Genomic DNA, 285,947 nt, shown 5'->3' with positions numbered 1-285,947 from the left:
GCAGGTCAGGTTCAGATGTCAGTCGCCACGGACGTTGGAGTCGTGAACAGAAGCCCAGCGCGCACGATCCGAGTTCGCTGTTCAGTGCGCTAACCACTGCGCCACCTAGCATAGTAGTACAGTATATAATATGTCCGTACAATTTATTTTTGTTAGGTAATCCTTCACATGCTCTACCGCCTGTTAACTAATTCTATTTTTAATTATTTAATTGACTCATAGTATTTTTTTAAAACAATCATATTTTTTTTTTTAAATGGAATTTCGGATAGGTGACATCGTTCCTTTAAACTTGACTACCTTCTTAAGAATGTACGTGCGTCTATTAGCAAGTATATATATACAATATCTATATAATTACAATCGTGCTCCTATGTATATGCATGTGTGTGGATTTATTATATGATGATTAGTAATTCAATTCAATATGCGCTTACAAATTATTACCATATTCTCCGGATTATAAGACGCACTTTTACCTCCTATATATGTTTACGCAAACGTTGGGTATGTGCGTTTTATTATGAACAGATAGATGTGCGCAAGTGTTGAGTTGTACAACTTCATTTGGTTATAATCCTGAGATCACGATAGTCATCTTAATCGCGATGACCGTGGTGAATTAAAATAACGAACTGCATTGAGCCGATTTAAATCTTCAAGAGAAAAATAATGGCAATATTCTTCTTATAAGCGGTAAGGTGTTTGGCAAAATCTCAACACCCGCAGCACGTGAGGATTCCCACGCATTACGTGTGCACAATGCCCGCGCAGTTATCTGTTAAACGTCTCGATGTTGAAAGTTATTTATAGTTTGAATTTAACCTGCAGCGCAACCACAGCGGAAACAATGACTCGTGCTAAATGCGTCCGTGATTGTCCCTGGCACGATCTGAATAACCTCCGTGCAGCAACTGAGCTTTCGGGGAGCAGAGGCGGAGCCAGTGGTTAGCGCAAGTGAACTACAATATCATTCGACTCCCGGTCACGGCGATTGACATGAATGGCGCTTGACATCACTCATCAGAACCGGTCCTGCCATCAACTCCCCCCCCCCCCTTCTCCCACGTTATTAACCCGCACTGACCAGCGTGGTGAAGTATGGTCAAGACAAACAGCGCCCCCCCCCCCCCCCCCACCCCCGTATAGCATTAAACCGACTTTTGGGGCAAGTGCTGTTCGTGAACACCGAATTACAAATCTTGATTTGAAGCTTTCGTGACTGCAGGAATCCATACTCTCTGGTTCTTTCGGTAAAGTCACGTAGGTAGAAAAAATAATAAAAGAAAACACGACGTTTCGGTCGCAACGCAAGTGGCCGTCTTCAGGTGAGAAAAATGACAGCCAGCACGGCCAACCCTACGATCGGCCGCCTTTGTCTCTCCGGTTCAGATATTTAGACGAGACACCATGTACGTACTCGTTTAAGGCTGAGTCGACCTAGGCGGGGGGGGGGGTCTAGTGAAGTATGGGCAAACATCCCATGACCATCTTGGCGCGGGGGATATTTTCCGTCCATCCATTGGGAGATTGGGGAGTGGCTGGAGTTGGCGTGCGCTTGCTTCTCTATTCGTTGCAGCTTCGGTTGTACGTCGGGACAAGCAGTGGTCGCCTTTGACGCTGCGCTGTCAAGCTGCGCCTCGTGTCGCGTGTTTCGTGAGACTGGCCTGCGCTCGCAGACACAAGAAGACACGTGGCCTGGCTATGCGGCGATGTTAAGTTGCAAGGCAACAAGCCCTCTGGCCGTGATGTGGTCTCCACGTGGGTTTTGCGCGCTACTCGATTCAATGTGCGTGCGTTCGGCTCCAGCTCACGGCCAACACCAGTGACGATTATCTTAACCGGTCCCGGGCCTCCCCTAGGTCGACTCAGCCTCAAATTAGTAACTGGTGCGATGTGTAAACATCGTCACTGGGGAGACAAAGGTGGCCGGGCGTGGTATTGGCCACCCACCCCCGCGTGTGCCGTCCTTTATAGGCGCTTGCTAACAGCACTTGCCCCTACAGTCTGTTAAGGCTATGTATGTGTTATCACCATCAGCCAGCATCAATTCACTGCTGGATTGAGGCCTCCCGAAGCCTCGCATTTGTTTGACAATGTTACACCATGCTCGTTAGTGCGGCTTGGTGAGGATGGGGTGTTTACCAGAATCGGTTCAGATGTCGCCGTGGCCGGCAATCGAACTCAGGTAGCCAAATCACTGCGCCACCGCTCCTCTCCGAATGAATGTCCAGTAGGTAGAAATAAAAATTAAGGTATAGGCATGTGTGTGTGTGTGTCATGTTACGTACATTTATTTAAAAAAAAAATTCGCGGAAAGTTTTTTTTTTATATACGTATACATATCCGGGTGCCTGCTGGAATTCACAATATTATCTCTGAGTGTTCATTTTAAATATCGTGGCTTCGTATCGCTCGCGGCATGCAGATAATGGTGACACACATGCACTGTTTCAGTGGAAATTGCCTCCGTTTAATGTTGTTATTGTTGTTACATTATTACACCTGATATCCACGTGATTTTATATGTCAATGACCAGTTTTCATTCGTGCTTTTGCAAAAAAAAGTTAAGTTATGTAGGTTCAATTGAATACCCCAGGGCCATCTATCCATTCACATCAAAGCCACGTGGCTTTATTTGGCAACTGACAACATAGCTTATTTCATATTTAACTCATCTATGGATATATTTTTTGGAACGGATCCCGTATTGTATATGGGGTATTCTTGCCAATAACATATGGCAATCCAGCAGCATTTGTGTAAAAAGTGTGACTGCTGATGAGGCCCAGGTGGTGAAAACCGCAGATTTTGTTGTTGTTGCTTAAACAATTTCTGCGTAATAATATTGCTATTGCAAAGCCATTAGACTGATGGGATTAAATATTTGTGTATGTTGATACACAGAATGGAGTTCAGCTTATGTTTCCTTTTTCGATATACTGTATCGGCAGTGGTGCAAAAGCACAAATACAAACAAAGTCAACATATTCGTCAATAAAACTGTCTTGAAGAGGAGCGCGGTATATAACAGGTGACGTTTCGGACAATGGCGCTTCTTCATGACGGAGAGATAGAAAGGCCAGAGAGATTGAGTGAATAGTAGTTGGACACTGTAGCTAAACACCATGAGGTCCTGGTAGAAATGTAAAGTTAAGATTGTGTCTATATGAACACTTTTAAAATTGGCGTATGAACAGTTTCCCATTAGTAGGTATTCACGAACAGAAAAAAACTATAGAAAAGTAAAAAACAAAGCACGGACTGTTATCAAAACTTGCCCTTGCAGAAACGAAGAGTTGAATATGTAGTCTTAGCGAGTGGTACCCACGTGCGTACTAAAATACTTTCAGATACTTTTTCATAAAATAGACAGCACTTTGTCAATCCACTGCTGGATGAGTGACTCCCAAGGCCGTATTAATCGTGGGTTTATTATGACCATACGGCAGCATGCTGGTACACACATACCTATCGATGTAGATATAGGTACAATGTATATAGGTATATGTATAGGGCAACTGGCTACATTTGATCATCCGTGTTACAAATAGAATAAACTTAATAAACCTAAACACTCGTGCTAAAGTAATTATAGTAAAAAAAACTAATATATAGCACACCGTTAACACATTATATTTAAAAACCGATATACTCTAAATTATTTTAATATGCACCTACTGTGTGCGTGGTTCACATAGACGGCGGCGAAAGAAGTTGATTCCATCATCGACACATGCAACCCCGGTGCAATCTAAATCGCACCTCCAATTCGCACGGTCTGCTGCGTACGGTGCGAAAGAAGTCCAACGTGCATACATCTCACTCCTCGCTACGACGGAGGTGCGAAAGCAGGGGAGCGAAACGTAATCTTCCACGCGAAGGACTGGACATTGGACCGTGGGAGACGATTGCTGATGGACAATGCGTGTGCACGGACACCTCGTGCGCACGTGCATTCGAACGCACCTTTGTTCATATTCTTGGTTCTTTCGGTAAAGTCACCACGAGGAAGGGTAAACAATAAAATAATAAAAATATAAAACAATAAAATTTATCACGACGTTTCGACTGCAACACAAGCAATCATCATCATCATCATCAGGTGTGAAAACCACAGCAAGAAAATTAGAAAAAAGTGGCGGGTTTTTTCAACGTTTGTTCCCGGTTTAATTCTTAGGCAAATTGTCAATTAAAAAAAATTAATCCGATGACTTGACCACCCTCCGTCGCCGGTTGTGTATCTGGTTAAACCGGGGTTGCGGTTTCTCTGCGCGTTCATTAACTAAGCGCAACAACGTCGTCGTATTCGCACAGTTTGGTACCCGCACCAAGAGAACGTGCACGTACAAAAGGCAAAGGTCCCCCGTATAGCCTTAGCGCAATTATGGGAGGCAAGTGCTGTGAGCGAGCACCCACGAAGGCCGGGACGGCACGCGAAGGGGTGGGTGGCCAAGCACCACGACCAGTCGCCTTCGTCTGCACAGTGGCGGTGTTTTTACACACCGCACCAGGTACTCGTTTGAGGCTGAGTCGACCTAGGAGAGGCCCATGACCGGTTCAGATATAATAGTCGCTCATTGTGTTGGCCGTCAGCGCAAATCGAACTCGGGCTGCCGGGGTTCGTAGCTGCATCCCGCTAGCCCTGTGAGCGTAAATACAAAGATCCCCCGTATAGCCTTACCATATTGTCGGGGGCAAGTGCTGTTAGCGAGCACCTATGAAGGCCGACACGGCACACGAAGGGGTGGGTGGGGTGGCCAGTACCACGCCCTACCGCCTTTGTCTCCCAAAGTGGCGATGTTTACACATCGCACCAGGTACTCGTTTGAGGCTGAGTCGACCTCACCATTTTAACACGCACACATGCACACAGGATGTATTTATATATCTGTTAAGAGGGATATTGGAGGTCGCTGCGTGTCTACTGGAACAGCAGCAGCAGCTGGCGGAGAGTCGCAAGCGGTGATGGTGAGGTGGTGGTGCGGTGGTCGAGATCACGATGAAATCAACGGCATTGGCCATGGTGACATCTTGATCTTCATGTACACGGGCTTGTACACATCGAGTACACATACTCCGATCATCCTCGCATCACCGTGTTGCGGCGCTTTCAGATGCGCTACTGCGGCCGTCTGGAACGCTCTGCTTTCCGACATTAGGAAGCCACCGGAGTTGTGCGCTTTTAAATCATCTCGATTGACGAAACAATTTATTTAGAACTGCTTCTTGTGGTTTGGTTTGTTGTCGTTCCCCCGCACCTCCGATTAGCACGGTTGGCTACTTTGCGGAAAAAGTTCAACAAACATACGTACACAGGTACAGTATATACGTGGATTTGTTTGCATCACACACACACACATAGATCACGCTATGTTATTTAATTGATCACACCGTTATAACAAATAACAAACAATGCTATACATCAGTGAATTTAACTATGGCCTTAACAGGAAAAAGTATATATTAGGTGACGTTTCGGGCAAAGGGCCTTCTTCATAGCACATATATGTAGAGGCCGGAAATATCGAGAGGTTAAGTATTTGCGACTGCACTTTACACCCCACTGCACTTGAACGAATTTGTACAACAATAATATATTTCTAAAATAGAGGTTTTTGGGTTAGATCGCGTAAATATATAAATGTGTCGTTAAAACCCGCCACCACCCGACACAGCCAACTAGTAAGGATTGTCACGTAAACAGAACGTGCCAATTCGTCACTAGTACAGCACACCGGTGTGTTGGAGAGCCAAGCCACAACAATTGTTAAATGTTGTGGCTTGGCTCTCCTTACTAGTTGGCTGTGTCGGGTGGTGGCGGGTTTAACGACACATTTATATATTTACGCGATCTAACCCAAAAAAACTATCTATTATGGATGATATTGGGCGCGAAAGCCTCCTACGTGTTAAACAATATTATATTTGTTACGATGGTTTAAAAGGAGCACCGATTCCAATACTTCAGAAACATAGAACAGCTACGATAGCGAAATCGTTGTCGGTTGGTTCAAGTTTACCTTTGGCTGAAATTTGCGTGACTGTTGTGAAATCCATAATAGTAATGATACAATGCAAGTACTTGGTAACAATTACAAGTGTCGAACCGGCTCTTAACAATACGCTTGCGGTTCATGCTACATGTGGATGGGCGCTCTCAGTGCTGTTGGCAAAGACCTCGCTTTCGAGGGGAGTTGAGCCAAGTCCTACCACGTTGGCCAGACGAGGCCGCTTTGTTGCTGTTGTTATTCCATACGATGTTGTGCAATTCAGGAGAATGAATGTTCGCAAAAAAAATACCCCACTACCAAACACCCTGTTCGTCTCATATCCATACTGGGTTCCACCACCACCGCCAAAGACAAAGACCCTCCCATATAACCTAAACAAAGCGTTGCGGCAAGTGGTGTTAGCGAGCAGCACCTATGAAGGCCATAACGGCACACTACGTTGTGGGTGGCCAGCACCACGCCCGACCGCTTTTGTCTCTCCAGTGGCGATGCTTACACACCGCGCCAGGTACTCATTTGAGGCCGAGTGGACCTAGGAGAGGCCCACGACCGGTTCGGATCATCGTCACTGGTGTTGGCCGTGAGTGGGACTCGAACTCGGGTCGCCTGTTTCGTAGCGCAGCTTAGCGCTAACCGCTGCGCCACCGCTCCACCACCATCACACTCCAGGTCACGTCACCTTTTCTCCCACAAAGGCGGCCGGGCGTGGTGCTGGCCACCCACCTCCTCGTGTGCCGTGCCGGCCTTCATAGGCGCTCCGCTAACAGCACTTGCCCCAAGAGTTTGTTTAGGCTTTGCGAGGGATCTTTGTCTTTGTGTTGGGGCGGTAGTGTAGTGGTTAACGCTACGCTGCTCTACGAACCCGGCCACCCGAGTTCGATTCCCGGTAACGGCCACTACCTATGACGAATATTTGAACCGGTCCTGGGCCTTCCCAACTGTAGACTCATCGTCAAATGAGTACCTGGTGCGGTGTGTAAACATCGCCACTAGAGAGACAAAGGAGGCCGAGCGTGGTGCTCGCCACACCACCTCCTCCGTGCGCCGTGCCGGCTTTCATAAATGCTTGGGAACGGCCCTTACCCCGACATCCTATGGAGACTACCCGGGGGATCTTCGTATTTATGCGCGCGCGCGCGTGCGTGTGTGCGCGTGTGTATCTATGTACTAGTGTGTGCGAGTCAATAATATAAGTAATGCGAATATTTGTGCGTGTGTTCCCATTGATCTTGTAAAAAAAAATATACGCAGGCCATAAATCAGTGGATGCTTTTCATTACCGAGGCAAAACTATATATCAAACTTTGTCATTCCTTGCCGCTTTTAAAGAGGGGGGGGGGGGGGGGGGTAGGACATAAAAATCCCGGCTACAGAAAAAAAAGTGCTCCGGGGAAGTTTGGTCTTAGGGGGACACGTTATGACATCTGGTCTGACGCTCAGCCTAACAAGCCCTGAACAATGCCTTGTTATTTCACATTTGGAGGATGTGTTTGAAACGCCAGAGGCGTCACGCACTTTCAAATTAACACGTTCGCCAAGAGGCTGCGACCTTAACTCGAATGTAACGTCCTTAAGAGGGCCGAGTCAGACTTTAACCTTCATTAATTTAATTGAAAGCCAAAACATCCTGGGTTGCATATCATTCGGACGTGAGACGGGGGGGGTGGTGGTCTAACGAGAGAGGAGAGGTTGAGTGGTGGGCAGGGTTGTGGAACGAATGGGAGGGGAGGGATGGAAGGCAGAGATGGGGGGGGGGCTGCTTGTTGGGGGGACTTGATATGGTTACCAAGGCTGAGTCATCGGCCTGAGCCACCCTCACTCACTTAAATCACTTCACCCGTCTCTGGCAGCGCCTAAAACCAATGCAGTGGTGATGTTAATAAGGCGCAAGTTAGTCTGGGCCTTTCGTTCCCCACTCCCTCCCTCCCTCCCCAATGTTAATTAACATTGCAATTTTTTTTCATTACATTTTTTACTGCCTTAATATTTACACATTTACTTCCTAGATACGATCCAAAGTCTCTGTCGATTTCTTAAATATTCATGTTAAACAAAAAAAGTTTAAACGAAAATATATACGAAATGCAAGACCCTCCTGAAATCGTTTTGAGCGCTCAGTGAAAATTTTCCTGGGCAAATCGATAAAAAGTACGCACGGTCTGTCAGTCAATCCACTGCTGGATGAAGGCCTCTTCAAGGCGTATAGGTGGCTTGGGGGGATTGTTTGATCATACTTCCCCATTCTGGTCATTGCGCGGGTGGCTGGAGGTGGGGGGCAGCCGGGACTGGTTGAGATATCACTCGCTCACTGATATCAGCCCGTGGCAGTGAAATTACATCAGGCTCGTGGGGGTAGGCAGCGTAGTGCGCTAACCACGGTGCCACCACTCCACCGTTTGGCCGTGTTTTATCTGATATTGAAACACAAAGCAGCGCAGTATACCCATGAAACAATGCGGTACTCCAAATATATCTCGCGAACCTATACTTTTGATGTATATTTAGTTTTTAAGAATACATTATTTAAGCATGTTGAACGTCGCTTAGCAAACATTGTGAGGCTTACAGTAAGAACAAAAACCGTGCGTACTTACCGCGTACGCACACGCGTACACGTACGTACGATGAACTTCTTTCGCACCGTACGTAGCCTAACCGCGCGGATCGGAGGTGCGCGCGCGCCCGGGGGGTGGGTGGGGGGGGGGAACGGACGACGGACGGACGACAAAACAAACACACAAAGCCACTCACGTTGGGCTCGTCGCCGTGCGGAATCGGTTTTCTGTTTTAACCCCTCTCCAAACGTCGCTTCCTGGCGAGCGACGTCTCTCGCGCGCGTTCGGGCGGGGGGTGGAAGCGGGGGGGGGGGTGGTGGAGGCGGGGGGGGGGGTGGTGGAGGCGGCTGGGTGGTGGAGGCGGGGGGGGTGGTGGAGGCGGGGGGGGGGTCACAGCGAGCCGTGGTTGTTTGGGGTTCGGCAAAAGGAGTGCGCGCGGCGTCGGCGGCTGCTCCCCACGTGGGTTGTGTTTTAAGCGGCGACTTGCATCGGCGTGCGGACTGTCGAATGGGCAGAGGTGGGGAGAGAGAGAGGAGGAGGGGGGGGGGGGCTCCGTCTGTGGAGGCTCTCCGGCCCCCCCACTGGATGTGCAATTCGCATTGCGCACGGGGGCAGAGACCCAGGGCGATTCACTTCAACAACAATGCCGACACGCTAAGGCAACAACGCCGCCGCCTTAAGATATACTAGTCACATATGTGTTTATATGTGAAATATATATAATCGCAGACGTTCCAGGCAATGGTTCTTATTCACAGCAAATTGCTGTGTTATTTTAATTTTAGAAGGGTCAGTGCCCGAAACGTCGGCTGTTATATATTTGCGTTCTTTTAAGGCCACCGTGTTATCGACGAACGTTGAGAGGGTTGTGTTTCTGTGAATTGTATTTGTGCACCACTTTCCGACACAACGGCAGGCTCACCAGACAATGTACCCGTAGTGATCCTCGTTATAGTCATAGCGCGCCACGATCTATTCACTGCTGGATGAAGGCCACAAAAAAACCGCCGCCGTCTCTCTCGTTCCCGCGACGCAACGATCAACCAAACTTAGCTGCTGGACACGAGCGGATATCATCGCTCCGTCCCTGTGGAACCCATCCCTTCGGTCGGGTACCCTCCATTGGCTGCTACTGAAAAGACCCGAGAAGACATGGATGATGATTCGTGCTGGAGGCCATCGTGTGCAGCATGTGCGCGCGTGTGTGCGCGCGATTTTATTTTTTAACAATTTTTTATGAAGTGGCATTGTAATATTACGGATATCACAACGTTTAGCTTACACGTCAGCTAATTGACATGAAACATTTACGCTCCTTCAGTGACAAGACAGTGTATGGAAGCGTTGTGTACGATTGAGATAACGTGAAACAAAATTCACTGAACCCGTGAACTGATGTTTTACTGAACCCAGAGATTAATTTCGAACTCGACATTTCCATGAACGCTGCTAGGCTGTTTTGGAGTAGGAATTATCGGTGTAAGGCACTATCACTAGAGTTCAAGGGATGACCTATTTATAATCAGGGGCGGAGCCAGGATTTGCAGCCCGGGGTGACATTCAACAAATTTTAATTTCAAGAATGATTAGAGAGTCAGGCTGTTGAGCTAGACGCCATTGGTTGGCGACACACTCTGACAATGCAGTTGCACGGAGTCCGCCAGACCGAGTGTCGTACACTTACACGCAGAATGTCACCCCTGTCACCCCCCCCTGGCTCCGCCCCTGTTCATAATAACACATTATTGCTGCCTATAATTATATGAACAGGTTTATAAAAAAACAAAGATGCAGATTTATACAAAGTGGTTTTGGTTCTGCGAAAAAACAATTCTTAGCACAACCTTCTGGACTCTTCCGGGTAAAATTTAGCATCGAGTGAACCGAATGTTGCATTCTTAGAACAGTGATTGCTACAACATTCCGGCGTTTAATATAACCACATTTGAACAGACTGCAATGGCACTGAAATTCATATGAATATCCATATGAGAGGCTACATCATGTTTATGTTAATTTCTGCTATTAAAATTACATGGTGATGATGATCTAACAAACAGTTGATTTGGTGATGCTGCGATAGCAGTGGTGCACAATCACAAATAACAAATAAAACTCGTTGGCGGATGTTTTGAGTTTGTTTTGATGATGTTATGAGTGAGGCTCACCCTTGTAATCAAACGATTCTGCAGAATAACCGTCGGTATAGGACGGTGTCAATGACAAATGTGCCAATTGTTTGTTTCTATTAAGTTGTGCATTGTATATATATGAATTAAAAAAAAATAACGACCTGCATCGGAAGAGCATAGGTGATTGAAAGTACAAACAGTGTTATGTTATACGATTCTACAACGTCTTTGATTCCCTGCCTTCACCGACCTGCATTGACGAGCGTGGCGAAGTATGGTCAAGAGATCTCCACTACCAGCACGGGGAGGGGGGGAGAACTCATCCAGCAGTGGATCGACACCATGGCATTCACATGAAGAATGCAAATATATGTGTCTGCGTGAAACGGCCGGATATCACCATCGTCAAAAAAGTAGTAGTCTTTTAAACCATTGCTCTAATGATGATAAGTCGCGTGCTCGTCTTCTTAGCCAGGAAAGTCTCAGCCGAGTCTCACGACTCATTTTCAGGAGGGCCCTGCCAAGTTGGTCCACAGCAAGGGGCAATGATCGTTCAGATCCCAATTAAGTGATTGCACCATCTCACCTTATTGACAGAGGGACTTAATCATCATATCAGATTCCTGGGTATGATCTTCCACGAAGCTCATGGTCCACCCTAAATCGCATCCACTGCACAAACCATGGCATACGCGGATACCTGATGCACAAATAGACAACTCAAAACTCTCCAGCAGTGTGTGGCTGCGGTCATCCAGAACAGACTGCACAACATTCAAGCGACGCGATGCCCGAACCACAAACTACGAAAGACATCACGGCGATATACTCGTTGCTCTGCGTCTACATCAGCAGCGGTACGAAAGAATATGAAGATTTCCCCTGCTCTGTAAGCCGACTGATTGACGAACGCGTGGATTCCGGAGTTTGAGACCAGCCCCTACTGAACAGAAGCAATCAGAGATTCCTCTTTAAAAAATCGGTACCGTATTCATTCCACTACCGTTACCGTATTCTTCGGGTTGTAAAACGTTCCGGAGAGTTAGTCGCTCCAGAAACGTGCGCCCGGTGTTCATAAAGTTATAACGAAGAAGATTATCACATCATATCGTGTGTATATTCTGCGCCTCCCATGCCGTATGTACATCTCGAGGTGCCATAGCAAAGGTAGTCCAGTATTTGAGATAGTACTCAGTATGGAAGTGATTGCAGACCAAATACTACGGTTAAAAAACCACAATGCAGTATAGCCGATATACAGTATACACAGAGGAGAATAAACTAGATTGCGAAGCTGAAATGTGCTTGAACCTTGCCTGAGTGTTTTTCTCTCGCTTCGTGCGAGTTATTTGTACGTTATCTGACAATAATAATTTCTCGAATTCCGTCCCCAAATTGATCAATTGTGGGCGCATTGATAATATTTCCGGAGAAGTTGCATCTCGCAATGCGTAGGATGCTTTGCGTCATTTCCACATTAAAAACTCATTTCTTTAGAACGGATTTTTTGGTGCCTTCAGTTTGTTGTCCTTCCCCCGAAACCTCCGATTCGCGCGATGGCTACTACATAGGGTGCGAAAGAAGTTCAACATACATACTACATACATACTGCATACATACTACATACATACTACATACATACATGCGTGCGTCTGTCTACCTCGCGTCTACCGGCAGTAGGAGCAAAGTATAGCGACCTATGCGTTGCAACAGTTGACCCCTCATTGTTACGATTCCAATTTAACACCTGCGACTTCAAAGCGATCTTGCCTTGAAATAATTGGTTATACGAAGTTGGCATTTCCCTGTTAATTCATGCACAATAGCCAGCATTTAAATAATCACGCACTTTGCAGCCCCCGTGTATTTAAAATCCTCCATTACACGCCGTGTTGATGATGGGGTTGTTTGTTTGACCATACTTCACCACTTTGTTCATCGTGGAGGGATAGCAGTCGCTGCTGATACAAGCCCGTGGCTGGGATTATTACTCAATCGGAATTTCTTTATAAATGATTTTTGTGTTTAGTTTGTTGTACTCCCGCTCCGCCCCGCCCGCACCTCCGATTAGCACGGGTTACATGCGACGCGAAAGAAGGTAGAAATACATTTAAAAAAATACTTTGTATATTTTATTTATCATCACGAGCCAGGATCTATCTGCTGCTAGATGAAATCCTCCCCAAGCTGCCACAATGCAACTGTTCATCCAGCACCTTCACACGAGCCGATGTCATCGCTCCATCTCCACGGTACAATGATTCTTTACACGCAACCTCCTCTTTACGTTATTATTATTAATACTATTGATTATAACCTTATTTTAATAATTTTAACTTTTTATGATACACCGTATTGTTGCAATGTAGATAACCAAAATCTCCATTATTCGACTGAACTTTACGAATCATGTAAATGGTCCTTTGTTCTTGCAAAACAAGGATTCATATTCACAAACACAAGTTCAGTGGTTCTTAACATTTACTGCAGCCTTCAACCCCTTTGGTTCTCAATCTTTAAAAATAAATACGTAGGGGTTTGATGGAACGTGCTTCATTTGCGTTTCCACGATTTACCTTCTGAAACAAATCTGGCCACGTCTCCCACCCCCAGCAAGGACACCCAGGTTAAGAATAAGAAGGAGGAGGACCACTGCACAAGTTCAAAATACGTTACGTACAATTGGCAAAGGTTGCTTCGCTGCAGTTCGTTTTACGGCATCGCCACCGCTTGGGCTTAATGCGTGAGCTCAATCTATGTCCCTCCACCCCCCTCCCCCCCCAGTGTGACGCGTGACTCGCCACGTGTTTATTGTCGCACTCGTCATTAATCGAGCGCACGTGGGAAGCACGTGGCGCGTGTTGGAAAGTCGAAGCGCGTTACGATGATTAATGTCAATTAACTCTGGCTAGCTCGAGTGTCGTCTCGTTGAATAATTATCGAATTGTTCTGCGAACGCCAAGGACTTGTATAAATGTTCTCTTTCTGGGTGGGGTCGAGGGAGTGATTTCACCTCGAGAACGTGGCTCGAAAGGGCGCCGATGTTGGTCCCGGGATGCCGAATAATATGCGGTTAACGACATCGTACGGGCAAAGCTTCAACGTTCCTTTTTGCAAGAGTCTCCTGCAAGTGAAAATGTTTGGCCAGTTCCATCAATGAATAAATACGCTATGTGCACGTTTTCGCATGAAACATTATGTATGCACACATTTATAAAATAATAGACTGCAGTCATAGCATGTAATATATTGCTGGACAGGTATACAAAACGAGTGTAACTTTAGTCACTGAATAATTCACAACGGCCCGTTTGAACAAGAAGAATGTGAATACAGCCATCGTCATCATTACCCATAATCAATTCACTGCTGGATGAAAGTTTCTTCCCCAAAGGAAGTCTTCATTATTTCTCACGGTTCTGCGATGTGATGATCCACTTGGAAGCTTACGGAGAGTAATGAATAACAGACACAACTGATAAGATGATCATACGCTTTTTAAACCTTAACCAACATTTATATTCTTAGTTCTTTCGGTAAAGTCACGTTGAAGGGAAAACAAATATATATTTTATTATTTTATTGTTTTCCCTTCAACGTGACTTTACCGAAAGAACTAAGAAAATGAATTACTGCAGTCACGAAAGCTTTAAATCAAAATTTAACCAACATTGCTATACAACTGATATGTACCAATTCAACAACGCGTTGTGTATAGCCTACAGACTTAATCAATATTTCTGGATGAGATCTCAATGCACATAATTTTCCAGTGGACGCGTGGCTAAACCACAATCGCCGTTTGAAACCGTATTACGGTGTGCTCGTCATAAAAGCGTAATTCTAACGTATTTAGGTTGTCTACAGTGGTAGTCTCCACTGCTGGATGAAGGCCTCTCCCCACGCCGTGTCGGCCATGGTAGTTGATTGACCATACTTCACCACACTGACCATTGCTGATTGTGAAGTGGGGAAGTGTGGATTATCCAGGGCCTGTCCTCAGATATCATTCGCCATCGATGTTAATCGTAGCCGGGAATCGAACCTATACCTTGTGCCTGGCCTTGGCTGCGTTGCGAGCAACAAGACGGTCCACCCGCCCCGGTGGGTTTTTGATTTGCAACAAAAATATTAAATTAACACAAATATAAAACACGAGACGAGGGGCGGACAGTTGCGTGATGTGACCGTTGTGGCAGCCAAGGAATTACGCGACCAATGAGTGAATTCCTACAATAATGGAACAATGGATCATAGAGGATAACACCAATCATAACAAATATATATACATTTCATCAATCCGCTGCTGGATAAATGGGATGCAGTATATTTAAATAAATATTTTGTTTCTCATTTAATTATGTAATGCGGTTGAGTTGGCAGTGGTGCCACCCGCGCATATAGCACACAGAACTCAACACTCGTCAACTGCAGTGCCCCAAAATAAACATGCATCAGAATCAGAATGTGTATTTATTACTGGAGGAATCTGATGAGCTGTACGGCTCTTTTTTTTCTTTCACAGAAGCCCAGTAGAGGCGGGTCAGAACGTTACAATGACAACCAACAAATGCGAAAACACAAATAGGAGTGCAAAGTGTAGGACGGGTGAATACATCTCAGCCCACTGAACTATTATCGTCTCATTCGGAGGCGAAGCGACCTGGCCACAAATGATCGCTCAACTAAGTGGTTTATCACGTGGAAGGTTATAGCAGCCAAATATTTATCGGGAAATTGCCCTTCTTCAGAGCACATGAAAATGGGCCTTAAACCGAAACATCGCCAATTGTGCCTCTCAGTGCGTACAATATACACTCCAGCGTGCTTGTTCGTTCGCTAAACGTTTACGTGATTGTTATGACTTTCGCATTTCTGTTGGCTTATATTTCGATTATCAAATAGTTATTTTTAAACGCATCAACCTGTCTAACATTAACATTTGTGGAGCATTCAGACCTGAAGTTCATTTCTTTTTAGAAGTGTTTTTTGGTTTTTGATCTGTTGTTCTCTCCCCCCCCCCCCGCACATCCGATTAGCGCGGTTGATTACGTACGGTGCGAAAGAAGTTCAACACACAGACATACGAGGCAGCTCCGACGAAATGGGTCTGCCTCGCCAATGCAGAAAAATGTAAATGCCATTGGTTTGCTGGGTGGCTTGCCTTGACACGCCGCTTATGACGATGGTGTAATAATGATGATGATGGTGTTGGAAGTGACGAAAACACGTGGCGTTTCCGAGTTCCTAGTCTTGTATGTGCAGGATAATTCTTACGTGATGTGAGGGGTTGACATGTTATCATGCTATCCGTGGTTTTGGTGCGGATAATGGGAAGAATAAAGTTTATGCGAACGCCGCAGCTCCGTTGGCTAATAGGGGTCACGGATAATAGGGTCGTGGATAGCAGGAGTGTTAAATTTAACACGTAAGTCTTTCGCGACCAATATTATCCATAATAGCGTTTGTTTGTTTTTCCAATTATGGCTATCGCCTGATGAAGCTAGTCGCAATTACCAGTGAAACGTCGTACTCCAATTCTAAATATTGTGGGTTTACTCTCCAACACACCGATGTGCAGAACTAGTAACGTAATTTCGATTTAAAGCTTTCGTGACTGCAAGGATTCATCTTCTTTGGTTCTTTCGGTAAAGTCTACGTGACTTTACCGAAAGAACCAAAGAAGATAGTAACGTAATTGGCACGCTTTGTTTAGGTGACGAACCTTAATTGGCTGTGTCGTGTGGTGGCGGGTTGAGCGACGCTTTACACGATCTGACCCCCCGCAAAAAAACTCGATGGATGACAAACTGTGTTCATCTTCACCTCGTACAACAACACGTCGTGGGGTGTGTGTGATGTGAATGTCCATAACATGTTGTGCGAAGCCCCTGCTGCGTAATGAACTAGCCATCGATTAAACAAAAAATACTGACCTCTTAAAAGGCTATTAAAAACCCATTAAGATTAGACACTTATCATTGTCCTCAACCAGTTGCTTGTCCGTGTGATCGACATGATGTAAGCGTTAGCTTTATGCGTGTGTATTATTATTTTTATCGCAAAGCTTGTGCTTGAAGACCTGAAGGTCTATGTAAAGGAGACGCGACTTATGTAGAAAGTAACGTGGTTTGCAACGTGTTCACTTGCTGTTTAATAAAAAGTTTTATATATGTGTGTGTCAGGTGTCATCTTAACTGTTAACAATATTATCTTCAAGATATATTTCTTAACTTTAACAATCGCAAGTAACAATATCGTTCTGTCGATAATGACACGTTTAATACATGGGCATTCCCTTCGCTGATGCGCGCGTTACACACAAGCGTGGCGAAGTATGGTCTATCAACCTCCCATGACCGAATCGGCATTAGCAGTTACTTTCATCTAGCAGTGGATTGACAAAGGCCTGTTAACTAAACCGAATAAAGGTATTGCTTCATCCATGAACATCGATATATTAAGTCTGTATTGCTGTATGGGAATTTAAGGTCCGTAAATTTATAGCTGCATTTGGCAACTAAACGCCGTGACAGCTTCGTTTTAGTTGTGCGTCCTCGGTGAGGCGGTCCGTTAACGAGATGCCTCTGAATAATCCAAACGTCGTGGGAGGCGACGATATCCACTTGAATCGGTAATGCTATTTTACATGAACAGTAGAGATGGAGCAATAGAATCGGCTCGTATGCGTGATCTGGGTAGATATTTTACATTGCAAGACTGAAATACACCTTGGGTATACCTTCATAGAGCAGTGGATAGATCATGGCTGCGGGGGGTTATACACCAACAATTGCATTCAATTAAGGGAAATAATGCAGACTTTGCTTTCCGAGTAAAGAATCCACAGAAAGTTAAAACAGCCTCGTGTCGAGTTGTGTTTCGAGTTTTGTTTGCCTGCAGACAAATAGTCTTTAAATGCACTGCATTGTATCGGGGACACGGCATTTTATCAGAAGTTAATCTACTTCGTAATTGAATGGGGGGTGACCACCTGGGCTTGCCAGGTGTTGTAAGCGTGTTGGCCAGCAGACGGAAGTAAGAATCAGAATATTTAGTTATACCGGAGGAATCCGATGAGCTATGAAGCTCTTAATCACACATGTCCAGTAGGGGCGAGTCAGAACGTTACAACACCAAACAATACAAAAAAACACGATGGGAGTGCAACGAATAGGAAAAGTAAACAAATCACACACAAAGCATACAAATAAACTAAACCATCCCTATCCTACCGGATAAAGCCCACCGAGATATTAACTTGCTTTTTGAAAAGCGACATCGGCCACAAATAATGGCTCAACACAGTGGTGTTACTTCGACTGTATGTCAACCCATATGTTTTACCCGTATTCTTGTACAGGATAATTGAGTTTGCAGGTCCGTACGGCGTACAGCCGTTTAAATACGGGCATTAAAAAAAACGTTTTTGTTTGTGTTTCTCCCTTGTGATGGGACATTGTAGGATGAACGTTGAGATTTACAAGAGGCACGGGGTGACCAATGAGGCCTGAATTGGTCTGCAATGAGGTAGGGCACTGATCAAGGGTTCACAGGGTAATTGCGGCGGCTCGGGAAGAGTCATCCATCCAGCAGTGGATTGAGAATGTCCGCTGCTGCCGACGACGATGGCGGCGGCGATGGATTTGGTGATCGCGCGCGCGCGCCACGCGCCGCCTGATGATTTTGCGCCACGCGATTGGCCAGATTTAACGTTCGCCTGAGCCCTATCTCCCGCCGAGCCAGCCTCGCGTGATCACAGGCGGCTCCAGTCAGATGGGGGAGGGGGGGGGATGGAGGGGGCCCAAGGGGAATAACGAAAGGGGATGGGGGGCACTGGGGAGGGAGGGGGGGGTGAGCTCCTGGAATCCGATACGCGGTGAGCAGTGGTTCTCAGAATGGGGCTCGCACTGGGGATTTTGACGGAGGGCTTTTGCCTCCCCTCAGTGCAGGCTGCGTGAGCTGTTATAGAAACCCTGGATCTTTTTTTTTTATATATAAATCACCCCCCCTCTCCCCCATCTCAATTGCCATCCCACCCCTCGCCATCCACTCTCATCAAATACCTCCCTCTCCATGACGCTCACCATCCCCAATCACGAACCATCCCACCTCACCACATACCTCTCCACCTCATCACGCTCTCCATCCCACCTCACCAATTACCTCTCCACCTCATCACGCTCTCCATCCCACCTCACCAATTACCTCTACACCCCATCACGCTCTCCATCCCACCTCACCAATTACCTCTCCACCCCATCACGCTCTCCATCCTACCTCACCAATTACCTCTCCACCCCATCATACTCTCCATCCCACCTCACCACACACCTCTCCACCTCATCACGCTCTCCATCCCACCTCACCAATTACCTCTCCACCTCATCACGCTCTCCATCCCACCTCACCAATTACCTCTACACCCCATCACGCTCTCCATCCCACCTCACCAATTACCTCTCCACCTCATCACGCTCTCCATCCCACCTCACCAATTACCTCTACACCCCATCACGCTCTCCATCCCACCTCACCAATTACCTCTCCACCCCATCACGCTCTCCATCCTACCTCACCAATTACCTCTCCACCCCATCATACTCTCCATCCCACCTCACCACACACCTCTCCACCTCATCACGCTCTCCATCCCACCTCACCAATTACCTCTCCACCTCATCACGCTCTCCATCCCACCTCACCAATTACCTCTACACCCCATCACGCTCTCCATCCCACCTCACCAATTACCTCTCCACCCCATCATACTCTCCATCCCACCTCACCACACACCTCTCCATCTCATCACGCTCTTCATCCCACCTCACCAATTACCTCTACACCCCATCACGCTCTCCATCCCACCTCACCACACACCTCTCCACCTCATCACGCTCTCCATCCCACCTCACCACATACCTCTCCACCTCATCACGCTCTCCATCCCACCTCACCAATTACCTCTACACCCCATCACGCTCTCCATCCCACCTCACCAATTACCTCTCCACCCCATCATACTCTCCATCCCACCTCACCACACACCTCTCCACCTCATCACGCTCTCCATCCCACCTCACCAATTACCTCTACACCCCATCACGCTCTCCATCCCACCTCACCACACACCTCTCCACCTCATCACGCTCTCCATCCCACCTCACCAATTACCTCTACACCCCATCACGCTCTCCATCCCACCTCACCAATTACCTCTATACCCCATCACGCTCTCCATCCCACCTCACCACACACCTCTCCACCTCATCACGCTCTCCATCCCACCTCACCACACACCTCTCCACCTCATCACGCTCTCCATCCCACCTCACCAATTACCTCTCCACCTCATCACGCTCTCCATCCCACCTCACCAATTACCTCTCCACCTCATCACGCTCTCCATCCCACCTCACCAATTACCTCTACACCCCATCACGCTCTCCATCCCACCTCACCAATTACCTCTCCACCCCATCACGCTCTCCATCCCACCTCACCAATTACCTCTCCACCCCATCATATTCTCCATCCCACCTCACCACACACCTCTCCACCTCATCACGCTCTCCATCCCACCTCACCAATTACCTCTCCACCTCATCACGCTCTCCATCCCACCTCACCAATTACCTCTACACCCCATCACGCTCTCCATCCCACCTCACCAATTACCTCTCCACCCCATCACGCTCTCCATCCCACCTCACCAATTACCTCTACAGCCCATCACGCTCTCCATCCCACCTCACCACACACCTCTCCACCTCATCACGCTCTCCATCCCACCTCACCAATTACCTCTACACCCCATCACGCTCTCCATCCCACCTCACCACACACCTCTCCACCTCATCACGCTCTCCATCCCACCTCACCATCCACTCTCACCCAAGAAGTTCTCCAACCTCAAGCCCTCCCTCATGGTCGCTGCCCCATACCACGACCACCTCCCCCCCTCCTGTCCTGATTTTTGACAAGGTACAGGAGCCCACTCTCTGTGAACACGCCTGGTTACTACCCAGCCCCCATACGCAGCACAGTGCAGCGTGTGCTATGTTGCATGCGAATGTTAATCTCTTTCGGTTTTTCCTTTCACCTTGTGGTTTGTTGGCTGTTATCTTTCTTGACGTTTTGTTCTGTTTGAATCCTAAGGCTGGTTGTTCTTCCTCGGAGGAGGGGAGAGGGGGGCATAGGCGTCTCAATGGTCTCTAACCTGCTTCAACGAGGATTCTCGTTCGATATTGCACCACGGATTAATTTTGTACAAGAATATGATCTTCTTTGGTTCTTTCGGTAAAGTCACTTAGAATGAGAATAAAATAATAAAATAAAACAATAAAATGTCGTGACTTTACCGAAAGAACCAAAGAAGATGAATCCTTGCAGTCACGAAAGCTTTAAATCGAAAATAATATGATCGTGCCAATTTAACATCGGCAGTGATGTTGTTGAAATGAATAGGTTTTTGTACGAATCTCATGAAACATGAATCAAACTGCGCGTCCGTATGCATGTCAAACTTCTTTCGCACAGTACGTAGCCAACCGTGCTAATAGGAGGTGTGGGGGGGGGAGCAACACAAATTGTTTAATCTATTTCCCGATTCATTTACACCAAATTGCGAAGGTATGGGGACACGTCACCCATGCGGCCACTTCAGGCCCTACCATTCACCCGCGATGCGAAAACACTGAATCGGGTTTTGAACCCCAAATCTCGTCACTGAATCTCACCCGCTGTTCTTATCGCCAGGGCGCGAGACGAACGGTCGCCCTCCTCCTACGTGACCAACATTTCCGAAAATGCAGCAGCAACAAGGTTTTGAGGGTCTCTACTCGGGTGTCTTTGCGACGTCATCTCAGTCGGCCAACCCATGGCACCTGGGTCTGTTCCGTGACCTCCTGCCATAGAGGGGGCGTTCGACACATCCACGTGGCCTTAAAGTGCACGTAGCCTGGCACAAGCGCCGTGATGACGTCGGCACCAACACCGCCTATTAAATGCAATTTTTTATGCTAATTCCTTTGTCAAGGTACCTTAATTACTCTCACACAGCTTAAAGGTCGCGGTCTGAGCTTGGCTGTTTCACTCCAGCGCTGTCCTCGAGACAGTCTGGTCCCTTCACCTGATGAAGGCCGCTTGTGTTGTGGCCGAAACGTCGTGATTTTTGTTGTTTTATTTTTTACCTACGTGACTTTACCGAATAGAACCAAAGAGAATGGCGGTTGTTGGTGTCTCTGCATTACATCTCTGCTGCAATTAGGAGATTTGTATCGCGGCCCTAAAGAGGTTAAAGGCGCAGCCCTGCAATGTCTTGCTCACGCCACTGCTCGAGAGGCCCCTCCCTTAATGATATCTGTGGCCTACTCTTTCTGCACCGACCCAGGCGTCTTGGGAGAGATGGGCGTGTGACCGCACTTGACCCCCACCACACGCGAACTGCCGATTCACTTCACCGAGGGGCGCAGCATTTTATATAATGTTGGGTGGACAGACGCGGGCACAAGATTGTGGGGGAGATGGGGTTAAGAAAAAACTTGCCTTCTAACATTGTTTCAACTGCCGTGCCAGGGATGTTGAATCGGAAGGCCTCTGCGTTGCAAGCTCCGTGCGTTTGACCCACAAAGGGCTGCTGTGAGGAAGCCTCCTCGAAGCCTACACCTATTAAACATCGACCCACTGGAAGAAAAAAAACAACTTGACTTCTGATTGTTTTTTTTTGCATCGTTAATCTGTCTCTCCTTCGGTTAATAAACTACGCCAAGTTCCCCCGTTTATTCCCAGAGTCTGCTGTGGCTGTGTGGCTAAAGCAAGTATGGCTGGTATGAGAGCCGTTTCTCATTCTCTTGGATTGTGTTGGCCGCAAGTGCGATGAGTACATAGAAGAAAAAAAAACCCGGGGTTGGCTTCTTAAAGAAATATCAAAGGGAAGTTTTTATCGAATTCCATGGCACTTGGCATTGACCCAACGCAAGCGATCTACTGCTGCCCCATCATGGTAAAGTAACACCGGGTATTATTTTGACTCTGCCAATGTTTATGAAATGAATTAAATGAACCCCCTCCCATACTGCAATGTGGAGAGCAACGTAGAGAATAGGGCAAATAGCAACCAGAAATAGCGATCGTGGCACTCGATCTGAAAAGGAAATCGTCATTGTAGCTCAAATGTGTTACAATTCTAACTACTAGAACACGAGGGAGGGTGGAGTGCTGTGCCCGCTATGGTGTTTAGCACGCTGTGCTATGAACCCGACGACCTGGGTTCCACTCCTGGCCATGGCTACACATCGGTGGCGAGTGACATCAGAGCCAATCGTGGGCCCTTCCTCCTTCCTTCCGGGCCTCCCTTCAGCAAGCCAACATTTTGCCAGCCACGGTCAAAGTGTGGCCGACATCAAATGGAGGCATTCATCCATTGTTGCATTTGATAAAGCCTGGAATTTACTGCGTTATTTTAGAAAAAAAAAACAGCGATAATAATACAAAAAAAGCTCAACGACTTTTCCAGTTGCTGCAAGCGTGCAATGGGCCTTGTCTCGTAAAACGTGTGTCACTCAGTGGACTCGAAGTGCAGCTCTCTGCTGCTGAGGCTTTGTTTGTATTGGACGTGTGGCTGTGTTTTCCAGCCGTGCTGGGGAATTCCGTTTTAATGGACTCGCTGTGCTCAGCCATAGGTGTGTTCACATTTGAGGGTTTATTTTTTATCTCTCACCCCAGTGGACCTGAATGACCCCCCCACACACACACAAACACCCTGTGTGTGGTTGTCCCTGTGCTGTAAATTAAGCCAACCTCAGGTTTTGCATGACATCTCAAGTGAATGAAGCCCATGGCACCTGGGAATGTTCCGTAACCTCATGCCAGCGGGCCATCGACACTTCACGTGGCCTCAAAGTGCAACTGGCCTGGTACATGGTGATGTCACCGCCACTTGGTGGTGAACGGCGGTTGTAAGTTAGGCTCTGGGTCGTTCACCACTGCCTACGCCTCTTGTTGAATTATTTTTACTGTATATATTATTTATATTTAAACCATGATCTAGCCACTACTGGATGATGGAGACCGCCCCCCCCCCCGGCCCCTCCCCCAAGCTGTTACATCTCTCACGATCCTGCAATGTAATAATCCATCGAGCACGTACACGCGAGCAGATTTCATCGCTCCGTCTCCAAGGGGAACGTCTCCCTCGTACACGCTCCATTGATTGATTGCCACACCATCGATATTCCCGTCGAGCGATTACTTGTCCTGCCCCATCCCATTTACTATTTCAAACCGTTGAATGATGTCAATAACCTGTGCGTGTTCTCTTAGAAATGTGTTTCTCTTTCTCTCTATAATTGTAAATTTAAATTCTGCAACAAAAACATGAAATATTGTCATAAATCGGCCCATGATTTTGTTTTCATTACCCATAATTCTGCAGCAACTACATGTTCCACATTTTTGGGTTTACCGTTAATTTCGACTCGAAATTAAGATAATTTCGTATTTATACGTACCTTTCAAACGTAAATGAAAACAAACTAAAAATAACTTTGAAGAAAGCGCATGTAAAGTTTTGCACTTCGTAATATCATCGAAATTATGCATGATTGCTATTCATGAGTTTAAAAATAATATTGCCTTATGCAATGATTTTTTTTTTTAAATCCTGAACGCGTTTCGTTTACACTGGGTGCTTGCGTTCAACTGGTTCTTCAGAGTTGTTTATTAGGTAGAGCGGCAGCGCCTTGTTTGCGTCTCATACATCACTTGCCTTGCAAGGCGACCTTGGGAGGCAGAGCCTTTGGCGCGTATCCGTCGGAATATACAACGGATTTCATGGATACCCTGCGCAGCACTCTGCGCCCTGTATCCAAGCGACGGCGGCCTTCGCTTCACCCGGTGCTCATCGGTTGAAATATGTATCTTGTACCTGGAGCAGAGTCGCCTTTTTAGCTAATGCAGAATGTCAACACCGCGTCTGTTGTTGTTGACACGCACAGGGCACCCAAGCGCAGTGCTGGCCACAACGGTGTGTATTAATTATAATGAATAATTATATTATCGTAGGCCACGATCATCAATCCACTGCTGGATGAAGTCCTCCCCAAACTGTTGCCATCGTCCTCATCCCTGAGATGTAACAGCACCTTGGGCTTACGCTGATGTCATCGCACAGTCTCCACGATGGCGGTAATCATCTAGGGTTTACTCTCCCTCCTTTGGCTGCCACTCTGTTGTTAGTCTCGACCGCGGACGGGCCATCGTCCCTTTTTGAAGCAGCGTACGCTATGGGATCGTCACGTTTTAAAGGTTCTCGCCCACGTCTCCTTGGGGTCGTTTCAGCACACGTAGTGCTTCCGTGCGTGTGTGCACACGATACGGTAAAACAAATGCCTCTCTCATGGCTTGCGTGATCCTAGTGACGGTGGTAACGTTTTTATTTATCTGACGAGTGACTCAAAAACTTAACAATTGTTAATTTTTGATTTAAAGCTTTCGTGACTGCAGTAATTCATATTCTTAGTTTTTTCGGTAAAGTCACGTTGAAGAGAAACAGCAAAATAATAAAATATATATAAAACAAAAAAATTCTCACGACGTTTCGACCATAACTCAAACGGTCATCTTCAGGTGTGAAGATGACCGTCGTGAGAATTTTTTTGTTTTATATATATTTTATTATTTTGTTGTTTCTCTTCAACGTGACTTTACCGAAAAAACTAAGATTATAATTGTTAATTTGTTTTCAGCAACAGTTGTCACTGCTGAGTAGCCATTATTGTGACATTTATGAGGCATGGCCGATGCATTACTTACGGCAGGCGTCACGGGATTTCCATACTCCACTCATCTGGGGCATGTTCATGAACTGCGTGCGTTGCTCTATGCCGCACGCTTGACATTTATTGGACAAATGGTGACGTGCATCGCTTGAATGAACACGCTTAATTTGTGAACGAAATACATTCCAGCCATTCTTAATCCTCAACTTTGGTGAAGGCCACTCCAAGCCATGTTGGTTAGTGGTGGGTGTTTTAAACCGTACTTCACCACGCTGATCAGTGTGGGTTGTGATGGGAGTAGTGGGGGGGGGGGGGGTTGGAGGGCAAGGCAGGACTAGTGCTGATTTCACTCACTACCGGTGGGCGAACTGAACTCAAATCACCCGGGTTCATTGTGCAGCACGCTAACATATGCACCACTGTTACTACCTTTGTTTTATTTTAACTACTCTGGTATGAATATTTAAACAAGTCGGCATGCACTTTGTATACTCGGCTTATGGGGTTACCTGCTACTTGTAGAAATCTGCTGTAAAATAAAACCATTCATTTGGCAATTTCATTACCATTGTATATGGTCTCTGCAATTAAAATTGAGATGTTTATACTACAATACGAGTTTCTGCCCTATCTTTACTCTACGGGCCATTGCCTGAAACATCCACCAACCCGTTCTATATTCTTCTATTTATACAACGGTTACTGACGAATGTGGATGTTTGTATTTGCGCAAAAAAAAATTACGGGCACATCTTTTATGTACCCACAGCGAATATTATTGTATGTCGTTTGTGATGGCATTTGTTCATTATCCTTGTTTAAAAAATAAAAAGCATAATTTTTCAAATGAGGTGGGAATGATTTTTTATCTCGTTATTTACAGTGAGGGAAAAAAGTATTTGATCCCCTGTTGATTTTGTACGTTTGCACACTGACAAAGAAATGATAAGTCTATAATTTTAATGGTAGGTTTATTTGAACAGTGAGAGACAGAATAACAACAACAAAATCCAGAAAAAACGCATGTCAAAAATGTTATAAATTGATTTGCATTTTAATGAGGGAAATATGTATTTGACCCCCTCTCAATCAGAAAGATTTCTGGCTCCCAGATGTCTTTTATACAGGTAACGAGCTGAGATTAGGAACACACTCTTAAAGGGAGTGCTCCTAATCTCAGCTTGTTACCTGTATAAAAGGCACCTGTCCACAGAAGCAATCAATCAGATTCCAAACTTTCCACCATGGCCAAGAACAAAGAGCTCTCCAAGGATGTCAGGGACAAGATTGTAGAACTACACAAGGCTGGAATGGGCTACAAGACCATTACCAAGTAGCTTGGTGAGAAGGTGACAACAGTTGGTGCGATTATTCACAAATGGAAGAACACAAAAGAACTGTCAATCTCCCTCAGCCTGGGGCTCCATGCAAGATCTCACCTCGTAGAGTTGCAATGATCATGAGAACGGTGAGAAATCAGCCCAGAACTACACGGGAGGATCTTGTCAATGATCTCAAGGCAGCTGAGACCATAGTCACCAGGAAAACAATTGGTAACACACTACGCCGTGAAGGACTGCAATCCTGCAGCGCCCGCAAGGTCCCCCTGCTCAAGAAAGCACATATACATGCCCGTCTGAAGTTTGCCAATGAACATCTGAATGATTCAGAGGACAACTGGGTGAAAGTGTTGTGGTCAGATGAGACCAAAATGGAGCTCTTTGGCATCAACTCAACTCGCCGTGTTTGGAGGAGGAGGAATGCTGCCTATGACCCCAAGAACACCATCCCCACCGTCAAACATGGAGGTGGAAACATTATGCTTTGGGGGTGTTTTTCTGCTAAGGGGACAGGACAACGTCACCGCATCAAAGGGACGACGGACGGGGCCATGTACCGTCAAATCTTCGGTGAGAACCTCCTTCCCTCAGCCAGGGCATTGAAAATGGGTCGTGGATGGGTATACCAGCATGACAATGACCCAAAACACACGGCCAAGGCAACAAAGGAGTGGTTCAAGAAGAAGCACATTAAGGTCCTGGAGTAGCCTAGCCAGTCTCCAGACCTTAATCCCATAGAAAATATGAGGAGGGAGCTGAAGGTTCGAGTTGCCAAACGTCAGCCTCGAAACCTTAATGACTTGGAGAAGATCTGCAAAGAGGAGTGTGACAAAATCCCTCCTGAGATGTGTGCAAACCTGGTGGCCAACTACAAGAAACGTCTGACCTCTGTGATTGCCAACAAGGGTTTTGCCACCAAGTACTAAGTCATGTTTTGCAGAGGGGTCAAATACTTACTTCCCCCATTAAAATGCAAATCAATTAATAACATTTTTGACATGCGTTTTTCTGGATGTTTTTGTTGTTATTCTGTCTCTCACTGTTCAAATAAACCTACCATTAAAATAATAGACTGATAATTTCTTTGTCAGTGGGCAAACGTCAGCAGGGGATCAAATACTTGTTTCCCTCACTGTATGTATATTTCGTTTTTGATTTACTCAAAAGTTTGGTTTTGAAATCTGTGTAAGCGACTAGCTAAATTGATGTGCCGCGTTGTGGGATGCAATTGCTTGAATGACGCTCTGTAAAAGGGAATTATTATCGTGGCACAGAGGTCAGCGCACTGCACTAAAAAACCCGGAGATCCGAGTTCTACTGTCCGGTTGTGGCTCATATCCTGTGGCGAGAGCTCACAACTGGTCCTGCCTCTCCCTCCCCCCCCCCTCAATCAGAATCGGAATTTTGATTCATCCTGGAGGAATCCGATGAGTTGTAAAGCTGTTTTTCACAGATGTCCAGTGGGGGCGAGTAAGAGCGTTACAACAACAAACAAAGCACAAAAACACATACACATAAAATTAAACCAACCCCACCCTACCAGACAAATCCCACTAAGGTATTTTTCAGAAGCAACCTAACTGCAAATGATAGCTCAACAGAGTGGCCCATCATTTGACCATTTATAGCACCAAAATTATCTAAATTATCTCCATGCATCTTTCTAAATGTGGAGGGACTAACCGGAGGACCCGGATAAAAAATCCAAGCGACCACGGGCAGAGAGACACGCAAACTCCAAATATGCTGGCGTCAGGGTCGGGATCGAACTCCACGACCTCCTCCATACCAGGCGAGGTAGTCAACATCTCGCCTCCGTGGCGCCACTGGATGATTCGAGACTGGCTGAACGTTTGACTTTTTACGCTAATGTTTCGTGTGCCGAGCTGCGTCTCGGCATTGAGATAGTGACCCGCGCCGCCCCCCTCCCTCCCTCCACCCAACGGGTTTTGCCGACCGACGCTACAGATCTTGCATAGGTTCCGATCACCGCAGGAGCCTTTAGCCGTCTTTCCCAAACACCATACCCTCACAGCCAACCCGTCTCTCTCCACCGAGGGGGCAGAAGAAGAGAAACGTAGAATGGGTGGGTGGGGAGAGGGGGGAACAAAAACTAAAATCTCTCCTGAACGAGGAAAGAAATGATTAAATGTAACCCAAGCCTTACACCGGTGGGGTTTTCCACAGAGCGAGCCTCTAGACGCCCTGAGCTCAAGATGAATAACCGCTCTGAAAGTGGCTTTCTTTATATATTTAGACATGGAAATACTCGTTTCCTGGCAACAGAGACATTTCATTTCAAATTATGGCGGGCTCCCGTCATGAAATTCTGGAGAGGGTTTTTACTGGCACCGGGCCAGGCGGAAGGGCCCCCAATCCAGGATTGTGAAGGTGCTCGCAAGCGGTCCAGCTCTTTGGGCCCTTTCATGGCGGCTGATGGTGAACCGACATCAAAGTGAAAAGGCAGTTGTGATGCCGCCGCCACGGAGCCGATCGGCGGGTGGCCCACCTGCGATCTCGCCGCTCCGAGCGGCGAGGCCGACATTGCCCCACCCCACCACCTCCCCACCCCCCCCCCCCACCGGAACACACACGCACGCACTCGCCCCCACCATTAGAGCGCGTGGGGAGACACCCTGGCCGACAGGTTTTCACCCAGAAGCCCTCGTAAAGGGATAATCTTCACGGTTTCCTGCAGCCAGGGAATTGGACGGTCTCCCCCGACGCTAACACCCACCGCGGCGCCGTGACTTTGGTTGTAATTACATGGTCACGACGGGGCTGCCGAGCCACCGCGGGTAGACAGCACACACAACACACACGGGTCAGCAGGCAGGTAGGAGGGCAGAGCCACGAGCGGCGGGAAAGCAGGGTCGCCCTCTGGCTGGAGGGTCGCTGAGCAGGTAAATTTAGATGCGGACGTCGCTGAAAGCAACGGCCCGGGGGATGCTGGGATACAGATGGGCCTACCGATTGGCGGGTGATCCCAGCGAGCTGATTGGCCCGCGAGTCGGCACCAGGTAGCCCCTTTGATGTAGAAAGAATAAAGCGGGTCAGGGCGAAGGAAAAAGGGTCTCTGGCTACTCGAGTCAACCCCAGGCCCGTCAACTCCCGAGTCCAGCCGCGCGAACGTCCGTGGGACGTATCGACGCGCCGCGAGGACCAGACAGCAGTGACGACGAACCGTGAGTAAGAGAGAGAGAGAGGGAGTTGGGACTTAGCTTAAGAGCAAAACCGGAGAGGGTAAAGGGGAGAAGGACAGGTAGAGTGTAGTGCCGACTATCGAGAGATAGATCGGTCCTGCCCCGCTGATCCCGACTGACTCGGTTAAATAAGGGCTCGCCGACGCGGTGGAATAAATCGTCGGCGGTTACATAACGGACTGGTGTGGTTTTTGTGGAAGCGTGGGTGCGCTTGCTGTCGCGGTGGTCGTTACATAACAGACTGGTGTGGTGGTTTTTGCGGGGGTGTGGAAAGAGAGTGGAAGCGTGGGTGCGCTTGCTGTCGCGGTGGTCGTTACATAACAGACTGGTGTGGTTATTGCGGAAGCGTGGGTGCGCTTGCTGTCGCGGTGGTCGTTACATAACAGACTGGTGTGGTTATTGCGGAAGCGTGGGTGCGCTTGCTGTCGCGGTGGTCGTTACATAACAGACTGGTGTGGTGGTTTTTGCGGGGGTGTGGAAAGAGAGTGGAAGCGTGGGTTCGCTTGCTGTTCTCGGTGGTCGCCGCGTGTGTGGAGCGGCGCCGCGTGGATTGTGTGCGCTACGAACGGTCGGCTGCGGACTCCTGCGCTGCGAGCGGATACCCGTCTCGCACGCATGCCCATCGCATAGCCCTTTAAACCCGTTTAAACCAACCCCCCCAAGCGTCGGAGTGAGCACGAACGACGTCGCTTACCCTCCGACCTTTGACCCCCTGTTACCCGCGTGTGATTGGTGCGTGGGACTGCGCGGGCGGGGAGCGTCGCGTTTGGGTGCCGGCGAAGCGCTAGCGGGTCCCAGGGAGGTCGAGGGTGATGCCCCACCGGCAGGAGACCCGGACTCGGGGGGGGACGGCACAGGGGGGGGAACAGGAGCGCGACGACCTTTCCCCGCCAGGGGAGGAGTGCGGCGGCGGCAGCTCCCACACTAGTGGAGAGTCTGGGAGCGTCGGTACTTCGCGGACAGGGTCGCAGGCAGGGGAGATCCCGGGGGCCGGCGACCCTAACAATATGGTGTCAGAAGCGGTACGAACCCCCGCGTTACCCCACGCGAAAATAAGGCATATATTCACTGGCCGGGGTACACCTTCGTGGAGAGCATTTGCCCGCAACGTCCTAGGGGCTAAGGAAATTAATGGGTGGACGGACGCGCAGACGCTACGTCAACTTAATATGAATCTGGATGGGCGGGCAGCCGATTTTGTGGAAGCCCTACCCGCAAGCGCGCAGACACAGCTAGAGGAGCTGATGCGCCGACTTGATCTGCGCTTCGGTACGCGCGATGAGGAGGAGGCAAAAGCGGCCTTAGAGGCACGCCGTCGCCAACCCGGCGAGGACCTGCGCGATTATGCCGAGGATGTGCGTGAGCTAACAAAGATCGCACGCCCGAGGCACACCACGGAAGCGATTGAGGAGCTGGCCACAGAGAAAATCCAGCGATACTTAATGCGCACGGCGTGGTGGCAGCCAGACGTGAACTGTACGCGCCTCTCCTTTGATGCCCTTGTCGAGCGCGCGCGCAAATGTGAAAGAATTTCTAGCGAACGCGCACAGCTCCGAGGACTGGGACGGGAGCGCACCATCGCAAGTCTGTCCACCGAGGAGGAAGAGGAGGAACAGGAGCTCACCAGGATGGTAGGGGGTCGGGAAAGGGGGCCTCCGGTATCCCGCGAGACCACCCCGGGATGGGTAGCGGGGATACAGGCGGGCATCGGGGGGATTGACAACAAAGTAACCCAAGTGGACAACAACGTAACCCAAGTACGGGCACATGTGACTACGCTGCAGACTACGGTAGAGACGATTCAGACCGAGTTGGGAGGGCTAGCTGGGAGGGTAGCCCGACTAGAAGCGGAGTCTGGGCAGCGGCGCACGGGGGGGAGAGGGAGCGGGCAGGGTGCCCACTATGGAGCCGCCACCCCCCCCCGGGCGTGTTATATGTGCGGCCGTCAGGGGCATCTCATGAGAGACTGCCCACAGATCGCCCGCGCTAGATATACCGAAGGGTTAAACGCCAACGCCCCCTAGAGAGTGGACCACCTAGGGGTGCAATCACCGAGGTCCCGAAACAAAACGACGATAATAATAATGGTAAGCAAGTGACACCCACACAGGTCACGGCCACAACACCCAAGGACGCGGTGAGGACGGGCGACTGGCTACGGGAGCTGGTGGCAGGAATCACGGGGGCCACGTCACTGGTGGAAGGACAGGTGAACGGGCAGCGCACCCGGATCCTACTGGACACGGGGGCCGTAGCCTCACTCGTGAGCGCCGCGCACTGCAGCGTGCTCGGGGTTGACGTGAGCCGCCTGCCGGCCCCGGATTGCGCGCTGCACACAGCGAGCGGAGCCGGGATGGGGTTGCTGGGAAGGATCTCCCTCGAGGTCCGTCTCGGAAACCAGGTGTGCACTCAGGAGTTCTACGTCTCGAGTGTGCTGTGCCACGAGTGTATCGCAGGTACCGACCTCCTGGAAAGGCTGGGGCTCAACGTGCAGCCCCGACAGCGGTGCGCCACCGTGGAAGGCAGCGGGGAACGGATTCCATTCCTGGGACGGGAGCCGAATCGCCCCCGCTTCACACCTGTGGCCGCTACCCTGACGACGGCCGTCACCATCGGGCCGCTCGCCGAGATGCTGGTACCTGTGGCGACACCCTCCACCGACCCCGCGCACCGACCATCGGGGGAGGTAATGCTAACTCCTCACCCGGAGTTGGCAAAACGATACGGGGTTGTGGGGTCAGCCACATTGGTAAACGCCGATGGGGGCCGATTGTTCATGCGTGTGTTTAACCCCCACGGCACCCCAGCAATACTACGACGGCGCACCACAGTAGCCACCGTGCACCCCCTACACGCGCGCCACTCCAGCGACTCGGTATTCGCACTCTGGGCGGAGGACCCCGGTCGCCCCGAGGACCAACAAGACCTGGCCTGGCGAGTCGGCCCGACTCCCCACGCCGAGGTCGTCCCCCTTCTTGACGCGGTACACGTACCTTGGGCAGATTTACCCAAGGGAGAGGCCGATCAGCTACGCGGGTTACTGCGGGAGTACGCCGACGTGTTCAGCGAACACGATTCAGACGTGGGTCGCACAGATCTCGTTAAGCACCAAATCGACACCGGGGCCGCCCGACCCATAAAACTCCCCGCGTACCGCGTGGGCGCACCCGAACGCGCCCAGATCAAAGAGGCGGTCAGGGACATGCTCCACGATAACATAATTCAGCCCTCGGCGAGCCCCTGGTCTGCCCCGGTGGTGCTAGTAACAAAAAAGGACGGGTCAACCCGGTTTTGCGTCGATTACCGCAAACTAAACGCAGTCACCCTCGGCGACGCCTTCCCCATACCGCGCATCGACGACACCTTTGACAGCCTCGCCGGAGCGCGGTATTTTTCCACCCTCGATCTCGCGTCCGGGTACTGGCAGGTGGAGATGACGGAGGAGGATCGGCCAAAAACCGCATTCACCACCCCGATGGGGCTATTCGAGTTTCGAGTACTCCCGTTCGGGCTCACCAACGCGCCCGCGACGTTCCAGCGGCTGATGGAGTTGGTGATGCGGGGCTTGCAGTGGGAGCAATGCCTGATTTACCTGGATGATGTGATCGTGTTCAGTAGATCTCTGTCTGAGCACTGGTCCAGGTTACGGGAGGTGTTCCAGCGACTGCGAGCGGCTCATCTCAAGCTCAAGCCGCGTAAGTGTTACATCGCACAGCGCGAGGTGGGGTACCTCGGACATCGCGTCAGCGAGGCGGGGGTGCGCACCGATCCGGACAAGGTACGCGCCGTAGTGGATTGGCCACAGCCAAGAAACCTGTCGGAGATAAGGTCATTCTTGGGGCTCGCCACCTATTACCGTCGATTTGTAAAGGGATTCAGCGAGATTGCACGCCCCCTCACCCAACTCACTTCCCCCAAGCACCCCTATCAGTGGACGGAGGCCTGCCAGACAGCCTTCACCACCCTCAAAGACCACCTCACACACACCCCCACACTGGCTTTCCCCGATTTTACCACCGACTTTATTTTGGACACCGACGCCTGCAGCAGCGGGCTGGGTGCGGTGTTGTCGCAGGTGCAGGAAGGGGTGGAACGGGTGATTGCGTACGCCAGCCGGACCCTGAGCGGGGCCGAGCTGAACTACTGTGTGACCCGTCAGGAATTGTACGCTGTGATCTTCGCGTGTAAACAGTTTCGGCCGTATTTATACGGCAGGAAATGTCGAGTGCGCACGGACCATTATGCTCTGCAGTTCCTCCTCACCTTCAAGGAACCGCGGGGACAGATGGCCCGATGGCTGGCGCAGCTGCAGGAGTACAACCTGCAGATCGAATACCGGGCGGGGCGGACGCATGCAAACGCGGACGCATTATCACGGCGACCCGCGGTGTGTGCCGAGACGAGGGCGGAGGAGGCCTGCCCGTGCTTCACGGGGGGACGTTGCCGACAGGCAGCGGACCCCCGGGAACCCGCTGAACCTAACCCCCCCCCGGCGAGAGAGAGTGCGGTATGCGCCACAGAGACCCCCACAGGTGGAGGCGCGGACCCAGTCGGCCGCCCGGCGAGCGCAGGGCCCACGACTCGGGACCCCGTGGACCACCCCGCCCCGATCGGACGGATCCAGGAGGACGTCGGCTGCGCCTTCCCGGGCCTGAGCGACGAGCAGCTGAGGCAGACCCAGCAGCGGGATCCGGATCTGGCGGCGGTGGAAGCGGCCCTGCGGGAGGGGAAAAGCACCCTACCAGGGCCCTGGAGCGGTTTGTATGCCCGGTTGTGTGTGCAGAACGGGGTGGTACGGGAGTTAACCGAGGCCGGCCAGCCGGGGTGCATCTGTGTTCCCGCCCAGGTGCGACCCCAGCTGCTACGGCTGGTACACGACCACCCGCTCGGGGGCCATGACGGGGAACGGCGCACTCGGGAGACTCTGCGTCGCCAGTATCTCTGGCCCAAATTGACGCAAGATGTGGCCGCCTGGGTACAGGGCTGCCGCGCTTGTCAGCAGTGCGGGCCGAAACCGGCACGATACCAAGTACCCCTAAGGCCGTTCCGCGTCAGTCGAACTAACCAGCTGGTCGGCATCGATCTCCAGGGGCCATTCCCACGATCCCACCGGGGCAACCGCTATATCCTCGTAGCGGTGGAATACTTCACCCGCTACCCCGTGGCGGTGGCCATCCCCGATAAAACGGCCCTGGTAGTAGCCCGGGCGTTCGTGGAGCACTATGTACTTAAGCACGGGATCCCGGAGCGAGTCCTTACCGACCAGGGTAGCGAGTTCGAGGCCGAGTTGTTTCAGGCGCTGTGCCGGGAGTTCGGGATCCAGAAAGACCGAACCACGGCGTACCACCCCCAGGCGAACGGTATGGTTGAACGTATGAATCAGACTCTGGCCGGAAAGCTCAAGCGTATGGCGGCCTCAAACCAACGGGATTGGGACGAACACCTCCCCTACGCCCTGTTCGCCTACGCCACCACGGTGCACACATCGACGGGCCAAACCCCGTTCCTAATGATGTTTGGTCGTGAGTCTCGTCTACCCGCAGACTTGCTGTTCGGCATTCCTCCACCCCAAACGGAGGAAGGAAGTCGCCCCGTGGAACATCTGATGGAGACCCTACGAGGGGTCCGGGACCGGGCCTACCCGCAAGGGGAGGCCGCGCATCGGCGACAGGAACAGAGCACCCGACCCCGCGTGGAGCCCCCCCTTTTCTTGACAGGTACCAAGGTGTGGCTACACACCCCTCGCGTCGGGGCCGGACAGGTGGGGAAGCTGACCACCTACTGGCGGGGACCCTGGACCGTGGTACGGCAGATCTCTCCCTGGACGGTACTAATCCAGGGTGGAGAGAGGGGCCGAGAAACGGTGGTTAACGTCCGCCGCTTAAAACCATGGAGGGCAGCCCCGGCGGGGGAGAACCTCGCTGCCCGAGTACCGCGAAATCCCGGTGCCCCTGCGCCACCCGTGCTCGGGGGCCTCGCGCACTACATGGGCCCCGCCGTGCCCCCAGCCCCGAGGCGTCCCGGCCCCGCCAGAGGACGGCGGGGACGCCGCCCCTTAAACCCCGCTGCCGCGGAGTTTGTCCCCCAGCCCCCAGGTGCCGAGGGATCGGAGGAGCCACTGGAGTGGAGAAGGAGACCGCTGCAGGAAACCCCGAGGACGGAGCCACCTCCCCCGAGGCCAGCCACGAGATCCGGGCGGATCCCCCGGACCCCGCAGCGCTACCTCGTGGGCGCGGCCCAGGCGAGGTGCTCCAGTCAACCCGGGACGGGGACTGGCACCTCGGGGGGCTATGTGATGCCGCCGCCACGGAGCCGATCGGCGGGTGGCCCACCTGCGATCTCGCCGCTCCGAGCGGCGAGGCCGACATTGCCCCACCCCACCACCTCCCCACCCCCCCCCCCCACCGGAACACACACGCACGCACTCGCCCCCACCATTAGAGCGCGTGGGGAGACACCCTGGCCGACAGGTTTTCACCCAGAAGCCCTCGTAAAGGGATAATCTTCACGGTTTCCTGCAGCCAGGGAATTGGACGGTCTCCCCCGACGCTAACACCCACCGCGGCGCCGTGACTTTGGTTGTAATTACATGGTCACGACGGGGCTGCCGAGCCACCGCGGGTAGACAGCACACACAACACACACGGGTCAGCAGGCAGGTAGGAGGGCAGAGCCACGAGCGGCGGGAAAGCAGGGTCGCCCTCTGGCTGGAGGGTCGCTGAGCAGGTAAATTTAGATGCGGACGTCGCTGAAAGCAACGGCCCGGGGGATGCTGGGATACAGATGGGCCTACCGATTGGCGGGTGATCCCAGCGAGCTGATTGGCCCGCGAGTCGGCACCAGGTAGCCCCTTTGATGTAGAAAGAATAAAGCGGGTCAGGGCGAAGGAAAAAGGGTCTCTGGCTACTCGAGTCAACCCCAGGCCCGTCAACTCCCGAGTCCAGCCGCGCGAACGTCCGTGGGACGTATCGACGCGCCGCGAGGACCAGACAGCAGTGACGACGAACCGTGAGTAAGAGAGAGAGAGAGGGAGTTGGGACTTAGCTTAAGAGCAAAACCGGAGAGGGTAAAGGGGAGAAGGACAGGTAGAGTGTAGTGCCGACTATCGAGAGATAGATCGGTCCTGCCCCGCTGATCCCGACTGACTCGGTTAAATAAGGGCTCGCCGACGCGGTGGAATAAATCGTCGGCGGTTACATAACGGACTGGTGTGGTTTTTGTGGAAGCGTGGGTGCGCTTGCTGTCGCGGTGGTCGTTACATAACAGACTGGTGTGGTGGTTTTTGCGGGGGTGTGGAAAGAGAGTGGAAGCGTGGGTGCGCTTGCTGTCGCGGTGGTCGTTACATAACAGACTGGTGTGGTTATTGCGGAAGCGTGGGTGCGCTTGCTGTCGCGGTGGTCGTTACATAACAGACTGGTGTGGTTATTGCGGAAGCGTGGGTGCGCTTGCTGTCGCGGTGGTCGTTACATAACAGACTGGTGTGGTGGTTTTTGCGGGGGTGTGGAAAGAGAGTGGAAGCGTGGGTTCGCTTGCTGTTCTCGGTGGTCGCCGCGTGTGTGGAGCGGCGCCGCGTGGATTGTGTGCGCTACGAACGGTCGGCTGCGGACTCCTGCGCTGCGAGCGGATACCCGTCTCGCACGCATGCCCATCGCATAGCTCTTTAAACCCGTTTAAACCAACCCCCCCAAGCGTCGGAGTGAGCACGAACGACGTCGCTTACCCTCCGACCTTTGACCCCCTGTTACCCGCGTGTGATTGGTGCGTGGGACTGCGCGGGCGGGGAGCGTCGCGTTTGGGTGCCGGCGAAGCGCTAGCGGGTCCCAGGGAGGTCGAGGGTGATGCCCCACCGGCAGGAGACCCGGACTCGGGGGGGGACGGCACAGGGGGGGGAACAGGAGCGCGACGACCTTTCCCCGCCAGGGGAGGAGTGCGGCGGCGGCAGCTCCCACACTAGTGGAGAGTCTGGGAGCGTCGGTACTTCGCGGACAGGGTCGCAGGCAGGGGAGATCCCGGGGGCCGGCGACCCTAACACAGTCGCTGCTGTTGATCCCCAGTGCGCGCTCGTGGCAGAATTATCCTTTTCGTTTTGGGTTCTGGTCTCGTGAGGAAGAGAGGGGGCGGAAAGAGAAAAAAAAAAACCCTTTCAATTGTGCTGAGAACTTGAAAGGGAGGTCATGATTATATACCAGGATAAATAGAGGTTTATATATATAGATAAAAAAGTCTGGACTTTATGTAATTGAAAATATCCAGTAAAGTGCTTTTTAATGATATTTTTTTCTGTCTGGCAGAGGGAAGCCATTGGCATTTTTGGGGTTACTGAGCAAATTTTGAGCGGTGGGCTGTTTTTCAATCGGTAGTCAAACTGATACTCAATTTTTGCATGAAGGTGATAAATGATAAAGGCGCGGCCCTGCAATTTCTGTTCACACCACTGCTGGTGTAAGAGCCTCCACTAGAGGGAGAGCTCCTGGAGAGTCCCCTCGTCTTGAAATTGCAAAAATGAAAATAAATTTGATTTATACGTTGCAGGATTTTTAAATATGACAACGGCTCGGGGATGAGGCCTTAATCAGTTATCGGGTCTATCATGGCTGATGGTGACTAATTAGGGAGAAATATAACACTAGTGATAATGTTGCCATTTCCATGGAGAAAACGTGCGTTTTTCTAGGCCACTCCTGAGCTGTATTGACAAGGAAACGTATTTCGGCTGTTATTTTGTTACATCCAACGGATGGTGTCGAAACTTGGGCTAGAAAATATAATTGAAAGCAACAGTTTATTTTTTTTTTAAATCGATGAAAATGAAACCACTTCTCTGCTATTACCTACTTGCTTAATTAAATAACGTTTGCGGATATGTAAGCACGGCATTTTTCAGTGGTGTTCTGACACGGAGTGGGTGGTGGTTTTGAAGTCAGTTTAACAAGTAGCGGGGCTTTCGCGACCAATATTATTCATAATAAAGGTTTTTGGGTTAGATTCACTCCTCAACACGCCGGTGGGCTGAAGTAGTAATTATTTGTCGTTTTGATTTAAAGCTTTCGTGACTGCAGTAATTCATATTCTTAGCTCTTTCGGTAAAGTCACGTTGAAGGGAAACAATAAAATAATAAAATATATATAAAACAATAAAAATTCTCACGACGTTTCGACCATAACACAAACGGTCGTCATCAGGTGTGTCGTATTGTTTTGAATTGTTGTAACAAAAAAAATATATCCGCCGAAAAATATTTGCCGAGTCAGCGAATTGCATTCTAATTGAATTTTATCATTACCACGTAAAATTAAAACGCGCCGAATTCACAAGTATTTAGAACGTCTGTTTTTGTTGTTGTCCTACAGATCCAAAGATGAATAGATCCATCGGTTTTAATCCAGGCCTACAACATCATAAATAATATCGACATAGTCAGTCGACGGACGAGTACTAGCACAAACTCAACGCAGAAAGGAGAACCAGAGGCCACGGGTAGAAGCGTGTGGCCAGGGGGTCATTGTTTTATGCAGAACCCAGCTGCACATACACGTCGTGGATGCAGATTCACTGCGACTCTTCAAGATGCTTTAATGAGATTCGAGAATCGATCCGCTGTTCACAACCAAACGAACTAGGTAGACCGAATGGTCCCCTCTAGTGGTATAATATTATGATCTCATGATTACGAGTATCGTTATAATTACGCGTGTATCTTATCGCGTATGTAGGACTTTACATTTTCAATTCATATTTGTTGTATTTTGTGGCTTTGCGTGACCCCTCCAACTACCACGAGAATGTCAAAAATCTAGAATTGAATTGTGACCCTGAATTATGACAATTCGTTGAATCTGCTGTGAAGGCGATGCAAGGGGCGGGGGTAGTAGGTCGTGACTTGGCCAACATATAAAAAAAATCGATAAGCGTTGTGCCATAAGAACTCTTGAATGTTCCCACAAACACACGCAGTATATGCAAGTGAAATACAGAATTCGCAATTATATTTACGCATTGACGCTGCGCGTCAGCGTTCACACCGACGTAAAATAGTTGTGAGGCCCGGGCTAAGCGGCGCGTAAGATGTGCGTTCATTGCGTCACAGACGACGCGACAAGATGTGGTGGCGGAGGGGGGGGGGGCACTCATAGCCAACTGTGTGAGGCTGTGATTGTTGTTTTTTTCTGTTGCTGCTGGAACACACAGATGAGATCAATTTGTGACCGATGGGTGACAATTACCGCTTTTGCCAAAGGAGCGCCATGGGCAGACGGAACGTGCTGTCTGGGGGGGAGGGGGGGGGGTGGGCTGGCTGGCAGACGGCGGCCCAGCGGGGCCGAGCCACCGCCCTTCCTCCCTCCCCAGTGTCTGCTTGCTCGATCCCCGTTGCACGTGTCCCATGCACGACGGCAGTCCCCGTTCCACGTGTTTCCCTTTCCCAATTTAGAAAACAACGCGCGTTTCAGGGTATTTGGCTGCTGTATATTTCCACACGATAAGCCACTTCTTTGGGCTATCATTGGTGGCCAGGTCGCTTCTGTGTGGGGGGTCACACGTTGCGTGATTCACGCAGGCTCGAGCAGTAAGGAGATACGCTCGGTGCGGTCGCCGCTTTGATATTCGTTGCCGTGCTCACCAGAGACTTATTGTTTTTATGTAACCTTCCAAATAAGTAAAGAACTGATATGCGTGTGAATACACATTGACGAGCCATACAACGCACATACATGAACAACAGAGGTGACATTTCTTGAATTTAAAGTTAGCATATTTCCCCCCGTCTATTGTACATCTCCAGCCCCTTCGTCAATCCACTGGTGGATGAGTGCCTCCCCACGTCGAGCGGGGTTATTCGACCATACTTCACCACGCTGGTCGGTGCGAGTTTGTGAAGGCAGGGGACACTGGGATAGAATTTTGCAGCACTGCCCTCTGCTGCCCGCCATAGAACCCGGCAAAGGGCCGATAGCAACCTGATATGCATGGTGGTCGCCAATCCAAGTGTAGTGTAATTAGGCAGGCTGGTGCCCAGCAGCGGCAACTGCGGTGGACAAACATTTCACACGCCGGTGAGCGTAACGCACGGCTGTGTGTGTCGGCAGGGCGGAGGAACTGGGGCAAGGGTCATAGAAGACCCCAATCTGGAAGCCCCTGGAACCTGCCAGTGGGTTCGAGAAGGGAGGCGCGGCCAGGGCGGAGCCAGGCCGCGCCGGGTAGCATAAAAGGAGCTGAGAGCGGGAGCTCGGGGCTGCCGCTTCTGGGAGTGATCTCGCCTCGCCACCTTCGTCGCTGCAGTCTTCGCTGGACATTGCGAGGCCGGAGAGTTGTTGGCTGTCTCGGTCAGCGCCGTCGGTGTTAGACGGTCCGAATTGCGTTTAGGCTGGGCTAGACGACCAGGGAGAGTGCGAGGGCGAACCTGTGAAGTGTTAGGGTGTGAATAAAGAAGGTGCCTCCTGGAAACCATTGTCTTCGACTCACTGACACTGCACAAGTATTTTCCCGACCGTGGCTTCGGTGATCTGAAAAAAAAAAACGCGGCTCATTCGAAGGTGATTTGATCTTTTATTGGCGACTATATTAACTTGCGTTCTTGTTGACGGGTTTGTTATTAGGCAAAACCAAAACGTCTATATTAATAATAGCAGCCTACAAAAGTGATTGCGTTTGATTACCATGCTTTGCAGATTGTCATACCCTTACGGAATTTGAGACAAACCCAGTTACGTATGCCCGGTATAAATGAAGTTATATAAATATGGGCTGTCTCTCTCACACATACCCACACAGCAGATTATAACGCCAGAGGGCGGGTAAAAAGTGCGTCTTACAATCAAGAGAATGTGGTAATTGCCTATCCTTATTCTCGAATTCCCCCCTCCCCACCTCCCCACTGCTGACCACCCTCGTCACATCTCCGTAATTGTCCTCTATCAGACTTGGCTCCCCCTGCCCTTGATTAGCACACGGTGGCCAGAGACCTCCCTGCTCCATCCAAAAGAGAGGGGATGGCCCGCCCAGGCTTCGTTTTTGCCCCTCGGGGTATGATCCTCTCTTTAAATCCCCCCCCCCTCTCCTCCTCTCCACCCAGCCCCCCACGTGTGCTCTCTCTCAACAGCGAGGATCAAGAGATGAGAGTCCGTCTGCTGGCCCACTGGCGTTAAACAGTTTGTCGCCAGACTGCTTGACCTCCCTCTGTTTGAGCTGCCTGATCTTTTGCCCTGCGCGCTGTCTGCCGCTGGGGTCACCCAGGGGTGACGCGGCTGTGTGGAGCCGTCGCACAGCCCGTGGCCGAGTGCCGACATCCGTACACGATGGCCCGCCGTGCCCCCTCGTCCAGAACTTTGTTCCTGCGCCAATGAACCTCTGCATCATCATCGATAGCTATCGATCCACTGCTGGACTATTGCAAGCTTGCAAATCTCTCACGATCGCATGTTGTTACAATCTCTCAGCACCTGGCCCCTCGAGCTGATTTTTTTACATCGCTCCGTATCCTTGGTCTATGGCAACTCGGAAATAATTTCATTCTAAGCGCCTCCGAGATAAAATTTATTTGCAGGGAGATTCACAAGGTCAATAAAATCCTGCTGGCCCGTGCCATAGGAATGTGGAATTGATATCAATGGTTCAGGGGCTGCCATGGGATTGAAAATCCAGTGCAATTCCCACGATTTCATAATGTTAGGATCAAAACCAAAGCACGACTGTGATTTTTTACCGATCAAAGGTGATGCCAAGTGGCAGCCGGTGAAATCACTGTACTCTTGAAATCAAATTTTTATCTAAACTGAAATCCAAAAACTCCTCGCAAACATGTCCACGTGTCTCATGTATAGAACATAATTCAGGGTTTCTGCCGTGACACAATTCGAAGGCGACTGTCTCTCTCTCTCTGTGTCTGTGGACAATGGTGGCGTGGGATTTTTAAGAAGCTTGTCCCATTGTTTTAACAGCTGCACCGGGAGATTGAATCGCACTGACAACCTCTGGATTGCGAGTCCAGTGTGCGATCCCCATTACACCACGACACAAGTCCATATTTAGATTAAAACAATTGCAAATACATTTTCCAATTTACTCTGTAAAGCACTGTTGATTGTTTTGTTGCTGTTGATGTGCTATTTAAAAAATCAGATTTTTTTACCGTCCCCGCGGGGTTCTGCTTAGTATTTATTTTAACACGTCATCGTGAACCTTTGCTTCCCAGTGTAAGTTACGCCTGTTGTCAGGACACCGAATGGAAAGTCCTGATTCTAGATACGAATTTTTTCAAGGTGAGCGCAGAAACGGCGCGAGGTTGGACGCTCTTAAATTAAAATCTGCAAACGCCTAGAAAACCCAAGCCGGAAAATACATGGTTACATGCGCTCCATATACAACAAGGCTTGTTAGTCTATAGCATTATGTAACACCACTAGTTACTGAAGAACTGCATTGTGGTCTTTTCGTCTTGAGTCACCATTTAATACATTGAGCAAATGTGACTGACCAATGGGCAGCATTGAGACCAACTGTAGGCCAGTTTCAGCCTCGGGAATCTTGAGTAAAACGTCACCAATTCTTCCTTGCAATAGTCCAGCAGTGCTGGTTCCCAGAGGCAGCCTTTTAATTATTGTTGCATTTGGCATAGAAGTGTGGGGAGTGGGGTGTCTCTCTCCACATGCGGGTTTGTTGGACCATACTTCAACATAGTGGTCTGTGTGGGTTGATAAAGGGTTGTGGGTAGCCCAGGAACGATTTGGAAAATCGCGCGCCCGCCGATGTTAACCTTGACTGGCAATCCGACTTGGAAGGTGGCGTTCGTAGTGCGATGTGCTAAACCAATGTGCCAACGATCCGTGCGGATGATTGGACATGCCGGGAGTTTACCATGACAGAAACATAAGCGGCGTTTCACTGTTAAGCTGCTTCCTAGTTTAAATCTGTTTTTAGTTTGTAAATAAGTGAAATGAACACCAAGAACCGAGAAACGCCGACTCTCATCGAGAAATGAAGGTGTGGCTTTCAGTCTCCTGAAGAAGCTCCCAGCACGGAGCAAAACGTCGGACAATGTCAAACAGCGCCTGGTACAACTCTGAAATCACTTTGGAAATCCTCAACGTAATAGCAATCGCTAGCTGCGATTTAAAAGTACAGTATTTCAAAATAAAATAAATGTGTGTTTTAATTGAGATGACTAATGCCGCAGTCTGTAGCATGGGAAAAGGTTGACATTTGACTGAGTTTTTTTTTAAACAAACATCTTTAAAAAAAAAAATTCCACCGCGTGCCTTAGTGTTGTGGACGTGTTGTGAAAGATCAGTGAATGTTGTAATTGTTAATTCCTATCGTGTGTCTGGACCGAGCCGGCATTGCCAAGCTCTGGGATTGCATGGAGAGAGAGGGACTCTACCGAGTGTAAAGTTCATCCGACGGAAATCCAATCCGCGCTCTGGTTCGCTATGGCGAGGGAAGCATCACACAACATGTGCCCGACTGTGGGGCCGGGGCCCACAGCCTCCCCCACCTCACATTCCCCTCGCTCGTGTTCAAACCATCGTTCGACTCTCTCGGCGAGAGCGAGCCACGGCGGTCACGTGCCCATCGTGTGGGTCGACTGGTTTGACCTCAAATATCCCCCTCGGCTTTATAAGCCAAGCGGTTCGCTATTAACGGCCACTCTTTTGATTTGTCACACTCCCCCCCCCCCCGTTACGCTCTTTACAATATGTACTTTGTTGTGTTTTGTTTGAAACAATGCGTTAATTTTCGATTTAAAGCTTTCGTGACTGCAAGGATTCATCTTCTTTGGTTCTTTCGGTAAAGTCACGTAGAATGAGAATAAAATAATAAATTGATAAAAATAAAATAACACAACAATATTGTGACTTTACCGAAAGAGCCAAAGAAAATGCGTTAATTTTTACAGCGTCTGTACAACTCCTGTTGCAAGGTTCCTCACCCGTACACGAAAATGTAATCGCGTCACTCCAGTACTACAATCTCTCCATTGGCTTCCTGTCAACGTCTCAGATCTCCTTCAAGATCGCAGTGACTGGGTTTTTTTATTTCTATTTCCTCTTGATCTTGCCCCTCTGCCTGCGTCTCCTCTCTCGTCTCACTCCTCTCCAGTGCATACGTCTCCAGGCCAGCAATAACGGGCGGCCCTTCTCACTGCCCACAGTCAACCTTCAGTTCATTGGAAGGTCACGCTGCTGCTTGGCTTTAGCTCCTGATGTCTGAAATGATCTTCTTCTTCTTCTTGAACCGTGCGCAGTTGCGAGACTGCTGCCTTTGTTGAAGTCGAGACCCATTTGTTTTTATTTACATACAGACACGTAACATGTGCTCACCTTGCGACGCATCTTGAGATGCCGTTGCACTTGGACGCTGTATAAATGCAAAATGGTTTTGTTTGCGTAGAAGGACAGGCCTAAATACGCTCTGGAAGGCCCCTTCATAGCTCCGTCTTGTACGAGCCCTTTTGCCAGCAGTGACACAAGTAAACAATTGCAGGTGTTCAGCTTAAATGACCTTTATATTTTTACCTAAATGTAATAATACCTCACTTTATTGTGAACAATTCCACCCCGGTCAACCCTGGGACTGCCTATTCTCCACCTTTGTTGGAGCGGTCGCTTATTCTTAGTGGCCACATCTTTTGTCCGGAATAATTTGACTGCATTTCAAATAGTGTATTCAATCATTTTCCCCCACTTGAAAAATAAATATTTCACAAGCTATTATTTTTAACCTTGATTTGAAGCTTTCGTGACTGCAGGAATCCATACTCTTTGGTTCTTTCGGTAAAGTCACGGTAAAGTCACGTAGGTAGAAAAAAAAAAGTTTTTTTTTTCTACCTACGCGACTTTACCGAAAGAACCAAAGAGTAATTATTTTTTTATTTTTGTGGGGGGGGGGGGTGGTGTAGGGGGTCTTGCTATTTTTATATTTTGCTACTCTCCTAATGTAATGAGATAATCAATTCAGAAATCTCACAACAGTGCATCCATCCTGGGTATTGTAGACCAGCCGCTGAAAAGATGTACTCATTGGGTCAAAAACCTCTTTAAAGTGTTTTTTAAATATTTGCACGGCAGGGGGCGCATTTTTTTAAAATATACTTTGAGATTATCACATGCTCGTTAAAGCAGTGTTTATTTTAATATTCTCGAGCTTGTATTTTTAGCCAGGTTGTGACGAATCAAATTCTATATGAGAGGGTTATTTAGCAATCATTGACCATTGTGAGACTATAAACTCGCTACATTTGCCCCCCCCCCAAAAAACCGATTTCATCCGTTTGCCGAAATCTGGATTGAAACCCAGAAACTCACCAGTGTACAGCTCTGTGCTCTGACCTCTGAGCCACTCCGTGACCCCATATATCGTGTATGCTGTACAATATTCCCTTACAGTGCCATAACCTACGGTGTCTACCTCAATTTGTGTTCGTAATACCGCAGCCGCGCTCCGATGAATAATTATCCATCCGTGCTTCAACAAAAAAAACCACGGACCGCGTAGTCCGTGTCAACTCAAAAATTGCGTTGGGGGTGGAAAATCGCCCCAAAGTTCACAGGGAGATGGAAAACGAGGAGAGTCGTGCAGCAAAAAAAAAAATCACCCTCGCAATCGCGCGATACGTATACTCTACAGCACACGTGTACGTACGTATGCAATGCATTATGTTGACCGCCAACTATACACATGTATGTAGGTTGACCTTAAATCTTGCCTTAAAGCTTTCGTGACTGCAGGAATCCATACTCTTTGGTTCTTTCGGTAAAGTCACGTAAGGTAGAAAAATAAATAATAAATCACGACGTTTCGATCGCAACACAAGCAATCGTCATCAGGTAGAAAGATACAGGTAGTAGAACTGCCGAACAGGAAAGAGCTGCTGCAACACGAGGTTATATGTAGAGGTTTGAGGTGGGCGTCACCCAAGGGTGGGTAGGCGGGGTCAGAGATGGACAGGAGTCCCGTCGCCGCACGCACGCACAGCAGCTGCGTCACAGGGAGAGATTGACGTAGATAGGTTCAAAGAAAATAACAAAAAAAAACCACGACGTTTCGATCGCAACGCAGGCGTTCGTCATCAGGAAGAAAAAAGAGGGGGACAGCTGCTGAGGAACAATGTTTTAAAGATTTAGAATGGCTGTAGCCCAAGGGTCACGGGGGTAGCCCAAGGTTCATGGGTGTAGCCCAAAGGTCACGGGTGTAGTCCAAGGGTCATGGGTCTAGCCCAAGGGTCACAGGCGTAGCCCAAGGGTCACGGGTGTAGCCCAAGGGTCACGGGTGTAGCCCAAGGGTCACGGGTGTAGTCCAATGGTCACGGGCGTAGCCCAATGGTCACGGGTGTAGCCCAAGGGTCACGGGTGTAACCCAAGGGTCACAGGTGTAGCCCAAGGGTCACAGGTGTAGCCCAAGGGTCATGGGTCTAGCCCAAGGGTCATGGGTGTAGCCCAAGGGTCACGGGTATAGCCCAAGGGTCACAGGTGTAGCCCAAGGGCCACGGGTATAGCCCAAGGGTCACGGGTGTAGCCCAAGGGTCACGGGTGTAACCCAAGGGTCACAGGTGTAGCCCAAGGGTCACGGGTGTAGCCCAAGGGGTGACCTTCTTTCGCACCGTACGTAGTCAACCGTGCTAATGAGTGGTTCGGGGGGGGAGGCAAAAACCTAAACACAAAGCAGTTCTCGTAGAAATGAGTTTCCACTCTAGGTTTAAAAGTGCATAGCTCCAGTGACTTTCTAATATCGGAAGGAAGAGCCTATGCATATACTGTGTCGGCAGAGGCAATACCAAAAAAAGATACGACTCTTAACAGCTGTTACATTTATTTGCGTCTTGGCGTTGTGCAGTAGAACTCCGGTCAGTGTCTACACACACACAACAGTATTGGTTACGCAATCAGCCTATTTGCCTTCCAGACCAATACCAAACCTGCAGTATTTGTTCAAGCAAGCGCACACTCTATGTATGTATGTTGAACTTATTTAGCGCCGTACGTAGCCAATCTAGTCTGGACAGGGTTTGACGTTTGTTATACCTCGACTGTTATTTAAAACTATCTTTTTCGATTTAAAGCTTTCGTGACTGCAGGGATTCATATTCTTGGTTCTTTCGGTAAAGTCACGTAGAAGGGAAACAATAAAATAATAAAATATAGTTTTATCACTTCTGGAAACTCGACTCTTGTTGTTGTTTGACTGTGCAGTGCTAGGCTAGGCTCATGTCACTTGTGGGTATTGCTCGACGTTCCGCGTTTATTCTAGACAATTGCTAGCCCCCCCCCCACCCTCCCCATCTAGTTGTGACCAAAAAACAAATTGTTCCCTCCGTATCGATGGCTAAGAGTGGGCCGTCAATAAATAGATGCCGTACGTTGTTGCCTCTGTAAACCCAGGTGGTAGCGATCATCGGCCGTTCATGCTATTTTCCGGTAGAGATGGCATCATAATATGCGCTCTATTAATTACACCCACGTGGAACAATAGACATCAAAACAATCCACGTCTAAAACCCAAACGGAGGGCAGCTCACTTCCATGCATTGCCTCTGAAAAGTGTGTATGGGGGAAGGGGGGGGGGCAGGTTCCAGTGCTAAACGCCTCTTACCTGTGCTGTTGTAATAGCACAAGAGTGGTTGCAACGTGTGTCTGTGAACAACGTGTGTCTGTTAGCAGCGTGTGTCTGTGAACAACGTGTGTCTGTGTGTCTGTGAACAACGTGTGTCTGTGAACAACGTGTGTCTGTGTGTCTGTGAACAACGTGTGTCTGTGAGCAGCGTGTGTCTGTGAACAACGTGTGTCTGTGTGTCTGTGAACAACGTGTGTCTGTGAACGTGTCTGTGAACAACGTGTGTCTGTGAACAACGTGTGTCTGTGAACAACGTTTGTCTGTGAACAACGTGTGTCTGTGAACAACGTTTGTCTGTGAACAACGTGTGTGCGTGGGTAGCGGTAGTGCAGCTGTTACCGCCCATCGCACTGCGAACCCGGCGACCCGAGTTCGATTCCCACTCGCGGGCAACATCGGTGACTATTATTTACATGGGCCTCCCCTAAGTCGACTAGGCCTCATGAGTACCCGGTACAGTGTGTAGTAAACATCGCAAAGAGGGATACAAAGGTGGCCGGGCGTGATGCTGCCCCCCCCCACTCCCTCGTGTGCCGTGCCGGCCTTCAATAGAGGTGCTCGCGAACAATTATTGCCCCAAAAGTCTGTTAAGGTTATATTGGGTGGGGGGTGGGGGGGGTAAATCTCTGTCTTTGTGTTTTTATCGTGGTACATTTAACAATGGAACACTCTGCCCTTTCGAAGAGGTGGGGTATGGATGTGAACCTGCCCTCTGTTTGGGTTTAAGGTACAACACTTGCACGTGCATTTGAGGTTGCGTTCTCGATTTTCTGATCAATACAAAAGCGCGACGCTGTGATTTTTACCCATCAAAGGTGACGCCAAGCGGCAACAGGTGACATCACTGTTATTCGCGGGAATACTTTTGGAAATCTCAAATCCTGGCTAAACTGAAATCCAAAACTCCTCGCAAGCATGTGCACGTGTCTCATGTAAGGCGCAAAATATTCAGGGATTCTGCCGTGGCGTATTTTAGAAGGTGACTGACTGTCTGTGGACAGTGGTGGCGTGGGGGTTTTTTAAGAAGCTTGCCCCATTATTTCAACTCATCGAACTGGCAACCTCTGGATTGCGAGTCCAGTGTGCTATGCATTGCACCACGGCACAATTCCATATTTGTATTAAAGCTATCGTATATTTTCCATGTTCCTCCGTTCAGCAATGTTGTTGTTTTTGTCTGCTTTTCATATCGTGCCGTAAAAAAAAATAAGAAATCAGATTTTACTGCCGTCCCCATGGTTCTGTTTGGTATTTATTTTAACACCGCATCGTGAAGGTGTATGACAAGTGTAAGTTACGCCTGTTGTCAGGGGCACAAATGGAAAGTCCTGATTCTAGATAGGACATTTCAAGGTGAGCACAGAAACGGAGGGATAGCTTTTGATGCTCTTAAGTCAAATCTACAAACGGCGAGAAAATCCATCCTTGAACGGAAGAAATAGCATAGGCCAGAAAATGAATAGTTTCAACAATGCACAAACGCGCGTAATAAAAGCTGTTGGCCATGTGGATTATGCACAACCACTAGTTTCTGAAGAACTGCATTGTGGTCATCTTGTCCTAAGTCGCCATGAATAAAATTGAGCAAACGCGACCAACCGACAGGGCAGCATTGAGATGGACAACTGTAAACCCCGTAGGACTCATCAGTACAGCAGTCGCCAATGCTCGCTACTACCAATGCTCATTTGTTCCCAGATGCAGATTTGAATCGTTGCATTTGTGAAGCTTCTGGGTTCCCATCCTGTAGAAGCGAGGTCTACACATATGAGCTTCCCAAAGGCAAAGCTGTCAGCGGTGAGCATTGGCAGTTGTACTGTGACTGCTGAGGCCAAACTCGGTCTACCAGTTGAGTGTCTCACAGCTGTCTGTCAATTGGGTCACAGTCGCTCAATCATTTTTTCGTTGGGATGTTGACCGAAGGCAAGACGTCAGGAACGAGTGGTTTTTTTTTTGCGCAGTACAGAATGATCGGAGCGTGTGTACACCGGGTGCACGTCCACGCGTGTCGAAAATCTATCGACGCTCTTGTCCAAGCCGAGGAGACAACGGTGGAGGCGCGTGTGGCTCTTGAATCTTGCATCAACGCGCGCGAGAATTGGTGACCGCGTGTGACGTGTCTAAGCCAATCTTATTCCACGATAACAAACGAAAAAAGCAAACACGAGTCGACCCGTGATTTATCCGGCTTGGGTAATCGTGGGAGGGGAATGACCCAGATAAAACAAACACAGGTAATGTAGAATTAAAAGTGAATTTGGCTAGGAAAAAAAAACGGAAGTGTTGTTTACTTCGAATGGGGATAAAGACGGAAAGTTTGATCTGTTATTATTGTTGTTTTAACGTCCCCAGCGAACATGGAACGTTGGGCCAAAGTTGCTATGTAGATGTACCAACGTTTAATGGGTAATCGGTGACTACTTCATGAGTTAGGAACAGCTAGTAATTGAAGAAGTTGGTGTGAAGGACTATGGAATACTCTATTCAATATTCATTTTGCCGCAAGCACAGTTAATCCGCAATACAGATACATCTGCACACGGATAACCGAGTGAAATACAACGGCTTCTTTACAGAACGCAAACACTTAGCTGAGCACAGGCCTAGAGGCCTAAAATGCCAAGTGGCCACCCAGTAGTCCTGAAAATGTGGGCCAATGTTGTCTCAACGATCCATTTTCACTGGACAGCACATATCGGTACTGCTGATCCTTCGTACATTATTGTGATTAGAACAGCACTACTGAATGCGTTCTGGGATAAGAATACATTTTCTTGAATTGAGCAAGGTTCTAAGAACTTGGAGGAGGGGGAGGGGGGGGTGGCAAGAGACGGGAGAGACGGAATTCCGAGGATGACAGGGAGAAGTGGTTGTGACCTGCAGACGGGTAGTTGAACACAGCATGGGACGAGACAACACCAGTCTGCAAAGGTCCGTTTGATTTATCCCGGTGAGGGCTTCTGTCCGTCTGCAAGGTCGCAAAACGTTTTCAATGGCGGGGACGGGGTGTCAATTTAAACGCGGCGATGTTGCTCTCCGCTCGTCTCGAGTGGTAATGCGTGTGGGGGACCTATTACATGTTGGGGTCTGTCCACCGCTGGTCGATAGTTTGGAGAAGCCAGACAACCCGTCTCGCGTCTCGGCAGTGGTGGGAGGGGGAGGCTGGGGAGACTTGGGGGAGGGAGGGAGGGAGTAGGGAAGGAAGTCAGATTAGGGGAAGGGCTAACAGCAGCCCATTTGAATTATCGGATAATTGTGGGCAGAGATTAAATGTGGGAAGAAATTAGCCCGAATTGCTTCTAATACAGAACAGAAGGGGCAGCCAAAACACATCGTTGAAATGGCAGTGCGAAATGTATAATTAAGATACTCCTCAACCCCCTCATAAAGTGGGTAGTGTTTCAAAACCTCGTGAATTATATTATTCAGAGCGATACTTGTTTTGATGTTAATTTTGCGGAGGACAGTGACTTCGGTACGAATGTTTAGATATTGTTGTACTATTTTAACCATTTTATCACCAAGTCAAATCTATCCGTTTTACAGACAAACACTGCAGCCAAAAAAACCCGATACATAGGCGGGTGTAGATATTAGTAATTTATATTAATTGAAACTACACACCGTGCACTGGCTATTATAAACACCATTTGGGCTATTGTCCGTCTTTCAAAGCCCTCTGTGAATGCACTGCCGAATGAAGACCTTTTCATGCGGTGTGCTTCAATGGAGGTGTGTGACCATACTTCACCTTTTTGGGGAGTGCCGGTTGGTGAAGGGGTCGGTGGGGGCCTGGTTCAGGTGTCACTCGCGACTGGACATTAGCCGTGGGCAGGAATTGAACTTGGGTCGCTGGGTTGAAAGTTGAGTGCAGCGATAACCACTGCACCACCACTCCTCCCCTTTGTTTTGTTGTCAGACGTTCCGAATGGAAACGATATAAATTACGGTTTCTAATGCTAAATCTTAAAATCATCACGTTATACATTATTAACGGACGGATTTAACATTACACGTAAAATGTACTTTGGCAGGGGAATAAAGATAAATACAATGTCATGTTTTGTTAACAAATGCTTGATGAAGATGCAAGTTATCTTCGGTTCCATCTTCATCTTCACCTCCCAAGTGCATCGCAAATATGGTTAATTTCAGCCAAATATTCTCTTTTTTGTTGTGTACAGCCTGCGTGTGTGTGCAACTTAATGTCTTCCGAGAAAATGGATTTGCATGAAAGATCGTGCGACTAATGGGTTGCCTCAAACAAATGCAATGATCAGCATTTTTTTGAAACTTAAAAAAATAAAGATAATTGTGGATAAGATAATTGCGCAATGTTTTTTTTTTTGGGGGGGGAGGGGGGGATGTTAATGACTGCGTAAAAACTGAACTCTGCTTGATATGAGCTGTTGCGATGTAAAAAAAAAACATATCCCAGGCGTACTTGGCACGTCGAGTTATGATATTGGTAGTTATCATTTAATTTCAAGTATATCCAAAACTTAAATATGTCTTAAACTATGTTGTGCAATACGGGGAAAGAGAAAACAACAACAACAATGGTATTTCAATGTAACTACATGCGACTTACGTGTTGCATAGTATGGGAACGATACTGTATCTGTGTTTTCGTGATACGTGTTTCCTATCAACTGTAATTGAATTGTAGAAACTGATTTGAAAAGGCTGAACCTGCAGCAAGGGACAAATTGTTTTGATATGTTCCATTTAGCAGTGTGCTTAAGAGTGTCTGAATTTCCGACTGATCTAAACTGCTTTCATGTGAGTGACCAGTCTGCAGACGCATTTAAACGTTACTGCTAATTGATGACACACTGCAGGATACTGGTTTTCATGAAATTGTGGGATTTTTTTTGCTGCTTTGAAATAACTTGGCGTAGTGACATCTGTCTATAATCTGGATGCTTTAAAAAAACACACACACAGCAGCCGTGTTACGCAATGCGCGATCACCACCGCGGAGGTTATGACAGGGTTACTCCGCTGGGCATCTCTCAGATGCTGCGTTTCGAGACGTACAGCCCGCTCGTCGCTCGGGCACGATGGTCCGACGTTTCGCTTCGTTTCCTCAAGAAGCTTCCGGTTACTGTGCAAGCAAAGCTCTACCTGGTTCAAGAGGGCATAAAGGAAGATGGCTTTCCGCCGATGCATATGGGTGAAGGGCCAACTATTTGCGCTACGAATCTGATGAACTAAGTTCAATTCCCGAACAAGGCGCGTGATGTATTATCGTATGTAACTGTCCAGGCCACCACCGCTCCCTATACCCACCGACGAACCTGCACTGACCGGCATAGTGCAGTGTGATCAATCAATCCTCAAACTTAATAGGAAGGCTTTTGATACAGCAGTGACTTGATAAAAGGGCTGTAAATGACTATACTTAAACAGTCGTCTATCGTCGTGAGGTTGGCTGCATGATGTGGTGGGATAGTGTGGCTACTCCCACCTCTTCCAAGACATCTGCCCAGCGTGGAAGATTAGGCCAAAATACCCTCGAGAGCCAACCGTGCTATATTCGGAGGTGCGGGGAATAACTTTTGGGGAAGAAACTTTTACCAAGTTTTAAAACGTTTTTTTTTCTTCCCCCGGGCCATGAGTTCCACGTGCAAGTTCTCTCAATCGACGGCGATCCACGCTCGCCTCTACGTCACAGACGTGCTGCCTCTTGTTTTGTGAACCGCCGATCGCCAAGGCGAAAGTTGTGAATGTGATCAGCAGTGGTTTGGGGGGTGGGGGTCAGGACAGCTGTGTGCGACTCCACCACCGCAGGGGCGAACTTCAATCGTGAAATAAAAAAAAACTAACAGCACGAACAATGCCAAGAAATACAAGGTTATGATTACTCGCGGTATTTGTTTTAACATAGTTTTTTTTTTTGCCAGAACGGTAACGCAGGCAAACCAGCTGGTTGAGTCGAACCAGGGAGCTGCTAATCGGAAGTGACGTGGCATAAATCACATGGCAGGTTTTGTTGTTGTTAATGCGCTTTTATAATGCCCTCCTCTGAAAAACCGTGCACAAGGCAGCTGAAATCGTTACACTGACGTTCTTCGCTCGGTTGCGTCCAACCTCGGCCGAACTAAAATGTGTTCGTGCTCGCGTGAAAAGTTTATTTTTGGTCAAACCAAACGGTGCCTTTAACCGAGTGTCGGTATGACGAGCCAACAGAACAGCAACAAAAAACAACCCGAGTGACCACATCCTAACCTTGCTCCAGCGGCATACAGCTACAGGCGGCTGCCAACTCGGGTCAGAAATATTCGTGACAAATTCAACGTGGACGAAGACATATCTCACAGCACGTGGGGAGAGCGCTACACAACCATTGCGAGACGCGTCTTCTCCAGTTGGTGCATTGTGATGCAATTGACAACAACAAACCCCCCCCCCCCCCGCAGGATTTTCTAAGGAGAGCTACTTTCAAAAAGACGATGATCCCGGGGGAAAAAAAACAACAAAAATACGGGACACTCCCCCGGTAACAAACCCGAAAGAAAACCCCCCCCCATCGAAGAGCTGATCGGCACAAGCCGCGAGAATGAACGCAGCCGCGCGTCCCCGCTGCTTTTTGCCCTCAAGAATCGTGGCCATTTGTGTTGAGGACAGCCCTGGTGGCGCTGCGCTTGCTATTACTGGCCCGTTCTTACTTTTGCCTCGTGGTGAAAGAGTAAAGGGGGCTGGCACAGCAGCAAGACGCGGTGAATTTGCTGACGCACCTTTGTGTGGAGGCGGTCCCCGGCGCAGCCGTGGTGTGTGACCTGTGTGATACAGATCCATAGGGGGAGCACCAGGCACTTTGGTACATCGCGGTGTTGAGATAAAATACCAAAAAGCAGTGGAAGTACTGTAATGCATTTGCATGCACAGTGGAATGGCACTAATCGGAATGTTAAATGTTACACGCGTACGCTTGTATATCGCGTGCAATGCTTGCAAGGTGCTGTGTGTGGATGCATTCACAATTAGTATCAATCTTGATTTGAAGCTTTCGCGACTGCAGGAGTCCATACTGCTCGGTTCTTTCGGTAAAGTTACGTTGATGGAAAATTAATAGATCACGTGACGTTTCGATCGCAACAGAAGCAATCGTCACCAGGTGAGACAAACACAGCAGGAGAAACTGCTGAGGTTCCTGCCTCAGCAGTTTCCGTCGTGATCTAATAATTTTCTGTCCACGTGACTTTACCGAAAGAACCAAAGAGTAACGAATATTAACTTAAACAATGACAGCATTTTGCCACTCCACTGCTTGAATGGTCTTCCCGTGCCGTGTCAGCAAAGAGGGGTTGGTTATATATATTTTATTATTTTATTGTTTCCCTTCAACGTGACTTTATTGTTTCCCTTCAACGTGACTTTACCGAAAGAGCTAGGAATATGAATGACTGCAGTCACGAAAGCTTTAAATCAAAAAGGGGGGTTTGTTTTGATTATACTTCGTGACGCTGGTCGGTGCGGTTTGGTGATTGAAGAGGACAATCGCTCGGTCCGGTTCGGACATCGCCACTTGCCAGCGACGTTAGCCGTGGCCGGGAATCGAATTGAGGTCTCCGGGTTCCCAGCCCACGTGCATGAATAGAGACGAAGACGACTACTCAAGCATTAGTTAATGAACTCGGTCCTGACTGTAGCAATGATAGACGTGCTGTAATCCGTGAGTGGATTATCAGTCCGGTGTAAATGTGCTCCGCTAACAGAAAAAAAAGGCTAATCGCATGTGTGTTCATGGTCAACGCTGTATTCAAAGCAAAGGGCCCTTGAATGATCGATCTTCTTTTCAGTTTTAGCGCTAAAACCACTTCACTTTCCTCTTGACTTGTGGTGTTGGTGCACACACCTGGGACCTGCTCCCCCCCGCCCCCCTCCCGTGGCAGATGCTTGACACAAGTTCGTAAAGTCCCGTCTTTCGTAGAAAACAGTAAAACATGCCACCTGCAGTGAGGCAAGTGTATGTGGGTGGGTGTCATGGTATGGCTGACCAATTTGCGGATGGCTCAAATGGGACACATGGTGTGTTGGCAGGCTCCTGCCTCTTGTCAGCCAATACCAATACCCGCCATTCGCCACTACGGCGGCTGTGCCAGGCCATGTGCACTTTGAGGCCACGTGAGGTACCTAACGACTGAGATGACGACTGGCAGACGCACCAGCTTTACTACCCCCCCGCCCCCCCATTCTGCCAGCCTCTCCTACTTTTATATAGCCACGCCCAATCGATTACTCGCATTGCTCAAAGGGAGTGTGAGCAGGGCTTGGGGTTGGCACTGCCTCACTATTCACAGTCCTCGCTAACTCAACTGCACAACCGCGCCCACTACTCGAATAACCTCGCCATGTAGTCCTACCATGAGGCCAGAAAATGCAAGGAACCCGGATAAAATCCTGATATTTTTTTTCTCCACCTGGACAGCTTTTATTTTTATATTAATTAAACATGCCCCAGCCAGACTGGTACGATGGCTAGCCCTTCGTGGTATCGTTCTTGCAAAATAAAATTCCTCCTCTCCCCCCCCCCCACCACCACCACCCACGACCGACTCACCTTGGCTCAACTGTTTCCTTTCTTGTTCTCCCTGTCCCGGACACATTGCCCTCCTCGCGAAGAAGGCAAATACCTGTGCTTGTCCCCTAAGCCACACGCACCAAGGCAATTGGTCATATGGTATTGCTTTTCAACTGACCTATAAACTGAAGGTTTGTTAGCACATTCCTAGTCATACCTCTACCATTCAGCACTTGGAATGTTAACTCCACGGCAAGACTTTGATCAATGACATTCCCAAAAAAACTTGGACATTAACAAGAACGGAGTTATTAATGGTCGCAGGAACCTCTGCGCTGCTTTAAAATCTCGGCAAAAAGGAAGAATATAAAGGGGAGAATAAAAATGCACAGCTTTGGTTCGAGTTACCCATTAGAATAACAATAATAATAAAATATGAAGAAAGCGAACATTCTGAGTAAAGGCCTACATTTCTCTTTTGAGGGGGCGGTAGGGGGGGGGGGAATGTAGCGTGCTGTAATCATAATCGCATCTTGTTACAATGTTTGTTTTGCAGTGAGCACAAACGGAATTGTGCTACATAATTCAGCTTTGCACACGAGGCTGGATTTTGTCTCTCAAGTGACAATGTATTTGTGTGACCACAGGAAATTGCATTTGAGGCCTCCTCCAAAGTCAACTACTTACGTGAGGTTCTGATTTCACAGAAAGGGTTGAGCTCTAAGCAGTTTTTTTTTAACGCAACAGCTGCGCACATGCTCACTAATGCAATGAAGCCGGCGGTAAACATCACCTGTTGAATGTTTAAATAGAAAACGGTGCGAATGAGATCAAACGGTTGATGTGGTAGATATTCCCCACGACATGGGAGGAAAAATCACTGAGAGAAATTAATTAGAGCAATGACTGTAGCAATAGACGAGTGATGAGTGGAGGTCAGCGAGTAAACGATTGGAGTGAATCGTCGAGTGCTCGATCTGTTTTGAATATAATTTCATGCCCTTTTAATTAAAAACAAATATGTCTCGTTGTTGAGAGAAACTGGCTCTTGAGATTTTTTTTTAAATCCAAGCACAAGATGCATCTTTAATTTTCAGACAAAAAAAACGAACTCCTCTTTCAAGCATAGCCGCCTTAAAAAGAGAAAAACTTTCCTCTTGTTTAAATGTGTGTTTTTTTCACAACATATAATACACATGAATGTCATAGCACTCAGTCTCTGGGGTTCAAACCGAGGCAAACACAATGAATTAAACCAAGCTTAGCACGTTCCATGGTCTCGGTCAAATTGCGCTCAAGTCACATGCGATGAACGTGAAGTGTTGCAGCATCATCGCAAGTCTTGAATCGAGTTGGTGGGTGGGGGGCGGGGTTAGATCGCGTAAATATGAATGTGTCGTGAAACCCATCACCACCACCACCCCATACGGCCGCCAATAGGTGAGGTTTGTCACGTAAACAACGCGTGCCAATCCGTTACTGGTTCATCAATTTGTAACCTTGCCAATTGGCTGCGTCGGGTGGTGGCGGGTTTCAGGACACATTTATATTTACGCGGTCTAACCCAAACAAAATCCCTCGTGGATAATATGGGGCCGTCCATAAATGACGTCACGCGATTTTTGACGATTTTTGACCCCCCCCCCCCCTTCGTCACACGACGTCACAAAAAGTCAGACCCCCCCTCAAATATGACGTCAGAAAGCTCTGCCCCCCCCCCCAACAAAAAATGCTTCAAATCGCTTTAAACTGTTGTCATTGTAGTGCGTGTTTAATGTGGCGCTACACTCTGATGTTGTAGGAAAAGACATTTATTAAAAAAGTCTATTTTATTAAGTAGAACATGTTGTCTATATTTATTTAAAGTTGCACATTTTGATGTGACGTCACATTTCATAACCCCCCCCCACCCCCCCATCGTCACACATCGTCACAAATGTCTGACCCCCCCCCCCTCCCTAGGTGCGTGACGTCATTTATGGATGGCCCCTATCGGTCGCGAACTCCCTACCACTACTACTACTACGTGTTAAACTGCAAGTCTTTAACTTTACAGCACTGCTCAGCGGAAGCGACCTTCATTGCCGTTGAGGCAATGGCGCAAAGGTTCCACGGCTCCCCAAAGTGTCTCAGTCGACTCTATCGGTAGAAGTGTGCACGCCACAGATCAGCCAATCAGCAGAGTGGCCTGTGGTATGGTGGTGAGGGCGGGGGGAGCGTGGTGGGTACTCCCACCTCTTTCAAGAGGGGGGGGGGGGGGTCAATGCGACAGAGTAGGTAGAGCTCTCGAGGACCCAAGTGTAGTATGCTAACCACTACATAGTCACCGGTGACTGATCCACAAGCGTCAGGATATACAACATATAAAATAGGAAATGTGTTCCTCGGCTCTGATGATATGCTTAAACAGATCATTACTTCAATCTTGATTTGAAGCTTTCGTGACTGCAGGAATACACACTCTTTGGTTCTATCGGTAAAGTCACGTAGGTGGAAAAATAATAGATCGGAGAAAAAATTTACAGCAGTGTGGTGGTGATGCCGGCGGTGGTAAAAGATGGTCCGTTGGCAGACGCTGTACAAAAGAACTGCGTGATTGTGATGTAGTTTTATGAGTTATTAACGTGACATTTGACTTGGCTGTTGGAGAGAGTAACACGCAAGAAATTCTCCCGTCCGTTGTGTGCACCGTTGCCAAAATGTGCCAAGTTGAATTGTCTGTAATTGTTTAACAAAAAATGCAGAGAATAAACTCTACCCATCGTTTGTAAAATTAAATGTGCTATGTTAACATTAACTCAAGGTTTGGATATTCAAGGATAATTTAAGTTGTTCAAGCATGAATCACCAGTATTAATCATTTTACTGCATGGGGTTAATTATCTGGAAAATAACGTTTGATGGTATCTTTTTACCCAGCAAAGAATTGCATAGCGAAAGTAAAACAACATTATTTATCACCAATGCGATTGATGTAATATATGTACACAACGGTATATATGCAACATGTATTTGCGCGGTTATGTCATCAACCGTGATCTATCCACTGTTGGACAAAGGCGTCCTCGTGTTGTCGTACATCTCTCACGGCCTCGCTGTGCAAAAATCCAGCCAGCTTCTGCCACACTCGCTGAATTCGTGTTTTGCTTTATCGCCACGATGAACGTTCTCTCAACCGTGTTACCACCTCCTTAAGCTGATATATTGATATTGTGATAACGGACTGCTTTTTCATTTCTTGTAGGCTGAAAGGCTTTTTTTTAATCACAACAAAATCTACCGTTGCCATGTGCAGTGGTTGGGTACAGCGGGTGATCGCGCACTGCCTTACGAACCTGGCCAACTGAGTTTCATTACTGGCTGTGGCTAACACGCGGCTGACATCAGTGGCCAGTGATATCTAAACCGGTGCTGGTGCCCTGCCACACACTTTTGACCAACCCACACTGAGCACCCTAATGGTGAAGTATGTTCAAACGAGCCCTATGCTCAGCGATATTACAAATCTACATTTAAAACCATTTTCGTTCGAACACACTTTTATTTTATTATTATTTAACTTGGCCTGTATTCTGTTATTTTCTTTTCAAATATTTGATGCGTAACATCTACGGATCAACGAAGCGCAACGAGCTGAATTTCTGTGCACGGACTCGCGTGACAAATCAAGATTTAATTTAAATAACCGGTCCAGGTCCTGCCGATCCTGGGCCTCTTTGTGTTTTTGACGCATTATTTTGTGTTTCATGTTGGCCTTCCCGCCGCACCTCCGATTAGCACGGTTGACTACGTAGGGTGCGACAGAATTTCATACATACGGGGAGGGGGCTTTAATTGGTAGTGCTCTTGACAAAAGGTTGTATACAGATTATTATTATTAATCTGTCAAGCTCCGTGGCTGTTTGAGAATGTTGTGAGCATTGCTCGTTATTTGTATTTGACACAAGTTGATAAATGCTTTAGCGCACGATAGAAGTACAACTCTTTAACGGTTTCGGAAAGTGAACTGAGAGCTCGCTTAACGTTCTCCATATGATCGGTTTAAATACAAGGGGCACGCAGATCACTGCCTAAGGGAACATTTTAAAATTACTTTAATAGTTCTCATCGTAAACAATATTGGAAATAATGGTTGTGCGCATAACATAATCGGCCTGTGTATTTAGAAGAGTCCATCTGGTAATGTAATTCGTGCTCAAGTAAAATAACCTTTAAATATTTAATTTTTGTACGCATTTTTTTCAACGGATTATTTTTTCTTAGACATCCCCCGCCCATCCCCCTCCCTCCCCTCCTTCCCACCCTCGTGGATTCGTTATTATTCTAATGCTGGCAGTCTATGCAGAAAAGAAAAATAATCTGTTTGTTAATGCAGTATCTCCTCTTGTGAGCGCCACGCATTCACGTTGAGAGTGATGTTTGTGTGCGCCAAATTTTTAAGAAAATACCATAATTTTACCAATATCAATGTGGAATATTGTACGAGGAAGATTAATTTCTAGCTCGGTCGAGGCCAATTTCTCGTGGCTAGTCCACTACCAAATGCGTTTTTTTCAAGTTTAATATGGCTCTGCTGAGGGAGCGGGGGCCCTGGCTGCACAAACAAAGTGCTTGACAGTGTTTGTGTTGTTCTGTGGCCACTCTTGGCAGCGGTGAACGCAGCAGGAACCTCCTGCTGTTTGCTGTTTGCTGTTGCTGCTGCTGCTGCTGCCAGCCTCCTTCTTGAGCAGAGCCGCTGCCATGGGCATCCCCGTGAGGAATTGCTTAACGGGAAGATTTCTTTTTTTAAGAAATGAAATAAACGCAAAGTGAGACTTGAGACCCCGGAGGAGGAGACAATGCGAATCGAAAACGAGAAGAAATGAACGTGTGTGTGTATACCGCTCCCCCCGCCCCCAATATATGTATACGGTATATATCGGGCCGGGGGGGGAGGTAGTGTAGTGGTTGGCGCGCTGCGCTGTGAAACCGGCAACCCGAGTTGCACTCACAGCCAACACCAGTGATAATTATCTGAATCGGTCCTGGGCCTCCCTTAGGTCGACTCAGTCTCAAATGAGCACCTGTTGCGGTGTGTAAAACATCGGCACGAGAGAGACAAAGGCGGCCGGGCGTGGGGTTGGCCATTCATCCCCTCGTGGTACCGTGCCAGCCTTCATAGGTGCTACTCGCGAACAGCACTTGCCCCGACAGTCTGTGAAGGCAATACGGGGAATCTTTGTCTTTATATTTAAAATAAAGGCCGTTTATTAAGCACATGTTAAATAGGAGCATACAAAGTTATGAGAACTAGATAAAAGGTCAGTTATGTCATTGGTTATGTAGCATTGGTTATTTAATACAAATGCCTAAAATAATAATGTGATATTCGAGTGCTATAAGAATGACCACGAATGCCAGAATGTAAAACTTTTTATTGTAATTATCATTACATATATAAAGCAACTTTATATAAAAGCATCTCTCAAATTAAGCAGCCACACAATGTACACCTAACCACGTAAATAAAAAAAGCAGAAAGAAATGCAATGAAAATAATGAACATAACTTCAAACAAAAACTACAATAACAGTTCAGAAGAATGCAGCAGTAGTGTGCAAGCAGCCGCACCCACAAACTATTCTTTGCTCCAGGTGCTGGCAGAGTCGTTTCTGAATAAGTTCCCCAGCGTGGGGGTCGCGAAAAACGTCGGACATCATACCGAACAACACACCGTGAAGATACGTTGAGCTGTAACAGTTTGCGTGTTTACTTGCAGTCCGTTGTTCAATCCCACCACTGGTAGAAGGCCTGCCCATGCCTGGTTGGTCACAGGAGTAGGTTGACCACAATTCACTCGGCTCCTCAGGGCGGATTGGTGAAGGAAGGTGTTGTTCCTTGCCACTGATGCTATAGCCGTGTGTTAGCGGTGTTTTTTTTCGCCATGGCCAGAAATCAAACTCTTTTTTTCCGTGTTCACGGTGCAATATGTCAGAGCTAATGGTATCGCGCTGCTGTTGGTATTTTTCTCTAGGAGAGAAATGGCCGCAACTTGTTGGACACTTGGCGCCTCAAGTGCCGCAAGAACAGACGCTCGCTGTAAAATAACATTTTAATTCGCCGTTAGATTTACAGTTTATTTTTTTTTTAGATTTCCAAATAACATCAAACCTGCGGTTGTCATGCCCCATTGAAATGGTGCAGGCTATGGGCATAATAGGTTAATGTGATGCACTCTGGCAGCACAGAAGAACAACCTTCCTTGTTGCAATTTCTGCACAGTGGCCTAGAATGGGTTTCATTAAGCACTGGCAAATGCGACCCTCAATTAGACTTTTTTTTCTCCAAATATGCCCACAGCTAAATGTGACTAAACATGTTCATGCCAATTGCAGCAGAGTAGAATGGCTCTCCTCGAACTTTGATGTCGGGGGGGTGGGTGGGGGGGGGATAAAATTAAGTCTCCGCTTTGAAGCACACCATAATAAAGCAATTGTTTATAATGTGATGCAGCACATAGGCCCAGGTTAATAACTTATTGGTAATAACAGTGTTTATTGTTATTATTGTTGCTGTTCATGCTCTTGCAGCTCTGTGGTCATTTTACAACATCGTTTAACTTATTGTCTTCCTGAACATTAGTCGTGTTTGTTAATTGTGTTTGTACGCTCACATAGGTATAGACTCGGAGGCCCTAGATTAGCACCTGAAATGGTGTGCGCAAATCAGCACTGGTGACGCAAAGGAGGCTGGGAATAGCACGTTGCACCATGCTGGCCTTCATTTGTGTTCACTAACAACAATTTACCCCTACAATCGTGTGTTTTTTTTTTACGTATGCGCGTTACGTTTTTGTTCAATTCATGGCCGTGATGCACGCAGTGGCGAATGGTGTATCTGATTCTGGGCTTCCTCTAGATCAACTCGGCCCAAACATAGTGGCGCACCGGTGGTCACGTCAGTTGCGATAGACGCTTCGTCAGTCTTGACTAGGATCGAATGGGGAATCTGTGTGTGTGTGCATGCGTGTGTATGCATAAAAATATATGCTTTATGACCTATTCACTTGAACCCGCCCCCCCCCCCTCCTTGAAAATGTCTGTATGTATCTAATGTGCAATAACCCCTGGTGAAGTGTCAACAGTGTGCCGTGTATGATAAAGAACACGCGTCAAAAAATTAATTCGGACCAGTCTCAAGAACAGCTGCCTTAAGTTGCGCTGATAACAAGTGGACTGCAACCCATTAGCGCGACAAGCGGGGATTGGTCGCCGGCGCGTGCCAGGTCTTACTTAGTAGATTTGGGAAATGTGCAATCGGGTCCTTGCGAACCGCTATTTGACTTGGCAAGTGGCGGACAGGCCATAACTCTAAATTTCATCCAGTACGAGCTCGTAAAGGGACCGAAGACAAAACAAATTTTGCTATTTATATTTATTTATTTTTCTAAAAGATTCTTTCCCCCCCCCCCCTCCGAGCGAGCGAGCGAGCGTGCGTGCGTGCGGGGAGGCGAAAAATGTGGCGTGTGGCAGGCAGCACGTCTGCTGTCAGCCCCAGTCGCCCCGGTACTCCTGGGTCCACGGTTATGGATTACAGCCACCCAACACCCCTCCATCCCCACCACCACCATGGCAGCAGTAGCGGCGGCGGCGGTGGTGGTGGTGGTGGTGGCGGCGGTAGCAGCAGCTGCGATCCTGCAAGCTAAGCACCATTTGTCCTCCTCTTGCGTTGGCCAAGTACGGAAGAAGCGGCGCCAGCGGGTCGAGGGCTCTCGCAGCGGAGACGAAAAGTCGAAGGGAGCGAGGGGGCCTCGGCCAGAGCGCGAGAGAGCGGCGTGCCGGAACAAGAAAAAAGAAAATAAATAACGGCAGTTCGCATCGCTTGTTCTCTCACCCACCAAGGTCCTCCAAATAAGCCGGGCATCAATTGTCAATAACAAACCATCGGCGGCATTGCATTTGAACCGTATGCCAATTTTTTTTGTTAATATATATAATGGGAGTGAGGAGGAGGGGGGGGGGAAGTGTTTTTGTTTTGTTTCGCAATGCATTGAAGATTTGTCGTTTCTTTTTGTAGTGTAAGACTGACAACGTGTGCAAGGGACCTACAATTTATTTTCACGCAGTTCTTTTGCGCCGAAATAACCGGAGAACTTGTCAAGCGATGTTTCTAAAAATAAAGTGTCGTGTCCTTATTACACCCCCAAAATGAGGAAATTTTGACCAGAAATAGAAGCTTAAATGCTTTATCTGTGCAAAAGTGCTTTCGAAATCTTTGTTTCGCTGCCATTTTTGGAACTCTGAATGGATGACAACGTAGCCTCATTGAACCCAAGTGAATACCCTGTGATTATTGAAAAGTACAACTTCCATTAATATGTAATTCAAGAGCTTATGACGTTACCACACAATACATCTATGATGCATAGATGGTAATCATGGCATGTTGGCAAGTTATTGATGCTGCTTGAAAATCATAGCGAAATAAACCCAGCAATCCAATTGGGGGGCAAAGACAAACGCTCGTGAATGTGTTTGCAATTAATATTATTTATATTTGCCCCCACATCGTTATGCATTTACTGCAAATATAGCATCTGTATTTTCTTTAGAGGCTGGAGACTTTGGCGTTTACATTTTGTGCGCTCGTTTCAGAAGGGGGGGGGGGGTACTTTTGATGAATACGCGGCTTGCGCAGATTAGCGGGGAGCCATGAATCCACACGCAAAGGGCACATTGCAGTGATCAGATGTAAGTGCTGCGTTGCCACTTGGGACGTAGAGAAACGATGAGTAATTGAGAAATTGCCTGCTTTGGGTAGGACGTGGAGCGAGGGCTGGTGGGGAAGGGAGAATGAGCAGTGGTTGAATTGTTCTTCCCCAAGCGCTGAGGTTTATTATTGTCCAATTTGATGTACGTTTCTTGTAAAAAAAAAGTATAAATGTTGTATTGTTTGACTCTCTTGAGGCTAATGTGTTTGGGATTTAAAAGGGGTCGGTCCATTTGGAACATAAGACAAAAAAATGTAAGTTATATTATGTACGTTGTGCGATTGTACAATTGTGCTGACTTTGCACCAGAAGTGCAAAAAGCCAAAGTTAATAAATAAATGTGACACTATCATGGGCGTACTTTTGTTGATGCATTTTACAGCCTGATACAGTTTAACGTTTAAAAACTGCGCTGTTGTAGCAACACGCAAATAACAATACCATTACTTATTTATTTGATTGCGGTTTGTAAACTCTTGGTTTTTTTGTTTCTGTATTCTTGAGATTATAAGATGCCCCAGAAAATTAAACGCACCCAAAACTTTGTCTGCTGTCAATAGAGTTACACAAAACTATAAACTACTTTTATTTTGCCAGGTAAGGTCCACTGAGCTATGTAATTATTTTTCGGAAGCGACCTGGCCACAAATGATAGCTCGAAATTTATAGCAGACAAATACTCAACGCATGTTGATTCTAAATGTGGATGAAAAAAAACCGGAGGACCTGGATGAAAATCAACGAGACCACGGGGAGAGAGACACGCAAACTCCAAATATACAGGCGCCAGGGTCTGGATCGAACCCATGACCTCCTGCATAGCAGACGAGGTAGTTAACATCCATCTACTGTGGCGCCACAAATCAGGTCACATGCAGACTCACAAACACTCACGTATTTGATTATAAGCACCCCAACTTTTGCTTTACAATACAGGTAAAATAGTGTGTCTTATGTGGAGAATAGTCACTGATTTAAAAGTTATCTCAATTAATCTCTCACCATGGCCTCAAATTTATATACAGCACTTCAGAATGGCTTTCTTGAATCATCCTACCCTGAATATTCACGCGCAATGCAGGGTCAGCATTTCGATTTAAAACTTTCGTGACTGCGGGGATTCATATTATTTCCCTTCTACGTGACATGGTCAGCATGTTATTTTTAAAAAAATATATCTTCATCCATAATAATTCATGTTACGGCCCTTTTATTTACTGAGGATAATCCGTGATTGTCAAGGCTCTCGGTGAGTTTTCAAGGGAATGGGTCCTCGCTTGAAACGTGTGGCCAATGCATGTGTTTGCCTACATAGCATTTGAAGAAATACCTCAACAGCTGGCTCTACCTCCTCTGGTGCCTGTGTTAGGAAGAAGGACCATCTCCCCAAAACGTTGTCCGTTATGTATTTTTTAAAGGTAGCATTATTGACGAGTTTTTTTTATTTTATTATTTTGCTATGTGAGGGGTGTCCAAGAAGAAGCTGATAACCCACGTGTAGATGTATTGTCCATCGCCCATGCTGTCTGTCTTGGAATACTTTACAATCCACTTGTGATCGTTTGTATTGTACCACCTTTCTACAGATTAACTTGATAACTCATTCAACGCTTTCACTCAGCTTAACACGGAGGATTTACTCTATTTTAAGACCGAAACGGGAAGACTTCTTTACAATTCTGGCAAATCGCCTGATGAAGCTGGTTGTAATCACCAGCGAAAAGTGGTACTCAAATTGTAAATATTGCGGGTTTACTCTCCAACACACCGGTGTGCTGTACTAGTAACGAATTGGCATGTTTTGTCTACGTGACAAACCTCACTAATTGGCTGTGTCGGGTGGTGGTGGGCTAACGACACATTTATATTTACATGACCTAACCCATGAAACCTTTATCATGCATTCACTTTATCCATCTACTCTCAACAAACCCCTACTTTGTGGACTATACACATTTGTGGGTGAGCAAGCATTTTGTTTTTTTTTCCTTCAAAGAAGCCCCTCTCATTGGTCCGTGGAAGGATAACATTTTCCCCGGAGAAAACCTGTACATATGACGGGGATACCACATTTATATTTACGCGATCTTACCACAAAAACCCCCCTTTATTATGGATGATATTGGTCGTGAATGCCCACGTGTTCAACTGAAAATGAGTCCTTGCTGTACGGCCATCTACCAGCGACTATCGTTTCCCGCGGGGGGGTGTCTCGTGCGTGGATTATCTGCACGATCGGTCAACCTCGGCCTCTGAAGGGCTGGATCGCACCAGGTGAGACCCATTAAACTTAACCCAACGCTTTTTTTTTTATTTGACCAGATAAGGCCCACTGAAGTATATATGGCTCTTATTCAGAAGCGACCTGGCCACAAATGATCGCTCAACGAAGCGGCTTCATCACGTGGAAATGTATAGCAGCCAAACATTCTGCGCGTGGAGGGGAAAACCGGACGAACCGGAGAAAAATCGATGCGACCACAGGAAGAGCATTCAAACCCACGACCTCCTGTATACAAGGCGAAGGAGTTAACATTTTGCCACCGCGGCACCCCCAGTCCAATAAATAAATGAATGAGGAGGAGGAGGAAGAGGTGTCACCACTCCAAGTGTGATTGGATAGGGGTACTTAGCGCGACGAGACATCGCTCGCGGTGGACGCCGCTAATTGGTCAATTTTTTATTCCGAGTTCACAAAACAAACCCGCAGCGCTCCATTTGCATGCTGCACGCCAAGGTGAAAGCCGGCCACGGGGAGGCCATCTGTGTTGCATTGTCAAATGTGGAAGGTCACAATAATTAAACGGAAAAATGTGAGCTCCATTAAAAGCAATATGAAACCGAAATGACAATTGTAAACCATAAAATGAACGGCAACTAAAGCAATACCATGTTGTGCTCGGACTGAGCTTTGTCTTAATCAGAGCGTGGACCACTCTGACAATGCCCCTTATCCACTGCATTCTTCATGCTGTTTTGCTCGCAGGCCGCTTAATTGCTGGAAGTCTTTAGGTCAAAGCCACTTCTCCGTGTCTTATTTTTTCGTGCTACGATGGTATGCTTTAGTTTTTGTTTCTCCTTTCAAAAAAGGGAAGTACATTTTAGTTGTTGTTGTTGGTTTAAATTAGGTGCGTTAGAAAAAAATCAGAACTCCGTTTTTAGCGGTGTAAGAATACCACGCGGTGCCGTGACGTGGCGCGGGCCCCGTTGTGCCGTGGTCCTCGGGAGCGGTTAATGATGGCCTGCGCCCGTGTTTGCCAGGATATACGCTTAATTTTCTGCCGCACAAATGAGTGCAAGTGTCCAGCTTAATTGGTGCCAGAAAATGGGCTGCACGTGTGTGTGTGTGTGTTTGTGTCCAGGGGAATGAAGACCATTTGGGGCGAGCGGCGGGAACGCATGCTGCAAGGCGGCGGTGGTGCCTAACGCAGCAGCAGCAGCAGCCTGGATAAGTGACATTCACCGCAGGGGCATTATTTCCTTCCTGGCCGTCCAAATTTTCCTGTGATTCTCTCACAAACCCCAACTTTCTCCTTCCCCCATCCCCTCCACCACCCCCACCACCATCCACCCACCCACCCCTCCTAAAAAAAACTTGACTCGACCGATCATCCCTCTGGAGAACATTTAAAATAAGAACCGATTTGTGGAAAGTCAAAAGTGTGTTTGTCCTGTTGAGAATGGCCCTTGATTGTTTTTCTTTTTCTCGGGCTGAGGTCACCAACTGAGATGGGTATCGCCCCCCCCCCCCCCACCAATGTTCGTGTGAGCATGGTGGTGATGGTGACTTTTTATCTATTTGTTAAATTTGTTCCTTCGGTAAAGTTGTGGTTTTCACACCTGATGATGATTACTTGTGTTGCAGTCGAAACGTCGTGAGAATTTAATTGTTTTATATTTTTATTATTTTATTGTTTCCCTTCTACGTGACTTTACCGAAAGAACCAAGAATATTAATTTGTTCCTTTTCAATGTTTGCAGCCATTTAGGCTTCACTGCTGAATTAAGGCCCCTCTCCACGCTCTGATGCTCGTGAGGGTTGTTTGAATGTATGTTTGAAACTTCATTCGCACCATACGTAGCCAACCGTGCTATTCGGAGGTGTGGAATAGACTTCCCCACGTTGGTCAGTGCGGGTTGGTGAAGGGATGGGTCAGGGCCCGGTTCAATTATTGCTCGCCAATAGAGTTAGTCAGGGATTGTACGCAGGTCGCAGAATTTGTAGTCCAGTGTGCCAACCACTGCCACCTGCTACACCCCAGATTTGCTGTACTAAATTGTACTGAAGAGCAGGAAAGGTATCAACTATTTTTTAAAATACTATTTTCGTTTTACTATTTTATATACAAGTGTCACAATTAAAAACGTGAAACATTTCAGAATAAAAAAAAACTTCCCACCATACAAGCTGCATATGAGCACTGTTCTGATATAAACAACGCGTGCCTACACTACACTTGCGATGGGTAACATTTGATAAAAAGCATTTTAATGCAGATAAAAGGTTACAGCTGCAGGCCTTGCTCACAAGTTTGTGTGCCTGCATTCAGCTTCTACTCAACAGAAATTTGCAGGCTCGTGTTGTTATGCATAACACAGTAACTCAGACTTTGGTTAGAATTATGAAGCATTGTGCCTTTAGCCGATGAAGTGAAAACTGTGAAAAATTGGTGTAGAGTGAGACATACTCTTTGGTTCTATTCGGTAAAGTCACGTAAAAAACAACAAATAAATAAATAAAAATTTTACGACGTTTCGGCCACAGCACAAGTGGCCTTCATCATGATGTTGTTGTTTGTTACGTGACTTTACCGAATAGAACCAAAGAGTATGGATCCTTGCAGTCACGAAAGCTTCAAATCTAGAATAGAGTGAGACAGTTGGTCATTTCCACGAGGCCACAGTTTAATATGGATATGCCATAACAGAATGAGGCTACATTTTGTCTTTGTCATTCACTCGTATATTTGCTTAGCTGTATTGTGTGTAGAAGCACACTCTGAATTATAAACTACAAATAAATTATGTATTTTTATTTGACCAAATAAGGCCCACTGAGCTATACTGTATAGCGCTTTTCAGAAGCGACCTGGCCACAAATGATAGCCCAATAAAGTGTCTTATCACGTGGAAATTAATTGCAGCCAAATACTCATGAAATGCATTTTTCCACATGCGGAGGGAAAAACAGAGGACCCGGAGAACAATCCACGTGGCCACGGGGAGAACACACAAACGCCAAATATTCAGCAGGCGTCAGGGACGGGATAGAACCCATGACCTACATACCATCGCGGCGCCTTCCTCACTCATGGCGAGAGACTGATTGGTAGACAGAATGTGCTCCATAAATCTCGGCTACCCCTGTGCCATCCTCACTCTGGAGAAAACCCCAAGGACCTTTTTTTCTAGTCGTCTAAACTGTGCGACTCTTTAGCCAAGCCAGTCGTTGAGCAAATCGCAATATCTACTTGAAGTATTTCTGTCCACAAAGTGAAAACATGAGTGCCAATTTCTTTTCCTGTGAAAACACGACCCATATTTCCCCAGCTTATGGGTGTCCCACAAACACAAGCATAATAAATACGAATAGTTTTTTTTTTAAATATTGTATTATTATTATTTAACCAGAAAGGTCCCATAGAGTTTCAGTGCCCCTTTCAGAATGCTCAAGCAGTTGGTTTTGGGTACTTTGTTGCATGTGTAAGGAAATTAGATTGCCTAGAATGAAACTCCAACTCAGTTGCTGCACACACACACACACAGGCCATCAACGTGTTTTCCGTTCTGCATTGCACGGGCATCTCAGTGCCCTGCAGGTTGGCATCGTGCAAATAAATCTTACGCAGCCCGCGCCCGCGTAAGCCGTAGCACTTGGAAATGGTCCGCAAACGATATCTATTCACCACTGTGGGCGTCCTAGCCACGTGAATTGGGTACCAGAGAGGGAATCTTCAGGACCAGGCAACAGCACTATTTGTAATTGCTGCACGCTCAGTGGCTTCTGTCACTGCAAGGGGCCTCTTGCCGTGACTGAGGTGTCACCGATGTGTCACTGAGGGGTGTCCGTGTTTTAATGTGTGGCTCACCAAAGGACCCTCGGTAAGGAAACGCTTCTCCACCCCCTGTCGTACATCAACGATTCATGTCAATCGGGAAATATGCCTATGCCCGGCACTCCACAACCAGTATAAGTCTTGCTGTGGCTATTAGGCTACGTGCCACCAACTCGACTGCTATACCAGCGACCCGGAAAATATTCGGCGAGAATTTCTTCGAACCTCCGTCGGTCGAGATCTACCAACTTGGCTTCCAGGCCGGCGGAATGCAGACGGCACTGGGTGAAGCCTCCTGTCCCCAGATACAGGGGCATGAGCGAGCGAGCGTGAGCGTTCGCTTGGATGTAACGGCAGCGTTCGACCAGCGTCTCCCGCTATCTTCAGGAGCCCTCATTGCTCCACCGTGTGCAGTGCACACAGCACACGGTGGAGCAAAACAAAGCTTTGACGGTCCGGTTGATCTTGCGGCGGGGACGTCCTCCGTGCAGAGGAGAGCTGTCTTCAATGAGATGTTTTCGCCTCCTGAATAGCGCTCAAACGAAAACGGCACTCTTTGTCTGCGATAAATTTCCATGTTATACGCCTGCTGAATATTTGGCGTTTGCGTGTTCTCCCCGTGGTCGCGTGGATTGTTCTCCGGGTCCTCTGTTTTTCCCTCCACATGTAGAAAAATGCATTTTAGAGTATTTGGTTGCGATGGATTTCCTCGACGTGATAAGACACTTTATTGGGCTTATCATTTGTGGCCAGGTCGCTTCTGAAAAGCGCTATATAACTCAGTGGGCCTTATTTGGTAAAATAAAAAAAATATATAATTGAGTTTTAGTGTACAGTTCTGCGTGTGCTTCTACACACGACGCAGCAAAACAAAACGACGAGTGAATGACAAAGACAAATCCTCCTAGTCGCCTCAATATGCTCGTGGCATATATATCTTCAAGTGTGGCCTCGTGGTGGAAATAACCACGTGCATGGCGAGCCGCGTTTTTTGTTTTTTGCCAACCGGCGTCGCCGTTATGCCGACTGAAACGTCACAATCCTCCCGAGCGGCTCACAACAGCTGGCGAAAAGGATGTTTCTGCATGCCCTCGTAATTACACAGGCATGCCCCGCAGAATGTTGACACCAATGATTAATTTAACATGACGATATAATGGCGGCGGCAGAACGCGTTTGTAACTGACGGCTTTTACTCGTGTGGTGGTGTGTGTGTGTATGTATGTTGAACTTCTTTCGCACCGTACGCATACAACCGTGCTCATCGGAGGTGTGGCGGTGGTGTCACGCGTTTTGCGGGGGGTCGGCAAAGGGACCTTGTGTTCGTTTTGTGCCAGGAGTTTTGCATTGTGCAGCAGATACATTGTGCAGCAAATGCATTGTCGCGACCAAGTCTTTGCCATATGTTGCCCTCCAGGTTTATATATGTGTGTGTGTGTGGAATGTCAGAATCAATACCAATAAACATGTTTCAGTCCTTTATTAAGCCACTGCTGGTTGTCATTCACAGGTGCTGTTTGACCATACTTCACCATGTTGGTCAGTGCAGCAAAGAGGGTGCCCGGGATTGGTGAAGATCACACTCGCCAATGACGTTAGCGGTGCCGAGGAATCTAATTCTGGTGTGATCACCACTGCAAAAGAACATTCCATCCCGTGCGTGTATGGCATGTTTATATATGCCTAAATGATACACATGAGTAACATTGAAGGTAATACTTATTTTAAATGGATATGTATTGACACAACGGTGTTTTTAATTTCCTAAAGTGCAGAGTGAAATATAGAGTGGCGGTTAGCACACTCTGCTTGATCCCGTTGACCCAGTTGTGAATCCTGGCCATGTGCAACATCGGTAGCGAGTGGTAATGTGAACTGCTCGTAAGGTCAACTTGGCCCTGAGTGATCACCTGGTGTCGTGTGTCCAATATCGGAACTGGGGAGATAAAAGTGGCTTTCTTGCGCGCTCTTCCAGCTCTTGTGCATGCGTCGGTGGCGCTTGCCCTAAGTGAAACAAGACAACTCCTCGGGACCCCAAAAGGCTGAAAGGAGTCCCAGATTCATCGGGGGGTGGGGGGGGGTGGAGGGAAACAGGCGTTTATCAAATACCAGCTCAAATTAAAATACACCACGAGCCATTAATCTCTCTCATCTCAATCTTGTACGCATCTTGTATTCTCGTGTCTACATCACGACTATTGTCTTTTATACATTGAAATTTGGGCTTCTCAAACAAATTCTGCTTGGACATCTCACCCCTACCCACCCCCCCCCCCCTAATGGGCTATAAACACAACCACTGTTTCCAGAATTTTCCTTAATAGGCTGGACTGACCAACGCATGCATGCGGAGCGTGCTCGCACACGCGCACGCCGTGCCACTCATTACACAGAGCGCCACACCGCTCTGTGTTGTTATTATTTCTGAGATGGCCGCATGCTACGGGGGAAGTGTTTTTTTTTTAATTTCCGCGGCGCGCAATTGGTAAACCCTCCGACAAAAGAGCCACACGTGGCACTCCGCCTGGAGCCCCCACCACCCCCACCCTCCTCCCCCCCCCCCGTGTAATTGCGTAATTGTTAGGATAATTTATTTGGAGCGTTCCATTGTGTACAGGGATAACGTGAGCCCATGAAATTCCTCCTTGTCAAATAACAACGGGAGTTAAGTCATTTAACCTGGTGGACTTGTCTGTCTTGCCCCCTCCTCACCCTGAACAAGCGTTTACAAATGTACGCATTGTTGAGTTAAAATGTGCCCGTGTATGTGTGTATATATTAAAGAAATGACATAATACGGTAATGTACAGCCATCCATCAAACCACTACTGGAAGAAGGCCATTGCATGTCGCTGTTGGTCGTGGGGTTTGGTTGACCGTACATCATCACCTTTGCTGGTGAGTTGCAGGTTAATGCAGCGGGGTGCACAGGACCGGTTGACATTGCAGTCGCCGCTGATGTTGGCTTGTGGCTAGGACTTGAACTCGGGGTCGTCGGGGTTCATGGCGCCGTGTGTGAACCACTACGCTGTCCCTGGCAACGAGTCATGCGCGTGTGCGCATTTCATGAAACATTGAGCATGGGCACAACGTATCGTCAGGCTGGGGGCTTTGCGCCCCATTTGGTGCGAAGAGAGAGCCCTCCGCTCTATGATGCGCTTAAGATGTCCGAGTGAGCTGTGTAAATCAAATCTGTGCGCAAATTTGTATTTCGGGGCTAAGTGTACGCATGTTTCTCAAAATGTAATCCAGAGGGTTACCGCTCCGTTGCCGCAGTGGAGCGGTGGAAACAACGGGGCAGGTTTCCTAAACGCCGGCCCCCCTATTTCCTCCAACCGCCTCTGTCCACCCAGCAGTGGCAGTCGGTTCACTCACCGTTCATTCCATCAGCAGGTGGCTTACGATGGGGCGCAATGTTTGGATAGTTCCACCTCTTACAAGCAATCTGGCCAGCACGGGTCAAGCATACCCCACCGGACGAGCTCTCGAGAGCTCCGTCTACTGCAGGCTCTTCTGCTAGCAGTGGCGTGAGCAAGCAATTGCAGGGTTGCACCTTTTACGGCTGAATCCTCGCATTCAAACGAACCCATTGCGATACAGCGACGGTATGGTTATATATTTGTATTAAGCATGATGCTCCACTGCAGCGCGATTAATTTGTCTCCACGTATTGCTAGTTGTGTTGAATGGGTTTCAAATGCTAATGGGGAATGATCTGGCCAATAACTTCAGATAACCCTACAGTATTTGTGTGGCATGTCCGACTGCCAATGACACCCAGAACGGCATTACTAGTCCGTTTGCTTTGACTAATGCTTACTCTTTGGTTCTTTCGGTAAAGTCACGTAGGTACAAAAAAAAATAAAAATAAAAAAAATATATATCACGACGTTTCGATCGCAACACAAGCGGTCGTCCTCAGGCGGAAAAATAACAGCAACATATAAAACCTCTTGTTGTGACGGCTCTCTCGCTGTGTTCTTCCTGGTCTAGCAGTTCCATTGCTGGATTATTTTTTTCCGCCTGAGGACGACCGCTTGTGTTGCGATCGAAACGTCGTGATATATTATTTTATTTTTCTCCCCGCGTGACTTTACCGAAATAACCAAAGAGTATGGATTCCTGCAGTCACGAAAGCTTCAAATCAAGATTGACTAATGCTGCCGATTCACATATTCTCTGTGGGAAATAAAACCGTTATAAATATTATTATTATCTGGACCTTTGCCGATGTTAGGAGCTTAGGTGTGTATCGTCTCGTCTGATTTTTGCTGTGTCCACCTTCGTATCCTCGATCAATCATCTGGATTGCAAGTCCAGCATGCTGACCATGATTCCACCGTCAGCTTATCATCACCCACAGTTATGGAATACACTGCTGGGGAAGGCGAGTAACCGTTTCTTGAATGAGAGGCATTCGTCGAAGTCGCATTATTCCAGCACCACTCCCCCGGCCTAGTTAGTGAGTCGTCTAGTCGACTTTGGGGAGGGGGGGGGGGACAGTGCCGGCTGTCCGCTTTGAGTTGTATTTATAATGCGTGGCAGGCGAGACTAATTGGCTCCAGGCTGAATGCAGCACTGTAGTTTACATTCCGTCTCGAGTTACCTCAATTGGCCACACGTGGCTGGGCTAATAAATAAAACGGCAGCGGATGGCAAAAGCCTCCCACCGCACCCGGCCCCCTCCCTCCCTCCCGAACCGGTCTCACACCTTAGCCTCCCACTCTTGGCCCTCCCCAGCATGACAAAACCACAACCTCAACAGCGTGCTCATTTAACAAGCCGCCCCAAACGACGAGTGAGAGAGTGAGGGGTGCGGTGCGGCTTTGGTAGGTATGGAGGTAGACACCCAATGGTTGGGGGGTGGGGGTAGAGAAATCAAAATGAGGTGTCACATTGCTGGGTTGAATCCGGGATTGCCGGGGGGCAGGAGGTGATGGTGGTGGAGTTCAGGGTATTGCCCAGCCACCTTGCTCCCCTTTGACCCTGCATCAGTAGCAACAACAACAATAAAATACAATTTTTAAAACTGGCACGCAGCCGTAAAGAATGACCCCGGCTTCTCACGTGTGTGCTTTTCCGCTGACCGTTTATTCAGGCGTAAGGTGAGTCGTGGTGTGGTGATGCTCCGTCCGTGAGTGTTCTAGCGGGGCTCTGACTATCGGCTGCAGTCATTCAACTGAGATGCTGCCGCGGTGTCAATGTTCAAGAGTACTGGGCTTGCAGTCCAGAGAGACGGGGGGGGGGGGGGGGGTATCTCCCCCCTCCCCCCCACCTCTGGATCAATTTATAACTCCCGGCGTGGCAGCTGAAACCATGGGGCAAATTCGTTGGTTCTTTCGGTAAAGTCACGTAGATGATGACGACCGCTTGTGTTGCGATCGAAACGTCGTGAATTTTTAGGTTTTTATCACTTTCTTTTTTTTTATTATTTGTATTTTATTATTTTATATCTACGTGACTTTACCGAAAAGAACCAAAGAATATGAATTCCTGCAGTAACGAAAGTTTTAAGTAAAAAATGTAACCACGGGGCAAGCTTGCCAAAAGCTGCCCCCGTCCCCCCCATCACACACCTCTGTCCTCCCAAGTAGTATAAGTGGGTAACCCCGCAGTGAGTCGATCGGGCAGGTGGGGTAAAGTCGCGACCACGCTGTAGAGGCTGTCACGAGCTCCCTCTAGCCGGAGGCCCTTCCGGCTGCGGTGGCGTGAGCGAGAAATCGCAGGGCTGCACATTTCTTTTTTTTACCTTTTTGCCTTTTTAAATTCAATTTGCGTGGTGTTCTGACACCAGGTTCCTGCCCACGGACACGTCCACTCTTGTTTATCTCAAGAGCAGGGGCCGCCAATGTGAACGCGCGTTAACCGCGGTGTTCCTCTGCGCCGAACGTCTTAAAATGCACACCTCCGGATGTGGCATTTAAGCCCGTGGTGTGCCACACGGCGCAAACAGCTTTTTGGGCATCTCGCGGAAGCCATTCCATTGAAAAAGCTTCTCCACTATATTATGCATTGGCCTGGGTAACTCGCAGGCATGAGCATTCAGCAATACCTCGCGACGTTAATATGAACATGACAAGCTATTGCTGAATCCATAACACAGTTGTTTTTTTGGGTTAGATCTCGTAAACATATATAAATGTGTCGTTAAACCCGCCACCACCCGACACAGCCAATTAGTAAGGGTTGTCCCGTAAACGGAACGTGCCAATTCGTTACTAGTGCAGCACACCGGTGTGTTGGAGAGCCAAGCGACAACATTTACAACCTGAGTACGACGTTTAACCAGTAATTACAACTAGCTTCATCAGGCGGGTTTAACGACACATTTTTACATGACACGATCTAACCCAGAAAAAAACCTGTGTTATGGATGATATTGGTCGCGAAAGCCTTTGTGTATTGCTTAATGTTTCTTGTTTGTGTGTTGTCTGTTGTGTTTTCGTTTCGTTGTAGCCCGCCCCTATTGGATATTTGTGAAAAAGAGCTTCATAGCTCATTGGATTTGTCCAGTATCAATACATATTCTGAATCTGAATCAAGTTAATGTCTTGACTCTGCTAAGAAGGTGTAAGTATTCTGAATGAATTCGAAAATACACTTGTACTGAAAACAATAATGGGAGGTTTTTTTTTTATGAAGAAGACAGACATTCCATTATCTGTTTGATCATCATCATCATTATCACCTGCTTTTTTTCTTCCGTACGGCTGATGTAGATGCAGAGCAACAACTAAAGTTCACACTCAGGTGGTCAGGCCAGCTAACCGCGTCAGGAGCAGTCGAGTGCATCGCTGCGGCGTCTCCTTCGTGTTTTGTGTGTCGAGGCATTGCGTCGTCGCTACACGTTGTACGGTATGTCCTGGCTCAGCCACAGTCGCATACTGGAGAAAGTTTAAAATTTCCCATTTGTCCATCAGCTACGCGCATCTGCTGCCATGGTGTGTGCAGTGTGTGCGGTTTAGGGTGGACCATGAGCGTCGTGGGGGATCAAACCCAGGGATCTACTGCTTTGCGGTGGGTCCGGACGAACGATGGAGAAATCGGTCAACGGAGGGAACGCGCCAACGAGAACCTCCACAGGAGAGGTTGAGCGGACAGCCCAGATAAAGATCTTAGCGCTCAACCCTAACGCTGGTTCAGGTGAACTCCTTGAGACATCTTCTTTGGTTCTTTCGGTAAAGTCACGTAGAATGAGAATAAAATAATAAATTGATAAAATAAAATAACACAATAATATTCTCACGACGTTTCGGCCACAACACAAGCGGCCTTCATCAGGTGAAGGGGGCGAGACTGTCTGGTAGGACAGCGCTGGAGTGAGAGAGCCACGTTCAGATCACGGCTTTTAAGCTGTGTGAGAGGAACAAAGAGCCTTAGAGTCGCGGCATCTCTTCAGAAAGGTGAGAGACTCGATTAGTTGAGCCTTCTTATCCCGAAGTCTGTTGAATGATCTTAAGGATGTGTGGAATCCCTCCCCGTAGAGGCGGTTAAATTTCGATTTAAAGCTTTCGTGACTGCAATGATTCATCTTCTTTGGTTCTTTCGGTAAAGTCACGTAGAATGAGAATAAAATAATAAATTGATAAAATAAAATAACACAATAAGACATATCAGGCGTAGGTGCAAGGAGCCCCTACTCCTAGCCATAGCGGCTTTCTCCAAACCACGGCCAACGTTTTTTTCTTTGTCCCCCCGGCCTCTGCTTCCCTAGAGTCGTAAGTTTATTTTTTTCCTTCAGTTAGTTTTTTTTCTTTTTGCCCCGTCTTCGTTCCGAGCGGCGATCGGATGCCGTCGCTCTTTGCCAATCTCGATTAGGCGCTGCCCCATACCTTGCCTCTCGCAGACTCCTGAAGCTGGGGTTGTCGAGATGGGAATGTCGAGCTTCGACATCCGCCACCGCCACCTTTGGAAGGTTCGGAACGCAGTTGGCTGGCGAACGTGCGGTCAGGCAAGAGCGTCGATGGATATCTGCCGGGAGCGCCCGCCCTGAGCTCGTTTCTTTTTTAACATCTGAAACCGGCAGTTTTCTACGTGACCCAGCCACAGTGTGTCGCGAGGTTAGGAGGTTAGAGTAGTTAAGGTCTTGCTTTTCAAGGGTTAAGTGGAAAATTGGCAAGGGCCAGCCCATAGCCTATTGAACCCTGTTGCAGCCGAGCGCGGAGCTTTCACAGCAAGACCAAGGAGGCCCCTAGTCCGTGGGCTAACATCGACCGAAATTAATTTGTAAAATTCCACCGTAGTAGTGCGTGACTCGAACCCGTTCACATTTTAACCTTTTCAATGCAAAATAAAGTGCGTCGTGAATACCGGAATGCGCGTACCGGAACGAGCAATTTATTCCAACGTTTCCAATTTGGACGTTGGCATTTATTTTTATTTAGCAAAACTTTTGCGAAGACGTGCTCATAAAATAACAGTAGAGATTGCCCAACAACAACCTCCCCGCTTTTTAATGCCGACAAACAGGAGTTTGTTGAAATGTCGACGCAGTAAATGTCTAAGCTCGCATTTATCTCCTGGCCGCACAAGTTGGAAGGCTCTCAGGCGAGTTTTTATTTATTTATTATCAACGCTCTGAGAGCATTTCCGCCTGTAAATGTTTCATGCCCACGGTAACTGAAAAACACCATAAAGCACAGACAAACAAACATGCACGTAACAACCACGCCACATTCAATCGTAGTTCACGTTCCCACGGGCGCTGTGGAGGGACAGCTCTCTGTTTGATTCAATTAAAGGGTCGTCAATCTTAAGGCGAATCTACACACCCCCTTCTTTTCCTCGTCAGCGGAATTAGCAGCCGATGCCCGGTATCTACGAAGTAAAACATGCATATTTGCACAAACCCCTGAGCATGCGCTGTAATTCTTTTTTTTTGGAGCAGCCAAAATATTTGCTTTAACTTCATCATTAGAACCTTGAGTGCTGTGTGCCGTTTTAGTGATGTGGCGGCTACCGTGGAGGAGACATTTATCACGGTGTATTTATTGTTGCTGGGAGGACTCGAAGAGAGGGAGATGCTGGGTAGTGGAACGGACAGCAACATTTGCGAGCAGGTCCGTTCGCTCTGGGTCAGTGGCTTTGACTCCCTTTCGTGTCCTGGTCATTTGTACGGGACAAAAAAAAAACAACACGCCGACTGGTCATTTAAGGAGCGAGCGGGGAACGCTCGCTTGAAATTTTCCCGATAAAGTTATTTATTCGAACTTTTTTTATTAAAGTTTTTGTTTTTTTAATCTTAGCAATGCTTAGAAACCTCACGGCGATTGAAGGCATGCCGTGGAAACCGGTTCGATTACGCCGCTATCATTGCCTTGGGCTTTCGGAAATATAACAAAATAAAAAATAAACACGTCTCAAGCCCCCCCCCCCACCGCTCCACCTTTTACTTCCCCACGCACGTCAGCGTGGTCAGGACTGCGTTCTACGTTAAGTTGGTTGTCCTTCCCCCGCACCTCTGATGAGTACGGTGCGAAAAAAGTTCAACGTTCACACATACATATCCCTGCGACAATATTGGCAAGAGTGCATTGCCCCAGGGAGCCCTTGTCACAACGTTGTATCGCTACGTTGTACAAATGTGACAGTTTTCTGGATAAATAACAAGCCAACCTCATATACGCCTTTTCCACTGGCACATCTCGGCCCAAGCTGGGGTGGTTTTAAAACGTACGCGCGAACTAAATGAGCGAACACGAATAAATAAATACAAGCGGTACCATCGTTAATCTCGCAGCGTACAATTCAAGATGTTGCCACGTGCAGGCATGTGATGGTGCAGCTGATGGGGTGTGGGTTACATAGGATGCAGGAATTGAGCGTGTGGGTGTGTGGGGGGGATACGTTACTGAATTACATCGCAATTCATATCTAGAGAAGCATCAATTCATTAGCTGAGCAAACAACCCGAGTCGTGTTTGCCCTTGTTTTCTCAGCCAGCACATTTGTATGTTCAGCTTTCTGCAAACAATATTGTGTTTAGGCGAAGGTAGTGTTTTAATTTGAGTCCAGCCAACAAGCTGAGTGTGTCCTCCAGCCGTGATTGCAAAGTGGTTTATAACGTAATCTCTTTAACTAACCAAGACAACCTGTACAAATGCAGCACCGATGTAAGAAATGTTGTGTTCATTTAAAACACGGGGAGCGCTTTTTGTTGTTGCTGTTATTCAAATACATGTAACGTGGTAGAAAAACACATCCATTCGCGTGGTGTTTTACGATTACGTGTGTGGGTGAAGGTGTTCCTTCGTGCGTCACGTCAAGAGTGAAGTCAGGGACAACTTTAAACCAAACTTAATTCTTTCAATGCCAGAGATGACCAAATTAATGTATTTTTTTTGTTTTGTGTTTTGCTTAACACTTTACAAGCTTTACCAAGGGGGAAAAAAAATGTTACATACGCAAGGTTTTCGTAACGCTTTACAAAAGCACTTGTTTTTCCCCCCTCGGGAGTACTTAATTCGCGAGAACGGCGTTACGTTCCACGTCGCCAAACAAGGCAGCGTCAGACAGCGCACGGCGCTGACAACGATGGCTGCATCGTGGTCGATTTGGGTTTTTGTGCCCAAGATGATTAAAATTCCAGTTCTGGGTTAACAAAACATCAGTTTGACTGTCGTGCGACAAACATTTATTCGAAATCCGGCACGTGTTCAAGTGCAGCACCCACATAGTTGTGGATAAGGGGGTCACTTAAAGTAGTCCCTTGATATTCGTTTCTACAGACCATTCTGTAACACATGGGCGAGAATTAATTTGAGCTTTTTTAAATCGCACGATGCCGATAGCACAATTGGAATAAGTTGGAGGTGTGGGGGGGGGGGAAGGCAATTTAATTTAAAAACATAAACATCAGGATACAAAGACGGTCACTGCATCGTGTGCTTTAAGATGTGCTTTTGAGGCCGGCTGGACCACTCTTTCTTACGACATTAGGAAGTCACTGAAACTGTGTACTCTTAAATCTAAATTGAAAACTTCTTTCGTTAGAACTGGTATCCAGGAACCGGAAGTGATCGTGAGGTGTGGTGGTATCAACGATATTGGCCACGATGGCCTCTTGACCTTGGAAAAAGTCATGATGGGGATTTAGAAAAAAATAAGTCAGAAATAGGACTCGTGACACATTCACCACTGAAATAGCCTTCCAGTGAGTGACTTTAAGTTTAAAATATATATATTTTTTACAATTCCAAAGATCTTTAATTGTTCACTGTTATCTCGGCTATCAAGCTGGTTTAGAGGCTCATGTCATGTTAACGCACAGACCTCTCTTGTGAGATACACTGTTTGAATCCGGGCAATAACCTCTAATGAAATCAAATTCTCAAATAAAATTGAATCGATGTTTTTCGAATGAGTCACAAATGCCTGTTTTAAAATCCACGATGTAACATTTCGTTTTTTTTTCGTGTAATTTTCAGCATAGCAGCTCTGAGAATTGAAACCAAAAAGCTGCTATTGTTGACATGTGGTGAACACCCCGCGAATCTTCTGGAGTGCGCCAAATGAAGAGACTTCTGCAATTGTTCCGTGAATCCATGTATTTACGTATTTATCATTTTTTTCTGACTCTCCTAGCTGAAACCGCTCCAAATGGATGCTTCTTCATCTCATAAAATGGCGCCGATAGAGACATCGGAACGCAATTTTACGGGAATGTTTTTTTAATCCTTAATTACAGAACTCATTGTTGGAAATTTAAACAGGTTTTGGCCGTCCCATCATTTTAATAAACACGATGGCTGCAGGGGAAAGAATGGGAGGGTGAGAGTAGCACATGTGGGGAAACATTTAAGGTATTTTGAGTAAAATTTAATTTTAAAATATCGGACAAAAAACACAACACCTGCACTTTTTCTCATCTTTATTCCTCCCATGTGACAATTCTATTAAGACGTTTGTGTGTGCGCGTGTTTGTGTGTGCACGAGCGGTAGTGTAGCGGTTAGCGTGCTGCGCTACGAACCGGGCGACCTGGGTACGATTCCCGTTCACGGTCAACACCGGTGACGATTATCTGAACTGGTTCTGGGCCTCCCCTAGTGAGTGCCTGGTGCGATGTGTGAACTTCGTCGCTTTGGAGACAAAGGCGTCCGGGCGTGGTGTTGGCCACCCACCCCCTCGTGTACCGTACTGGCCTTTATAGTTCGCTAACAGCACTTGCCCCTCCAGTCTGTGAAGGCTATGCGGGGGATCTTTGTTATGAATAGCTCAACACCTTTATCAATAACGGTACCCTAACAGAGGAAACTATAACATATGGTGACATTTCTGAATGTGACGAGAGACACTTTTGGCACTGTGCCCTTCTCCATATCAGAAGAAGGGCCGTGGCCTGTAACATCATCTATTGCATGACGCTGAATTATTTTTGTGACAAGAAAATACAAATAGACTCGACGACATTTTGGGGGCAATGGTCCTCCTTCATCGTCATGTTTGCTTGTGCCGCTACTGCCCGCACAATCGGACGTTGTGTTGTTTACATATCGGCACTTCTTCAGATAGTATCCTCCCTCCTGCCCCCCCCTCCTCCTCCTCCTCTTTCCAACAGTGACAATACTCGGCTTAGAGAACGTATGGCCAAAGCCAGGATTACAGGTCACCCTTATTTCTCTCTCCCACTTGATCAAATACAAATGGCAGTACAATGCCAGCTCCAAAGTCTTGCAGATGCATAAACGCAACAAAATGTACCTCTTGCTATGTCATTGTTTGCGCTCGTGGAGAGAGAGAGAGAGAATTGTGTTTCGGTAACTCTTTGGGCCATACATAACGATAAGTATGGAAGGTTACGCACGATTCCTTCAGCATAGGTTATGCGCGATGCAGAAATTGCACAAAAGGATTTTTTTTAACCACTTAAAAGCTTGCAAAGCTTCAGTCTTTAACAAGTGTTGCTGCTTAAAGTCGTGTGGTTGCGTCATTTTAATTGGGACAAGCTGTTTTAGGGCTTTCCGCTGTCAGTGTTGTTCGTCAGTCTCGTTTTTTAACGTCGGCCATATCACGTACAGCAGTGTTGACAAGTGGAAGAGTTATTATCTGGAGTTGGCGGTTGGGGGGGGTGAAAACAAGAGATCTGCAATACAATGCAGAGCTGGCTCTGTTGTTAGACAGTCTTGCGAAACCCAGACGATGGTGCGGGACATGGGGTTGGTGCCCTTATGGCGATCGCTTGCACAACCGGCGGCATTGAAACACAGCAGCGAGCACGCATCGGAGGTGAAGGTTACACGGGGAGCTACAAGCTATGCGTAGATGTATTGAAAATGAACGGGCGTCGCAAAATTTCTGAGTCTTTTTTTTACATATATCTTTTTTTTTCACGAGGAAGCAATCGTGGTGGAAATGTTTCATTCGAAAACCGTGCGTTCACGATCATCGGTGTGGCATTTGGCTCTCGCCGCAAGTTGGTTGAAGTGCGGTAGTTTGCGTGTTTTGTGTGGATCTTGCCAGCCCCCCCCGCCCCCCCGTGGTCAACCTCGCGTTTCAACTCGCCGCTTTCATTATGAATTAACAAGAACAAGGACTGGATGGCTGAAATGGCGAGAGATCACTGGCGTGGTGTGCGACAAGAGGGGTCGCAGTTTGGTTGAAGGGAAAAGTGTTGGTCGAGACGGTGGCGAGGCCGGTTCCTGTTGTATGGGGCCGAGTGCTGGGGCACAAGCAAGAGGGAGGACCAGGCTATGGCTGTCATCAGAGACGAGGATGTCGCGGTGGATGTTGGGTTCAACAAGGAAGGACGGCGTGAGAAATGAAGAAGTGAGAGGAAGGCTCAAGGCGGTAGATGTCACGGAGAAGATGACAGAGAGAGAGAGAGAAGTCTCTGGTGTGGTTCGGTCATGTGGAGGGACAACAGGAAAATGATGTGGGTCAGAAGGTGGCAAGTGGTGCAAGTGGAAGGAAAGAGATCAAGAAGAGGAAGGCAGAAGAAGAAGAGGTGGGGGGGGGGGGCGATGTAGTGCGATCGGACCGTGTTGACCCGAGGAGTGGAAAGAGAGATGGCGCAGGAGAGGGCAGCATGGAGAAGGTTGGCAAGGACAGCGGAACACCCCGCACGAGTGGGACAGACGCGTGGAAGAAGAAGAAGACTTTAATTATGAATAAAACTCATTACCAGAAATATATACATACGCGTCAACACATACGGTTTGCCCGTATTCTTGTACATGGAAATTGAGATTTTACGTCCATACGTTGTGTAGTCGTTTTGATACGGGAATTTTTTGGGCTATTTTGTGTTTCTCCCTTGTGTTGGGACTTTGTAGGATGAACATTGAGATATATAAGGGTGTGAGGTGACCAATAAGGTCTGAATTGATCTATAAAAAGGTAGGTACTGATAAGGGGTTGACAGGTATGTATATGTATAGAATAGGCTGACATTCCGAGCCCTCGATTTTACATTTTAAAAAATCACCTGGGAAATCCCTTGATATTGGAACATCAAGTTTGCAAGGGTGTCTAACGTATAAAATTTGCACTTATACAATAAATATTACACCGAGTAAAACTCACACGTGTGTGTATTTATGTAAAATTAAAGTAGGGAGCGGTCGTGCAACGGTTAGCACACTTCGCTATGAACCCGGCGACCTGAGTTCTGTTCCCGCTCACGACCAACACCAGTGACGATTATCTGAACTGGTTCTGGACCTCCCCTAGGTCGACTCAGCCTCAAATGAGTACCTTCGTGTGCTGTGTCGGCCTTCATAGGTGCTCGCAAACAGCACTCTCCCCCTTCAGTCTGTTAAGGCTATGTGGGGAATCTGTGCATTTGTCTTTATAATTAAATAGTGTACACTGCCAGTTCACACAGAATGGACCCTAGCTGTAACCATTGCATTTATTGTGCAAGTATCTTATAATTAAATAGTTCAATAAGTTTAGCAGGGCCGGCGTATGCTCGTGTGTTGGGGGGATTGTTCCATGTTGAAGCTGCCCCTGTGTCTGGGCCAGAGTGCGCGTGTTTGTGTGTTCTACTCATGGGACGCTTACATTGTTTTGATTTCGCGACCCAAGAGCCGAGTTATTGTTGGAGTCGAATGACATTTACTTGAGCGAGTAGACAAAGCCAAGGTTAGATGTCCTCAATGCCCAGATGGAGACAGAATTAGAGGAGGCCTAGAAATTGTTTAATTTTATTTGAAGATCACATTTTAGATTGTTGACGTGGGTGCTGGACGATTGATCGACAAAACCGTGGCGAGTCATTCCTTCTACATGGTTTTTTTTTCCAATGTCTCTAGGTCTTCCATAAAAAAAAAACCCACCGACAACACAGAACCTGGTCTCCACCATAGAAGTCCATCGCTTTTTTCCAAACGCTGTTCGTGAGTCTCGTCTCCATTCCACTCAACCATCCCTTAAATGGTCACGCGTCCAAGTTCTCTAATTGCCCGCGACATTAAGTGTCTCTTCCTTCAGCCACTTTTTGCACGTTCCCCTCCCTCCTCCACAACCACCACGACCCCCACCCACCCACACCATCTCCTGCCCCCCTCTCTCCATTAAAACAATATCCCACTTTGTGGCAACGCCACTGTGCACGGACGAAAAACAAGTTTTCTCCGAGTCTTGAAGCCCAAGATGGTTGCGCAGGAATGTGCTCGCAGATGGCCACTATCTGCCATGCTTCCCCTCAGCCAATGCCTTTTGCATGAGGAATGGGCCCCCGTCGCAAACAAGCTCCTGCTGTACGCGTGCCGCGCAGCAAGATGGTGTCGGCGCAGGTTATTCGTTGCAGATGTACGGTAGCTCCATACCTTGCTCCTTAGAGGCAGACGCGTCGGGGCAGAGGGGATGAAAGGGGGAATGAGCGAGCGAGCGAGCGAGAGAGAGAGAGCGAGAGAGGGCGACACAGGATGCGTCGCGTTTGCTACCCAAACACTCCACCGACCCCCCCCCCCCCCCCCCCCCGATTATCATTTCCCACTCTCCGCCAGTTGAGCAAGCCAGAAGCCAGATTCGAGAACAAATTATCGTCGGTAGGGAAATGCGACTGGAAAACATCAGCGGGACATCGGCTGCGACTTGCACCCGGAACGCGGGCAACGCGTCGCGTTTAAAGCCGCTATTGTTTTGGCGCTTCTGCGGATAAAAGTTTATGGACTGGAAATGTAATGGCTTGGGAGTAAAATGAACACTCAATTAATTGCGAGCGAGCTCTATTAACGATGGGCGCAACCTCGTTTCGAAGTCGTCGCGAGTTTGTTAAAAAAAAATATTCGACAGCGTGCGAATTCGCTTTTTGAGCCGTTTGCGGCGCAAATTAAAGCGGTGAGAATTGAAATGAAAGTTGTGCTGCAATTCAACCGTATGTGCGTGTGTGTTCGAGCGATCTACTCCATCAATTCAAAGATTGCGTTTTGCGTAAGGATGTAATTAATTATAGAACACCGCGCAAATCAAAACCCTACATGATGACGGTAAACATGAAGCATTTATTGAACATACGTCAACCACCGCTTTGTCAATAAATTCAGTGCACGTGATTTTGTCTCTTTTTCAGATGTGTCAGCTTTCTTGGGGATGAATCTGAGATCACATTACATCTGCCCAAGGTGTATGCCCTGCTGGTTTTCCCTGTTCTTTCGTGTTCAAATAAATATTACCCGGCACAAAAATAACATTTGGCTTACATTTAAGTGCTTGTACCTGTTTTTTTTTTGCGAGATTCATGAAATGCTGAAAACAACTCTATAGGGGAACGTTTAAAGAATCTTATATCGCAGCATAATATAAACATAAATCATGAGCAGGTGTATCCACGTTTTATACGTGAATGTTTCCATGAATATCAATATTGGAACATCAAGGAATTTTGTACTTGTTAAAAGTTGCGCTTGGCAGGACACACACGTTATGCACTGCCCCTAGCACGTGTGTTCACGCACGCACGCACGCTTGCCCTGGAAACTCAAGTAGAAAACTTAACAATTTTCTAGTAAAATTAACTAGCAGTTTCTACCTTGAGGCGATTTGAAAATTTGGCAGTAAACGACCAAAACGTAGCAGTTATTTATTTATTACTTAACATGGGCATGGCGGTGAGCGACATTCGACGTGAATTCTGAATGGGCCGCAGTGAGCATTTTAATAACCATAATTAGCCTATTTTTAAACAAGCACCCCAATTATATTCATTTATTCTGTGCTTATCATTATATTTTTTTACTTAATGGAGCATTAGCGTGTGTGCACGTGGCATGGCCACGACTATTATATTCACGAGAGGGCCAATCCAATGACAGTTGCGCCGCATTCCCAAAATGTCAGAAATTAATTTTTGAAAAAGCAAAAACCGAAGTTTCAATTTTCAACTTCCAGAAGGCGCTAATGAGAGACACACTGTCTGGGGTACAAGTGCCCCATTATTTAGGCGGGTGGCAGAGCAGATAGCGCGGAGCGCAATGTGTTTCTTGCGTGCCATCGGACACAGGCATTATTTGTGTAACACAAGCCCCCTTGGCAGCGCTCTTTTATTAGCTGGGAATTCGTTGCAGATTTCAGCCACTGACCCCGTGTTGCGGCATACGAAACAGACAGAGAAAAAAAAACGGCGGCACCAAAGAGGAGAGAGGGCGACGAGAGAAAGAGAGAGAGAGAGACGGAGCGGGAGACGGAGAATTGGAGAGACGTAGAAACTGAGACGCAGGCCGAGGCGAGTGGGCAGGAAAACGCAGGCAGACAGACAGACTGACCAACAAACAATCTTCGGGTCAGTTTTATCTCCTGCAATCAATACTATGGGCCCATCTAAACGATAGGTCAGAGTATCATACCGGGGATGCTTTAGTGTTTAGACACTTGGTAGGCCAGTTACCAGGCCATGACCTGAGCTTGTGATTAAAATGAAAGAAAAAAAACCCCATCATGTCTTTGCTTCAGTTTTTCCTTTCTTCTCCACTGCTTATCTGGCCTAGGGGGCTGATCCTGGCCTGAAGGAAGTTTCCACGGCTGCCGTGCATCCGACTGCATGGGGCATTTTTAGGGCCTGTAATCCTCCTAATCCATGACCCCTTCACTTTTGTTTCAAAGACAATCTGACCTCATCTGTAGCAATTTAAAGCGTGCCAATCGCAGGGCCTCGCTCATTCCTGGATGAGCAGATTTTTCAATTTGAAAATGAAAGTGACGCTGATCATGGTGATATTTGTATGTATATGAAAATAAATAAAATCTGAAATGGTTACGCAAAACTGTCGGGCTGTGATCGTTGGTGGCGATTAACAGACAGCATGCATTCCCTTCCGGCGGCTCCAATATATATGGCTATCAGTTTCTCATTTAGTATCACGATCCTCGTATTAATTTGTTTTGTAAATTCTGATTTTGATTTTTCGATTTAAAGCTTTCGTGACTGCAGGGATTCATCTTCTGGGTTATGACTTTACCGAAAGAACCCAGAAGATAAATTCTGATGTTTGATTTGTTTTAGTGTAAAACAAATGAGAGATGCATTGCCTGCATTGCTGTGTAGATCTTGATCGCGATTCAGCTGTTTCAAACAGATTGTTAAAAAGTTATTTTATATTTGCAGCAAAAAAACCTGAAGCCATATACATTTATGGGTAATATGAATAAACCTGCCCTGTGCTCTGTGCACAATTTATACTACGTACTTTTATTACTGTTCGGACTCTTATCACGTACCTTGTCCACAAAGGACCAAAATTTATTGTAGCCAACCTACGGAAATTGGTAATGAACTATAACCTAACCTTAACCCCAGATAACGATGTCAAAGTTAACACACATCAACAAATTCATTAAATTCTCCGGCATCTGGCGGAAAGGATGTGATTTAATTAATAAATTATCAACCATGTTTTTACAAAAAAATATATTATATAAATGCTGGCGAATGTGGGCAAGATATTTTTTGAGGGGGGGGGGGGTCTATTTTTAAACCCAGAGGTGTGCAGGGTCACGCTCTGCCCTCACCGTGGCACCGAAAACTTTCCACGAGGACTCCGCGGTGACCGCCGTGGTCAGCCGCAAGAGGTCAAAGGTTCCTCGTCCCAATTAACTGGCGACCGTCCCCTGAAAATAACCCGAATGGGGGGGAGGGGAGGGGGGGGGGGGAGACACGCCAACCACCCAGAGGCCTCCTTTGCAGAGAGAATCCACCGCAACTCGGAGCCACGAGCATTTTCACTTGAAAATTGAAAGATTGTGGCAAATTAGTGAAGCGGTCAGAGGGTGAAAGGGAAAAAAATTGGCTCTCGGCAACGGCCCTTGACCCTGAGCAAGCCCGTGTCGTCCGCGTTTTAATTAAATTTCGCAAAGCGGCCTCACGCCATCTCCTGCAGATCGTGCGCCTTGCTTGTTAATGCGTTGCGCGATGCATTCAACTCGGCAAGGGCCCATGAGCGTTAATGCTTGGGGGATTATTTTCTTTAATTGCAGCGCATATAACAGATACAATTTTAGGAAAAAATATATATGTTTAGAATAATTGTGACGAATGAGCCGCCATTATTGACATGGCATGGCGAGGCCTTGATCCAGCAGTGGATTGATCAAGGCCTCAAATGATTATTGCCACAATTAATAATGTGCAGATATGTCCATGCTGTTCAAAATATAGCTTGTTGCAAGAGGGAACTTATCAGGAAGTAAAAAAAATGGGTTTGAACAATAATCAACCAGTTCCTAAAAAAATGCAAATACAAACGCCACAATTTCCATAAGTGTTTCTTGTTATCAATACTTTTTTTTCTTAGACTCGGGCATCGGTCTGACTTCACACTGTTATTCTATTTAATCCCAAGCGACGGCTTCACTCAAATTTACTTTCAGACACAAATAAGCAGAATGAACAGGGCTCTTACAATAAAGGAAATTCTGAAGTCCTAGCAGGAAGCAATTAGCAGGAAACATAACCTGGCTAACCCAAATTACAAAATTACAAGTCCCAACTCCAAAGCACGAGGACTTGGCCTAAATTGAGATTGTGTATTGATTTCACTGAACCCTCAGTCTGGGGCAGTGCCCACTGAAGTGGACATGCGAGGGAAGGGTAAAGTAGGGCCCTCTCTCTGGGTGGGCATGCTGGTCAGGTGTTGTGAAGCTAAACCAAGCGGTGCTGCTCCCTCGGAGGGCCGGAATTTAAAAGGGCTCTCACATCCCTCCAAAACACGACGCGTTTCGTAACCCAAATACCACCCCTCTCATCAGCACCCGACACCCCACCCTCCTCCGTTACCTTCTCCACGTGCCAATTAGCATGCCATTCACACACAAAAAATGCCCCACTTAGTTCAAGACTTGAGAAGAACCACGTATATTTTGGCATGCATATTTCTCTTTGCTTCTTTTTTGCTTGTTCAAAGTAATCGCCTCATTTTTGCACCAACTTATTGGGACATTGGCTGTATATTTTTGGAGCGTGTAATTGATGGATCAGCAGCACAATGGGCTGTGAACCCGGCGTACCCGAGTTAAATTCCCACCAATGGCTACCATCAGTGGCTAGTGGTGAAGTATGGTCAAACAACCAACATGACCGACACGGTGTGCGATTGACAAAGGGCTCTACGTTATCATCATCGTCATCATCACCATTAACTATACAGTTGATGGTGCTATTGCTTGCTCACGCAACTTTTGGAATAATTGACTTTACTGGAGCGCAGATCCCTGCTGGAGGGAGTTTTAGGCCTACTCTTCCACGCTGGTCACATGTCTTGGAAGTGGTGAAAGTACCCACACTTTACCCCCACCAGATGTGACTTACCGATTTGCTACCAGTGGTGAAGCCGTTTATGCCGCTGGGTCGATCCGGCGACCTCCGATTTGCAAGTCCAGCGGGCTAGCCGCTAAGCCAAGTAGCAGCATAACGTTACGCGCGTGTATTGTGATTACGAAATAGTCTAAATATTTTGAGATTCTATCGGTCTTTTATTTGGCTGTGGTGACGTTGCGGTGGGATAAATTGCCTATAAAATGCTCGCAGAAAGTGAGGACTCGTGATGTTAAGTAAGTTTGACCATGTGTGATCGCTTGCGGTACAGAGTGTGTTTCAGGCTGTTGGAATGATGCAACGCATCTTTATAAAAGTTCAAAGGGGTTGCTTTGTTTTAATAGCGTCGTATTAAAACAAAAAAAATTACGTTAAGTCTTTAATGATAGAGCTACGCTTGATGGTCCGATATCTAATTTCCAGGGCTGCTGTTGTTTTTGTCGTCGTGCTTAATAATTGCATTGGTGTAATTATAGCAAACAAGGCCGTGTATTCGAGAGAAGAAAATAAAGAGAGACTTAAGAACAGCAGCGCTGCATCACGAGAATATTCCGAGCGGCGGAGGAAGTTTGATTGTTTTAGTCAACGGGAGTCCAACGGTAAAATCGGTGGGCACATACTTTATTGGGACCTCAAGCGCTTTGTACACCAGCAGTGATCCTGTAAAATGCCACGTTAAACGTCAACGGAGCCCCCTGACCCTTTAAAGGCCCACTTGAGCAATAAAAAACACTCGTCAATATTTATATCAATGCACTAAACAAGTAGCACGGATAATGAATTAGCAAATGCAGCGGTTAATAACTGAAGGCGTGTGTCTTGCAAAACGCTTGCCAGCCGCCGGACCCCATTGAGATTGGCTGTGAACGGGACATTAAAAGCAGGGGGCGGAATTATTTCGGAATTATTTCGCTCGCAGGGAAATATGATGGATTGACACAATTCAGAGTCAAGAATCGATTCGTTTTTTTTTCGAACGGTAGCGTCTCCAGTGGCTGCAGGGGTGACATGAGCCAAATCGGATGCAACATACACGGATAAGAAAATGTGAATTCCTACACTCAATATGTATCTTGAGCTTGAGAATCGATGTTAATTAATGAAACTATGCAGCGTTCCACCTTTGGTAGAGAGTAACCATAGGGCCCAATTGAGTAATTTATTCAGATAAGGAAAAATTATTTCAGCCATTCTCAATCCATCTCCACACCATGTTCGTTTTTTTACCATACTTCACCGTTCTGGTCAATGCAGTTGTTGAAGGGGGGGGGGGGGGGGGGGAGGCAGGACTGGTTCTGACATCACTTTCCACTGACGTTAAAACCGTGGCCAGGAATCGAACTCGGGTGGGGGGTGCGGTGTGTGCACGCTGACCACTCCCTGCTCCACCCACACTCGCGCGTCCGTGTAAATCGATACGCAGCCAACCCTGATATTCTTCTTTGGTTCTATCGGTAAAGTCACGTAGAATGAGAATAAAATAATAAATTGATAAAATAAAATAACACAATAATATTCTCACGACGTTTCGGCCACAACACAAGCGGCCTTCATCAGGTGAAGGGGCGAGACTGTCTGGTAGGACAGCGCTGGAGTGAAAGAGCCACGTTCAGATCACGGCCTTTAAGCCTCAAATTTCAGCACTGTGATCTGAACGTGGCTCTTTCACTCCAGCGCTGTCCTACCAGACAGTCTCGCCCCTTCACCTGATGAAGGCCGCTTGTGTTGTGGCCGAAACGTCGTGAGAATATTATTGTGTTATTTTATTTTATCAATTTATTATTTTATTCTCATTCTACGTGACTTTACCGAAAGAACCAAAGAAGATGAATCATTGCAGTCACGAAAGCTTTAAATCGAAACCCTGATATTGTTGGCTCTCACAATGTTCTCCGAAGAACAATCTTCCATCGGCTCTCACCTGGTTTAAATAAAAGATACAAATTAATTAGCGACGTAGGAGTAGATTTTAACGCTATGGTTTGCCACGATCGGGCAATAAAATGTAAGTAAAATTAAAACAAATTGACGTGCCTTTCTTGACGTCTCATTTTCTTATTCTCTTGACCACTTCTCATAAATATATCGCATGGAACACACAATGGAGTCTTTGATACAAAACCTCTGCGACGGTACATCTGCTACGAATGATAACTCGTCGCGTCCTTTAGCCCACGAGCTCACGTGCGTGCGCTACGCAATGTGATATCGATTTCGCAGTTCACTCATAGGCAGGCTTTTTTCTCACATGGAGAGAGAAAAGAAGGGGGGGGGGGGAAATGTTTCTAACATCTATGAAAGCAATTATCATAATAAATTAGGATTTACGGCAGGTTTATCATCCCCGTGGGTGGAGATGAGCGCGTGGATTAAACTTTTAAACTTTCGTATATGTTTAACTGTTGGTTGTGTGTGTGTGTCATTTATATTGTAGAGCTCAAATAACGTTTTAACTTGCAAGCTTTATTCTTCATTTGCTCGCACAGATGTAATTATGAGCTGATGCAAAAATGTCCGTGCGCTTGAAAGAAGATGTTTTCACAGCAGTTGCCAAAAACCGAAAGCTGCATTTAACGGACTGCTTTTGTGGGATTGATATTTGTTCCGTTCGTAACCAAAGGTTGGGGAGTGTAACAATAAAAACAGAACTGTAACTCATTGGGACGGGTTTTTGCGAAGAATTGCATTCCAATATAATAATAATATGGTTTTTTCCCCTTTTTTCTGGCAACAAAACTGAAACCTTTTTACAAGGATTCATGTTACTGCATTAACCACAATACCTGCAGTCAAAATGCAAACAAAAAACATACCATGATAATATATGCATTGTCCTTGAAACTGATTGGTCCACACCAAGTTAAACTTTCTCATTATGAGCAAAAATAGTGATGGGCTATGTGATAACACGGTCTGTACAACTTTACATTTTATGATTAAATATTGTCGTGACTTGGCCCGATGAAATATCTTATTCCATCTGTATTACTGAAGCAATGTTTGCAATGGATTTTTAAATGTGGTCTATACTTAACGTTACAGTTTATAAACTCTTCTTAATGATGCACATCGAATAGGAAACAGGTAAGGGACTGTTGTGCTGCTTCGGTGTACATTCTATTCCGAATATGATTGCAAATACATTTCCTTTGTATGATGTTAAATGTAAGCGACAAGTCCATTGGTAATGTTTTGCAGTGCAAAGCGGCACGTTCTTATCGTTATACAAACAAGTGCAGTGAGCCTTTGGAGGATGGGGGGGGGGAAGAAAACGTTGCATGCTAAATCAACCGCGGAAAATTTCCAATTAAATTTACATTTATTTTACATGCCTCGTTAACACGAATTTTTATTGTCACAATGCTGTGGATTATGTTGCATCAAACAAAAAACATGCCAACATTAATCTTGCGTTTAAATACGCGTTGCTTTGTTTTGCATTCATATGCTATCTGAGTAATCATGGAAGAATTCGTTTAACAAGAAAGATTCTGCCGATGAGACCCAGAGAGGTCTAGACCTGCCTAGAGTTTGCTTAATTTCAATAAATGCTGCCGGACAAGATTGGTTTTGGAAAGCCAAAGTGGCTGATGGACCAAATAATGTTTGTATTCAACGTGTGGAAACACAGAGCACAGTTCTGCTCATAACATATGCTTGTACATTGCAATAAACCTCTGTTGGACTGTCGGTATAGAGATCACATTCATTAGGGCTGCATGCAGACGGGTCGGAGTGGGACCGTGTTTGCAAACATTGCGTTCCGTTGGCACAGTGCCATCAATCGTCACACTTATAAATGCCACCAGTGGCAATTCCATAAAGGAGGTGACATCTGAAAATACTTAAGCGGGGCAATATCAAACACGCCCCTTCGCGTCTCCCCGAAGCAGCTTCAGATATTTGCCAAGTGCCTGTCTTGTGGTTTGCCTTGCTCTCTCCACTCGCCGCAATTACGACATCTGAGTGAAAATGATCAGCCCTGGCACGGATCCTTTGGCAAGGACGAGCTTAATGAAATGTGGCAATATTTGGTGGGATTGGCGGAAGGGGGAGAGGATGGGGGCTGATGGAGCGGGCCGGGGGTGGTGGTGGGGGGGTGAAACAGAGACGTTTCAGGATTATTTTATGAACGGGATAGTGTTCTTCACGTTATTGCTATGATTGCCTAAGAAGTCATGAACTGCATCGGTCGTGGAAATTGGCGGGTGTTGTTTTTTTTGTCGCGATTATATTCGGTGGGTGGCTCGACGGACGAAGCAACGTTTTTTCGCGTTGCCTTGGAATGTGCGTCGCTAAACACGTGGCGGCGATAATTGAGCTCACATTTGGCAGCGTGACATTGGACGTTGAGTTTCGTGCGCGGCCCATTCAAGGTAACTCATCGATGAAGGTCCGTTCATATTGAAATGTATAAATAAATATACTGCCATCGGGGTGTTGCGGTGGCTGGCACACTGTGCCCTGAACTAGGCTACCTGACCAGCGCGGTGAAGTATGGTCAAATAACCCCCCATAGGTGTCAGTTGTAGCGACACGGAGCGGGGAGATTTTTATTCATCAGTGCACTTGACTATGAAGTATTGTGCCAAATTTGAGATAATGTGAATACATGTGACAGATCGTGCACTGCCCTTCCCCCCATCATAATCAGTGACAGTAAATGTACCTTCACCACAGTGGTGCTTGTTAGGACATCATCGTCAGCCATGACCAATTCACTGCTGGATGAAGGCCTCCCCAAATGCCCCCATCTGTCACGGTTCTAAGAACTTGAAATCCACCCTAGCCCCTGCACGCACGAGCCTGATTGTATCGCTGCGTCTCCTCCGTTGACGCGCCCCCAGACACTTTGCAGTCTGTGGCTGGCACTCCCGTCACAAGTCTCGCTCGGGAGGGCACCTCAATGCATTTCGCACCGTGCCTTGCGTAACATTTGCTGGCCTAAGCAGCGCAGCACATTTGTGAATCCTGGCTGGCCTAAGCGATTCCTGCTCCCTTTACCACTCTCTTCCGGTGACTGCCCCTGGGTATAGCTCATCCCTCTTCTCAACAAATCCCTTGTCTCTTGTCCTCCTCGCCATTCGTCATTATAAAAGGACAGAATAGATTCCATTGTTCGCATTACCAAACATTTTATTTCGCCTTTCCCTCCACCCCTCCAGCCCAGCGTATAAAGTTACAAAACTATGTACCATACCACCCACCCGTAATCTCCACGTCTTTATTTTCTTTTTCTGCCTCTTAAATGTATTTGTTGGAAATGTATATTGCGAAGTTGGCCATCCCCTAGCATAAATTAAGCAGCTCGCCCACATATGTGTGTCGCTGCATTCTGTTGTGATTATCCAGCGTTTACTATAAACACGCACTGCCAATGAATCTATAATGCCCTGTGGCCATTCTGTGACAGCACCCAGTAATAAAATATTCATTCCCGGCAGCAGAGTAGTGCGGATCGCTGCGGTGGTGTCACGGTCAGCATGCCGGACTTGCAACCCAGAGGTCGCCGGTTTGATTCGCTCTCCTGGCACAGCGGTTGAAACAATGGAACAATCCCCACTCTGACGCCTGTGTATTTGGAGGTTGTATGTTCTGCCCGTGGTCGCGTGGATTTTTTTCTCCGGGGTTTTCTCTGGGTGGAGACATGCGTGTAGATAATTATTTGACTCCGATGCATTTCCCCATGTTGATGAGCCCCTTCATTGGGCTATCATTTGTGGCCAGGTCGCTTCTGGAAAAGATCTCTAGAGAGGTCAGTGGGCCTTACCTGGTAACATAAAAAAAAAAATGTAGCGTGAGCAAGATTGGAAGGCGGCGCCTTTATCTTGTACAATACTGACAACATGTAATAATCTCAGTGGGTGCGCTTACTTAAATAAGCTTGATCTCTTTGCATCTAGCACCTTAAGCAACAGCTCATTTGACGTGAAGAATGTGTGGCGTTAATGGAATAATTAAATAAGGCAATATCACAAAGTCAGGTGGGCAAAAACAAAAACACACTGATGTACACGCGAGTGTGTAAATACGCCCACGTGCAAAGACAGACACACGCACACACGCGCGTGTGTGCAGTTCATAAAAAAAACATTACAAAATATAAAACTCCAAAGTCATAATACTGCTGTTTCATTGTGGAGCGAAACCGAGAAAAATGTGGGGATGTGGGACACGAACCAAGCCAAATGTGAAGAAAAAAATATTCTTTCCTCCTTAATGCTTTTCAGCTTTAATTCTCCCGCATGCCACGGAACGACGAGGAGGAGTGTAATTTGTCCAGGTTGTCTGGAAGACCACAAAGTGGTACGAGATTCATTATCAATTTTTCGACAAATATTTTAGCCGGGTGGTGGTGGTGGTGGTGGTGGCGGCGGCGGCGGCGACGCACGTGGCCTGTAATCCAGCACTGTGGTGGAGGCATCAGGGAGGGTTGCTGGATCACCGCGCACATGTTTGTGGACCTCCGTTCCCGTGGGTGTCGACGTGCCATACCCCTGGTTCGCCAGGAGAAGGCAGGAGAGAAAAAAATGTGGACTCCACCTGTTGTTCCGTCTGTGTGGGATAGTGTTACGCCAAACCCCTACCATGTGAGGGGTTTTCTCTGGGTGCTCAGTTTCCCTACTACATGTAAACACTCATTAATTGGCTCATCAACACCTTAATATATGGAGGATCGCAAAGCTTGGGCAATTGTTGGCTTCGGCTCTTCCCGTGATTGCCTTCCTGCCTCGTCCGTGGTTATTCACGTCTCGGAGTCGTTCCATGCACGAGAGTGAGCGAGCATGCACGTTACAAGCTGACACAATAATGATTATTGAATACTCATTACGTGTTATGTTAAGGCGTTCCAATGCTGTTGTCAGTAGTGGGGGATTTGTTTGACTATACTTCACTGCGGTTCGTGTGAAGGAGGCGACTCGGAACTTGTTCAGATACCATTTGCCACCGATGTTAGCTACGGCCAGGAATCAATCGCAGGTCACCGGGCTCCGTGAACAACGTGCGCCCAAATCGGATGTGTGGCAGGATGTTATTGGTGCCAAGAGTGTGGGCGCTATCGTCAGAGCTGTGTGATGTATTGCACGTATGTTGAACTTATTTCGCACCGTACGTAGCCAATCGTGCTAATCGGAGGTGCGAATGCACATTGTATATTGTACTTTCAATGCCATGGATGATTGCATGTTAGTTGTGAGTAACTTTGTGGGCAGTAATGTCGTTGCTACACTATTCATTATTCTTGCTTACCCAGGAATGCCTCGTCACTCTTTTTCATGAGGGTTCTGGCAAAATTTCACGATAAAAGGCGATGATTGCTCTGCGTTACCAAATCAATTTACTGGCCATTGATCAAATTCGGCAATTGTTGACCTAGGTTATCAGAGTTGCGCGTTATAAATGTACTTACGTAAACTTTTCTTCGAATTACGCGATGGGATCTTTACTGTCCGCTGTGAAGCAGACGGCGTGCATTTAACGGGTTAACACATTCGCAGTGTTAACCGGGGCGGCCCGCCAAACCCAAACCGCGAATGTGCACCCACTGGGCCGTGTAATCACCTGCTGAATGAACTCGCGTGAACGGCGCATTTAAACGAGTTGCATGTAAATGTATAATTTTGTTGCATGGAACAGTACGATTTTTATTGATAAGCATCCAATATACAACAGTCTTCACGTGTTTTTATTTGTATTTTCGTTGCACCTATCTACGTGACTTTTCCGAAAGACCAAAATAATATAGTTTTAATGTGTTTATAAATACGCGATGCATTTATAAACGCACTGATGAATAATTATATGAATGTATTTTTGAATGCATACGCTATTGGTATGCGGTATTTGTAAAGGTTGACATTTTTATTACGTCTCAGAGAATATTTTAGAAATTTACGCAATGCTGTATATTTTTTACGGTTTCAATAAAAACGTCCCGTAAGCATAAATTCGGAATCTCTATATTTTACAGCAAACATATTTTTTTTAAAAAAATACATTTTGCCATAGATTTTGGGCCCAGAAATAGGCAACAAACCAACTTTGCAAGAGCACTTTTATAGCTACAAAATAATTAAAAAGATCAGCGATAGAAAGACTCAACTGCATTTTTGAAAGTGGTGGCATTATAGTGAAAAATACATTTTTTTTGCTATCGCTATTCAAGCGTGAAAACAAGGAGGCTGCTTCGAAAAAAAAAGTACGTACATATTTTTTTGAAGACGAACTCTTACTCACTTGCCAATTTTTTTTTTTACACTTCTCCTCAGAGAGAACAAAACCACGCAGAGTTAGGGCCACGGGCCAGGAAAGGCCTGTGAAGTGCTCATCTTTCTGAAGCCCAGCTGAATAGTCTTAAAAGGAACCACGCTACCGTGAAACAGTGTGGGCAAAGTGAAAATTAAAGACAGTTTTTCCGAGACTCACAGCTTGGCGTGGCGTATACTGAGCTCTGACATCCTGCTTCTCAGGAGGAATCTTAAAACGCGGCTCTCTGAAGCCCTGGGTGACATCAAAGAGAATCCAAATCTCCGTCCACATATGCAAGCACATCTTTTATCAGCGCTCACATCTGCTGTGCCGATACTGCGCACAGAACAGAAGAAGAAAAAAAAATGCGACGTAACATCACACGTTTATATTCCAGTGGTGTGCTTGAGAGATATTTTCGGCAAGTTCCGTCACGGTGTTGAATTGTTTAACACATTAAAATATATAGAGGGAGGCTGCCTCCTCCCCCCCACCCCCGGCCCCCCCAAAAAAAGAAAACCCCTTCGCTGCCTGCGGTGACGGCGCTGCGGATGAGACCGCTTCGTGGCTGGGCAGTGTTACCGCTTATTTACGACGTGCGAGGGCGACGTCCGATGAGAAGCCGAAACGTTTCTTGCTTCGTCGTGGCTGGACGATGCCGCTGAGTGGGCCGCCTCTCCCAGCTGTGACTAATGCACAGCAGAGCACCGTCAAGTCAAAGCGGTGATGCCCTCAACCCCCCCCCCCCCACCGGCGCACCCAGCTCCACGACGCACGAGCCACCAGTATTTTTAGTTCCGTGTATTCTATGCACCGGCTCCCAACTGGAGACATTTCATCGTTTCGGTTCGCGTCGATGGGCACGGATTAGCCTGCGCACGGTGCGAAAGAAGTTCAGGATCCAATACGCAGCCACTCTCAGAACATCCAGCAGCAAATGCCTGACTTGTTGGTAAAGGTGCAGTCCTGCAAGTACTTGTTCACTCTGCTGTTGGTGGAAGGGGCATTCCACTCGAGGAAGCTCTAGGAGACTCCTCTGCAGTGTATCATTGGCCTACTCTTTCACGCTGGCCAAACGGCTTGGTCGTGGGGGACCCCCCCCCCCCACGCGTTACCCCCACCACACGATAGCTGCCCATCGACTGACCCTGGGCGACTCATGTATACTGCTTGGTGAATCAACGTGGGGGTGATTGTCAGACATTTGCACCGCTGTTTCAACTGCCTCACCGTGCGATGGAATTGAATCGGTGACCTCTGCATTGCAAGTCCGCTGTGCTCTGCGTTACATTACCGTGGCAGCGTCCTCCTCAGAACATCGAGCAACAAATGTCTGATCTGGTCCCGGTCTTCCTTTATATCAATCCGCACTGTCCAGAATGGTGAAGTATGGTCAAACAATCGCCAAGACTAATATGGCTGGGTGGGAAGATTTCATCCAGCGGTGACTTAATAATTGACTGCAAGCGTTTGCTACATTAGTAGTGATTGATCATTAATGTTGGTATGATTATTGATCACCAATATTGAGATGATTATTGATCATTGTAGTTGAGACGCTGTACTGACCCCCGCTATTCCCGCCACCCCTGCTTGAACAAGTCGCCTTGACCAGTACGGTGAAGTATGGCCAAACCACCGTCACGACCGACGTGGATTGGCAACGGCCTCCAATCACAAGTGCGTTGACAAGCGGGCTGTACATTCAAAAATGTCTTTTTTTACGAATAAATTTAACGCCAATGGATCCTACGTGGGCCACAAATGTGCATGTAAATTCACGTCGCTAAGCCTGCGACGCAGATAAAGTCTGCGCCAAGGCGATAGCTGCCACAGATAGCTGCCACAGACAGCTGCCACAGATAGCTGCCACAGATAGCTGCCACAGATAGCTGCCGTCCTTTACGAGATATTGTTTTGTTACGGCGCACGGAGCGCGATCTTTTCAACTGGGCGATAAAATTTGGTGAGCATCTTCCCCACCCACCCCCACAACATTTTTACAGAGATGAAAAACCTGCATCGCTTTCTTTCCAGAGTACATCTTGTCAGATTTGACTGATGCTCTGTCACATTACAGCTCGCTGGAGAGAGAGGGGGGGGGGGGTAGATCTGCGAAGAACATGTGGTCATTGATCACGCGTACTGTGTATAGAGAAATGCTATTTTATATACGTGGCGTGTTTTTAACATCCCTTGCCCATCTGTTGGACTGTTGGAGAAGGAAGGGGGGGGGGGAATAAAAAAAAAAACCTTAACAGAAAAGAAAGACGGGGGGGGGGAGAGGGTTGAAAAAAAAAGAAATCAAAGGCCCCTTTTTTTCCAGCAGCTGGCTCGGCCCCAGAATGCTCTCTCCGTTGGAGATAGGTGGGGTTGTCTGCTCCAGGGTATGAGCATCTGGAGGTTTCTTAACCCTGCTTCCCGGCTCCAACCTCCCCCCCCTACCCCCGCCGCCACCCCCCCCCCCCATCCTTCCCCACCAAAAACCCAAATCCCAACCACGTTCAGAACCAGAAAACAACAAACCCCAACAGACTCCACAGGCAAGAAGCCCGAAGTCCATCTTACAATGGACCGTGAGCCGCTTGCAACAAAGCGTCGGAATTCTTCATTGGCACTTCACGAATGTCGGCGTCTTGGAATTTGCGCTCGCAGCTCAGGATTCATCGCCTGTCGCTGCACCGCTCATAGATAACGCGACTGCGTGGTGGTCGCCAGCTCCGTCTCCCAGGACGGCACTTGAACGATGGCAAGGGTTTCTTCGCATCCCACCCACGCCCTCGCCCCCACCAGGCCCTTCCGCTTCTGTCCACTCGGCGCTTTCCAACGGGCACGTTGGGCAAAAGTGCGGTCGGGTTCCAACCTCTTCCGAGACGTCTCTGGCTGTCGTGGCAGAGGAGGAGGAGGTCACAAACACTCACGAGGGTGATGCTCTCGAGAGCTCCCCATTGGCGTGGTGACGAAATTATCAGCTCGGGGGGGGGGGGGGTGCGGCAGTCGGTCAGGTGGGGGGCCCCCCACCTGACCGACTGCACCAAGTGGCTATCCGTTATCGCGGCTCATCTTGCCTACTCACATCGTCGTTACGCATCACGGTCTCGAACATTCAACGCCGTGAGGGGCGCTCCACCTTCGCACAAATATTTGTTTTTGTTATCTTACACTGTTGTTGAAAACATGTCTCACGTTGGTTGTGAAGGGGGCCCCAACTCGCAGCTTCGGCCACCAGGGGGAGGTGGGCAAGGCACCCCCCTGCCCCCCCACGCTCGTTACGCAACTGTAGCTCCCGCTATTTGAGGCCCTTCAGCCCAACGATATTCCGCAGTGAATTGACAAAAGTTCGTGCATTATTTCTACCTGTTTTATATTAATTTAAAATAATTGTTTTGTTTGATGCGTTTGTGTTGTATTTTTAAAACAATTATTCCTGGTTTAATTTTTAGTACAATTTATGGTGCTTAGAATTGTGACATGTATGCTTGTTTGACCCAGGTCTTCCTTTAAAAACAGACTTTTGGTCTCAATGGGCTCTCACTTGGTTATAAAGGATATTATTATAAGCTAAAATGCCAAAACCCCAACATTTAAACGGTAATTCCACCCCCTGAGTTTAGCCAATAGACCTTACACAGCACTGGTAATATTCATCATCAGCCATCGTCAATATACTGCTGGATGAAGGCCTCCACACAAGACGCCACCATACCCACCAACTCCGTGATGCAACAAAACCATCTACGGGCACTTGCGCTTGAACCGATCTCATAGCCCAGTCTCCCCAGTGGATGTAATCTCCGAAGCGTTCCATTCCTTGGCTACCACTCCCTTATTATTCTTGACCATTGGCCATAATCACTCCTTGCGACATTGCCCTTCCCAGACCCGCTTACGGTTTTTTATTCACGGGTTGAAGTGCGTCTTCAACCTGCGCATATCTGTATATTGAACTTCTTTTGCACCGTACGTACCCAACCACGCTCATTGGATCCACGCGTTCCTCTTCCTGTCTCAAATGTCATTGCAGCGAGCGCATTTTCAAGCTTCTTGGGTGCGTTTTTTTCCATACAGCACGTGTATCGCGTAGATACCGGGTCACTGCTGGCTACCACTTCATCAATCCTGCTGATATCAGTTGGTCACATTGGCTCATTTGTATTTTTATGGTGACCTAACGCAGGAGAACCACATTGCTCTTCTTCAGAAACTGCTGTTAGTATCTCCTCCCTGTCAACCCATACGGTTTACCCGTATTCTTGTGCAGGGAAATTGAGTAAACACAAAAATTGTTTATCTGTTTGTGTTTCTCCCCTTGTGATGGGACTTTGTAGGATGAACGTTGAGATTTATAAGGGGCATGGCATGACCAATAAGGTCTGAGTTGGTCTGTAACAATGTAGGGCACTGATGAGGGGTTGACAGGTGTGGTATCTGCACAGAGGCTGTGTGCTTTTTAAACATTTTCTATTGATGTATGTTGAACTTATTTCGCAACGTACGTAGCCAACCGTGCTAATTGGAGGTGCGGAGTTGTTGTTCGGAACTGTGTTGTTGGTGTTGTTTGGAACTGTGTTGTTGTTGCTTGGAACTGTGTTGTTGTTGCTTGGAACTGTGTTGTTGTTGTTGTTATTGCTATTGTTTGGAACTATGTGTTGCTGTTATAAGCTGTGTGTTGTTGTTTGAAACTGTGTTGTTGTTTTTGCTTGGAACTGTGTTGTTGTTGCTTGGAACTGTGTTGTTGTTATTTTTGGAACGGGGTGTTGTTGTTGTTGTTGTTTGGAACTGTGTGTTATTGTTCTTGTTATGTTTTTCTGATGTGCACTTTTATTCTGTCACGGTGTGTGTTTCTTGCTATTTACATATTCGCTTTGCACACTTTTCACCGTCGTGCATTTTTCGTCTGTTACCGTGCTTCTGAATCCTACGTCAGAGCAGGCAGTATGCGACTGATTAAAAACTTTCTTTTCATTTGTGCATAACAACAAACGTTTGAAAGAGCAATTAGCATTCCATATAGTGCCATTAAAACATGAAGGAATGCCGGATTACACTCATTGCCTATGCCATTTTTTTCTTCTTCAAAAGACGTACCCGCATTCGCCATCATATTCATTACAGCAGGTTCAATCGAACAACCACATTTAGAGTGTTCGAGTTCCACGCGATGAGAGAACTCATTAACATTCAGTCAGACTATCCACACACTAACTCCTGGAGTGCATTAAAATATAATTTTAAAAAATCCACTTAATTCATTGCATCTCAATGAGTCCATAATCTTACACCACTCACTCACCACCGAACCCCAAATAACACGGAATACGCTTTAAAATTCAATAATACTATTTTTATTTTACCAGGTAAGGCCGACTGCCTCATCACACGACACCAACGGCACACAAAGTAATATATATACAGATTATACTCAAGCACAGTCTCACGAGCACCCGCCATACTCTATCCACTGCTGGATAACGATGTCACGCTGCTGCATGCGGGTGACATCACAGATGTGACGTCACCGCTCACTTGCCGTGCAAAATATATCAATTATTGCGCCCCCTCCCCCCCCCCCAAATAAAAAAGTATATTTTTGTACTTTTAGAATTGTGTACAGTCTGGAAGCTACCCACATGCCAATTTTCAAGTTTGTTGCATGCCGGGAAGTATGCTAAACATTTCGAACAGACACACATTCACAAATTTCCCTCTTATAAATATAGATAAGTTATTTGAAGCAAGCTGCATTCGCCAATTGAACCAAACATATTTTAACATGGGGAAAACTGTTATCTGTTGATAAATTATCCAATTTGATAATTAATTATCCCTCCCCCCTCCCCATAGTGCTCCACAACATTCCAAAGTGAGATTTGTTTTTGTCGCAATAGCCAAAGGAGGGGAACGCGTGGCGCGGAGATGGAGCAATGAGATCGAGTCGTGTGCGGGAGCTTAGATGGATTGTGGCACCGCAAGACCACGAGGGAATGTGGTGGTGAGGGGAGGCCTTCATTCAGCAGTGGATAGGCCATGGCTGCTGCTATAGATGATGATGGTGAGCAGTCGGTAGGTTATACTGGACAAGATGTTGTACATTTCCATTTGCGGTTTTTACGCTCCAAGCGATTGACTCGCGCGACTCCTTTCATAAGGAAGGGGTTGTTCTCGTGTGGGGTGTTAAGTGCAATTTAGCAACGATTTATGTTGAACTTCTTTCGTACCGATTTAAAACTTTCGTGACGGCAAGGATTCATCTTCTTTGGTTCTTTCGGTAAAGTCACGTAGAATGAGAATAAAATAATAAAATAAAATAACACAATAAAATTCTCACGACGTTTCGGCCACAACACAAGTGGCCTTCATCAGGTGAAGGGACGAGACTGTCTACCGAAAGAACCAAAGAAGATTCTTTCGTACCGTACGAAATGATTTAATATGGGTGACGGCAACGATCTGATGTTCATGTGCATCATCGTTCCACACGTCCGATTGTGTTTCTCGTTTGATCCATTTTGTTTAGACCTACAAAGGCATTAAGTGATTTACATGCATAGAACAAACATCAACCAGTGATTTTCGCGTGTCTCGTTACGTTTGGAAATTACGTAACGTTCCTTCATGCTCAACATTTTCTGTTGGTCTCGTGTCAGCTGCAGCCATGGCGTGCGTGCGCGAGTGTGAGCGGTCGGTGTAGCGGTTAGCGCTACGACGCTGCACTACGAACACGGTGACCCGAGTTCGATTTCCGCTCACGGTCCAAACACCAGTGACAACTATCTAATCCGGTCGTGGGCCCTCCCCTAGATCGACTCAGCCTCAAATGAGTACCTGGTGCGGTGCGTAATCATCGCCGCTCGGGGAGACAAAGGCGGTCGGGCGTGGTGTTTGGCCACCCGCGCCCTCTTGCGCCGTGCCAAGCCTTCGTAGGTGCTCGCTAATCAGCGCTTGCCCCAACAGTCTGTTACAGGATATTCGGGAGGATCCTCGTCTTCTGCTCACGCCCATACATCCCCCCTGCATTGCACGCGAAGGGGTTATTTTAGCGTCACACAGGAAACAGAACGCGTTCGAACACCTCCCTGTTCGCCCACGAGCTCGCGAGCAACGAACGCGGAGTGGCGAGATGCCTCCCTCTAAGCCAGGGGTCACCAAACTACGGCCCGCGGGCCGCATCCGGCCCGCGACGTCAATCCATCAGGCCCGCCGACGGTACTTGAATTTGGTTGATAAAACGTATGGAACACGAGACGTTGTGATACAATTTTAATTTAAATATTACGTTTAAAATAAAAGGAGCTCTTCACGCGTGCGGAGACCTCCTGACTGCTATGTTCCTTAAATGTACTATTAAAATTTGTAAATTATTGTATCTAGATGTTCTTATTTATTGTAATGTTTGCTTATTTCGCCCCATCCCAAGTCCTTCCCCGGCTCGTGGTAGCTCCGCCTACGCTCTGACGTTACCATGGTTTCCACGGCAACGTCATGGCAACACGTTACCATGGTTTCCATGGCAACGTCATGGCAACACGTTACCATGGTTTCCATGGCAACACACACAAAACACGCATCTTTCCCGCCCCCAGATTTTCCAGCTGTCAACACAGGTCCGACGCTCCAGAAATATGTATTTATCATTGCGGCCCGCGCTCGTCATTCTTTCAGTTATCCGGCCCACTGTGAAAAAAGTTTGGTGACCCCTGCTCTAAGCCAAGCGCACTGACAACGCGCGGTGACCGAGGGTCGACGATTTATTCTTCGTCGCATTGGTTCTTTTACTTTTTTGAACAACAGCAACAGCAGCAGCAAATGTGTTGCGCAAAAGCTTTCCGTCTTTGCTTAAGCGCTCCAGCGCTTGCAGCCACCAGCAGCCCGCAGCCAGGACGCCACACTATCTCTCTTGACCCCCTGTGGGGGACGTGGTGGTGGTAGTGGTGGGGGCACGTGGTGGTGGTGGTGGGGGGGTCCCTTTGAGCCTCTTGATTTATTACCGCGGAGGAAAAGGGAAAGAGTTGGGGCCCCTTGCCGCCACACGCGACTGCTCCAGAAGCACCCATCGACGTTCTTGAGAAATCTTCCCGTTGTTAACCCCCCCTGCCACCCCCCTCCCTCTCGAGTTCCCTTCGCTCGGAGTTTTAAGGCGAGCGAGCAGTGGGGTTGCCCGTGCGCTTTCAAAAATCGCAACGACTATAACAACAACAGCAGCAGCGGCAGCAGAAAAAAAAGGTTTGTTTATGGAAAGAAACCAGGATGCTATTCAAGTGACGCGCCTTTGATATGCATTGCAGATTCATTAACTCGCGTTAATTCGGTCTCTCCAGTTACTAATGGGGCCATATCGCCCCTGCCCCTCGCGCTCAATTTTGTTGTCGGGCCGGATAGGGGCGAGCTCTCGTGGCCTCGTTATCTGTTGCTGGGCTCTGCCCCGCGCTCACAGCGTTGCCATTTAGCGCCGCCGCACGAGCGGGGGCATCTGAGCCACTTCTAAATGGGGCCGCTTGTTTACACCAACCAGGCCCCCCCCCCCTTTCTGAAAGCGCCACTTGAGCGCGCGCGGTAACCAGACCGCCGTCAACACGTGCTGTTTACGGAGCACAACATAGCGGTCCATTGTCTCCACCCCCCCCACCACCACTCTCCACCACCCCAACCTCGTCACACAATCCACGAAACTAACACCACGCTTTTCCAAGCGTTTGTCTGTGGCCACCTGCCAATTGCCAATTGAACCAGTCAATTTATGTCCCTTTCCGATACTGACATGGATGGAATCTGCCAGTACCCGGACAAAGTTGTGTTTGGTTCTGAGCCACGGCTTTGGAGAGTTTGGGGCAGGGCAGTGTTGGTTGGACCCATGGTTGGCCTGGAATGGGACCTTAGGTGACCCGGTGGTGGTGTGATTTTTAAAAAAATCTATTTATGTTACTTGGAAGGAATGTGCAAATTGCGTTTCATGTGGGGCAGTAAAGCGAGAGGCACTGTCATTTCTGGAGGTACTTTCGCGGCGCGAGGCATCAGCAAAACCCAGCTTAGGGCGCCAAGTAGCTCAAGAGGCCCATGAATTCACGGCAACATAGGGTGCGTCATATTGTAACAAACTATAATTATAAAATATATATTGAAGCTCATTTACAGGGTGGGGGAGGGGACCCCCAATATCGTCTCTACTGTCTTGTCCGCATCTCTCTTACCTCACACCAGCTATAGATCTTGTCTCTTATCTTTTGTCATGCCGCGGAGATTTTATACATTTAAAGGCGGGCATCCCGAAAATAATTTCTGCTTGGGGCTCCTCAATGGGCTAAAGCCAGCACTGTGTAAGTGACACGTACAGCCATGGCTCTGATTGCGTTGGAGTATAATCCAAGAGACAATATCCTGTGTATATATGTAGAGTATTGTGGAGATCGCTAATGAGAGCGGACGAATTTAGCAACGAATGTGCTGATGCGCTCATGCGCTCATGTTCGGCGACTTCATTGACACTTGTTCAAAATAGACAGTCGGATGTCATCAAGTTGGCCGCGGAGTATCGAAGCGAATTAGTTTCTTCCTGACTTCCGAACAGCACCACGTAGGCAGTGAATGGTATTGCCAGCTGCGGAGCTGTATCGTAAGAGGATGGCATGGAGGTGACGGGATAAATACCTCACTCTTCCATCCCAGGGTGGCTGTCATGGAACAATGCTTGGAGACACGACCTGCAATCCAGAACCCGACGGTTGGATTCGATTTCTGGTTGCGACAGTGGGGCACGTTTATTAAATACCTCCCTCTCCCCCACGCCCAGCCTCTGTCCACCCAGCAGTCCAGCAGCAGTGTGTAGTGGGGTAAAGCGTGGGTACTCCCACCGTGGCCACGACATCTGGCCGGCGTAGAAGAGTAGGCCAGTTGCTATCCCAACGTCATCCACGTCCACGCCCCTCTCCCAACGGCTCGCAACTCCCCCCGCAAGGAGGCCAGAACCCCCCCTCACGTGGAGCTCATCTCTGAAGTTGCTCCCACCTTGTGTAACGCCTGCGTCTGTCCCTGACCTGCCCTGCACTTCTCCGTTACGGCTCAATGCTCCCCCAAAACGCAGCGATTGTGCGCGTTCAGCCCTTTTGTCAATCCACTGCTGGACGAGGACCCCCCCCCCCCCCCCAGCGTGCAGTCTGGATGGGCACGCTGGTCAGCGTGGGTTGGCGAAGGTGGGGTGCAGAGATGTGGAAGCATAGAAGTAGTAGAGTACAATATATTTTTTTCTACAATGCCCTCTGCTGCCACGTGCTAAATGCTAGCAAATAAACGCTCTACTTAATTTAAGAATATGTACGACTCCCATTATCAGCAGCAATTGTGATCTTTAAAAGTTTATCGCCGAAAGCACCTGCCAGATTTTTCAATGAAGCATGTGAATCAGAACCCGTATTTAGACTGGACGAATCCGATGACCTATGAAGCTCAGCAAATGAGACCTTGGAAGCTGAGCATGGATTAGCCTGGGGAGTACTCGGACGTGCAAACCACCGTGCATAACAGGTTGTTAAAAGGCTGCTGCTGGACTGCATAGTTTGGTATCGTACCATAGCGTGACATCGGTGCAAAATACAAATCGCCATCAGCAGCCGTGCGATGGAGCGCTGTGGTTTAAACCCCGCCTCAAGACACATTGATTCTCTCTCGCTTACGGTTCTCTCAAGTTACCACCTATACTTCTTAGTTTTCCCTGCCCCTTTGGCAAATGAATACTTTCTTTTTTGTGACGGTACCGTGCTTTGAGAGTAGCTTTTAGAAAGGCGCTTTGTAAATGTAATTTATTTTTAGTCGGAGAGAACCAGACGCTCTGCTAACGGAAAATCAGAGACGGCTGTCATTTTTGTACTCACAATCCCGTACTTGGAACACTCAAAAGAATCTACCCTTTTTAGCGGAATACAATGTCAAAATAATGCGCTTTGTAAGGGAGTATTTTTTGTATATATATACTCTAGTATTTCAAGAATATTCTGGTGAAAATCGCATTCATAGGATCACAAATTTAAAGGTTAAAGCCTTATTTCAATGAACCGTGAAAGTCTTATGTCGTCGTTACTCCCACCTCTTCGGTGTCGCTATCCGGTATCTGTCTTCCGAACGTCTTCCGCCGTGTCCGTGTCAACCCCATGTTTATTTGCGCCACGGAAAATCGCGTGTAGCCAGTTACCCAGCTAGCTTCGGTGGCAACGGCCCACAGCAGCCACTAACAATAGAGTTACTGTTGGGGTGGAGAGGAGCCCAGCAAGGAGCATGCCAGGAAACTCGAGGCATAGATGATTTTAATAGTGGTTTGGAAATTTCATGGTGGGCAGCAGAGGGCAGTGCACCAACATTAACTGTTGGACTCACCCACACACTGATCGGCGCTGTGAAGTATGGTCAAACAACACCACATCCAGCAGTGGATCGACCAAAGGGTTATACATAATAATCAAAGCACTGACCCTACGTACTGCAACAGTGGAAAAACACCTTGGCCACTAGAGGACATTCAATAGCCCAATTGTGTGTCTGGAATATATAATCTACAATTCAATGGAAATAATATTTGTTTCAACATTCGTTCTTAAAGTGGGTAAATATTGCAAAGTTTAGTAGTGACAGGGGAGAAGTGTGTGCAACGCGTGATATATTCTACGTGGGTGGGTGAATGAGCGTGGCATGTGGTATTAAGAATATCACGCACATAATCACTCAGCTTCAAATGGATATTCCCTTCTTTACACTAAATTTTACAACGTTTGCTGACATATTTCTTCGCCCCCCCCCACCCTGCCATTTGATAGTAAAATGTAGCTCCATATGCATATTGCTAACAGCAAAAAAAAGTAAAAATGATCTCTATTTTTGCTTTATTGGCTCGGTGAGTTATCCATTTGCTGTTTGATTAATCGCACCACGAGAACCGTTTTTTCGTCTTTTAGATCAAAGCAGGCGCCAATACAGAGAGAAACAAATTATTTAAAATAAGCACTCGGCTGACTCCTCGAAGTTGTGCCCTGGGGGTTGGGGACGTGGGGGGTGAATTTTAAAGGAGAAAAAAACCCCGTGGCACGTGAATAATTGCCTGGAGTGAGAGGAGGCTGGTTTGCTCTCTAAAGCATTGCTCACAGACGGGGCTTCGAGGGCATGAGTCACGGCGTCGGTGGAGCATACACACACACACAGGGCACAGCTCAAATCTGCCTCTATATTGGGCCAAAGTTTAATCCTCATTTGTAACTCCCAACGTCTCATGAACTTCTGGATTTCTGTAAGTTTAATTTTTAATACAACGACCAATCGCTCTTTTGAAATGAATTAATGTAGGGTCATGTGAATGGCATCCTTTTTTACCGCTAGAGTGGCGTGCATAAAATGTGAAAGACAAAACTAAAATATTGGGAGGTGAGAAAATTACGACAGATTTAAATGTGTGTGTGTGTTTTTACGCAAGAATTCACTCCCACTTGAGATTTGATAGGTGGTTAAGACGCGGGGTCAGTCAAGATTCGATGCAAAAATCGATTATTTTCGATTTATTGTGGCAAATGTAGCTTCCTCTCGTGGCAACACTAATTGAGTCTTGTGAGAAAATCTATTGTGAGCGTGAGAATCGAGTTTGACGACTGATTCGATGAAGAGTTACATGTCCGTTACGATTAATTATTAGCTCATTTTGAGTCAGATTGCGTTGGTATCATGTGAAAAAGAGTGACTTCATACCAACAACAACAATAGTACAGTACTTGTATACCAACACAATGTAACCCAAAGGACAGAAATTATGAATCATAATATTGGTCATGAAAACCTGCTGATGAAATTGACATGCCTATTCAATAATTTACATCGCTTGAAAGATGATCTTTGTACTCACATAATGGCTTTTTTCCCCAAATAAGTCCCAAGCCATCTCACTTTTGACATTCTCTCCAATCGCGTGCGTTAATGCGCCATGATGTGACTGAGATAATCTTTTTTTATTGATCTTGCGCTGAAATAACCTATGGATTTTAAACTTCATTTGCCACTCACCATACATTGCCATTGATCAGTGTGGTCGTGGTGCATCGTTCTTTGAAGTCCATTGCAAATATTTGTCTTTGCCCAACTTTAAGAATAATAAATAGTTCACTTAAGAGAAACGTGGTCTACGGATATATGTTATACGCCAGTTATTATTGTCAAATTAGTGTCCGTTATATTACAAATGCAAGCTCTGAGTTGAACAATAATGACATCTATTCTGAACGTTACGTTTGTGGAAAAGAAGATGTCGCAAAATCGTGTTTCTCTTTGGTTCCATTGGTAAAAAAAAAATCCACTGGGAGTCCAATGAATTAGAATTGTGTTCGGCTCTCCAGCAGAGGGCGCGTTTCTCGTGTGCGGAATGGAGGCACGTGGACAGAATAATCAAGAATTTAACATTTAAAGGCAATGGGTGCGTGTGGTGTGCCGGTGAAATAGGCGAGAGAAAAAAAGGCCTTGCGCTCAGACCTTCCCCGGCCAGACTTATTATTATAAATTGTATACTTTCTGTTCTAGCAAGTCATCACTAAGATTGATGTCGCTGTCAACCTTTAACTTTTGTCGACTGGGCTAAGGTGCCGCGTTTTTCCATGCCGTCCTTCTTCCGAGTTAATCACGTCCGGTATTGGCCTCAGAATTCTTTGATTTCGTCTCACCGCCTCTCCCGGTGTCTTTCTCTGCTAAGATTGCCTTCGCTTGGTACCCACCCAGCAGCGAATACGTTACGACCAAGACACGTAATGCTACATTACATCAATACGACGCAACGGAATGTAGATTTCTTGATGCAACTGCATCTCAAAAAGGTAGGTTTTTGCGTCGTGGATACCACAAAGGGACGTAAATACGTATACATTTTAAGTAAGCTGTGATTGAAGACACTTTATAGATAGGACAAGCATAGGCAAAGGAGAAGTGTTGGAAAACTTGATGTTAAATAAAGAGTGATTTTTAAAACAAAAGATGATTTGCCCTTTTCTATATGGACGCATTATGATGATAAAAATGTACATCCCTGTGTCAAATACACTGCTAGGTGAATGCTACTGCATGCCGGGGGGGGGGGGGGAGGTTTTGTACCATATTTGACCAGGCTGGTTAATGTGTGTTGGTGAAGGCAGAAGGGTAGACCCAGACTGGTTTTCGATTCCACTCGCAGTGATTTTTGCTGTGGTTCTGGAAATTAAAACTCGGGTCACTATATTCATAGCCCAACCACACTGCACCAGCACTCCACCAAATAGTATCATAGCATAGCACCATCAGAGAACATTGGTGCAAAATACAATTCGCCCTCGTTATCCGTGCCATGTGCTGCTTTCCAGCACTGGAGGTGTATTTTTGATTGTGATGGGGCAATCATTGCGATTGCTTGCTCATGCCACTGCTGCCCAAAGGGCCTTCACTCGGGGGATCTCTAGAGAGCCCCCCCCCTCCACTCGAGGTTATTTTGGCCTACTCGTCCACACTGGCTGGCCAAACGTCTTGAAAGAGGTTGCAGTATTCCCCCCCCCCCCATTTTACCCCAACACACGTGACTTGTCGATTGATAAACTCTGGAGTAGCCATTCATTATGCCCCGGATGGACAGAGGCTGTGGAGGAAGTGGGTGGGGGATTTAAGAAACTTAAAACCACGCTTATTCACCTTGCGCGCTGGGAGCATCGAATGGAACTCGCGACCTCTGGATTGCAAGTCCAGCGTGCTTATACCATTACACCACGAGTTAGCACGTGGCTTCTGAGTCATACGTCCGAAAAAATTGCAATTGCAGTCTCGCAATTTATTTGTTCTGTTCACATGGACATTTATTTCAATCGCTGTGTCAGTACCTTCAATTGTGTGCTTTATTTAAAAATGCTTTGTGTTATCATTAAGTGGCAATGGCGGTGCTCTTTCACACCGGTATTTTAGAACATGTCTCACGGATATATATTTTTAAAAAAAGTACACTTCCCTACTCACGACAGTGAAATTATAGTGACAAAGCCCATTTGAAAGAACATGTACAAGACGACTTGTTTGGCATTAAGACTTAACGTAGGGCTGACCGAGCATGCAGGTTTTGTATGTAATTAACATCACATGGCCACATTAATGTATTACTTCTAAGAAATGCCTCCTACTTACTTCCGTGGCTTGCCTACAGATTGCCAGTTGAACACAACGTTTTCCCCTGGGAATTTGGCCAGCCGTATTGTCGCATGTTCAACCACCCACTGCTGAGCGCATGGAATATATCAGTCTGTGGTTAGCATGATACCAATTAGATATATCAGAAGCATACTCTCCCGTTGGCTCGGTGTGCATGGTAGGAACCACGGCAAGATCCTGCTGTATTTGCGTTTCGTGTGATCCTTGCGGTCGTTGTTGAGAATCTTGTTACTTGAGGTATCGCGAATGTGTTTCAATGCTCGTGTAGTGTTCGACGCATTTATGTGAGAGGGAAGGTAATAAAGAAAAAGGTGCAGCCCTGCAATTGCTTGCTCATGCCGCTGCTGGTTGAGAGGCCTCCACTAGAGGAATCTCTGGGGAACCCCTCCAGAGGGTATTTTGGCCTACTCTTCCACGCCGGAAGAGGAGGGAACAGCCACACTTATGCGACTTGCCAAAAGACTGTCAAAAGTGATTTCCTGCTCAAATGCGCATTGGGGCGTAGTCATCAGCCCTAATCCAGTGCAGTGAATTCCACATGCATATGATGGGGGCAAGTCTATCCAAAGGACAACCACTGTTGACTTGCCTACTAAATGGCACCTATTTTATCGGCCCCCGGAGAGATGATGGGCCGAGTTGACTCCCAAACAGGATTTGAACTTTGAACCTTGCGATTGCGAGCCTCTTTCTCTCGCGCTGGGCCACCTGGCCGGATAGACAAACTGTCGTGTACCCACTTGTACTTTTGGTTCGACATGCGGAGGGATATACGAAACTTGGCCATTGTTTCAACTGCCCGCGCTGGGACATTGAATGGAACCGGCGATCTCCGGATTGCAAGTCCAGTGACGCTCACCATTGCACGACGGAGCATGGTGTGAGTTAGTCGGGTTGGCAGGGCGTGTGTGGATCGGATATAGCGTGGGTGCTTCCGACTCTTCCAAGGTGGATGGCCAGTGGGGAAGAGTAGATCAAAGGGGAAGAGTAGACCAAATTTACCCTCTCGAGGGGAGGCTCCTTATTGAGTTGCCTCGAGTGAGTGGCCTTTCCGCTGGCAGTGGCGTGAGCAAAACCATTGTAGGGCTGCCCCTTTGCATTTTACAGTTCCACTAACGCCATTCAAACTCTTATCAACACTTTAGAAACGTTTGAGGTTGTACAACAGTCCGATTAACTTGCCTAAATTGGAACCGCGCAGCTGGGGTCCTAAACAGTGTTGTTTAATAAGAGTTCGCTCGTGGAGTTCTCTAATAGAGCTGTCAGCCTCCGAGGCGTGCCTGTGATCGTCCGCGACACTCGCCGCCTCTGATCCGCACCCCGGAGCCTCAAGACGCCCGAGAACCCCTCCGCGTAATCACCGGGAGACGTCACCCCGGCTTGCCAGCCTCCGGGCAACTGCGCCTATTAGTATGCCTCCTGTGCCTCGCAGAGGGCCCTGGCAGAATGGCACTGCGCGTGTGCCACTGCATGCGAGCGCGCTCTCTTAAGTGCGTGCAATTGGCGTAATTGCAGCAGATTCACCTGCGGGAGGCCCCCTTTTTCCGCCCCATGTGGGATTTTGCGGTGGCAGAGGGAGGGAGAGAATGCGGGTGCCGGTTCGGTAGCGGGGGGGGGCGCGGTAGTTGGAGCGGTTAGCGCGCTGAGCTGCGAACCCGACCACACGAGTTCGATTCCCGCTCACGGACAGCACCAGTGACGATTATCTGAACCGGTCCTGGGGCCTCCCCTAGGTCGACGAATCAGACTTAAATGAGCACCTGGTGCGGTGTGTAAACATCGCCACTGGAGAGACAAAGGCGGCCGGGCGTGGTGCTGGCCACACACCTTCTCGTGTGCTTTTTTGACCTTCATTAGGTGCTCGCTAACAGCACTTGCCCCAACAGTCTGTTGAAGTTATATAGGTTTCTTTTTGTCTTTTTCTTGTAGTGGTTGTGGGGAGCGGTAGTGTAGCTTTTAGCACGCTGTGCTACGAACCTGGCGACACGAGTTCGATTTCCGCTCACGGCCAACACCAGCGACTATTATCTGAACTGGTTCTCGGCCTCCCATAGGTCGACTCAGCCTGAAATGAGTACCTGGTGCGGTTTGTAAACATCGCCACTGGGGAGGCAAAGGCGGTCGGTGGTGGTGCTCGCCATCCACCCCCTCGTGTGCCATGCCGGCCTTCATCGGTGCTCGCTAACAGCACTTGCCCCAACAGTCTGTTTTAAGGATATACGGGGGATCTTTGTCATTAGTGCGGGAGCAGAGTTGTTGGGGGGGGGGGGGGCGGAGGGGAGCATGGTTTGTATTCTGTCGGCTTGTACGCTGCTGGTGAATATATCAAGCGTCCTCTCGCGAAATCTGAATCCCACGATGCAAAACGGCGCCTCCACACGGTCGCACGGGTGGGTCGCGCTTCCACCGCTCGCCCGCCCGCCCGCTCGCCCGCCCCGGACGCGCCTCTGCTCGCTTGCACGTGGCCGGCAGACGCGGGGCCCGTGGGCGTGTGAGCCCCGGTGCAGTCGCACACAGAGACAAAGATCCCCCGTGTAACCTTGGCAGACTGTTGGGGCAAGTGCTGTTAGCGAGCAGCACACGTGATGGGGTGGGCGGCGGTCGGTGGGCAGCCCCACGCCCGACCGCCTTTGTCTCCCCAGTGGTGATGTTTGCACACCGTTACCAGGTACTCATTTGAGGCTGAGTCGATCTAGGGGAGGCCCAGGACCGGTTCAGATAATCGTCACCGGTGTTGGCCGTGAGTGGAAATCGAACTTGGGTCGCCGGGTTCGTAGCGCAGCGTAGCGCTCACCGCTACGCTGCCGCTCCCCACACAGACGCACCGCACACGAGGCGCCTGGTGCGTGACCCATCATCAAAACACTCATCTGTGTGCAGCAGGGGGGCGGGGGGGGGTTTAAAGGACATCGTCCCTACTGACGACCGGATCATCGTTCGTGCAGAGCCATGATCAATCCACTCCTGGATGATGACGTTCCCCAAGCCGCCGATGCGGCCGTGTGTTCGCCGCTTGTTGCAGAGGCACGCGGTTCGAATCCAACGGCCGCCCTGGTTATCACTGACTTAAAATCCGCCTACTACCTTCACCCCTGGACGTCCGCTCGGGCGCATTCTGCCGCTGTATTGGTGAATGGCAAAGGCGCAGCCCCGCGATTGTTATCTCACGCCACCGCTGGCAGGAGGGCCTCCACGAGAGGGAGCTCTGGAGAGCCCCACGAGAGGGCATTTGGCCCACTCTTCCATTCTGGCCAGACGTATTGTAAGGAGTGTGAGTACTTTACACGTGGAGACTAACACCTAGCACTACTTGCCCACTAACTGCCGTGTAAACTAGTTTTACTGCTCCCCGTGTGTTAACCGTTACACCGCGACATCATCACCCTCTTGGCTGCGGGTGCCGGGTCAAAGCAGCCGTACGAGTAACACATTGGCTTTTTTTTTTGGGGGGGGGGGGCTTTTGCGTGAGCGCGCCACATTGTTACGCTGTAGCGCACACCGGCGTTGCTAAAAACCAAAGATCCAATTCTCCACGGCTCGGCGGGCCCCAGAGCGGGCTTTTTGATGCCGCAACTGCGATGCACATGTCGGGGCAAATGAAAGCCGCCCTACCTACGGACCAAAGCGATCTCGAGAGGGCGTCGCACGTGAGCCGCCAAACTTGCGCCGAGACCCCGGTACGCGCGGTCCCGGAAAGTTGGGACGAAAAATGTGTTTTTTTGTTGTTGCTTCAGATGATCTCCTCTACCTCCCCTCCCCCCCCCCCGAGCGAGCGAGCGAGTGACGCTCTCTGTTGGGTGCGCCAAGGGACGAGCCCAAAATGTGCCCACCAGCTTCGTCCGTGTTCTCGCATATTTGGCCTCGGTGATAAAGCACTGCGGGGGGGGGGGGGGAACTTTTGTGAGATATATATTTTATTATTGTTATTCTTCTGCTGCTGCTGCTGCATGTAACTATCATAACCAAGTTAGAGTTATATTGAGAACCGATTGAAGTGACGTATCTGGGTTTTTTTTTATTTTTTTGCCGAGAAATGTGCACCAGCTTTTGAGATGTGCATCGTGGGAAAGTTAATGAATGCCGTGGCGCGCGTTCCGCTGTGTTTCAGGGTTGTACCTCGTGCTTTCGCGGGCATGGTGTCCGACGGTTTGCTCCCATTTGCTGGGAGCTTTGCAGGAACTGAATGGAGCAGCTCATTCTCTCTCTCTCTCGATTACACAGCATTGCCGGCTGCTGCTGGTTTCTGGTGTAGTCGGGCCGATACAGTGAGGGAAAAAAGTATTTGATCCCCTGCTGATTTTGTACGTTTGCCCACTGATGAAGAAATTATCAGTCCATAATTTTAATTGTAGATTTATTTGAACAGCGAGAGAGAATAACAACAACAACAAAATCCAGAAAAAACGCATGTCAAAAATGTTATAAATTGATTTGCATTTTAATGAGGGAAATAAGTATTTGACCCCCTCTCAATCAGAAAGATTTCTGGCTCCCAGGTGTCTTTTATACAGGTAACAAGCTGAGATTAGGAGCACACTCTTAAAGGGAGTGCTCCTAATCTCAGCTTGTTACCTGTATAAAAGACATCTGTCCACAGAAGCAATCAATCAATCAGATTCCAAACTTTCCACCATGGCCAAGACCAAAGCGCTCTCCAAGGATGTCAGGAACAATATTGTAGACCTACACAAGGCTGGAATGGGCTACACGACCATTGCCAAGCAGCTTGGTGAGAGGTGACAACAGTTGGTGCGATTATTCGCAAATGGAAGAAACACAAAAGAACTGTCAATCTCCCTCGGCCTGGGGCTCCATACAAGATCTCACCTCCTGGAGTTGCAATGATCATGAGAACGGTGAGGAATCAGCCCAGAACTACACGGGAGGATCTTGTCAATGATCTCAAGGCAGCTGGGACCATAGTCACCAAGAAAACAATTGGTAACACACTACACCGTGAAGGACTGAAATCCTGCAGCGCCCGCAAGGTCCCCCTGCTCAAGAAAGCACATATACATGCCCGTCTGAAGTTTGCCAATGAACATCTGAATGCTTCAGAGGACAACTGGGTGAAAGTGTTGCGGTCAGATGAGACCAAAATGAAGCTCTTTGGCATCAACTCAACTCGCCGTGTTTGGAGGAGGAGGAATGCTGCCTATGACCCCAAGAACACCATCCCCACCGTCAAACATGGAGGTGGAAACATTATGCTTTGGGGTTTTTTTTCTGCTAAGGGGCCAGGACAACTTCACCACATCAAAGGGACGATAGACGGGGCCATGTACCGTCAAATCTTGGGTGAGAACCTCCTTCCCTCAGCCAGGGCATTGAATGGGTCGTGGATGGGTATTCCAGCATAACAATGACCCAAAACACACGGCAAAGGCAACAAAGGAGTGGCTCAAGAAGAAGCACATTAAGGTCCTGGAGTGGCCTATCCAGTCTCCAGACCTTAATCCCATAGAAAATCTGTGGAGGGAGCTGAAGGTTCGCGTTGCCAAACGTCAGCCTCGAAACCTTAATGACTTGGAGAAGATCTGCAAAGAGGAGTGGGACAAAATCCCTCCTTAGATGTGTGCAAACCTGGTTGCCAACTACAAGAAACGTCTGACCTGTGTGATTGCCAACAAGGGTTTTGCCACCAAGTACTAAGTCATGTTTTTCAGAGGGGTCAAATACTTATTTCCCTCATTAAAATGCAAATCAATTTATAACATTTTTGACATGCGTTTTTCTGGATTTTGTTGTTGTTATTCTGTCTCTCACTGTTCAAATAAACCTACCATTAAAATTATAGACTGATCATTTCTTTGTCAGTGGGCAAACTTACAAAATCAGCAGGGGATCATCTATTTTTTCCCTCACTGTACGTATTTGCTTCGTCTGGTTGGAAACTGAAGTAACCGCGTGAAAGCTCACCACTCGTGCATAACACTCTGTCACATCGTCTAAGCCAGTGGTTCTTAACCTTCCCTGCAGCCTTGCATCCCTTTGGTTCTCAATCGCTAAAACATCAACAATGTCCATACATCTGGCCATGTTTTGCACCTTCAGAAAGGGCATCTCGCACCCCCAGGTGGTGCGTCCACCCCAGGTTGAGAACCACTGCTCAAAACAGTTGATTCGTCTCATGGATGCTCAATTGATCAATACAAATCAACCCCAATGATCAGGGTACATCCATTGAATAGTTCATGTAAAGCATCCTCTTTAACACGTGCTGTATAAATCTTGACTTAAAGCTTTTGTGACTGCAGGAATTCATATTCTTTGGGTATTTCGGTAAAGTCACGTAGATAGGTTCAAAGAAAATAACAAAAAATGTATTTGAACCTATCTACGTGACTTTACCGAAAGACCCACATAATACGTGCTGTATGTTTTACGTGATTGCACTATGTCACAGGTCGGCAAATCAAAATAACAAGAAGAGCCATTTTTTTCTGAAATTTGGTAACACCCCCCCCCCCTCCTCAATATTTCAAGAGCCGCAATGCACTGCGGTCCCTGAATGAGCAACGGTCACGAGGCAGCCCTTAAAGAGCCGCGCGCTGCTCGAGTGCCGCAGGTTGCCGACTCCAGGACTCTGTCGACCCCGCTGCGGCCGCTAGAGGCGCTGCATGCACCACAGTGACAATCGGATCGAATCACGACCACGAGTCGCCGTTGCATTCATTCATGGAATCGCGAGGGAGTTGATTCGATACAAAACCTCGTACTTGTGCACTTGTCCATGTACATGCGTCTGGGCGAATGTCCTCAGGACGTGGCTAACGATTGCAAATTTGGAAGTTCCAATTAATATGCTTGGTTCTTTCGGTAAAGTCACGTTGAAGGGAAACAATACGTGACTTTACCGAAAGAACAAAGGATATGAATTCCTGCAGTCACGAAAGCTTTAAATCAAAAGTTCCAATTAACTCTGAAGTTTTCCGAATGAGTGACACCTTGGGCAAAAAAAAAAAACAATGTGATCAAAAAAGCAATCTACCAAACTGCCCGATTGTAGGAATTTTTTTAATCATTGTATTTTACCTGCCATGTAATATGGGGTTTCTAACATGGACTTTGACAAAGAACAGTATGTAATGAAGCGTGGAGAGAAGTGGGCTGGCTGGGAATGGCATTGAGAGACAGAAATAGGTTCGTTGAAGAAATGCAAATCGGAGACCTTCTTGTTGATGTTCAAGAAAAGTGGGATTGAGCGGGACGCCTTATGGCTCGACACGATGTCGTCGACTGATGGACAAAGACTGCTGATGGAATGGCAGCCAAAGGGGAGCGATGCCTGAGAGGATGACCCCCGCGGAGGTGAGGCGTTGATGTCAACTCTTGCAGTGGATAAATAATGGCTGGTCATGATGGTTATTATTTGGAGCAAATCGGCAAATAATTACGCCATGAATAAATTGGAATGTGGAATTTACACCACTGGTTTATTACATTCCAATCATCATCATGTTGTGTAACAAAGAACATATCAGTGCATCACCCTGTATCAAAGAACGGCCCCCGCAAAATGACGTGACCAAACTACTTCTAAAAGCCTCTTCATCTACTGTGCGTGTCAGTCAAAGCAGAGCTGGAATCTATGGAAATTCAGTGCCAAACTAGATTTCACGTGATGGCTTTTTGTGTGTGTGCGGTTATTGTGTTGTGGGGAGCGGTAGTGTAGCTGCGCTACGAACCTGGTGACCCAAGTTCGATTCCCGCTAACGGACAACACCAGTGACGATTATCTAAACCGGTCCTGGGCCTCCCCTAGGTCGACTCAACCTCAAGTGAGTACCTAGTGCGATGCATAAACATCGCCACTAGGGAGACAAAGGCGGCCGGGCGTGGTGTTGGCCACCAACTCCCTCGTGTGTTGTGCCGTCCTTTATAGGTGGTCGCTAACAGCACTTGCCCCTGCAGCCTGTTAATGCTATCCGGGGGATCTTCGTCTTTGGTTATTGTGCGTGCGTGTGCAGTTATTGGTCACCGGGCTGAGAACATCAACTTCTGCACTTGGGCACCCGGTGTTTAGCCACGAGTGTGTGGCCCGATTTGAACACGGGGATCTCAGCGGTGCCGGCTCCGGGCACTGACCCCTTGGCCACCCGACTGCCTCCACCCGAGCTCACGTGAGCAGGGAACCACTTTGACTTTGCCTCTTGAAGGGTCGCTCATGAGGTTTCAGTTTCGGTTCATTATATATAATGTATTATTCATACACCCAATAGCATTAGTAATGTAATATTTTAAGCATGTGTTTATAAAATTTTTTGCCTGACTTTTAAATATATTATAACCAGCTCCATGTCAATATGTGACACAAAATAATCATTCGCGTCCTTTTGGAAAATGTCAGTCACAATGGATTAGCAGACATTTACGTCTCGTTTATGCATCTGCCTCTCTGTACAAGGTATATTTGGGGTGCCTCGGTGGCGAGATGTTAACTACCTCGCTTGGCCTACAGCATGGTCGTTGGTTCGATCCCGACCCTGACCCCTTGTATATTTGGATTTTGCATTTCTTTCTCTCCGTGTTCGCGTGCATTTTTCCCTGGATCCTCCGCCTCCCCCCCCCATCCCCCCCAGGTATTTAGGAACATGCGTCAAGAGTAATTGGTTGGTATACATTTCCACATGATAAGCCACTTCGTTGGGCTATCATTTGTGACCAGGTCGCTTTTGAAAAAGAGCTCTATAGCTCAGTGCGGCTTTACCTGCTTTCATTCAAATATATATTTCGTACACAACCCATTGGCCCCGACAGCCATTAATTCCAATTACAAGCGCGTATGAAACGCGATAGCATTTTAACGTCCGTTCACTTAACGATATTAACATCGCATTGCGCATACGTGTCGGAACATGCCGACGAGCATTTGCCAAACGTTCCGTACGCGTTTGCGCGCGTTCGCTCAGCCGGCACACACACAACGTTGGCTTGCTTCATTGGACGCCGCTCGCAACAAGGCGTTTTCATTGCTTGAGTTGCGGGCGCCGGCGCAGATATCTTGCCGGTAACAAATCCATCAAGCCCAGAGAGCAAGGGCAGCGGCGTAGCCTAACACCCCCCCCATCCCCCTTAATGTAACCCCTAACGGGCCAAAACACTTCCATACCTACACGTCAAATATCATTTCCTGACCTTTTACACCTTTGCCGCTGTTACCCGGAGGCTAAACGTCGAGTCAGGGTCCATCCAGGAGTATCGTTTTGGCCGCGAACCCATCGGGCTTGGGAATAAATCAACGGAGCAGTCACTTTCTCCCTTTCGGCCTCACTTATGCAGACGCACTGCTGGTGTTTGCCCATTGGGGGTTCTCAAGAAAAAGTTATATTTGGGGGAGCTCACCCACCTCCACTTTCCTTTTGAATTGAGGGAGAGAAACTTACAGAAATGCTGTAAACACCCCCCCCCCCCCCCCCCGGAGAGAGGATGGCACGGGATGAGACCTTCAGTTTATACACAGTGCTAGGGGGGGGATTTGATAGAGAAATGTAGACACACAGAGACACAAATAGAGAGATGTAGACACACAGACACAAATAAAGAAATGTAGACACACAGAGACACAAATAGAGAAATGGAGACACACAGAGACACAAATAGAGACATGTAGACACACAGAGACACAAATAAAGAAATGTAGACACACAGAGACACAAATAGAGAAATGTAGACACAGAAAGACACAAATAGAGAGATGTAGACACACAGAGACACAAATAGAGAAATGTAGACACACAGAGACACAAATAGAGAAATGGAGACACACAAATAGAGAAATGTAGACACACAGAGACACAAATAGAGAAATATAGACACACAGAGAGACACAAATAGAGACATGTAGACACACAGAGACACAAATACAGAAATGTAGACACACAAATAGAGAAATGTAGACACACAGACACACAAATAGAGAAATGTAGACACACAGAGACACAAATAGAGAAATATAGACACACAGAGACACAAATAGAGAAATGTAGACACACAGAGACACAAATAGAGAAATGTAGACACACAGAGACACAAAAAGAGAAATGTAGACACACAGAGACACAAATAGAGAAATGTAGACACACAGAGACACAAATAGAGAAATGTAGACACACAGAGACACAAATAGAGAAATGGAGACACACAAATAGAGAAATATAGACACGCAGAGAGACACAAATAGAGAAATGTAGACACACAAAGACACAAATAGAGAGATGTAGACACACAGAGACACAAATACAGAAATGTAGACACACAAATAGAGAAATGTAGACACAGACACACAAATAGAGAAATGTAGACACACAGAGACACAAATAGAGAGATGTAGACAAACAGAGAGACACAAATAGAGAGATGTAGACACACAGAGACACAAATAGAGAAATGTAGACACACAGAGACACAAATAGAGAGATGTAGACACACAGAGACACAAATAGAGAGATGTAGACACACAGAGACACAAATAGAGACATGTAGACACACAGAGACACAAATAGAGAAATGTAGACACACAAATAGAGAAATGTAGACACACAGAGACACAAATAGAGAAATGTAGACACAGAAAGACACAAATAGAGAAATGTAGACACACAGAGACACAAATAGAGAAATGTAGACACACAGAGACACAAATAGAGAAATGGAGACACACAGAGACACAAATAGAGACATGTAGACACACAGAGACACAAATAAAGAAATGTAGACACACAGAGACACAAATAGAGAAATGTAGACACAGAAAGACACAAATAGAGAGATGTAGACACACAGAGACACAAATAGAGAAATGTAGACACACAGAGACACAAATAGAGAAATGGAGACACACAAATAGAGAAATGTAGACACACAGAGACACAAATAGAGAAATATAGACACACAGAGAGACACAAATAGAGACATGTAGACACACAGAGACAAAAATACAGAAATGTAGACACACAAATAGAGAAATGTAGACACACAGACACACAAATAGAGAAATGTAGACACACAGAGACACAAATAGAGAAATATAGACACACAGAGACACAAATAGAGAAATGTAGACACACAGAGACACAAATAGAGAAATGTAGACACACAGAGACACAAAAAGAGAAATGTAGACACACAGAGACACAAATAGAGAAATGTAGACACACAGAGACACAAATAGAGAAATGTAGACACACAGAGACACAAATAGAGAAATGGAGACACACAAATAGAGAAATATAGACACGCAGAGAGACACAAATAGAGAAATGTAGACACACAAAGACACAAATAGAGAGATGTAGACACACAGAGACACAAATACAGAAATGTAGACACACAAATAGAGAAATGTAGACACAGACACACAAATAGAGAAATGTAGACACACAGAGACACAAATAGAGAGATGTAGACAAACAGAGAGACACAAATAGAGAGATGTAGACACACAGAGACACAAATAGAGAAATGTAGACACACAGAGACACAAATAGAGAGATGTAGACACACAGAGACACAAATAGAGAGATGTAGACACACAGAGACACAAATAGAGACATGTAGACACACAGAGACACAAATAGAGAAATGTAGACACACAAATAGAGAAATGTAGACACACAGAGACACAAATAGAGAAATGTAGACACACAGAGACACAAATAGAGAAATGTAGACACACAGAGACACAAACAGAGAAATGTAGACACACAGAGACACAAATAGAGAGATGTAGACACACAGACACACAAATAGAGAGATGTAGACACACAGAGACACAAATAGAGAAATGGAGACACACAAAGACACAAATAGAGAGATGTAGACACACAGAGAGACACAAATAAAGAAATGTAGACACACAGACACACAAATAGAGAAATGTAGACACACAGAGACACAAACAGAGAAATGTAGACACACAGAGACACAAATAGAGAGATGTAGACACACAGACACAAACAGAGAAATGTAGACACACAGAGACACAAATAGAGAAATGGAGACACACAAAGACACAAACAGAGAAATGTAGACACACAGAGACACAAATAGAGAGATGTAGACACACAGAGACACAAATAAAGAAATGTAGACACACAGAGACACAAATAGAGACATGTAGACACACAGAGACACAAATAGAGAAATGTAGACACACAGAGACACAAATAGAGAAATGTAGACACACAGAGACACAAACAGAGAAATGTAGACACACAGAGACACAAATAGAGAAATGTAGACACACAGAGACACAAATAGAGAAATGTAAACACACAAAGACACAAATAAAGAAATGTAGACACACAGAGACACAAATAGAGAAATGTAGACACACAAATAGAGAAATGTAGACACACAGAGACACAAATAAAAAAATGTAGACACACAGAGACATAAATAGAGACATGTAGACACACAAAGACACAAATAGATAAATGTAGACACACAGAGACAGAAATAGAGACATGTAGACACACAGAGACACAAATAAAGAAATCTAGACACACAGAGATACAAATAGAGAAATGTAGACACACAGAGACACAAATAAAGAAATGTAGACACACATAGACACAAATAGAGACATGTAGACACACAGAGACACAAATAAAGAAATGTAGACACACAGAGACACAAATAGAGAAATGTAGACACACAGAGACACAAATAAAGAAATGTAGACACACAGATACACACATAGAGAAATGTAGACACACAGAGACACAAATAGAGAAATGTAGACACACATAGACACAAATAGAGACATGTAGACACACAGAGACACACATAGAGAAATGTAGACACACAGAGACACACATAGAGACATGTAGACACACAGAGACACAAATAAAGAAATGTAGACACACAGAGACACAAATAGAGAAATGTAGACACACAGAGACACAAATAAAGAAATGTAGACACACAGAGACATAAATAGAGAAATGTAGACACACAGAGACACAAATAGAGAGATGTAGACACACAGATACACAAATAAAGAAATGTAGACACACAGAGACATAAATAGAGAAATGTAGACACACAGAGACACAAATAAAGAAATGTAAACACACAAAGACACAAATAGAGAAATGTAGACACACAGAGACACAAATAAAGAAATGTAGACACACAGATACACAAATAGAGAAATGTAGACACAGAGACACAAATAGAGAAATGTCATTCCTGATTTACAGTACCCCGGGGTTTACAAATTGAGTTGTACCTGCGGTGATTGCTACATCGGTGAGACAAAGCGACATGTCTCTGACCGAATTCGTGAGCACAAATCAGATTTGAAACACGGCAAAACGAATTTTTCTGCCGTGGCTGATCACTGTTACAACGCTGTGGGGGATCACGATATAATTTTCTCCGATACCAAGGTTCTTTGCAAACCCACGGGCTTTTATCAGAGATTTGTTCATGAAGCAATTCAGATCTACAAACACAGACACAATTTCAACCGAGAGGACGGTTTCAAATTAAGCAACCATTGGAAAGATGTTCTAAATCGAACTAAACATTAAACTAATTTCAATGGTACAGTATATTTTTCGAGTAGTGGTACCCCAAACTTTCGCAGCTCTTATAAATTCCCATTTTCACACCATCAATAGGTAAACTCCCCCTCCCCCCTTTGCCCCCGCGCCAAACTGCAAGTCCACCGGCACGTACACCACCTCTTTCCTAAAAATCCGCCAATCAAATGCTAATTTTTATGCTAATTTCTTTGTCAGAACACCTTGTTTGCTCGCACACAGGTCCGATGTCTGAGCGTAGTTGTGTTTCGCTAAATTATCCTGTTTGATGAGTACTAGGTGCCTCGGTGAATGTATATGCTCTGACTTTAACATAGCTATTTCTGTGACCAGTTACTAGCTAATCACTCAGCTATTTCAATGCTAAATTCGATGCTAATTCCTTTGTCAAGGGGTACCTCTGCGGATGTGTATGCTTTAACTTAGCTATTTCAATGAGCCATTTCAATGCTAAATTATATGCTAATTCCTTTGTCAAGGCGTTTGGTCTTCTTTATCTTCTCACACAGCTTAAAGGTCGTGATCTAAGCGTGGCTACTTCCACTCCAGCGCTGTCCTCCAGACAGTCTCGTCCCTTCACCTGATGAAGGCCGCTTGTGCTGTGGCCGAAACGTCGTGATTTTTTGTTATTTTATTTTCACCTACGTGACTTTACCCAATAGAACCAAAGAGTATGGATCCTAGCAGTCACGAAAGCTTTAAATCTAGAAGAGAAATGTAGACACACAGAGACACAAACAGAGAAATGTAGACACACAGAGACACAAATAGAGAAATGTAGACACACAGAGACACAAATATAGAAATGTAGACACACAGAGAGACAAATAGAGAAATGTAGACACACAGAGAGACAATTAAAGAAATGTAGACACACGGAGAGACAAATAGAGAAATGTAGACACACAGAGACACAAACAGAGAAATGTAGACACACAGAGACACAAATAGAGAAATGTAGACACACAGAGACACAAACAGAGAAATGTAGACACACAGAGACACAAATAGAGAAATGTAGACACACAGAGACACAAACAGAGAAATGTAGACACACAGAGACACAAATAGAGAAATGTAGACACAAATAGAGAAATGTAGACACACAGAGACACAAATAGAGACATGTAGACACACAGAGACACAAACAGAGAAATGTAGACACACAGAGACACAAATAGAGAAATGTAGACACACAGAGACACAAACAGAGAAATGTAGACACACAGAGACACAAATAGAGAAATGTAGACACACAGAGACACAAACAGAGAAATGTAGACACACAGAGAAACAAATAGAGAAATGTAGACACAAATAGAGAAATGGAGACACACAGAGACACAAATAGAGAAATGTAGACACACAGACACACAAATAGAGAAATGTAGACACACAAAGACACAAATAGATAAATGTAGACACACAGAGACACAAATAGAGAAATGTAGACACACAGAGACACAAATAGAGAAATGTAGACACACAAAGACACAAATAGAGAAATGTAGACACACAGAGAGACAAATAGAGAAATGTAGACACACAAAGACACAAATAGAGAAATGTAGACACACAGACACACAAATAGAGAAATGTAGACACACAAAAACACAAATAGAGAAATGTAGACACACAGAGACACAAATAGAGAAATGTAGACACACAGAGACACAAATAGAGAAATGTAGACACACAAAGACACAAATAGAGAAATGTAGACACACAGAGAGACAAATAGAGAAATGTAGACACACATAGACACAAATAGAGAAATGTAGACACACAGAGACACAAATAGAGAAATGTAGACACACAAAGACACAAATAGAGAAATGTAGACACACAGAGAGACAAATAGAGAAATGTAGACACACAAAGACACAAATAGAGAAATATAGACACACAGACACACAAATAGAGAAATGTAGACACACAAAAACACAAATAGAGAAATGTAGACACACAGAGACACAAATAGAGAAATGTAGACACACAGAGACACAAATAGAGAAATGTAGACACACAAAGACACAAATAGAGAAATGTAGACACACAGAGAGACAAATAGAGAAATGTAGACACACATAGACACAAATAGAGAAATCTAGACACACAGAGACACAAATAGAGAAATGTAGACACACAGAGACACAAATAGAGAAATGTAGACACACAGAGACACAAATAGAGAAATGTAGACACACAGAGACACAAATAGAGAGATGTAGACACACAGAGACACAAATAGAGAAACGTAGACACACAGAGACACAAATAGAGAAATGTAGACACACAGAGACACAAATATAGAAATGTAGACACACAGAGACACAAATAGAGAAATGTAGACACACAAAGACACAAAATGAGATGCTTTAAATGGCTACAGACACGACGGAGATGAGATGTTCGATCCCTTTTTTTACGTTAAATAGTTTATCATATTGATGATGATTATTTAATTTTGTGCTGAGACTTGACACGTGGCTGTATTTTAATGAATGCGGTCGCCCACTGAGCTTCCCAGGGCCCTAATCGTTTTTCTTGGTTTGCTTGTGCCTTGTCCGTTATGAGCCCTGGTGTACTGGAAAGCCCCTGAAGTTTGCTTGCTACGACGCAGGTTAAGTTGTCTATTAAAGCCCAGAACAGTGGATGTTGCGTTTATCCTCTTCGTGAAAAATAATGTTATAGACTACGTATTCCTTCTTTTTTACAATCATATTAGCCAGCAGGCGTGGAATGATGGCATCGATACATTTATATTTTTTCCGATGCATAAGCTCATAGCAAAGGCATGGCATGGTTTCTATATGAATCACATGCTTTAAAGCACGTGATAAATAGTGTCGCGTTGGTTCTCATCACGCATGCAACCACCAGAGGCACTGCCATTCATCAACATGTGGGTTGTGGGTTGGGGGCAGGATAGAGAGCGTTCATCCCCTGGTAACTAATGAACAGCCATGGTCAATGCACCGCTGGATGAAGACCTCCCCACTCTCCGTAGACCCCAATCACTGCAGATCTGCTCGCGTTTTGCTCACACCACTGCTGGTACAGGGACCTCGGCTAGAGGGAGCACGAGAGAGCCCCTCTCGTAGAGGTTACTTTGAACCGTTCCTCCGCAATGGACACACGTCTGCGACGAGGCCGTGCCAGTATCCCCACTTTAACCCCACCACAACAGCACGCCAATAGATTCTGCGATTTTTTATTTAAAGCTTTCGTGACTGCAGTAATTCATATTCTTAGCTCTTTCGGTAAAGTCACGTTGAAGGGAAACAATAAAGTCATAAAATATATATAAAACAATAAAAATTCTCACGACGTTTCGACCATAACACAAACGGTCGTCATCAGGTGTGAAAAAACCAACGGCAAGAAACATTTTAAAGAAATGTCGATGTTTAGCATCCGTTTTGCACATTGCTTGCAAGCAGATTGCATCGCTCCACCGCCCCCTACTTTTGGACGAGTCCGATTCCTTGGCTGCAACTCTTTCATCATCATCATCAACAACCGATCATCGTCCACATCTTCTGGTTACTGTGATAATGCGTGAGTTGCGTCCACAGTCCGGCACGCTGTGCTCTCGACGGAGCTCCGTACACGTTGCTGCATTCCGAGCAAAGTTGTAGCAGCTCTTCTCCATGTCTGTCCTCTTATATTGGAACTTGTGCTGCCACCTGCAGACTTAAATTTTGATTACTTGGAATCCGAAAAATACAAGGAGCATGTTCAAAGATAAGGTTTGGAAGTGGATTAAATTCGACGTCAATGCAACACGATTTGGTCTGAAGTAGGATATCGTATTTAGTGTATAAATAAGCTAAGATATGCAGAACAGTATCAAGAATATAATACGATAACATTCGACTTCATAAACATCTCAATGTGACCACACCACAAGAGGCTGTACATGTTCAACCTGATTATATATTTTTTTGTCAATCCGCTGCTAGATGAGGGCCTCCCCATGCCTTACGGGCCGTGTGGGATTGTTGACCATACTTCACCACTCTGGTCATCGCCGATTAATGGAGGTGGAGGGGAATGCAGAACAACTAAAATGTCATTGCCCTCTCCTGCCCACAGCGCCTATCACACCTGACTGTGGCGCAGGGTGGCTCAAGCCTGCCTGGCGTGCGAGATGTGACAGCATCGGGTGCATTCTGCGTCTTCAACTGCCGTGCCTGGAGATCGAACTGGCGACCTGCGCAGTGCATGCCCAATGTGCTAAAAAAAATCTACACATTGTGGTACTTGTCTACAATGCAGAAACTTTGATATGGGGTTGATGGATCACATGGGGATTGAGCTGTATCCGTTGCTGCTCCCTTGCGGCTCTTTGGCTGCCCCCTTGTGACTCTTTGGCTGCCCCCTTGCGGCTCTTTGGCTGCCTCCTTGCGGCTCTTTGGCTGTCCCCTTGCGGCTCTTTGGCTGTCCCCTTGCGGCTCTTTGGCTGCCCCCTTGCGGCTCTTTGGCTGCCCCCTTGCGGCTCTTTGGCTGTCCCCTTGTGACTCTTTGGCTGTCCCCTTGTGACTCTTTAGCTGCCTCCTTGCGACACTTCGGCTGCCCCCTTGTGACTCTTTGGCTGCCCCCTTGCGGCTCTTTTGCTGCCCCCTTGCGGCTCTTTTGCTGCCCCCTCGTGGCTCTTTGGCTGCCCCCTTTGCGGGCAGCCTTTTTTTTCTCCTCTACACTTAAATCTTGAAACGTAATTTAACGTAAAGATATTTGATTAAATATGGCAGGGAATTTGGTCACTGTGGAATGTCTCAGGGGTGGGTGGTGCGATGCCTCTAATTCGACGCAGTTTACTCCATCACCTATTTTGTTTATTTAAGTCAGAATGTTGTGTTGTCATCTGCTGCATCCCCGCTGATCTGTGTTTGTGTACAAGTAGCTGGTCAAAGGCGCAAAAAACTAAAACTAAATGGCTCTTCTTCTTTAGTTTCGAAAGGTTTCTCGCAACCTGAGCTCGATGAATTACCATGTCGCCCTCATCATGAGACGTGGCGGTGGCTTTCGGGAGATTTTCATCCAGCAGTGGATTGACCATGGCTGATGGTGATGACAGCATCGCGCGGACGTTTTTTTCTTCTTCTACGGGTTACAATTGGCGCAACGTTTTAGTTGCGTTACATATCGAAAGTACCACACGTCTTACTCATACAATTTCTGAATATACAGCCCAGGAATGTAAAACCAACATTTTTCCATGAAGCCATTGATACGCTCATCATTAGACGGAGCAATACCCCTGTTTGTTGTGTCAAGTTTAACTAACGTTGTGTATTGCTACAGTAGTTGCCAACAGCGGGGGGTTTAGCAGAGTAAATATGAGTATAATGTGTTGGCTAGCTGTAACAAGAAACTTGTTTTTCATGCGTTTCTGCCGTCACAGCACACAGGGGCAGCAGTTGAAGGCCGTGTGTTCCCTTTCAAGTTTTAATTATGACACATGTTCAGCCTTTTGTCAATCCACTGCTGGATGGAGGCTTCTCCACTCGATGTAAAACCTCATGGTGCAGCCCAACTCGCGCGTTTCTCACGCCAGTGCTGATGGAAGGTCCTCGATTGTATGTACACGTATGCTGAACTTCTTTCGCACCGTACCTGGCCAATCGAAGATGCGGGGGAAGGACAACGAGCTAAACACAAAACGCAGTTCTAAAGAGATGAGTTTTTTCAATCGAGATTTAAACGTGAACGGCGACAGTTGGCTCCCTAATATCACGAAGGAAGAGCGTTCCAGACGGCCGCGGAAGCGCGCGATGCAGATGCCGAGGATGACCAGAGTTCACGTGATGGTTGATGCTCCTTGACGACATACGCGAGGGCATTGTGGTTCACATGTGGGCACGCGCTTTAGCGTGTGATGAGTTGCGACCTCGTAACGGATTCGGACACGGTCAGATCTTGCAGCACCCGGCCACAACGCGTGCCAGGGAGTGGGGAGGGCCCCCTCGAGCAAGAGGGTACTTTGAAGCAGTCTTGCACCGCTGGCAGCACTGCTGGGGGGAAGAGGTGGCTGTACCCACACTTTACCCCACCAAACCCGGCCTGCCGATCGACGAATTGTGGTTGTGCCCATCCACACCGCTGGGCGGACAGAAGCGGGCGGGGAGGGGGGGGGGGAATTGAAGAGACTTGCCCCATTGTTTTAACCGCCGCGCCCGGAGATCGGATTGAACCGAAAAACCTCTGGATTGAAAATCCATTGTGCTAACTATTTTATCGCGGCATCGTCCCTTGACCTTGCTTCGCCAGCCTAAAGTACTTAACCACCATTATGGAAGCTTTAAAGAAGCTTCTCTCTGCTCTTGAAATGGGCAATTTCCCCCCGTGCTTTATTTTCGCTACGTACATTGTGTCAGTGACGATCGAGGCTGTGTCAGTGACGATCTAGGCTGTGTCAGTGACGATCGAGGCTGTATCAGTGACGATCGAGGATGTGTCAGTGACGATCGAGGATGTGTCAGTGACGTTTGAGGTTGTGTCAGTGACGTTTGAGGCTGTGTCAGTGACGTTTGAGGCTTGTCAGTGACGTTTGAGGCTTGTCAGTGACGTTTGAGATTGCGTCAGTGACGTTTGAGGTTGCATCAGTGACGTTTGAGGATGTGTCAGTGACGATCGAGGCTGTGTCAGTGACGTTTGAGGCTTGTCAGTGACGTTTGAGGCTTGTCAGTGACGTTTGAGGTTGCGTCAGTGACGTTTGAGGTTGTGTCAGTGACGTTTGAGGCTTGTCAGTGACGTTTGAGGCTGCGTCAGTGACGTTTGAGGTTGCGTCAGTGACGTTTGAGGTTGCGTCAGTGACGTTTGAGGCTGCGTCAGTGACGTTTGAGGTTGCGTCAGTGACGTTTGAGGCTGCGTCAGTGATGTTTGAGGCTGCGTCAGTGACGTTTAAGGTTGTGTCAGTGGCGAAGGAGGCTGTGTTCATGAGGAATGAGGCGCCGTGCTCTCAATTACTCTTAGCGCACTCCTTCAAATTGTATTTGACACTGAGTGCCTCCAGTACACCTCTCTGAGTAAATATGTCCGCAATTTGAATCCAAATTAAAATACATTTCTGTCCCGCATGAACTAATTTAAACACCCAAATGGTCACTCCGCAGACACTTTAAAAACCCATGACAGCTGATTTGTATGCTTTGGGTCATTCCGATTTTACGTCCCCCAAAAACCTTCGTAGAAACTGCAGGAATTTGGAAAGGAAGCCATAGTTGGTGAATGTCCAATGTTTTAAAGCTACGCTGGCCCTCAGCCAAACCAAAAATGACGGCAGTTCGTGCGTCGATGAAAGCAACATTATTTTTGACCGCTCTTGTACATCTACTTACAAATTATTGCAGGTGAGAATTTGGGAATTCTTAATTCTTTATCAAAAAAATATACGTGCATATATATACGGCGTATATGGTCTGCTCTCGTAAAGCGAGATGAATGGTGGGCCAAGTACTGCACATCGAAATGGCATTTGAAAAGAAGAATGGCATTGCATTGGTTTAAATGCCTGTTTAATTACATTTAAATAATCCAATTAAATAGCATTGTAATGCGTTGATTAAGCAAAAGCTCTCATGCAAAATATCAGCGAATATACGATACGGAACATTGTGCTTTAAATTAATCACACAAACGAAGAATTACGCGAATGAATATTAAAATTAGTCTTGCTGTTGTTTTCTTATCACCTCTAGAAGTTGAGGCAAAACTCTGAGGGAAACAAGATAACTTCTTCTTGGTTATGTCGATAAAGTCACGTAGAATGTCATCTCTTTATAAAGGTGAGAGACTCGATTAGCTGAGCCTTCTTATCCCGGAGTTTGTTGAAGGATCTCAAGGTTATGTGGAATCCCTCCCTGTAGAGGCGGTTAAATTTCGATTCAAAGCTTTCGTGACTGCAGGTCATCTTCTTGATTCTTTCGGTGAAGTCACGTAGAAGGGAAACAATAAAATAATAAAAAATATTAAACAATACAATTCTCACGACGTAAAGAATGGCATCTCTCGATTAGTTGAGCCTTCTTAAGAAGGTTCTTAAGAAGGCTCAGCTAATCGAGTCTCTCACCTTTCTAAAGAGATGCCATTCTTGTGTTGGGCCACGCGTTGCATATCTGCGTGGCGAAAGCTTCACAAAAGAAACGTTCATCACTCGGCCTGAGCTAGAAAAACCGCACTTGGAATGAGAGACGTAAAGAATGCATATCTCGATTAGCTGAGCCTTCTTAAGAAGGTTCTTAAGAAGGCTCAGCTAATCGAGTCTCTCACCTTTCTAACGAGATGCCATTCTACGTGACTTTACCGAAAGAATCAAGAAGATGCCCTGCAGTCACGAAAGCTTTAAATCGAAAGATAACTTCTATCGGTAGTGTTTTTCAGGGAACGAGTCAACTAGCCTAGTGTAGTAATTAAGCTCCTTGCTTTCTTACTCTTCATCAGCCATGGTTAATTCACAATGCGCCGGTTATCTTTCATGATCCTGTGATCATATTATTATGAAATCCAGGTGAGACATTCCCAAATTGCACACACCAGGTGTTGGCAACATTGGGCCATTTTTGGCACTCCATGTACAAAACAAAATATCAATGAGTAACCACAAACAAGTCGCACGCTTATGAACGTATGTCCAAACATTTGCTAGTCGTTTTCCCATCGACGAGTAATCCGAGCACGGGATTTTCCGTGTTGGGCCACGCGTTGCATATCTGCGTGGCAAAAGCTTCACAAAAGAAACGTTCATCACTCGGCCTGAGCTAGAAAACCCGCACTTGGAATGAGAGACGGAAAGAGGAAGACGTGGATCAGAGGCCAAATGCAAATCGGAGAGACGTCGTATTGACTGTGAAGAAAAGTGAGTGTGATTGGGCTGGACACATCGTGGCAAGATGGGAGGATGGCTGATGGTTGAGATTGGTGAATGAACACGCCCCGAGAAAAGCTGATTGCCGCCGGGATTGAATGACGAGATCAATGTAATGCGCAAAGAGCTCGGTTCGTTGTTGCCTCGTGAGACCTTTGAGGGGTTGCTACGACGACTTGGGGAGATCTCCATCCAGCAGATCGTGGCGAATGTGGGTGGAGCGGTGGTACAGTGGTTAGCGCACCGCACGAACACTTTGGTGGCCTGAATTTGATTCCCAGCCACGGCGAAACATCAGTGGCGAGTGGTATCTGAACCAAGGCGCCAGTACCAACATGGAGAAGATTGCTCAAACAGACCCAATGACCAACACGGACGCCTCCATCCGGCAGTGGTTTGACGAAGGCCCTGTGAATTATTATTATTATTATTTGAAAGGCTCACAATAAAGAACGAGCAAGAAATTCATGTGTCCATTCACGTTACGTGAATATGAAGCCGTGTTACCTTTGCAAATACTTGGGTTCATAAAAATGCACGCTTTTTCGATTCAATTCCGAAGCAATACAATATGCCCAATTAACAATATTTACACGATCGTTGCGTTCCCCGCTCCCCCAATCCCAACCGCCCCCCCCCCATACCATTGCATACTTTGTCTTCATTAATTCATTAGCGCCATGGCAGGCTGCTGTGCACTGACAAAGCACCAGAAAAAGGGGGGCACTTACAAAACGTGAACGGTCCGCTTTTGAGGCTCCGATCTAATCGGAAGCACATGCTGCGGTTAATTCAAACACGATCAACGTCTCGCGCTCGGCGGCGGCACGCAACATCGAGAAACAATAACAGCGCCGGCGCGTGCGCACGCGTGAAACGAGAATGCGTCTTCGTTACGACGCCACGTGTGGCGGTGGTTGGTTCGAAGGCATCGGGGGTGAGGTGGGGAGAAAGAGTCGCAAGATAAAATGCCCGGGCCTGTACCGGTTGCAGGTTCACAGCCTCCCCCCGCCCCCCCCCCCCCCCCTGCAGGTAATTTGAAAAAAAAAATGCCATCGGATCGTTAACGAGGAATTGCGAAACGTGGCTGTGGTGCGCACGTCAAATTCACTCGGTGATACGTGTTCATTAATTGCCAAAGTTATCGGGAGCGTTTGAAATTGCAAAACATTGTTGCCATGACCGACTGACCGGACTTGAGATATGGCTGGATATTCGCGAAGGTTGAATGTGTGGCCACGTATACAAAACGGCAATTACATTCCACGCGAAAAGAATACCGAGAGTGCCAACCGCTTTAAACAGAGGGGGTGGTGGGTGGGTGGGTGGGGGGGGACGACGCTTCGCTGTGTTTTAGAATTAGAAATGAGAGTTTGCGGCGGGCACGAAAGCTGCACTGGGCGCGGACGGTTGGTCGGTCGGGCCGGATGTGTGGCGTTCGAAATACAAGCACGTTGCGCTGCGACGTGGTTGGCTGGTGTGGAAGCGTCGGATGCTAATCCTGAAGAACGTAAAATAGTTGGTGCCTTTTTGTTGTTGTTGACGACGCTCGAAAAGGAAAATAAATAATTAAGAGAAAATACAAATAGAGCAAACGGTTGCCTTTAGAGTACACAAGCAGGCTTCACGAGACCAATGCACATTATTATTATTATTATTTGAGCGAATGAGTAGCACATGAGACCTCTAACTTGTAAAAATAAACTGTGGCTTGGATGAGCGCTTTGTAAATAAATGCATTCCCGTACATAATAAGATACTGTAGTAACATATTTAATACTTTAATTGGTTAACCTCTTGTGAATTTGCACAATATGACTGGGATGTGATTATGGGTCGGTAGCACACTGCGCAGTAAAATGGGGGCGACCTCAGTTTGATGCGTGAACCAGAACTGGAACCAGTCTTTAGTCCTCAATACCAAATTGTTGGCTTTGTTGGCTTTGATGGCTTATTGTCAGCTCGTGACCTTGACCTTGCCGGTGTGACCTCGGACTTGGGTGTTTTAAAGTGATAGCTTTTAGCTTTCATACAAAAATGTGTTCGTGTTCTCGGATTGCAAATGTTTTCGATTGTCAAGAAATAGTTTTCCCAAAAGCAAATGGCAAGGAGGTGAATTGCACATGATCTATACGTTTTCTTTTAAAGCGTTTGGCAGTTTCCATACTGCAACATGGGCTCTGCTCAATGTGGTCAGCTCAGAGTATCTGGCCTTGACTGGCCTTGACCTAAAGGCCCCTGGCCTTGTGGCTCCTGGCCTCCACCAGGAGCACGGTTTGGCTACGTACAGTGTGACAGAAGTTCAACATACATACATACATACGACCATGGCCTCAACCTCAGCCTCAGCCTTGTAGGTCCCTACCTTGAATTCAAGACTGCCTGGACTCTGATCCCCTTCCACCCCCACACCCGCCAGCCACAATTAATCAGATCGCATTGACTCCAGCATGGCGAGGTATGATCTACAGCAACCGCCATGACAAACACGATCTGGGAGGACCTTTCATTTTACAACAGTCGGTTGGCTAAGGGCTGCAAGTAATTACCATGATTATTATTATTAGATCATGAAGAAACTGCTTATAATTAACTTCAGCACACGCCCTGCCACCTCTGTGACAAGGCACACAGAAGACAGAAGACGTGGCATAATACTTCCCCTCTGGCAATTTGCTTGAAACGGCGTCGTTACAGCGGTCGCTAATTGGATTCAGTTGTCTTCGTGTTGAACAAGACAGGGATTCCAAATTCCTCCGGGAGTCCCAGGCGAGCCACTGGAACACATTAAACCTGCTTAGCTACACAGTTTTCATGGTGCCGCCAGAAAACCTCCCGAGGGGCCAAGGGCGGCTCAAGCCAGGCGATGCGATGTTCTGCGCAGGCACGGGGCTGACAACTCCAGAGAGAGCTGCTATTATAGGACAAGTCTCGCGTGCGTACGCGGTGCCACCGTCGTCGTCATCGGCAGCGGCTCACGATCAAGCCGCTGCTGGATGAAGGTCTCCCCAAACGACCATCTCTCACGATCCTGACATGCGTGTAACAACGCACATTGAGACATGCACTTGAGCTGATTTCATCGCTCCGTCTCCGCTTTGGTCGGGTCCCCTTGGACGCGTTTCAGACCTTGGCTACTGCACCGTCATTTTTTTTTTACTCTTAGCCCTCTCTTCTATTGACGGGTCTCAGCCCAAGCCAGCTTACTTTACTTCGCAAGTTGCATTATGTCATGAACCTAGATATGTTCGCTAAGCCTCGTGTTCCTCTTCAGTCTCGGCGTAAATTCGAAGCATGCATCTCTCCACGCTGCTTTGGATACTTTTCAGTTTGTGTTAAATACGTTTTATGAATGACCATGTTACTGAACCACGTAATATCAGGTAGTATGCCTAATAATAATAATCTACTATGGAAGAGCATTGGTCTCAAGTTTAGCAGAGAGCTGTCTTTTAACAATGCAACGCAAAGAAAAACTAAACTTCTAGCCTTTGAACACAGGTTTTTGTGAAGGATGCTAGTAATTTCAAGTAAGATTGAAGCACGCATAATGAGAACTCCGTTCTGTTTCTCCGGATAAAATTAACAATATTATTAGGTCCATCGACTTATTGCATTTCCACACCAATATTATGCAGCATTTGTTTAAGCAAGCAGATTTGCTGAATAATATTGGTCTGGGAAGTAGGCCGATGGACGGTGATATATTTATTTTGTTGACATGCGGAGATACATGTGCTCCTTTTAGACGGTGTATAAATTTTCCCATAATGCACCCCAACACACTCCGTGCATGCACGGAAGGATAGCGTAAGCACATGAGACGTTCGTAATTAGAGAGTGGTAAGAAGGTGTTGCAGATATCATTAAAAACAGGAAGTTGCTTTTCGGTGGGACACAATGTATAGGATGGAAGAGGTCAGGGTTACGCACAGAGGCATTGCAGTGGCACGCAGAGGTTGATGACCAACGCGAAAACCTAATGCTAGATAGTGGGAAGACTCTAAGAGCAGGCAAGTTAGGTATGGATGTAACGCTTCTTTCTCACCGTACATAGCCAACCGTGCTAATCGGAGTTGCGGTGGAAGGACAACACACTAAACACAAAAAGCAATTCTAAATAGACGAGTTTTCAGTCTAGATTTAAAAGCGCATATCTCCAGTGGTTTCCTAATATCGGAGGGAAGGGCGTCCCAGACGGCCGCAGAAGCCGCATCTAAAAGGGCGCGATGCGGCGACCGTGTCAACTTCACACCAACTTGGAGGTGAGCTAGCAGATCAGAAGGAAGGAAGGATGGAAGGAAGAGGGCAGTGGCGAACTCTGGTGGCAGCAACGGCGTGTCTTGGCCCTGATGACCTCTTGACCCTGATCTTGAGGGGACAGTTGTTGTGTATGGATGGCGCGTGTCTTGTCTCGAGCCTCAGCGGAATGGTGCCCAGCTACAGCAGTGTCGAACCGACAGAAGGGAAGGGAGCGGGGAGGGGGGTCTCACAACACAAACAAGGCCCTAATTTGTTGATTTCATGTCAGGGACACTTGTTTTCCAGGCTTTTCTGCTTCCCCAGCACACAGAGAGGTATCAACGGCCTTCGCGCTCGCTCAACAGAAATCGCATCTTCCGCTCTCGGATTCGAACAATGCTCCCTTTCATTGAGATCGCTGAGGAATAATTAAATCGTAATGATCCTCCGAGCATATCCGATGGGGGTTTTTGTTTCCACGAAATATTATGGGACCCCCCCCAGTTGATTTCTAGAATGCATTGCATATATACACATACTGTAACAATACCTCACTACTTGCTAAAACGAAAAATATACAATTTAAAAATTCCTTAATTGTTAATAATTTTGCGAGGGTTTGTGGCAACACACACATTGTGACTTCAATGCTACAAGCTCTGCTTTGGCTCAAGTTTACACACACACAGGCACAATAATCTCATACACTACAAACAATACATTTGAGCTATTTAAGAACATGTCTAGTTACTTGTAGATATCGTATTTCTAAGCAGAACTGGTTTCAATATCCACCAAGAGCAAAGCACCGTTGAGGTTAGCTGGTGATGAAGATTAAGGAAGAACATTAACTTCAAGATTGATTAAATATTGATTATTTCTATATTTCGTTATTCACACGGTAATAAATGATGCGGAGCAGTTGATTAACGCACCCCGCTCCGAACCTGGTGACCTGGGGGTAATACCTGGCCATGGCCAACATCAGGTTTAAGTTAAATCTGAACCAGTCCCGGGTGACTTCCATCACCAACACACCGCCCAGCCTGTTGGCTGTATGGTCAATCAACTTGCTCGACTGGCACGGCATGGAGGGGCCTTCATCCAGCAGTGGATTGACAATGGCGATGCAGAGCTTCCCAACATCTATGCACGTACGTGTACGTATTCCAATGCGGTAAGACCGTTCATCCTCTGCTGACTTGCGTATAGGAATGTGTGTGCCCTGAGCGAGTGACATCAATGTTTGGGAACATTTAAAGGAATGTACAATTTAACACGTATAGGCTTTCGCGAACATGATGGAGAGTAAATCCATAACATTTGCATTTTCGACTCGAATTGTAAATGTTGTGGTTTCACCCTCCAACCCACCGGTGGTGCTGAACTAGTAACGAATTGGCATGTTTTTCTTTCGTGACAAACCTTACTAATTCGCTGTGTCAGGTGATGGCGGGTTTAACGACACGTATATATTTACGCGATCTAACCCAAAAACCTCCAATATCAGAATGTATAACTTTATATGAGCTGTGAACTGGGCTGAAAAACGCCAAGATCTGAAAACTGCATGTGTCTTAAGCAAAGGCCCGGTCACAATATCTCTGTTTCTCTTCTGTCATCACATGGTCAGGACCAGGGGCGCATCTGTGGTTAGGGGTATATGGCAACGCAATACGAGGCATAGGGGCCCAGTTGGTCACAAGGGGGCCCCGAATCAACAGATGAACAAGTAACAATTAAATTTTTTTCCAACAATTGACCATAAATGCCCAATTTTTTTTTTTTACAATGAAATAACATTTCCGAAAGATTCACACGACGTAAAATATAGCAGCGCTACTGGTGTTTGTTACTGAATGCCACCAGGATTTTTACGATATGCGCATGAAAGGAAGACGCATGACAACTTCGTTGTGAGTATTGTACATTTACATATTTTAAAAAAATGAACACTGTCAATGTGAGACTGTCTTCCTCTAGACCCAAAACACGGTGCAACTAATATAACATAGGTATAGCCCTAAATATTATTGTATACGGGGTTAAAAACATCCGTAGTCGTTTCAGCGAGAGTGAGTCGGGATGAAAGAGCGGGGTGGTGGGCGTGGCCCACAGCCGTATCTTGCAATACCCCCGTTGAGTTACGTAGCCCTAAGGGCGATCGCTTCCCGTGGGCCTTCGTTTGTCTCCGTCAAGTCCTCCTCTCGTTCGTGTCCCCGTGTGAGTCCACCACCTCTCTGCGTGCGTGGACGGCGGCCCCCTGCTTCTTTCTCCGGCCACGTGGTGGTGCGAGGACACCGATGGTAACTTGTCGACTTCGGTTCCCTTTGCATGTTCGAACCAAAGAAGTATCTGTATCGTTGTACGTGGAGTTTTTTTTTCTCCCCCCCTCTCCTAACTTAAATTATGACAAATATTTGACCGATCGAAAGATGTTTAGGTCAGTCCAACCTCTTTGCGACACGCAATGCTTGTGCTTGCTATGCCGAATGAAGTTGGGCGAAGATTGTAGTTGGGTGCAAGGGCGTGAATAAAGTCAGTGTTTCTTTTTGAAATAAAAAACATAGAGAGATCTGGCATTGGAACATAGTTTTACAAATCATTAACATGTTTTTTGGGAGTGGTGATAATTTACAAATTGCTGTATTTGTTAATGTTGTAACTGCAGTATATATATTTTTACATTTTTAATTATAGTATTTATTAAAGCACATTGCAATTTTGAATTAAATCCCCATGTTTGGTTTAAAGAAAAACACATTTACTGTAGATATATTGTAATTGTCTTCTTTTTTTTCTGGCTAAGATGCCAATGTGGCCCATTACATCAAGAAGTGTGCAATAAATGTAGTTCGTACATAGGAGAGCCCGCGATTCAAATCATCATCGGGAGCTTGGTGCTTGTTTATAACCATTGAGGCATGTTCATTCTGGAAGAAAAATTAGTGGCTACGTATCTTTGCCATGTTGTTACATGTTTTGAAAAGGATGCCATGTTAGCCGGTTAATATTACTTACACCATACAAGCGGCATACGTCTTTTTTTTTAAACTTGATTAAAAGCAGTATTTTACTTGGCTTGAGCGAGTACTCAAGCAAAAAAACCGCCCATTAATTGTTACTTTTGCATTAATTTCAAGCTTCCTTTAATGCTTCTGGCCGGCTCTCTGGAATAACAGAGGCTTTAATGGGAGGTGTCAGAAATCTTGAGGATAAGCCCCGGGTGTGGCGCACGACGACGGCGCTTTAAGACAAGAATTCGCGCACGCGCGCGTGCGCGTGTGTGGGGCCACCGCTACTAGCCTCCCAAAACCTAATGGCAAACGTCCACGACAAAAAAAAATCCGCCTCGCCGCGTAAGCAGAACCAGTTGTGTGCCTCAATTACCCGACACACAGAGAAGCACATTTATTTTGTGCAGTGGAAGACCACGGGGTATTAAGTCATCTCCCCCCCCCCCCCCCCCCACAATGCCACTGACCTTCAGCGCTTCTTAAGCGGAGAGCCAACCCCAAAGCTCCGAGCCACGCGCGGGACACAAACCCCGCATTTATGCGTCGACAGCAAGGAGCCCTTTATACCCAGTGTTTGTTTGCGCAGGCATAGAAGCTGGTCTCCCAGGGGGCCTCCAGCTCGGCCCACAATGCGACCGGCCGTCCGAAAATGAATGGGTGGGGGGGGGGGGGGGCGTCCCATGGCCCAACAAACAAAATTTCCAGCAAAGCCAATGCATTATGCGGAGCTGACAGCTTGCGTGCTGCCTCAAATCCACTGTGACCATTTCACCCGAGCCCACGTTTGGCCACGCTCATCCCCCCCTACCCCCCTACCACCCCGCTTCCCCCCTACCCAGTCAGCACTTTGCAAGTTGCATCATTAACTCTAACCAAGTTTTATACCCAGCCCTCTATTTTTCGTCCCATTTGTTTCCTATCCCTCTCACGCTTTCCTCCGGTTTTTCGCGGTGCAAATCTGCATTGCATTTGCTTCGAGTGGTGGCATTGGCCCAAGCACATGTATGGTCCCATTTGTCCATTGCGCTGCTGGATGACGGTTTGAGTTTGGTGGCATTTATTTGCAACGTAAATGTGAATTGTTTGTTGTATATTATTGTATAAAAGCCACATTTGAATGTGTTAAATGTGATGCATTGTGATTAAGTAAGTATGCTCTTGACATTGATGGTAGTGTTCTGTGATAATTAATCATTTTCCATATGGGAGAAGTGTTGGTGCATAATTCGCGACTTGTACTATCGGTTTAATGACCTGAGTTTGATTCCCGGCCATGGGTAACATCAGTGGTGAGCGGTGATATCTGAACCGATCTTGGGCCCCAATTTTACCAACCCACAACGATCAGCGTGGTGGATTTTGATGAAATTACCATGACCAAAACAGCGCCGGGAAGGCTTCATCCAGCAGTGTATTGACAGAGGGCTGTAAATTATTATTTATTCATGAGCACTATGCAGTATAAATAGTTTTTGTGTTTTGTTTATATATATAGCGCCGTTCGTGAAAATTACATGTCACAACCGCTGAGGAACAACCGACGAGCTGGAAGGCAGTCAAGTGGTGAGCTAGTGCCAACAATTGTCCAAGCTCTGCAGTGCTCTATATATCAAGATAATTTCAGCCAGTTAATGAGTGTTTATGCATGTGGGTGGAAACTGCAGCACCTGGAGAAAACTCACACATGCGAAGGGACAACACTCTCTCATACGTGGCAGACATTCTATTAATCCACACTTTGCTATCAGGCATCACCTCGACTCACATGTCAAATCTGAGATGGAGTGATGAAATTAACTCATGTGAAGAAGCTAAGGGGATTGCTGCATTCTAATACCAAGAGAGGGCAACAGCTTTCGATTTTTTTTATCTACCAGTGGATAGATCAGGGCTGGTGCTGATTTGCTAAAATATAGAAGGTTGTATCTGAAAATACCTCATCCAGAGAATCTCAACATGTCTGGAAATTGCCTCAATATGTCACTGCAGGTAGTACACACTCTATGCTAAAATCGTTCACCTTGTATCAACCATCCGGCATTTATAAATGTCGCCTTCAACATTTGGAACATGTAGCATGGATTTTTAACACGTAGGCTATCGCGACCAATATTCTCCAACACACCGGTGGGCTGAAGGAGTAAACTAATTGGCACGCGTTGTTTACGTGACGAACTTTACTGGCTGTGTCGGGTGGTGGATGGTTATGACACATTTATACTTATGCGATCTAACCCAAAACCCTTCATTATGAATTTAGCATGGATTATACAAAAATATGTCACGTAAGTAATTATTCGGTTCATCATTGCACTAACTGGTGATAGAGCTGCAAACATAAAATTGATCAACTTGAGAACCCACTTTAAATACTGAATTTTATTTTGCCTGGGTACAAACCCAGGATTTCATGGTTCAATATCCATTTTGTTTTGTTCAACCAATTGAAAAATCACGAGACCTGAATAACATCACTTGCAAAAGTGACTTTGGGCAGTTTTCTGCCAGTAGGTGGCAATGCTTGCTACGTTTAAACCAAATTGAGTAATTTCTCAATCTCAATTGGTTCAGTGCTCCAACACGGCGACTGTAAACTAACTAAGCAACCTTATTGCCCAATACGTGAACTATTTATTTGTTCATCCCCACTTTCCGTGGTGTAATGTCTCGCGTAACAAACTTGCGTGACAAAGGTCACCAGTTCGATCTCTTAGCACCGCAGTCGAAAACATGGGGACAGGTTTCTTGAAGTCCACCGCCTCAATATACCCAAGCAGCATAAATAGGGGACACCGCAGTTAGTTGATCGGCGGGTCACGCGTGGTTGGGTAAAGTGTCAGTGCTCCCATGTCTTCCAAGTCACCTGGCCAACGTTGAAGATGAGGCCAAACCACTCGTCGCAAGAGCTCGCCTCTGGCGGAGGTCCTTCCGCCAGCAGTGGCATGAGCGAGAAATTGCAGGGCTCCACCTTTGCCTTTGTACTCTCAATGCAGCGTAGGACTGCAGTGTTGCTGCTACCACTGGAGCTGTTCATCAAACTGCTTTAAACCCCCAGTGCATGTGAGTACTTTGCGTTACTTACAAATGTCACGTTCGCCTACAACAGCACATTATGTGTTGCTAATGACTTGTGCAGCTGTGCGGATGGTGCGTGCTGGCTTTGTGATCAATTGCTTTTTAAACAGAAGCGGCTTACAATTTATAATAATTTATTTATTTTGAGCAAAAAAAACACGTTATAGGGGTGCATAACTAGTTTTTTTTTTAATTTGGCCACGATATCATCACACCAGATTATGCCACCGACTTCCCCACCATGCCATCATTTGTGTGCTTGTCTGGCAATGCTACTGTGGAGGGCTTATCTCCGCCAACTAGATGAACTATCGTGCACAGTGGAATGGAAGCAGTCGAAGTCACCGCGAAAATGCCTCGGCAAGTGTGGCTAAGTCCGTGGAACGGATCCATCCGGGCATTTGTGCGTTCCCAGTGACAGCTCGGCTATGGTGATGGAAAATGTTGAGATGACGTTGCCTCGGACACGAAGAGGGTGATGGTCTTACAGAAGCCTCGTGAAATGAACATTACTTTCAGAGAAAAGGCTTGCTATTGTTCGTGCAGTGGAAAAGTCTTGGCATCGAGTAAATGGTATGAATCAATGGACTAGTGCTGCTTAATGTATTGAGAAGTGCCGTCTCTGCTATCTGTTTTGGCTGTGGCATTTGTGCCGCTTTGGCTTACTTGCATCAAGTGGGGAGTGACGGGTGCACAGTGGGTTAGCACATAGCACGATAAACGTGGTGACCCGGGGTCAATTTTCAGTGGATTGGCACTGTGCCCCCCCCCCCCCTTCCAAGCTTCACCAACTCACCTTAACTAGAGTGGTGAAGTATGGTCAAACAACCCCCCATGACCGAAAGGCATGGAGGGGCCCTTCATCCAGAGCAGAGGATTGATAAAAGGTCGTAAGTTATTATTTTATTTTATGAAATAAATACGTGGAACCTTGACTTTTTTAAAAAAGTTATTCTTTACATTATTTAAAGGTATTGTAAAATGTGTACATAATGTATGAAACATGACGCTTTTATGTGACGCCTGTAATATTGTATTCAAGATCAAGATGCTATCATGGCCAAAGCCACTGACACAACCAGACCCTGCCAACGTCTTCGAACCTGCACCAGATTATGCGGCTGCTGTACAATAGACACGAGGTGACCTCCAAGATTGGCCCTGACGCCATCTCACCATCAGCACTTACTGTAGCTCTACCGGACTCGTGGAGACCACTCCAAGGCGCCGAAGTGGCGAGATGTTAACTCCCTCGCCTGGTATTCAGGAGGTCGTGGGTTCGATCCCGACCCTGACGCTTGCTGTGTATTTAGAGTTTGCATGTTCTCTACGTGTTTCGTGTGGAATTTTATCCAGGTCCTCCGGGGTTTTCCCTCCACATTTGAAATCAACAAGCGTGTAGGGTATTTTGGCTGCTGTACATTTCCAAACTATCATTTGTGGCCAGGCCGCTTCTGAAAAAGAGCTATATAGCTCAGTTGGGCCCTACTTGGTAAAATAAAAAAAGAGTGTAATAGTTTAAATGCCTGTCCTTGTGACTGGGCCTCCTCCATCCAATGTTGTGCTGGGTGGGACACGTGTGCAGGATGGGGGAGGCCCAGTCACCAAGACAGGCATTGGGGTGGTGTCATACCCAGCACAACATTTCAGCTTATTCCTGTGCACAACACTTAATTGCCGCATTATTTTCCAGACTTCTGCATGGTTTCATTTTATTTTATACACAATGTATTCGGAAGGTGTACCAATATCAAAGTTGTGCAACACAGACGGGAGTTATTTTGTGATTGATTTCAAACAGGGCATATTACCTTCCGTCTCACTTGAATGAAAACAGAACGAGCCTGAAGAGTATGCAACGAAGCATAGATAGGTGCATGTTTAAAATTACATGAACAATAATGCACGGAACAAACTCATGTGAGAGACATGATGATAGATTCTAGATTTGAAGCTTTCGTGACTGCAAAGATCCATACTCTTTGGTTCTATTCGGTAATTAGCCTAAAGTGCTGATAGAACACTTAAAGTGCTGATGGAACACTTAACACGGGGGAGAGGGAGGGGAATTTGACAATGCAAACGTTTTCTTGCTTTGACAAAGGAATTAGCATAAAGTGCTGATGGAACACTTAAAGTGCTGATGGGACACTTAGCACGGGGGAGGGGGGAGGGGGAGGGGTATTTGACAATGCAAACGTTGTCTCGAAGGGAAATAAGCTGCTGTGAAAGTTTGATATATCACTACTTGGATAAATATACTGTACCATTGAAATTAGTTTAATGTTTGGTATGATTTAGAACATCTTCCCAATGATTGCTTAATTTGAAAACCATCTTCTCGGTTGAAATTGTGTCTGTGTTTGTAAATCTGAATTGCCTCGTGTACAAATCTCTGATGATAACCTGTGGGTTTGCAAAGGACCTGGGTATCGAAGAACACTATATCGTGATCACCCACAGCGTTGTAACAGTGGTCAGCCACGGCAGAAGAATTCGTTCTGCTGTGTTTCAAATCTGATTTGTGCTCGCGAATTCGGTCAGAGACATGTCGCTTCGTCTCCCCGATATAGCAATCACCACAAGTGCAGCTCAATTTGTAAACCCCAGGGTACTGTAAGTCCGGAATGACATCCTTCACGGATGGGATCAGGTCACGGATTTTGTGTACTGTATTGAACCGGACCAGGATCTTGTGTTTGTTTAGAATTTTGGAGATCTTTTTAGTAACGCCTGCTATATATGGTAGTGTGATGGTCTTGACCGGAGTATCAAGTGGTTGTTTCTGTATGGAGGGAGAAACAGCTTGGCGGATGGTACGGTCAGAGTATCCGTTCCTCTTGAGGGCCAGATGTACATGTTTTTATTCACTGGTCAGGTGGTGTTGGTCCGAAATGCAATGAGCCCTGTGGTATAACGTTTTGATGAGAGAATTATTTTGAGCTGGGTGGTGGTGGGAATCAAGTTTCAAGTAGGAATCTGTGTGGTTGGGTTTCCTGTAGACCAGTGGTTCTTAACCTGGGTTCGATCGAACCCCAGGGGTTCGGTGAGTCGATCTCAGGGGTTCGGCAGAGCCCCCGCCACGGAGGTCCGGACACACTTGAATTATTGTGTAAATTTGTGATGACACACACGGCCCGCTTGGCCATCACTGGCTGCAGATGATCATGCTACACTGCTTGGCCAATCAGCGCTGCGGGGAATTTAGTGCGTACTCAGTAGTCAACGTGTGACTGTTGTTGTCGTACGTCGTGTGATTTCTTTAATATTTTATCCATACTAACTATGTCGGGCAAAAGAAAAAAGTGGTCGGACGAATATGTACAACATCGATTCTCATGTATCACGGAACGTGATGGGAGTGAGCGTCCTATCTGCATGATTTGCAACGCCAAGTTGAGCAACTCTAGTCTTGCACCGGCAAAACTAAAGGAACACTTCTTGAAGCTGCATGGAGACGGGGAATACAAGAACACAACACTTGCTGAATTCAGGGTGAAGAGAGCCAGATTCGATGAAAGGGCCACTCTGCCTGCTCTTGGATTTGTACCTGTTAACAAACCGATCCTGATAGCATCGTACGAAGTTGCTTACCTGATCGCAAAGCAGGGCAAGCCACACACCATTGGTGAAAGACTTGTGAAACCAGCTGCATTAAAGATGGCGAATCTGATACTCGGAACAGCGGCCGAAGGTAAATTATCCCAAATTCCCCTTTCAAATGACACCGTCAGTGACAGAATAGAAGACATGAGTAAAGACATCTTGGCTCAAGTAGTCGCGGATCTGATTTCAAGCCCGGCAAAATTCAGCCTTCAACTCGACGAAACCACAGACGTTTCTGATCTAAGCCAGCTTGCTGTTTTTGTACGCTATGTGAAAGACGACATGATAAAAGAAGAGTTTTTATTTTGTAAGCCTCTTACAACAACAACGAAGGCAGCCGATGTGAAGAAGCTTGTGGATGACTTCTTCAGAGACAACAATCTTTCATGGGATATGGTTTCTGCAGTTTGTACGGACGGAGCTCCAGTCATGCTGGGAAGAAAGTCTGGTTTTGGTGCGCTAGTAAAGGCCGATGCACCACACATCATTGTGACGCATTGTATTCTGCACAGGCATGCGTTGGCAACAAAAACCTTACCTCCAAAAATGGCAGAAGTATTAAAAACTGTGGTGGAATGTGTGAACTATGTGCGAAAAAGTGCTCTGAGGCACCGCATCTTCAGTGAGCTGTGTAAAGAAATGGGCTCTGAATTTGAGGTACTTCTGCTCCATTCTAATATTCGGTGGTTATCCCGGGGACAGGTGCTGAATCGTGTTTTGCCATGCGTGTGGAATTAGCCCTGTTTTTGCAAGAGCACCAACACTGCCATGCAGATTGCTTCAAAAATCCTGAGTTCATTCTCATTTTAGCATACATGGCTGATATATTCGCAGCTCTCAATCATCTCAATCAGCAGATGCAGGGTGGTGGAGTCAATATCATGGAAGCGGAAGAACACCTGAAGGCTTTTCAAAAAAAGCTACCGTTATGGAAACGACGAACAGAGAACAATAACTTCGCAAACTTCCCGCTTCTGGACGACTGTGCAAGTAAGATCGAAGATGTGTCTGGAATCGGAGATATTTCTGTATCCACGGAACTGAAGCAAACAATTGCCACGCACTTAGATGAGCTTGCAAAGTCTCTCGACGGATATTTCCCTACAAGAGAGTCATATCCAGCATGGGTGAGACAGCCGTTCACGTTTGCTGTTGAAACAGCAGATGTCAATGATGAATTCCTCGACGAAATCATTGAAATTCAGCAGAGCCAGGTTCAACAGCAACTCTTCAGAACAACAACGCTCTCAACGTTTTGGTGTCGACAAATGAACAAGTATCCAGTTATTGCTAAGAAAGCCCTGGATTTTTTTTTATACCATTTGTTACAACATATCTTTGTGAGCAATCCTTTTCGAGGATGCTGGACATAAAAACGAAGAAAAGGAACAGACTTTGCTGTGAAAATGACATGAGAGTGGCACTTGCCAAGGTGAAGCCACGCATATCTGAACTGATCTCTCAAAGGCAACAGCAGAAGTCACATTGATTTCCAGGTATGTAATTTGTTGTGAGTTTATGCATTGTGTTGGTTTTATTCTTTGAACAAGGTAATGTTCATGCACGGCTCATTTTGTGTACCAGTAAAAAACATATCTACGTCTTGAATTTGAAAAAAATCACATTTTATTTTTCACTAAAGAGGGGTTCGGTGAATGCGCATATGAAACTGGTGGGGTTGGTGAATTTGATGGTGGGATGTCTGGAATTGATGTGGTGTAGGAAAAGGTTCAAAGCTGGGAGGCCATGTGACCAAATGACGAAAGTGTCATCCACATATCTCTTCCACAGGGAAGGTCTGAGGGTGGAAGTCTGAATGGCGTCTGATTCAAATTTCTCCTTGAAAACATTGGCTATCACTGGTGATAAGGGAGAACCCATGGGGGTACCATCATTTTGTTTGTAGAAGGTGCCATTCCAAGTAAAGTATGTATCGGTGAGGCAGTGTCTAACCAGCGCAGGTGTATCGGGGTCTAGTCCATGTTGTACCAAATTTTCAATTATTTCAATGGTATCAGGTACCGGGACCTTGGTGAACAGGGAGACCACATCGAAGCTGACAAGGATATCGTCAGGGGACAGTACAACGTCTTTGACCATAAAGACCAATTGGGCTGAGTTAAGTACTGCTGAGGAGGTCTTGCCAGTGAAAGGTAGCAAGGTATCTGACAGAAAACGTGCTAGCTTATAGGTACGGGAGTTGATCGTGGATACGATGGGTCGTAGTGGAGTGCCTTCTTTATGAATCTTGGGGAGACCATAGAATCTAGGGGGTCTTGCAGCAGAAGGTTTTAGGGAGGGACGTTTAGTTGGTTCGATTAGGGAGGTCGAACTTGTGATGATCTTGTTGGTTTTCATAGTTAGGCTATTAGTAGGGTCATTTTTAATTTTTGAGCATCGTTGAGTAGGTTCTGGATTTTGTTGTTGTACGAATCTTTATCCATAAATACAGTAGCGTTGCCTTTGTCGGCTGAAAGGATGACTACATCACTTCTGTTTTTTAAATTCGCGAGTTCAGAGCGTTCATTTTTGCTGATGTTGCTAATGGGTTTCTTAGCATTCTTAAGAATAGTGGCTATTTCAGCTCTCGCAACGTCTGCTTGGATGTGTCCTATGCCTTTGAGGGCTACATCTACCTGAGAGATGATATCATCTACAGGAATATGTTTCGGGGTGACAGCAAAATTTAGCCCTCTAGCCAGTACTGTTTTCAGATTGTCCGGAATCGGGGTGTTACTCTGATTAATGACGATTTTGTTAACGTCTAGTTTTGTTATATGTGGGACTGGGTTCTTTTTCGATAGGTGGTTGAATTTAGAAATCAGGTTAGCTTTGTATTTGACTGAAAGTGAATCGGCAGAAGAAGCAGTCATGTTGTCTACGTGGATCCAATCAGAAGGTGACATTTTTTGTGTTAACGTTAAATGAGCGTGTAGGAGAGTCCTGTCTAAAGTATCGAGGTAAAAACGGAGTAGTCTTATCCTCTCTGAGATTAAAGATAGGCTGGCCTTAAACAGAATCTGTTTAGAATTCGGTGAGGACACAGCAGCAGATGTGAGTGTGAAAGCGATGGGTATTACCTTGTGGTCGCGGCATCTTTTGAGGAAGGTCAGCGTCTCGATGAGCTGTGACTTCTTGTCCCGTTGTCTGTTGAAAGCTCTAACAGAAAAGTGAAAGCCCTCCCCGTAGAGGTTATCAATTCTAGATTTGAAGCTTTCGTGACTGCAAGGATCCATACTCTTTGGTTCTATTCGGTAAAGTCACGTAGGTAAAAAATAAAACAACAAAAAATCACGATATATTTACATATATGTAAATGTACATGGACAAGACATCTTCTTAAAAGGGATGGTGGCCATTGGTAGTCCACGTTTTGGGGTGCCCCAGTGGCGAGATGTTAACCACCTCGCCTGGTATGCAGGGAGGCGTGGGTTCGACCCCGACCCTGACGCCTGTATTTTTGGAGTTTGCATGTTCTCCACCGTGGATATTTCTCCTGGTCCTTCGGTTTTTCCCTCCACATTTAGAAACGTACGTTTGGAATATTTGACTGATTTAAATTTCCACGTGATAAGCCACTTCGTTGAGATATCATTTGCGGCGGGCCTTACCTGGTAGAATAATAAATAAAAACATAGTTAACAAAAACAGTAATGAAAGTGGCAGCAGTAGAAGGATCAAGCCTGAGGAGACGGTTGCTGTGCAGATGGCGATGACATTTGAAAGTCTTTCTCAAGCAGTGGATAGAGTATGGTGGCTTATGGTGGTACTATGCTCGAGTCGTGTGTGTAGTTATTACTTTTGTGTGCCATTGGTGTCGTGTCATAAGATAAAGAGACCATTGGGAAGCTCTCAGATCAGAATGGCTCTGCAAAAGAGATGATAAACACTGAATAACTCATATTCTTAGCTCTTTCGGTAAAGTCACGTTGAAGGGAAACAATAAAATATATAACGCGTCGTGTTTGACCTCACACTCTGCTATGAGTTTACTGTCTTTGTCGCGTTACAATCGAACCACTATTTTAATTCCGAGCGTTAGAATGCTTTACCAAATTAAGTGCGATTTTTGTTTTGTACATGATTGCGTTTTTTTTGCTGATGCACTCTGTGGTGACCAGGCATCGCTACATTTGACATCCCGGTTTAATGACTGTCGAGCGGCACCCGGATTTGAACCCAGGCTCTCAGCGGTGTCAGCTCAGTGTTGTGACCTCTGAGACGCCTGGTCTCTCCCCGAGTAATTCCACTCGTGGCTTTTGGCTCTCAGTCCGCACTGTTAACATGGTAACCCTTGACAAACCGTAAAACACAGTAAATTTTAACTCAACTCAACCACCATCTGCTGATTACTGTTTTGGTAACGATAACAAAACGAAACTTCGAATGTCCCTCTTAGATTAATAATTCATCTTGAAATCGGCGAAAAAGTGTGCGTCGCCAGTGCCGTCGTGTCTCTATCGGCTCTTGGCGTATTCCGACGGCCGGTGAATAGAAACGTTTTTTTTTTCAATAAAAAAAAACCGGGAGTGGTTAACTGTATTTCCACCACTCAGGCCCGGTGCGGAATGAGAAATGTAACTTTTAGTGATCCTGTGGTACCCCATGGACCACACATAAGGGAAAAAAATGGGTTGCTTTATCCGCGTGTACGATGTAAGGCGGGCGGGCTGTACGGGGCTGGTGGTGGTGGGGGAGTGTTGTGAGCGACTGGTGGTGGTGGTGGTGGGGGGGTGTTGTGAGCGACTGGTGGTGGTGGTGGTGGGGGGGTGTTGTGAGCGACTGGTGGTGGTGGTGGTGGGGGGGTGTTGTGAGCGACTGGTGGTGGTGGTGGTGGGGGGGTGTTGTGAGCGACTGGTGGTGGTGGGGGGGGTGTTGTGAGCGACTGGTGGTGGTGGGGGGGTGTTGTGAACGACTGGTGGTGGTGGTGGTGGGGGGGTGTTGTGAGCGACTGGTGGTGGTGGGGGGGGGGTGTTGTGAGCGACTGGTGGTGGTGGGGGGGTGTTGTGAGCGACTGGTGGTGGTGGGGGGGGGGTGTTGTGAGCGACTGGTGGTGGTGGGGGGGTGTTGTGGGGGGGTGTTGTTGGGGGGTGTTGTGGGGGGGTGTTGTGGGGGGGTGTTGTGGGGGGGTGTTGTGAGCGACTGGTGGTGGTGGGGGGGTTTTGTGGGGGGGTGTTGTTGGGGGGTGTTGTGGGGGGGTGTTGTGGGGGGGTGTTGTGGGGGGGTGTTGTGGGGGGGGGGGTGTTGTGAGCGAATGCCAAGTGTGCAGCTTGCCAACATTCAACAGGAAAGAAAAAAAACCCGAAACTGACACATTTGAAAAACCTCACCGTGCTTTTCCTCAATGCTCCACACAACTGCTTCAATGTGCAGGGTCCCCAGTGGGGCTCCCTCATCCATGCCAAAGTCCCCTACACTTATGAGGGCTCTTAGCATGGAAATTGCTGGTAGCCAGGCCGGCAGAAACCCAACGGCAGCGCGATCCCGCTCGCGGCCGCCGTGTTCTCCTGTGCTTCTGTGTCACGGGAGAGAGAGAGGAAAAAAAGGTTTGTTTTCTGTTGTTCCGATAAACGGTCACAAATGGGTATTAGTTTGATGTTTAGGCCTAAAGATATCAGCGCTTTGAAAGCATCTGAAGCCGGTTGGCTGAGCCGCGATAATGACCTAAGTCATACTGCGGGGCCTGCACCAGAGCGTAGATCCTGCGCTGCAACTATAAACGCGTCAACGTTTTATTGCGAACGTGTGATGCTCAATGTAAAACATTTGCGCCTTATAATCCGTATTTATAAAACAAGTACTCCACTGAGAGAGCGCTGGAGACGCACACACCGCTACGTTGGGGCAAAGTGAACTGCGTTTCCAAAGTGCATGCAACACCACACGTATATGCACGTGTCGATATTCGTGTATGCACGTGTCGATATTCGTGTATGCACGTGGCGATATTCGTGTATGTACGTGCGCATTCGGGTTATTCGCGTTTGCAAGGTCCGTCATGTGCATTTCTCCACTCATCGTTCCCGCTCTAGCACACCCAATTTTTCAAAGCCTTTTATCCAAACCAAAACACCCTTGCATCGGCCCGTTTCACTCAAGCCTGCCTGAGAACAAATGCTAATTCATAAGTTTACCTCTTAAATTGACACAAAAACCACAACAACAAAAACAGCCGCCGTTCGCCACGAAGTAGCGTTGACATTGAAGGCTCACTAATACGAGGTCACGAGACAGACCCAGGTGCTATGGGTTGAATAAATGAGATGACTGGCAGATGCATCAGCTGTGCCCCCTATTGTGCCAATTCGCTGCGTTTTACATGCCCGGCGATCCACGAATTGTTGTGAGCGTCGCTCCTCTGTCCTCCGCTGTTGCTTGAGGGCGCCTGCCTTCAACTGCCCAGTAGTACCTTCGTGAGCCTTAACCTGACATGCACACACACACAGAGGCACTCTTATACACGCAGACAAAGGCGAAGACAAAGATCCCCCCGTATGTCCTTCACAGACTGTTGAGGGGGTGGGTGGGCCAGCACCAACGCTCAACCACCTTTGTCTTCCCAGTGGCGATGTTTACATACTGCGCCAGGTACTCATTTGACGCTGAGTCGACCTAGGGGAGGCCCAGGACCGGTTCAGATAATCGTCACTTTGTGCTGGCCGTGAGCGGGAATGGAACTCGGGTCGCCGGGTTCGTAGCGCAGCGCACTAACCACTGCATTTCCTCTCCCACACACACACACACTTTTAGCCGCATTTATTCCTTTTTTCCCCGCTTAAGAATATAATGCATGTGTGATTGTATGATATAGCATAATCATTCACTGTGTCCTAAAGCAGTTATTTATGTCTGCAGGCGTTAAAACTTTTAATACATCTCTGGCGTTTTAACGTGTTCCAATTAACCTAACGTGAACCAAAGTGTCATTCATCGATCGGCGACAGGTTTCTAGTTTTTATTTTTATTTTCCTTTTGCCACCTTAAAAAGCACATAACAGCCCTTTCACCAGCAACTGCAGACTCCCAGCTGCTACTGCGGTAACGGGCATTCAATGGACTTTCTATTTGCTAATGCACGTCTTGAAAGCGCGCTTATTCTGTATACCGTTACCGTTTGAAAATTTCCGACTTGGTTAATGACCTTTAATAATTATTATTTTTGTAGTCCCCCACAAATGTAGTGCGAACATTTCATCAGCAAAACGTTTCCCAGCTGCAAATCTTATCCTTTGCTTTTGTGTTCTCCCCACTCCCCCCGCCCCCCCCGCCTGCGCACATATATTGGCCAAGATGTGCACTTTTGCTTTGACAAAATTCAATTTACGCATAAACGCGTTCGCGTCCGTGTGTGTGTCTGGGACTAGACTCGAGGGGCATATCCATTAATGTTGGTTCCTAAACTCGCCATACGTGCGCACATACAAGCACGCGACACTGCGTGCACGAGAACATGTGTTTTGTGATTCGTATCCGTGGCATTGAATTTGGTACATGTCCACCTCTGCAGCCGCTCTAGGCGTTTCCATACACATCCATCAACAATATATAATTGGATTCTGATCTAAATTGCGAGCCCTTGAATCGGGACAAATCCCCCCCCAAAAGTGTCAGGGATAATTCACCGATTCACGGTAATAGCATCGAGAGCAACGGGTTCGGCCAACCAAAATAACAAGAAGAGTAATTTTTTTGTTCGAATTCGGTCAAACAAAGAAAAAAAAACACTCAAGATTTCAAGAACCGCAATGCACCGTGGTGGTGCATACGAGACGGTGGGGGTCCTTGATACATAACGAGTCACGAAGCAAGTCCTTAAAGAGCCACCGCACGCGGCTCTGGAGCCGCAGGCTGCCGACCCCCTCGTGTAGAGGTGCAGTAAAACACCTGGGGGGGGGGGGGGTGACCAGACTTCTTGACCCGATTAACCGTACGCGAACGCCTTCCTTTGGCCGAGAGCTACGAGACAACAAGAGAGAAGCGGATCTCATGGCGGGTGGTGTCACGTCGAGCGGTCACGCGGGCAGCTCGCTTTGCGCTGGGTCCACTGTCGTTTTTAATTTAAGAATTCGCGGGAGCACCCCGGGAGGACTCGTGTCCGGTCCTCCGCCACTCCGGCTTCCGCGGACGTTTCCCCTGGTTCCAACAAAGTTACTTTGAAAAGTTACAGAAATCCTATCGCTCTCTATTGGACTGCCTGGGAGCTGCTTGTGACTCGCAGGCTGTGGTTTAGTCAACCATTTCTTGGTACGATCTGTAACATCCGGCTGCCCGTCGCTGTGGTGAGAGTAATCAACTCGTACTCAGAAGGTAAGGAATTCAAGCCAAAACTAAACGATTTATATTTGAGCAGGTAAGGCCCACTGAGGTATACAGCTCTTTTTTCAGGAGCGACCTGGCCACAAATGATAGCTCAATGATGTGGCTTATCACGTGGGAATTTATACCAGCAAAACACGCATCTGTTATGAAAGCCTGGCATTCCGTTTTTCCGTCAACTAAATTATAAGATCATTTTAGAAGGCCTTAATCAAACAGATATATAAAGTGCCCCCTCCCTAGATGTGGGGGTAAAAAGTTGATCCACCCTACATACAATAGAGTTAGTAGTATCTGCATACATTGGGGAGGGGAAAAGAGGACATCAGTGGGGTCGACAGGCGACGCGCGAAGGGCCGAGAAGCCCTCCACAAGAGATAGAATAAGTCGACCGTGGGCCGCCGAAATTGTAGTGTTTCTAAACGTGGAGGGAAAAACCAGAGGACCCCGTAGAAAAATCCGTGACCACGGGGAGACCATGCAAACTCCAAATATGCACGATCCCATGTATACCAGGCGAGGTAGTTAACATCTCGCCACCATCCAGAGTTAATCAAATAAGTACTAAGTTGTGGGTCAGGTCAGACTGGTCCACCACCATAGGAATGTGGGATGTCTACGACTAGCTTAGGACCACTAAATATATCCGCTGCTGCGATGCTCCGTTGATCAGGGGAAACTGTTTTTTATGCCTGAAATGAGTTTACTATATATAAAAAGGTAAAAGTGCAGCCATATGAAATTTCCGACTCACACCAACACCCTCTAGTAGCTCTAGAGTGTATTTTGGTCTACTCTTCCATGCTCACCAGATATCTTGGAATGTGCCGAGTTGAGAGCTACGACACCTTTACCCCATCACACACGGCTTGCCCATTTGCTTCCAGTGGTGGACCCATTTATACTGATGGCTGGACAGAATCACCCCCATTTCGTCAACTGTCGTGCATGGGTGACCTCTTATTTGCAAGTCCAGCGCGCTAACCATGGACGGCGGCATCCCTGAGTGTAAATGTTCTTGTTCTGCATATGGGATTTGTATCACTGTTTCAGAGAGCTGTACTATATATATTATTTTAATAAGGAAGCTATGTCCTCTGCAATTCTGGTGTGTTCATTGCCACGTTATATTCTGCTTTACGCGTATGTGTTTTCCCCCTTTTCACTTTATTCCGTAAAGGAAATCGTCATGGTAGAATTGAGAATGATTGTGTTTTGCGAAGGGTTAGTCCATTTTATCATCAGATGACTGAAGACTGGGAAGACTGTGCAACTTCACGTTGTGCTTGTGTAGTGACTGACTTGGAGACGTAACATCTTGGAGACAATTCTTTCATTAAACACCGAGCACACTATACTCTTTGGTTCTATTCGGTAAAGTCACGTAGGTAAAAAATAAAAAAAACAAAAATCACGACGTTTCGGCCACAACACAAGCGGCCTTCATCAGGTGAAGGGACCAGACTGTCTCGAGGACAGCGCTGGAGTGAAACACAGCCAAGCTCAGACCGCGACCTTTAAGCTGCGTGAGAGTAATTAAGGTGCCTGACAAAGGAATTTGCATAAACATTTGCATTTAAATAGGCAGACTTAGCATGATGAAAGGTAGGGAGGGGGTCGACCTGTGCAGGCTGGCGAGGGGGCACGGCAGCGTCCACATGCTGGTGGTGTGAGCACACTTTGTAAACTTTATACACAATACGCACACCTACACTGTTACACACTCTCTGTCTCTCGCTTATATGCAACTCTACACTGGTTGCTAGCCTACAACACTACGCTAGCCGTCTGACACTGACGGCGCTGATCCGAGACAGCCAACTACATCTAGCAGCGCAGTCATGAAGTGTAGACAACAGCAGAGAAGGCACGAGATGCCAGCGGCGATGGCGACGATCTTCAGCAGCGACGACGACGACGGGGATTCCGCTCCAAACGACAGCCCCGAGCTCCTGCTCGGGGTCCCCATTTATCCTGTTAGCGTGGCCTCGCTCCGCCCTGGCCACGCCCCCCCCCCCTTCTGGAACCTACTAGCGCGCTCTCAACGTGTCCCTTCCGTAACCTTTACCCTAGATCCCTCTCGGGTCTATCACGTGGCCTGCTGTCAGTCAGGGCCGCTACAAGCTGCAGATCCCCTTCCCTGCCAGCAGCCAGCGCTATGCTCTTTAGTGACCAATTCTATGTCACTACACTTGCATCAATTTAAAGTGCACATGTTGTATTTTTGACTCGCCCCTGACTATATATTTTTGTTGAAAATATCCATGGCAATAGTTTGTTAGTCAGTCGCATTTAGCTCTGCTTGCTGTTGTTTTAAAATAACGAGTATAATTGTACAACCTTTATTGGCCAACAAATGATCAATATAATACACAGATATAAAGTGGTAAAAGAATAACCAATAACTACTTGGTTGAATGGCACTCGTGCAATGTTATGAGCAGCAATAATAAGGAATTAATTTATATTTCAGTGGCATGACCATGCCAGTTAATGCTTTATTTACTATTTCATTTATTTGAATCATTTGGCGGGACCCCGGGGTCCCGCAAAAATCAAGTCAATAATTATTATTTTTATTTTTCAGTCCGCCCCACTACGTGATCCCGACAGCAACGCGCCGCCCGCCCAGACTCGCGCCAACAAGCAGCAGCAGCAGCAGCAGGCGGCGATCCACACGATGGGCGCCACCCCACCGGCCAAACGCAAGCCCCGGGGGGCGTCCGCCGCAGTCGCGCGCGGCGACGACGCCCTCCGGTCAGCCGTCGATCCTCAGCTTCTTTGCCAAGGCGAGCCCCACCGCCGCCCCCCCAGGCAGTGAATTTAACGTGTTTATGTAATTTTTCAACTTTTTACGAAACTTAGTGCCCCGAGTAGCTCTCGACGAGGCCAATCGATTGACCACTAGTTTTGTTGTCGGTAAGGCAGCAAGACTCGTGTCGCTACGCGGTTTTTCCCACCCCGGGGCAGTGATGGGACCCCGGGGTCCCGCCAATTGCTTCATTTGTTAAATGTCAGTATTTTTTTTATGTTGGCTTTCATAAGCAGGGAATGGTAACAACGACCTATTAGCACCTTTTGGCAGTGTAATAGACATAGCACTGTTACTCAATTTATATTTTGCAGCATTGCATAGTTTTCAACATTTACTAATGAGTTAATTAAGCTGTTTACATAAGCCTTCTGGTGAGTAAATTGCCAAAATGTACAACTGAGATGCATCACCTTCTAGAAGCAACGGGGATGTTTGGGATTTTTTTTAATATAAAGTTAAAGTGAACCAGGACAAATTATTTGGTGATACTGCTGCCTTGGCAGTGATGCATGAGCACAAACAACAACAACAAACATGACAACCTATTTGTTCTGTAAAGAAGAGCCATTGCCCGATATGTCGCCAATAATATACCGTTCCTTTTAATGCAGCATTATTGACGAATGTGTTTGAATTTAATTTTCCATCAACACTGGATTATTTTCCTGCAGCATCTACAGTATGTGTCTTATTCATATCGTGAACAGCTTTACGGATGGCTTCAGTGCACATGGTCATCAGGTTTACATTGCAATCCTGCCTTAGTTAACGTGTTTAAGTCATCATTATCAATACTTATTTCAAGTTAATGCGAGTATTTGAAATTACACGCAAGTGGCATCACCCACAGGTAACTTTTACATATTACTCCAAAAAGGAGGGAAATGCAGACCAACATTTATTCAAAAAAATCAGGCAAGACGTACATTTAAGGGAGGCCAGGCACCAGTTCATATATTACTTGCCCAAGATGTTAGTCTTGGCCAATGGGGTGAAGTATGGTCAAACAACCCCCAGGCCTGGACACGGCATGGGGAGGCATTCATCCAGCAGTAAGTGGACATGGGGGTGAGAAGAAATGATTATATAAATAAATGTGTAAATAATAGCCCATTGAAACCATAAATCTTACTTTCAATGGAGATCTGGGTAAAACTAAATATGTCCCATAAACACAGCTGTTAAACAACTGAATACAGGGTCAATATAATGAAGTGCAAATACACATGAAGAAAATTAATTACCAGTATAAACCAAACAATTCCAGTTGTAAACAAAAACAATTTAAAAAAAAAAACTGTAATTAAATAACTTCTGTGCAATACTGGGGTTAATTTCCTGCCAAAAAAACATCTTGCAACTCAATTGGCCTTTAACTGACAAAATAAGACGCACTAAACAGAAATTAGTTAATGGCAGCATCATGTTGCCTGTAAATTTCGATGACTAATAATGTAACAAGGTCTCAATGTCGTGTTTGTGTTCATTCTATGGGGTGTTGGCCGTTTAGCCGTGTTCCATTGGAGAAGTGGTGCAACGGTTAGCGCACTATGTCTTGAAACCGACGACCCGAGTTCAATTCTTGTCCATGGCTAACATCAGCGGTTTGTGTTATCTGAATCGTTCCTGGATATGCCTACTTTACCAGCCCGCACTGACAAGTGTGGTGAAGTATGGTGAAACAACACCCAAGATTGTCATGATGGGGGGGGGGGGGGGGTGGGGGCTCTGTCTGGCAGTGAGTTGGCCAAGGGCTGTAAAATATTACCATATTATTAATTACCTTATCATTTATTACTTTATGAACTCGTAATGCTCTTGTGTTTGCTCAGAAATATATCTCTGAATGTTTTTTTGGGGGGAAATGCTGCCGTGGTGCCATCGTTGGCACACTGGACAATCCAGAGGTCGCCGGTTCGTATACACGTATATGCACGCGGAACTTCTTTCACACCATACTTAGCCGACCGTGCTAATGGGAGGTGCGATCCGATCTCCAGGCGCGGCATTTTAAGAAATGGGACAAGCGCTCTAACTCCTACTCACTTCTGTCCAGCCGGCGGTATGAATGAGTGCGCTGTGGTGAGTCGACCGGCAGCTCGCGAGCTTCGGAGTAGAGTGTGGTCGAAGGTGTGTGGCCAGCGCCGCCCGACTATCTAAGGGCACCGGCGGTGGCTACGAGATGTTAACTTCCTTGCCTGGTATGCAGGAGGTCGTGGGTTCCATCCCGACCCTGATGCCTGCTGCTGTATATTTGTAGTTACCATGTTCTCACCATGTTCTCACCGTGGTCACGTGGATTGTTTTTCCAGGTCCTCCGGTTTTTTCCCTCCACGTTTAGAATCAACGTGCGTTGAGAATAATCGGTTTTACTATGAATGTCCACATACGCCACTTCGTTGAGCTGTCATTTGTTGTCCAGGTCGCTTCTGAATAAGAGCTCTACAGCACGGTGGGCTTTACCTGTTAACATACAAATAAAAAAGTCCAAATAGTTGTATGTAATTCTCGAGGTGAGCTCTTATCGAGCTCCCTCCAGCCAGAGGGGGGCAGAAATGTATTTATTTCCCGAGTCTGACCAATTCGGCTATACAGCAATTTGTCAAGGGCCGCTCGGCCCGGTAGAGAGCAGTGACAACGAAGCGTCGCAACTGAGCAATCGCGCGTGCTTAAACAAATAAAGGAGGCCCTTCCGTCGGCAGTATCGCGAGTGAGTCATTGCAGTGCTATACTTTCAACTTTCACTTTCGCAATCCAGGGCAGGGTACACCTGTGGCGACAGAAACTCGGGATGACTGAGTGGTGTTTACATGGGTGTTGCTCTTTGGTTTGTGCTCTGGGAGCCGATGCTCAGCACGACTGTTCCAAAAGGTTGTCCCGCTATTAATAACATATGCCATCAATGATGCATAATTGTCAAGGGAAACACGTTTAAGGTCTTAGTTTGCATTGCTTTTATATTATTTGGCGCGTGCCAAAATTTGCGAATGCCAACGTTGCGTTTTAATATCGAAATTGCAGTTTAAAGAGTATTTTATCAACTGCGCATACATCAAATAACGTAACTGCTTTTGCACGTATTTGAGCCATGTGTTTTAAAAATAAATCTCTGCAATTCTCACGTCCAACATTCACGTGGATACGCGTTTGTCATATCGAGACAAATGTACAGATTTTTGCTGTGTAGACTGCACGAGCAAGCGTTGGAGGATTCTAGATTTGAAGCTTTCGTGACTGCAAGGATCCATACTCTTTGGTTATATTCGGTAAAGTCACGTAGGTAAAAAATAAAACAACAAAAATCACGACGTTTCGGCCACAACACAAGTGGCCTTTATCAGGTGAAGGGGACCGTGCTGTCACGAAAACAGCGTTGACAGCACGGTCCCCTTCACCCGATGAAGGCCACTTGTGTTGTGGCCGAAACGTCGTGATTTTTGTTGTTTTATTTTTTTACCTACGTGACTTTACCGAATAGAACCAAAGAGTAAGCGTTGGAGGAACCAGCGGTCTGTCGATGGCTGGCGCTGCCTACTCGCGGTATGTGGTATCAGCACTCCACACTTAGCCACCCATTTTCCTCTGCAATGCCGATACCCACAATTTGCACCGGGTACCCTTTAAACGACGGACGATGCCGTGATGTATTGGTCAGCACTCTGGACTTGCAATCCAGAGGTCGTCGGTTCAATCTCCGGGACAGCAGTTGAACCAATTGGCTCATTTCTTAAATCACCCTCCGCTACTGTTCACCCAGCAGTAATGTGTGGTGGATACGCCGCAATTATTCCATTGGCAGTTCATGTGGAACAGTAGGCCAAAGAACCTCAAGAGTGGGGGGGTTGGGTCTTTCTTGAGCTTCTTCTAGTGGAGCTCCTTCCGTCAGCAGTGGCGTGGGCAATTCATCGCATTGCTGCACCTTTACATTTCACAATTGTTAAGGCTAAGTCAACCGAGGAGAGGCTCAGAGTGAATCGAGGTGTTAATCGCCAACGGTGTAAGTCTGCCCTGGATTTGAACCCGGGGTCACTGGCAATGTAACACCGCGTTCCGACCCCTGTGCGACCATTCCCTCGTTGGTTGTTTTTGCTGTTGTACCCCCCCACCCCACCCACCAACCCTCCAAACACTTTATGGTAACTGTGTATTATTCTCAAATACGAAACACATCGATGGCTCTTGCGCGCCGCGCGGGCGTTCAAGCCGCAGAGCGCCGTCGGACGGAGCCGGGACAAACGGCGCGCGCGGGGAGTCTGCTTCCAATTTGTGGAGGATGGAGGGGCCCCCGATCTCCCTCCCGTGCAGTTAAAAACAACACACACACACAAAACCCCCGGCGCTGGATGCAAATTCAGCAAGAATCAACACGTTTAATTGCTTGATGAATGTCACGCGGGGTTGACGGCTCCTGCTATTTTTAAAGGCTTGATCTCAACCGGCGAGGGCTGGAACGGATCTGCGGCTCGGGCCGCGAATCGCGGCACCGCGTGGAGGTCGTTATGGGGCGCGTGGCACGGGCGTGTCGCTCCACGTGCGCACGCGAAGACAAAGACCTTCCCGTGTAGCCTTGACAGACTGTTGGGGCGAGTGCTTGCCAGCGTTCAGCATGGAAATGCCAGGATTTTTTTGGAACAATCAAATGTATCGAAAAGGCATCCAATACAGACAATCTGCCTGTTGAGCTAAACCGAAATGGGGAATATTTTTCAGATCCCAAAAAAATAGTTGACAATTTTAACCTTCAATTTTTCTGAAGCTGGTAATATTTTTGATAATGTATTGGGAGTCACCCCTGCTCATGCAAATTCCTACACCCCTGTCCAAACAGTAAACGAATTTAGTTTCCAGCCAATCCACGAAAGTAGTGTTCTGAAACAGCTGTCCTACCTCAAAGGGTCCTCCTCTACCGGAGCAGATAATTTTCCCGTCTTTGCTCTACTAACTGTTGGTCACCAAATATACAAACCTATAGCCCATATTTTCAACCTGTCCATCAAAGAAGCATCAGTTCCTCTATAATGGAAACATTCCTATGTCCGTCCACTTCACTAAAGGGGGCCCTAAAGATGATCCCAATAACTACCGACCTATCTCAATTTTGTCCCCATTGATGAAAATTTTTGAAAAATTATTGAACAACCAAATTAGCAGTTTACTGTCCACCAACAATCTACCACATCTAAAACAATCTGGGTTCCGAAAAAAATACAGCACCACATCTGCTGCATTAGACAGTAGCCTTGATAATAAGCAGTACTGTGCCTGTATTTTTCTTGACCTGTCCAAAGCTTTTGATACCGTAGACCACAACACCCTGCTTGGTAAACTAAGTTGCCTCGGTTTTTCCAAAAACACAGTAAAATGGTTAAAAAATTAACTCTTTTCTCGCACCCAAACTGTATTCACAGATGGTTGGAGGTCAAACAGTGTTAAGATAACAAGCAGGAAGTTATTTTTCTCAAATTACATTCCTTAAATTATGATCAAATAGAGCAAGTCAAGTTCTATAAGTATCTTGGGGTCATCCTGGATTCAAAACTGAATTTTGAAGATCACATTGATTATATTGGTAAAAAGACAAAAATAAAAATTGGTTTTCTGTATCGACACAAGCACTGCTTCCCCCTATGTTCCGTTTGGAATTGATAAAAGCTACCATACTGCCTCTACTTGATTACTGTGATATCGTGTATAAATCAGCCCCAAGTACTGTACTGAAGAAGCTTGATTCCATCTATCACTCGGCCTTAAGATTTGCATTGAACTGACCCATATAGGACTCACCACTGTGATCTCTACATTGGGTCAAACTTAACATCTCTTAATGTTCGACGGCTTGTATACCAGATCTTATTTATTCACGATGTACTTACAAAACAATCCGCAGACTCCCTGCTGGATCTTCTCTCTGTTTCAAAGAACAAATTTGACCTCAGGTCTTCGCTCATCTACCAGCTTCACATTCCCTATTGCCGTACAAAAACCGGAGGAAGGGCCTTTGCTATTGATGCCCCCAGGGTCTGGAATGCTATTGCCAATAAACTGCAACTTGAATCACTACCTATGAGATCTTCACTCAAAACTGCTCTAGAGGAGTTGTACACCCCTAGCTGCCACTGGTATTCAGTGGCCTAAAATAAAATAAAATGTTTCGCTCCGGATGACCGCTGCAACGTATTATCTGTATTTTGATTTAGTGTGCGGATCTTAATGGTGCATTGAAAAAATTGATACTCCGACTGATGCTCCTGTTGTTGTGGAGTGACTCATGCAGCCAGCTGTGGCTCTAGAGTTTGGTGTTACACGTTATTTATGTAGTTTATTGTAAAAAATTCGGTCACAGTTCCTATGATCACTGTTACATTGCATTTATGACTTATTTTGGTGATTTCTAAAAGTTTTTTGGTTTGGCCATGTTTTTGTTTATTGTAGTACGGAGTTAGACTGATGGCCTTAATCTAAGTTTTCTTATTGTTGTTGTTGTTGTTTGACTTGCATCCCACTGGGATTTTTGCACACAGCGTTGGTGTACGTAGCTATTTCAGGAATATTTTGCTGTTTTTTTTTCCTGGATTTTCTGTTTGCACAGTCACACAGTCACTTTAAGATGTTTTTGTGTTCATGTTTTTGTTTTTTTGTTTGTTGCGGTTGCACCCGATTCAAGAGCCGAATGGCTCACAGGGCTATACCAAATAAATGAAACTATGAAACTATGAAATGAAACTATGAAATGAAACTATGAAACAATGAAATAAAACTATGAAACTATGAAATGAAACTATGAAACTATGAAACAATGAAATGAAACTATGAAACTATGAAATGAAACTATGAAACCTATGAAGGCCGGCACGGCACACGAGAGGCTGCGTTGCCAACGTCGCGCCCGGCGGCCTTAGTCTCTCCAGCGGCGATGTTTTTTTTTTTACACACGGCGCCAGGTGCTCATTTGTGGCTGAGTCGACCTAGGGGGGAGGCCCGGGACCGCTTCGGATAATCGTCACCGGTGTTTGTCCGCGAGCCGGGAATCGAACTCGGTCCGCCAGGTTCGTAGCGGAGCGCGCTAACCGCCGCGCCACCGCTAACCGCCGCGCCACCGCTCCCCTTACACGCGCGCGCGCGCGCGATGCTTCGTCCAATCAAATTAAGCGTGGCCCTCCCTCCTCTTGTGGAATTCATTACGCCGCCCGTACTGACCGATCATTGTTTCGTCCCGGGGTTTCGCTGGAAGCGTGCCACTCGGCGTTTATTGATAAAATATTGTTCGTTGGAGTGGACTAACATGCAACGTCTAAACCGGACGCGTCGCCGGCTGAAATGTCAGGACTGTGATAATTGTCATTTTACGTCACTAAATATATACACACATACCGTATATATGTACACGTTAAACTAATTTCCATAAGTGTGTTGCGAACGAGACGAATCAAAGTTAGTGTTGACGTCAGTTGTAAACCGTATGTTGTTTTAATGATCGTATCAAGGACACAAATTCGCAGTCATTTTGTCAATCCACTGCCTAATGAAGACTTCAGCCTCTCTCAGTCGTGGGGGTTGTTTGACGAACGCCACACAACGTCGGGCGATGTGAGTTTGTTGAAGGGGTTTGGTCGGGGCCAGTAAATATATCACTGATGTTGGTCGTGTCCGGAATTGAACTCGGGTCGCCGGGTTCATCACACCCGCTGCTCCCCAATGAACAATGAGCGTCCCGTAATGTTCCACAGATTTGTGCACTTGAAACTGCATACCATTAAGTCTCCTAACGAAGGTTCATAATTTTAATACCAAATAGTATTACACGTATCTGTGTGTTCCAAAGCACGGTGTGTATGTATACTAAATACATTATTATGTATAGTAAAGTCGTGATTACGTATACAGTGAAACACATTATTTGGTGATAATGCTTTGTCAGTGGTGCACATATAACAAGAAAACTCAAAACTTTGTCAATAACACTGTGGCCTGAAAAGGTAATATATTTCAAGTGACGTTTCGGGAAATTTTCCTTCATGGCACATGCTAGAGAAGGGCCGTGGTCTGAAACGTCAACTGTTACATATACACATCCATGTCCTTTTAAGACCAGAGTGTTATTTACAAGCTTGTTGAGTTTTTTTGTCTTTCCCTAATACAGTCTATGATTTACATGTCGTTACGTGCTTAAAGTACCAAAAAAATGTGTGTGCTGCGTGTACTTTTTAAAATACGCACATTACTAAGTCACTATCATAGCAAGGCGAATGATATTTTCAAACGAGTAACTCTTATAACACATAAAATATTCGAAATTAATCGTATTTACAAGGAAGGAAGTAAAGGGTTTGTATCCTAAATATATTATTGGTTCTTTCGGTAAAGTCATGTAGAAGGGAAACAATAAAATATCATCATCAGGTGTGAAAATCACAGCAAGAAAAATTGTATTGCTGTGGTTTTGCTTGTGTTGCGGTCGAAACGTCGTGAGAATTTTATTGTTTTATATTTTTATTATTTTATTGTTTCCCTTCTACGTGACTTTACCGAAAGAACCAAGAATATGAATCCCTGCAGTCACGAAAGCTTTAAATCAAGATTTGTATCCTATCATTTATTTGCACTTCCAGAACATACTGAGATAGCATTATGTATCCCTCTTCTCGGAAATAAAACTATAACTATTTAACTTGCGTTGATTACCCAAGATTATATAATAATGCGTTTCTAAAACGATAACTGCTGCATACATTGTATGAACGCCTTACACACCACATTTGGTAGACTGCTCCCCTCAGTATTTTTCATATTTAACCACCCAAACTGGCCATTAGCGCTGACAATTATAATTTATGTGTTCTTCAATGACCATCATTGGGAGGCCACATGCTGAATTGATTTTCTGCTTTTAAATTTACATCTTTTTCCCGTTCGTAGTTTATGAGGCAGAGCGCAGTAAGGACACACTTGGCTGGCGACTACTGAGGGAGCCTTTAAACTGATTAGTGAGCCACACGACCACGCTCCCTAAAATATAAAGAAAAAAAATCTAAAATAAATTTCCACAAAGAAGTAAAAGAGAAAATAGAGTAATTTTCCAAACCGCAGCAAAGCTGAAGTGGTGGAGGCACGTGGCAGGGAATGTGGTTCGTCCCCAGTGTGATTAACATCTTTGTGGAGGTCAGCGTTTTGGGGGAGGCACACATTACGCTTGGCTCAAATTGGATTATCAGAGGCCAATCCCATACGTCCCCAGTTTCCAATGTGCTGATTGACTATTATAAGTCAGGATCGGCTGCCAACGTTTTTTTTTCTTGTCTTTCCCTCTCCCGTAAATGGTGGTTTGTTGAAAAACCTACCCAATGCACATTTTACACAATATTCTGATCCAGTTCATATGGGTTTACTTTACCTTTATGAATGGCCACCAGAGGAATATTTTGAAATGACTCCTATCAAATAACTGAGTGTCTCAGGGTGGCGTTAGGGCCAGGCAAGGATTTTAAAGGTCCTTTCGCAATTTTGACTCATCCTTGCGAATGACGATGTCATGCTAATTTAAACAGATTCCTACCCTGTCTTTAATCGGTGCAGTGACACTTTCACGTGGAATATTGACAGGTCTGTTTTTGTTGTTGTTTATATTGTTTCACTTCCTGTGACATGTTTAATAGTGTGTGGGGAATTACGTCATTTGCACAAATGCACGCTGCATTAAATCTCACCGATGAATGGTTTTGCTGAGTCTGGAAATCTATCACTTGTCTTCTTCAGGCCTCCCAAATTTCTACAGGAACGATCTCGCGGGATGTTAACAATAATACTAAGACCCCCAAAAAATGCTTACTTGGCGAGTTTAATAGGAGGCCCTATGGTAGCAACATTTCAATTTTCATTGCACATGATGAACAACTACAAATGCAATTGTGGGGAACGTGTGCACAGCAAAAGGGCTAAGACTCAGATTTCTGTTTACAAAGTTGACCGGATGAATAATGTGAGTCCTTGGGCATGATTAACTGGAATGCTGTTACTAATGGAGTGAACAGATAACGGGCCACGTTTTTTCTTTTTTAATATCAGCCAATATCTTACATAAGAGTGGCTTTCTCTTGGCTCCATGAACATGGGTCAATTTCTACTGGTGAATTGTGTTTGTAAAATGTGTAGTTTACATTACAAATACTCATACCAGTACTCGTCCTTATTTAAATACGTTTAGTTGACATCATCGGCCGTACACATGTGCATCATGCTGATAAAGTAGACTGAAAGTTTGTTAAAGTTGTCACACAATCTCAAGAAAATTATTCTATGCTAACTGAAAACCATATGTTGTTTTCATGGTCAGCCAATTTGAGTTAATTCAAGTGCATTCAAGTTGACCCGAACATAAGTTCTTCATATATACGGATTTCTATAAAAATTCAAAATGTCCATATCCCGGTCTGATCGCCAAATGGATATCTTCATTGCTGGACTACATTCCTGAGACGTCTGAGACGTTGTCAATATCACATTTACACACGTGATCCCAGCATCAAATGGGCAAACACAACAATTTGTAACGTGGTTCGCTCTTGGATTCCTCTGCCCATGTTGAGAATTCGGCCTACCAGGCAAACTGTTTCATCCCATCCACACTTTGTTCAACCATCGCGCTGCAGTTGATAACACTCCTCTTTCTTATTTTTTCCTGGCACTACCCACCTTTGAATTTCCCTATTTTCCAAAAATCTGATATATATATAGCCTTGGCTTATTTCAAGAAACGTATTTGAAAGAGGTGGAGCGGTGATATAGAGGAGGTCGTGAGTTCGATCCCGACCCTGACCACGAAAGGACAAAACACATGGCCAGCAGTGGCCTCTTACAATGTCCGGGACCTTAAAAACGATGTTTTGAGAAAATATGAGCTTCGTATGAGCAAGCTGTGATACATTGCCACGGTTGTAAAGTTTTGGTTCGGAAAAAAGAGGCTTTGAGTGGGCATCGATATTCGTTGGATTGTACCCCCATAAAATGGGAAAAATTATCCACCATATAAACGATATGAAAGTCCCAATATACAGCAGGAATGTTTGTTTCACGATTTTACCCTACTATGCAGAAAAGTTTGTGAGGCGCCACGGTGGCAAGATTTTAACGACTTGGCCTCGTATTCAGGATGGTCGCAGGTTCGATCCCGACCCCTGTATATTTGGAGTTTGTATGTTCTCCCCGTGGTCGCGTGGATTTTTCTCCTCGTCCTCCGTGTTTTTCCTACACATTTAGAATCAAAATGCGTTGAGAGCATTTAGCTTCTATAAATTCCCACATACCCCACTTCGTTGAGCTATCATTTGTGGCCAGGTCGCTTCTGAAAAAGAGCTATCTAGCTCATTGGGCCTTACCTGGTTCACAAAAAGAGTTCATAAAAATGTTTTTAAAGTTTCACCGTTATCTATTTCAACTTCAATAAGCGATTTTTGTAATTCTTGAATGCTCGTCATTTATGGCCTTTTGGCCTGCGCTCAGTAACTGTGGAAATCTAAAAAATATTCTTTAAAAGCTGTGCTCACATATTCAGATTGTGGTGCAAGTGCTTGGGTTTGTGAATTTCTTTATTTGTACAGGGAAAAAAAAAACTTCAATATGTTGTGTGGCTTGACAGCGTTGGCATGAGCTTTGAGTTGGCGTACCTGCAAGTCTCAACGAGATATTTTCCATAGGTTAATTCTGCATTCCTCACGTTGAATTGACTTATATATTTAATTGTACAACTATATAAACCGTGGAGAAAATAATGCGGCACTGTTCGTACGCGGCGCTGCAGTAGGTGGGCCTGTTTAAGAACAACGTTGCAAAGTGACAAATTGTATTTTGGTCCCTTTGAAAAGCTGAACCACCGAGGGAACACACACTAAACACCTTGTAACCTTTCCTCTGACGGGCAATTCAAAGTGACAAAGTCAAAACATTTTTTCGTTATTTTTATTACTATTATTTATTCCTTTCTCGCACTTGCATCCTGTTACGAGCAAACGCTGGGTGGCATTCAATCCCGCTAAATAGGCTCGATTCACAATTCAATTTCGGCGCGTTTTGACGAGGCTGAGGGGTTTTTGTTACCCAAGGATATTTTATGATTTAGTGAATGCAGCGACCTCGAGTGGCTGGGGGGGGGGACTACGTCAACCTATTATATACTAGGTCTAGGTCAGTGTTCTTCATTGCAAGGCGCGCGAGCCACTGGCCGTCCATGGTAGCCTTTAATACAGCCCCTGACAATACACAAACCTCAAAGGTTTCAGATGTGTGGCGGACATCACACGCTGATGATGTCTTATCAGCGAAAGTGCCCCCCACCTCCTCTGAAAAGAGGTGAAGAACACCGCTCTAGATGTACGTTATGGCAATATGCCACCCAGGCCAAATCCATCGATGCCCCTACCGTCACCACCACCTTGCTACCAACGCGTTCCACCCTCTGACAGATCCCGCAGCTGCTGCTGCTGCTGCTACATAGATGTAGTGTACTAATTCAGAGACACTAGTAGGAGGCACTCTTTCTCTCTTCTATTCCGGCCCTTACAGCCATAGGGGATAACTCCATGCCGGGTCAGGACAGCCAACATGCTGCCAGACCCACAGCTCGAAGAGGCGAAGACCACGATGATGATAGCACGACGAGTTCCACTCCAGATGGCGGCAGCCCCGACTGTGAGTCGGAGCTCGCCTTTTATCCTCCCCGGCGTGGCCAGGCTCCGCCCTCGGCCACGCACCCTTCTGGATCCCCCAGAAGGTTCCGGGCTTCGCCCACAGGTCCAACTGGTAGAACGGGCTGCTACCCCCACTCCCATTCTCTACCAGTCCACAGCGCTCCGCGCTCCAGTGACTCATTCTATGTCACCACATAGACATCACAGGGACCTCCAAGATCCGCGCCAGCAGTCTACCAACCATCTGCCCTTGGGTCTTCCCTTCTGCTTGCTCGTCGGAGTCGAGGGATCCACTCCATTACCCACCTCATCAATCCCCCCCCCCCCCCCCCCCCCACTTATCCTCCCGATGAGTTACGGTTGGGGCTACGCACGGTGCGAAAGAAGTTCAGCATACGCACGTACGTCCTGCACACGTGCAAATGCGTGGATCCCAAAAAAGCGACACGTGTTTTCTACACGGCGTGGCGAGATGCACGTGTTGCGGTCTTCAAGACTCGACGTTGATTGACGACGTTCCCGAACGTTGCCCCGACGTAAGGGCAGCGAGCCCAAACGCCCTCCATCTCCGCCTGTCCCGTGGGCACCTGGCCTTCGGGGTTTGTCCGCCCGCGGAATATCTGTGCCCTCTTTCCCCGTTGCTCGCGCTCTGTACCAGGCCCTTGTTTAATAAAAAAAAAGAAAAAAATATATATATGATTAAAAAATAATCAACGTCAAATCGACTGGATGAATGCGTCGTTGTGGCCGAACTAGTCGCCCAGATAAACAAAAGTTGCGGCTCGTTTTTGTTTGCAGCACGCCATCAAAGTTTTAATTTGAAAAATAAATGCGACGTTCTGTGCGTGACGCTGATTATGAAAGCATAATTTATGAGAACATAATTTGAAAATAAAAATAAGACGTCTTGTGCTTGACGTGCAAGCGTTGTCGTCAACGTCAAGCACAGAGGTCCCGACTTCGCCGTTATGGGGTGAAAACAGGAAACACGATTCTCATTACTCTTTGGTTCTTTCGATAAAGTCACGTAGAAAATAAAATTAAATAGTAATAGAATATGACGTTTCGATTGCAACACAAGCAACCGTCATTAGGTAAGAATGAATGAGAAAATAAACATAGTAAACTTAGAAATACAATGCAATACAACACAGAGAGTCGGCTAACACAACGGTCAACACCCCACCTGGTCGATTACGCTCTTCCAAAGATTGCTAAATTTGAGAGAGAGAGACAAAACACAGACAAGGAGACACATAGACAGACATACATGCAGAGAGAGACTCACACAGAGACGCACAGAGACACACACCAAGACAAACAGAAAGACAACGCCTCTGTGTCAAGGCCTTAAATAGAGAGGGGGGGGGGAGAATTACAAAAATCTCCTCTACCTGTACCGCAGAGCCCTTTTTTGTAATTTTTTTGTCGCTCCACTGCTGGATGAGGGCTTCCCCAGGCCATGCAGGCCATGAGCGTTGTACTGCCCTTTGCTACCCACCACATTGCCCCCGCGAGCTGATAACAACCCGTTTTGTAAGTTTGTCGCCCATCCGAACACGATCCAGGTTCAACGCGTGCCAACATTTCAGGCGTTGTCAGGCAATTAATGAGCATTTACGTGTGGGAGGAAACCGGATCGTCCAGAGAAAAGACACGCGTGCCAAGGAGCAACGCTCGATCCCATACAGGTGGAGACGGATGGCGATCCGTCCACTTGCCGAACCACATTCTCCTGGCGAGCCGGAGTCGGGCACCTCCACGACACCCACTGGGTTCATCCGTGAAAAAAGAGCTTCATAGCTCATCGGATTCCGCCAAGATAAATAAAGGTTCTGATTCTGACTGGAGGGGAGTTTCACAACATGCGTGCGATCCACCGAACGCTCGCCTGCACAGCGCTGGATAGCAGGCGTGTTCCACCACCACTCCTCGTATTATTTATTTTGACTTTTACAATGGATCACGATCATAGATGGCAGCTCGAAGACCATAAGTGGATTATTTTCGCACAAACCTGAAACAAATAAATAACAATTGTATTTCTTTTTAAATCTCCTTGAGCATTCTAATAATTATAATGATTGTCATGATGACTCTTATTTGACCATGTTCATATTCTTTAGCATTTCCGGGGGAAAACTTTTATTTTAACTTGGAAACTTCTACGCAAATGGGATGCACGTCTGGCAGTAGTATGCGTGCTTATATAAAGGAATCTCTCAATTTTTTGTGCGCGCGCGTGCGTGTGTGTGTGTGCAAAACAACCATTGAGCATAGGTCAGAGCTATCGAGTTACTCAGCAGACAACAACGAAACGATACGTGGCAGTGAGGGTCCGGTGCTTACCAGCGCGCGTGAAACGTGCGCTTGTGTTGCAGTACTCTGGCGTCTTGAGCAAACACATGGGGTTTACGGGGGAGGGAAAAACGCGAAAACAGCACGGCTGTTGTACAGGCAAAAATAAACAGAAAAAGCACGTTTTCCCGGCCTAGTGGCCTATTTGATTATGTTACTTAATGCGTTACTGCAGCGAGACATTAATTACTAAAGCGTTGCGAATGTTAAGCAGAATTTGAAGAAGAAGAAGAAGAAGAAAAAAACGCCGTGCGGCCAAAATAACAAATGGAAATATTTTTTTGGGTAAAATCAATGTTGGTTCACCCTTGTAATGTAGACATTAGCCTCTGACCTCAGAGTTACAATTACTGTGAGGAGCTGCATTAGTTTTGGTCTCGCTTAATGTTCAGATTTTTACGCCTTGTAAGTTATTTTTTGGCGTTAAACAACGCAGTATCAAGCCAACTACTGTAACCCACTGGCGGCCCTAAGCATGACCTATGCTTGATGCAAGCCAACGGATTTTAATTATTTATTTCCAAATTATATATATTTTTTAGTTCTTCAATTTGTTACTCGTTCCTACCGCGGTTACGATATAGGCATAATAGAATGCAGTGGCGTGTTCATTTATTTTGTTTAAACACATACAATTTCGTGCTATTCAGTTAATTCTGAATGTTATCAGAGCCTCCATATAAACCAGATAATTTAATACTCTAGGAAATGGTAATGTATATCATCATCATCATCTATGGCCAATCCACTGCTCAATATGAATGCCTCGCCCCATCTCCGAGGAGGGGTATTATCTGTTTTTTGTCGATCATAAATTCCGCGGTATATTTCAATCACTATATCCTACCAACATGTTTGATCACCATAAGAATTTAGAATTGGGGGCTCAGCCTCCATCCCCCCCCCCCCACCCCCCACGTGGCTGCCACCACCCCTTTCAAGAAGAAGCAATAATTATAGAATGCGACCACGCGATCTCAAATCCCAAATTCAGCGAACGGTGAAGATCTCCACAGGGCCTCATGACGCCGACGTCAACTTAAGATGAGGAATCCCTTCTGGCTCGCGGCCAAAACCCTCGCAACGTCGCCACTAAAAGACAGGTGGTGGAGACCTTGACAAAAATGCAAGAGTCAAGAGCACACATTTTATCACAGACCCTGCAGACAAACCCAAGTGACTTCACAACATGTATGCATGCATGTATTTTGAACTTGATTCGCGCCGTACGTAGCCAACCATGCTTCATCGGAGGTGCGAGGGAAGGACCAACAGACTCAGCACAAAAAAACAGTTCTCGATAAATTAGTTTTCAATCTACATTTACAAGTACATAGCTCCAGTGGCTTCCTTATATTGTAAAAAAAAAAGAGCGTTCCACACTGCCACGGAAGCGAAATCTGAAATTGCGCGATGCAGTCACCGTATTTGTTCGATGGCCAGCCAAAAGCCGCTGCGACGATGACCAGAGTTCGCGTGGCGGTTTTACGCTCCTTGCCAAAATCGGCAACATGTTTGTGGTTCACTTCTGATAAGCACTTTGTGTGTTTGTGTGTAATGAGTGCGACCTCATAGCGGATTCATTCAGCAACCAGAAGCCAACGCAGTGCCCCGTCACGACACGTGCCAGATAATTTCGTTACAGGGTGCAGCTTGGTAATGCTGTTTTGCCAGACGTCCCGTAAAGTAGTGGGTCGTGATAATTGAGCCTTGTCGATACTATGCGACCTGCCACCGTGTTGGCTTTGTCACAACTCAATAGTGGTCAAATGTGTCGTAGAGCCCGGATATGGAAATTCCAGGACCTGACTATATTTTGAACGTAGTGATCAAACCACATATTCTGGTCGAGTATGGTGCCGAGGGTCTTGAGATGATTATACAACGAATCCTGGAGTCCGCGACCGCCACGCCTGAACCTCCCACAAATGTCTTTCACCTGAGTGCCAACCAGGAGCAATTCGTTCGTGAAAACCACACGTGCACCGCTCGCGCGCAGTCGTCAAGGTTATCGAGGCTCTCCGTATCGACCTTTGACTTCACTCGCGGTGCACAATTGTCTATCATCAGCATTGTTGATGGAACTTGACGGCATGCCGTGGATCACGGCGAACCGCATCGAAACCTCGTATCGACACCGCAATCACCCGTTGCGCAAATCAAGAACGAAGTATATTCTTGGGTTCTTTCGGTAAAGTCACGTAGATATAAAATTAAATGAAAGGAATAAAATCAAATTAAAAATTAAATAAAAATAACAGCCAAAAAACCCACGACTTTTCGATCGAAGCACAAGCGGTCTTCATCGGGCGATCAGGCGATGAAGACCGCTTGTGCTGCGATCGAAACGTCGTGGGTTTTTTGCTTTTATTAAAAATGCATTTCATTATTCGCATTTTATTTTCTATCTACGTGACTTCACCGAAAGACCCCGAGAATATGAATTCCTGCAGTCGCGAAAGTTTTCAGTCAATATTCAAGAACGAAGTGTACAGCCGCAGCCCAATGCGCGGCTGTAGAACACATCCGAATACATGGAGGGCGCAAGTGAAACCAAATCTCCCTCCTTCTGCGGCAGGAACCGCCTTGCTTTCATTCGACGTCGCCGGGAGACGCAGAGTTGGATGTCAAACTCGAACGTGGCCCACCGTTCAAGCGTTTGGGCTGGCGCTGAAGATGAGACTGGAGGCTCTCCTCCAGCGATCTTTCGAGCGTTCTTTCATTCTGAAGCACTGCATTGTTGGTATTTTCAAGCCTCCGTTATCACACTGCGATGGGGTCAATGCTGTGGCGTTAGCGGAACACGTTAATTGATTATGAATGCCAGCTGTTAAATGCTCCAAGCCCCCACCCCCACTTCAACTCAGTAACACATTTGACAATTCGGCAAAATAAATAAATATGTAAGACATTATCGGCGACGCAAAGAAACGCGAATTTTGATTCATCGCTGCGTCACACACACACACACAAAAAAAGCTACGCGCAAAATAAGGTTACGCGCGTTAATTCGCAAAAGTTGAAATTATCGTGATGTAATGCAATGTTACTTTAATTTATAACAACATTACTCAAACGGAGCCTAGAGGAGGCTGCCCTGGTGACGTGCAGAATTTTCCGTTGCCAGAAGAATCCGTACCTTGGGAGCACTTCGCGTAATCTGTTCTTGCCCCTTGAATGGCACGCTGGGAATCCTCAGGGAATTTCCATTTCTTAAGGAAAGTTGTCCACTGGGAATATAAAATATATTGCTTCATACTCGGGACTTTCTTTTTCTTTTTTTCTTCCTCAAGTAAAGCACGCTGGTAGGTTTGTTCTTTTGAAAGTAAGAAAATAGACATTAGGATGTGCCATTGTTGTAAGGTTGAAAGAATCTGATCAAATGTGTAGATATTTTGTCTAGAGCTTCCTAACCTAAAGGTTGTTTCAACCGCATCCGAAACTGTTTAACCCTGACTGTAATACTAGCTGTTGGATCAATGTTAAATTCACTTAAAATATGTAGAATAATACGTAGAAAGTTTGGTTATATGAACGACCATAACTTATGTTCATAAAAAAATACGGTGAAGATATGAGACACTGACTTTGATTCAGGTTTAAAATTCTAACGGCATCAAAAAACTACATTCCCTGTCCAATTGTGTGCGTGGCATTGAAAAGGTTAAGATTGCTGTATTGGAATCGTAATTACAAATGGGTATTTTAACATTTATAGAATATTCCAAGCCACCAGTGACTCCATTAGAATTAACAATCGGGCTCTATAATTTAAACCATTTAAATTATAATTATTAAAATTATACGCTGCGCTCAATTTTTGTGTAAATCGAATAACATTTAAGTCCGTGTGGTTAAACATATCTGCGATGTGTTTCCGGGTTGTACCGCACGTTGTTCCGCACGATGTCCGACGTTTCGCTCCACGTTTTGGGAGCTTCATCAGGAACTAAACAACGGGCGGTGGTATGACACATGCAACCCATTGCAGAGCAACAACGACAAACTCTGCAGTGGTGTAGTTAATTTATGGATTGCCCCAAGACAAAGTTTCTGACATTTAACCGACAGATTTACAGGAGTGCCGTGCACACTTATACAAGACAAAGCCACGTGTTTCACGTGACTCTTAGACCACCGAAGATGGAGCCTCCCTCTTCCGTTGATGTCTATCGCCACAGCAAAGAAGAAGAAGTGCTTGTCAGAATACTTTGGTGGTCATCAAGTTTGAAATCTAGAACATCCTGTCAGTAGTATTGATGGTGGTTATTTGTCCCAGTCACACACACACTCTCGTAGATAAGCACATTAAGGACAAGGCATACAAACGGTCATTGCACGTTTCGCTGCAGGTCACGATGAGCACAATCCAGAATTTGCTCAATCGACAGTTTTAATTGTCTTATATGTATTTTATGTATGTATGTTGAACTTCCTTCCCAGCGTACGTAGCCAACAATGCTAATCGGAGGTGCGGAATCATCATCAGCAGCAGCAGCTATGCTCTATTTGCTGCCGGATGAAGGTCTCAAAGCCATTTATCCAGGAAAGCTTCACTCAGTCGCAGCCCTTTTTCAGGAAAGCCCTGCCACATTAGATTTGAATTTTAAGATCTTTACAGCGAATTAACGATCAGTTATGTTTATGAAACAAGCAGAAAAAATCCGGAACACCTGGAGAAACCACACGAGCAACACTCTATCCCCCGTACCGATGGAAACAGGTGGCGATTAGTCCACTTGCTGTGCTCCCTTCCACTGGCGAGCCAGGGCAGCGGTACCACCTTGACACCCACGGCAAGGTAGTTCCACCACATTCGTGTGGTGATCCACTAACCCCCGCCGTTGCCTCCACAGTGCTGGATTCCAGGCGGCCACGTGCAGCGGAGCCACCACTGCCCCGGTCGAAGCAACAAGTCACGTAGCTCCTGCACTTTAGCTGATGTCATCTCTCCAGAGGAGTGGCGGGGGAGTTTTTGTGCACACAAAAAAAAACAACTGCTGTTTTCTGGATTTTCACACTTCTTTAAGATGAACGGTATGGTCCCCAATTCTCCCTTTGTCCAAACAATCACCTCGTGACATTTGGCTTTTCTCAGCTCCTGAGATACCACAAACAGTGGTTTATGGCATCTCAAGTATACCTCCTACGTTAGCCCGAGACTGTGTCTAATCTATCACGGTGGTCCTGCTCAGCTTTCCGGCGCATTTTCGGGTTGCTATCGCGCGTTGTTCGGCGCGGCGTCCGACGTTCTTGCTCCACGCGCCTTATTCAGCACCGCATGCAGCCCTTGACATCTGTGCAATTCCCAACAAAATTCTTGGCGGCACGTGCAGCGCAGCGGAGGACATCGAGCTGAGCAGCGTGCGCGCACAAGCCGAAAACCCCACGTCCCAAGGGTGCCCCCTTCTATTGCACAACTGACTAGCACGGTTGGCTACGTGCGGCACGAAAGAAGTTCAACACACATACAGGCATACATCGCGCGTCGGCGATTTTAAGCTACTGGATTTGCTCTTGATTTGAAGCTTTCGTGACTGCAGGAATCCATACTCTTTGGTTCTTTCGGTAAAGTCACGTGGTTTTAAAAAATAATAATAGATCACGTCGTTTCGATCGCCACACAAGCAATCGTCTTAGGGTGATTGCTTGTGTGGCGATGGAAACGTCGTGATCTGTGATTATTTTTTCAACTGGATTTACCTAAACAATGTTTTTTAATTACATCATTTTTTTATTTTACCAGGTAAGGACCACTTGAGCTATACAGCTCCTTTTCAGAAGAGACCCGGCCACTAATGATACTGTAGCTCAACGGAAGTGGCTTATCATGATGTGGAAATTTATAAGCAGCCAAATACGCTATACCCACGTTGATTATAAATGGGCAGGGAAAACCCGGAAGACCCGGAGAAAAATTCACGTGACCACGGGGAGAATATGTAAACTCCAAATATGCAGGTTTCAGGGTCGGGATCGAACCTGCGACCTCCTGTATACCAGGCCAAGCCGTTGACATCTTTCCAGCGTGGCGCCGCACAAACATTGCTGCATAGTAGAGCAAAATCGTGACGCAAGCAGTGCCAAAATACAAAATTTATATCACGTCGTTTATACGGTGGCTTATTTTCCCAATTTTTGAGGGGGTAAAATCCAACGAATATCGATGTCCACTCAGAGCCTCTTTTTTTCTTACGAAAATTTTTTACAACCGTGGCAATGTATCATAGCTTGTTCACACGAAGCTCACATTTTCTCAAAACATCGTTTTTAAGGTCCCGGACATTGTAAGAGGCCACTGCTGGCCAGGTGTTTTGCCCTTTCGTGGTTGATTGTTGTACTCGGAGACTGCGGTTAGATTTCCCATCTAGTTGTTCCCTGCAAACTTCCAGAACACCGTTCCCCTATTCGTTCAACATTAAAAAAACAGAAATTCTCCTTAATTTCAGTGACACCACAGCTTTTGCGCATTCTTAAGATTCTCATAAAGGAGTGATGTTGACCAGGTTTTTATTTTTTACGCCGTTGTAACTAAAAGTGTAACCACCACAGCCTTTTAGGGTTTCGTGGGCTGTCCAGTCGATGAGGGAATGATGATGAATTGTGATCGTGCGAGTGTGGTTTTACCTTACGGGGTGGGTGGTGGGGGTTGGTGGGGACCTTGGTTTGGGATGTCAAGCAGAGGTTCCAGTCGGACTTCTCTCTCTCTCTCTCACATCTTGATTTGATCTCGTCGTCGAGCCGTTGGGCTGGCTAGATAGTAGTGGCCGTGCTAATTTCAACCAGCGTCTCATTACAATTACTTACATTTGGCTTACATTTGAGCACGCTTGCTTAAACAGCGTGGGGTGAGTCGGGTTATTGTGTTCAAAAAATTGAACGGTCAGCAAATAGGTTGGGTTTGTTATTGGATTACATTTTGAGCAGTATGCCAGCAGAACAAATAGGCTTTTTATGCAGATTCTTAAAAAAATATTCCATGTCTGCTTCGGAGCTTATGAATGCCATTACATCTGTCAAAAGTGTTGAATGAGATATCATTAGTGTGCCGCGTAGCCAACAAGCTCTCGACGATTCCCGTGGCCCAAATTGAGGGCAGGATTTCAAAAATTCCTTCTGATTCCTGCCTAAAAAGTTTAAAAGTAGCCAGCACTGGTGTTATTTCACCCCCTCTTTCTATATTTTGTTAGTCAGTGATCGCGACGTCAACAGAATGCCAAGAGAGGCCACGCGCCACGATGACGTCCCAAAGAACCACGGCGAGGTCACGCAGCAAAGCTGACACACGTGGTTACGTTGCGTGGAGTGTAACAGCAATTGCAGCGAGTTATTACGGGGCATTGACAAGAAATGTCCCCAATGTTGCAGGTGCACCTGAAGTCAGTAGCCGAAAGGACTTCTCAGTTATGCGCGCATTTGGACTTGTTTTCGTCTGCCGCAAAAACTATTTCGGGAATTATTTCACACCCTGAAGGGCGGGCGGGCGACCGCAGTACGCGATCGCGGACGTGCGCAGCCCTTTCGTCAAAGCCACTGCTGGATGAGGGCCTCCCCACACCGGTTGCGAGGTCGCGGGGGGGGGGGTTTCCTTAACCATGCGTCAGCACGCTGTGCACACAATCGCACGTCAAATTGAAGTTATCTTCAACATCCACCTAAGTAGAAAATTTACGTCCGAAAACAAAATAGAGCAGAAGGTCGCTACTCGCAGGGCACGTGGCAGGCCCACGGGTCCTACAAGGGCACGGGATCACCCCCTGTGGCAGTCTATCACGTGACCCTGTGCTCCCTCGCCGAGTTCAGATTCCCTAGGTCTTACTGCGTAGGCCGCGTTTGAACGCGAAAGCTGATGAATAGGTTTTAGGGGGGGGGGCTAAGACCTCTAAGCCCTAGCCCCCAATCGCTGCACGTGTTGCAATGTTAACATTTGCAATGTTAGCATCGCCACTGGGGAGACAAAGGCGGCCGAGAGTGGTGCTGGCCACCCCCTCGTGTGCCGTGCCGGCCTTCTTATGTGCTCGCTAACAGCACTTGCCCCAACAGTGTGTCAGGGCTATACGGGGGATCTTTGTCTTTGCAGCGAAGTTGTGCCGTAGAGTGGAGTGAGAGTCCTCTAACGATGGGGCTCGGACACAGCTGGACAGAAACTCCGATGGAAGGCATGGAGAAAGCATTTTTCGTCTTTTTGAAATATTTCTCAAGAGGTTGGCCAGCAGAGACGAGTAGACCAAATGCCCTCAAGAGGAGCCCTTTAGCAATGCATCAAGTGGAGTTATTCTACCAGCAGTGGCATGAGCAGGGAATTTCAGGGCTGCACCTTAGCTATACTATCGGTATTTGTTGCAAAGCTCTGCAACCCTCCACGTTAGAGGGCAAACCTTGGAAGTGTATATCACAGAACTACTTCTGAGATCTCTCAAAATGACACCTGGTCCACATGGCAGCAGCTTCACACGCTCGCTGCTACGGAGGGTCACGATCGTCACAATTCTCAGAGATGACATTTAGCGCAATGAAGTGCGGAACGGATTGTAACGTGACAGAACATTTTGTGCTGCCACTTGGTGACTCGGCTGAGACCATCAACTTCGAGAACCTGGTTTAATAGCAGGCAGCTGCCTGGATCTTCAAACCCAGGATCTTAGCGGTGCCAGCCCAGCACTCTGACCTCCTGAACCACCCGGACATCTCATGGTAAGAGCTTTCCAACAACGCAAAGTTGTGCAGCATTCACACCGAGAATGAAATGCCATCAAAACATTTCCCGAGTGTGGCCTCACGGGAGTGGTGACAATGTGGGGGGTATTATTGCATAGGCTTTATGTATGTTGAACTTCTTTCGCACCGTACGTAGCCAACCATGATAAATCGGAGGTGTTGTCCTGTATAGCTCTATGATGTGTTTTGGGTTTCTACGTTTATAATTGTCCGGCACGATGCCCGAGGGTTCAGCCCACATCCACATTTCACTCCACGTGCTGGGATCTTCTGCGGGAGCTGAATGGGAGAAGCTCCCAGCACGCGGAGCGAAATCTCAGACGTCATGCCGAACAACACGTGGTGCAACCCGAAAACACGCTGGAGCGTGTGGGGATGCCTTCATCCAGCAGTGGCGACACCATTGGTTTATAATCATTTCTTGAGGGCTGAAATGCTACACCGGGTGTCTCACTGCACCATGTGGTTGTGTTGTGAGACACGGGGCTCTTACCGTGCGTTTTGGGGGCCTCCAGGGGGAGCCCCTAATAGGGCCCTTGGGCAGCAATGAACTGGCAATGTAAAATGCGATGCATTTCCTCGGCTTACTTTTTGCTGCATTTCAACGTGTGATACGAATTTATCAGACCCTCGTGTCGGCCTATAACACGCAATGGACCGCATATACTACTGCGTGTACATAAAAAGTCGGAATCGTATCCGTAACCATATTACCTGGGATTCCCATTATCCGCATGAACTGTCAGGTCCGTGAAAACTCCTATAGTGCATGCCCCCTTTTTTCCCTACTATTGCTCGCGATTTTTCAAGTGGATAAGTGAATAACATAGCGTGGATAATGGGCTCCGTGAAGTCCCCCCCCCCCCCCACATCACCGCGGATAAGAAGAGTTCTACTAAATATTACATTGCCTGTGGCCAAGAGAACGGTTGTGTATGGTGACCAGCCCTGTTTAAAAGTTGAGCGGGGGTGGCTTTACAAAAATATATATTTTAAAAGCTTTTAACAAACGTTAAACCTTTAACAGAATGGCTGTTGTTATTTTTCTGTGTATATCAGGATGGAGCTAATGCCCGTTGCTTATCTGCCACTGGTTTCAATTCCTCCGGCATCTCCAGTGCGACGAAAGTGCTGTGACGTAACAGTGGACAGTGCATGCTGTGATGTACGCATATTTATTGGACTTCTTTCGTCCCGTACGTAACCACCCGGGCTCATCGAATGTGATGTTATCTGTTAAAAAAGAAAAACTTCATTTAAAATGTAATTCGCAAATTTTTAACACTCTATATATATGGGGGGGCTAGAGCGGTGGCACAGTGGATAGGTCGCTGAACTCTGAATCCAGAGTCTTAAGTTGAATCCAGAGTGCCAAGAGGCGCCATGATGGTGACATGTTAACTACCTTGCTTGGTATACCAGAGGTCGTGGGTTCGATTCCGACCCTGACGTCTTTATAATTTGGAGTTTGCGTGTCTCTCTCTCCCCATGGTCGCGTGGATTTTTTTCCGGGTCTTCCGATTTTCCCACCACATTTAGAATCAACATGCGTTTAGAGTGCTTGACTGCTATACATTTCCACGTGATAAGCCACTTCGTTGAGCTATCATTCGTGGGCAGGTCGCTTCTCAAAAAGAGCTATTTGGCTTAGTGTGCCTTACCTGGTAAAATAAATAAATATAGTAATTTTAGTATTCCCGGCCATGACTAACATTAGCGATGAGTGACATCTGAACCAGTCCTGGCCTTCTCACTTCACCAACCTGCAACTAACGAGTGTGATGAAGTATGGTCAGATACATCCCATGACTGACACACAACAGCCTTCATCTAGAAAAGGACTGACAAATCTTTTAAATAACGTCACAATTCATGTTTAGAATTATGTATGTCACATACTCTAGGTTTAAGGGTTATTGATGCAATGCAACTCATTTGATAATGTTGGGTTGGTGATGGGTATAATTCCTCAGAGCCACAGAACTCTACTTTACGTTTCGTTTCCCCCTCCCCCCCCAAGAATTACATCGTGCTATTGAGTTGCAAAGCCTGTACGTATCGGTGCCATACCATGAGTTTAATACATTCAATTTTCAAGATAACCAACACGACCCGACAAAAGGATATCACAGATCTGCTTATAAAGTCCCCTTTTTATAAGCGTATACATATATATCCCCACGAGGGGGAGGACTTTCACGTGTGCCCTGCAAAGAGCGATCGTCTCGTGGCAATCAAACTTAAATGTGCAATTATTGGTGCTAGAATAAATCAACTTAAGTGACACACCAAATTAATATGCTGTTTTTGTTTGTGCGGTCATCGCTGGCAGGGTTGAAACGATCAATTCACTCGACTCGTGACCCAGTTTGTGGTAAGATAAAATTAAAACTTTCATAGTAATAGTTTAGATTAATCAGAATTTTTTATTTAGGCTGGAGGAGGAATCTGATGAGCTATGAAGCTCTTTTTCACAGATGCCTAGTAGGGACGGGTCAGTAGGTAACATCGACACAAATACAAGAAAGGCCACAGCAGTAAGATAGCGACACGTTCAGTCAATAAAAAAAAATGAATAGACATAGCATGACAGTATTAATTGCCCTGGTGCATACATGGATGAATGGAAGGATTGCTGAAATGATCACGCCACGAATCTCGGCAGTGCCGATTCTGTTCTTGGCGACGGTGTTACCTCCCTGAGCCACTTTACTCGCCAGCTATGTTGATGGCAAGTGAGACAGTCCCCGATGCTTTCGTAATAAAACCAAGTCGTGTTGCCATGGATCACAGTGGCATTGTTTTATCCTGCGTGGCATTGCTGTCCTGGGTGGCATTGTTATCCTGAGTGGCATTGCAATCCTGGGTGGCATTGTTATCCTGTGTGGCATTGTTATCCTGGGTGGAATTGTTATCCTGTGTGGCATTGTTATCCTGGGTGGCATTGTTATCCTGGGTGGCATTGTTTTAGTCTGGGTGGCATTGTTATCCTGGGTGGCGTTGTTATGCTGGGTGGCATTGTTATCCTGGGTGGCATTGTTTTATCCTGCCTGGCATTGCTGTCCTGGGTGGCATTGTTATCCTGGGTGGCATTGTTATCCTGGGTGGCATTGTTATCCTGGGTGGCATTGTTATCCTCGGTGGCATTGTTATCCTGGGTGGCATTGTTATCCTGGGTGGCATTGTTATCCTGGGTGGCATTGTTATCCTGGGTGGCATTGTTATCCTGGGTGACATTGTTATCCTGGGTGGCATTGTTATCCTGGGTGGCATTGTTATCCTGGGTGGCATTGTATACTTGGGAAGTCCACTGACATGGCCCAACGACTGCACGAAAGACATAAGAGCAAGGATCGCAAAGGCAAAACGAATCATGGCAGGCTTTAATAAGATCCGGAGAAGCAAGCAAATCAGCTACAAGACCAAACTGAACATCTTAGGAACAAACGTGTTCAGTACAGCTCTGTATGCCTGCAAGACTTGGACACTGAAATAGGCTAACAGAGATAACATTGTATTGACATAGCAGGATACTGTATCTCAAGTTGACCCAAAGTGTGACCAACGGAGAAGTAAGACAAAGGTTGCACATAGGAGAAGACAACCTGCTGATGCCGAGAAGGAAAGTGGCACTATTTTGACACATATGTAGGATTGACAACAAACAAGAAAATTGTAAGTGTGTTGTGCGGAAAAATCTAAGGAACTGGAAAGAGGGGAAGACCGAAGACGACGTCGGAGATTGTTGCCGAGAAAGATGCGGTACGACTTGAGCATATTGGCACGAGACATAGGAAAGTGGAAACAAATCATGAAATGTGCGGTGGACACCTACGGGCTATCTGCCCCATGGATCGTGCTAATGATGCTCGTTATCCTGCGTGACAGTGGTCACGAGTTTCGTTCCCCGAGGCCAGTGTTTTCCAAACTTGTTTGGCCCACGGACCACTCAGCCGATGCAAACATTTCCACGGACCACCCAGCTCCCCATCGCAGGTGACAAAACGCATTCACTGCTCTCTTTAAATACCAGCAATACAAAATAATTCATATGACCGGAACGCACTTTTTTACGAAGCTATAAGGTTTATTTTTAGGGGTGGCATTTCTATCTTGGGGTTATGGTAGTTTCATCAGGGTAGTTTACCCAACTTTTTTTTAATAAAAAAAATCACGAGTAAAATATGAATTTATGTCCTCAACAAAAGGGGTATAAACATTGCCATTATTATTCTTAGCTCTTTCGGTAAAGTCACGTTGAAGGGAGACAATAAAATAATAAAATATATATAAAACTATAAAAATTCTCACCACGTTTCGACCATAACACAAACGGTCATCATCAGGTTTTTCACACCTGATGATGGCCGTTTGTGTTATGTTTCACTTCAACGTGACTTTACCGAAAGAGCTAAGAATATGAATTACTGCAGTCACGAGAGCTTTAAATCAAAATTGCCATTATTGTCCGGATAAACTGCGATTGTATCTCAGCTCCCCCCCCCCCCCCGTATCACCGGGAGGAGCGACACGGCGTGTTGGTGGTCTCGGGACCCCACTGAGAACCACTGCCTGAGACGGACGCGCTTAGTGTGCGTCCGTTTCACGACACTTACACTTGAAAGCGTCTGGGTAAACCTTTGTACACTTCTGTAATATTACCACCTATCAAGATGCGCTATTAATCACACATTGATTGTTGATTTTTTTTATTTAATCATTTTGTTGCGAATTGTTTTTCGAGAATAACTTCATACAGTTGAGTGTTTTCGATGTAATATTACTACCACCGATCAAGATGCGATATTAATCACACATTGTTGATTTTTTTTTAATTGAATGCTTATTTTGTATAGAATTATTTTTCTAGAATAACTTTACGCAGTTTCGCGTTTTTGACGTAAACATACTGCCACCTGCTGGTCACTTCCAAAGTGAAACCAACATGGACACATCGGGCTAAGGCAGTTATTGGGGGCCGTCCATAAATGACGTCACGCAATTTTGGACGATTTTTGACCCCCCCCCCCCTCGTCACACGGAGTCACAAAAAGTCAGACACCCCCCTCAAATATGACGTCACAAAGCTGTGCCCCCCCCCCCAAATAATATGTAAAACATGCTTCAAATCGCTTAAAACTATTGTCATTGTAGTGCGTATTTAATGTGGCGCTGCACTCTGATATTGTAGGAGAAAACATTTATTAAAAAGTCCATTTAATTAAGTAGACGGTGGTGTCTATATTTATTTAAAGTTGCGCATTTTGATGTGACATCACATTTCTCAAACACCCCCCCCCCCCCTTCGTCACACATCGTCACAAATGTCTGACCCCACCCCACTCCCCCCCCCCCCTAGGTGCGTGACGTCATTTATGGACGGCCCCTTATTCCTAAAGTCCAATCTTGGTGATCACCTCCGCCACGGTGTCTTCACGTGTTAAACAAGCTTTCATGTTCATATGCAAATTGAGCCTCAGCGCGCTGCACGCACCTGATGATGGGTAATCGTGGCGAGTCATAACACGGGAGGGCCGCGTGGAACTGGCGTTGGTCAACACTCTGCATTAGTGACGTGAGGCATGGCGTGACTCGCTTACCTGTCCTGAGAGTTGATGAATTTTCACTCTTTGTGGTTGCTCACCAAGAGAGACAATATCTACGTTTTGGTCTCGATTTTATAACAAGCGTTCGAGGTTTGCACTTAACACCATGGCGAGTTGTGAGTGTCGACTCGAAACCTTTTTAATTCTATCTGGCCGCTCCGTTTGCGCGCAATGAAGAAGAGCCATTGCCCGAAACGTCGCCAATTATAGTATAGCTGTATTTGACTCTGAGGGCAGTGTTGTTAATTGTACTTGTGCACTGCTGGCAACGCAAAAGAACCAGATCATTGTTTCGTTCTGTTGTAGACAAGTGAACAGTCTCGTAAAGTAACTTTGCAGAATTTTTACACGGGAGTTACGTGTGTGACAATCCTCGCACACAATACAGTATCTCTCACTTTTCAAAGTCCACAAATCGTGAGTTACCCCCGTCTCTTCATGGGTTGTTGTTTTTTGTAATGGGTAATCATTGCCGCTAAATATTCACAAAATTGCAAACCGCCATCTGTTAATGAACGTAATGTTCAAATCGAGAGAAATATGACGTTAGACGGAACATTAATGCACTCAGGGTTCATGCTGTACATTCAGCAGTTGTAATGCCAGCAGTACAAATGGTGTGAGTGGTGGCGCAGTGGTTGTCGCTGTGCAACACGTGTCGTGCCACGTGAGCTGAATACCCCAAGAATTTCGAACTTCGGTGATGAGTCGCCTGCACGCCACCTCCACCCCCACCCCCCGCACCGATCACGAACAGAAAAACAAACATGTACCGTCGAGTACTGTCTTGTCAAACCCAAAGACAAAGATCACCCGCGTAGCCTCAACGGACTGTTGGGGGCAAGTGCTATTAGCGAGCACCTATGAAGGCCGGCACGGCACACGAGGTGGTGGGGGTGTCCAGCACAACGCCCGGCCGCCTTTGTCTCACCGCACACCGCACCAGGAACAGTTCTCATTAGAGGCTGCGTCGATCTAGGGGAAGGCTCAGGGCCGATTTCTCAACTAAAAATTAACTATTTTTTTATTTTACCAGGTAAAGCCCACTGAGCTATACAGCTCTTGTTTCAGAAGCGACCTGGCCACAAGTGACACCCCAGTGAAGTGGCTTATCGTGTAAAAATGTACAGCAGACAAATACTCCAAACAGCAGATAATCGTCACTGGTGCTGGTGGCCGTGAGCGGGAATCGAACTCGGGTCGCCGGGTTCGTAGCGAAGGAGCGCTAACCGCTACACTACCACTCACCCAAATTGTGCTAACCAACTCGTCTCTCTCTCTCTGACCAAGATTCTGAAACGGTTGCAAATTGGTCAAAGCGCTTTGAGATGCTAATTGTCGTTATAGGGTGCTCTATACAATCTGAATGCAAATCGTAATGTTAGATATTATTCTTTTACAGCAAGGGGTGGGGAAGCTTTTTTTCTGCCAAGGGCCATTTGGATATTTATAACATCATTCGCGGGCCATACAAAATTATAAACTTAAAAAATAGCCTGTTATATTTGGTCAAACATTTAATTAACTCACCCCTAATGCGATGGCTGGAACTGCTTCTCTTTGGTGAGGCGTGTGATGATGTTAGCTGGTATTGATGATGTTAGCTGGTATTGATGATGTTAGCTGGTATTGACGATGTTGCTACTCGCAACTGCTTTTCCAGGTTTGCTCCTGGGTTTATTGAATTTCGAGTCCCGCCTGCTGTTACCTTGGCAGGGCCACACCAAATGATTTCGCGGGCCTCATACGGCCCACGGGCCGGACGTTCCCCACCCCTGTTTTACAGAATGTGTAATTAATATATGGTTACGTAATGTACGTTGCCATTCGGTAGGGGTAGTCATTGAGCGTGCAGGAGCAATTGGTGGACCAGCAGAGGGCAGTAGCAGCAAACCCCATTGTCACGTCGCACTTATTTGCTTCCCACGTCAATGCCTCCCCGCACTGACCGTCGTGGGGAAGTATGACCAAAGATAACCACCACGACCCGCATTACTCGCGCGGGTGGCTACGTACGGTGCGAAAGAAATTCAACGTGCAGTACATGCGTGGGGGGCGGGGGAGGCTCTCATCCAGCAGCGGATGTTGTGTCCGTCACATATATTGGAATCGCTGCGCCCACGTGAACCACCAGGTGGAGGAATTGTTCACACAACGCAACGGCCCATATCGACCTGAGTGCAAGCCTCAACAAGTGAATGTGTGCCCAGGCAATGCTGATGCGTTATTTCGTCAGCTGACAACAACCTCACGTTTACAATCAACATTGTGAGTGTGCGATTCGCGCGTGGGGTCGCACGTGGCCGCGAGGCAGCCCAACGCAAAGCAACACAAACAAGATACCGGTCACACGCCCGGTGGGACGTATCGCAGGCACCCGTTCTTTCACGTCATTGCCGTTTGAAGACGAAATAATGCTCTGATGGAATGACACTTTAGTCGGGCGGTGGTGGCTATGGGGTGGCCTGTAATCCAGCACTTTCAGTTTGTTCTCCTTACCCCCGCACCTCCGATTAGCACGGTTGGCTACGTACGGTGCGAAAGAAGTTCAACATATGGAGGTGAGGGTTACCGCGGGTGCATCAATCGAAAAAAAGTCCGCGTCGTCTGCTTCTCCAGCGGACGTGAAAAAAAATCACGTGATGTCATTTAGCTAGCGTAGGCCATTGTGTGTCGTCGGTGCCCTGGTCCAAATTTGCAAGGTTTTTTTTTATTACAGAACAATCATCATTCCCTACTACAAAAAAAACACTTGGCAGACCCTCCTGAAAAGTTATAAGACTCGGTGAGTAAACAAGGGAAATAAAAATATAATAGTTCTTGATTAAGGGCTATACAGCCCAGGGATTCACATTTTGTGGCCCACGTAAATATGCGCACTACTGCTGCTGCCTTACAATGATTGCAACGCCACACTGGAGGTGATTTAGTTATTAAATCAATATCACCACTGTGTCTAAAGTAAAATAGTTGCGTTCGTTTTAATTGTATTGTATCTTTACAATTCGTCTATCACATTTCCACGGTAAAAAAAAACAATTGAGCGTTATGCATAAAGGCATGGGTTGTGGTTAAAACTGTCCAGCAAGGGAATTAAATCTATACAAAGAATTGAAGTACAACTCTATAAACACCGAACTCTCGTCATACGTAACTCGGCCCTGGCTCAATCAGATATCCCTCGATTTAATAATCCTGGATTCAAGTAACCTATCTTTCCACTCACAGGTCAATGTCTGTGCCCAACCCAAAGGTGATAGCGTGCAGTCCTTGCAGGCCACTTGGCTTACATGTTGTGACCCCTGGAAGAGACTCTGACCCCGCCACACGGGGGACTTGTTTTTGTACTCCTTTCCCGGAACAGCTGTATAAGCTTAACATTCATATCGCTTTATGTTTCTTTTTGTTGTTGTTATTTTATTGTAAAGCCAGTTTCCTTGCATTCTCTTCCTGCCATCCCCCAGGCATCCTGTACTCAGCCAAGCTCACTTCCTGCTCACAGGAAATACTTCCTTTGTGGGCCCTTTATTCATTAATTTATCTCGCTTGTATTTTGTGAGCTGTGGTGGTTCGCGTGGTTGCACCGCCCCATTAAACAGGACATCATTTAAATGTTTTAGTCCCTTGAAGTGATGGTAAACTGCGCAATGCACTGCTTGTGTCTGTTAAGGCGGCCAGCAAACGACCTGCTCCTGCATAAACGTGTACTATAGTTACCGAGATGTGATGATAGGACAAATCTATCGTACGAGATAAGGTCCCGGTAAACATGTAGCATTGGTCAAACGCTGCAAGTTTAATAGGGTGGTATCAACCTCTTTGGGTGTTTCGGTACGATCGAAACGTCGTGATATTTTTTAAAATTATTTTTCTATCTACGTGACTTTACCGAAAGACCCAAAGAATATGAATTCCTGCAGTCACGAAAGCTTTAAGTCGAGGGTGGTATCAGTTTAGAAAAAAATATATCGTCTTGTCTTGAGTACTGGTAATCGTTTAATTTCCTAAAAAAATACCCAATGTTTCGAGTTATTTCCTATCCAAAGTTATTTATGTAACCTAAACAACGGCACAAACACATTGTAATCCAAGTGTAACACAATTACAAAGTGACAGTCGTCTTGACGTGAACATTTTATTTGCAACTGTGTCCGCGAATCTCGACATCGTGTGAACCTTTGTGCGTGTGCATTTGACCAATGAGTGCTTGGAATTTATAGAGCAATATAACTTATTGAGGCAAGGCACATGAGCAATGATTAAGTTTACAATCTTGATGTGCTGTCATTGCCAAGTGACACACCGAGAGAACACCTCGTCAGGGCGGATTGTCAAGCGGAGAGTTTGACTGCCTCGATGCAATAAATAATGACCGCACCAACTGATCACGTCAAATTTGCTTTGCCAATGTAATTAGGCATAAATTACAGTTCCGAGAACTAAACATGCTGGATATATTACAGGGTGTTTGAAAACGATGGACACCAATTTCAAAGATATAGCGATTTCAAATCGGGTCCATCTTTTTAAAACACCCCGCACTATGCAATTGAACAGCCTTCGTTCACTTTACGCGGATTCGGTTGATGCTACTTCGCAATAATATGCAGCTAACCTATGTCTACCCCAAAAATTCGCTGTGTGCAGTTCGAATTCACTCGTACGCGGCTACGCGGTCGGGCGTGGCACGACATTGCGCGTGTCTACTGTGCGCCGCTACTCGGCAGGCAGCTTGCCTTCTCGTGCGGTTTCGCTTCGATGCGCCCTCCTTTTCTCTTTTTTGAACGCATCCACAACCGCGTAAAGCGAGGCAAACACGTGCACTCTCTGTAGCAGGGGTCCCCAACCCCCGGGGCAGCGGACCGGTACCCGTCCGTGGCCTGTTAGGAACCGGGCCGCACAGCAGCAGGAGGTGAGAGCGGTGAGTCCGCGCGTGGCCCGCCCCATTATTTTATTATTTACCACTTCCGTCCGCGCCTCTGTCCCGCAATGCGCACTTGTCTCAGTCACGTGGTGTTGGTAAGCCCACAAGCTCTAACCCTTAGTAGCCACGATGAGTTAAAACACAAACGTCGCTGGAGAGCTTCTTTGACAAGGGGGAAAGACCCAATGATGACCCCCCCTGCCTCCCACCCCGGTCCGTGAAAAAATTGTCTTCCACGAAACATGGTCCCTGGTGCCAAAAAGGTTGGGGACCGCTGCTCTGTAGGACACAGCCACCCGACCTGGGGAGTCGGAGATTGAGCACAGCTGCCCAGGGTGCAATGCGATGAGGAGGGGCGCTAGAATTTAAATTTGTTTCTGCCAGCACCTCACTTGACGACCCCACTCGCCACCCAGCGCCGCCGACGCTGATGCGTTTTGTTCGTCTCGGCTGCCGTGTGTGCTAAATGCGGTCCTGCAAGGATAGGGTGTATTAAAAAGTTAAAGTGCCAAATGGTGTGCATAGGATATCTATTCGAAGAGAGTTTCGGAAATCTCTTTAGAACTGTTTTTTTGTGTGTGTGTAGTTTGTGTTGCCCTTCCGCCGAACCTCCGATTAGCACGGTTGGCTCCGTTCAACATACATACATCACCTACAAGGGCTGTTCTAACACGTGGTGCTCATGAGTGACACATAATCAGACCTGGAGGCCAATGCTCACGAGCAATACGGCAGCATTGTTTGCTGAAATTGTATTTATAATTGTAGTTGGAAACCATTATGCATGCCAACCATTAAAATTGCGATTGACACGTCTACCTACCTGCAGCAAAAATTGGAAGAAAATCTATTTATATATAAAAAAAAAACATTGGAAATGTGACATGTTGACACAGCTTTAACAGTGACATGTTTCATGGGTATTGTTTTCTTTAAATTCAGAAACTATGTTGGAATGGAGGTTTGAGTTTCTAGTTAATTGTATTTTTTTATTGGAAGAGTGTTTATTTTTAAATATCCTCAGGAAAGTACGTGGCAATGTGTTGCGTTTGTAAAATAGTTGCGTTCCAACATAGTGCAGACATTGTCTGCAACCGAATTCTGCAAAGCATTGTGGTCGAATTTCCTGCACTGAAACAAACAAAAAATCATTCCACCTTCCAAGAATTATACACCCACGCCAAGTTCATATGTTCGGGGAACACTTCTGTCGATATTCTTGGGTCTTTCGGTAAAGTCACGTAGATAGGTTAAAATAAAATAATAATAAAATAACAGAAAACTACGACGTTTCGATCGCAACGCAAGCGGTCGTCTTCAGCAAAGCCCCTTTTCCTGAAGCCCCTTTTCCTGAAGCCCCTTTTCCTGAAGCCCCTTTTCCTGAAGCCCCTTTTCCTGAAGCCCCTTTTCCTGAAGCCCCTTTTCCTGAAGCCCCTTTTCCTGAAGACGACCGCTTACTTTGCGAACTAAACGTCGTAGTTTTCTGTTATTTTTATTATTATTTTATTTTAACCTATCTACGTGACTTTACCGAAACACCCAAGAATATGAATTCCTGCAGTCACGAAAGCTTTAAGTTAACGCTTCTGTCCACTTAATCAGGCGAATCGCTGGAGCTCCTCTTATTTTACTAACCATACCAAGCACAAACATTTGGACAACCACAGAAACACAAATCAATGATGTTATTCATGGCATTTCCAAAGAGCTAGGCTAGTGTCGTAATGAACTTTGCGTAGTTTATAAAAAAATATATATTTTTTTCATATAGATTGCAGGGCTTATGCTGGCCATGTTATGCTTGTGGTGTCAATTTCCGGCTATTTTCATCTCTCTGCAGCCTCTCGTGAGCCGGTTTCCCGTGCTAGCTGGCTGGCTGGCTGCCTGCCAGCGACACGCTCTGTGTTATTGAATGTTCTCTCCAGGATGCAAGTAGATTCGGTCGTGCTCCGGTTTCCTGTCCAGAGAATGGGAGGGAGAGAGGGAGGCAGGGAGGGAGAGACCCAAAAATATGACTCCCTTGTACGCCCGATGTGCAGTGCTCTGGCTGCTTCTGGTGGATAAGCCTCCTTCTTTTCAGAGTGGCCACCCACCCCCCTAGTGTTCCGGCCATCACAGGTGCTCGCTGACAGCCACTTGCACACAAAGTCTGTTGAGGCTACACGTGGGGGATCTTTGTCGTCGTCGTCGTCGTCGTCTTTTCAGCGTCACTTAGCTTTGTCGTCCACGTCAGCCGAGCAGACTGGCAACCTGGTGGTGGCGGAGGTGATAATGCCCCCCAAAAGTGACGCCGACACAGGAAAAAAAAACGGAAACTGTCACGATTTTTTTTGTTGCATGGATTTATGCTGAACTTTTTTCGCACCGTACGTAACCAACCGCGCTCATCGGGCGTGCGCGGGAAGGACAACAAACTAAACACAAAATGCAGTTCTAAAGAAATGGGGTTTCACTCGTACCCCTTTTCCATTGGCATTGGTGACTTGACGAGTCGAACCAGAGCCAAACTGTGTTACGATGATGGCCTCGCAATACGTCTGATTCTGGTTCATTGCCGAGCAGTGCGAGTGGTGGGGTTAACAATTGTCATCGTGTTTCATCAGTTACACAAGCATAGCGTGTGACGTCCAGTGCAGGATTAAACTAGTGCGCAGCCTGTAGCATACGATGTTAAAAAGGGGCCCTGAATAAAAAAACACGTAAATATTAAAACACAAATGTTTAATTTGCTTAGTAAAGTAATTGTATTTTTTCCATTTGCGATACGGCCAGATAATATGAAAAATCTCTAACCTTAAATGCCCAGTCGTTCATAAACGTTGAAGGCAGTATAGTACTATAGTAATAGAGCAAGTGCAGAATCACTGATAACTTGAAAGCATTTAGCACGGGGCCCTTGAAAGTGCGGGGCCAGTAGCTACATACTTAGCTACTTGTGTTGCTACGTATGTAGCTACTTGTGTAGCTACATACGTAGCTACGAGGATCATCCGGCACTGGTGACGTTTGCATCATGAGCTCGGGTTGTTCAGTGAAAGAAAAAAACGATCTAGCACCTCCTGAGCTGTGGAAAAGAGATATAGATGCGCAAAGGCAACGATTAGATGAAAAGGATCAAGTATGTAACAATATATTAAGTCATAGATAATGCATGTATCAAACCATCATCATCATCCACGATTTATTCACTGCTGAATGAAGGCCACATTTAGGTTAGCCTGTGCGCATGAGGCAGATACAAATTGGCAGTCACAACAATAAATTATTGAATCTAGCAATGACCCTAAATTGTGAAATTAATGAAATTGCTGGAGGTGTGGGTGCATCGTTACATACTTAAATATTCTCTGAAAGTTTACAAAAGATCTTACTCGGACTTAAACCTCGCGGCCGCAGATATCTCACTATGTGCTATTTTTTTAAATCTGCAACTACAATTCTTCTATTGCACACAATTAGGAAAAAACATGTTTTTGGAACGTATGGTGGTGGCAGAGGGCCCTATTGTTTCACGTTCGACAACAATAACATACAGGGGTGGAGCGGTGGTGCCGTGGTTACTGCGCCGGCACATTATTAAGTTTGATTCCTAGGCACGGCTAACATCAGTGGCAAGTGATATATTTGAACTGCCATGTTGGTAAAGTCACGTAGAAATAAAATTAATTAAATAATAGAATACCACGTTTCGATTGCAGCACAAGCAACCGTCATCAGGTAGAACTAAATTTGAGAGAGAGACAAACACAGACACGGAGACGCATACAGACACACAAGCAGAGAGAGACAACACAGCGACACACGCAACATAGACACACACAACATAGACACGCAGAGACCCAATGCCTCTGTGTCGAGGCCTTAAATGGAGAGGGGGGGGGGCAGAGAGAGAGAGGTGGGTCTGCTGGAGCAGCTGCTGGAGCAGAGAAATTAGCATGTCACTGAGAGACTCAACAAGACTGGTACATTTTAGAGATAGTTGTGTGGAAATCCACCCCGACCGAGGGAGAGAAAGTACGAATGGACCTATCAGGGCCTGGTAAATTTTAGAGAGAGAAACAGACGGATCGGACAGCTCAAATCAAGTTTGCCATGTTGGTCTCTGATACGCCAACCCTTTCAGCAAACTACACTGCCCAGCATGGTGAAGTATGGTGAAACAACAACAACAACAACAGCTTCCCACGATGAGCCACCTCGTGGTGAAGGGTGCCCAACATCTCATCGGATCTCCAAAACAGTTGGTCTCCTATGAGGCGTAGTAACTGGAAATTGGCAATGCACCCACTTGTCCCGTGAAAGTGGTTAATAGCCTTAGAGTGTTATTTGACCGTCCACTCTCCTTCAATGCACACTTTTCTAAGGTGGTCCAGGCTCTCCTTCTTCCACCTTAGAAGCATTGCCCCCCCTATGTCGCATTGTCACCTACTGACCTACAGTGAGGGAAAAAAAAGTATTTTATCCCCTGCTGATTTTGAACGTTTGCCCACTGACAAAGAAATGATTAGTCTATAATTTTAATAGTAGGTTTATTTGAACAGTGAGAGACAGAATAACAACAAAAATCCAGAAAAACGCATGTAAAAAAATCTTATGAATTTATTGGTATTTTAATGAGGGAAATACGTATTTGACCCCCTCTCAATCAGAAAGATTTCTGGCTCCCAGGTGTCTTTTATACAGGTAACGAGCTGAGATTAGTAGCACACTCTTAAAGGGAGTGCTCCTAATCTCAGCTTGTTACCTGTATAAAAGACACCTGTCCACAGAAGCAATCAATCAATTAGATTCCAAACTCTCCACCATGGCCAAGACCAAAGTGCTCTCCAAGGATGTCAGGGACAAGATTGTAGACCTACACAAGGCTGGAATGGGCTACAAGACCATTGCCAAGCAGCTTGGTGAGAAGGTGACAACAGTTGGTGCGATTATTCGCAAATGGAAGAAACACAAAAGAACTGTCAATCTCCCTCGGCCTGGGGCTCCATGCAAGATCTCACCTCGTGGAGTTGCAATGATCATGAGAACGGTGAGGAATCAGCCCAGAACTACACGGGAGGATCTTGTCAATGATCTCAAGGCAGCTGGGACCATAGTCACCAAGAAAACAATTGGTAACACACTACGCCGTGAAGGACTGAAATCCTGCAGCGCCCGCAAGGTCCCCCTGCTCAAGAAAGCACATATACATGCCCGTCTGAAGTTTGCCAATGAACATCTGAATGATTCAGAGGATAACTGGGTGAAAGTGTTGTGGCCAGATGAGGCCAAAACTCGCCGTGTTTGGAGGAGGAGGAATGCTGCCTATAACCCCAAGAACACCATCCCCACCGTCAAACATGGAGGTGGAAACATTATGCTTTGGGGGTGTTTTTCTGCTAAGGGGACAGGACAACTTCACCGTATCAAAGGGACGATGGACGGGGCCATGTACCGTCAAATCTTGGGTGAGAACCTCCTGCCCTCAGCCAGGGCATTGAAAATGGGTCGTGGATGGGTATTCCAGCATGACAATGACCCAAAACACACGGCCAAGGCAACAAAGGAGTGGCTCAAGAAGAAGCACATTAAGGTCGTGGAGTGGCCTAGCCAGTCTCCAGACCTTAATCCCATAGAAAATCTGTGGAGGGATCTAAAGGTTCGAGTTGCCAAACGTCAGCCTCGAAACCTTAATGACTTGGAGAAGATCTGCAAAGAGGAGTGGGACAAAATCCCTCCTGAGATATGTGCAAACCTGGTGGCCAACTACAAGAAACGTCTGACCTCTGTGATTGCCAACAAGGGTTTTGCTACCAAGTACTAAGTCATGTTTTGCAGAGGGGTCAAATACTTATTTCCCTCATTAAAATGCAAATCAATTTATAACATTTTTGACATGAGTTTTTCTGGATTTTGTTGTTGTTATTCCGTCTCTCACTGTTCAAATAAACCTACCATTAAATTCATAGACTGATCATTTCTTTGTCAGTGGGCAAACGTACAAAATCAGCAGGGGATAAAATGATTTTTCTCACACTGTAGAATGACTGGTGCACGCCGTTGTCTTATCTCGCATTGATTACTGCGACGCTTTGTTACTCGGGGTTCCGACCAAAGTCTTGAGCCGACTGCTGCTGTGTTGCTGCTAACACACAAGGGCCTTAAATGGCCTTGCAACATTTTACATTCAACAGCTCGTTCACTCGCACGTACCGTCACGAGCTGTCCGATCCGCCAATTTACATCTGCTCCATGTGCCGAGAACTCGACTCTGCACCTGGGGTGACCGAGCCTCTGCATGCGCTGCGCCAACGCTATGGAATGCCCTGCCACCTGTGTTCAGAGAGGCGAGGTCCCTCACCTGGCCTACGTCTTCTCTAGAGACTCACCAGTTACGCCTGGCCCACACTTCCCAAGTGTGGCCAGTGGAATCTGGACTCCGCACTATTTATATTTTCTAACTTCGTGCATGTCGCACTGAGATCCTTGGACGAATTACGCATTATGAATGTCAATTAATATTATTAATTGAGCACTGTGGTGTACGTCGTTCGTCGTGGCTCTCCAACAGTTCTCCCGATATGTTTCTGGTCCTCGTGCGTGTTGTTCGGCACGATGCCGGCGTAGCTTCCTCTTCCCGAAGAAGCTCACAAGCTCAGCGAACAGCAATAACTCTTCAACCCGAACCACACAGCACGTCCGGGAAAATCTACACACGGGTGTTGTTCAACGTCGCTGGAACACCGGGCCTGTGTCTTCAGAGGTGGAGTTTTAGGGGGGTCTGTTGCTGGAAATAAATAAACTTGACCTGCCCCAAGCGTACTTTTTTTTATAGTGTATCAACGCATAAAACGATAAGTACATGCACATTTATTTGTGTGCGTATATAGACCTGTATGCATGCAAGAGCATACGTGGTGCACATTTACAATGTTATTTCAGCATTTATTTTCCCTTTATTATCTACCCAAACATTTTGCTGAAGGTTACGTTTTTCATTTAAATGTCAAGGATTATTACCCGCGTGTGCCACATCAATGGGCAGCAGTAACCGTAGGATGGGTTTTGCATTCCGTCTTCGGGGTGGATTTCCATCCGTCATCCCCTTATTTAGCGCACAGCTGGGCTTCAAACGGTTTCGTTCAAAGTGCATGTACGAATCTGTTTAAGCTTTTTGTGTGTGTGTGTGCAGATGCTGGCGCTCTGCTTGCTCGGACCGTCTCTGCGGAACGGGTGGAGTGTGAATACGAGCCGCCAATTGCTCAGCCGTAACGTTGACGATGATCCATCCACGACACCTAATAAGGCGTTCGGGCTAAGACGGCGCTCACACTTGGAATTTGTGTCCGCGGGTAACCTTTCGTCTTCACGTCGGCGCTCATTTGCGCTCTCACGAGGCACGCCGCTCGTAAGACGTGGCGACGTTTAAAAAAAAAAGCATTCGTAACTTGTACTGCTGGACACCTGCGAGAAAAAGAGCTTTGTAGCTCATCGGATTCCTCCGGTTAAAAAAAATCTAAATTCTGATTCTATTATATGTGAACGACTGCAAGGCAGAGTTTATTTCCCCAACTTTTGCGAATTTCCACATCGGTGATAGTAACATTTAACCCTAGTTTAACCCTGTTTCATTTTAATTAATATGGAAATTAGCCCATCCCTCCCAAAAAATCTGAGCAAATTGAAGGGGTTTTTTTCCGTGAAAATTCGAAAAGTAAATAAATCTCTAAACTGTCTGCACCATCCAAGGCAGCCGATGAGTAATTACAGGTTAATGAGACATTTTATGGTCCTCCTCATTCAGTAATTTAATTAAAAAATCAGAGTGCGCCATCTGCTATCGTGTGTGTGTATATATTAGAGACCATTATAATAGTAATACGGTAACGCCCGACGTTACTCAGCAAAGCAGACCGCCGTGTATTAGACTCCTAGGCCAAACTCAGTCACTAATTGTAAAAAAAACAAAATAGAACTGTCTTTACATAATTCAGTTGGACGTGCCTCGCTTTCAAAGAGATCATTAATCTGCAGTGGCTTTCGCCTGGGTAAATTAATCATATGCAAAGAAACAATGTTTAATGGCTCACGATCTGTGCATCGTAAGTGGCTGATCTGCATGTGTGTGTTTTGTCTAGAGAAGCCCTCCTTGGCCACTCAACAAATTCCATTGCATTGTATTTCATATTCAAGCTTTTACGTGAACGAGGTTGAAATTATGAAGACGACTTCATCATTCCGCTCAGTCAGCTTTATCAACAATGGCTATTCTAATCTGCTCTACCATTTACATCAGCCTGCTATGTGATAAGAGCCGAGTTTAAAAATCCTACAACGAATAAGCACATGTTTTTTTGTTTTGTTGTAGTAAGCCGGGTATTTGCACGTGATATTTAACCGTTACTGCAGAACTCACACAAACACGTGTTCCCTACCTATGGCACTCTTTCCTGTTGTTGCTGTTGGTTGGAGATGTTAACTACCTCTCCTGATTAGCAGGAGGCCGTGGGTTCGATCCCGACCCTAACGCCTGCTGCTGTATATTTGGAGTTTGCGTGTCTCTCTCTCTCTCTTTCCCCGTGGTCACGTGGATCTCTCTCCGGGCCCTCTGGGTTTTTCCCTACACATTTACAAACGTGCGATAAGAGTATTTGGCTGCTATGTAAATGTCAACGTGATAAGCCACTTCTTTGACCTATCATTTGTGGCCAGGTCGCTTCTGAAAAAGAGCTGTATAGCTCAGTGGGCCTTACCTGGTAGAAGAAAGAAAGAAAAAAACGTTTCGTTTCAAATCGTTTTCGTTTAGTAATGAGAAATCACCTTTGAACACACTGAACTTCGGTGAAACCTCTGCACGTAATTTATCAAAGGGGAATCGCAGTGAATCTCCTGCAGCCTGCACTGCCTCATTTGCACGCGCAAATGCGAAAGAGAATTGTAAGAAATGTGCACAGCTATACTGAAAGGATGGACCATAAAACGTGTTACGTGCTTGCGAATGGCTTAACAAACCCAAGGCTAAGTCGGAGTCCACGCTATTCACCCTCAATCATCCCTTCTGCCATTGGTGGAATGTTAATGCCGTACTTAAATGGCACTATTATGCTTCTGCTGTGAAAATATACTCTGGGAAGTCGATGTGATGGACAGGCTAGGGCAGGAATGTTGGCTCTCTGCCTGCACATCTGTGTTTTCTTATGTTAACTGGTGTTCTACTATCACTCGCTCCACGGCGAAGATGATCAAAACATGCGGTGGTGTAACGTGCGATGGAATTGCACTCTCCCTTCCAAAATGTGCATCGCACGTTACGGGATGCGGGTCAGAGCAAAGAGAGTGTGTAAGCTATTTTAATCGCACTCTCGCCAATATTTCACCTTCCTTTTCCCTCCACATGTGTGCAATGCACATGCGGATGTGGACAGAGGTATGGGACAGTGCCAATGTTTTTTTTAGCACAACATTCAGAAAAGGAGTCAAATAAAAATACGACAAAACTTTTTTTTATTGAGTCCAGTTGTACCGTCGCATCAGTAATACACATGAAACTGGTAATCCACACTTTCGACCGTACGGTAAACCACTGTATAGGTTTGGTCCAGATGTCTTGTGTCCAAAGTAAGGTGTATTTAAAACAGAAATGAATATGCAAAGGGAAAGACAAAATATTAGTGGTCAATTAATTGGGGGGGGGGCACAGGCCATGTGCGTAGAGGAATAACAAAACGACACGAACTCTCTCTCTCCTGAAGCCCTCTCGTAGCTTGCAGACCTCGACATTGTCTTAAAAATACAAAATAATATTTACAGCCCTTGATCAATCCACCACTTGGATAAAGGCCTACCAAAGCCATGCCAGTCATCCATACTTCACCATGCTGGTCAACGTGGGTTGGTGGACATCACTCGTCACTGAAGCGAGCCTTGGTCAGGAATGTAACTTATGTTCCTGGATTCATAGTGCAGTGCCCTCACCACTCCCCCCCCCCACCTCTAACAGACATCATCATTAACAGCAATCAGCCATGGTCAATCCACTGCTGGGTTTATAATAGCGCAGTGTGCTAACGGCTGAACCACCGCTCCCCCCCCCCCTCCGTGGGTTATGGGTAATGAATTAAATAAATGTGCCCTCATTCTGCCCACAAAAATCAAACATCACATAAAATATTAAAACGGTGTGTGAGTTTAGGCACACTTTTAATAAACTGCAGCCATTCCATTTTCATCACATATATATCAGGGATATAGTGAAATATCGATTCGTTGATTATAATTGAGCCTTGCGCTCACAATACACGTGTAAAATTGTGCTTGTGAAAACGGATAATTTGAGAGTCATATGTTTTATGGATGGTAATCGATTTACGTGACCCCTGTATCCACCTGAGGCACTTAAATGGACAACAATGGCCTAAAATGATAATCAATTTTAACTAAATGTTTTTTTTGTGACCCCCGAATCGTTCAAGTTTAATGAGGTCACACACGAAGAATATGCTCCGGTTTGCAAAAGCTAAAAAAGTGACCACCCAAATTTTGTGATGGATGATTTATAAATATACAAGGCTTGTTGCAAGTGATGACAGTGGTGGTCCTTAAAAAAGCACTCCTGCTCATCACCACTGCACTCTTTTTAGCTCGTGTTGAAAGATCGTTTGTAAAATATAAATAACTCCAACTCGCGGCATTGTACACACGAGCGTGTAGCATACGACGGGCTTAAACCTAATTCTACGAAGTCACGTTGACATAAATGATTTCATTTGTGACCACAGTCTGTTGAAAAGTGCACCTTTCATGGCGAGAAAACGTTTAATTTTACGATTTAAGATTAGGTTTTCAATGAACATATACTGTCTGATCTCCCGAGGAACACCACGTTATGGAAAAACCTCGTTATAATAACTGATATATAACATCGGGTAAAGCACAGTCCGCGATAGCACGGGAGACGCGTACGCAGGCTGAACAAAGACTGAGGCGCGTGGGTAGAGTCTATAAGTATCCAGCAGCATCCCGCCTCGTGTGACGCTACGCCGAGGCAGCCGCACGACCGCCTTGTTCCTACTCGCGCGACGGAGTTCCGTTCGCCCAATCGCGTTATATCCAATTCGCGTCCGCGTCATACAAACAAATGTGTTCCCTCGTACATTCATCGCGGTTATATCCAATTCGTGTGATGAAAACAACACGCGTCACAGGAGACAAACACTCTCCAGTACATATGGGGTGGAGTGGTGGCACAGTGGTTAGCGCAAATTAAACCTGAGAATGAAATCCGGCCAAGGGTGATATCAGTGGCGAGTCATCTCAACTTGTCAGCCCGCCCCCCCACCCCCCATCTATCATTCCACATCAACCATCATGGTGAAGTATGGTCAAATATTAAAACGTTCCCCATGACCGACACAGCATGGGGGGGAGGGGGGGGGGCTTTATCCAGCGGTGGATTGGTTAAACGTTATAAACGTATATTCTTGGTTCTATCGGTAAAGTCACGTAGAAGGGAAACAATAAAATAATAAAAAATAAAATACGTGACTTTACCGAAAGAACCAAGAATATGAATCCCTGCAGTCACGAAAGCTTTAAATCAAAATGTAATTAATATTCATCGAATACCAATTGTCCTTTACGGTCTCGCTAGACGCCACCTATTCATTAGTCGCGGAAAAACTCTGCCGCGCAGCGACGTCTTGAGCGTTACAGCTGTTAACAAAGGTAAATAAAAATGACCCCTTCTGGTTGTTTTCTTCTTCTTCTCTTCAAGACGTTTTATTGCTCTTTTTTTGTGCGTGTCTTGGCTCAGGATGCCCTTGAGCTGCGCATTGGTCACGTGGGGGGGGGGGGGGGGTCCCCGCAGGCCGCTGACCTTTTGACTCCGCATCTGTAGCGCCTGACCACCTGCTGTGGCCTCTGACAGCCCCCACACTTCCCTTAATTAACGCTGCCCTGAGGCCTGCGGGGCCCGGAGCCTTTTAATCAAGACGTGACTGCCGGCCACCGCCAATTGGCCACAGTCCACGGTGAGACCATCGATTCATGAAGTTGCTTTAAAAACATCACCGCTGAGACTCAGCGTTCCACACCAATCCTCACGGCCGCCTCTTTTTGCCGCGATATACACATGAACACAGTTCACTTAATAATTCCGGAGGTGGCTCAATGGCTCAGAGGTCAGAGGTCATGAGCTGATTCCACTGATATTCTGGGTTTGAATCCAGACAGCCGTCTGTGATTTAATCTCGGTTCTCAAGTGTCGGTGAGTTGATGGTCTCAGCCCGGTCACCCCAGTGATGGTACAGTCAACCCATCACGTTCAATTTGGTTCTTGCACTGCATCCGTCTAAATTCCAGCTCTGAGAATAAAACATCAGTTTGACCGCTCTGCAGTGCAGAGTGGGTGTGAGAGTGCTGCTCTCTACAGCGTAGACGTGGAGATCATTTGAACGGGTCTCAGAAGTAGCCCTGCAATGTCCACTTTCTCGGGCGGTTCTCTCGCCCGAGGAGTTGCACTGCTCCGCGAGAGATCCGCATTGACGCTCCATCTTGCGGCGTGACACGGAGGGAATAATGACTCAAAATTTTTTTTTTTAACAAAATGTCACGCAGATGAGGGTTGGTTTTGTCATCGTGTTGTCATGCAAATTGTATTTGTGCTCAAACAAAGGGATGATGCTCATTTTCATCGGCTGCCCTGGATAGAGTGGTTGACATTCCACATTCACATGGCAGAGACCAGTCTTCCCATAGGAACAATCACTGTTGACTTCTAACAAGGTGGTACACGTATCACTCACTGTGGAGGGATAATGAGCTGATTTGACCCTCCCCACCCAGGATGTGATCTTGTAACCCTGGTACTGTGAGTCAAGCACTCTACCCATTGTAATACTCGGACACGTAATATAACGACGGTAATTTTTTTTTTTTAAATCTATCGTAACAGATGTCGGTAAACAAGCTATGTAATCAGATTTCTTCTTTCAAAAATGGTGCACACATTTGTTAGAAAATGTAATTTGCGTGACAAAAACATGTCTCCCTTAAAATATAGTATCGATACACTCTCACCTGGGTATAAATAATGGCAACATCCTGATCGTGCCGACAGTCCATTTTTTGCATAAATGACGGTATAAAAATGATTGTTCGAGGGCCCTTTATACATTTTAATTATTAAGTTTGAAGATGTACAAGTACAAATGACAGCAGCATACATTATGAAATAGTAATTTACCGCTGTTCATAAAAGTTTCACAATTGGAGAAGTTTGTGTATTCTGCACATCTTGATTCAACATTCCCCGCTTAAAATACCTCACCACGATGACTCCACGTCAGTCTTTCTGCCTGCCACCGCTTCCAAAGGCAGTTAGATTGCGTGAATGTTCGTTGAACTTCTTTCGCACCATATATAGCCAACCGTGCACATGTGATGTGCGAGAGAAGGACAATAAACTAAACCTTAAAAAGCGGTTCTCGAGAAACGAGCTTTCAAACTGATGGAGGGAATGTGTTTTACATCGTGGAAATTGCTCATTGATATAGCCTGCCACCTGAGCACCGTGCTAATTACACGCCTCCCGCTACAGCTGTACACCTTCATTCAAAACGCCACGAATATTGGTGACATCGAGGTGGGTTCCGCTTGACGGGAACTGCAGTAAAGGCTGCTCGGCACACACACGCACACAAAATGTCACTCGCAACGTGAGAGCTCAAGTGCCTGAATTCGCCCCATCCCCACAGAATACGCCTGGCTGCCCTGCAGATTTGACCGTCCCCTTGAGAAGCGGGACCCGTCAACTTCGTTAGGCCTCACTAGAATTGACAGCAAACGCAAGTGGGCTTTCGAAGACGCTCGAAGATAATGAAATTGCGTTGTCCCAGTAATTGAGTGAAATGGCTAATGTTAGCGCGAGTAAGAACTGCATTAAATTCCGTTCCGTTTTGTATTTCATTTTCGCTGAACGCCATTGACGTCTTCGAGTATTCTGTATGCGAGGCGTGCCCTTTGTCTGCCTTGTCACGGGCACGCAGATGCCATGCGTGTAATAGCTACCGTCGCGGTAAATAAGCCGACAAGCGAAGGGGGGGACCTGTGTTTATAGGTTAGCGAGCGGATGAACAGATGGACCATGAGAAAGACCAAGCGCGTAATTCATGGCAGACAGATGCATCACACTGAAAGGTCCCATAATAATCATACGGTGCACGTAGATCGCCCGCGGAGATAATGGCAAAGGGGCAGACACATTTATCAACATTGTAAAGTTAGTCGTGGATTATGCTCATTCCTGTTTTCAACACCGATCCGCCTTGTGCTAGGGTAGTCTTTAACCCCGGTTATAGAGAAAGTAGGAGGGGGGGTTAATATTTCTTGCACAATTATAACATAAGAGAAGACATTAGACAAAGTATAAATACAGGAGCTAGGGTACAGTCCTAGACATTGCTTGTCCGTGCTATTGCTGGCGGAAAGGCCTCCACGAGAAAGAGAGCTCCAGCGAGCCCCTCTGGAGGGCGTTTGGCCTACTCTTCCATACTGGCCAGGAATCTTGGAGTGTACATATGCACGTTGAACTGATTTCACGCTGCAAAGTAACCAACCTTGATCATTATCGGAGGTGTGAAAGAGGTGGGAGTAAACCGAAGTTGAACTGCCAAGTCGACTAACTGTGTGGTTGCACCCGTTAACACCTCTGGCGGAACAGAGGCAGTGGTGAATTTAAACTAAAAACTAAACTACGTTTTATTTTGCAAGATAAGGCCCACGGAGCTTATATACAGCTCTTTTTTTGCAGAAGCGACCTGGCTATCACAAATGATAGCTCAACGCAGTGGCTTATCGTGTGGGAATTTATAGCAGCCAAATACTCTAAACGCGCGTTGACTCTAACTGGGGAGAGAAAACCCGGAGGACCCAAAGAAAAATCCACGCGATCTCGGGGAGAACGTGCACACTCTAAATATACAGCAGGCGTTAGGGTCGGGATCGAACCCATGTCCTCCTACGTACCAGGCGAGGTAGTTTAAAGAAACTTGCCGCGTTGATTCAACTGCTGTGCCTGGAGATCGAACCAAACCAGTGACGTCTGGTTTCTCTTCATCCTATCCGGCCAGCTACCGGTACAATGTTATCCAAGTCATTCATAACATTGGAAGAGATAATTCAATAAAAATGACCATGGTACAAAACATCGTTTTGCAAGTCCAGTTGAGTGTGCGATAACCACTACGCACTTAAACCTGGTTACAGAGGAAGAAGGTGATTGATCATTTCCTTTACGAACGACAGAAGGGACAACAGACGAGGCATGAGACAAGCCGGATTATTGATGATCGCAAATTATCTTGAGTGCCCTCCCTCCGCTCGCTACTGTAACAGCAACAGCAGTAACGGACACTGCGCTTGCCTTTCCCTTCGATGTGAAACCGCCTCTTGAACCCCCCCCCCCTCTCTCCCCTGGACCCCCGCCTCCCTTCAGAGCTTTCCCTGCACCGCCACTCGCTGCCAAAGAACACAGGGAGAGGCATCGGCACGTGCTTCCCGTTTGGAGCCACTCTCGCTGCTTACACCACTCGGGCCGCTGCTCAATGCACAAGGCCATCATCACCCAGCACGGTTCCATCCTCGAGCACTGACTTCTTCCCACTCCCGCCACCTCGCCACGGTGAGTTACAGCTTTACTAACCACCGCTAACTCGTGTTAGGTCGCGCAAGCTTGCTTGCTCGCTCGCTCGCTTGTTCGTTCGTCGTTGTCGCTGCGCATTGGCGAGTTGTCATCGTGTAAAGTTCTTGCAGTAGACGTCAACTACCTCGCCTGCTTTGCGGGAGGTCGTGGGTTCGATCCTGACCCCTGACGCCTGCTGCTGCTGTATATTTGGAGTTTGCGTGTCTCTCTCTCTCTCTCTCTCCGCGTGGTCGAGTGGATTTTTATCCGGCTCCTCCGGGTTTTTCCCTCCACATTTATAATCGACAAACTTTTATTAGAGGATTTGGCTGCTATCTTGATTTGAAGCTTTCGTGACTGCAGGAATCCATACTGTTTGGTTCTTCTTTTGACTTTAACGAAAGAACCAAAGAGTATTTGGCTGATATTATATTCTTGGTTCTTTCGGTAAAGTCACGTAGAAGGGAAACAATAAAATAATTTTTAAAACGCCAATTTTCTAATTTTCTTGCTGTGGTTTTCACATCTGATGATGATTGCTTGTGTTGCAGTCGTATATTTTTATTATTTTATTGTTTCCCTTCTACGTGAATTTACCGAAAGAACCAAGAATATGAATCCCTGCAGTCACGAAAGCTTTAAATCAGTATTTGGCTGCTTTACATTCCATGTGACAAGCCACTTCGTTGAGAAATCATTTGTGATCGCCAGACCACTTCTGAAAAAGAGCTATATAGCTCAGTGGCCTTGCCTGCTAAAATAAAAAAAAACTAGTTTAGTTTCGACAAAATTACTTTTCCAGACAGAAATGTAACACATTCGTCAATAGCACTGCCCTAAAAGGAAAAAACTATATATAAACTGAACGATTTTTTTTATTTATTTTTACCAGCTAAGGCCAACTGAGCTATACAGCTCTTTTTCAGAAGCGACCTGGCCACAAATGCTAGCCCAATTATGTGGCTTACGTGGAAAATTATATCAGCCAGATACTCTAAACGCACGTTTTTAAATGTGGAGAGAAAAAACCAGAGGACCTGGAGCAAATTCCACGTGACCACGGGGAGAGAGGACATCCAAACCCCAAATACACAGGCGTACAAGGTCGGGATCGAACCGACGACCTAATGTATACCAGGCGAGGTGGTTAACATCTCGCCACCATGGCTTCACCTACAATATACTGTGTATGTATATCGTAGGTGACGGTTCGAGCAATTTGCACTTTCTTCATCGCTCTGCTATAAAGAAGGGGCATTTTCTGAAATGTAACCTATTAGTTATTTGTTTCCTTTTAAGGCAGTGGTTATTAACGAATGTGTTGAGTTTTTGCCATTTGTGCTTTTTGCACCGCTGCCAATGTAATATTAAGAAAAGAATGTTCTATCTACACAACGTGAGCGGATTTATATACCGCTGGTGGTGTTTTGTGGGGTGTTACATTATTTCAGTGCCTGTCTAAATTACCGTGACTTTGTAATCTTCAACGAGTGAGTCAATGTTATTCGTACGTAACTATTCACGGGCCATGTATTTTTATTTTACAGTTTAAATTTTTTTTAATGTACAAAACGTGTCCACAAAATTTGCAGGAGCCAGGTTGTAACCACCCTTTGTTATGCGGTGCATTTATGGTTTGAATGACGATGGTGAAAAGGTTTAACGTAAGTTTACAAAGCTTTCTCAAAGTGTTTTGGCCACGCATTGTACAATAACACGAATAAAGTATATTTAACACTTCATATCACATGCATTTCAAGTTTCACGTCATCTCTTATGAGCAGTGTATCGTTAAGATGCTATTCATAATGCTGAATGTATTACTATACATTTTTGGGTGGGGTGAGAAAGCAGTGGTTTGTTGACTGTACTTTGAATTTGGTGACCTGAGTTTGAGTTCTGGCCATGGTTAACATCGGTGGGTAAGTGAAGTGTGATGACGCAACTCCCATGACCTGTCCATATGGGCCTTTATGCAGGAGCAGATTTACACACTTATGTAAATTCATTCGTTTTGTTAAATCATTCATTAATGTGTGCATTTAATTTAAACAAACGAATTCTCAGTGGAAGCAATACATATTTTACTCAATTTATTTTATGTAGAAATATGTTTTTTTACAGAATAGTAAGTAAATGTATAATGGGGCCCAGAATTAAGTTGATTTGGCTTAGGGAGAGACACGAGTGGGCTACCTCTACAGGATACACTATTCGTGGGATATTTTTACTTCAGCCACAATGCAATCGGTCTTCTTGCCATTCCTAAAGGTGGGAGTGCATTTTTTTGGAAATTCATTGGCCACAAAAGACTTTCAGAAGAGGGGCTACCCTTTGCCACTCGAGTGAAATTGTTTATAACCCAGGCCGATTAGAGGTGGCAGAAAATACTCATAGGCAGCTATGCTTACTTTCAAGGCCACTGTTTGAAATTCTATCCCAACCTCTGTCAAGAGAGTTCGCCATCATTCATATGAAATGTTCAAACAAAATGTCCCCTTGCTTTTTGCCGTAAGAGTTCTGTGAAAATATTCACGGGCACTATTATTTCACGTCACATGGAAATCAATCACTAGACCCGTTATGCAGAATTCCACTTTTTGTTTTCAACTTTACGTAATGTACTTCGACAAATATTTAATGGTGTGGTGCATTTTTAAAACATCCTCTCGCATTGAGTGTGGCGCAAGTGGTAACAATCGTGAGTAGACCAAGAAGTACCTGGGTTCAATTCCTGACTCTGGCACCTTCCCGTGTGGAGTTGGTATGTTCTCCTCCTCGTACACGTATGTTGTCTCTGGTTTATCTGGTTTTCTCCCCAAAGCTAAACACGGACATTGTCGCTGGTGTTGGCCAAATAATCGCAATTCAGGACCCTTCTGGAAAAGTATTGAGACTTAGTGTGGCTTTCCTGGGTAAATAAGAAATGAGTATTATTGTTGTACTAAAAGTGTGCTGACATACATACATGCAGTGCACGACTCACGGGGCCATCCATTTAGTACGTAGGCATGGAGGGGGGAGGGGGGGGTTAACCCAAATGCGTACGCTTGCGTATGGGGGGGTCTACTGACAATGTATGTACACATAGGAAACGGGGAGGAGGGGGGGGTGAAGCCTCGATAATAATTTGTCTACATTGGCCTTAAAATGAGCCACAGTTCAGTTTCTTCAGCTGTGAGACAACAAGGACTACCGGGAGAAGTGGGACTGTGGGAGAGGCGTCACTCTTTGTGTGCCACCACCATACCCCTGACTGCAGCTATCACGCAGCTCAGCAAAATAAGTGGCCAAGGCACGCAACTTAATAATTTAATGCAGCCGGCTGTGGACTATCTGTTTAAACAACGTTAATATGATTAATCCTTGGTCGTTTCTGCGTCGATTAAATATCGGCCGTTCTATAGGATTCGGGGGGGGGGGGTGCGTACAGGGAGGGGGGGAGGGGTCAAATTCTGACATATTTTTGCGTACCTACTAATAAACAGCCCCTATAGCATGCCCTGGTCCAACAGAGCAGTTTGACGTGTAACGTGGCGACCGCGTAGCGCGCGTTGTAGCTGGAAAAGAAGCTAAACGCACATTGGCGAGGGCTGTGTTCATGTTGGGTTGATTTACATCGAACGGATATTGTTGGCTGTAAGCTGTAATGAGTGGAGTCCGTGCCCAGCCATGAACATCCGTGATGGATGAAGTGATAACTGATTAGCAGCAAGTATAACACGCTCGTGACCCGCCCCATACATGTGCAGCCCTCCTACAGAACAGGGCTCGGATCGCGGTAAATGCCTCTTGTATCAGATCTGGCATGAACACGGCCAACAACTTTTTCCTATTTTTAAAACAAATATATATCCTGGTAGCATAACAACTCTTTCGCTCAATAAACATACTCTAGACGTCGCGTAATATTTAAATAAATAGTTGTGGGAATTTTATTTTTGATTGTTCTTTTTTTACCCCCACCAGACGTCCTCTGGCTCTGGCTCAGACGTGAGCGTTACGATTTATAGGAATTGTTTTGAAATGGGACGAAAAATATCGTAACCTTAGGCCCGCAGTTGTAGAGGTGTACAAACACGGACTGACTATACCTCTCCCTATCGTTAGAAAAACATATATACACTCGGTTCTGTCCTCTAAATATTTCAGAAATATTAACTTTCCTGTGTATGATGCAAAAGCATTGCAAGTAACTGTGTTCGGTCCGTAATTGTAAAAAAAATAGTTTAGCTCTCCGGTTGTGACCATTACGTTGTTTGGCATGATGTCCAACGTTCCGCTCCACGGACTTCTCCTGGAACTGTAAACAGTGAAACGGAACACGCCGGAACACCACGTCAAACAACACCCGGCACAATACGAAAACATATTTCAGAGAGCAGAGCCATACAGAAACAAAGACAAAGATCACCCGTATAGCCTGAACAGACTGTTGGTGCAAGTGCTGTGAGAAAGCAGCACCTATGAAGGCCGGCACAGCACACGAGGGTGGCCAACACCACGCCCCGCCGTCTTTGTCTCCCCAGTGGCGATGTTTACACACCGCACCAGGTACTCATTTGAGGCCGAGTCGACCTTAGGGGATGGCCCGTGACCGGTTCAGATAATCGTCACTGGTGTTGGCCGTGAGCGAGAATGGAACTGGGATCGCCGGGGTTCCTAGCGCAGTGCGCTACCTGCTACACTACCTACCGTACAGCAAACTCAAACGCGAATAAACTCTACGCAGCGGAGGCGATTTATTAAGTTGTCACATCCATAAGTCGTGGGGGGGGGGGGGGGGGAGTGCGTGAGGCTTGCCGGAGGAGAGAAAGTCATTGGCAAGTGAACAAAAACATACTGCGGCTATGCCGGTACTGGCAGATGAGTAAGGAGAGAGCAAATGAATAGGGGCTACCTTGTTTTCCAAGCCCCCCCCCCCCGCTCACCACCATGTGAGTGCTGGGGGAGGGGAGGGAGGTCGCATTTGCCGGTGTTGCGTTACCGTGCAAGAATGCGCGCGCCCCAGCGGAGATGCGGGCTCCATGTGCTCCACCCGTGTAATTCTGCAGATTAAAAGTGGTGGAGGGGGGATGGTGGTGGTGGGGGGGTGGTGGAGAGACACGACACACAGTGGGGGAGAGCGATGGGAGGGAGATGTGGATGGAGGATGGATGGGTGGTGGGAGGAAGAGCTTAAGCCTGGGCGCCATCTGGTTCGAGTTAGCGCCCCCCTTGGCTTGGCGGACGTCCCGTCGATCGCGTTTTGGGACTGGCACGGCCAAGTGGTGTGGTGCCTGTGGGTAGCCACGGAACGTCGCCGGACACCCCGTTTCGACTTCCGCGCCCTGCCGATGAACACGTTGCCCGCGATCAAATCGCCCCTGGATTGGCACCCCCGATCCGTGTAGCTCTTGTCAAGCCAAGCAGGTGCTTTGAACCCGGTTAGTGTTGTGTTTTTTTTTGCAGTGCAGTACAACATCGCACGTCCGACCATCGTCACATATCTCGACCCTGAACAATGAATTATCCGCCCTCACCCAGCGCGGTGTCTTTGCGCGATGTCGCTGTTTTCGGGATGTATAAAACACGTAGACCGTTTCACACGCGGTCGTGCGCTCTTAATCTTGCGTGGCATTTGCTTACTCCTAAAGCACGGTGAAGCAATATCCCGTGTGGGTTTTTTTATATTTTTTTACACGCTTTTATTTAACTCACTCTGTCTGCTGTTGTTGTTGTTGTCGTCGTCATTGTTGTATCCTCAAATCTTGTAACTCAATTTTAACCCGCTTCCCCAATGTGGTATCGACTGCAAACTTGGTATACTTATGTCATACTGACGACAATACTATATTCTATGATACAAAATATTTCAACGATCTTTTTTATATGTTATGTTTCGGCTTGGGTCGAACTGTCCATGGTAAACTGATGTTGGCTGTAAATGACCATGGTCCCCTTACGTTGTGGCAAGCTTCGGGGCCACTTCTTGGAGTCGTGGAGTTCTTCCATTACTAGTACGGTACATTTAATAAAAGCGTGTTTTAAAAATAAAAAAAATTCTTATTATTGGCTATTATTATTACTACTACTACTACGTGTAAAGCGGTGTGGTGTGCATTCGTTGTGTTCAGCAAACATATTTGTGCACGGTGTAACTGGTCGTGATTGACTGACGATCACGTACCTGGCGATTTTCCCATATCCACCTGTAAACTCACAGTCACTAGCAAGTCGGGTATCGCCACGTGGTCCTGGGCTTGGATGCGAGAGTGCCATGGGAACGCACCACGTGCCCGTGTGGCTGTGGGACTCCGCATGTGTGAGGTGGCCAGGACATGGCAATTCACAGCAGTGGAGTGAATCCATCCGTGTGGAGCTTCGAGCGTTATTCTCGCTCGTGCCGCGGGTTTTTTTTTCTTCTCCAGGGTTACTTTTTCTGTCCTCCCCCCCCCCCCAAACACTCGTTAATTTCATTTGGTCACTAGTTGATCGGCTAAGAATCAGTGACTCGGTGACGCCTTCTCGATAGATTAAGGACGTTGTTATCTTTCCAAATAGAAGACTCCTTGTCTCAATTAGGGTTGCCAGCTCAAAAAAACAAGGGCATCCCATGGGAAGTATCTCACAATACCTGACAAAAACAGGGGCTTTCATTCTGTCACTGATTTTTGTGTCTACGTTTGTTGTCTCCCCCCCCGCCCCCGCCGCACCTCTAATTACCACGGTTTGCTACGTACGGTGTGAAAGAAGTTCAATATACGTGCGTGTGAATTGCTCCGCTGCAGTTCGCATCAAACGCGTGTAGGAGCTGGATGTAATAATGCGAACGACTCACTCATAAGCCCCAAACTTTATTACGAAGTCAATTTGTCCGGACATTTGTAATATCTTAGGTTACTGTGATTTTAAAGAAAACCCTGCTGTTAGCATGCAGTTCAAAATCAGAATATTTATACTGGAGGAATCCGATGAGCTATGAAGCTCTTGTTTCACAGATGTCAATATTGTCACGCCACAGTTCGTCAATCGGTAGGTCATGTGTGGTGGGGTGTGTAGTGGGTCATCTCAAGTGTGGTGGGGTGTGTAGTGGGTCATCTCACGTGTGGTGGGGTATATCGTGGGCACTCTGACCACTGGCCAAGACATCTGGCCAGAATGGAAGAGTAGGAGGCCACAATAACCCGGAGAACGGACCCGCTGGGGGCCACCCCACCACCCACACCACAGTAGATGCCCTTTGGCCAGCAGTGGCACGAGAAAGACGTTTCAGAGCTCAGTTTGTTTTCAGTTTCATTCGTTAGGCATAGCCCTGTGAGCCATTCGGCTCTTGAGCTGCACCTTTGCTTCGTATTATTCACAAGGATTACGAGTTTAACATGCGCAACCGATGAGCGCCTCTCATTTCGCGAGTTGTTCGACGAGATTGATCCTGTCAACTTTTCAGCACCGAGCATTCTCCCACCAGCCTTTCACTCAAACGCTCCGTTTGCACTGCTTAGTCGATCCGTGTGTGTTTCGTTCATGGCCGTTGCGTACTTCGTCCGTTAGTTGGGCAATGCTCCTCACTACCATGAACTGGTTCTCTGCAATATTGATGCTTTCGTTGTTTTGTTTTCGTTGCTGTGTTCACGTAGCCCCACGGATTTCCCTTGTTAAATATAGCCGGGCAATTGGTTAGACGGGACCACCACCATCTTCATCATCCGTGTAAACTATTTTACTATTTTTATTTTACCAAGCAATGCCCACTGAGGCATGTAACTCTTTTCTCAGAAGCGACCTGGCCACAATTGATCATGTAAACATTTATATCAGCCAAATACTCTAACCGCATGTGTGTTTTTGCTTATTATTAAAAAGTTAATGAAATGGGGAAAGCGGAGAACATGCAAACTCAAAATAGGCGTCTGGGTCGGGATCGAATCCACTACTCCCTGTATACCAGGCGATGTAGTTAACATCATGCCACCGCGACACGCTTAACAAATGAACTCAACACCCATACTTGCCATACTCGTCGTTTATTGGTTGCTCAGAAACACTCTATTCACCCAGATTCTAATATCAGCACATTGTGGGTATTAGGGCCCGAACTGAACGTTCCGAGTCTCTACTGCGGGTACGAAATTAAAATGATTATGCGAACTGACTCATGGGCCCCAGTTGTATTATGAGTGCACACTAAACCATGAACATGTGTTTCTGTCGTACATTTCAGCATAGCTTAACACACCAGGTTAATAATTGCACGCACACTAACACACACTAACACACGCACACTGAAACACAAACACCAAAGATAAGACAAGGATCCCCCGTATAGCCTTAACAGACTGTTGAGGCAAGTGCTGTTAGCGAGCACCTATGAAGGCCGGCACAGCTTACGAGGGGGTGGGTGGCCAACACCACGCCCGGCCGCCTTTGTCTCCCCAGTGGCGATATTTACACACCGCACCAGGTACTCATTTGAGGCGGAGTCGACCTAGGGGAGGCCCAGGATCGGTTCATATAATCGTCACTGATGTTGGCCGTGAGTGGGAATCGAACCCGGGTCGCCAGGTTTGTAGAACAGCGCACTAACCGCTACACTACCGCTCCCCACGCACACACTGAAACACAAACACACACACTGAAACACAAACACACTGAAACACACACTGAAACACAAAAACACACACACTGAAACACACACACACACTGAAACACACTGAAACACAAACACACACACACTGAAACACAAACACACACTGAAACACAAACACACATGCACTGAAACAAAATGCCCAAATTCTTGACGTCGGCTCTCTCTGTGTAACTTTTTCTTTCATCAACCGCACACATCCTGAAGTTGTCAAAACGCCTGGAAAGGCCACAGCTCTTTCACACATTTTGGCTTTTATTTTATCCCCCCCCCCCCCGTCCCTGCCAAACGCCCGAGGTCATGGTTTCATTTCACTCGTAAAGTAAAACTTTCCCCCAAACCCACACACACACAGAAACCTAACGAATCTCTGACAAGCCCCTGTAGCCCCTTGTGTTACAGCCACAGTAAGTGCCCTTGTTTAACATTAACCGCTGCGGCATAAAACACAAGCAACAAAAATCAGCGGTTGCGTCTCAGTTCCACGTTCCTGTTGTAATTGAACCTTCCCTTAAAACCAAAACTTTCGGGGAAACCTCCCCCCCCCGCCCCGTCTGTTTGATCAAGAGCGCTTGTGCATTCGGCTAAGAGTAAAGTCGTTTTTTTGTGTGTGTGGCCAATTAGTGATGTCTGGGCAATGTAAAAAAAAACGTTGCATAAAATAAAATGTATTAAAAGTATCCTGTGGCTTAATGTCCATTGCAGTGGTTTAAAAAAAAATGTCCTATTAACATGCTGCACTTGTACGTAATCATTAGGTTGGGTTTGTGTTTGGTACTAATTGCATGTCATGTTGCATGGCCAGTTAGAAGAACACAGCACGCGTGCATTTGCGCACCGTGTCCATTTTTTTGCGTGCTCCCTTTTAAATTTGTCGAGGCGGAACGTTTTTGTCAAAAAAGGAACAGCGCGGATGAGTTGCAGTGGCTTCTACAGAAGAGCATCGAGTTTCTTGTTGCTGTTGGCGATCACAATTCGGGATAATGTACGAGGTTGGAGGGCATATTTAGAAACGCGTGCCAGTCTCACAGGGCCTCAACGTGAACACGGTGTTGCCATCTGGGTTTCATTTAAACCAGGTCGGGTCGATGACCAAAAATTCTTCCGACCACCCGGTACACCACGTTCAGGATACTTCTCGCCATGGCTGTGGCTACTCGCCACGTGCCTCTTCCTACTCGTCGCGTGCCTATTCTAGCGGCGATTCAGACATTATTTTGTGGGGAAATTTATGGCCTGGATAAGATTCAGGGTAGTGATTCCATTCGAAAATCGACGATTATTTTTTTTCTTCACACATAGCGAATCGTGGCATTTCTAGTAGCACCAGGGGTGACAAATCCATTACATGTAACATATTTAACAAACAAAAAACATCCCATTTAATGAATGTATCGTGAGATTAAGTATTGATATCAATCAATTATTCGATGCATCACTCGAAACCTCAACAATATGTTTTGGAGTAATATATTTTTTTATCTTCACACACTAGTTTATCGAATATACAGCTTCATCGTCAGCCAAGATTAACAGATATATTTAAGTCAATACACACATGAAGCAATGTTTGAATTACTTTAGTGGGCAGATTTGCAAAGGTGTGTGTGTGTAGTGTGCTCACCATGCCTACGCTACTTTGATCTATGGCGGTTGTCCAGTGCACGAAAACATTTGACTCAAATTTCAACGTCGCTGTCACCTCTACAATCACCTCTTGCCCATCTCCTTCAGGGTTGCCAGTCAAAATTAATGAGCCAGACGAAGCGTGTGTTTGTTCAGACAATATGCACCTTTTTTTTCTCAGCACACAGATGGGGTTGGAGTTCGCTTACGTAAAAAGTAATTGTTTTACCAACTAGAGTCGAAGTTTTTGTGACTGCAGGAATTACTCTTTGGCTCTTTTGCATGTGTATCTGCCTTGTGTTGTTTCCGTATCTGTGTTTTATCATTCATTCTTACCTGATGATGGTTGCTTGTGTTGCAACCGAAACGTCGTATTCTATGATTATTATTTGATTTGATTTTCTACGTGACTTTACTGAATGAACCAAATAGCAATTGTTTTACTTTACCCACTGAGCTACGTAGCTCTCTTTCAGAAGAGACCTGGCCACAAATGATAGCCCAGCGAAGTGGCTATTCGCGTGGAAATTTCTCGCAGTTAAATACTCCAAACGCGTGATTTTGATTCTAAATGTGGAGGGAAAAACCGGAGGACTCAGAGAAAAATCCATGGAGAGAGAGACACGCAAACTCCAAATATACCAGCGTCAGGGTTGGGATCGAACCCACGACCTCCTGCATACAAGGTGAGGAAGTTAACATCTCACCACGCCCTATGGTGGAATATGCTTAGGATTTGTTTTATATCAAGGTCTCAGGCTCTCAGCCGCCCTATAATGCCCGCTCAGATGGTGTATTTCCTTCAAAAGAAACCCAGCCTCCATTATAGTGGGGTTTTGTCATCCAGAGCAGTGTGGTACTGCATGACTGAAAGCAACTCTGTATATGATGACAGTGTGAATCAAGCATTCCTTTTGAGTGTCATTCATATAAGCCACATGGCTCTTGGGGTTGATGTCAAAATTATCTCCCAAGTAACGTTTGATTGGGTATGAATAAATTAGATAAATGTCCAGAACATTATACAGGCTTTGCGAGAGGTGTGGTTAAAACAAAGAACAGGGGGTTTATATTTACATTGCCAATGTGCGTGTGTAAGGTAAAAGTTCAACCATTCAATTGCTTGCTCATGGGCCGCCTAGATCCTGGGCTCGAATCTGGGCAGCCAAACATCATTCAACTTGGGCTTTCAAGTCTAACGAGTTTATGATCTCTGCCTGGTTACCAATGATGGTACAAATATCCATAAGAATAAATATTCAATTTGGTTTTGCACTTAATTGAATATTTTCTAGCTCTGAAAATGTATAAGATATGGGGTTGGCTGCCATGTGATGAACAATTTTATAGCAGAGGTGTGGGAAAGTGTAACCCCTACTGTGCAAAAAATGAAAAGGCCACTTGAAGGAAGTTTCCTAAACGAATCTCTTTTTTTATTTACCAGGTAATGCCCACTGAGTTTTAAGCTATATTTCAGAGGTGATCTGGCCACACATGAAAGCTCATCGAAGTGGCTTATATCATCACGTGGGGATGTATACGAGCAGCAAAATAATTTAAATGCATGTTTCTAAATGTGGAAGACAGAATAGGAGGACCCAGAAAAATATTTCACACGACCACCACGGAGAACATGCGAACTCCAAATGTACAACAACGGGCCTCTTAAGGGTTGGGATCAAACCCAATATCTCCTGCATACCAGGCGAGAGAGATAACATCTCATCACCACCACCGCAGCGACAAGTCCCGTGAAAAATGTCTACTGCATCTCACTGCACTGCAAGATTTCCGAATGGATTATCTGCCTCGTGACATAATCATGGCACGTTTGGCATACTTTCGGGGGGAGGGGGGGGGGAACATATCAAAGTGAGATTAAGAAAACAACAATGAAGTATAAATGTAAAGAATATATCACTGAATTCCTAGAATCGTATGTTTTTGCTGTGGAATACGGCATAGTTCAAAAGTAATTACTTTTATAATAACCAAGCAAGGAATGCAATTTACCATTTGTCACCGGGCTGGGAAAGGTTAGTATTTAAATTTTACGTGATGAATAATTACAGATAGTGAACATATTTTTCAAAAAGGAGTATGGACAATGGACATGGAGGAGCCCAAGTGAATAAATTATGGTTAAGGCTCAACTGTTTATTTCTAACACACGAGGAGACGGTGCACTCAAAGTGCGGCGCAACGTGAAGATGCAATTAAATTACCGTGTTGGTAAACATGATGAAGAATTAGTCCATATCTCTCTACATAAATAACAAAAGGTAAAATTAGAGATGGCACAGTCGTGGGCAGATTAGTTCTCATTGCAACACTTTTCTCTTCTTTCGTATGGCATGTAAGCAACAGTTTGTGTCGACGCCACAGTTGAACGTTAAGGTCCATCAACCAATCCAAGGCAGCAGTAAGACGCCGTGCTGACCGCACCGGTGCCGCCAGGGAGTGCGCGTGGCTGATGGCGCGACTCGTCGATGTTGCGTTTGACGGTTTGGGGCTTCGTCGCAGTTTTGGCGATTCTTCGATTTTCCCATTTATAGAACAACGTGTACGACGATGGATGTGTCACGTGCTGCATCCGAGCGCAGTTCAGCGTGCTCCACAGCCGTCGTGGGCCACACTTTAGGGCGGGGCAATAACGGAAGAGCTCACCGCACTATAGGCGGTGCAAATGCAACTCCGGTTGTGCGTAAACGCATTGTCGCGTTTTTGGCTTGCGCTTCGTGTTGTATTGTCCCCCGACGATTCCGCTTCGCTTGCCGGTCGCTTCTTCAAGGATGCTTGAAGTCAGGGCCTTGGAGCGCAACGTTGTGGACATCGTGCCAAACGAGCATGCGGCACAAGTAGATAACACGTCAGAGAACTTCACAGCACAACTGTGAAATCCTACACAGGAATATTAAGCTGCAGTGACAAAATACCGCTGCCATCCAATATACCGCTCCTGGATATAACATCTGAATTGCTGACCCCTGCTCATAATGATAAATTACTTATTTATCTATCTTTGTTTTTTTCTGTAAAGTCACGTATAAATAAGAAATAATAAAATAACATAATAGCGTACGACGTTTCGGTTGCAACACAAGCAGCCACCATCAAGCACAGAAGAGCTAAACCCACGAGAGAGGGGAAACACATAATCCCCTTGATGTATACACTTGTGTGTCTGTGTATACATCTGGGGTTGTGTGTTTCCCCTCTCTCGTGGTTTTAGCTCTTCTGTGCCTGATGGTGGCTGCTTGTGTTGCAACCGAAACGTCGTACGCTATTATGTTATTTTATTATTATTTTTATTTATACGTGACTTTACCGAAAAAAACAAAGATTAATTCCTGCAGTCATGAAAGCTTCGAACCAAGTTTACTTATTTATCCAGAAATGCCACACTCAGTCGTAGCACTCTTTTTCAGGAGGGCCCTGTCCCATTGGGTTTTTTTTATTTATTTTAATAATATTTTCATCCGATTAATGATGAGTTGCGTTTATTATGCACGTGGGAGGAAACTGGAGCACCCGGAGAAAACTCACGTGGCGCGAGGGGGCAACACTCGATCCCCGTACAGATGGAAACAGATGGTGCTTAGTCCACTTGCTGCACTGTTCTAACTCCTGGTGGACAGCCCGACGGCTTTTTGGCGAGCCAGGGTATGGCAACCTCGACACCCACGGTAAGGGAGTTTCACAGCAGCTGGACTTACAGGCGTGTGACCACACTGCCCAGCTACCAATACAACCAATCACACCCATAGGGTGCTTCAGGTAACGCCTATTAAAACACTAGTGTACGTTTTTTTTTCCCCCCTCATAGCCGCAGGATTTTGCACCGCGTTGCCAACACTGAACAATGGTGAAATGCTTCGTGTTGCCAATAAGCACACTCAGATTTATTTTGGTCCCCCAGCCTGTTTACTTCGGGCAACATTTATTGTCCCCGTGGACTCATTGCAGTTTGAGGTCTCTCCTGGGGTCAGATATAAAATAATAAATACGCGAAATCCACACGGAGTTTCTCCCCTATCCACCCCCCCTGCTCGCTTGCTGTAAAAGCATGGCCGTGTTTTACAGTCAACGAACCAATTATTTGCGATAGCAAAACGGAACCACGTGTATCTTCCCTCAAGATGAACAGTGTTCCACTGTACACACAACCCCTCCTAATTGCCAAAAAGCGGTCGGGCTGTCCACCGAATCATTGTTTGTTCAGTCTGCGCGGGTGTGTTTGGTCTTGCGATTGTGTGTCTAACGCTGGGACGTTTGCGGTCAGAGGTGAAAGAGCCAAAATAATCAGTGCCCCTTTTTGTTCCTCCTCCTCACTTCTGAAAATTGGCAAGCTGATGTCTGCTCGCCACATGTACACGGTGCCCCCCAATCTGCATACGAACTGTCCAGCCCAGCGCGCGTCAGGAATACAACACTCGGTCGAGCTAAAGCTGGTAGGGTCAGCAGATTAACCTAAATGGCTCCATCTGTTCGGTCTTCTCGCTAATGCGGGCCAAGCCTCGGACCCCCGAAATCTGTTCTCACTTAGCGGAAGCCGAACATTTTCAAAGGGCACGACATATTTGCTGGTTTTCTGTTACTGTACAAGATTAATTTAATGGGGGGGGGGCTTTAATGGGGGGGGGGGGCATTCTGCCGGGGTGAGGTTAGGACACTCGAAAGAGGCAGCTGTGTAATTAGCTACTAATTTAACTAGCAGGAAAACTGGATTAATTGCCTTAAGAAAACAATTTGCTACATCCATTATGGCAATGAGATGATCACCAGACAAGTGAACTATATATAATCGGCATGCTGGAGTGCTCAATGTACATTTTTAATGGCATTTGTCACGTGCTATTTGATTTTTATATATTGGGCTCTCATCTGCTTAAATGAAGGACGTAAATAAATATTCATTTACATAATTATCGATTATTATTATTGATTGCCATTTTGTATTTTCTTTCGTGCATTTCTCTTTTTGGCATTTTATTAATTCCAGATGGGCATATATTACAATGCACAGGAAGGGCGCTGTGGAACTGTAGGTTGGTGTTCCTTCCTAAGAAAAGGCCTTATGTTGTACGTCTCAGTCATCGGTGTATTTACGAGCTGGCATTGTTCTACTTGCAGCCGTCCATCCAGCACAATGAATAGCATTACTTATAATGAACACAATTGCAATTGTCCATGACAAGAGAACATGGATTATGATTTTTTTTTTAATCCGTCTAACGGCAGCAATTTAAAAAAAACACAGTCTCAAACGTAATGGCAGTGCAAATCGTTCTCCGGTGGAGGTGGAGCCCTGCACTTGTTTTTATTTTGTGGTGCCACTGCCGGCAGAAGGGTCTCCAGTAGAGGCAGCGGGACCTTCTTGTGGAGGGTATATTTGGCCTCCACTTCCACGCTGGCCAGATACAATCGACCGCACGTAACTTGCCGAGTAGCGAAACCGTTGTTTCAGTTTCATTTCAGTTTCATTTATATGGTGTAGCACCTGTGAGCCATTCGGCTCTTGAATCGGGTGCAACCGTAACAGACAAAAAACTAAAATATCAACGAGAAAACATCTTAAATTGACTACACGCACACAGAAAAATCCAGGAAAAAACAGCAAAAAACAGCTAAAACTTCCAGAAAAAGCACCGTATACCAACGCTGTGTGCAAACATCCCAGTGGGATGCAAGTCAAACAACAACAACCACAAGACAACTTAGATTAAAGCCATCAGTATAACTCCGTACTACAACAAACAAACATGGCCAAAGCAAAAAAAACGTTTTTGAAATCACCAAAATAAAGCCATAAAAGCAATGTAACAGTGATCATAGGAACTGTGACCGAAATTTCACAATAAACAACGTGTACCACCAAAACCCTGTCGCCATAGCTGGCTGCATGAGTCACTCCATTTATACTGCCGGGTGGACAGAGGTGGTGGGATTTATGTTTTAGAAACTCGCCCTGTGTCGCCACTGCCCTGCTGGGGAGAACAAGCAAGTGACCTCTGGTTTGCAAGTCGTATGCTAGCCATAAGACCGTCGCGATGACCCTGAAATTTTCCAATCGGTGGTGTGCAGGCTGTGTTTGAGTGAGTGCGGTTTACCAGACTCATCTGTCCGTAGACATATCTCATTAGGGCTCTTGTTTCACCACCAACATCAAACCCGGAGCACGTCATGGGACACGTCCATGATCTGACCATAAGCTGCTCTGGCTAAATCTCATTAGCGGGAACATCACTGTATTTATCAGCGGGTTGTGTTCAGCAGTTGTGAACATTAAGAGCTAATTAAATAAATAAACGTCTGAAAACGTTGCTGGAAATGTCCGTGGCAGAGTGGCCAAATTGGCATGAGACCCTAGAGTTAGCTTTTCAACCTGAGTTTATGAGAAATGAAGAGTCAGCGTAGAATTGCCGCATGAGTACAAGACAAGTTTGAATGACTTTTGTTTATTAATTGAAAGTTGTGGAGTATGTATATGTGTATGCTTGTTGAGTTGTATTAATTCTGACTCTTGTCCTCAACAGTATGTGAATAAGATCAATTTGGCGCTTCCAGGGGACTCTGCCGGTAAATCGATTATGCAAAAGGCTCAGATAATACGCTGAAGTCACTGCCATTTACGGGCCACTTCTCTTAACCATGAAAACAAATAAAGAGACGGAAGAATCCGTTCATGGATAATAGGAGTTTCCATAGATCGATGGGGGCCACAGATAATATGAGACATGGGTAAAATAGAGCTGTGTTTAAGCAGAGTTTCACACCATATACATAGAACGGCCCACTTCAATAAAGGCTTGCTTATTTTCAGAGTAGCTCGGTTGCTCGGAGATCAGAGTGCTCAGCTGATACCGCTGGGATTCTGGGTTTGAATCCAGGCAGATGCCTGATATATTAAACCGGGCTTCCAAGTGCAGTGAGTTGATGGTCTCAGCCTGGTCCGATGTTTGTATTAAGAAAACAGCGAATTAAATTTGATTCTGCACTTCATTTGGCTATATTCTAACTCTGAGAAATAACAATGTCGGTTTGACTGTCATGTGACAAACATTACTCTCAGTGGCAGGGGAATTAGCAAAGGGATGAAAGGGATCTCAGAAGTGGCTCTGTGATATCTGCTTCTGTGGGCCGTCCTTGACACAAAAATCGTTGCACTGCTCTACGAGGAATCTCGATTGATTAATCAACGCATGACACGATGCCGATAGCACAATCTGGATACAATTAGCGAATAACATTAAGAATTCAAGCGTTATTGATATGACTCAAATTTGTATTTTCCTCTGAGAGCTGGAGGAACATAGCTGAGTTGTCAGTAGGGGGCACTACGCATAGGTCAGGTCATCAGTCAACCACGATGGTCAGCATGGAGTTGGGCCCTCTGCAGGGTGCGCCGAGCCGCTGAATTGCTGCTGTACTAGTGAATATCCTATCACGTTCAGAAATAAAGCCAATGAGTATAATTTTTAGTTCTCAGTTGCAAACCACATTCAGTGCTGCAGTGGCAAGATGTTAACTACCTCGCCTGGTATACATGAGGTCTTGATTCAATCCCGACTCTGATGCCTGTATCTTCGGAGTTTGCGGTGTCTCTCTCCCCGTGGTCGCATGGAATTTTCTCCAGCTCCTCCAGTTTTTCTCTCCACATTTAGAATAATGTGTTTAGAGTATTTGGCTGCTATACGTTTCCAAATGATAGGCCACTTCATTGGGCTGTTACTTGTGGCCAGGTCGCTTCTGAAAAAGAGAGCTATATAGCTCAGTGTGCCTTACTTGGTAAAAAACATTTTTTTATGTTGTTTTTAATAAAAATAATTGCAAAGATTTTCGCAACAGCCGTGTGCAAAAAGAGATAACGTGATCGTGGACTTAACCCCACCTCCCCCCCCGGCAATTGACGCTACAGGTCTAAAGTAACGGAGGTGTTGGTCGACCAAACTTTAAATCAACCTGAGTTCTATTGCGTTTTTATAGTCAGTCTCGCTCTCATCCTCGGACATGGTAACACGGACAAGCCTAGCACTGCCAGTGCCCCAAGCAACCGTGTGACTTGTTCTGCTGTAGCGAGCTTCAGTCGACCATTAAATTGTCTCTTTTTGTACACGGCTGTTCCAAACATCTACGGTAGAATAGAATATTTGTAGCCATGAAAACTTCGAATGAAGATCACATTTCAATAAATGTGACCGACAATATATTGTTCGATTGGAGCTATCGTTACCTGCATATCGATCAGGCAGCACACTTTACGATTCAAGCCAGAATTTAAAGTTCCACTTCCAGCGTGAGCCCTTCGCAAGCTTGTTTTCTTGAATCACCAGCTCCCTCGTCGCACTAGGGCCAAGATAAAGCACCCGAGAGCACAAACGCCACGTGCGTGGCGGCCAAAATCTGGGTGTCTGCGTACACTCTCCCGGATTGCATCTTTACGCCTCGCCAATGCGTTCGTGTTCCTGGCCACTGGGGAAATATGTCACTTAAGTACACGCGGCTCAATTGCGGTCACGCAGGCCAAAGTGTCTCACTGTTGGTTTTCCCCTTAATTGAAAATACATAAAACAGCTGCACGCATCTATTAACTACCGCAGCCGTGCACAGTTGTGTGGGTGTCTCTGAGCCATATCTAACACGTATGTATGCTTCAGGCCATCGCCCGTCTGCTACGAAGAAAGGCCAATCCCCTTAACGTCGCCTATCATATCTGCATTTCCTCTGCAAGGGGCAGCGCTATTGAAGAACGTGTTTCGAGTACTTGTTGCGTGTGCTTGTGTACCGACTGTCAACGTCGTATCACGAATTCGTGTTTAACACGCAGGAGGATTTCGCGACCAATATCATCCATAAAAGAGGGGTTTTTTTTAGCGTTACAATCTGTCTCTGAGCCATATCTACTCAGATTGTAACCAGGTTGTAAATGTTGTGGCTTGGTTCTCCAACACACCGGTGTGCTGTACTAGTGACGAATTGGCACGTTCTGTTTACGTGACAACCCTTCCTTGTTGGCTGTGTCGGGTGGTGGCGGGTTTTAACGACACATTTATATATTTAGGCGATCTAACCACAAAACAACCTTTATTGTAGATAATTCGTTTTTATTTCATTGGGGCTGGGTGTCTGGACATTCGCGCCTCCCGCATTCGCTGCACCACTGAACTGCACAACTAAGTTCTCTTCAAGCTACAATTCCAATGGTTAAATTAGGCAAATATATTCAGACTTGTGCATGTTTACTGGAGGGGGAAGATGGGGGGTAGGGTGCTGTTTAACTAATGCCCTATAAAAATGCACATTAAATATAAGTGCCTCTCGCGAATACAATAGTTGTAAATCGCGGCTCTTCGGCTGTCAGTGAAACGGAAACAGCTGTGCCTTGTGTTCAGTGTTCTCAGACAAAGCCCGAGTCCCGCGCTTCCGATAGACTATTGTGTTTTTTTTTGCTGCCGCGTTTCGTTATTGTTTCGATTGAACTTGGGTTAACCTGACAACACCCTCTTTTTTATGCATGACTGTCACGATTCAATATTCGCAAAGGAAACCCAGTGATCATTATGGACGTTATGCAATTAGTATGCCTACAGACAGAGGTTGCCGATTCACTCTCCCGGCTCTCAGCAGTTGAAACGAGGGGGGTGGGAAGTTACTTTAAATCCTCCACCACACCTCTCCATGTCCACCCAAAATCTGCGCTTCACTTAAGCACCTCCGATTAGCACGATTGGCTACGCGCGATGCGAAAGCGGTTCAATATACTGCACGTACACAATTCATTAACCCCCATTGTCAAACTCAAGAGACGTAAGACGTCCGTCTAATCGCCTTTTAACTATCCCAATAAACAAGAATAGGACTGGGTGACGAAGCCTTTGCCGTTGCGACAGCAACATTTTGTATCAAACCTCGTTTCCTCCCTTAACGTTGTAAATCTGCCTTCAATAAAAAAAATATCCTGACGTAGAAGGTTAGTGTCGCATACAACTGCGTTTGCGAATGCGATTTGTGGCTTTCATCCTTACCCATGTATTGACAGTTACATTTTTAATTTTGATTTAAAGCTTTCGTGACTGCAGTAATTCATATTCTTAGTTTTTTCGGTAAAGTCACGTTGAAGAGAAACAACAAAATAATAAAATATATATAAAACAAAAAAAATTTCTCACGACGTTTCGAGTTATGGTCGTATAAAATGGTTATATAAAACAAAAAAAATTTCTCACGACGTTTCGAGTTATGGTCGAAACGTCGTGAGAATTTTTTTGTTTTATATATATTTTATTATTTTGTTGTTTCTCTTCAACGTGACTTTACCGAAAAAAACTAAGAATATGAATTACATTTTAATTGGCAAATTCATTGAGGGACTGTGTTGTCTTGGGGTGGTCTGGGACTCTTTTTGCTGTTGTTTTGCTGCCTTGCCCAAGCTTGGGAATTGGTATACTTACACAATTTGAACTTGTATACTTTACTATTTAGTTTTAGTGATGTTACTTACCTTAAATCTTGACTTAAAGGTTTCGTGACTGCAGGAATTAATATTCTTGTGTCTTTCGGTAAAGTCACGTAGATAGGTTCAACCTATTTACTTCCCTTCCCTATACTTTGCACTTCTTTAATTTGTTTGTGTATTGTTTAGTTGCTGTAACGTTCTCATCCGCCCCTACTGGACATCTGTGAAAAAAAGAGCTTCCTAGATCATCCAATTCCTCCAGGATCAATAAACATTCTGATTCGGTAAACAGTAAATGTGTACACAATGGTGAATCTAACTGGTCACATGAGATGGAGTAAAATATGGGTACTCACACTTTTTTACAAGACGTCTGGCCAGCGAGGAAGAGTAGGCCAAATACACTCTACGGGCTCTTCTTTCCAGCACATCCGTGAACAAACAATTGTAGGGTTGCGCATTTCCGATTGTATGCAATAAGTATGCTTGCAGACATAAAAAAAACATTAATACTCTATTGCTGAATGACTTAATGTTTACACTCACTTTTGTTTAATGCCCTATGCGAGCAAACGATTGTATTATACTGGTTTGTTATCTTAAAATAAATGCTCACATGCACACTGGTGAGGTGCAGTGGAGGGAAAAATAAAACTTCCTTCCTATCTGCCCCCCCCGACTGATAGAGGTACTTTGAAAGTCACGAATTATTTATCATGAGATATCTCAAAGGAGGAATGTAATCAGGAGCACAGGCACTCCCAACTGGAATGCACCGCTTCAAGATGATAACAACAATACGTGAGGAAAGGGAGGTTGGCGGGGGGGAGGGGGGGCAGGCAGGGTGGGGGGCAGGGTGGGCAGGGGGGGATCTCGAAACGAACGAAGAAGTGTTTGCCGTGTTTGCGCGCCCTGCACTGTGAATCTGGGGTCCATCGCGAGTCGTTCTCTACTGGTGGCTACAGACGGCTTCGCACCGGTGAGGCCAGCGGTTTCACCAACCCCGGCACTGATCATCCAGCGTGGCCAAAGGCTGGGGATGCACTGCGGGAGCGAGAGTGTATCTCCCCCTACCGCTGGCTGGGTAGCCCGCTTCAGCACGCAATTGGCGTCGACGTTAATTGCAACACAACATCACCAATTCACAAACTCCTCCCGAAGCATCCGACTTTGCCACGCTAAAGCCTGGCCTTCTCCCCCCCCCCCCGACCGCCGCCCCCCCCCCCGTGTCTCTTTCCTGCCTTCTGCTTGTTTCGCAATGACTGCAAGGTCTGTGGAGAGAAGAACAGGGGGGGGGAGGAGGAGGGAGGGAGGGGAGAGGACGGGAAGTATGATGACTTTTTTTGGGAGCGGGGGGGGGGAGCGAGCGAGGTAGCAAGGGGTTTGGGAGAGAGGATGGAGGGTTGTCGTGGACGTTTCGTACGAATGGGGGTGAGGGGGGGTGAGGGGGGGGTGGGAAAAGCTGTGGGGAGGGTGAAGTTTTGGGTGCGATGCTTCCCGTTGTTGGATCGTAGCCAGGAGGGAGGGGCCACGGACGCTTGCTTTGGGCTCCATCTGGATTCGTGGTGATGATGGACAGACGCGTCCTGTTTGCTTGCTACCGTTTACGAGGGAGCAAACCGAAGCCAGGATACTGCTCCGCGGACTCGGCTCCAACGAAGTTTTACGCTTAAACTAAATGCTTCGTTAGAGTACTGCTAAGGTTCTCATTAACGGTGGGAGGGGCGAGGGGGTTTTATATGTTTGTTAGTTTGTTTTAAAGAAGCGTTTGGCCCCAAAGGTGGCTTTCGCGTGTTCGTAAATGACCCGTTCGTTTTAGTGGATTTTGTTTTTTTTTGTCAATCGACCGCAAGGTAAGAAGAGATTACGTATTTTGTTGTGATTGGCTAGGAAACTTCAAACACACACGTGTAATTTTTTTTTAAAGTTCGGCCAATGCCGGATGAGAGTTATATCTCTCACGTATCGTCCTGAATTGTTGCAGTGTTGTGAAAGTTGTTTTAGAATAACGCAAAAGCAAACGTCAGTGTTTAGAGATATTGCTCCTTAATATTGGCCTTATACAGTATTCATTGTAGGCTGTTGCATATGTATTTGCTATGAGCATATTTTATGTGCCTAAACGTAACGAAATTATACACATTTGTATAATATCCCATAACATGAACTAAATAAAAATAATAATGAACTGAATACTTTATCTATAAAAGATCATTGTTATCGAGTGTAATCGTTCTTATTTTTTCTGGTGTGAAGTTGGTTCTCACAATTTATGTTATCCATTAAGCAGGTATAACACAACCTAATATCAGTCCGTGTTGTGTATGATTTGTTTTAACCGTTAGAATGAGTACACTATTTCAAGCGGGTTTCCGGTACGAATATATTTGTAGATCTATCACTCTGCCATGTTCTCCATTTGTTGTTTATCTCTCAATCTCTCTCTCTATTCGTGTGTACATGAGAAGGACATGCTGTGTCTAGCAGACTCATGTCTCGTATTAAGGGATATGAGACGGGGTCTCCGACTGATTTGATTGCGGTGGATAAATGATGCATTTGGCCAAAGCACTGCACTCGAGTGAACCCGCCCATCGAATGCCCCGGCCATGGCTAACGTCAGTGGCGAGAGATATCCGAACTCCCTCGTTCACCAACTTCCACTGACCATCTTGGTGAAGTATGGTCGAACAACTTCCATGACCAACAACAGCAGCGGGTTAGGTATACATCGCCGCGGTAGCGAGATACTAACTACCTCGCCTGGTATACAAGAGGTCGTGGGTTCGATCTCGTAACCTGACGCATGCATATTTTGAGTTTTGTGTGGGTTTCTCTCCGTGGTTGCGTGGATTTTTTTTCTCCGGCTTTTCACTCCATATTTATAATCAACATGCGTTTAGAATATTTGGGTGCTTCTGAAAAAAAATAACTATGTAGTTTTGATATTCTTTGATAACAAAAACAAACTCACGACGTTTCGATCGCAACACAAGCAGTTTTTGACTAAAAACTTTCGTGACTGCAGGAATTCATATTCTTTGGTTCTTTCCGTAAAGTCACGTAGAACAAAAAGTGAGCGTACTGGCAGTCTACAATGTAGACTGTAGCAATGGTTGTTAAGCTGAACCTGAGTGAGCGAACTGGCAGTCGACGTTTCGGGCACTTGCCATTCTTCATGCAACTAGAACACGTGCAGTAAACGTTGAGCGGAAACACGTTGGGGGGGGGGCGCGCCATTCTCTTGCGTTTAACAAGCGAGAGATGATGTTTACGCACTGCGGTGAGGAGACGGTGAGAGTCCCTCGTTGTTAAAGTCGTCACTGTCGAGCAGGTCCCGGGGACAATACACATCCCTGTCTCACACGACTCTGGCTTAACAATACCCTCCCCCTGCCTCCCGCTGTCTCAGCCACCCCCCCTCTCCACTGCCAGTCTTGAAAACGGCCAGTTCGCCGCAATCATTGTTTTAACGCAAATTCGAACTTGTTTTTACGCAAATTATAATTTGCGTAAAAAAATATTTGGCGATGCCGCATTGGCATTGGCGCACACGCACATTCGTTATTAGTGCGCAAATATTTGTAATTTAATGGCTGCTTGCGTCAGGGTCAGATGGTTGATTGAGCTGTATCCTAATATAAACGATTGTTCGGGTGGCGCGGTGATTAAGGCGCTGTGCTGTGTGCACGAACCCGTCGAGCCGAGTTCAATTCGCAGCCACGGCCAACCATCAATGGCCAAGCAGCACGCGGTGGCGAGATGTTAACTGCCTCGCCTGGTATACAGGAAGTTGTGGGTTCGGTCCCGACCCTGCCTCATGTAGATTTGGAGCTTCATGTGTCTCTCTACCCGTGGTGGCGTGGATTTTTCTCCGGTGTCCTCCGGTTTTTCCCTCCACACTTAGAATCACCGTCACGCGTTTGGAGTATTTGGCTGCTATACATTTCCACACGACGATACGCCACTTCGTTGATCTATCGTTTGTGATGGCCAGCGTCGCTTCTAAAAAAAAGAGCTACATTGCTCAGTGGACCTTAGCGGGAAGAAACCAAAATAGTTGAGTTTTTATCAGCCTACCCTGCACTGAGCACTCGGCGTCAAGTCTGGTCGAACAACAACAACAACACCAACAACAACCCCCCGTCTGGCTGACGAGGAGGCGTGGGGAGGGAGGTCTTCATCCAGCAGCGCGTGGATTGACAAATGGCTGTACAACAGAATCAAAATAAAATAACGCGACTGCTCTGGACCCCCCCCCCTCTGCAACGCCTTCCAACGTGTGTTTGTCCTCGAAAGTATTTAATGAAGCAGTATGGAAGCCAACGGGCATTTATCGTTAATAATGTGTAATGAGTGTACAGACCTTAGTCAATACACTGCTGGATGATGGCCTCCCCATGCTCTGTCGTCAGTAATGGATGTATTGTTTATATACTTGGCCACGCTGGTCAATGCGGGTACATGAGAACAAGCTCAGATATTACTCGCCACTGATGCTGCTCGTGGTGTCTGGGAATCGAACTCGGGTGTAGGGCTGATCGATTAATCGATTTCAAATCGAAATCGCAACTTGAAACAATGCGATTAGCAAATCGCAAAGGCTGCGATTTTTTGCGATTTAAAGTGTCCTCTTACTTTCTTATTGGAGTTGTTTTTTATCATTTATTATTATAACTTTATTTATTTAACTTAACAATTGTTCTATGTTTGATCGTTCTATTTCAATTAAAACATTTTAATGAATGCATGTTGGAAGCAATTAATATATTTTAGCTTCTCATCCATGCATTAGAATATATCGAGCAGTTCACATTTTGATGGTATCACGTGGTAATGCTCCATCACATGTTTTAAATCTATTACACAGTGAATATTGGAACTGAAGCTTGACTTAGAAAAAATGTAATCGCAAATCAAATCGCAATATCTGTCCACGAAAAATCGCAATTAGATATTTTCCCCCAAAATCGTTCAGCCCCAACTCGGGCGTACCGCGCTCACACAGGGCAGCACCACAGCTCGCTCCACTCCATTGGCAAACGCAGTCCAGTACTCGAATCCTTCTCTGTTTCTCTGGGTGTTGGGAATCCCTCCTAATAAACGTGAGCAATATCCAATAGGCTGAGTCCGCAATGGCGACGCGACTTTTACTTCGCGAGTTTCGTTCAAATTGTATCAGCTTCAGTTTAGGCTTTCGCGACCAATATCATCCATAATATAGGTTTCGTTTGGATTGAATCGCGTAAATATATAAATGTGTCGTTAAACACGCCGCCACCCGCCACAGCCTATAAGTAAGGTTTGTCACGTAAACAGAACATGCCAATTCGTCGCCTGATGAAGCTAGTTGTAATTACCGGCGAAACGTCGTACTCAGATTGTCAATGTTGTTGATTTGCTCTCCAACACACCGGTGTGCTGCACTTAGTAACGAATTGGCCACGTTCTGTTTACGCGACAAACCTTACTAGTTGGCTGTGTCGGGTGGTGGCGGGTTTAACGACACATTTATATATTTACGCGATCTAACCCCAAAAAAAACCTCTATTATGGATGATGACCTTCGTGAGAGTAACCATGCCCCCTCCCCCCACCACGACTCCACCCCACTCAGCCACGGACAGACGGGCGGAGATAATCCGCAATGCATAAACGTTGTGCATGGAACAACACCAGTGTGGCAGTTGGAAAGCGATGGTAAAGAGGGGCTAAGAGACCCGACGTTTCGTTTACCAGAGACACCGCTCCTCATCAGCAGCACGGGCGGTTCAATGGACGACACGGCAGTTGAGCAGCAGGCAATGCTGTACACAGAGTGGTCCAGATCCCTTGTTACCCCCCCCATTTCTGTAAAATGTATTAATATATGTTTGAGTCAGTTTAATTTAAAACATAAATGAATATGCAAAGGGAAAAACACGTGATGGGTCAATTATTTGGGGATCACAAGACATCTTGGACCACATTTAGCATCAACGTGCGTTTAGAGTATTTGGCAGCTATAAATGCCCACGTGATGATGGATGATGATGATGGGCCACTTCGTGTCACTTGTGATGACCAGGGCGCTTCTGAAGAAAGAGCAGGGGGGCCTCAACCTGATAAAATAACAAAACAGTTTTATTTCGATTTAAAGCTTTCGTGACTGCAATGATTCATATTCTTTGGTTCTTTCGGTAAAGTCACGTAGAATGAGAATAAAATAATACATTGATAAAATAAAATAACACAATAATATTCTCACGACGTGGCTCTTTCACTCCAGCGCTGTCCTACCAGACAGTCTCGTCCCTTCACCTGATGAAGGCCGCTTGTGTTGTGGCCGAAACGTCGTGAGAATATTATTGTGTTATTTTATTTTATCAATTTATTATTTTATTCTCATTCTACGTGACTTTACCGAAAGAACCAAAGAAGAAGAAAACAGTTTTAGTTTCGTATTGGAGCGCCCTGCACAGTATACAGCGTGACTTTGTTCTTGCAGTCCGTCGCCCTGCCATGGGTCACCCAACTTTCACTGTGCACTCACAATAGGTTTCATCAGTCCCATACTGCATTTGGAGGGGGGGGGGGGCCGAGTGGAGGAGGGGGACAGCTAAACTCCCCCACCCCTCCCTCCCCCGTCTATTCTATATGAGTAGAACACATTTTTATCCACAAGTGTAAACTAAAGTTAAAGTGATGCGCATCAGAGTCTTTCCTCATCCACTGTACATGGGTGGGGGTTGTGATAGCCGGAGCAGAGTTCACGACAGACGCAAGCAGAGATCATATCGCGAATGATTCTGTTTTGGCGTTTCACAGTTTTTTTAACGTTTGTTTTATATTTAATGTTCTGCACCGCTCCCTGAGGCTTTCGTCTACCGCCCCCACCACCACCACCCCCACCTTGAAACAAGGTCATGCTTCAGGGCTTGCGTTTCGTCTACACAGTGTGGAGCTGGAAGTTACCCAACGCACTCGTCCTTAAAATGTGTGACGCAGTTTGAATTGGCACCGTAACACTGTCACAGCGCCACACATTGTGGTTCTTGAAACGCGACGCGCGTACAGACTTTCACGCTTTCGGACGATGCAGTCGAGTTTGCGGTTATACGCTGGTCGATTTGGAAATAAGGCCCCGCATCAAATGACATCTATCCCCCGAATAAATTTTGCAGAAATGCATTTGTTTTTGGTAAGGATTCATCATTAAACGCATCTGTGATATATATTTTTTTTGTGATGGCATAATGGTGCTTTTTAAATCGTTTTTGATAGTTAATCCGATCTGCCTGAGTCTTCAGACACATTAGCGTGCCCCCATTTGGCGAATTCTTCAGATGTCTCATCGTCTGATATTGCTGCATTGGTTGCCAAATCGACGCCAACCACCCCCGTTCACTCGATCCAACTCCTTGGACCCTTTTGTGTGCGCCAGTTTTGAACTGTTAACTTCAATTGGTGCATGTATGTGTAAACAGTCGTTACCTCGTACTGCCAATGTTCCACCTCCTTTATGAATCGCCACCACATTTCCTCTCGAAAAAACTCCCCACACACCCCCCCCCCCCACCAAATCTAGACCCAAGTACATTGAGCATACTTTTGACCAATCTTCGTTCGTTTCTCAATCCCGCTTGTGCGAGTCGCAGCGACAGTGTGTTGAGTAGGGCGGTCCAGACCTCCCTTGCCCTGGCAACAGATTCCAGCACTACATTGCTATGCAAGTACTTCACTACACTATGCGCTGCTAGACTACACTATACACTACACTACTGTAAACTGCTATACACAGAATCAGGCGTTCCCACACCAGTCGAGCGACGTAGTCCCGCCAGAGTGCCCTGCGCCGGCCCCGGGGTCTTCGCTCAGTGGGTCGTGTCCGGTAGAGTTCCAGGGGGAGTCTATCGGGGGGGGGGGGGGGGTATCCATACAAGGTGCCCGAACCATCTCAACTTTTGACCAATCTAAAATGTTCAATTTATTTCTAAGATCCCAGGGCGTGTCGTTGACAAACTATCGCAGGGCCATTATTTGACCTCAAATGGGCTTTTTAGAGCCCCTTCAGTCTGTTTTATGGGTTTTGCATCGTACAGAGATAGCCCTTGTCTAGGTCACAAAAAACTTGCTCATTGCTACTGACTGAGGCATTATCCATTCTCGTTCTCCTTGACCTGAGAGTAGCGTTTGGCACTATCGATCACGGCGTCCTTTTGCATTTCCTTGCTGAGTCGTCTACCGTTGGGTTGACCGGCTTGGCACTTCTGTGGATTAGGACATTTAACAGGCTGGAGATGATGATTTAAATGTGATGCCATGATTTTAAAACAATACGTTTAAATGTTTTGTTTTATTTTTTTACCAGACGTTAAACACCTCGCCTGATATACAGGAGGTCGTGGGTTTGATGGAAACCCTGACGCTTGTATATTTGGAGTTTACATGTTCTCTCTCCTCGTGGTCGCGTAGATTTTTCTCCAGCTCCTCCGGCTTTTTCCCTCCACATTTAAAATCAACGCGGCGTTTGGAGTATTCGGCAGCTACACATTGCCACGTGATAAGCCACTTTTGTTGAGCTATCATTTGTGGCCAGGTCGCTTCTGCAAAAGAGCTGCGTGGCTCAGTCGGCCTTACCCACCTGGTTAAAAAAAAATGATTTAGTTAGTTTAGTTTTAGCTCTGCGGTGGCCGGTGACCCCTAGGCATTCCCCGGACGCGGTTCCTCCCTCCGCACAGTGGCTGTTGGTGCCTCCTGTGCGGTGCTGTCTCTCGCTGCGTTGCCATCGCCTCGCCCAGTGGTGTCTGCCTCTCGGAGACGACCGTCGGCGTTTAAACCCCATGCCTCCTGTTAGCGCGGTTGGCTACGTACGGTGCGAGAGAAGTTCAACGTTCAAACGTTACACTCATAGACCCTTGGCTTCTCTGAGTTAGCGTTTCTACTGCTTGGACTGTTTTCCCCCCTTGTCCCAATGTGTGTGTGTGTGTGATGTAAATTGCCTTGAGTAAGTTGTAGTTGTACGCAAGGCGCTTTGTGAATGTAATTTTAGATGAAAAGTATTTGAGTATGAGGCTTCAACATATTCTTAGCTCTTTCGGTAAAGTCACGTTGAAGGGAAACAATAAAATAATAAAATATATATAAAACAATAAAAATAAATACACCGTTTTAAAATAAATAAATGCAAACCGACACACCTGATGACGACCGTTTGTGTTATGGTCGAAACGTCGTGAGAATTTGTATTGTTTTATATATATATTATTTTATGGTTTCCCTTCAACGTGACTTTACCGAAAGAGCTAAGAATATGAATTACTGCAGTCACGAAAGCTTTAAATCAAAAACTTCAACATATGTTAACGTTTAACAAATATAAAAAGTGACGGAATTATAACTGTTAAGAAATCATCATATTGACGTTGCATTGTTGTTCATATTTATTTCCCGTTGTTTCTACTCCGGCAGATATGGTGCTGTGTTTAAAGACAGTTGCATTTAAGCGGAGCTTGACAGCTCAATAGGTTTCTCACTTGCCTTTAAATTAAGCCAGTTCGTCAATTAAACTCTTCATGAATACGCGAACGATATGTAACTCTGGTGCTGTATAAAGGCCTCCTTATCCCATCTCCTTCGTGTGGGTTGCACGACTATGCTTCACCACGACGGCCAGTGAGGGTTGGGTGTGGTAGAGGGGCCCAACGTTCGCTTCAGAGGTCATTCACACCGTCGGTAACATGGCCGTGGGTAGGAACGAAACCGGCTGGGCGCACCAACGATTTCGTTCAATGAATAAATATCCATCATTGCGTGAGCCCAGAGGGTTTTTTTGGTGAAGAGAGACAGAAATGGCCGGGCATGCTCACGTACCCCGAGCTTCATGCATCTGTGTCTGTTCCAGAGCCCAACGCCAAACGCTACGATCCAGGATTCCCTAGCGGCCCTGGCGTCGCTGCCTCTATCGTCAGCATGGAGGGGACATGCCTGAGCTGTGTCAAGTACCTCATGGTGTTCTTCAACGCCCTTATCTTTGTAAGTCACAACCCTCATGTCTGCACAGGCTTTTTAAGCACGTAAGCTTCCAAATACCTGGGCTTAGCAGTAACACCTCCTGCTGTCCATAATCCTTTTGAAGTTTCCTTATGGTTTCAAGTAAATCAGCTGGCAGGTCATGTGTTAACATTACCTCCCATTTTTACGTTTACGATGGATCGTATAGTGCTAATGTCCTGTGGCTTGAGCGGTGTACTTGAACAGAATTTATGTCTCATTGACCTTGCTCCAAAGGCATTTAAGAAGTTTCTGAAATTGTTTTTGTTTTACGAGTAACTGTTTAGAGAAGAGCTGATCGTGACCTGAGCAACAACAACAACAACATAAATCCCTCTCCTTGCGGAACTGTTTATCTCTTTAAACGAAGTTTCTATGAACGGCAGAAGACAAAAATGGGTTGTTGTTTTTTTACCGACTGCCACTCAACTTCACCCAGAACCTTGGTGCAGCCTACACCAAGCTAACAACAGCACAGAAACACACAAATCCCAAATGACGAATTTTAAAAATAGTTCCCCCTCCACCAGCCTCACTCCCAACTAATAATATTTGCAGTCCTGGAATACCACGGAGCTGCTGGCGAGCATTCCTGGCTGCCAGTCTCTGGGTGTCTGCAATCCGCTAATTGAATCCCGTCTGACAGCTGGCGGGGCTCTGCCTGGTCACGGTGGGCGTGTGGGCAGTGGCGGACCCTGGCGGGGTCGCGGAGGTCGTCTCCTCCCATCATCCCTTGCTGCTGAGGAGTGTGCACGTGATTTTGGCCGTGGGGGCCGTGTTTCTGCTGCTGGGGCTCCTGGGCTGCTGCGGAGCTCTCTGTGAGAGCCGGAGGACGCTCACTTTCGTGAGTATTTGCGTGCGCGTGTGTGCGTGCGTGTGTGTGTGCGTGTGTGCGTGCGTGTGTGCGTGTGTGCGTGTGTGCGTGCGTGTGTGCGTGTGTGTGTGCGTGTGTGTGTGTGTGCGTGTGTGTGTGTGTGCGTGTGTGTGTGTGTGCATGTGTGCGTGCGTGTGCGTGCGTGTGTGCGTGTGTGCGTGGGCGGGAGAGTGGGGAGCGATAGTGTAGCGGTTAGCGCGCTGCACTGTGAACCCGGCAATCCGGGTTCAATTCCCGCTCACGGCCAACACCAGTGACAATTATCTGAACCGGTCCTGGGCCTCCCCTAGGTCGACTCAGCCTCAAATGAGTATCTGGTGCAGTGTGTAAACATCGCCACTGGGGAGACAAAGGCGGTCGGGCGTGGTGCTGGCCACCCACCCCCTCGTGTACCGTTCCGACCTTCATAGGTGCTCGCTAACAGCACTTGCCCCTACAGTCTGTTAAGGCTATATGGGGGATCTTTGTCTTGTGTGCGGGAGAGCGAGTGGCAAGTGGACACCTCTCCCGAATGGCTGGGTATTTTAAAGTATGCGCTCTGGTGTTTATTTATGTGCCACCTTTTGCACTGAATCTCAACTCGTATCTTCCGCCATGCCACTGTTGAATTATTCACAGGCATCGGTCATTACGCTGGTCACTGGGGGTTGCCACCTGCCTTGGTTTTTCCAGAGTCGTCCCCCTTTTTGAGGTAGTTGCCTTTGGAAATGTGTAAGTCTTCCCGGGACACTACAAGCCCCATTTTATGTCAGTTGCATAATAACACACCCCTGAAGACAATGCATATGCATGCAGTTGCCCCCTCTTCTGCTATTGTCAGTTATTCCTCTTCCCACGATAGGTAATTGGTTTTTTTTTTAACTCAGAGGTGGCAACCTGACGTATAACTAAATTACCAAAAGCTAGGTGCAAGGACGAGGGATACGCCAAATATCAGCAAAGATAAATTCAATTTCCGAAATTAAAGTTTGTGCTTTGGAAGGGAGCGGCCTGATCCGGAGAGTGGGCAAAAAATGTTCCATGACGAAGATGGACAGCTCCACAAACACCGCCTCACTGCCATCTGCGAGTCGCAAAGTGGTACATTTTGAGAGAAATATCAGAGATCGTCCAACAGTGCGTGTTTGGAGCAATTCGAAGACAGATTGCATGCCATTCATCCACTGAATTCCATTGTCCCCTTTCTAGTTCCCTTCTTGCCCATGTCTTTGTGTCGCAACTCGTAAGTCAATGGCCAGGTCTGATGGACCAAGCACAGGAAGCTGAACGGATGTCTCAAATGCCTCCACTGAACTTAAACCGAGAGGTTCACACCGGTTCACAAATGTGATCCACGGTCTGCTTATGATTACCATCGTTGCATGCCACCGGGATTTCTCTGACTTTCTACTATATTTGGTGGCTACATCTGGAAGTGGGTGCTACGGATTATTCGATTTAGAGGGGAAGCATTGTTTTGAAGGCAGGTCTTAATCCAGTGGGTTACGTTAAGATGAGACATTTCATTGTTTCATCTCGCACCCTGCTGTTACACCATGTCCACGATGAGACAATAAATGCATGTATGTATGTTGAACTTCTCGCACGTAGCCAACCGTGCTAATAGGAGGTGTGGGGAGGGGGGAGGACAATAAACTAAACACAAAAAGCAGTTCTAAAGAAATAATTTTTCAATTTAGAATGGCTCATGTTGCATCCTGATGCCACACCATTTACACTTTAACATATGCCTGTGTATCAGAGTAGTCGACATTTTGCAGCTATTTTAAAATGTAACCATTCGTAAAACTACGAAAGGATTAGGGATGAGAGCCGTTGGCACTTTGATCTCCACTGCGTTGCCAACCGCTGTGCATGATTGTTTTCCTGGCTGCATTTATGAACCTGAAGTCCTTGAGTCACAATCCGGTATTGAAGTAGAATTGTCACGCTTGAAACAAATTTGCTGCCTTGGCAGACGGAAGATCGCTCTCTCTCTCTCTCTGCTCTTAGAGAGCGTTTCGCCGTGCTATTAGACGATTCCACCATATGTTCTCCAGGATGTAAGATGAGCTCTTTATGAGGCTGCACGTAATGGAATAAGAGAGAATGTCAAGGATTGCTAGGGACTTCATAGGCTCTGTTATGAGTTTCTAATTAAACCTCTTTACACGTATCAAATGTGTGTACTGAGCAGTTGCCATTTGTGACTAATAAATCGTTAAACACTCGACGTCTGAGCTCGCTACCTGATGAAGATCAAAGCGGTTTCAGAGAAACGTACGTTGATGTGGAATTCAGTCGTGAAATCTGTAAACGATATCTTTGTAAACGTGACAATCTTTGTCATGTGCTGGAGAGGTAACGACAAGAATACTGGCATAAAACGCGGAGACATTGACAATATTGTTGGTAAGGTATAATCTTACGAGCCACATTCACGTAACGTGATTCAATTTTTTTTAAAAACTCGCTGAGCAATTGAGTAGAGCATTTTGGATAATAAATAAATATATCTACTTCCATTCTGCATTTGCACATATGAACAACATTTTCTTTGAGTTCCGAGCCAACTGGTCCGCTGTTAACCAGAGAAAATTTCTAGAGGCGTGAAAATTCTGAACTGGTTTTACCCATCAGGTGCTCATCAGCGGCCAGGCTTCCGAAATAATTGCTGCCGCTTTACCGGACCTTATTTGGCAAGATCCCCGTCTCGCTACAACACGGGCCCAATAGAATGATAGGCTTTTAAAATATACCATGACAATACATTGGCAATCTAGTTGTACTCGGTTAGACGCATGATTTCGATTTAAAGCTTTCGTGACTGCAAGGATTCATCTTCTTTGGTTCTTTCGGTAAAGTCACGTAGAATGAGAATAAAATAACAAATTGATAAAATAAAATAACACAATAAAATTCTCACGACGTTTCGGCCACAACAAAAGCGGCCTTCATCTGATGATCGGCTCATCTGATGAAGGCCGCTTGTGTTGTGGCCGAAATGTCGTGAGAATTTTATTGTGTTATTTTATTTTATCAATTTATTATTTTATTCTCATTTCTACGTGACTTTACCGAAAGAACCAAAGAAGACGCATGATTGATTAGTTATTTTGAAGTTGTGCTGTATAGCTCTCCAATCTTTACTTTGGGGTGCACTGCATTGTTGTAAGGCATGACGCCCGACGTTTCGCTGCATGTACTGGTAGCTTATTCAGAAACTAAACTGTTGTCCTTCCCCCGCACCTCCGATTAGCACAGTTGGTTACGTGCGGTACGAAAGAAGTTCAACATACATACATATACACATCTCTCTCTGTGACCGTGTTCGCTGGTTCTGCCTCGGTGAGAAAAAAACGTGGGAGAGTGAATCATTGTTGACCTTTCTATTTTCAGCCACAACGATGCAAATGATTGGTCTGGTGCTTGTTTTCGGTTCCAGTTCTTCATTCTGCTGCTGATAATCTTCATGGTCGAGTTAGTTACGGCGATCGTGGCATTTGTTTTTCGAGAACAGGTACTGTACTCCAAAACCGTGGCTTCTATCCACCGCAAACACTGAACCCAGCCGCTTGTATTTTAGACACGAAGTGGATCGTTCCTGCTTTCCAACAGTGGCCAATGCAGCAAACTGTTTAAACAAAACACGATCCTCCATCCCCACCGAACTGTCGTTTATTTATTGCCATACAGGGACTCTTCTACTTACAAAACATTCGACTTACGAACTTCCAGAGATACGAACAAACCTGACAATATGTCCAGTTGCCTGTTCGGACCGAGAGTCGTAAGTTCAACCGCCACGCAATTGATGGCGGTAGTGGCATCTACATCTGTAGAAGATGAAGACCCAGTGGCATCTACATGTACAGAAAATGACACAACTTTTAAAGCCATTCCCCATGTTTAGTGTACATGCCGTACGACGTGTTTGGAATCGACAGGAGTAAAGTTGGACTTACGAACAAATCGACTTATGAACAGAGACCTCTGAAACCTAACTCGTTCGTAAGTAGGGGAGTCCTCTGTACTTATCCTGCCTGAGTGCTGCTGTGGAGTAATGGTTAACGCAACCGAATTTGCAATCCAGAGGTCATTGGTTCGACTCTCTGGCTTGCAACGTCAGTGGTCAAGTTTCTTAAAGCCAATGGTATAAAATGGGTCACACGCCCACAGTTAGTTGATCAGCAGGCCGCTTGTGGTGAGGTAAAGTATGGGTACCTCCACCCTCTATTTGAGGCCATTCTTACAGCAGGGCGCGTGACTAAAAAGTAGCGGGGCTGCACCTTTTCACGGTCACCTATTCTCAGAATGGAGGATTAGCTACATATTGTACGTGCTTCAATGACACATGTATTGCCTATTGCGATTTGCGTACCCAGTTTATTGAATGCCGGCTTCTTGAAAAAAGCTTCAAGTTTGTTTTTTTCTCTTACAACACGGGATAATTCTCATCGAAATTCAGAAAACACGATAAACTGTACGGTACATTAACTGGACATTTTCACAAATTAGTACCATCTAAAAATAGCAATGCTTTCAGACAAAAGCTCAACCCATTAGCCAATAACTTCCGCTCTAAAAAGTATAAACAAATATAAGAGGTCATGTCTTTAGCAATGCCCCTTTCTTCATGGGGGTGAGATGAAACGGTCCTGAGAGATTGAGTAGAACAATAGTTGGACACTGACACTATGCCATGGGACCCTGATAAACATAATTTTAGGGAGGAAAAACAACATCTATATTGACGGTTCTTAAATTGAAAGATCAACAGTTACCCTTTTCATTCGCAAACACTTACTCACATACACAGCCTTCAAAAAGCTTACAATATACGCATAAATGCATTAATATGAAGAATGTGTGTCAAGAATTGGTGACGCAATGTTTCCATCGGTAATTCCGTTTTGCTCGCTTCCCCCTTAACCCCGCCTCTGCGTAGTTAAACGAAGATTATTTTGCTCTCGAGCTCAAGATGCGCTATCAAGGAGACAACGCCACTGATGTTTTCTCAAGGTTTTGGAATTCAGCTATGAAGACGGTAAAGAGTAATTTTCTTATGGGACCTGTTTGTTGTTGTCAATGCCGTGCCCCTGGAACATCCGCCCATCCCCCGGTTTTTTTTGTTGTTTTTTTTGTGCCAGTTAAAAGGGTAAAACCTATTCCTATATCTTGTTACTGGCAAAGGAGGTCTCATAATGTACATGCTCACCCCGAGCCCTCAATACTCTGATAGTGTGCTGTTTTTTGAGTTGTACGCCTTTTGGCGTCTTCTGGTCCAACACCAGTGGAGACTAGGCTCTAAGAAAAGCTGTCTCGGGTGTGGACCAATCAAATTCAAGGACAGTGCATATTATTATCAGAGTTGTCTTTTTTGTTTGCATTTTGACTGCTTGTGTTGTGGTTATTGCAAACATGATGCCTTTAATAAAGGTGTCAGTTTTTGTGCCAGTTAAAAGGGTAAAACCTATTCCTAAATCGGACTTATTTAATTCATTTATAAAAACACTTTTATTAATTTATAGTTAGCGACTCGCTCACCTTTTTCTATTTTGTTGTTGCTGCTGTTGTATCGTTTGCTGTTGTAGAAACTCGCTGGCCCGCCAATACTGGACATCTGTGAAAAAAGAGCTTCATAGCTCATCAGATTCCTCCTCCAGTCTAAACAAAGATGCTGATTTTGATGTTGTAAACCTCCCTCCCTCCCTCCCTCCTGAACCCTCTTCCTCCTGACTCACTCACTCCCTCCCCACCCCCTTCGTCCTGAACCCCTCCCTCCCCCTGCCCCCACCACTGTCTCCCCACTGCATATCCAGTTCGGGTGCTGTGGGGTGCGAGGTCCCTCGGATTTTTGGGAAGGGACCCTCTTCTGGCAGCTGTCCTCGGGCAAGATTATTCCAGAGGCATGCTGCAAGGGAGACATTCACGAAGAGAGTCAGGCCACGATGGACAGGCTCAGATGCTTGCTGGGGGACCCCCGACATCGGAATGAGCAGGTATCTCCACAGGCACCTCCAGGGTGGAAGGGGAGGAGCGGAAGAGCCTGGCGGATATCTGTTACTTAACAAAACAAATCTCGGGATTGATTTTCAAGAGGACCTGCAGAACCGTGATGAATGGCTTTGCCGTGGGGAAACCATTTACCGAACAGTTGCTCGACATTTGAAGACGATGTTGATACTGGGATTATGACTCCTCGTGATGACATCGTCATAGTAATACGATTCAGAGCTACAAAACAGATGACGATATAAGTTTCGAAGTTTTGGAAATTAAGTGGAACGATTGTTAAATCTTGCAATTTTATCCGAATGAAGGGGAAGCAAGTGATTGGCTCCACAGCGCTGTGGAAGCTGGTGACCTAAGTTTGATTCCCGGCCATATTTAACACTGGAGTTGAGCGACTGAGACAACTGTAAATGGAGGTGGGGTGATGATTATTTTTACAGCATCTATTCCTTACCCTCAGATATTGTTATGTCTGGCAGGCGTGGTGGCGAAGTGGTGAGGGCGCTGCACTATGAACCTAGCGACCCACATTTCAACTCCTGGTCATGGCTAACATCAGGCCCACACTTCACCAACCCACAATAACCAGCATGGTACCAATCCCCTTGACCAGTGTGGCTTATGGGATCCTTTTTTGAGCTGTAGATTGACAAAGGGTAGTAAAATAATTATTGTTATTGATATGTCATACTCGGAATAATAGCAATCACTCCATTTTTAGAATTGCATAAAGACATTCATTTTGTAGTTCTTGAGGTTAATTTTCTTATGAATGTTTTAGGCATATGCTCTGTACGAATTATGGAATTATGTCCCTGCCCATTGTGTTAAAAAAAATACCACGTAAAATATAAAATACAGAAGAACAATTCAAAACACACTTTCATTCAAGTTCCTGTCAAGTACATTTTTTTCTATTGCTAAGTTTGTCACGTTTTTTTTCAATTTAACATTGGTATTTCAAGCATAGTAAATTCGTCTTTTATATTTTCCATACCTATTATAATGATTAACATTATTATTTATAGCATATTTCGTCCAATTGCATCTCAAAACTCTGTACAAATACCGCTTTCATATATCTTTGCTGTTCGCTATTAACAGGGCCTCAAAGTTTAGGTGGAGTGCTCTTACCAATGCTGCTAATCCAGCAGCAATTGTTTAACAAGCCTGGCTCTGCTATTAAGACCCAGACAGTTGAAACTGGTTCACGCTTTGCTCGCTTAAACAAAGGCTGCTTGATAACATTGGCCTGGAAAGCCAAATAGGCTGATTGAATACAAAATATTGTTTTTTTTTATTTAGATGTGGAGACTGGGTGGTAGTTATGCTTTACATGTTTTCTATTTATAATCTAGTGGGACGCTGTACAGATCCTAACGCAGTGTGGCTGCGCTAAGCTGTGAGCAGCTGCAAAAAGCACAGCGTAATGGTTTAATTGTTTCATTTCACTGACAGACATAGAACTGCTCTTCCTTAATGCCCCAAGGGTAGCAGTGATTTTTACGGAGCCCCACCAAGGGAGTGAGTTGGGACCTGTCAGCAAACCGGGTGGCAGATGGTCTCACGGTCAAGTATTCTTAGCGCGTAAAATGCACATACGATTTTAGTTTGCAGGTCTGCCGACGTAATGAAGCAAGATTAGCGACGAAACTAATTTCTGGTGGAAATGTTCCTTGACAGGGATGCTACACGAAAATTATGCAGTCCCTTCACAACTACATACTGACTGTGGGAGGAGTGGTCATAGGGTTACTCCTAATACAGGTATGAAATGCACAATTATACTCACTCAATGTGACGTCAATTTGTTTGTGTTGAGAATATTAATTCACTACACCATCCGATGTAATTTCTTCAGTAGCAGAACTTTACATTGAAGGTAATGGCACCCGTTAGTTGATCACAATGTTTACTGATAAATTTCGATTTAAAGCTTTCGTGACTGCAAGGATTCATCTTCTTTGGTTCTTTCGGTAAAGTCACGGAGAATGAGAATAAAATAATAAATTAATAAAATAAAATAACACAATAATATTCTCACGACGTTTCGGCCACAACACAAGAAGAAGGCCACTTGTGTTGTGGCCGAAACGTCGTGAGAATTTAATTGTGTTATTTTATTTTATTAATTTATTATTTTATTCTCATTCTACGTGACTTTACCGAAAGAACGAAAGAAAATGTTTACTGAATCTGTAGCGAGCATGTGCACTTCACAAGAACTCGCTGGCCCCACGATGTTTGATTTAACGCGTGCTTTCAATCACTTAATGCTAGCCACTGGAGATGTCCTTCTGTGACTATTGCCAGCCAATAGAACTCAACACGCCCATCAACCAGGGCCATATTATCCAATAGGCACAGTGAAAACTAAAGGGCCTACGAACAAAAAATGTTTAACAATGTTTTGTTGTTGTTTGTACGATAAAAATTTTTACCAAGATATATTCTTGAATAAATACATTCATATAGCTAGGATAGGCACAGTGTATATACTAAGAGGCAGATTCATGTCAATGTAAAAAAAAAAATCACGTGAGAGGAATTCACACCAGAGATTAATTTTTCGAGATGTTTTCACGTAAAAATTTGCAATGACATCTTCAAATGGTGTTTTTTGCACAATCTAATTCTCAATAGAGAGTAGTGCAAGGAAAGACAAGGCATTATCACTAAAGTTATCACTGAAGGCCTATGAAACGGAAGTGCCTAAGGCCTATAAGAACCTTAATCCGGCCATGTCGTCAACAACATTGCCAGCCCATGTGTCCTGACTTTTGGGCCACCCTGTATATAATTGGTGATATTTCTGGCAATGACCCTTCTCCACAGCACTTGCTATATGTTGCGCTATGAAGCAGGAGGGCAATTGCCCAAAATGTGGCCGCTTCAATATTTCTTTATTTTAAGGACACACACAGTGTTGGTGACGAGTGTACGTGCGTCAATTGGGCTTGTGCACCACTGCCAGCCAGCGCAGCAGCTCCAAATCCATTGCCACACGAGGATCACTCCGTCGGCTACCATATTTTTCAGTCAGCAAGCCCACCGTGCACAATATTTCCGATGAATGAACGGTGAAGTAGGTCAACGTAATGTCCAGAAATAAATTGAGACTGCGGATAATTGTAATGCCTTGTTCTCAAAACATCGCCCGCTATTATGCACAAAGCCATTAAGGATTGGCAATCAAGGTCACGTTTTGTTCGGTACGATGAAATTTCATCTTACGCCTGCATCCCCCTTTTCCTCCAGGGCTGTAATTAAAAGAAAATGCTCAATTGAAACCACCCCACGGAATTCTAATACCATCCTGTGTGCACACATTGCAGTTGAGAGGAAACAATTCCACCGATTGCTTGGCTCAATACGTCCTTGAGGAATCAATTTTTGCAATCCATTCCGGAATTGTTTCTCTCGTTATATTTCTCTTCTATGATGATATTTTTACATCAGCTGTCAAAGCCCACTGAGTTATTAGCTCTTTATCAGAGGCGACCTGGCCACACGTGATAGCTCATTGCAGCGGCTTATATCATCATCACGTGGGACTTTCAAGCAGCAGCGAAGTAATGTCAACACGTGTTTCTAAATTTTAGAGAGGCAAAACCGGACGAGAGGTATTAAAATCCATGCAACCACGGGGTAAAACACGCAAACTCCAAATGAACAACAGGCATTAAATGTTTATACAAGTTTCCGTTCATTACGAAATGAACACATTGTTCGATGGCACACATTTAGTAAGCTTATTAAAATCAAACTTTAGGTCACATATATGGTTTATACCCAATATATAACAAATGTAGAGCAATTCAATATTATTATTTTTAAATGTAAAATGTCAAATATACAACAAATATAACTTTCAGTGTAGCTTACTGGAAATGTAGTTATATGTCGATGAAAAAGTATACTCAAAGTATACTCCCTAACCTTTCAAATTGTTAATGTATGATTTTCTGTTGCTAAAATGTTCGCCTAATGCCAATGTTGATATCAGGTTTACGATGTTGTTTATATTTCATATTGCTTTGCATCACGTGTCTCCCCCAGGCCCTCCTTGGGTTTCATATTATACACAAAAATCATCAATAACACAGTGGTGTTTTTTGTCTCTCTCTTCAACAGCTGCTTGCCATGTCCTTCACCCTGTGTCTTTTCCGAAGAATGATATGATTCATTTCGTCCGACAACCAAATTTATTCATTATTATCATCATCATCAGAAATCCCGAGAACCTACGACTCCTCTTTAAAAACTAAAAACTCCAGGGAAGCTAACGTTCTTCCGACGTTTAGCGGTGCGTGTTGACGTGGACAGTTTCCCACCACGCCTAATTGTACATCTGTAACATACAAATTGCAATTTATGATTTCACTTATGAAGGAGATGGAAACGTCTCGCGCTAATGATCATCTTTTCTACGCAGCACGTGTACATATTTACTGTAATGTATGGTGTGTCTTAATTTTTGCTATTACGTGTTTCTTATGAAATCAAAATGTAAAACCTAAACAATTATTGTCGACGTAGTGGAGAGATAGCAGCTTGCTGTGGAAAATGAGACATCTGCCATTTATTAAGAATGCCGTCTATCAGTGTATGTGGTGAATACGTTTGTTACAAATATCTTGTAGCTGCTATTACTTTTGTATACTGTGTAATTATTCCCCCCCATTAATCCTGCCATTAAACGAAGCGATTTAACTCCGGAGCTCTCAGTAAATGAATCCATATATGTGCACTAAGTGTGAGCAATGTGTTCAAGACAAGTATTATTATTATTCCGTAACAACTGGGTTGTTAATGTTTATACATTTTTACAAAATTTTGATTACACCACAAAACTAAAATGCACAGCTGGTGTAGATTTCATGAATCTTGTTTAAACGTTCATGATAAATCTATTCTGTACCCTTCACAGGAAAACTAAAGTGCATTGCTTTAAAAAATAATAATAAATTTGTCCATACTCAGCCTATGCATTGAAGACATTGTTTAGATTTTCCGCTTTGCAATACACGCAGTGTGTGCTCCTTGGATAGAATGTGAGCTAGCTAGGGGTGCAGACGTTGCGGGCGTCTTGTGTCTCCGCAATACCCCCCCCCTCCCCCACGTGTTTACATTGGACTAAGAGACAAGGGGTTGGAAACCTTTTAACGAAGAAGGAGCCATTTTTTATTTGTGTTTTTTTTTAGTTTTTGACCAAAGTAGCCCAAGAGGCTTGCATCACACGCAGAGCTACTTGTGCACGTGCACAAACATGGCAGGTTATACGACAGATGACAAACATTCCGACTGAAATCAACAAAATAGGTGACTGAATAAACTGCGGCCATTTAGTTGTTGTCGCCCATCATGAGGCCTCCGTTGCAAGTACCAAAATATACGAATAGGGGGTTTTTCCCCTTTTTTTCTGGCAACAAAACTGACACCTTTTGCAAGGTATGTTTACATTAACCACAATGCTTGCAGTCAAAATGCAAACAAAAAAATACTCTGATAATTTATGCATTGTCCTTGAAACTCATTGGTCCACACCGGAGACAGCTTTTTGTTGTCCCCCCTTCAGATATTCTCTATTAATACAATTTGACCTTTGTACATTTTGGTGTCACCAAGACATTTCCATAGTGCCGTTTCTTTTCATACATTTTTTTAATATAATGTTTGCGTTAAATAGTGTTTAAGATTTGTTTTTTTTTTCAACAAACGGCTGCCCACAAGGTGGCAGCAAAAGAGCCGCAAGGAGCAGCCAGGGGTTTGAAAGCCAAAGAGGCATCACATGTGGCTCTGGAGACGCAGGCCGCCGAGCCCTGGACGAGGAGACGGGTTTCTGAACACGGGGCGATAGCAGTGCCGGATGATCCTCGTAGCAAAAGTAGCTGCTACATGTGTAGCGGCTACGAGCCCCGCACTTTCAAGGAGGGCCCCGCGCTAAATGTTTTCAAGCTATCAATTCCGGTTCAGTGATTCTGCACTTGCTCTATTACTATAGTACTATACTGCCTTCAACTTTTATGAACGACTGGGATTTTAAGGTTCGGGATTTATCGTATTTTCTGGATGTACAGTAAATTAAAAAATATAGTGACTTTACTATGCAAGTAAAAAAATGTGTGTTTTCATAGTTTTATTGAATAAGGGCCCCTTTATAACATATGCTACAGGCCCCGCACTAGCTTAATCCGGCACTGGGCGATGATACAGGGACTCCTCTACTCAAGAACATTCGACTTACAAACTTTCAAAGATACGAACAAACCTGTCCGTATGTCAAGTTGCCTGTTCAGACCGAGGGTCGTACGTTCAACTGCCGTGCAATAGACGGCAGTGGTGACAGAACGTGAAGAACCACTGGCATGTACATCTACAGGAGATTGCACAACTTTTAAAGCTATTTCCGTGTTTAGTGTACATGCCGTAAAAATATGTTTGGAATCGGCAGGAGTTAAGTTGGACTTACGAAGAGACTTCTGAAACCTAACGCGTTCGTAAGTAGAGGAGGCCCTGTACTCTAGCACGGCGGTTTATATTCTTCCAATTAACAACCTGCCACGGGCTGCTGTGTCCATAATTATTCATAATGTGACAGATATTTGGAGAAAAGTTTTACGTCAATTATACTTTCTACAAACTCGTGTTTGCACGTTACTGGTTCAAATTACTTGAACTTTTCTCTATGACCCAAATACAACACGTTTAATAATAATAATTATAAAAAAAATTGTTGAAAAAATCATGCACAGGCACCAAGGTAACTGTACCTAACACCATTGCAATCCATATGCTTAGCTCTTTCGGTAAAGTCACGTTGAAGGGAAACAATAAAATAATAAAATATATATAAACAATAAAAATTCTTACGACGTTTCGACCATAACACAAACGGTCGTCATCACCTGATGACAATAAAATAATAAAATTTATATAAAACAATAAAAATTATCACGACGTTTCGACCATAACAGGTGATGACGACCGTTTGTGTTATGGTCGAAACGTCGTGAGAATTTTTATTGTTTTATATATATTATTATTTTATTGTTTCCCTTCAACGTGACTTTACCGAAAGGGCTAAGAATATGAATTACTGCAGTCACGAAAGCTTTAAATAAAAACCATTGCAATCATTGAAGACTTGGTCCAACAGAGACTGAATCCAGATATACCAACTTTGGTAAGGCACTGCCTTACCAACACTTACTTCACCTGGCATGGTACATTCTACAAACAAAATTAGGGTACCCCAATGGGTTCTCCCTTATCGCCAGTGGTAGCAAATGTTTTCATGGAGAAATTTAAAACAGATGCCATCCAGACATCCACCCTACGTCCTTCCTCGTGAAAGAGATATGTAGATGACACGTTCGTCATCTGGCCACATGGCCTGCCAGCACTGAACCAATTTCTCAACCACATCAATTCCATACACCCATCTACCAAATTCACCATGGAAGTGGAAAAGAATGGCAAGCTACCATTCCTGGATGTTTTAATTGAGAAGAGGCCTGATGGCTCGTTGGGACACTGTCTACAGGAAAGCCACCCACACGGATGCCTATCTAAAGCCTGACTCCCACCACCATCCAGCCCAGAAGAATTCCCTCGTCACAACACTACACCATAGGGCCCGTTGCATCTCCGACCAGCATCACCTTGCCAGTGAGCTGGAGCACGTACACCAAGCCCTCAGGATGAACGGATATTCTGACTGTACAATCCGCAAAGCTGTCTCCCCAGCCATGGGAAGACAACCATCTGAGGATCCAACCAATGCCATCACTTTGCCATACATAGTAGGGGCTACCAAAAATATTTCCAAAATTTTAAACAAACACAAGATCCAGGTTCGTTTCAACACAGTACACAAAATCCATGATTTGATCCCATCTGTAAAGGATGTGATTCTTGATATGCGATACCCGGTTGTCAACAAACTGAGTTGTTACTGCGGCAGCAGTTACATTGGGGAAACTAAACGACGTCTCGGACCACGTTCGTGAACACAAGGCAGATCTGAAACACGGTAAAACCAATACCTCTGCCATTGCTGATCATTGTTTTAACGCAGTGGGCTCACACGAAATTGACTTTTCCAAGACGAAGGTACTCTGCAAACCCACCGGCTATTAGAGATTTGTTCATGAAGCCATCCAGATATATATACACAGACACGACTTCAACCGAGAAGATGGGTACAAACTGAGCAATCATTGGAAGGACGTTATTAACCAGGTAAAGTCTTAACTGACTGTGATGTTTCCATCCTACCTGCCTATGTCAGCTGTTATTTCCGACTTTCTGTGTCTGTCTTTCTCTCTCTCTCTCTGTGCATTTCTCTTCAATCTCTACTCCAGTGACCCGGGTGCTGCCACGGGGTCCACTTTCTGCCCCGCCTCCCCCCTCCCCCCTTCTCTCTCCCCCCCTACTGCCGAGGCCTACTCTATAACCTCGTGCCACGGCAGATCTCTCGCCTACTTCAGCAGTTTGTTCTTGCTGTCGTTGTCCCACCTGATGACGATTGCTTGTGTTGCGATCGAAACGTCGTGATCTATTATTTTTCTACCTACGTGACTTTACCGAAAGAACCAAAGAGTATGGATTCCTGCAGTCACGAAAGCTTCAAATCAAGATTAAAATACATTGTCTAGTGTTAACTCCATGACTTGTGTTATAAGACATTGGCCCGTGTCTCGGGTTAGCTGTGACTTGTGTTAGAAGACAGCAGGTAGTGTCTAGGGTTAGCCGAGTTAAATCAGTGGCTAGAGTTAGAAGACAGTGGGCTAAGGCCTATGGAGGCGATGCCCCCATTGTGAGAAGACCTTAAAAGCCTGGCTTACTTCGTTTAAAGAAAACGGTGACATGAGTGATGCCGAGTGCTGTTATAGGCTCCAAATGTCTTCCAGGCTTGATAACGCGTTTACTTTTTGGGGATTTTATCAATGGAGAAGTGCACGTAGCTTAGCCGACAAGTGTAGGGAAAACATGAAGAAAGGATAAGAATGACAGCTGGAAAAAAAGACCATTGCTCAATAAATATTGCAAAGCGTTTGGCAAACTTTTCGAGACCAAAGGGAAGGACGTCAATTTAGCAGTGAACATGATCGTGATACGTATTGAGTAAACACATATTTTAAGCTATATTTTAAATTTATAACCTGTGTCGCAATAAATAATACGCAGTACTTGTCCAAGTGAAAAGTGTTGTCATGAATCACCAACTCGTAAAAATGCCAAAGGTCATGGTTTTATTGGTTGTGCTTGCCGGGAAAATGTATGCCCCAGAGTGCAATAATGCAAAGTACGTTGTACTTTGGTACGGAATTTCCCCGCATAGTATTCTCGCTTAGTTTCAGTGAAATCTTTATTGGCCAATTCGCTCGTTTATCAACACTCTCATTGTTATTTCTTCAAAAAGATCGCATGCATTCAAAAAAGCATGCTGCATGGATGTGTAGTGAGTCTAACTGAGTCGCAGACGTTGCTCTTCAGAGGCAACACATTTATTTCACAACACCCTTTACCAGATACAGCCTCAGGTGGTGACCACCCAGCTAACTACACTACCATACAGGAGTTACAGCTACGATGGACTGGACTCTCACTCGGGTCCCGGGCCACGTGTTGGTGCCTCTTCAGACGTAGGACGTGGAGCTTCCAGCTTGTAGAACGAAGCGACCCCGGTCCCTCCCAGGGACCCACCTTACATCCTCCCGGGTCGGGGTCGGCTCCGCCCTCAACCCCGCCCACCTTCGCGAGCGTTCCAGCTCCCTCTCGATCCCTCTCGAGAGCTCTCCCCGGACACGTGATCACCCCCTGGGGGCCTCTCTGTGGACACTCTGGATCACGTGCCTACGGGATCAACCAGAGTGCCATGGGCCGGGGCAACCCTGTCTCTGGGCTGACACCCTCCCACTCCCCCTCGTGGGAGCCCGCACTGCACGCTGTGCGTGGTGCCCGCGCTATCCCAGCGCTCACCAAGCCCCGCTAGGGCTGGTACTACACCCACCTACGGGGTGTACGCGATCACGGCGCATCGCACGCCGTGCTGTGCTAGAGCCGGTCTCACACACCAACACACACGTTGCTGTCCACGACGTAAGGACATCGCACGCCACGGCCCTCTACGGACCGGCACCACACAATGACATCCCCAATGTCACGACAGATGTCTAATTCAACTGTTTCGACAGTCCTGCTTATTGCTATCCTCGTGGCATTTTCGGTTATGTTTCCATAAACTGATTTAAAAGAAAAAATCTCACACCAACGAACAAAAACATTTTGTCAATAGACACACTTCATGGCACAGGGATGTGTCTCGAGGTGTCTGAGTTGTTAATTGAATAACTTCGATAAATCTATCAACATGTCTCCCATTCAAACAATTTGTCCAAAGCCCGTGGAGAATTGGTATATATTTTAAATAAGTAAACAGAATATTTGACAAAAGGGAATTGTTTACAATCAGTGCATTCTTTTTGCTCATGGATTAGAAGCAAGAACAATGACAAAGACAGTGGAACAAAAGGCCGAACAGTACACAACCGTGCATGGAGAGATAAATGAACTTCGTCACATGCACCTATTAAGCAAAATATGTGGGCTTGGGTAGGACACATTGCTGGTAAGATACAACAAAATAGTTTAGCTTTATTTGTATATATGTTTTAAGTGATTTGTTTACCTTTCCTATACTTTGCATTCCTATCGTGTTTTTGCATTGTTTATTGTTGTAACGTGCCGACCCCGTGCACCGACTGGACATCCGTGAAAAAGAGCTGACAAGCTCATCGGATTCATCCAGGATAAATAACGATTCTGATTCTGCTCGGAGAGATGATGATTAATAGACAAGAATGGCAGAATGGAAGCCGCGTGGAGCAATGAGATCAGTTTTTTTTTGTGTGAAGGGATTAGATGGGCTATGAGGCATGGTGAGAGTGTTGGGGAGGTCTTCATCCAGCAGTGGAGAGATATTGGCTAATGATGATGATAATTGTTTTAAAGAGTTCACTGTTAATCATTCACATAGTAAACGTTTACAAACAATTGTACACTTATTTTACATTGTGGTAATGGATAAATGTTGGACTTTAATATGCCACGAAGAATTGGTGGTGTAAGACGCTTCAATAATGCCAATTTAATAGAATTATAGTCACTCATTGCACAGTGTGAATCTCACATTTTAGCAACAATTTCCATTTGCCGCATGATACATCAAATACTTATTTTATCTTTTTGAACAGTTTGGTTGAAATTATTATCCATTAATAATTCCAAGCTTAAATATTTATTTCGTCCTTCATAAAACACATACATTTTACATGTCAGGCAGTTTTTAAAACATGTATTTGAATAGCTTTGCCAGATGTTTTTTTGTTATATAGTTATGACCGCCGTGGAAAGGGACTTGATCGATGAAAGTTTTCTCGTAATAGCAGTTGCCTCAATTACTTGTCATTTAATCACTTGGGTCACCATTTGTTATGGTATAGAGTGGGGAAGACACATGCTTTCAAATATAATGTACTACTTCAACAAAGGGTGCCATGGTGGCTAGATGTTAACTACCTCGCCTGGTATACAGGAGTTCGTGGGTTCGATCCCGAGCCTGACGCCTGCTGTATATTTGGAGTCTGCATGTCTCTCTCTCCTCGTAGTGGCTTGGATTTTTATCCGGGTCCTCCGGGTTTTCCCTCCAAATTTATTTGGCTGCAATACATTTTCACGTGATAAGCCACTTCGTTGAGCTCGCATTTGTGGCCAGGCCGCTTCTGAAGAAGAGCTGTATAGCTCAGTGAGCTGAGCAATACAGTTCTCGGGGGCGCGACAGTTTTGCCGAACCAACGCAGATTGCCAATGCTGCTCTTAACACGAACTGTAAACATTTCCTGGAAGTGACATCGTCTTCAAAAGCCATCGCTCAAAGAAACTGGGGCGCGGTAAGACATATCGTTGAATGAAACGCCGTATTACAAACGACACCACTACCGGCCACGTCTGGGTGTTCGAGATAACTCCACCGAATGAGATCTTTCGCCCAGTTCATTGATATATTTTGGCTGCCACCTTTTGGTGGAATGATGGCGGGTTTTTGCTACGAGGCTGACCGCGTTCCGCATACAGTATTACAATTCATGTGTGGGCCTACACGTTTGCTACCTGCGAGGTGTCATGCAAAGAGGGGAGAGAACTGAATCTAAATGCATTTTATTGTCTGGTGGTATAATTACGCAACCGACAAAAAGCTGACACTTTTAAATGTCCCCAAGGTTAGAGGACATATTAGCAACAACCGAAAAAAACCCACAGATGGTGGACCAGATTCTACACACGAACCTCACACCCATTCCTCCTCACATTGTGGACCGAGTCGAGCAGTGCCCGCTTATGGCAAAAATTATTTCTTGCCCGATTAGAAAGCGTTTATTTAAAATTTCAATTTTTTTATTTTGCTATTTTTTATTGTGGGTTTTTTTGCTTTTATTATTTTCAATGTATTATTCTTTTTTAATTCTTTTACATTTTAATTTTTTTTAAATGTAATACATTTTTTTTAGATTTCTGTTTTCTACTTACGCGACTTTACCGAAAGAACCAAGAATATGAAAGTCTTTACCGTACATGATGCGGAATCGCGTCGATCGCACGTCGAGAATGGTTGCACAGAATGAGTTGCAGGCTTTTGTCGCTCTGAACTAGGGCGGTCAGCGTCACAATGGAAAAGAACGCACGCAAGGAGGGAAGACTACAGAGATGGAGACAAGGGTGATGATGATGATGACGAAATTGATGTTTAAGATAACGAATATGGTAAGGATGGTAAAGATGCTGTCTATGATGTGAATGATGACATTGATGTTTCTGTGACCGTTGTTGCTGCTGCTGCTGCTCAAGATGATGGCGATGATGATTAAGATGACGAAGAATGAGATAGTGTTCTTGGGAAAGCCTCACTGATTTTTAACACTCATTATTCTGAAGTGCACAGCATGTAGGAGGACACTGGAGTGCCCAGAGAACTCCCACGTTTAGATGGGGGGGGGGGGGGGGACACTCATCCACGCAGATAGATTCAAGAAGCCCCCGCTGTTACTGACTTCCGTCTCCAGCGGTGCAGTTTGCAGGTGGCGTCTTGCGCGAACTGCACCAGGCACCAATTTGAGGCTGAGCCGACCGAGGGGAGAGGCTCAGCACAGAGTTTGATATCACTCGCCGCTGACGGTGGCTGTGGTCAGGAATCGAACTCACGTTTTAAAAAAATAAATAAACCTGGTTCGCAGTGCGGTGCTTGAACCGCTGTGCTGACCACAGTCTGCACTTAGACGTCGCGCGCACGTGGACGCAATATGAAGGAGTGTATTCGTCACGTGGTTTGGATCTGATTAATTACAGTTACAATCGTTGTCCAGGAACGTTGTGCAAGCAGACATGCGCTCTATTGTGTGGGCTATGTTGGATAAAACGTCCGTTACTTTTTAATAAAGCGTTACAATGCGAAGAATACGTGAAGTCAGTGGCCTCTAAGGGAGTGTTTTATGGAGGAAACACACGTGTATTACTTTAAGAGTGATGCACAAGTGCACATAGCAACAACAAAAAATTCAACACACTCACCAACAACCCTGCCCCATCAAGACGCCAGTGTTACAGACTAATGTGTTTAGTTGTTTTTCTTATATGTAGGATACACTTACGTTGGAGTGTCATTCACAAACTAATTTAAAACTGAAACAAGTCATTATTTCTAGGCCGATCGACCAAGTTAAAAAGTACAACAATATACATATTTAAGAGGTATTTGTACGTGGTATTCAGGCGTAAGCATTTATTGCTTTTCAGTGTCAAGGTTTAAGAAAACCTGAATGGCTGGATGATATTTTTCTATCTGATCATATCGTTGTAAGCTTGAACACAAAAGTTGCAGCGTTGTTTAAAAAAACGTTGCAAGTTCCGCTCAGTTATCCAGAATGTGATTTGTGAAAAAAAAAACAATTGAAGTTAACTGGTGTTTCGAGTTGATAGTTGTGCAAACCAAGCTGAACCCATATTTCACGCTGTCATTTATCTTCCGCTCGTTCTTTGGTCCCTTGAGCTGTTGAGGCTCACTCAACTCTCCTTGCCAGCCTATCGACTTTCTCCCTGTCCATCGCTGCACCTTTCAACTGAGCCAGCTTCCATTCCCGTCCAGTGTCCCAACGGTTGACGTCCATTCACATCAAGGTCTTCCTCCATCGCCGCCCTTTACAGCCGGTCACCATTCACCTCGGACCACCGTGTCAACACGTCGCAGTTTTGATTCCGTATCTGTGTTCTCTTCTTTGCAGGGATCTCTGTCGTTCGTTGCACGCTCTCTATCTCTCAGGGGTGTTTTTTGAGAGAGGTTTTTTTTTTTGTCAGAAGGCTTTCATATCCAAGGCAGGTATGCTCTCGATGATGCCATTGAGTGACAACGTTCGGGCGGCTTCGTGGACGTGGAGGACTGCCAGCAGTTCGTGTCACGTCCCTCTTCTCCACACACGCGGGCGTCAATGCATTTAAAGGCAGACGCTTGCTGCCGATGATTGCCTTCAAAGCCGTAGGGGGTGTTTTATTTTGCGGTGTTCAATGAACATGTACACCTTCGTCGAGCAGTTTAACCTGTTGACCTTTTAGGCAGTGCAACCACACCACATCCCAGGTTTTCCGGCCTACGAGGAGGCAGGAGACCGTACAGGAGCCTCCAATTGATTATTTTCATCAGAGCCAACGTCTGTGGTTTTGATGTCCGCGTCTTTTATGCTTTGAAGCTACTTGCTGCAAATCAACAGGTTGAAGACTTTGATCACGTGTGCTGGGCCATTCATCAATCACAATTCCCAATTCTTCACACCGGGATTGCTGTCCCTCCGAAGCCATATGTCTGCGCCTGTAATTCCAGACACAACGCAAGTTCAATGTTTTGTTAGCGTATCGTCCGAAAAACAATGTGGGTCATTGCGTAATAACCTAGCTGGCCATTTAAGCGTGTGTTTACATCTGCTTTCAAGTCAGATAAAAGTGTCTCACCGTTCAAGCAAACAATGAGGCAGTGCTTATCACCGCTGTGAAGCTCTGTACCACTGGTGGAAAATCCACATTCACATGGTCAGTGCCAGTCCCACCGGAGTGCAAACGACGCTGGTACTTGTGCCAATCCTAGAGCGCTGATACGCTCAATTAGACCCACATATCGAATTCTACCCGCAACCGTCTGCGATTAAATGGTCTTGCCATAGTGTCACCTGGATACATGTATTCTACGTAACTAATGTGCTAATGTTGTTTGATATTTAATATAATTGCAATATTGATAGCTGGGATTTAATTATATTGTTATTCTGTTAATATTAACCTCATGCAGCCTGGATACGGCACACACAGCTGTTAATGATTGAACATTAAAATGGCTTGCATCTTGCAACAATCGCCAAATTTCTGCCATAAAATGGTAAATTTTATAAGTGGTATGTGTTTATTTAGCCATGTCTCTCGCGTGGAAGCACCTTCACAGTGTTAGTCGTGTGGCTCAGAAGTCAATGTGGTTAAACGTGGCTCTCTAGCACAAGGATCCGATTGGTCTCCACCTGGTGACTGATGACTGCACGAAACAAAATCACCAAGTTCATAATTTTGCTATGCGCTTGAATTGGTGAAATTTGACTGTCATGCACCGATCTCATTGCAGAATGTGTGGGGAAAGTTCACCCCCACCCCCTCCTGCCCAATTGCGTAAATAATAAGAGGCCACTTTAAGGATTTTACAGAGAAGTCCTGTGACAAAAATCTTCCTTTGCAGGCATTCTGTGACACTTAAAAGTTAATTTGCTGTGACATTTCCTCATGGATTCCTTATCATACCACCCGATGGCGATGTCACCATTAGAATAAATTCGCAGCTTGTTGACATGAGGATCCCGTGTTGCTAAATCTGAAAGGATTACAAAAAAAAACTCACAAATATTCAAGATGATAACTACGAATAAAAAGTGGAAGATAGCCGAGCAACCCACTTGTTGTCCTACCCATATGCTGGCCACATTATTGTGACACACACACGTTTCAGTGATCCACCTACCCTACCTCAAACGTGTTGTTTTACTGGCATGTGCCACTGCACACAGCGGTAAACACGTCGTGATGGTGGAAGATTATAATCATTGATGGTAATGCTGTCATGGAGATCGCTGCAAATGTTACCGGTGGTAAAATGAATCAAGCACAGTTGCAAAAAAATGAAGTTGCGTTCGTGCCACTATTACCTTGCACGAAGCAGAAGCCATGAGACTATTACCAATATGATCAATAGTATAAATATTACGATCGAAAATGATGTATTCGTTGCAATCAAGATGATTTTGTATGCTTTAATATCATCCGACGCTGTCAATGTCCATGCTTGTGTTTCCGTATGAGGCTCGCCACCTGCAAAAAGAAACGAAAACAAGCGGATTGTTAATGTGGGAAATTATATAGACCTCTTTTTTGTATTCATTGCTGGATGAAGGTTTTTCCCATGCCACATCGGTCATGAGAGTTGTTTGACGATACTTGACCACCCTGGTCCGTGCGGGTTGGTGAAGGGGACGGGTAGAGGGAATCGAACTCAGGTGGCAAGCATAATAGAGGTTTTTGGGATAGATCGTGTAAATATATAAATGTGTCGTTAAAATCCGCCACCACCCCGACACAGCCAACTAGTAAGGGTTGTCACGCAAACAGAACGTGGCCAATTCGTCACTCACACAGCACACCGGTGTGTTGGAGAGCCAAGCAGCAACGTTTGATAAATCCCAACAAAATACTCTTGGCGAAAATTGATGGTTATAACAGTAACCCGATGGCCTGTGGCCGCATTTGCGGAGTTAAAGCCATGCTGCCTGCTTGCTTAGCAGCACGTGTTTGATTCTATGCTTTGACCTAAACTCAACGGGGAAGTTCAACCTCTCTGTACGCCCTGCCTCACGCCACTTTAGAGTCTGTCCCCTGTACCCCTAGGCCTCAAACCCACCCTGATGAGGCCACAACTTTTGGACATGTTGGCTCTAAACATTTTATCTTCTTAGGCCCCACCTCCTTAATCGTTACGCTCCGCCTCTTAATATTTAGCCCCGCCCTTTCCCTTGTTATTCCCCGCCCCCTTATTCATTAGGCCAAGCCTCTTTCCGTCAACATTACAATGGTCAGTGAAACACCCATTGCAATCAACTTGTGTTGTGGTCTTTTTTTTTCACCAACACCTGACGCTGGCAATGTCACTGCGTATGTTTCCGTATACGTTTCCGTATGAGGATCGCCATCTGAAAAAAGCAAAACGTCACTGTTGATGTGGGGAAATTATCTCGACACGATTTTTTCATTCATTCAACTGCCGGATGAAGGTTTACCCATGCCCCCCCCCCCCCCCAAATGTTTGACCACGCTGGTCAGTGCGGATTGGTGAAGAGGAGGGGGTGGAGGGAATCAAACTCAGGTCGACAGGTTCGCAGCACAATGTACGAACCTCCCTGCTCCACCACTCCACGCAATTGTGCGTTATGACCTTTATTTATAAGATACTAGCTTTACTACCCGGCTTCGCCCGGGACTTGGATTCACCACGCCCGGCCGCCTTTGTCTCCCCAGTGGCGATGTTCACACACCACACCAGTTACTCGTTTGAGGCTTAGTCGACCTAGGGAAGACCCAGGACCGGTTAAAATAATCGTCACTGGCCGTGAGCGGGAATCGAACTCGGTTGGCTGGGTTCGTAGCGCAGCGCGCTAACCACTACACTACAATGCGTTACGCTTCCACATACGCGGGTCACGTGACATATTTGACGTCACAGCTCACTTGCCGTGCAAAAAATATATACATTATTGAGCTCCCCCCCCCCCAAAAAAACAAGTATATTTTTATAATTTTTGCATGGTGTACAGTCTGCAAAGTACCCACATGGCAAATTTCACGTTTGTTGCATGTCGGGAAGTACACTAAACATTTTGAACAGACACACATATTCACAACTTTGCCTTTTATATATATGGAGATAAGCCCTTGTATGTACTCGTGTATTTACAAGCACAGGACCGTTTCTGTCGTAAAAAGTGCATAAGCATATACACAAAGAATGAACACGGACATTAGAAAGAGCCTTTGTTAAGTATAGATTGTGAATAATTATAGTCCGGGAAATATGTTTACGTCCACAAATCTCAAAAGATGGAGGTAAGTACTGGAATTTACTCTGATAAATCCAATTATTTACTCCTTGGGAGAAATTAATGGAGGACTTTTAGATATAACTATTCCGTAATTCCGTGGCCTGTGGTCGCATTTGCGGAGTTAGAGCCATGCTGTCTGCTTGCTTGCACGTGTTTCATTCTACACTTTGACCTAAACTCAACGGGGAAGTTCAACCTCGCGAAACGCCCTGCCTCATGCCACTTTAAAGCCTCTCCCTTTACTCCCCAGGCTTCATCCCATCCTGACGAGGCCACGACTTTTGGCTCTTTGGGCTCTGCACCTTTTCTTTTTTAGGCCCCACCTCCTTCATATTTATGCCCCGCCCTTTTAATATTTATCCCGCCCTCTTCATGGGTATGCCCTGCCCCTTACTCACTAGGCCCCGCCTCTTTATGTTAAGCCCCTCCTCCCATCCCTTCCTCTGGATGCGGTTTTTGGGTCGTCCTGGGTAATTGTGGAAGTTAGGGGTTGGGGTGGGATGGCATCATGGTGATCAAAATTCCTCTTCGAGCGACCATATAACAATAGATGCTTAGTACATGAAGTGCTGCAAACTACATGTGTGAAGGGAAATAATAAAATAATATTTTATATTACTTTATTATTTCCCTTCTAATAAAATAATATTTTATATTACTTTATTATTTCCCTTCTACGTGACTTTACCCGAAAGAACCAAGAATATGAATCCCTGCAGTCACGAAAGCTTTAAATCGAAATTTGCAGTGATGTGGTGCCAGATTCACAAATGGGTGATGTTGAAAATAAAGGACCAGTGAATGCATTGTATATTATTAACTTTAATTTTGCCAGCTTGAGAACGTGCATGATGTTTGATGCCATTGGCACATGATCTGGTGTATATGTGTATGTGATTAATCAACCCCCTACCTCCTCGCGGCGCCGGACGGGCAACTCTGTCGTAGACAGTGCTGTGGGGGGAGGGCCAATTCCGATTGGCTCCTCCCCTCATGGCGTCTGTGACCACCACAGTGGCTAAACGGGGGCTCTGGACAGGTGCGAGGGGCTGGTAACCCCTCCACCTTCAATTAATTACCACTAAACTACGACTAAAATATGAAACTAATAAGCTTGTGCTAGAGGCCCCGGGGGGACAGGCGTCTATGACGTCTCCTGGCCAAACCCCAATTGGCGGAGCCAGGAGATTGAATCTCTACCCTCGGGGCTCCTCCAGAAACAACGAAAAGCCACTACTGATGGCCACGTGGAATGTTCGAACGCTCACTGCGGAGGAGAGGCTGCCACTCCTCTGTCGGGAGCTGGACCGGTACCGCCTGGATCTCTGTGGCATTCAGGAGGTCCGGTGGACCGGTTCTGGCTCCTGCCACCATGAGGGGTGGACAGTCCTCTACTCGGGGCAGCAGACTGCCAAACAACAGGGTGTGGCTCTTCTTTTGAACAAAAGAATAAAGGGGGCGTGGGAGCGTGGCGGTGAGGTGTGGGAAGCTGTAAGCCCCACGCTACTTTGGGCTCGCCTTCCCATCAACCGGAGGCAAAGAGTGGTGGTCGTGGTTACTTATGCCCCCACCGAAGATGAACATCCGTGGAGGGATGCAGGCAAATCCGATGAGTCAGATGCCTTCTATAACCTCCTGTCACAGGAGTTGGCTAAAGTGGCCCCTCGGGATAGAGTCATCTTGTTGGGTGACTTCAATGCCCGAGTTGGTCATGATGCTGGCACCTGGTCTGGAGTGATTGGAGGGTATGGGCCAGATCAGCTCAATAACAACGGTAGGAGGCTGCTAGATTTTTGTGCAGCCCATGGGCTTGTAATTACCAACACGCTGTTCTGGCATCGGCGAATCCACACAACATCATGGATGCATGCCGGGTCCAAGCAAGAACATCTGCTGGACTACATAGTGACGGACCAGTGGATGCGAGCCCATGTGCTTGACACCAGAACCTACCGTGCAGCTGATCTGCCCTCTGACCATCGACTAGTCAACTGTAAGATGCCCCTGCCATTCTTCCACTCCGGTGGTGGGTGTACACCCAGGACCCCATTCCAACCTAAAGTGGCCTGGTCTCAGGTATCTGATGAAAGTTGCAAGCGATAATTTCATCATCGCTTGCGGCTGGGGTTGGCATCGTCCCCCACTCCTCCTAATGTCGAGGGTAAATGGGCAAGGTTTAAGACTATGACCCATGCAGCTGCAATTGCTTGCTTTGGGTACGCGGTCCAGACCTCCCCAGAGACCCTGGCTGACAGAGGAGGTGTTCAGGATGGTTGAGAAAAAGCGAGAGGCCCACTGTCATCGGCTACAGAATCCCACGTCAGAGAATGAGGAGGCTTACCGCAGCCTTCGCTCGGAGGTTCGGAGAGCCGTGAGGCGCCTCAAGGATGGGTGGTGGTCGCGGGTTGCTGAGGAGATGGAGTCTGCCTCAGTGGCCTGTGATCATAAATCTCTATTTAACTCCATTTAAAAAGTAACCTGCAGCGCCACACCTATTACTATCATTAGGGGAAAAAACGGTGATCCAATCTCCGACCCCCAGGAAAAGGTTTGCAGATTTGCTGAGCATTTCTGTGAGGTCCTGGGGGAGGGGAAATCTCTCAGCCAGGAAAACATCGTGACACAAAGTAGGGATGACCCTGCTGAGGCTGCAGTGCCTCAAATATTGGAAGAAGTCACCCCCTGTGAGTGGCTGGCTCAGGTACCATCTGTTGAGGAAGTACTGAAGGCGATCCGGAGTCTGAGACCAGGAAAGGCACCGGGTAGAGACGATCTCCCAAGCGAAATGCTGAGGGAGGGTGGCGTTTGTGCACAGACTGCCCTATATGACATCATAACAACAATCTGGACCACTGGGCGGGTTCCGCAGGATTGGAAGGATGCCCTGGTGGTCCCCCTCTTTAAGAAGGGGGACCGCACAGACTGTAACAACGACAGGGGCATCTCACTCCTCAGTGTGCCGGGAAAGGTCCCGGCAAGGATTATTGAACATCGCCTTGCCAGGCACGCTGAGGAGAGGCTTGCGGAGCCTCAGTGTGGTTTCAGGAAAGGGCGGTCCTGCACAGATGCCATATTTTCTGTCCGTCTGCTACAGCAGAGGTGTAGAGAATTCCAACAAGACCTACATCTCTGCTTTATTGACCTGGTCAAGGCCTATGATACCATCAGTAGGCCTGGGCTCTGGGTTGTTCTTCGTGCTTTTGGAGTCCCTGACCCTCTGCTCACGATCATGAAGGACCTTCATGATGGTGAGCGGGCCTGGGTAAAACAACGTGGCCGGGAGTCAGAGCCATTCCCTGTACACCTTGGGGTGCAACAGGGATGTCCTCTGGCTCCCACATTATTTAACATCTAATTTGACCATTTAGTTCGTGAAGCCTTCAATAGCTGTCCCAGGGGAATCTCCATTTGGTACAGATATAATGGGAGGCTGATCGATGCCCGGTGCGGTCAAGGGATGGCTCCCTATTGCTCAACCACGTTATGTATGCCGATGATTTGGTAATAGCTGCTCATTCAGAGGAGGAGTTGGAGACGCTGCTGCTGAGACTGGAGCGTGCCACGAAGAGATGGGGCCTTACCATCAGCCCCACCAAAACTAAGCACCTGCCTGGGTATTTTGTACCATCGGACACTCCACCCCCACAACTCCCAATCGGTGATGGGACAGTTGTGGAGAGAGTGGAAAGTTTCCCATACCTGGGCAGTGTGCTTATGACCGGCTCCAGTTTAACAGCAAAGATCTCACTCCGAATCAGTCGAGCGGAAATATCTTTTCATCGGTTGCGTAACGCTGTGTGGAAGCTACCTGGTCTGTCGCTCCGCACTAAGCTTCAGGTCTTCTCGGCCATGGTCATTCCCTCCCTTCTCTACGCTTGCGAAACAAGGACCCCCTTAATGGAGCATCTTCGCTGGTTGGAAACATTTAGGCTGGCCTGCCTATGATCCATCCTGGGTTTAACCAGGCTGCATTGTGTGAGGAGCTCACAAATCCTTGAAAGATCTGGGCAAGGTCCCATCGGCAAGCTCCTCCGGCAGGTAAGGCTGCGTTGGCTGGGTCATGTAGCCCGCATGCCCAGCCACCGCATGCCGAAACAGCTTTTGTTCAGCCGGATCGAGGGGGCTAAACGGGCGCGGCATGGGCTAGAGAAGAGATAGAGTTATGTGGTACAGGAGGACGTGGAGCTGAGTGGACTTGCCGATGACTGGTACCAGCGGTGTCAGGATCGGCCTCTGTGGAGGAGGCTCATGAAGGACGCTATTGGGCAGTTGGAGGCAGTCGTCCTCCAACAACAACAGAGGACAGAAGAGCGACACTCACAACAACGAGCGGAGCGCCGGGTGGCTAAAGCACAGCAGGTTGGCACAGTAGGGGGCACAGGTGGTGTACCAGCCAGTCATCTCAGTCAGTCGACCCGTGGCACCTGGGTCTGCCCCGTGACCTCCTGCCAGCGGGCGTTCAACACTTCACGTGGCCTCAAGGTGCACATGGCCTGGCACAAGCATCGTCGTGGTGACGTCACCGCCACTTAGTGGCGATTGGCGGTTGTTGTTGTTGTTGATCAGTGCTGAATTTTGTCATTAGCTTGTAATTGCTTCTTAAACACATTCCTTAAAATTTCAAACAGAGGTTTTATCGTTTACTGAATTTACGTCAAGACTGAGATTTTTTTTTAAATCAAGACATTACTCACCTATAATTACTGTGTATGATTCTCTAATTAACAATCACCAGTGCAATTGGAACAAGTGTACATTTTACATTTGTGCCGACAAAAGTAATATCCACTTACCAGTAGTTACTCGGATAAAATTTGTGCAAACAGCTTCATTCTTTTTAAGATTGTCTGGACATTTCTTCAAGTATTCTTCAACTCTCTCTATTGTTGAATTAAAATGGACCATGAAGTTGTTCAGATTTTCTTCAACATTACTCACGTACCTTATGTTCATTTTCTGTAAGCCCGGCTACAACGTAGACACGTATTAAATTCAACATTTCATAATTGATTACATAAAACCAACATTACTACCAATACCATTCATGTATGTATATAATTACTTTTACATTACAAATTCAGGTAGCTAACCTTAGCTGCAGAACAAAAAAAATGGCTTCCCCATGTGGGTTGTTTGACCATACTTCACCACGCTGGTCAGCATGAGTTGGTGAAGGTGGGGGAGGTCCAAGACCAGTTCAGATATAACCAATGGTGTTATCTACGTGTCAAATGGGTCAGAGCAGAAACTACTACCACCCAAGGTAGCACAACTTTAGCAGTTCTGATTGATTTACATGGCTAATGAGAGTTGATTCATTTGATAACACACTCGTTTAAAATCGTCATCACATAATTCGATGTTATTGGCCACATCAAGACGTTGGAACTACTAAAGTTATGCCACCTCGGGGTAACATCGGCGAGTCAGAGAATGTAACTCAATTCACGGGGTTCGTAGAGCAGCGCTCTAATCACAGTGCCACAACTCTACACCAATAATAATACAACATTTAAACATGGAAAGTTGATTGAAATGCACAATTATTTAATATATAATAATTGTTCTTATACATCCACATATTGCATACATTGTGTTGATATATGCATAATTACTCACAAACATGTACTAAAATCACGTGGTAAACTGGGCTCGAATTGACAAATTAAATGGGAAGGTGTTTGGTAACAAAAAAATTGTTAGAATGTGGTGGACATATGCCGGTACAGCTCAGATAATTTAATATCAGCTCCTGATGACTTTTATTTTTACATTGAATCAACGATGAAATTGTTTTCAATTGAAATTATGCTTCAAACTTACCAATTTGAACGTATTGTTACAGCCATCATTTAACGCTTCAGAAATGTAAGATGTGATTTCATGAGGACATGACCCTTCTCCAACATTTGTTTTGTATTCGTTAAAATATATGCTTATCAAACAAATATTGATGATGTTCTTACAGTCTTTCTCCTAAAATGTAAAAAAAAATAATCGATTAAAAATATTTGCAAGGCAATTTAAGCAAACAAACATAAAGTATATGTGAATGTCGAATGTAAATGCGGTAGTGGTTGCTTGCCTCATTTGAGAATGTATAATTCACTTGAAGATAATTTATAGGACGTCTTTTATCGTGGCTTTTGCTCTGAAATAATAAAACGACCCAGTTTCCACAACGTTTCATGATCATTATTATTGACATTAAAATGGCATTGGCATAACATGTACAAGCATACTCTTTGGTTCTTTCGGTAAAGTCACGGAGGTGAAAAACAATCACCCACGTGACTTTACCGAAAGAACCAAAGAGTATGGATTCTTGCAGTCACGACAACTTCAAATCTAGAATGAACATGTACAAGGCCATATACATTTTTATTTATATATTTTGTTTAGACATTGCAATGAATTTCAAAGTCTCTGCTATTTAACGTATTTGCTTACATGGTTAACATAAAATTGGCATGGAATTCAACATATTTCATTATATTTTGATTTAAAGCTTTCGTGACTACAGGGATTCATATTCTTGGTTCTTTCGGTAAAGTCACCACGTAGAAGGGAAACACCTGATGATGACTGCTTGTGTTGCAGTCGAAACGTCGTGAGAATTTTATTGTTTTATATTATTATTATTTTATTGTTTCCATTCGTCGTGACTTTACCGAAAGAACCAAGAATATATTTCATTATTCCACTGAATGTGTTCACTATCAGTTTAACACGTAGATTTTCGCGAATGTGTTCACTATATTAATCTGGTATTTTATTCATATTATATTTTATATACATACGCTTTTACGTAACTATGTATATAATATATGCTTGATCTGCATTCATATACTTACAAATTCATCAATATATTGTCTTGCCTTGACATCGATCATTTTATTACAATTTAAATTTCTCTTATCGACATTTCCCTGAAACAAAACAAGATCATTATATGTAGTTACATAAAACATGTGGGGTTTTATTACCAATATGTATCTCATGAATGTTCAGATGTAATTGGAGCGATTTTCTTTCATTGATTCTCACCTTTATGACATGCGTGCAGAGCAGAAGCATCAACATCTAAAAATGTCAATATCACAAGTACCGTATTACTTTTCAGGCTCACACACAAGACAGACATTAGCAGACATCTCAACAAGCGTCAATGTTCATTGCAATCGATCAACACTGCACATTTGGAGAGCTTTGAGAAATCTCGAATTTCAAATGACAATACAGCGCTCAAGCTGATATGTGGGCACCCATTTCCAATGACCCTACCGTTAGCCTTTAAAGGAAAAGCATTCAACACAGATGACTGCACAGGACGCCAAGATATGACCTGAATGGAGTGCATAGGCAGGGTTAGAGTGGGCCATTGGGCAACCTGATCTTTGCACAGTATCCCAGTCCTGGTGCTGGGCGAGATATTTTATCCTTCTCCAGATATGCGGGTGGTCGTAGGTTCAATCTCAAACTTGACGTGTCTATATTTGGAGTTTGAATATCTCTCTCCCGTTGGTGGCGTGGATTGTTCTCCGGGTCCTCCGGTTTTTCCCCTCCACATTTTGCATCAACATCACGCGTTTAGAGTATTTGGCTGGATGAATGGTGACTCAGTCCAATTCATAATAAAGGTTTTTTTGGATTAGATCGCGTTATTTATAAATGTGTCGAAACCCTCCACCACCCGACACGGCCAATCAGCAAAAAAAGTGTCACGTTGACAAAAGACAAATAGTTCACTACTTTAGCCCACCGGTGTGTTGAAGAGTGAATCTACAACATTTACAGTTTGAGTACGACGTTTCGCTGGTAATTACATCCAGCATCATCGGGCAATTCGCCAGAATGGCCAGACGTGTCTATATTTGTGTCATTCTTGCGAATTGCCCGATGATGCTGGATGTAATTACCAGCGAAACGTCGTACTCAAACTGTAAATGTTGTAGATTCACTCTTCAACACACCGGTGGGCTAAAGTAGTGAACTATTTGTCTTTTGTCAACGTGACACTTTTTTTGCTGATTGGCCGTGTCGGGTGGTGGAGGGTTACGACACATTTATAAATAACGCGATCTAACCCAAAAAACCTTTATTATGGATAATATTGGTCGCGAAAGCCTACGTGTTAAACTGACTCAGTCCAACTCTGTACAAATGATCACGTTTTGAAGTTGAATTAAAAACGGGGTTAGGATATAAAGTATATATTCACAACATACAGTATAGTTACTGACGAAGCACGAACGACTGTGTAACAACTAAAGGCAGCAAAGCACACTGATACAAAAAAAAACGATCGCGCACTGACACTATAATCAGTGCGCGATCGTTTTTTTTTTGCTTGGACAACCTTTTTTGCCAAAAGAAGGTATGCAACAACTGGTTTGGCCACAACGCCATCTCACTCTGCAAATACACATCGGCCAGTGATACATCATAATCTGGACACTTTTGAAAAGCAACTTTTTGCGACTTCCAACAAGCCAAGCGCACGTGAAGTACCATATTAGTTTTCTTTTGCCCATTTTAACTTCGTAAATGTTCGTGTCTCTGCTACATTTTCCACTCTTAGTCGGGCACATATTACGTAAGTAGATTTACAAGGCTCCTTTGTTGTGTAACACAAACGTGCTTGCACTCTTTTGCCCATGAGAGGAGCTTGACGAATGAGCCACGGCACGTTTGACAGCCACTGACACGTTAAGGGAAGAAGAAATCAGAGATTAGCGATTGGGAGATTTTTTTTAATATATAATGGAGAGTCTTGCAACAGTGGTGGTGTGAGGACATAATCAAGAAAACAAAGCGAAAGCTTAGTGACCGAAGTCGCTCAAAGGGTCACGGGTTGTTAAAAAAATCCGAATAAACTAATTAGCCTAAGATCAAATCCCCTCTCGTACCTCTATCTTCCACGCATCCTCGATTAGCACGGCTGGCTACGTACGGTGCAAAAGAAGTTAAACGTACATACACCTTGCATGCATCTCTCAACTCACTACATCTCCAGCAGTACATTCTGGTAGCATGGCCCTTTGAAAAAGATGTTTCCATTGTTTAAAGCAAATTCGTTTAACTACGGTGTTGGCACCGATGGAAAATATATTTTTATTATTTTATTGTTTCCCTTCTACGTGACTTTACCGAAAGAACCACGAATATGCCTGAAGCTGTTGAGTAAAAATACAATTGCGGACAATCACTTACAACATTTAATGACCGTGCAGGTGAAGATATTCTCTGTAAAGTCCGAATACGCATGTCTTGTTTCTTGATCAGAGCAGTCGGGGTATTCTCAGACTCTCATGCTTGTAAGTACACTTGGAAGGCAGTGTCAGCTTTTTGATGGACACACAGGAGGGGAGTCAAAGTGCATTATTAAAATACGGACTTTGAATCAACAGCTTTGCGCCGACAAACAAGAAGAACAAAAGCACGCGTCTCGTAAATTGAACACGCGGTGCAATACCGTCCACGAACTCTCGCACTGATGTGCACAACAAAGCACAAACACATTGACTCACCTTGCTCCTTTCGACGTGGGAAAATCTGACAAATTCACTCAACAGTCCCACTTTCACCCTCTCCTCGTCCGACAAACGCAAACGGGTTAGCGATGTACTCCCGACACTATCTCCTGTCTTGAAAGCTAGCTCGGAAATTGAGGTCACATCGTGTGTGTCCGCGCTTGTCTCGGACACACACGAGCGCTGGCGAGTGCGTCTCGCCCCTGCGGATTCTGTGTCTCGAACTTACCGCTTCTTCTCTGTGTGCGTGCGCATGTTCCTTGGAGGGAGGAGTTTTTTGTTCAGCTGTTGCTAACAAATCATCCACGTCAAGACTCCTCCCACACGGGGCCAGCAGATTTCATTTCTGCACTGGCACGTTGCGTGGCTCAATTCAAACGAGAAAACTCAGCCGAAAGCGCCATTCCGTTTAGAGCCGTGTGCCTAACCGTAGATATATTGCGAAAGGTTCCTGCCTAACAACTCACGCACGGGCAAATGATATCGGGCAGAAAAGAAACCTACCTGCAATAAAAGAACGTGGAAGTACATCGGCCCTTATTAGTTGGTTTCGTAACGCTCTAAAGGTCATTTAGATTACACACAACTTTGTTTGGCAAAGCCGAGTTAAACACGTTTGCAGACATGAGGAACTTTCCGTTATCAGCCGTAAACAATCTGTAAATGTCGCAGCAAATTTACAATTCCCTGTGCTGCATTCAAGGCCCGCTTTGTAGAACATAACAAGAGAAAATGTAATCCAGTTTTTTTTTAATATATAGTGTGCAGTAATGATATAATTACCCTATATATGTGTGCATATATTTTAGTTTAACAAAAGTAAAAACGTGAATGTTCTAGCACAGTGTGTCGATTGATTGATGCTTGTCTCTGTAGTCTGCTATACCTACTATAATCACGCAGGAATGTCCTTAAGGCTCGCGACGTAACTCCACATCGACAAGCCCCCCTCATTAATAATTATGAACAGGTGACGTCCTCCAAATGGACACCCCCCTCATTAATAATCATGAACAGGTGATGTCCTCCACATGGACCCCCCCTCATTAATAATAATTAGCTGGTGACGTCACTCCACATGGGGGGCGAGGCGCCTCCTCCCCCCTCCTTGACGTCAACACACAACCCTCACTACAAAGGCAGAACCCTCACGTCACGTGATCTCCGTCACGCTATTGAGACATCAAAGTAATAAGGACATCATGATGAACAATGGATTATAACCTTTAAATGAAATAAGTCTGTGTCACCGCGGCCTTGCAAATTGCACACGAATGGATGCAATGAATCTATCACGTCGTGCTCGGATTTTCACTTGCAAGTTTCAGATTTACTGCAATACACCCGTTCTTGGACGGGCAAAAGGCTCGTGAATTATAATGTACACGTGCAAGCGCTTTGTAAATCCACAGCTGAATGGTCTCCCTATATTCACCGTATCAGTCCTGGAGGTTGTTGGGCGACACTTCACCATCACGCTGAACGGCTAGGGGCCAAGGACCAGCTCAGGCTTAAATCGCCACTGATGTTAGCCGTGATTGGGGATCGCCAGGTTCACAAACCCCACAATGCTTCACTCCCATGTATAACTACACACTAAATGTTACACATCTACATTAATAAGATATGTATCTTGAAAAGGTATGCTTCTCCAAACACAGTGTATTCCTGCAGTGTGGTATTTTAAATGTTCTGATCGAATGCGTTGAAATACAGCCAGCGCATTCCAAAAATACGAGGAAATTTCCAAACTTTGTGTCTGGATAGTTTCTGAAAAATAGCAGTGGCCCATGAATCTTGATTGAGGGGAACTGTTGAAGCAATCTACCAGCAGACCCATTCAACAATATAAACACAACGCAGCCGCCATTGGGCTTCCCACGCTTCTGGACAATGTCCCACGTATATTTACTTCTCATTAATAGGACAGTGGATGTACACACGTTGTTAATCACGATTGCAGCTGCCCACAGTTGACACCAGTTGCGTTATATCGCCATTAATAAAGGCAGCGCTATCGCTGGACCTATGGATTTTCAGCGTTCAGTCAAACTTCGGATGTTGGTGAAAGGCAAGTGTTCTAACTTCGTGGAGTTTGTTTCTTGCAGTTGTGCCGTGTGTGTCTTCTCCGATGCGTTGTCGCCTCTCTTGGACGTGTCGACAGCTTCTTGGACAACACACGGTCCCGAAGTCGCCCCGCTCACCCCCAACGTGGACGAGGCTTGCAACTCGATCACAATCGACGATCTTCGCATGCCCAAAGAGCAAGCCACTTTGCAGCACTGCTTTATTGTTTTTTGCAACACCGAACTTTGCGGGAATCTCACGAGTAACATCGGCTGCCTTTGCACCAAGACGTCGGAAACCAGCAGCGACGGCAGGCCACGAAATCATCGAGGGAGAATATGAGCCCATCCCATTCAGTTCCTGAAGAAGCTCCCAGCATGTGGAGCCAAAACGTCGGACACCGTGCCGAACGACACGCGGTGCAAACCCGTGAACGCATCTGAGAGCAAAATAATACTGGAGGGCGACACAAATGCAGGGCCACAGAGATGACAAAGGAAAGCCAGGCAATTCTAAAACACGATCCGGCTACAGTGATCAACTCTGAACAACCTGAATAGCTCGTCTCATCGGTATGACTTTTGACCATTTTCATCGTTTCATGAACGCTATCTAATGTGCGCATTGATTTACTTAACTCTGTACCTTTAAAAGCAGAGCATAGTGGCTCACAGTTATAGCCCAGCACTCTAGACGTAAGAGTTGGGGGAATCAAGCAAGGCAATAAAATTTTCGAGTTTATGCACCCACCTCTCTAAAACTTTGAGTGGTATTTCTTAATTGCCGTGGTTTTTATTCGCACCTCCGATGAGCACGGTTGGCTATGTACGTTGCGAAAGAACTTCAACACACACACACGAGGTACGCTGCCATGGTGTAATAGTGAGCATACGGGACTTGCAATCCAGAGGTCACTGGTTCACCCTCTCAGAGATGGGGAGAGTTGTCTCAATACTCTCAAAGGGGTGGTGAATTAAGAAAATGTCGTCGATCATTATTTTTACTTCTTAATAATAATTATTGGTCTCAAATTTAAGTTTTATTCGATCTGTCGATCCGCCTCTATTCCTCAAAACGGAGGGATTTCGCAACGTGCATTGGACATTAACATGGTGGCATTAAAACACACAAACTACGAGAGAAAGTGATGTGAAAGATGCACTATACATTCGTTTGCTCACTGAAGCACAAATACCGCATAAAGTGCCTTGTTTCAAATTTCATGAATTGCACATTCATTGCATTATTATAGATAAGGCCTGGCCATGTTTTAGACAGTCTTGCATACTTTAGAAATAATGAAAAACTCCAAGGCAGCTTTTAAGACTTCTTCATGTTACACGTGCTCTTGCCTGTTCTGAAGTTTCTGCCGCTCAGACTTTGACATGACCACATATCCTCACGTCTATAGACATCGAAGTGAAATGTTTGCGGTTCATTTCAATACCCACAAGAAAGTAAAAAGAAAATCACAGCTGCCATATCAATGAAAAAACTCTTTCGGTTACTTTAAACATGAAAGTTGTCATATCAAGTGCAAAAAGTACCACTGCATGACGTCTCTGTCAAGTATCAAAATATAGAAATAGGTTTAAACCCTCTCTGGCAATAAAACAAGTGTCAAGATTTGAAAACACCAAACAGCAACCTTTTGCAAGTAATGTCTGCATTAACCACGTATGCTTGTGGTGAACATGCAAACAAAAAAAAACATGCTCTGGTAGTATATGATGATGCATTGTCTTTAAACTGATTGGTCCACACCAGAGACAGCTTTCTTGAGAGCCTCGTCTCAAACAGTGTTAGACAAGAAGACGCTAAAAGGCAAACAGCACAAAGACAATGCCACGATCAGGGCATTGCGAGCTCGTGGTTGGCTCTCCAACATACCGGTGTGCTGTACCAGTGACGAATTGGCATCTTCTGTTTACGTGACAACACTTACGAATTGGCTGTGTCGGGTGGTGGCGGCTTTAACGACACATTTATATATTTACGCGACCTAACCCCAAACAAACCTCTGCTATTCAGAGGCAATGTTTATCGGAAGCAAAAGCAGAGACGGGCCTCCAAAGCGCTTGGATGTAGGACTGCCTGGGAAAAGCAACAAGCGTCAATGATTTGAGCTGCCAGATGGCCATAAGGCAGATGTGTGGATTATTAAATAAATCTGTGTGAAGAGTTCGTGTGTTTACACCACTTGTATGGAAGCAGTTTTTTTCTTTCAGAGTGATCTTGTTGCCCCACGTACAAAACACTGCAACTGGTTCGAACATCCAAAATGCAGGATGTACCTCAAAAAAAGTATTCAGAATGAGTGCGGATTGCTTCGATAAATAAAGGTCGTTAATGAAAATTTATATAAATTATCTCCGTTGCTAGCCTGGCACCAGTGGTGGAAATTCCACGTTCCCATGGCAAGAGCCACGCTATTTATAGAATTAACACTGAGCCCAAACCATATCGATTGGTTTTACTTGCAACGATCCAAATTGTGAGAAAACTGTGTCACCTGGCGAGTATGTAACATGAGTAGAATTTCAATTCAGGACTGCATTCACATAGGCAACCTTCCCAAGAGTAATTCAAATGATCGTGTAATTTAATTAAAGAATTTGAAAAATATTAAATTACAGGATTCAAATCTGCAGTCAAAATGCAAGCAAAAAACATACTATGATAATATATGATGCATTGTCCTTGAAACTGATTGGTCCACACCAAGGGACGGCTTTCTTTTGAGCCTAGACCCAATTGGTGCTTGACCAGATGACGCCAAAAGGCGTACAGCTCAAAGACAATGCACTATCAAAGTAATGAGGGCTCGGGGTGAGCATCTACATCATAAGACCTCTTTTGCCAGTACCAAAATGTAATAATAGCGTTTTCCCCCTTTTTTTTATGGGAACAAAACTGAAACCTTTTTACGAGGATTCATGTCTGCATTAACCACAATACCTGCAGCCAAAATTCAAACAAAAACATACTATGATAATGGAAATAAAATAATAAAAATAAAACATAATAAAATAAAATTCTCACGACGTTTCGGCCACAACACAAGTAGCCTTCTTCAGGTGAAGGAACAGAACTGTCGGGACGACAGCGCTTCAATGAACACTGCTAAGCTTGGCAGCATATTTTAAGCTGGGTGGGAGGAGCAGAGCGCCTTGACAAAGGAGTTTATATATCAACAGAAGAATTTAGCATTGAAGTAGCTGTGTTAATGTGTTGGATTAACAGGGTGTTAAAATCAGAAATTAGCATGTAAGTGGGAGATTAGCATGATGTTAGTGTGAGGGATTAGCATGTAACTGGTCACGGAAGTAGCTATGTTAAAGTCAGAGTTTACATATCAACAGAGGCATTTAGTATATGGACGCTAAAGGACTGCAACTACCCAACTATCATACAATGAGCCTATGTGAAAGAACTAAGTATGAACTACATCAATATAATAAATGTACTTATTTTTCAATAAGTTGAGCTATCAACATAAAGTAACTGGGTATACACTACACTATATAATGAATACCATATCAGCTGATTGTAGAGTATGTTGAGTTTATTGATAACATTGATGTAGTTTATATTTGAGGTTTTTTTTATCAGTTTACTATATGGTCTTTTGGGGGGTGTGAGTACCTGGTGCAGTGTGTAAACATTGCCACTGGGGAGACAAAGGCGGTCGGGCGTGGTGCTGGCCACCCACCCCCTCGTGTACCGTTCGGGCCTTCATAGGTGCTCGCTAACAGCACTTGCCCCTACAGTCTGTTAAGGCTATACAGGGGATCTTTATCTTTATATATTACAGGCCACTCACTGACCTTTAAACGTCTTGTATCTCAAACATCACTTTAGCTGGGCTTCCTTCAGGCAAAACTGCTACTGTTAACACACGTTCGCAAAAAGGGAAAAGTCCGATACTGCAATGTGCAAGCCATTTATTACCTTCGTTTCCATGACTAAATTAGTCACTTTTGAGAGATTCAGTGCTGAGTGATGCAGCCATTGCTTTGTCTGTGAGCTGGTGAATTGCTGATACACCACCTTCACGTTCATTTGTCGGGCAGTGCACGGTCCATGGCTTGTTGTCAATAGCCGCAGTGGCACTAGATGTCCGCGTTTATGTAGTGAGATGAGAGATGCATGCAAGGTGTACGTATAGTTAACTTCTTTCGCACCGTAGGTAGCGAACTGTGCTAATCGGAGGTGCGGTGGGGGGGGAGAAGGACAACAAACTGAACGCAAAAAGCAGTTCTAAAAAAATACATTTTCAATCTAGATTTAAAAGTGTACAGTGGCTTCCTAATATCGGAAGGACGAGGGTTCCAGACGACCACAGAAGCGCGCGCATCTGAAAGTGTGCGGTATGCAGTGACCATCTTTGTTCTTGAGACAGAGAACCACCACAAGTTAAGAGACATCATCTTGACCATTAATGAAAACAAAAGTGGGCTGGGGCAGGACACGTGGCTAGAAGGGATGACGGCCGTTGGTCGAGACTAACTATGGAGTAGGAGCCAAAGGAGGGAAACATGCCTCAGAGCACATCCACTGCAGCTCGTGTGCAGGATCGAGATGGATTGTTGCAGTGCATGGCCGTGAGGAATGGTCACGGCTTGGGTAGGTCATTGCAAGGCCGTAATTGTAATATATATTGGGGGGGACATCCCCATTTTTAGCATATTTCCCACATTTTTTTGCATATTTGAATATTGGGGGGGACACATCCCCCCCAATATTCAAATATGCTAAAAATGTCCCCCCAATATATTGCTATGCAATAGATTTCTGTTTATATGATTGTGGTTATGGTTGTATTTTATTAATCCCTAATCTCTGCCATTATATACAATGAAACAAGAAAATGTAAAAAAGAAAAAAACAGAGCAATGTAATATAATACACTATTAGACATTATTG

The 285,947-nt window shown here is 46.0% G+C and overlaps 1 protein-coding gene and 1 long non-coding RNA gene across 5 annotated transcripts; one reads left to right on the top strand and one right to left on the bottom strand.

Annotated features, from left to right (window-relative positions):
• Positions 1-79,831: 79,831 nt before the first annotated feature.
• On the top strand, positions 79,832-256,164 carry LOC116945548 (tetraspanin-18). The gene is made up of 10 exons (XM_032959948.2): positions 79,832-79,876; positions 205,089-205,248; positions 213,390-213,575; positions 244,166-244,296; positions 244,961-245,158; positions 248,613-248,687; positions 250,116-250,214; positions 250,990-251,169; positions 252,866-252,949; positions 255,317-256,164. The coding sequence occupies exons 1-10, from the start codon at positions 79,832-79,834 to the stop codon at positions 255,362-255,364; spliced, it is 1,206 nt and encodes a 401-aa protein (XP_032815839.2). The 3' UTR covers positions 255,365-256,164.
• Positions 256,165-260,537: 4,373 nt separating this feature from the next.
• On the bottom strand, positions 260,538-280,082 carry LOC116945547 (uncharacterized). Of its 4 annotated transcripts, XR_012945213.1 has the most exons (10): positions 278,952-280,071; positions 278,635-278,765; positions 276,469-276,504; positions 276,276-276,350; positions 275,507-275,572; positions 275,245-275,397; positions 274,215-274,389; positions 268,456-268,515; positions 267,478-267,640; positions 260,538-266,105 (listed from the first exon to the last, which is right to left on the bottom strand). It is a non-coding gene; the product is annotated as an uncharacterized LOC116945547 (long non-coding RNA). The 4 variants fall into 4 exon arrangements; XR_012945214.1 differs by having other exon boundaries at positions 267,478-268,515; positions 279,184-280,082; XR_012945211.1 differs by having other exon boundaries at positions 267,478-268,515; positions 278,952-280,081.
• Between the last annotated feature and the right edge of the window lie 5,865 nt (positions 280,083-285,947).

The sequence above is a fragment of the Petromyzon marinus genome, chromosome 24 (genome assembly GCF_048934315.1).
Source record: "Petromyzon marinus isolate PM22_M1 ecotype Great Lakes invasive population chromosome 24, UKy_Petmar_22M1.pri1.0, whole genome shotgun sequence".
NCBI classification, from domain to species: Eukaryota; Metazoa; Chordata; class Hyperoartia; order Petromyzontiformes; family Petromyzontidae; genus Petromyzon; species Petromyzon marinus.
Note: the sequence above shows the minus strand (reverse complement) of the source record. Positions and strands in the feature narration are given on the sequence as shown.

What these genes read in the sequence shown, in the direction of transcription:
- LOC116945548 (XM_032959948.2), top strand. Translation starts at nt 79,832, where the DNA reads ATGGGAATGTCGAGCTTCGACATCCGCCACCGCCACCTTTGGAAG. An exon ending in CATTTGTTTTTCGAGAACAG is followed by an intron (nt 248,688 to 250,115) that starts GTACTGTACTCC and finishes GCCTCTGCGTAG; the next exon opens with TTAAACGAAGATTATTTTGC. An exon ending in GGAATTCAGCTATGAAGACG is followed by an intron (nt 250,215 to 250,989) that starts GTAAAGAGTAAT and finishes CTGCATATCCAG; the next exon opens with TTCGGGTGCTGTGGGGTGCG.